A 260,755-nucleotide genomic window follows, 5' to 3' on the forward strand; every position below is an offset into this window, starting at 1 on the left:
CCAACATCATATATCAGTCCTATGTGCTAATGTTTTGATTCAGCTTTTTTAGAGTTTACTGAACCATGGCAGATAGTACAAAATACAAAAGCTTCAGCTGGCATTGGCGTTTAAAAAGAAGACACTAACCTAAAGGAAATCTGGGCTTTGCTGCATTGCAGACCCAACATAGTTAGTGTCATGTGGAGTTAATCAAGCTGTTTTTAAGCAGTCTTCCATATACATTTTGTTTTTGGTTTATTACTGTAGAACTTCACTATTCTTGCTCTTTTCCCTTCAGTGCCCTGTGGTCACCATTCTACTAGATTTGTGGGCATTTAGAACATTATAGGTGACACTGTGAAGTAACAGGCCAGGGAAACAATGTCTTATATTGCAGTATAAAAACACAATATACTAGCAGTACAGAATACTAACATTCTCTATTTCTACAGGAAGCACAAACTCTGTGAAACAATTTTGAGTTTCCTGGTCTTTTATGTCACCGTGATGAAATCCCCAAAGTGTGGAGATGGAGGAAGGTAAGAATCTGAACCTAAAATTGTAGCACACAAATTGCACTTCGGGCTTCCTGATGTGAGAATCAAGTGTTGTTTCTGCATTAGAATTGTATAATATTATTTTTATTTTATGATCTCCGCTATCATAGTTCTTTCTGGGAGTCCCGGTAGATTAACTTGGGGAAGATCTCTGATAAGTTTACATCACTTATCGTATAGACGAACCTTCCCAGGAACGCACACTCTGTATATAGGTGTATATATGTATATTTTGTCATACACACTGCAAGAATATCCTGCACGAGAGCAAACCAGAGAACAAGCCATGGCATGCCCGAGGAAGCGCCTGAAGAGACATTGGGAAGGCCTGACATCATCCCCCAGTGCTCTTTGTTTAACGATAAGGACTTTCAAGAAAATCACCATATCAATAGGACAAGGAGAGCACCGAGACATCTTGGAAACAACAGGATGACTGCTGACTGGCACCAGATAACAAATAAATGAACAAGTAAATAGTAAATGTAAACCTTCTGATAAGATTGTGAACCTGGAGTACCCAGCCAGTGGGGAAACAGGGGAGGGGGAGGCAAGGGGGAGAAAACAGGGTATAAAGGCTGTCATGTTGTGTCCATAGGCGCGCTCCTACTTGCGGGACGCCCGCCATTGCAATGGCGAATAAATTCTGCTTTTATCAGAGATACCGTCCTGACAAAATTACTTGGATTATTTCCAACACTGACTACAAGTACACATAAATTAAAAAAAAAAAAAAAAAAAAGGATTCAAAATGATTAAAAACCAGCTGGATATTCATTTTGGACTCAGAAATGTATCCATAAAGTTTATTGTAAATAAATAAATTTATTTATAAATAAATGGCATGTTTTCTGCATTTTTACACTGTATATGGGGAGTGTTAAGAAAGTTTTCCATCCAAACGTATGTAACTTTTACTGAAACAAATCTACTACCTTAAGTAAGATTTCTTCCCAGACCACTGGCTGACTGCAATTTTTACAGTCTCCAAGTGAGAGTTGATGGTAAATCTCTTCAGCCTTTTCCAAACAGGTCACAGAGCCTTCCTAATCAGTACCAGTGCCTTATTGTCTTCTTCTGTGGTTGCATATTGGTCTGGAATGAATTTTAAGTCATAACATAGTGTTGTTAAGTGAGCTGCAATAACCAGTGTTACTGCTAGGAATGACCTGCAATCTCAAGGAAAGCTAAACAAACTCATGCTAGGCATTACACTCTGCCAGGCTCACACTGTGACAGACATCCCATTAATCATCTCTCACAGCATGTCAAGGGTTTGTTCAGAATGGGAAAGGTAATGTTCATTTGTGTGCTACTTATTTCTTGCTCTGTCTTGAAGCTTTAACATGCCTTCAAGAAATGGAAATAGGCTGCTTACAGAGCTTGTTTGAGGTCATTCTAAACAGCAGCAGCAGATCCCCATCTACCTGTCTTAGTGGAGCCACGTATTCCACTAAGCAACATGTTTCAGTATCACCTTTAGACTGTTATAGTATGAGAGTTTGACCTGTCCTACAGAAGTCAGTTAATACTACAGAAAATTTTGTGCCAGTGCTACTAAGGGCAGCCAGAACTACACTTTCAAATAGAACAGTAATTTGTACCTAACAGCCCCAAAAGAGAGCTAGGGAGGGATGAGATTTTTCTGTGCTGCTGGACAAAATATACCCTATATCATTGAGTATATCTAATGAGAAGAGCCAAACTACTTTCAGCTACATGATAGAATAGACTACTAAGTTCCAAAGGTTCCTGACCACTTTCTGTGATGCAAACACTGCCTTTGTAAACTGACAGAGGAATCAGATGGTAGAACTGATTAGGGGGTAGTTTAGTCCTGCATATTTAATAAAGAATTGTATAGACTGTTACAGGGTATGTAAAGGAAAGGTCATATTGAGCAGTTCTGTAGGAAGGTATTTGGTATCAACTCTGATAAAAACTGCATTTCACAAACTGTGATAGCACTTCTAAGGAAGTCAAATGAAATGAAAAATGAAAAGAAATGAAAAATATAAACTTTCTTACTATTGAGTAATTTGACTAAAAAGCTAATGCTCAGCCTATGCTATCATGTCTTTTACCATTGGAAATTGTCTTGCAGGTTAATTTTGAATGGAACTTCTGCTAAAGGTGAGTCAGGTATATATGTAGTGGGAGATGTCTGGGCTCTGTGTGCACCACACAATAGTTATGCACCTGAGTGACGTGATGTGGCAGAGGGTGACTAAATCCAACTAAGACTGGCAGGGAACCAGAGGGTCTTGCAGTTAAGGAACCAGGAAAAAAGGACAGAACTTGCTCCCACCAGAATGCCTCACAATACTGATTAAGTCATTTGGTATGTCTGACCGTAGTTCCTCATCTCTAAATGGGAACAATAAGGACACCACGCCTCATTAACTCAAACTACTGGCTTTTTGTTGCAAAGAAAATAATGGAATTAACTATGGCAGTAGGTCACAGGCACTTCACACTCAGAAGTACAAGACTTCAAGTACTTACTGGAACATAAGCAACAACAGTTTACAAGGAGAAATCCATTCTTTCCAAAAAGCCAGACAAAACATGGTGTGTGATCTGCATCTCCAACTATGTTTGTAACATAAATTACACGAGGTTATTCTTTCTGTATTTCCTTTTCCTTTCCGAGGCTCACATTAGTTAATGAAATCTGTTTATATCTGTAGCATATTCATTCAGAATAAGTTGGGGAATTGTTACTTCATGCTGGTCAAACAATTCACTGTTTTGTCTACAAAAAAAGAAGTGCTACATAGCTGAGCTGTTGTCATGACCCTTTACCCAGACTTTTAAAATAATTACAAGAATGTAATGTGAAAGTATATGAAAAAGCGTAGTGTAAGATAAATAAAATTCCATATTACATCTAGAAAATTACATTTTGATAAATAGCTCTTTCTTGGAGATGATGGAAAATCACGTTAGCATTTACTGATTGCTGTTCCATATCCCTATGAAACACAAATAACTGTGCACAATTGTATATGTATGCTCTGTACAATATGCAGTGAAAAATGAAAGTTCTGAACTAAGTGTATTCCAGTTTTTGTGGATCATTTTTCCCTGAGTCATACTTGCTATCATTTTTCCACAGAACCATCATGTTTAACATCACAATAATTTTCAATGAACAAGTCCTGGTAAAACACAGAGGTCTGCAGAATTTGACCCTATAAGCAGCAGATTTACATTAGAGTGATCAAAGCAAATTTCCCTTATTACACATATGTCACAGGTAACACCAAACTCTCCTCTCTTCATATGAAGTCCCTTGAATCAACACTTTCAAGAGCAACAGTTTTGACTCACAGTCTTTTTTATGCTGAATCTCTTCAGAATGAGCTGACGTTTCTGAATGAGCTGGACATTTCTTAAACTGTCCTCAACCTAGCTAATGACTGTAAATTTCTACTGCTCAGCCTGCACCTCACTGTATGCCACCAGGCTGACCTGACCTTTCTGCAGCCCCAGCCTTTGTGCCATGTTCACATGCATTCCAGCAGCCCTCCTTGCACCCAGGGCAAGGTTTGAGCCTGGGGGCAAGGGAGGAGGAGGAAAGGTGATGAGACAAAAAGCATATGAAGGAGTTCAGACAGCAGATACAACCCAGAAATTAGGCAATTTTGCTACACAGTTCTCATCACAAATAAATGATATAGATTGATCCTGTTTCCAGCTAAGTTTGTGTTGCAATTACTTTAAAGCAAGGAGAATCAGGCTCTCTTAGCCTAAACACAATGCACACTGCAAGCAAGTCTCTTTTCAGTCAAATCTCTTTCCAAAGTCAGTACACATGGACCTGTAACTGATTTTGCAAATTACAGCCCTAAATGCATAGCTCTCTACCAAGGGGAGTAGAAATGTCTTGGAAAGACAAAAAAGTTGTGAGGTTTTAAGCAATCTCCATGCACAAATTTTTGGTGACAAATTCTGCACACACTTCTTTTGCTGTCTGTCCTACTACCAAACCTACTCTTTTTTTTTTTTTATGTGGAAAATACAGCTCCCACTGCCTATGCTGTTGGACACCAGGCCTATAAGCCACTGCCTGACTGTGCTCCAGACCCACTGCGGGAAACAGAGGAGTGATCACACACACAGTCAGAGGTTCAGGCCGTGATCAACAGTTCCCACACACCTGCCAACATAACAAGCCTTTCTCAAAGTGCCAGACAAAGGCTAGGCTTCTTTTAGCTCCCAGCTCAAGACTATAAATCATAGGAGCAGCGTGAAGTCTGACTCTGCACAGCTTTAAAGACTGCTCGATCCTTTCTGTCCTGGAAAGAAAGGAGATGCCATATCAGGTACAGGAAAAACTGTATGAGCCATAACAGATGCCACGCAAGGTCAAAGGAGAAGGTTGGGATCATCTTTTTGGACTGATACTGAAAGCAGGACTGCACAGTTGATGGTGAAAAATGCAAAAAATACTAAATGAAATCTCGCTTTGGTGGGATGGGGAAGTTTGCTTCTAGTGCTCTCAGTTGGTTCTGTTCCTACTGGCAGAAATTTCTGTGATTATTTCTTTGATTATCACCAATATTATCCTGTTATCTCTTCTCCCATTGTTTACTTGTCTTTTAATCTCATGGCTGAATGATATTTAGTATTAAGAGTTATTATAATTGGCTCTTCATAGCTTTACACAGTGCCTTAGCTGTTCTTCATCAAAATAGTCTCCTTATTGATGTCCCTCCCAGGATGAAAAAAACAAATTTGATGCTGACAAATTGCAGTGGAATTGCCAGGCCACAGCCTGAACAAGTACGTGAGCAAGTGAGTGCCTGGAGCAGGTTGAGCCTACGCCCATCCACCCCGTCCTCTCTCTCTGTCTCAGCAGTGCTTCCTGGAGCGCGTATGCAGTCTGAGTCTGAGCCCCCATCCCCGCCTTTCTTCCTTCTCCTGGTGCTCCAGAGTTTGAACTGGAGAGGGCTGTGTTCCTCAGCTCACCCTTTTCTCCAGGCTGTTGCTGGGAGAGGTGAGTTGGTTCCTCTATCTTTGATATCTTGCTCTATGGTGCTCTCTTATCACCTTTGTTTGCTTTACACAAATCTAGGTGAGGAACTGGTTGTAGATTTTCTTCCCTCAGCAAGCAGAAAGGCTACTATGTGTTATAATCTTTTCTGCAGGTGTTTTTACAGCAGTGGTGCACCCTGGAACCAAGCTATTGGAATTACTGAGAACATGTGAGTTCATGTCACAAAAGCAGCCTGTTTAGCAATTCCATAAAAAAAAACAAACAAGGACAGCAGGTAGTGTTAAAAGTGAACATGAAAATGATAATACGTCTACTACCACACTGGCTTGAAATAGATGGACTTGCTAGAAATATGCTACATGTGCAGCTATTTAATGCTCAGGCAGTGCAACTCAGCAGTGTCCCTGGACTGAAGGACCCCAGATGCTACTGAAAGATGGCACTGTTAGCAGGCTACACTGTGGGTTCTTTTTATTCCTTGTGAGATATATTGGTTTAGTTTGGGGAGAGAGTGGTGGTGAGGAGAGAGGTGTAAAAATCTGTTAACTTAAAGTAAAAAATTAGTCAAAGCTTCAAAGATATACCCACTCTGGAGGATGGATCAGTCAGAGTAATGTACCCAGAGAAAGAAACTTTCTTAATTCATGGAACTCTTGAAGGATATTCTAAGGACACACTCTGCTTCAGTTGCTGGCTTCTTTAATACTATGCAAATACCAGCAATTCACCTATATTGGGAGCACATGCATGCGGACTGTGCTTTGCATTAGCACAGCCCATGAAGTAAGGAAGTCAGATATTTCACTAGAAAGGAAACCTAGCCTGTCTCACTCCAGTTTATAGGAGGGAGAGAAGGCTCTTTTAATATATGTATACCTGACAGCAACATTAAGACACAATGCTAGCCTGACCAGTTTATTACAAATCCTAGTCATTGAGGGAGATGGGGAAGGGAAGATGGGCAATAGAAAAGATATGTAATAAAAGCAAGGAGTCTTTGTAGGAAGCCAGAGGGAGATAGTCACCACCACGGATTCCAGCATTGCTCGTAGGTCAGATATTGATCTTCAGTAGTGATAGGTTGTTGGGGGTTGTGTTTGGCTGACAATGACGACAGCGACTCTTTGCAACTTATTTATAAGTCAAAGTGGTCAAGTCAGCTCTCTTTGGAGTGACAACTTCTGGCTTTGGGATCGCAGCAGAAACTCCCTTGTTCCCATTTTCTGAGCCTTGCCAGCAGATAAGAGGAAGCAGGGAGATGCCCACCTGCATCCTGTTTTTCACAGGACACAATGGTATCAATACAGAAAAGGCATTAAAAATTACATTACTTATGGTGATTTTCTTCTCTTACATACTGAATGCTTCCCTAGGACATACAACTCATCCTGAATTGAAATGCAGATTCTGTTCAGACCAGTAGATGGCACAATCCATTTATTTCATTATATTCATCACAATATTGTAATGTCACAGAATCACCTATTACCTTCAACGTAGGATTCATTGTTTTTAGAATAAATGGGGATGTATAGCAACACTAAGACAATCAATGACATGGCACTTACATGAATTATCAGCCAGGTCAAGAGAACATTTAGAAGTAATACAAGAATTCAATTCTACCACGTCACGCAATAAAAATAGTCAACAGACGCACACTACATTTTAAGCTCATTGTATATTTGTAACAACTAGCAATACTGTTAAATATAAAGTACTTACTGAACACTGCAAAAAATGAACCTAGCATGAAAAGGTCCTATTGAGATAGCATTTCAAAAGATATATCTAGTGGTGAAACTTTTAACTTCACTGGCTAATTCCATAATTACAGTGTGACTAACAGAACTTCCTATAATGACAAGTGCTGGGAGCAACTTACACAATGCCAATCACACAACAGCATCTTTGAAATGCACATCATTTCAGAACTAAGTGAAAAACACTTTTTAATCCAATGTAGGAGAGAGCCAGTTTTAAATGCCAAAAATACCTACGTATTTTGAATGAAACCAATTCATACACAGGCATACTTGCAAGCATACTTCTACACAAATCATTCATGACAGAGGTAATCGTGGGTTATCGGGCTCTGCGGAGTGTCTCTCTAAACAAGAAAAAAAACCCTAACAAACAGTATAAAACAGATAATTTCTAGTTCAAAAGAAAAAAAAACAAACAAAGCCCTGAAATAAACCAGTTGGTTGCTTTGCTTTTACAACTAAATCTCGGAAAATCTTAGTTCTCAGAAAGAAAAGAACAATGGAAGTGATTCATGCTGAAATTCAAGATTGAAGAAAGAAATCTCACTGATGTTGTGAAGAACACAAAGCTTGTTATCCTACAATATTGAGAGAATTATTGAAATAGTAGAGAAAGAAGAACCAGGCTGTAGTGGAAATGCTAAGTCACAGCTTGAAATAATGATTGAGCACCTGGTGGGAAAGCAAGGCCAACCCAGGGGAGCTCAGATGTATGCACCATACCTGAGTGATGAGAAAGGGTGGAGCCAGGATGCACCTCTTCCCAGACCTCATTTAAGGGTTGGCAGTGAAGATGAGGATATCTTTCTGGAGGTATATGCACATCTGAGGCCTTCTGCAGGCCTCCTTCCCTTATTTCTGTGTCCACTGCAACTTCTCACTTGCCTGGGCTCTTGCTGCTCTGCTGTCATTGATGCACTTACTACTATATTACATAGACTGTATCAGAGTCCATTTCCTAAGCTGCAAAGATAAGTTATACAATTATAGGTTGTAATGGCACTTAATTTCATATTCTCAAAGAAATACTACAATATTGTGTCACTTTACAGGGTACACCACTTAGCTTTATAGCAGTTACTTAGAGTAGAGTCACATATTAAATGCTGCTGAGCTGTAGGGTAAATTATTCTCATCTCTGTTGGGCAAATTACAGCTTAATAATATGAGAACATATGTAAATAATGTGAATTTCCTGGTTTAGTTATTAAAATAACAAGTAATTTATCAAATAACTATGGAAAACAAAAAAGTAGTCAAATAATGAAATGATGGGCTGGAATATACAAGTAAGAATGTTTTTATACACTGAGCCAAGAATTTCTAACTAAAATGCTAATAAGTATCAGTGTCTTAATTTTTCCTGAAATCTAATACAACTGCAAGCTAACAAGACCCCAGGTAGTGCTCATCCCACTCACCTCTGATTAGATCTTGTGCAGTGAGTCAGTTCAATAGGTAGAACTGAAGGAAAGCTTTCTACTGAATCAAACCAATTTTCACTATATGCTTGCTAAATCCAATGTGACAGGAAGAGAGGGAACATACAGCCAGCCGTGAAAGAAGTGAGGGTGAAGAACTGCCTACCAAAGCCTAGCTAGTAGATTATATTAATCGACAAGACTGTGTGCTTAAAGTAATTAATGTGGTACACCTTTAGTCTGGGACAAGTGACAAGAATGATAGAAACACCTGAAACTTTGTAGACAACATTTCCTCCCTGCTGAAGAACACCTTTTTTTAAATAAACAGAAGTCAGAGCAGTGTTTCCAAAGCAATGTTACAATGACATCACTTAGCAGGGAAAAATACTCTAGTTTTATTACAGGTATCAACATTGGAGCTGTTTGCCTTAATTCCTGAACAGGTCCAACACTTGCATTACATTTCCGGGATGTAATGGAGATCAGTAACCAAGTTACCAATCACAAGAGAAATTATTTGTTACTTGCAACAATTGAGCTATAATTCTAAATTCAGAGAACTTGGCTTACCTGGTATTACGTATTTGACCCTAACAGCATGACTAGTTCTGTTGAATTAGCCTGAACATGTGACGTGGTGTTTATGCCAGCTGCAGAAAGATACTATGCCTGGCCTGACATAACAAAATGTAAATACATTTGATTTAGCAGAGTGAACTTGAGTAAAGTACTGCTTAGCATCTTGTGACTACTATGCTTTGGCTCAATCCTAAGTGAACTAAAACCAGATTTATTGTTATGAAACCATGGTTCTTTCAAAACTCCATCTCTAATTAGGCTGCAGTGTGCACACATTACTCAGTTGTGTCACCTGAAAGTTGTATACAGGTATGACAATAATAGTCCTAAGTAGGTATGTACCAGAGGCTTACCTACAAGAATAATTTGAGAGCCTATTACCTTTGCTCTAGCTCTGCTGAATTCTGAAAATACACTACATCTTCCTTCTTCCCTGTTTATCCATTTGTGTGTATCCATTTGCTGCCATCGAAACAAAATCAGTGGTGGTGAGCCCAAGTCCATGGAGTCAGATGGGATCTACCCAAGTGCACCGAAGGAGCTAATTAGAAGTGCTTGCCAAACATTCCATCATTTATCAGCAGACACATACTGAGTTTCACGGTACAGGACTTTCACTGAAAAGTCATGACAGTCAGGTGAAGTCCCTGGTGACTGGAGGGAAAAAAAAAAAAAAAAAAAGGCAACATCACACTCATTTTTAAGAGGGGTAAAAAGGAAGACCCTGGGAACTACCAACTGCTCAGTCTTATCTGTATGCCAAGAAAGACCATGAAGCTGATCTTCCTGGAAGCTATGCTAAGGCATATAGAAGACAGGGAGGTGATAGAGCAGAACCAACATGGCTTCACCAACTATGATGGTGTAACTGCATCAATGAACAAGAGAAGAGCTGCTGAAGTCATCTGTCTGGGCTTCAGGTAAGGCCTTTGGCACAGTAACCCACAACATTCTTCTCTTCAAATTAGAAATACATGGATTTGAGGGATGGATTGTTCAACAGATGAAGAACTGGCAACAGGACTGAGTCCAGAGAGTGGCGGGCAATGGCTCCATGTTTGGATGGAGATTAGCGACTAGTGGTGTCCCTGAAGGTCAGAGCTGGGATCAGTTGTCTTTAATGTTTTTGGCAATGACATCAACAGCTGGGTCAAGAGCACCTTTAGCAAGTTTGTGGATGACACCAAGCTGTGAGTTGCAGTTGACTCACAGGAGAGACAGGATGCCATCCAGAGGGACACTGACAGGCTTGAGCAGTGGGCTCAGGCAAACCTAATGAGGTTCAACAAATCCAAGAGCAAGGTCTTGTATACAACAAGATCTCCTCCTCCCCCTACCCCCACCGCTACTACCAATGCAAGCTGGAGGAGACAAGGATAGATCATGGCCCTGCTGTAAAGGACTTTGGAGGTGCTGGTTGATGGCATGAGCCAGCAATGTGCCCTCACAGCCCAAAAAGCCAACTATATCCTCGACTGCATCAAAAGTAGTGTGGCCAGCAGGTCAAGGGAGGAGATCCTTCCCCCTTACTCTGCACTGGTGAGGCCTCACCTGGAGTTGGCCCTCACCTGGGGGTTGGACTCGATGATCTCTGGAGGTCCCTTCCAACCCCTACAATTCTGTGATTCTGTGATTCTGGAGTATTGCATCCAGATGTGGAATGCTCAGTACAGAAGAGATGTGGACCTGTTGGAGAGCTTCCAAAGGAAGGCCACAAAAAATGATCTAAGAGATGGAACACCTCTCCTGTGTGGATGTGCTGAAAGAGCTAGGGCTGTTCAGCATGGAGAAGGGAAGGCTCCAAGGTTTCAATAGCAAAAGGGTGGTACAAGAAGGAAGGGGACAGACTCTTTAGCAGGGTCTGTGGTGATAGGACAAGGGGAAAAGCTTTCAAAATTTAAGAGGGTAGATTTAAGTTGGATATAAGGAAGAAGTATTTTACAGTAAGCTTGGTCAGGCATTGGCACAGGTTGCACAGAGATGTAGTGGAAGACCCCTCCCTGGAGAGGTCAGACTGGACTGGGCTCTGAGCAACCTGATCCAGCTGTAGATGTCCCTGTTTACTGCAGGGGAGTTAGACTAGATGACCTTTAGAGGTTCCTTCCAACTCTAAGGATTCTATGACTCTACTATTGTAGACAAAGTCCAGGCCTATAAAATAGTGCATTTAATGTTTGCACAAAGGTACTAACTTTGAATTTAAGACAGGAAAACTTTGAATTCTGCGTCAGTAGGAGTCTGCAGGTAGACTTCTAAATAATTCTCCGTCACCCATCAGAATTTTTTTTTTTGTCTTTTTTATTTTTAATGGCACAAGTATGGAAGCGGAAAACAAATATTTGTTTAAAACTCAAATCCTGTGGCATCTAGTATATCTAGAAAAGAAGAAAAATGCTGAATCAGAAACAAACAAAAATGACTACCTCAGCAGGAGATAGCTAGAGTGAAATTCTCTTTGAAAATGATTATTGCTGAGATGGAAATTACAAAGTATTGTCTGACAAAAAGAATAATGACAATTAGAGTCATACATTCTATGTATAAGATACTTCAACAGAATGAATAAATAACCTTATTATTAGCTATTTCCTTATAAACCTCACTGAATAGGCCCCTCCAAACTACAAGAATGCTCTACATTAACATTATGTTAATCTACATTAACATAAATATCACTCTCCATGTAAAATTATCTATATTAACAAAAGAAATACGAACTTGTCATAGTTTTATGGTTTTTGTTATTGGTATTCCACATCGTAGCATGATGTTGTACACTGGGAGTTAGAGTTAATACTCCAATTCTGTGGACTGTGGATAGTTCCGGGTACCTGGTTGTTTCTTTTTTCTGTTCAGAGAGAAAGACAAAACTATTCTCATATCACGAGACATCCCCCTTTCCCCTCCTGCTTGGCCTGGCCAGATGTCTTGACTCAGCATTAGAGTAAGGTCTTTGGTTTTTGGACACTCTCATTTTATTTATTAGCTTCAATTCTAATTATATTGTACTATAGTGTATTATCTTGTATTCCAATATCTTACTTACTAAATCAGTTTTGTTTTTCCTCAGATCATTCTGCTGGTTTTGTTTTTAGGCCCATCTCCCTATCTTTTCCCCAGCCATAGCTCTGTGGGTCCCCTTGCCCTGCTAGTCATGGAGCCAGGCAGAACCAGGCTGTAAACTGCTGACAGAACTGAATCACTACTTAAAGCAATAGTTATTCCATTTGACTACAGGTATGGGTCTTTGAAAATACTTTAGAGGTTCCTTGTCCCAGGATTGTGACAGAAATAGGAGGCAAATTGGCTTTGCAAATTGATCAGCAGCAAGTTCCCAGGACTTATCAAGGTCCCTAATTTTACCTTGAAGGGACAAAACACACAACATTAACTGCTGTTGAAGTTAGCTTCCCTGGTTCAGTGACTACTCTTCGAAGAGTGATTTAACTAGGGGCTTTTTCTCTTGACAAAGAAGGGAAACAAATGCCATAATCAAGTACTTTAATAACTCTTGCCAACAGAGACAAACAAAATTTAGTAACTCAGTTAACAAATACTGGCTACAATCTCCAGCTGTGTCCCCATCTGCACCTCAAACCTGCCTCTCTTCCTGTCCCTGCTTCCCCCCCTCCCCCCCCCCCAAAAAAAAACAGAATAAATCCATAAAACCTGATTCTTTAGAACCTTACAGTCTCCTCTAATATATGCTAATTTGGCTGCCTTAGAAAGCATTTTACATCATGCTGTGACAGTGGTTTGTAGTGACTGTTTGACTTCAGCTTCAGGTGAAAAGTATTTCTTCTGCAAACAAGAGCAAAGTCCGCATACTCCTCAAAGTCCTCAGACTCTCACTCTGTATAAATTTTGTGAGACTTGTTTCAAACATTATTTTTTCACGTACTTGGTAAGCTTTTTAGGAATAGCACTTGACTTGGGCTGTGTGGGGATGCATTGTGCCTTGAGGTTCCAGGTTCTGGTAGTGCCTTCAATTATAATAAGAATTATGAATACAAATACTGCTGCTAAAAGATAGTACTGGCATTCCCCTTTCCCACCTATTCTAGGTACATAGCCATTCCTATCAGAAAGTATTATTACAGCCACAGCAATCACTATCCAGGTTAAAACAAATCATTTTGTCACATTAGGTTTCAGTGACAGCTTAATGCGTACATGAAACTGCAGCGATGCCAAGGCTAATGGAGGGACCCTCCAGCAATGGGCAGCTCTCGCAAGAGAGGCTGACATGGCACTGGTGTTGCCAGGGCAAAGGCAGGAGAATTATATGGCTGAAGCCCAGAACCACCAGTCATCAAGAGCAGCTGCTTCAAAGCTGGCCCAGCCAGAACCAGAGCAACTGATCTCAAGGTAGGAGGAGGCCTGCAGGTTTCCTTTGCCAGGGAAACACCGAGACAGTAGAAGGACCCTCCAGCAGTGTGCAGCTCTCATAACAGAAGTGGGTGTTGGCAAGGCAACAGAGGCCATACCCATGTTCTTTTCCTTGGGAAAAGCAGTGACAAGTTGCTGCCCACAAAGTACAGGGTTGGCAAACAGAGCATGGCTGTCACCCGTGTGTGTGTCCTGTAACAGGTGGAGCAGTACCTTGCATGGCGGGGCACCACAGTTTTACCAGCTTCAGAAGTGAGGGGGCACTCATTCCAAGTGACCTTCAAAGCAGAATGGTGCATTTACAATGCCAAGCTAAGGCTGCAGCTCTGGCAGGGGAGTGTGCACCACCTACCCCAGTCATCATCAGTGCCTCCACTCGGACTTAGCTTCTAAAGGAAGAAGCATCTGTGCAGGCCATGGTATGTGGGAAGTGCCTGCACCTTTCAGCTGCAGCAGAAGTGAGTGGCAAACTTGCCTGTGTAAGATGTGCCCAGGTGGAAGACCTTCTGCAACAGCTGACTGACATCAAGGAGACAGGCTGTGTGCTATCTGGGAGGTAGGGATACAGACGGTCAGCCAGATTTATGTGCAATCTGCATTAAATACACAGTATGGGCCCAAATAGCCCTAAACTTCCCCACTAGTGTATCCAGTTGGAGCGGAGACAAACAGGGATGAGAAATGGCAAGCTGCCATGAGAAAAAATTTCCTCTTGTTAGAGGAAAAAGCCCGCCTCTAAGCCTCTGCAGGATTTAGGCACTCTAAAAGGTGCCTCTGCAGTTCTCCAGCCTGAGAAGGAAAAAGAAACAGGTAGCAGGTAAGTCATCTGAACTATGCAAGGCAGCCAGACCTGCACCCTGTTGCATAACAACTACTGCAACTAAGAAAAAGCAATGGGTGAAAGTAATGGATGATTTTCTTCTGAGGGGTACAGAAGCAGCAGTTTGTCACTCTGACCTGCAATCTAGAGAGGTCTGCTGCCAGAGTTTGTATGTCACACAGATTGCTATCCCCTGCTACTGTTTCATGGAGGCACCAGCAACACAGCTACCAGCAACCTGAAGATATCAAGGACTAGAAGCAGCTGGGAGCAACACTGAAGAATTTGGGAGCACAGGTAGTCTTCTCATCAATCTGCCAGGTTAGGGAAATGGGAAAGGACAGACAATTAACAAAATCAATAAACGGATAAGGGAGTGGTGTTGAGAACATGGCTTTGGCTACTCATGTCAAGGAACTCACTTGAAGGAAATCTGGTTTTCTGGAGTAGGATAGGGTTCATCTGTCAGACAAGGGAAGACCATTTTTGGCAGCAAACATTCCAATTTAATCAGAAGGGTTTTAAACTAGAATTGCTGGGAGTAGAGATTCTAAGTCATTGCACTTTGAGGCTGACAATGGTAATGGATGCCCTGGGCCTAGAGTAGAATCACAAAGTTAGAAGCGACCTATAAGATCATCGAGTCTAACTGTCTCCTCATCACCATTGCCACCACAAGCACTAAACCACATCACACAGCATGTTGTCCAGACGCCTCTTGAACACTGGCAGGGACGGCGACTCCACCACCTCTCTGGGCAGGCCATTCCAGTGCCTGACCACTCTCTGAGAGAAATAGTTCTTCCTTATGTCCAACCTAAACCTCCTCTGATACAACTTGCGGCCATTACCCCATGTCCTGCTTGTTGCCTGGGAGAAGAGGCCAAATCCCTCTTCACCACAACCTCCCTTCAGGAAGTGGTAGAGTGCAAAGAGTAGGATCAAAGGCCAGTAAAACAGGACCTAACTTACAGGGTAAAGAAACTGTAATTGGAATATCAGCCTCAATGGGAGCCCAACTCAAGTGTCTACACCAATGCATGGAACACAGGGAACAAGCAGGCACGTAGGTGCCTAAAGGGCTATGATGACATCAGCATCACTGAGACGTGATGGGATGACTCTCATGACTGGAATGTAGGAATAGATGGGTATAAACTCCTCAGGAAAAACTGGGAGGGGAAGAGGTGTTGTGCTCTACATCACTGACCACCTGGAGTCCATGGAGCTCCACTTGGGCACAGATAAGGAGCTGACAGAAAGCTTATGGGATATGGGAACACTTAAGAACCATTGAGAAAAGAAAAGAAAGCGTTTTTTACAAAGGTGTTATATGGTACACATTTTGCAACTTTTAAACTGAAAAGCTGTCAGTAATTACATGCATACCTTGTATATTAGTGTGCTGATTAACTTAGTCTCAAATATATATCCCAGGGGAATCCAGTTCAGAAATCGTAGCAAAGTTTCCAAAGTCGCATGAACTAAAGGAGCATTTTGGGAGTTTTCCTGTGGGAACACATCAGTGAATATTACTAAGGCATAACTGGGAGGAGGTAGCGTGGAAGAGGTTAAAAAAAACTAATACTTACCATCACGAACTGACACAGTTGAAATATCTGAGAGAACTCATTGCACATACTATAAAAAAAAAAAAAATAAATAAATGAAGCACTCCCAAGTTCCCAAAACAATCCAAACTGTATTAATCAAAGCGCCTGTGACCACAACACAACTTCTGAATACCTACAAATCCTTGCTTCTTTACAAAAGACAATGCCAACAGCATATTTTTTTTGAAGAAGTCCAGTGGGATCAAGTGCATCCTCAACAACAAGTCTGCATGCAACACCAACACCAAGCTGAGTGGTACAGCTGACAAGCTGGAAGGAAGGGATGATATCCAGAGGGACATGCACAGGCTTGAGAGGTGGGCTCGTGCCAACCTCATGAAGTTCAGCAAGGCCAAGTGCAAGGTCCTGCACCTGGGTCAGGGCAATCCCAAGCACAGATACAGGTTGGGCAGAGAATGGCTTGGGAGCAGCCCTGAGGAGAAGGATTTGGGAGTGTCAGTTGATGAGAGATTCAGCATGAGCCAGCAACGTGTACCTGCAGCCCAGAAGGCCAACTGCATCCTGGGCTGCGTCAAGAGAAATGAGACCAGCAGGTCAAGGGAGGTGGTTCTGCCTCTCTACTCTGCTCTCGTGAGACCCCATCTGAAGTACTGTGCCCTGCTACGGAGCCCCCAACACAAGAAGGACATGGAGTTGTTGGAGTGGGTCCAGAGAAGGGCCACAAAGATAATCAGAGGGCTGGAGCACCTCCCAGCTGGGGCGCTTCAGCCTGGAGAAAAGAAGGCTCTAGGGGACCTTAGAGCGTACCTCAAGGGGGCCTACAATGAAAACTGGGGCAAGATTTTTTGTAAGGGCAAGTAGCAACAGCATAAGAAGCTAATGGCTTTCAACTGGAAAAGGATAAATTTAGACTGGATACTAGAAAGAAATTCTTGACTGAGAGGGTGGTGAGACACTAAAACAGGATGCCCAGTCTGGTCACGGATGCCCCTTCCAAGGCTGGAGGCGTCCAAGGCCAGGCTGGATGGGGCTGCAAGCAACCTGGTCTAGAGGGAGCTGTCCAGGCCAACAGCAGGAGGGTTGCAACTAGATGACCTTAAGGGTCATTTCCAACACAAACTATTCTATGTTTCCATGACCATCATGGGATGAGGCAGTCGCAATAATGCAGAAATATACGTTGCATGGGAACTGCTGAGTCACAGCCTGAACCACTGATTGATCACCTGGGGAAAGGACAGGGTCAGCCCTGGGAGCACAGGTGAAGGCAATTCAGCTGTGCAACCGGAAGGGGTGGAGCCCCCTACTTGTTTAGTTGTAAACAGGTCTAATGTCATCCTATTCTGAAATACCACTTTGGATAAAAAGGTTACCTCCTCTTGGATTGCTGGTAATGCATCTGTTGTGGCACTTTCTACTATTTCTAGAGTTGCAGAGATATTCACAATATTCACAGCCTTTTCCAGCTGAGTTACTCCTAAGACTGGGATAAGGGCTCTCACAAAGATATGGTATCCTGTATTGTACCTTACCAGTGGTTTATTTACCTTTTAACCCTCCTGGGATTTTGATAGTAGCTCCACACAGTTCTCACTATGCCTGGTGGGAGTTCTTTTGGATGGACGCTCGTAGGAGGTGCTAAATATCCTCCTATGCAATACCCTTTCCAATTTATTGACACTGATTTTCAAGCTCTCCCATCTCCACACAGCCACCAGAAACCTTTACTCAAATGACACTTGCTCACTATATTATTTCCATTATGATATTTGTTCCCACTAATGAGAGTTTTATTACTTTCTTTAATAGCGGCCACTATTAAGCATGGCAATGTAACGTTGATCCAAATAGAAGGGAGAAGAGTGACAATCATACATTTAACAATAACAAATAAATAAAACAGAGGTACAACATTACTACCCACAACAACACAAAAGATAGTACTATTGCAACCAAAATACAAAATGTAACAGCACACAATATTACTTTGCCACAAACACCACCCTGTGTATACTGAGATAAAGCAAATTAGTAACCGACTCATCTTTTCTGTATGAGTTTAACTTCTGACAGTGCACTTGACAGACCGAGTCGTTTCTCAGCATCTTGGAATAACCTCTTGTAAAAATACTTTAGTTACCCCACATGCCTTATTAGTTCTACAAGGGAATGCTTCTGGCCACTGTAAAAAGATATCTGTTAGTACCAATATACAGCAACACCCCTTTTCTTGGGAGCTCCAAGAAATCAATTTGCATTGTTGCCCTGGAAGGCCCCCTTTCCCAATAGGCCCACTTGTACCCTATTCCTGGTACTAGGATTGTACTTTGTAGTGTCTGTTTACTGATAGATTTTCTTATCTTTCCCTAGAACTAATTTTCGTAAAATACTGAAGGGCATAACAATGTGTCCACCTGGGCATGCACCCATCTGTCAGCTTGCTTTCTTCCCTTCTATATCATACATTCCTAACCTCATTAGAATATTTTTACAGGTTTGACTCAGATTCAGAGATCTTAAGCTTACTATCTGGAATTAAAGCCTTCTTCAACTACCTGCTTTGCCACCTGATCCATCTTCTTATTTCCAGTTTCCTGTACAGTGTCACCTTCCTGATGTCCTTCACAATATATAATAGCCACACACTTTGGTAGATTTACATCATGCTGTTTTCCTTGTGTGAGCAATCCTTGCTCTTTTCAGATTGCACTAAGAGCGTGTAGCATCCCAAATACATAATTACTGTCTGTCTATATAATTAAGGCTCTTGTCAAGGCAGTTATTTCAGCCTTCTGAGGGAAGTCCCCACAGATAATGGCTGTGCTTCGATTACCTTGTCAGTAGCAGTTACTGCATGTCCTGCCTTACCGTTTCCTTATTTCACAAAACTGCTACTGTCGGTAAACCAGGTGGCTTCTGCATCTTCTAAGGGCTCATCCTTCATATCTGACCAGCCGGAATATGCAGCTTCAGTTGTTTCAAAGCAGTCATGAAATACTGGTTTTCTAGGAGTTCCACTAAGAAAAGATACTGGATTGACAGCATTAGTTACAATTATTTCTACATCATCCTGCTCTACCAGGATGGCCTGGTATTTCAGGAACCGTTAAGGTGAAAGCCAATGCCCCTCTTTTACCTCCAATACAGTAGACATGGAATAAGATATTAAAACTGTTATTCTTTGGCCTAGCATAACTTTACTGGCTTCTTGAATATTGAGCAGTAGTGCAGCTACTGCCCTCATGCACCCTGGCCATCCCTTTCTCACTTTATCAAGCTGTTTGGAGAAGTATGCCACTGCCCCTTTGATAGGGTCCAAGGCTCTGGGCAAGGACTCCCAGGGCTATTCCTTGTTTTCCATGCAAGGGCAGAAGGGTTTAGTCATGTCTGTTAGCCCCAAAGCAGAGGGCCTTCGTGAGTTGTTGTTTCAACTGAGGGAATGGCCTCCTTGCTTCCCCATTTCATGGAATATTTTGGTTTTACCAACAGTCCATAGCTGTGTATCCACAGTCAGCACTACCTGTCATTCCTGGGAATGTACGGAGTTCCTTGGCAGTCTGTGGCTCAGGGGGTTGGCAGATGGCTTCTTTCCTGACAGTCGTTAAGGTTTGAAGTCCAGCTGTAATCTCTTATCCCACATACGTCACTTGCTGCTGAGTTATTTGTGCTTTCTGTTCAGAAACTTGATAATCATTTAAACCAAGAAATTCAGTAAACTCACAGTCCATTGTACACAGTCCTCTTTTGTTTCCGTGGCATCCACATCCTTGCAGTAAAGTTCCATCCTGGGATGGAGGAACCCAAGTCTCAGGTTCACGAGTTGACCAGCTCTCAAAAATCACTGAGCTGTTCTCACAACCCTGGGTAACACTGTCCAGGTTTTTTTTTTTATCCCCATATCAGGGTTTTCCTATTCAAAGGTAAACAACTTTAGGCTTCCTTTGGCCAAACCAGTCAGAAAAGGCATCCTTCAAATCCAGAAGGTAAACTCCACCTACTCATTCCTTAACCTGGTTAATAGTGTATGAATTTTCCACCGAGTGCATGCATGCAATTACTTGCCCTCAAATCTTGTACCAAACTATAGCACTTGCTTTCCAATTTTTCATCAGCAAGTTTGGAGTATTGCATTGGGATTCATATTCAATTAGTAATCCAAATTCCAAAAATTATCTACTATTTCTTTTATCCTTCTACAATCACATATCCTCAAAGGGCACTGCTTTACCCTGACTAGGCTAACTCTTGCTTTTAACTTAACTTCTGTTTAGGGCTGCATTTTTGGCTCTGCCAGGTATCCGATACCCACACTCCTAAGCGCACCTTATTTAAGATTTCTGTAACCTCTGGGGTACAACCTTGTTTCTACCAGTTTGTGTTAAAACCAGACTTACAATTCTCAATTTGACCCTTACTCCAGTTTCATTCAATTTTTTGCCAGAGTAACCTGGCATGTACAAGAATTTACGTATTCCTAGATGTTTTCTCAGCCTGTATTTAATTGATCCCCAAAAGTAAGCATCTCCTACTACTGTTGCAAAATCATCTATGGGTGGTAAGAGGCACCCATGTCCACCAGAAAATAAACCTCTTTATCCTGCTCCCCTAGCTGCAAGTTGATCAGTGGATCTGCTATGGTAAACTTCCCAGGTTCCCATCCTTCAGCTTTGCAACCAGAAACAGTTCCCCCTCACTCATCTTGGTAGGATTTCTCCACCAGTGTCCCATTACACTGCAGTTTGTTCCAGTAGGGCGGAGCCCCCTCTTCTCTTGGCTCTTCCAGCCCTCCCACCTTCCTCTGAGGGGATCTCTGTGTCCTACGGCCCTGCTCTAGTGCTGTAAAAGTAACAGCTGCTGTTATTCCCAGTTTCCTTACTATCTCTGTTTCTCGATCAGTTTTTTTCTCTCTTTTCTTTCATATCGCTCACCTCTCTGCAGTACTGACATCCCTGTTACACCCTGCTCATCTTTGCCTTCCTCAGTCTGTGTCCTTCCCAAACTTTTCAGTTTCCAAACTCTCATCATTAAACTACTAACATCATATTTCAATTTTACCTCCTCCTCTCCAGAAGCTTTCAGTGCTAACACTAGGATTTTGGGTTTCTTAGATCTTTGCAGATGAAGGCCATTCTCACTTCCAGTGCCCTATCCTCTCCACCTCCCCTCTTTGCAAGCAATGGGAGCAGCAGTCTCCACCCCGGCTCAGTCTCTCACTCCTAGAGTTCTGCTAGTGAGGGAAGGGGGTGGGGGGATTGCTCTCATGCCAGCACAGATAAGCTCACTTTCTCTTTAACCCTTTTTCCTTTGTACACTATTCCACTATTTGTACCCTCAGTTACACTTCCACATACCCTCAATTCTACTTCTGTATACCATTAACAATTATACTTTCTTATACCATCAAAACAGTTTGTCCCACTCCCTTCAAAACCCACAAATCAAACCACACAGTTCTTCAGTTTGCACAAACACCCTTAATACCATATAACTCCCCCCTAATAAATCTATATCGCTTGGTTATAAACACCTCGCCATAGAACCAGCACTGATTTACCCACCTCCCTCACACACCTCCTTGCAAGCAGAACACAGTGTTGCATAAACAAGTTGACGTTCATTTCCCAAATGGAGTGGGAATCTCTCTATGGGTTCGTCGTCCCCATTCATAAATTCATACAAAAACATACAGACAGACAACGATCACCCTTATACTCTGCACTCGCCCTGCAGCTGTGCCACAATGTCTCGTGTATTCAAGACATTCACTTGCAATCACACACAATGCCGACTTTACACTTTACCAAATCAGAGCTCTGAACTACTTTCATGTGTTTTGATAGCAATTACTCAAACACACGGTACAGATGGTGATCACGATAATACAACCTATAACTTTCACATTATCAGTTGACAAGATAGCCACTGTTACTGATCACCTAAGGGAGAGCTATTGCTCTTTCCTTGCATACGACTTACAGGTCCCCTTAGTAGGAACTTCCCCAAGGAGTCTTCCTACCCCAGCTGGCAACCTAACCCATGAGCTCACATACCTTGGGGGGGTGCACGCACGATGCACGCTCGTTCATACCCTGCGTAGGAAGTCTCCTCATGACTTACAAGTTCCCCTCTTCCATACACATACCTCGCCCGCCGACAAATGGTCCTTGTCTGTTCCTGCAGTGATTGGATGAGGAAGGAGAGTCCTTCTGTGAAATCTCAGGGCACACCAAAGATGTCTCCCCTCTCAGCCGGTCCCACAGCCAAACAGAGGTTGTCTCATCCGAGTCGCCAAACTGATGTGCAGAAATCAAACTCTATAGCCAGATTAAGGAATTAGAGCAGGTATGTTTATTTCAACAGTGCACATATGCTGGGTGCAAGGGGGATAGATCTGCCTAACTTGCACGCTGTGAGGAAAAAGTGAGCTACAGATATAGGCCAAACTAATACATAATCAATTGTTTCCAGGAAATTGGATACATATTCATTACATTTCTGGGAATCCATTAGCATGCAGGCCCTCCCCCTCGCACATGTGCAGTGAGTTGTGGGGGCCTCCTCCTGGTGGTCATGGGATGAAGAAGCAGTCTTTCTAGGTAAGGCTCGTAGTCTTCCTTGTTGTAAACTTCTGACCCTGAGGGAGGGGCAGCCCCCATCCAGTTCTAGCCTGCCCTGAGGACATCTTATCACCTCCCAGCCGGAGGTCCTCAGGCTGTTCTCAAACTCTTATCTTTATGTTCTCTAACCCCCACATTGTCTCAGTCCCAGTGTCTGCAATTCCCATTCTTCTAGCAACCTCTACATATTCACTTCTGTAAACTACCTTTAACTATCCCCAGTTCCTGTGAAGCCTTTTTCTCATCTTTTGCGGTGGGGCCCTTCTCTCATTCTTCAGTTTGACCTAATTTAGACAGTGAAATGCCAAAAGTAACTGAAATAGGTACATGGCATCTATTTGAAAAGAAGACCAAAACAATTAAAAACAATAGCAGATGCTCAATGAGAAGAGGGATGTGTTAGGCAGGATTAGTTCTGCCATTTCTGACAAAGCAAGCATGTAAGGACAGCACAAGTTCTCTACATTCAGTAATCACCCAATCACATTTTCTGCTTCTATTACCTCAGAAAATTATAGAACTAAGTTGATAGCTGCATGAGAAAGTGGAAACTACAACATCCTTCCCTGCTTTCTGCTGGAAGTCTTCACAAGGGACACTGCATAGTAATGCAAGAACTCTGCACTAATCATGAAAGAGAAAGGACCTCCACTGAAGAGTGAGGCAGAGGCTGAAGCTGTTTACTGTGACACTGGTATTATGTTAATGGATTGTTTGTTGTGCACTGCCCAGACATTCTTGAAAATCTGTAACTGACAATTTCCTCTGAACGCTTCATCCTCAGTCAGCACCTGCTTTCACTTTGACTTACTGCCTTTTTCTCCCTTCTGTTTATACTAATCATATTTCACCAAGAAAAGGAATTATGACACTAACTTGATGTTTTTCTCCTACTCACATAACTTTCATTCCTTTTAGAAATCACCTTTCTTAGGCACAGATCACCTAATGTGAGTGCATTACATAAGAAAAGATGCGATTCTGATGACCTCAGAAGACTAAAACGCTGCTGAACTGCTAACTTACTGAACTGATGAGAATGTTTATGTGAAGAAAGCTCAAAAACCCAAATAAACTGTCAACAGTTAAAAAAAAAGACTTGCATAAAGAGATAAAAGCAAGGAGTGCTACACAGCACTCCAGCTTCAAGGTATAAGCTAATGACCACTACTTGTCAATCAAAGCATCATCGTTGTTTTGTGACTACAGATCATCCCTTTACTCATGAACAACACATATAGGGATTAAGAAAACATTCAAAATACACAAGCTGCCACAGACTATGGGACCTTTGTGAAAAACAAATAGACTAAACAACCAATTTACTTCTGCCTGTACACTTCCCATTCCCTCCCATCCCACTGCATGGGCTGCTGGCTTTCGTGGAAGGTTAAGATTTCCTCATAAAAGGTAGGAAAGCAGCTCTGTGAAGGCCCTAAAGATCACAAAATCACAGAAATGCAGGGGTTGGAAAGGACCTCTGGGAAGAGATCATTGTGTCCAACCTCCCTGCTAAAAATACACTTCAGTTTTCCTTTGGCAAAGGAAAACAAACTACTCTTCTTGATTTGCAACCCCATTCTTACTGTGTTGTGCATTTCTTCCTCTACTCAGCGATTTGCAGTGATAACTGGCATACATTCACAAACCCATGAATAATCAACTCAGCACTCAATTGTAAGGTTGTAAAATAACAATTTGATTCTTCATGAAAGATCAATGCCATAATTCTGGAGGAGCATTTACATCATATAACATATGCTAGCAGGGTTTAAGACAGCTAATCATCACAGCATAAATTACTTTCAAAGGCCATGAAACATTCCAGACACGATGCATTAAAATAAAAATTAGTGATGTCAACTTGCGTTTCCCCCTTATTCTCCTCTCTGCAGCCCAACCATTTTACCATCAGACTTACTTGAGTGGGTGGGAACCATAACAGTGGTTGCTTTCCAGTCAAGGCTAGATGCTGGAGAAAATGGCATCTTGCTCAACATCTAAGGGCTAACTGATCAAGTACTAATCTAACTGCAGCCTAAATCCAGTGCTATTCACTGTCTGGTCAAGCCAGATTCTGGAGGAATTAACATCTAGCTCAGAACTGAAGTTATGTAATATGCCTACGAGTCAATCATCTTACCACCTAAGTGGTATGGGGACTCCATTCTGAACCCCATCACTCAACCACAAGGCCTCCCCAGTAACTTCACTGACTCCGTTTTTGTGTAGTACATAAAATCTTTCATATATTTTATAATCAAGTCTATTGTCACATAATCAACTGTATCTTAGTTTCAAAAATTTGCTAAATCGCTCATATTAATAAATATATTGCTGCTTTTCTTATGAGTGAATTACATTACTCCTTCCAAAAAGTGAAGGCAATCAGCTGACTGCACAAGGAGTTAAACTACTGTCAGACTAGAATTAAGCAGCATTTTTTTCCATACAAAAATATTAAAGAAAGTTATAAACACTAACATAGAACAAAGTTTTCTCAAATCACATGACTGTTTTGTTATGCTTATTTTTATAACCGAAGTAGGCCTTCTCTTCCAGCAGGAACCTCCCAACAAAAATTACACCTCTCACCTCTTGTTCTCCTACTTTACATCTAAATAAAGAACTTGTCTCTTTTTTGTAAAAGTCATCGTGGGTACTGGGGAGCTGCTAGTAGGTGGCACCTCCATTCTCTTTTCCAAACAGAAAAAGCCCTGCTCCTCTTAGCCTCCCTTCACCCTGGACTTGCATGGAATTTTCAACATCTTTCTTGTACTAAAGAACCAAAAAAACAGACACTGTGTTCTAGCTGCAGCCTAATGAGTAGCAAACAGAAGGGAATAATCAATTCATGTACTGGTTGCACTGTTCTTGATGAAGCCCAGCACATAGCTAGCTTTTGTCACTACCAGAGCACACTGCTGACCTGAAACCAAAGTAAATTTTCCTACTGCCTTCAGTAAGGCCTAAATTCTAGATTGAACATGTAATAAAGGAGATATCAGTGGCAACAAAAACAGAAGGCGTAACCTTGCATTAACTGTTTGTTAGAAAGAAGTTGAGATCCAGGTATACTTGCCCTGCTAAAATGGCTGCTTTTTAAGATTGCACTCCATTTATGAACCAGCCTTCAGCAAGCTTTGTGCAGAACAGAAGAGAGATAAGAAGTATTCTGTCTACAGCATGTTAAGCCACAGCTTGCATAAAGATATAAGGACCAGTTCTACCAAAACATCTGAAGTGTTATTTGAGATAAGCAAAGTTAGTGATAACTTCCTACAAGAGGAGAGGCAGAAACTAGCCCCGTAATCAAGCACATCAAACTGGGGCCCACTGTGTTTTTTACTGTTATGATTTTTTATAAGCATATATATATTTTTAAAGCGTACTTTTACTGTTTTGATTTTTTTCGGGGGCTCTATAGATAGTTGGTGGAAGTGTGAAAAGCTCCATCTAACCTTCCATCAAAAATAACTAATTTAAATTGAAATAGTGAAAATTCAATTTAACAAAAAATTTAAGGTTTTGAACTCTTCTCCTGCACAAAAATCCAAACAAAAAGAAAACACAGAAAAGTGAACTCAAGCCAAAGGAGTTAACAACATATCTAACTTTTTGGTGTCCTACATCAGTTTGTTTTGAACACCAGGACTAGCTAGAATTCTGAGTTACAGAATTACAACTCTGTTTTTAACCCATTAGGGACTTCCTAGATCTATTCATCCTGTTTACATGAAATTTTTCAAATTCAATACCATCAATAACAATGCCATTTCCTGTCATAAGCCACACTGGAAGAACTACAGATTTGTTAATTACTACACAAGCCAACCCACCAGAGGAAAGTAAACAAGGCAAGATAAACAATGTACTTTGCTATCATCATGACAAATGTTACTGGATGCAGTAATTTTTATGCATGGTTAAAAAACTGAGTGCTGATAGTGTACTTTTTGAAATCCTTAAATACTTCAAACCACTCAGCTCCAAAAAAAAAAGAAAAAAAAAGATTTCAGACTGGGGTAGGGGAGGGAGGACTGGCAAGGAAGCTTTCTGCTGGGACTACTTCCTGGACAACATGCTCGATCACATAAAGAATGAGCATGTGAATGAGCATGTGATCCAAGACAGCCAGCACGGCTTCACCAAAGGAAGGTCATGCCTAACTAATCTTGTGGCCTTCTATGATGGAGTGACGGCATTGGTGGACGAAGGGAAGGCGACCGATGTCATTTTCCTGGACCTGAGCAGGCCTTTGACATGGTCCCCCACCACATCCTCATCTCCAAATTGGAGGGAAGTGGATTTGATGGGTGGACGACCCGATGGATAAGCAATTGGTTGAAAGGCCGCAGACAGAGGGTGATGGTCAATGGCTCTATGTCCAGGCGGAGGCCGGTAACAAGTGGTGTCCCCCAAGGGTCTGTCTTGGGACCGGTGCTCTTTAACATCTTTATCAATGACATCGATGAGGGAATTGAGTGCACCCTCAGCAAGTTTGCTGACGACACCAAGCTGAGTGGTGCGGTTGATACAGTGGAAGGAAGGGATGCCATTCAGAGGGACCTCGACAGGCTGGAAAGCTGGGCTCGGGTGAACCTAATGAGGTTCAACACGGCAAAGTGCAAGGTTTTGCATTTGGGCCGGAAGAACCCCAGGCACCTGTACAGGCTGGGAGGAGTGGTCCTTGAGAGCAGCTCGGCAGAGAAGGACCTGGGGGTCCTGATGGACGAGAGACTTAACGTGAACCAGCAGTGCGCTCTGGCAGCTCGAAAGGCAAATGGGATCCTGGGCTCCATCAGGAGAGGGGTGGTCAGCAGGGACAGGGAGGTGATTGTCCCTCTCTACTCGGCTCTTGTGAGGCCCCATCTGGAGTACTGTGTCCAGGTGTGGAGCCCTCAGTACAAGAAAGACATGGAGATTTTGGAAAGGGTCCAAAGGAGGCGACTAAGATGATCAGGGGGCTGGAGCACCTCCCCTATGAGGACAGGCTGAGGGAGTTGGGCTTGTTCAGCCTGGAGAAGAGAAGGCTGCGGGGCGACCTCATTGCAGCCTATCAATACCTGAAGGGAACCTACACCCAGGAGGGGAGTAAACTCTTCAAAAGGGCTGACAGTAACAGGACTAGGGGAAATGGATCCAAGTTGAAGGAGGGAAGATTTAGGTTGGGAAGATTTATGTTAGGGGGAAGTTCTTTACAAGGAGAGTGGTTAGGCCCTGAAACGGGCTGCCCAGGAAGGTTGTGGATGCCCCGTCCTTGGACATGTTCAAGGCCAGGTTGGACGGGGTCCTGGGCAACCTGATCTAAATGCGTATGTTTGGTGGCCCTGCTAGGCAGGGGGGTTGGAACTACATGATCCTTAAGGTCCCTTCCAACCCGGGTGATTCTGTGATTCTGTGATACTTCAAGACACTTTTACAACTTGTAAGGCAACGGAAAATCACAAGTTATGAGTAGAGTATAAGTAGATGCAACTGATTTTCTCCACTGAGAATTACTACATAAACAATCTTGAAGTGTCAAATTTCAGAGAAGGAATGAATTAAAGTCACAGGAAAAAACAGTTCTTGAACACAGATCAATAGCCTCATGGATGAACGCATACTACTTGTAATGGTGGAAAGCTTCAGGAAAAAAACCTGAGTTTTCTTTTTGTGACTTATTAACATCAGCACAGTTCACATCTGTTGAGTTCTTTTTTCTAAAGTGCTCCTTCATACTAATGGTAAGATGAGTATGGCATAGGTAGACTAAACTTGGATGTATTGATTTAGTTTTGAGAACTAAGCCTTCTCTGCAGCAATGACACTGATGAGGAAATGCTTGTTCAGATTGGAAACACAACATGTCACTGCTGAATATCAAATATTAATCACAGTGAATGTCCTCCTCTTCTGTACTGTGGTATCAAAAGCAGCCTTAGTTCAAGAAACAAGTGCACCATGAGACAACCTACTGAGAATATCTGATTCTTAAATTCAATTCTGATCTATTGCATACACCTTGCAATTTCATAATCTCACATATTACTTTAAATAGTAACTTAGTTCCTTTAATGTAACAGAATAAGCTCCCAGCACGAATACGTATAAGCCTATTAAAGGACCCTCTATTGAAAGAATTAGCTTCCACTTAAAACCACTAACTTCTTAAACACTTTTACAGAAGCTAGTTGATTTTTAAAGATGCATGAAGCTTTATTTAAAGGTAGGATTTAAGACACTGGCAGCAAGAACTCATAACATTATATGCATATCCGTGACCTACAGTGCAGAAAAGAATAAATTGTTGTTATAAAGTCAAAAACGTTCTCTGATAAAACTTCAACAATTGCCTACAAAAAAAAAAAAGCACATTTTATTTAGCTAGAATTATCCATTAGCTTCAACACATATTGAAATGCTTTTGCCAACAGGAACAGTTAAAGGATAATTAAGCAGCAAAAAAAAGATTTGGGGAACTTGAACAACTAATCATTCTAATGCTACTGAATGCTTCATTTTATGTTGGTGTGAATTACTCTGAAGCCATTCCACACCACCAATGGGGTCTCACAGGTAGTCACCTCATCTATTATTATTATCCCCAGCATGTCTACGGCCATGCATTGCTTTCCATACTCAACTCAGTTCTACAGTTTTTTTTTTATTTAAGCTTAGAGAACTTCTCCTAGTAGGTTAAGCCCACAAACTTCTCGAAGCCTCCAGACAAGAACAGTAACTGAGAGGCTTATACAATCAATGTGTCAGGGACTCACAGGGTAAAAGACTTGCATAGTTTCCATACTGATTACGGTTTCATGTAAATAAAGGCATACGTATCTCACTATGTCTCTCAATTTCCATTTCAGCTTTGTAACTTGTAACATAGGAATTGCAGGGTTTCTTTTCATTAATCTAGTCTATTATGTTCTAAGTACCACTTCATTTTAAAGGTTGTAGTACTTCAGTGTAAGAACACAGTTCAGCAATTTAAACCCATCCCACGATTTATCACCCATATCTCATTTATGCTCTGGATAACCATTCAGGACCGCTAAGGACAATATAAACCTTCCCAAAAACCACAACTCCCCAGTCTCCGTTTCAGGTCGGCATCACAGGGGTGGGAACGAAGCGGATGCCGCGCTGGGCACACCGCTGAGCCCAGCTCAAGGCGCAAGACATGGGCCTGCTGGAAACAAAGCAGTGCTCAGTCCTCCACCACGCAGCCCGGACTCCACAGCCTTCCCTTCCCGCCGGCCGGAGAGACGGCCTCACCCGCGAGCTTGAGTCACTTCGCCACCCACCTCCCCAAGGCGAGGGCGGCCGTGAGGTAAAGCATCACAGCACAGCACAGCACAGCACAGCCCGGCGTCGCCACCGGCGCCCCGTTCTATCAGCACCGTTCTCGCTAACAGCCATCAGCAGCACAACGCACCCAAAGCACCGCGCGCGACGACAGACGAGCCTAAAAGCCGCGCGCACCGCACCGACGTGTTAGCCAATAGAAACGGGACAGAACCTACGCCCGCCATTTGAGAACTCGAAGGCGGGCCAGCGTCTGAGTGATAGCTCGACTCGGCCACTCAGCGGGCAGCAGCCTTCCCCTTCGCGCTCCTCGCTCGCTGCCGCGGAGGGGGCGGATCCCCTCTCTCCAATCCTCCCTCCTCCGCCGATTGCTCCCCGCTACCCTCCGCGGCGCTCGACGAAGTGACGTGCCGTACGCCCAATGATCGCGCAGGGCGCTCGCGAGGCGCCATCGCTCGGGACCAATGAGAGCGCTCGCTGGGCGGGGGCCTGAGGTTTCCAAACGCTCCGCGGCGCCATGGGCTGAAAACTAAACCGAGATGGAATCTCCCAGTCTGAACCGGTTTGAGCCGGTTCCGAGCTTGTGGCATTAGGAGGGGGAGAGGCGCCGTGCTCAGTCGCCGCCGCTCTCGCTGCCGCTGTCGCGGTTCTTGCTGACGGGGGAGCTCGCGGGGGAAGCCGCCGGCGCAGCTGAGGGGCCGAAGTTTAGCGCTGAGCGGGGGGGGGGGGATGGGCACGGGGCCGAACTGAGGGCCCGCCAGGCCGAAGGAAGGGCGGCAGGCACGGGAGGAGCGGCCGCGAGGGCCCGGGCCCAGAGCCAGCGAAGCGGAGCGCAGCCGAGTCGTCACGCAGCCGCGGCCGTAAAGAAGGTAGAGGTTCCCCGAGGGGTGCCAGGAGGCTGCGGCGCCGCGTCGAGCCCGCGTCTCTCTCCTCCCCCGAGGCGGCGGGGCGCCCCGCGAGCGCGCGCCGGGCCCGAGGAGCGCATTGCGGCCGGCAGGGTGCCGCCGTGTCGGGGCCGAGACGAGCCCTGTCGCGGCCGGGCTGGGACGAGTGGGGACAGAACGGCGCCGGCGAGGGGCGGCTGGCGGGGGCCGGGTGCGCGGAGCCTGCTCTTACCTCGGTTTTAATTTATTTTTTTTAGGGGAGGGCGGCTTTTCATTTTTTTCTGCGTTGTTGTATTTTTGCCCTGAGGTTAGGAACTTGATTCGCCCACCCCTTAGTTTCTGAAGCAAAAGGCCGCAGAAGCACTAAGGTGAGCGGGCGGCGCGGGAAAGGCGGCGGGGCCGGGGCCGGGGGGCCTCCCGAGGGGCCCGGCAGGCGGGGAGCGGGCGCGGGGAGCGGCGGGGCCCATAGTCTGCGAATTATTAGGAGTGGAAGTTTCCAGAAATATTTTGGTGTGTCTGTGCAGCAGTATTGAAACGTCCGCCCGCGTCACGTGGGGGCCCCGTATAGAACGCGGGCAGGGAGGGAGGGGCCGCGGCGCTCCGCAAGGCCGGGCCTCTGCCCTGCCTGGGCGCCGCGTCCCGGGAAGGTGTTGGGCTGCCGGCGGGCGCCGTGCTGCACGGCTGCTCCGTGTTCTCACGCGTGTATGAGGCCGTGAGCTCCTGCCGCGCTGTGCGGTGGAGTGGTTTGCGCTCTCTGGAACGGGCGGCGGGGTGGAGTGCCCGCCTCGAGTTTCCTATGACCGCCCCTGTGAGCCTCGCGTAGTCACGTAGAAGCCGTGCTTTAGAGCTCGCTGTAAATCCTCGGCATCTCTTCTTGATGTAAAATGATTGTGTTTTGTTTTTCCCGAGAAATATTTAAATGAATTGAGTACAGCTGTGTAGAGCTGAAGACCCCCGTGTTGTTGAGAATGGGGATAGCTGTTTAAAGTTTTTGACAAATGCAGTTCATTTGACCTTCGGTAGATGTCATGTTCTTGCTATGTTGTAGCTTAGATTTTTTTCTCTAGTTTCTGTTACCTCATTTATTGTTAATGTTAAAGAACTGATTAGTGTTGATGTGAGAATAGAGATTTAAAGCTGATCATGTTCAGGTATGGTAGTATTAGTGTGCAGGAGAGCAGTGAATGGAAGCTGTAATGTGCGTGGTGTGTGCCCAGTGTTGGTAGCGGGAATTGGAGTCAATCGCCTTTGATAGTGACCACAAAGCCGCCATTTCTGAGTCAGTTTGCTAGTAGGCAGGTCAGTGTGAAAATAACGCTGGGAGTGGCAAAGGACCCTGTTCAAAATACTTCTTTTTTGTCTTCATGTGCTTAATAGTGTCTGCTTGTCACATGGCTGTTCCTTTCGGTTCTGAGTGTTACCAGCCTAACTGCTGTCTGAGTGAAACTTCTTAAGAGCAATGTGCTGTTAAAAAGCAGTATTCTTCATTGTGCTGCAGGTGCACAGGTGATTGTTCCACCTGTACCCATAACTGGTTCAGAAGATCTTCAGCTTATACACATGACTTGCGTTACATATGTAATGATTTTTCCCAGAGAGCTCATCCGTATGCAGTACTTTTTCCAAAATCATCAACATATGATTCCACCTCCTTGCTCATACACCAGTCCTTTGTGATGATAGAGGTCCTGGGGGGTCTTTCTGGAACCCTGGTAGTAATCTTAATATGTCCTTTAGTTGAACTCTGTAGTCTTTTTTTAACCTTATTTGGGAAGGAAAGTTCCTTTGTGGGATACTTTGCTGGTAGCTGTACCAAGGACTAGTTGTAACTGGTTCTTAGTATTGGCCTTGTGGAGTGGTCCTGCTATGCAGGCAGAAACCTTCTGCAAATCTATCTCCTGTTACCTGAAAACTGTCACAGTGCTTCACAGCATTTGGAATTGTGTAAAAACTGCTGAAAAAGGCCCTGACCTACAATGTGTGACTCTGTCCAAGGAACCACCAATGTAAAATGGTCTTGTAGTTCAAAAGCTGCTTCACCTGCTCATGCCACAGCCATGAGGGCAGTTGTGGAGGATGAGGAAGCATGTGTGTCTAGCAGCAGTATTAATGTCCTGAGCTGCATTGCCTGTTAATGGGCTAGATTTCTTCCCAGTGCTGCTTGTTGCCACTCTGCCAAGTGAAATTTTTAAGTACCCTTATGAGTTAGAAAAAGGAAATCAGCTTTTGCTGCTGCTCTGCTTGCTTCCATACTTAACAGTTCTGGAAACTTTTGGAGCTGGGTGAAGATGTAGTGTTCAATTAATTTTGGTTCCTGCTTGATTTTTATTTCCTTACGTTCTTGGGGGTTTTTTGGTGTAAAAAGGTCGATAGGATGATGATGCTAGCCCTTAAAAATTACTATGGTAGTGCAGTAGTACTATTTACATGATTTCTTTTAATGCAAAATACAGCAAAAACTTTTTTTTTTTTTTACTTAGTTGCATGTCTGTATCAGAACAAAACTGTTTGATAATACCTGAAAATGTATATAGTAAACAGAAGATTTTTCCAATGTGCGTGTTACTGTGAGACTTTCACTTAGGAGTTACCTGAGTTGAGTCACAGGTTTTTCTTGCTCTTTATTTTTAAGCATGAGATTTAAGTAAGGGATAACATTCATTCTTATTCACGCGTAAAGCTGTTTAGTAAGAGCAGAACTGACTTCCACTTTACTCTAAAGCATGGGTTGTTCTGAGTCTTGATTTCTGTTGAGTTTTGTGCACATGGGGGTTGTTTCTAGAAGAGTTTCAGATGGTATCTATTTGTATGTGCTGCAGGATCAAATGTAACTTCTTGAGTAACCTTGCAGTTCTCCAGACTTGAGGATATTTCTCAAGTTCAGTAGGAAATTTATAGTTCTATGGAAGACTGAAAATGAGGGTGAATGGGAGAGAGCTGATATAGGGAAGAGGGTAGAAAAAATTGCTATATTTGTTGGTGACTGTGGGAGGAGACCAGTGCAGTTGGTCAGCTGCTGCATGGTGATGTGAAAAGGCCAGAGTGGTGTATAACTTCTGATGCACAGCTTTGTGGCTTTGGCTTGCTTGCTTACTGTTTGTGAACACCTTCATTTTCTACCAGTCACCAGCTAGTAAGCTGGTGTGCATGCACGATTATGTATAGCTCTGTCTTTTCATAATGCAGGGCTGCTAGGCCTGGGATGAGAAGTTGGTACTTGCGTTGGGGGTGTTAAGGGCCTGAAAACTGCAGCAGGATTTTCAGTAGAATTCCACTAGGTGCTCTAAAGTGGTATGCTTAATTTGCTGTCACTTTATGTTAAATGGCTTCAAGCAGACAGCTTTCTTAATTTCAGTCATAATTTCTTGCTTCTATTTAGATAGTTTGTGAGCTGTTTTCCCAAGTATATGAAAAATGATCTCTTTAACTTTTACCAAGTATGTAGGTGATGCTCCACTTCTGTAACTGTTCGTTGAAAAGCTTTCAGAACTGGATTTGCAAATGTGCACATTTTTCTTGAGAGCTTAAAATTCTCCTGAGATCACTAGGGTGCGTTTTGATTGTAATGATGCGAGAAGTATGTACTATCAAACTTACTCATTTACACATATTCAGAGGCTGAATACTTGTAGTAGGGGCTGCTGCTTACTTAATAAAAAGTTGCTTAGCTTGCTTGGTTATATAGCTCACTGGTTAGTTAAACTGCCATTATGCGTTGTACCTGCTGAGCACCCTGAGAATTAGGTTAAGGTAGTATTATATGAATTTTAAGTACAGGTTTGTCCTGGTGCTTGCTTAGCAATGGTAGGAATGTTGTGCCATTCAGTACTGCTAGGTTTGTCTCACTTAAATGATGCTTTGGTGGCAGCATTTTATGTGATTACATCTGACAATAATTTTATTGATTAAAAAAAAAATATATATTTTTTTTTCCAGTAATCTATGCCAGCAATTATGACAATGTTAGCGGACCATGCAGCTCGTCAGCTGCTGGATTTTAATCAGAAACTGGATATCAATCTTCTGGACAATGTGGTGAACTGCTTGTACCATGGAGAAGGTGCACAGGTAATGTGAACTTGGAACCTATGTTTATGGATATGTTCAATACTAGCAGCAAATCAGTTGAGCAAAATTAATTTACTGGAATAAAAATATTACTCTTTATGGATTTTCTGTGCTGGTGGCAAGAATATCATATGCCTGTGTTTAAAGTAGTCCTGGTGCAATTAATGTTGAAGTATTAGTTCATCGTGTTTCTGTTCCTAGCATGCCTTTTGCTGTTATAAGAGATGAGCAAGTGCAGCTTAGCATGAGCGTCTTTGCTCGCAGCTCACCCTCTGTACCTTAATGTTTCAGGAAAGTCTGAATTGCCTGTTATTATTCTGGATGGGACTATAAAGTCAGAGCCTCAGTATTGGCCTCACTGAAGGACTGTACTGAAGAGAAATATTTTTAGTGTTTGGATATTTATACTTACTAAAAAGCATATTAGAGGTATTAAGAGAAGATTTTGCCCTTATCTATTTTTTTTCCCGTTACTGTGTTTTTTGGTGTTTTTTTTTTTCCCCTCCATAGATTATTCTCACACTATTCTCTGGCCTTAGTAGGAAGTGTGAAGTCTGAGAAGGAGAGTGTATGCAAACATACTGTGTTGAAACTGAATCTCATATTTTGTTGCTTTTATTGATTTCTTGAACTGTGGGGGAAAAAAGACTCAATGTTGAAAGCAAGTATTGTTACAAGGGTGTTAGCATAGTTTCTTTTATGGCAAGTTTTAATTGTCCATGCTTAAGAAACTGAGAGTTTCAGTGTCAAGCAACTATTACTAATGTATTATTGTGCTACAATAAAAATAAATTGAGATGAGTAGCTGATGTTTTTCCTTCTCTCCTTCCAACTATTAGAATAAACAAAAATATACTTGCTTGTATTTAGTTTGTGTATTTCTAATTAAAAGCTTGTGTATGGCTTATTAGTGTAAATTCCAGTGGGCTCTAAAATCCCGTGATTATTTTTTTTTGAGACACTTGCAATTTCAGATTCCTAAATCCCAAGTAAAAATAAAAAAGCTGTAGCTTTTTAAATTACCATGTCGCAGAAAGCTACTTCTAGCTTTTGCCTTCAGTAGTAGAGACTTTTGAGTACTTGTTCTGTAAGTGGCATGTTTGTTTGCTATACAGGTGGTGCTTGTAGTATTTTAAGACTAAAGGATTAACTCTAAATATGGTGGTCTAATTTCCATTGTTCTTACATTGGGAGAAGTTGTGTCACTTAAATGAGCCCCTTGCTTCATCTTCGTAGGGGTCCCACTCATACTACCAGAGACTATCCACTTGCAGTTAGCAGTCCCATCATGGAGGGAGATGATGCCCTTTCTGGATTCCAGCACACAGTTCTTTCCACTCATTTCAACTGTAGCATTCCTGCGTCAGAGTTTGGGTCAAATTCTTCTAAGTTTTGTACCGGACCTTCTTATTGGTTCTAATACTGGTGATGTATCATAGGATCAAACATCACACGTAGGTTCAGACCAACAGTAACGTTTAGAACTGGGGCCTTCTTCCTCATTGGAACCTTCCTCTATATGCTGGCAGGGATGCACTTGTTGTTAACTTGCTAGTATCTCCTTCTGCTGAAGGATGAAACTTTCTTATCCTCTGAGTGGAATTGGATGTCTTTCTTTGTCTAACTTGCTGAAAGCCTTAGGTTGCAAGCTATGAATTTCAGAAAACTTAGGTATGGATACTAAGCAAGTTCTGTGTAAGTATTACATTACTGTATAAGCATTCAATTAGACTTCACTCTTAATACTGAACACTTAGTCTTATCTAGTCATAGGCCAGTTCACTGCCCTACTTCACAAAGAAGCTGTTAATTGGCAAAAGTGAATTATGATATAAACTTACAAATAGGTGTACTAATATGTTATACTTTCATGTTTAATTGGTTTGCTATTTCAGTACTTTACCAGAGACCCAGGCATTTTTCAGTGAATATCTGTGAGTTTTTACTTTTTTTCCAAGACAAGTTTGAAAGTTCCTGCAGGGAAAAGCACTTTATTGTAGAGTCTGACAGCTCTGAACATGACATGAAAGGAGACAAGAATAATAAAATTTGAGGGATACTAAGCGTTAAGGTATTATAAACGGTATTTCTGGAATGTGAAAAAGCTTATGATGTGGTCTGGATAGCCCATGCTGAACTTGCTTTCAAGTGTATTGGTCTTCTTCCCCTTAATTATCATCTTTGAATATCTCCTGTCTTCTGCTTAATTCTTATTATTGCTTGCAAAATTATCTGCAGATGTGTCATAGGCAAATAAAAGCTCTATTCTGTCCTTGACTTGGAGATTTTTTTTCCTCAGCTTTTTGTGTGTATTTTCTGAGAAGAAAAGGCCCCAACGCATGAGTAAGAAGTTTTGAGACAGCTCAAAACTGTCATGCTCATCACAGAAAGTTAAATTCCGTTGGTTTGTTAGACTGTCATGTGCCAGGTTATTTGCTTGCTGGTTTTTCCTTTTGTGGCAACAAAACGGTGAGGTTTCAATCTGGTTAAGCATTATTGCTTGTACAGGAGCTGCTGTCCAATCATGTTAGATAATAGTGGGTAAGGGAGTGTACTTCATAGGACCTGGGAGAAGGATACTGATCATGTTTCTTGTTGGTATTGACGCTTGATTCTGTGGTATGTCGCCAATATTAGAAGCGCTAAGAAGGTTCAGTATAAAAGTGCACTCAAGTTGAGCCTGGAAGTAAGTGATTCTTTCTTTCTTAGTACAACTGAACTACATCAAAACTGCTGAACGTTTTACCTCTGTGGAACTGTATGAATATAGTTGTACTGCCTTTTTAAGTAAAGAATGTATGTGTGGTATTACTGCATATGGCACTTACGAGGACATGCAATTCCAAGTCAGTACTGGACTGGGAAATGCTCTACTGTAGTGAGTTGTCTTAAGTAGAGATGCTGGTATGGCATAGGTACTTCATACATCCTTGCTGTATAGTGTTTCAGCTCAGAATTTTTATTTCATCTCGTTGATTCTGAGTCTTGATGGGGTTTCTGTGTTGGGAAAGGAATGAAGGGATTTCCTTTTTTTTTTTTTTTTTTTTCCCCCACCAGCTCAAGTATATTCTTGTAGCTAACTGAAAATCTGTGTATCTGTAGTAAAGTTGTAAATGGGGAAGTTAAAGCAGTAACTGTTTTAATTCCATTGAATTGGATCTGCACTGCTCTGAAAGAATGAGTTAAGTTCTGTTAATTTTCACATTATGTGTTTCTTGTAACTTGGAACTTGTATTGCTGGGAGGCAGTGTCTGATGCTTGTAGGTGGTGCAGTTTGCAGCAGGGTTTGTCAGTACACTGCATCTTTGAAAATGGCTAACATTAGGCTTCCTAAAAAGATGTTCATGAAAGTGCATGTCTGAGAAAGATATCTTAAATGAGTTCAGCTGTTTATATGCATAACTGACTCAGATGAGAAGGTTTTGCAAGTTACTGGAGCTGGGGAAACTAGTTTAATAATTGGCTATGTCAGTCTCAAGGAAAAAACAAAGGATTAGTGTGACCAGCTGGCCTGTTGTCCCCCAATAAATAGTTTCTGCTTTTGTAAGATAGTGGATATATCAGGAGATTCCTCTCAAGTAGAGGAAATGGTGACTTCTGGTTCTGGTCTTTGGTTTTTCAAAATAAAATGGAACAGAAAGCTGGGGTGCCCTTGAATAAAATTTTATCAAGAAGATTTCTTGAATGGAAGCCAGGTTCCATCCCTAGTACACTTCGTGTGTGTGCATTTCTCACGTTTGGTGTTGGTCTAGATTAACCATTCAGTATGGAAGAGTGGGAGTAAGTCAGTGACCATCTTGCTTTAGTGCATTAATAAATCGTAATTGGCAGAAGGAAATCTGTGAACTTACTGCTTCTCATTTTGTTCTGACTAAGTCTTGAATACATGATTTAAAGGTGACATGATGCTAATATATTTGATTATACTATATGTTTCCTAAAATAATCCTATGCTAATACTTTTTTTTTTTTTTTCCAAACTTGCTTTTAGCAAAGAATGGCTCAAGAAGTCTTGACTCACTTAAAAGAACATCCTGATGCATGGACAAGAGTTGATACTATTTTGGAGTTCTCTCAGAATATGAATACCAAAGTAAGCAAATAAACTTTTACTTATTTGGTTTTCATCTTTCTTCCACTCATGAACTTTGAGGAAGGTATCTCATTTTTAGCCATAGACTCTTTATTCAAACCACGTCTTCATTGTCTTCTTCCCAAAGGTGGCTTTAAACAGAAACTGTAAGTGGATAAAATATTTAAATCTCCTTTTATGTTCACGAGAGTATTTCTCCTTTTTTAAAAAAAAGGAGGGGAAAGAAAATAAGGAAGAGTTGAATTGGAAATAGGTTGTTTTTTTTTCTTTTTTTCTTCAAGGCACATATATAAGTATAATGCCAGTTCAAAGACTGGTGTATACATGTAATGCAAAGTCTTAGAGCCACATTCTGTTCTTGGTTAAGTGCTTGGCTGTCTTTGATGTGAATGAGAGCCATGTCCGTGTAAGTGAGGAGATAATTTGTCCCTAAGTATATTGAAGACAAAATAGAAACTGTATTAGACCATTATTTTGAGCAGTTGATGAAAGTTAAGTACCTCAAACTCTTTGTAGTATGAGATTAGTCCTTACTAATACAGAAAACAAACTTGCTTTGTACTACTACTGTAAATCCATCCGTTGTGATAGTGTCAAAAAGGGATAGCATTCAGTTGTTGACTATGCCTTTACAGGTTTTACCTTAAAATAAGACTTCTGCAGTTTGAACTGAAAAATTGATTGAAATGTTTGCACAGTATTAAGGTTGATGATTATTATTTTAAGTAATTGATAGGCATGGTTTTCTGCTTGATACACAGTATTTGAACAGAAAATGACAGTGATTGGATGGTCTCTGAATTCAGGAGGTACTCATGAAAAAGTTCAATTCTTTTCATTGCTTAAAAGTTTAGGAAAAAAGAATTTAAAGAACTTCCTCAAAGTGCTGACCTTTAAGTAACGGTGTTTGCCTGTTTGCTTGCCTGGTAAACTTTGCTTATTATACTGACAGACATTACTAATTTTTAAGTTGATTTACCAACAGTATTTTTAAAAACTCAAATTTGTCTTGTGAAAAATGAGATGATTTGAGGAACAGAAAGAAAGCAACAGGTAAAGAATTCTTCCATTTACATAAATTGCAAATTATTTGGTGCTAAATTTATGCACTATGACATTTGGCTTTTATGCAATCATATTTTTTCTTTAATTAAAGCTGTTAACACTACCTGATATTAATCATAATGTTCCATTATGTTGATTGCTTGTAATAGGAAGAAAAGGGGTGTCTTCCTGTGCAACTGACACAGCTAGGCTTTGACGGCAGGCCTCCACAAGGTCTACCCTTTTGATTCCCTTTAACTGAATTCTGTTCATCAATTGTTTTTGTTTCTTGGGAGGTGGGTGGGAGGGGATTTGGTGCATAGAGTAAGTAATAAGGGTATCATAGAAATTTCTACCATAGGGATCATTTTATAGGGTTTCTTTCAGTCTTTGCTGTTACCTGTCCCTCATCTTCATAACTTGGCAGTGAATTGCTACTGAACAATTAGAGTAAACTAAGAAAATGCATATTGGAAAGGGTTCTGTTTTATGCTGAGTTTAAATGTGTTTACGTGTATTGTTTGACTTAATAAAAATACTTCTGTTACTTCAGATGGCAGAATTTAAAATTGACATCAGTGACTTTTTTTTTTTTTGGACATTTTGGTACTTCCTTGGTATGAAGATAACACAAATTTTTGCAATCACTATATCAAAAGTAACTTCAATTTAAAACAGCAACAACAACAAAAAACAACACACCATGCTTCTAACACAATGTGGCAAGAAGGATGCATGCGTAGAGGTCATTTATGGTGATTTTATTACTGATCCCATTTCAGTTCCCTCACAAATATTAGAAATGAATAATACTAATATCAAAAGTGAGAGGAGATGAACAAGAGGCTGGCAGAAGGCAGAACTCAAATCACATGTGCAGAAATCTGTAGAAATGTAGACAAGGAACCTTTATGGCTTTTAAGTATGTGATTTTAAATTGGGTACTTAAGTACATAATGGGGAAAAGGTGTGGCAGCTTTCATTTAAAAAAAAAAAAGACATTTCTAGTACTTGAATGAAATTCTAAGGGAAGAAAAAAGACTGAAGATGAGTTCTGCCCTTGATTTCTAGAAAATTTCTTAACTCTTGTAAAATGATACTTAACTTGCCATTCTGATTTTAAAGCCAATGAAGTTGACTTGCGGAAAATGTTTGGAAGCAAACATACTGTTTTTGCTTAACTGTTACATGGAAAGCCTCTTAATAGGTGTGCCTGTACAAGCTAGAAATAAAACAAGTAGCTTCTGCTTCAGGAAGATTAACCCTGTCTTATAAGTAGTCATACTCGCAAGGTTGTTAGAAGCATTTTTGAATGTTTTGTATTTTTTTGTGTAGATCAGGTACAAAATGGCATATACCTAGGTCAGTGACTGAAGTCACTGCCTGTGAAACATTTTTCTTAAACAGTTTCATACATTTTTCTGTATGAACATTCCCTTGATTTAATTTAGCTTTTATGTTTAATTACTTGTAAACTTAAAGATTAATATGCAGTTTATAAACTTCTGTTGCTATTACTGGAAAAAAAAACCCAAAAACTTGACAATTTTCCATAATTTCAATTTTTTCTCTGTACCCCAACATCTTGAAAGACGACACTGGTTTGCAAATCCAGGGTCTGCACGTGATTCTACTGAGAGTTTTTGGGTCGCAGAGGGAAGCATGTGGGGAACGTAGGTTATGTTAAGATGAAAACAGCAAAGATTTTAATAAAACAATGTAGTTTGGGACAACCTACATTGTGGTTTGTTCTCTATTGTTTCTTTTGTTTTTTTTTTTCTTATATTAAACTGAAGTTTATGTGATCCCTTTGGTTGAAATGTTAATGATCCTACTTTATATAACAACTAACCATTTTAAAGAAGAACTCTTATTCTCAGCCAAACTTTTAGTTTTATAAACATGAGTTTACCTTTCAGGTATTGATGTGATTTATTGTATTCCTTCTGATCTTATGCTGATAAAACTATTGCAAAATTCCTCATCTCCTTTTCTCTGCTGTCTATTCATGCTAATGGGGTTTTATGTTCCGTGATCACATCAAAACTTTTCTCCCTGTTACTGTGAGTTGACAGTAGGGACAAATGGGCAGAGGGAGTGGCCTTACCAGTTCCTTTGCACGTATAACATTTTCGGCAAAGAACCTAGGAAGGAATTCCTGGAAGGTAATAAATAAAATAAAAAGTAAAATAAAATAAAAACTTATGCATGTTTTGACTGAGCACAAAAGTTCATCTTTAAATAGTAGAAATAGCTGCCATATTGGGGTGGGTATTGAAATTGAATAAACCTGTGGGTTGTCTTGCTGTTCCTAAAGTAACACACCAGTGAAATTTGGGAAGTACTTTCCTTAGAAAGTGCCAGCATCAGAACATGTGATAAGACATGATTTTTTTTATTTATTTATTTTTTTTTCAGCTCTTAGAGGAATGATAGGACACTTGAAACCGTCCAAGCTACTAAATATTTTAGGAGCCTGGTTGTGATAGTACTTGAACATATGGACAGTCAATTATGATGCAAATTCTTATCTGGCTGCTACTTCCTCCTTTCCAGATGGCCAAAATTGTCTACCAGAGAGATTTTTTCTTTTTTTTTTTTTTTTTTTTTTTCTCCTGGTGTGAGCATGATCAAACAGCAGGATTTAGTATAGCAAAAATAAAATGGAAAAAAATGCATGAAATTTGAATAAACGGGTGAATAGACATATTTAATAAGTTTTTTAGTTTAATATTCTTGAAGCCTTAGATGTTACATGTGAATGTCTGATTGAATGAAAATCCTGACAGGGAGTTAGTCCTACAGTAACACGCTCACATTTTGTTCTTCTCCAATTTCAGTATTATGGACTGCAAATATTGGAAAATGTGATAAAAACAAGATGGAAGATTCTTCCAAGGAACCAGTGTGAAGGTAGGAAGATTTTTGTGCTTACCTCTTACACTTGTATTTTGTCTTTTCCTCTTACGTTTTTTGTTGAGATTTAGAACATGTAACATGTAAGTAATTCTCAAGTTCTCATTAGGCTTTTTGTCACGAAGTAAGGCTGTCTGTGCATTTCTGTATCACACCATGTCTTGCGCTTCTGCAGTAGTGGTTTCACTAGGATGGTGGGCAACTAGGATTCTGTAAGCGTTATAAGAAGGTAAAAACATCAGCTGATGCTTTTCGAAACACCACTGCTGCAGTGATGCATTGATCTGTAGGTGAGACTTAATCTGAAGAGGGCTGGCTTCTGCCTTTGAAGTAGAAGTTCGGATTCTCTGTACTGGGCAGTCTTCAGCCTGTCTGGACTATGTGCACAGCTCCACCAATGTACTCTTAATTTTTTTTATAGACTATGGTAGCATACGCTGATTAAACTTATTTAAACTTCTAACCAGTCATAATTATTTTAGAATAGTAAGAGTTAGGGCAGTGTTTCTCAGGCAGATTAATTAGTTTTTTGGGTGGTCTTCTGTGGAGCTGGACTCAAATTCTTGTGGGTCCCTTCCAATTCAGGATATTCTGTGATTAAACAATCTTTCCTCCTTTATGTGTTGCAGTATGTGTTAAATAGCAAGAGGTTTGTTAGAGTAATCCCCTGGTGTAGGATTAATGCATGTTCAAAGCTTTCTGTCAAGTCATGAAACAGATTTCGGAACGCTAAGTTGAACTACTTTCAAAACTTGTCACCATTTTATACTTGGTCTTTATGAAATACTGTTCTCAGAACTCATTAATTGAATTTCCATGTTCTGCCATGAGCTGTTTTTAACATTGTGAATATATGATCAGAAGTTTCACTGCCAGTTTATTGATGGGAATGTAATAGTAAATGTCAGTAAAACACATTTTTGGAGAGGGAAATTTCAATGTTTGTGATTATTTTCCTCACCTCCACTTTAAAACAGATGTAGCCTAGCTTTTGGAAAAGGTTTCACTTACGTGCTGTTAGAAGCAGCCTTACAGACTTCTAAGAAAAAAAGTGAAGGCTCAAACAGAATCGTGCCTTTTTGAGAAGCTGAGGGAGAACCTTGAAGTTATCTTTTGTTTGCACTTAAAAATTTCACGTGTTTCCATTTTCCTGAGTGTGAACACTTATGTTCAGCATTTGGAACTTGTCTCAAAGTTTTTGGCTGTTGGAGCAAAGCAGGGAGGAGTCAGCAGGTTGAATTAGTTAACGGTCACCTTACTGATGCCTGTTGGAGGAAGCTATAGTCAGATAGGAGAAGTTGAACTGGGAGACTTATTTGATAGTTTGGGACAGAATAAGGGCCAAAAATAGACTACAAAAGTGATTTCAAGTTTTAAAAATTCTTAATGCATAGAACGGATAAGTGGTTGTGCTGAGGTGATGCTTGGCTGTGCATTGGATCATGTTATCACGTCTGGATTTCAGATGTCGAATTATGCATATGTGACTTGGACATCACTTCCAGAATTTGAGATGGTATTTTGTATTTTATTTCACTTTTAGTAAGCATGGTAATATTGTTTGACTAGTTGTGATCATCTGAGCAGATGCAGTAAGTGGCTGAATACATGACAAGATAAAATTACTGTCTGAAGTTGTGTAATCACCTGATGATAACTTACACTATTCTATTTTTATTTTCCCTGCCTTTTGTGCTTCTGAAGATTGCAGAAGAAAAAAGTATCCTTCATCCCAACAGATATCTATCTTTTAGTAAAATCTTCTGGAATATTTTTACAAGCCAAAGAGGAATTGTAAAATTCACTTGTTTTAGGAGAAATGAGTCAGGTGGCGTTTAATTCTTTTTTTCCAGTACATCAGTAGAAGAGCAGCTAAATGCTTGGTGTACCATGATATTTGATCCATGTTGGCCTAGATGTTCTCGTCTCGTTTGATCTAGTCTTTGGTCATGGTTGCTGGGATTTTGTTTTTATTATGCCAGCTGGTACAAGATAACTGCTCTTAACTTAATTGGACAGTTTAATTACCTGAGAGATGAGAAGACTGGTTGAATAAAGGTTTCTGGCTCCTTTGGTTGGTAGTGTTTTCTGGTTTGAAGTGTGACTAGTGAAATAGGGGTTGCAGGAAACGAAAATTCAATGTCACAAAGTAATACTTTGTAACAAAGTCCTTCACAAATCAGTTAATTCTGCTTGTATCTTAGTTTGTAAAACTTAGTATGTGTGATTCAATTTGTATAGTAAATACAGCTGAAAAATTTTCTTTTTATTATGAAGGAACTACATGTGTTTATTACAAAGTAGTATTCTTCTCTTGTAGCAGTAGCAGTGTTTATCAGTTGATGTGTTGATCTGAATTGAGCATCAGTGATGTAAAAAGACAACCTGTCCGAAAATCCTGGAGAAGTAAACAAATATCAGTAATTACAGAACCTGAACGCTATAATCTTTCCTTTGAGATCTTACCTTAGCTGTACCTGGAGTTACACATTGGAATCTCTTTTTGGGCCTTGAAGTTAGCCAGGGTTTTGTTCACTTCTGGTTTAGCATCGGGAGGTTTTAACTCCGGCCTAGGATCTCAAATATAAGCAGTGAAATGAGCTTTATTCAGAAGATGTTATTTAGATGTGAATCCCCATTATTAAATTTACTTTTATTTTTAAATGGCTTTTAATTTTAAGCTCTTCTTGTCCTGTTGCCAGACCTGTACTCCTCTAATGCAGAGTTTGTGTTTTAATAGTACTTACGAAGGATGTCATTTGATATATGTGCTGTGGTCTCAATAGGATTTTCTCTTATTGTGTGAAAACCTGCCCAGAAATAAAAAGCTTCTTGGTCTTGCAATTCAGTGATACACTTCATTAATCGTGGGGTGTGAAATAAAATTCTGTTCCTGTGAACAGAGAAAGCTTGTCTGGAATACTTTGAGTCAGAATGGATAAGCACTTCCTCATTATGAAACTTGAGTTGACTGTACAACTTTGTTCATTTTCAAATGGAAGAGGTACCTGAAGTGTACATACTGATGACATGCCAGACCTCTGTTATGATAGGAATTGCTCTGAGATTGTGGCCCAGATGAGACATAATTGCTTCTGCAAGCATATCCTATGCTGAAACTAGGATATTTGATATTTGTCAGTTTAGACAGACTACAGAATTTAGTAATGTGGTGATTGTGATGTTCCTCTCTCTCCTTGCTCTGGCATTTAGCTTGGTTCACCTGTGAAAATGCTTTCCCTTCAGAAAGTGGTTTGTTACCTGTAGGTCTCCCTCTATAGGGGAGCTGCTTTCATGTGAGGACTGTGATATGCAGTACTTGTCCAGGAACTTTGGAAAGGCCTTGAAGGAGAGCTCTAGTTGCTGTGTTCTGTCAGTGTCCTTGTTCTCTCCTTTTGCATTTTGCTTACCAGAAAATTCAAACAGCAGCACTATTCCAGGCCTTCTGACAGTGGCCTGGTGTCCAGTCTTAGCAATAAGTAGAACCTTTCTTACTGGCGGAGCTTGGCTAACATACTGGTTAACTGCTGTGGGACACAAGGAGGAGGAGCGCTGCCTCTGAGGCAGTACTGGAGTGAGGTTGGCAGAAGGTAGGTTCCAAACTATTCTGAAATGAACTGGACTTCTTGTTAACCAGTTTTTTCCTAGTTGAGTCTATGAACAACTCCATCAACAGGAGCTAGGACTATGGGTTCTGTCTCAACAATGGTGTTTTCATCTCATCTGTGGAATGACTATTAAAAAAACAGGGCTGTTAAATATAAAGCAGAAACTATATTCCTTCTTAACTTAAAAGAAAAAAATAAGTAATTACATGAAAAATGTAGCTTAAGCCAAAAAGGGGAAAAAGAAAACATTTGATTTCAGTAGCTGCTACGTTTGAGGGATTAAAAATGTGACCATTACCTGAATGAATGGAAGAGCTCAAAAGCCTGCAGCATGACATTCAGGAACTGTCAAGTCTTTTAGATTTTCTGTTCTGCTGTGGTTGCCTTTTTTTTTTTTTTTTTTTTTTTTCCCAGTGGATAAGCTTTAGAACTGAGCAACTATTTCCATCTGCAGATGTTTTCAAGGCTGGATTGATGGTAGCATGGCATTGAGATTGTAAATGAACAGGTGAATTCTATTAGGGCAGCAAGATTTAAAATAAAAAATAGGCAGCTTTGATGTCAGAACAGTGTTTTTATGAACAACATTCACTTTCAAATTCTTTCTGGAATGAAAAGAGTTGCAACAAGTTGAATTATCTCTCAGTAGCTTAGCAGATGAATAGTTTAGCTTCTGGTCCTGAACACTTCTTATGTACTGTTTGGATGCTTTAACACTTCATCAAAGTGTGATTTTTTTTTGTGTGTGTGTTTTTTCTTGAGGGGGTGATGGCCATGACGCCAGGCTTAGACCAGTGCTTGTCAGTGATATATTTTGTTATTGAGTATTCTTCTGAATTAGTGTGCATTGATCCTTGCTGACAATGATGAAGAGCTTAATTTGTCATCAGAAGCACTCACAGAGCAGCTGCTGTCTGGTATGCTACTGATAGTGTAATTTCCAGATGTGTTGTTCCCAGATTTCTTGAAAATGCAATTAAAAACTGAATGAAATGTTCGTTTTGTTCATGCCCAGAATGCAGAAAACAGCTAATTTTGCTTAAGTACTAGGAACGTTTTATAATGTAGGAGTAGTGGCTAGGGGAAAAAAATGAAATTTCTTAAAATAAGGCTTAAACTCATTTTAGTTTGCTGATAACTTAAAAAAAAAAAAAAAAAAAAATCTGTGTTATTTCTGTATTGTTGACTATCATTGAAGAAATATACATCAACTAGATTTTGGCTTCATTAAGTCAAATAGCAAGATACATATATACTCTAAAACATAAGTTTCCAATCCTTCTGCTTGCCTGCACTGCATTCAGTAAAGAAGAATTGTCTTGAGCCACATAGAAAGTATAGAGTTAATGTATACAATTAGCAAAACTACTTCTGTTTCCTTAATTTGTGAGATTTCTGAATGTAGAAAATTTGTCAGCACCACACAAGCAGGAGGGATATTTCTTCTGCAGTGAATATGGTAACTTAACTATTAATCTTGAACTTCTGTTATTTTGCTAAATAATTTAATAAGAAAACTGTTGTCAGCAACTGCGAGACTGCGAGACCCCCCCGCGGGGTGTGACGCGTTAGGCCCTCTCCCTGCTCTATGATAGATGGGTGGTTCGTGCCCTTAGGGGTGTAAACGAAGCACTTAGGCTATATAAGCTAGTGTATACGTGTAATAAACGCCATTTGCTGCTCATCACATTGGTGTCACCTCAGTAATTGGCCCAGCTACGGTCTCCCGGGGAAGCGGAACGGGCGCTTACTGCAACAGAAAACTTATCTGCATACATTATAACAAAACACATGCCTTTGCAGATACGCACACACACATGTAAATAGGCTGGAGGATTATCAGCAGTAATAGTGTTTTACTTGCCAGTTGACAGGAGCACATATGACAGGTGACATGGGTTTTAAGTCAACTCAGTTAGCATTGCCTTGCAGCCTTATGCCTTGTTTTAATGATATGGCAAGAATCCTGAGTCAGAAACATTATTTGTGATATCTGGCTGAGTTAAAGTATTTCTCCAATTCTTCTGCAGGTATAAAAAAGTATGTTGTTGGCCTAATTATCAAGACGTCATCTGATCCAACATGTGTAGAAGTAAGTGAATTATCTCAGGGGAAAAAAAGGGAGGTAAATACTATGCATAACTTGACTTGTCTTTTCCATTTTCCAGAAAGAGAAAGTGTATATTGGGAAACTGAACATGATTCTTGTTCAGGTAAGTTGGAGTTCAGGAAGCATTAAATCTTGTCATGAAGCATTTGGTTTTGCATAAGTACCTAACATACGGGTGTTTCACTTTTCAGATTCTGAAACAGGAATGGCCAAAGCACTGGCCAACTTTTATAAGTGATATTGTAGGAGCAAGCAGGACTAGTGAAAGCCTTTGTCAGAACAACATGGTGATCCTCAAGCTATTGAGTGAAGAAGTGTTTGATTTCTCCAGTGGCCAGATAACTCAAGTGAAAGCAAAGCATTTGAAAGACAGGCAAGTATACTATTTAATATAACTAATAAATAGTGCATACTGGGCTTACTGGCAAATAGTTTGTCATGCTAGGAGGTTTTCAGTAAAAGGATATATCTAATTTTATAGCTGAGATTTAAGTGGTTTACTGTGGTTTTTTTTTTTTTTTTTTTTTTAATGTGATTCTTCTTTTCTCCTCCTTTAAAGCAGTACAGTTAGGTGGGACAAAACTTAGTTTATACATATGTTACAATTGGAAAGGCTACCGAGGTGGAGGGGTAATACAAAATGTAACTACAAAGGGACCAGCAGAGATAGGATGGTATTTTACAGGAAAGTAAACGTGCTCACCCATCTCTGAAGATCAAGACTCACAGAAAAGGGTCTCCAACCAGAGATTATTCTACAGTGGCAGTCAGCCCTTAAGTGGGGACTAAGAGAGGTGGAGCCAGGCTCCACCCCTTCCGGTTGCACAGCTGAATTGCCTTCACCTGTGCTCCCAGGGCTGACCCTGTCCTTTCCCCAGGTGATCAATCAGTGGTTCAGGCTGTGACTCAGCAGTTCCCATGCAACGTATATTTCTGCATTATTGCGACTGCCTCATCCCATGATGGTCATGGAAACATAGAATAGTTTGTGTTGGAAATGACCCTTAAGGTCATCTAGTTGCAACCCTCCTGCTGTTGGCCTGGACAGCTCCCTCTAGACCAGGTTGCTTGCAGCCCCATCCAGCCTGGCCTTGGACGCCTCCAGCCTTGGAAGGGGCATCCGTGACCAGACTGGGCATCCTGTTTTAGTGTCTCACCACCCTCTCAGTCAAGAATTTCTTTCTAGTATCCAGTCTAAATTTATCCTTTTCCAGTTGAAAGCCATTAGCTTCTTATGCTGTTGCTACTTGCCCTTACAAAAAATCTTGCCCCAGTTTTCATTGTAGGCCCCCTTGAGGTACGCTCTAAGGTCCCCTAGAGCCTTCTTTTCTCCAGGCTGAAGCGCCCCAGCTGGGAGGTGCTCCAGCCCTCTGATTATCTTTGTGGCCCTTCTCTGGACCCACTCCAACAACTCCATGTCCTTCTTGTGTTGGGGGCTCCGTAGCAGGGCACAGTACTTCAGATGGGGTCTCACGAGAGCAGAGTAGAGAGGCAGAACCACCTCCCTTGACCTGCTGGTCTCATTTCTCTTGACGCAGCCCAGGATGCAGTTGGCCTTCTGGGCTGCAGGTACACGTTGCTGGCTCATGCTGAATCTCTCATCAACTGACACTCCCAAATCCTTCTCCTCAGGGCTGCTCCCAAGCCATTCTCTGCCCAACCTGTATCTGTGCTTGGGATTGCCCTGACCCAGGTGCAGGACCTTGCACTTGGCCTTGCTGAACTTCATGAGGTTGGCACGAGCCCACCTCTCAAGCCTGTGCATGTCCCTCTGGATATCATCCCTTCCTTCCAGCTTGTCAGCTGTACCACTCAGCTTGGTGTTGCATGCAGACTTGTTGTTGAGGATGCACTTGATCCCACTGGACTTCTTCAAAAAAAATATGCTGTTGGCATTGTCTTTTGTAAAGAAGCAAGGATTTGTAGGTATTCAGAAGTTGTGTTGTGGTCACAGGCGCTTTGATTAATACAGTTTGGATTGTTTTGGGAACTTGGGAGTGCTTCATTTATTTATTTATTTTTTTTTTTATAGTATGTGCAATGAGTTCTCTCAGATATTTCAACTGTGTCAGTTCGTGATGGTAAGTATTAGTTTTTTTTAACCTCTTCCACGCTACCTCCTCCCAGTTATGCCTTAGTAATATTCACTGATGTGTTCCCACAGGAAAACTCCCAAAATGCTCCTTTAGTTCATGCGACTTTGGAAACTTTGCTACGATTTCTGAACTGGATTCCCCTGGGATATATATTTGAGACTAAGTTAATCAGCACACTAATATACAAGGTATGCATGTAATTACTGACAGCTTTTCAGTTTAAAAGTTGCAAAATGTGTACCATATAACACCTTTGTAAAAAACGCTTTCTTTTCTTTTCTCAATAGTTCTTAAATGTTCCCATGTTTCGGAATGTCTCTTTAAAGTGCCTCACAGAGATTGCAGGTGTCAGTGTAAGCCAGTATGAAGAACAATTTGTAACGCTTTTTACCTTGACCATGATGCAGTTAAAACAGGTAATGTTTTAGTAAATGTTTGTTTTTTTTTTTTTACTTTTAACAACCTAATTCAGTTTACAAGTTGATACTCTCTAGAGCTGTTCGGAAATGTTAGATTTCATTGTGCCATTTGATTGTGTATTTATAGCTTTATCAAAAGACAAACGTTGTGACTATGGAGGACAGCTGTATTTCTGCAGGATTGATGTATTTTGGTTAATTCAGCGTATGTTTTGTGCTCTCAGGTTGTCTGAGAAAGGCAGGTAGGTGAGGTGCTGTGTTGTCCTCAGCACACAATCATAGTGAAATGCCAGAAGTTTGTAATGAATTTTGCATACTTTTTATTTTGAGGGAAGAAAGGATAAATGTAGATGGTGCTTCACATTTGTCCATTTCAATGAGGATTCACTCATGCCAAAGCTGTGGGTTTTATTTTTTTATAGCCCTTCTGGACAATTAGATTCTGTTTTTGTATCAGTTTTTGTTCCCCGCTGTGTATAACACAGCTTTCATCAGTCTTTGAGGTCTTTTCAGAAAGGTGTGCTTCTAAAAGAAGTATCTCTGCCCTCATTCCTCTCCCTCACTGTCAGCTTCAAGAGAAGCTGTAGAACTTTTTAGTTAGAATTTGTTTTAAAAGTTGACTTTTTCTTGCAGCTAAATCATTCTATTTAAGACATTTGAATGTTTCCTATTTTCTTTCTCATTTCTTTGTTTCCATTTGTTTTTTTTCTTTGTGGATGACTGGTTGGCCATGAGCCAGCAATGTGCCCTGGTGTCCAAGAAGGCCAGTGGGTTCCTATGGTGTGTTTAAAAGACCATGGCCAGCAGGACAAGGGAGGTGATCTTCCCCCCCCTACTTTGCACTGCTCAGGCCTCACCTGATGCAGTGTATCCAGTTCTGGGCTCCCTGGTACAAAGAAGACAGGGATGTCCTGGAAGGAATCCAGCGGAGGGCCACAAAGATGATAAAGGGCCTGAAGCATCTCTGCTATGAGGAAAGGTTGAGTGACCTGTTCAGCCTGAGAAAAGTAGACTGAGTGGGGGTCTTACTGATGTTAATAAGTATCTTAAGTGTGAGAGACAAGGGGGTATGTCCAACCTCTTTTCAGTGGTCTGTGGGGACAGGGGGAAATGGCTGTAAACTGCAGCATAGGAAGTTCTGCATCAATATGTAAAAGAACCTCTTCTGGTGAGAGTGATGGAGCACTGCAGCAGGCTGCCCGGGGAGGTTGTGGAGTTGTCTTCTTTGGAGAGATTCAAGACCTATCTGGTGGCTTACCTGTGAACCCTGCTTTAGGGAGCTGCTTTGTAGGGGTTTGGACTTGATGATCTCTGGAGGTCCCTTCCAATCCCTACAATGCTGTGATTCTACAGATGATGCTCTTGATTGTGAATGCAAATACTTTCAGCCAGAGCTTTTACTTAAAGTAACAGTTGAGTGCTGAATTGGGTGTAACAGTATTGGCATTAAAGAAGCTGGACAACACTGAAAATTCTTCTGTTTTATAACAATAGAATTTGAAAGTTGGTGTACTACTTCAGATGGTACCACTGAGATCTTTGGTAGATTACTGAAAAAATTTGTATTTTTGTAGGTCGTTTTTACTAACTTTTAAACATTGTGAGGGAGATCTTTCATACTGTTTTAATACTATGACTGCCATGTTACAAGGTACAGGTAATAAAGACACTTTTGGAACAGTTTCGCTTGATACCAGTCAAAAATGTCTTGAGATAGGGTACGTGCTTCTCTTGTCTTTCCTGTTTAAAAGTGCTAGGGAAAGCTTTTGTTGATCAGAACTTCAGTGTCTGTGTACTCTTTTGTACTGTCCAGCTTGGAGACAATAACAACAATAAAAAAGCAATGTGATTGATAATATGCTAGTATGCAGTAGTTCTACTTGCATGGTAGGACATTGGTTATGTTTGCCTTCCTTTTGTTAGATGCTTCCTTTAAATACTAATATCCGACTTGCCTACTCAAATGGAAAAGATGATGAACAGAACTTCATTCAGAATCTCAGTTTGTTTCTCTGCACGTTTCTGAAGGAACATGGTCAACTTATAGAAAAAAGATTAAATCTGAGAGAAACATTAATGGAGGTAAGTTGCATCGTTTATCCAGTTCAAAAGTAGAGGTTTCTTGTTCTCGAATAACATACTAATATGACCTCTAGACTGTTGTGCTTATATTGGTTAGAAGATTTTTTTTCCCCGTAATCAGTAAATGTAATCAGTAAATGATGTGAACACAAGAAACCTTTCAGACTTTCCAAGTGTGCTTCAGTAGCAATTTATTTTCAGTGGTGTTATCCTTAAAACAAAACAAAACAAAAAACAAAATGTGCAGAATGTGCTTTTCTCTCTTTCTTCTTACTTGTCTCTTCTCTGAAGTGTAAATACTGCTCTAAAATGCATTCAAAGAAACATCATAACCTTTTTCCATGGGTATCAAAACTCATTATTTTTGTTTAACTCATTCATGCGGGTGGTTGCTGCTGTGAGTTCTGTCAGTTTGTGTGTGAAATGGTGTACTTTGTTTTTATTCAACATCCAGGCTTGGCGTCTAGGATACTAGGATAGCAAATGCCATTCTCCAGCTTTTCTGTCCTGGTGTAACTTCTTGCCTAAGATGTCATTTCCCAAATGTCTAGAATATTGTCCTTGTGGTCTGTGCTTAGTTTCTGTGTCACAAGCATAGCCTTTAATGCTGGAGCTCTACAAAGTGCTAGTTAACAAACATGCTTTATATAGTATTCAGGGGTCTTGCTGGGAGACGTGTATTGACTTGCTGAGAGTGAGCTGTTCTTTGGTGACATTTCTATTAGCTCTCTCCCACCCCTGAGCTCCTATGGGATTAAACTGTTTCTATAGGCCCTTGTAGCAGCCTTTGCGATGTCCCAGAGTTGAGCCCTCTGCAGGTATGGAGTCTGTAGGTGGAGGGAACTATCCTGAGACAGACTCAAAAAAACTCAAAACCACAGTATAAACCTGGAGACCAGTTTTATTTTGTGGGTCCATCTTGTCAGTGCAATGCTTGTAAGATATCTGAACTCTAGTCTTTTCCATCTGATATTCGCAGTACTTTTCTTCTCCGGGCAGCTCTCTGCCAGGAAAAAAACAAACAAACATATATGTATAAGTTATTTGCAAATAGCAAACTGTAGCTCACTTAGAAAATAGATTAAATGATTGTTTCTTGTTCTATTTAAAGACAACCAAGCAGAAAGCAAACAAAAACCTTTCAGCAATCCACAAGTAATTAGTGAACCTCAAAATTAGTGAACTTTTGCAAAATAACTGTCAATCAAGGAAGAGATCAAGTTTCAAACCATGTTGAGACATTATTAAGAATATGAAGTTGAATGTCATGTAAGTTGGAGTGCAGTAATTAAATCTTGCCTCCTGTCTTGTCCAGCACAACTATATTAAATTGTTGAATAGTTAAAATTGACATTTAAGTGGACTTCTGCAAAACTCAATTCTGAATGACTTTGGGTCTTCTACAGGATATTGAAATGTTCCACAAAATTTTTAGAGTGGCTTAAAATCGCTGTAAGTTTCACTGTTGTAACTTACAGTATAACAGAACGTAGTGGGGAGAAGAAAGCGTTAAGGTAGCTATGTAATTTTAATCTGGATGTTCCCACACTGGACTTAGCTGATCTTCTGAAATTGCTTCATGGATTCATTGGAGTCATCTGGAGTAGTGAAAGAAGCTAGTTAAGTTATTTAAAAGTGAAATTGCCGATCAAAATGGATGTGCATAGGAATAATGTGAGTTGTTTTTGAATCCCTCTTTCAGTGTTGTAGAGAAAGATGTCAAAGCAGACTTCTCTGCCTAAAATACTTTGGATGGCTTAGTGTCTGAGCTGCAAAAATGAAGTTTGTTTTCATTGCTCCCTTCTGTTTAATTTGCTGATAGGCTGTTGTTCGACACTTTTCACTAGGGATTTTAAAATAAGATAGCTAAATAATTTTTGACTATGTAGAAATGGCCTCTGTATTTGGTATCAGTCTCAGAGCTGCACTCAGTCTTCATAGTGGCTGTTCAGTTAATAAAGGAAGATGTCTTAGTAGATGTCTTGCACTGAATGCAGGTAAGTGGTGTGGTTTTGAAGTTTTTCTTCCACATTCCCAGAGAATTTGCAGAAGAGAGTAGCAGTCAGTATTGAAAATAGCAGTCCTTAAAGCGAGCAGCTAAGGGTTTTTTTTTTGAGGGTCTAAAAAAAGAGGTCTTGCAGAAGCTTAGAGGATGTGATTTTGATAATAAAGTGAGGGGCTAATTTGGCTATTGCTTTTTTTTTTTGTTTGTTTTTAAGATATCTTTAGGCTATTCTGTATTTAAGAACTGATCCACGCCTTCAAAATAACATGAACTGACATGGTGCTGTGCTCTTTTCAGTTGCTCCACTGGTCATAACTTTGACTAGTAAATGCCACTGCAGTATTACTTGTTAGTAAATTTTACACTAATTCAGTATTTTTATCAGTATCAGGATAACAAAATTTGAAGGAATACAGTTTCAATTTACTTCTGTGTTCAAAAATAATTAGTAAATAGATGCTTAAAAAACACTTTTCCAGGCTCTTCATTATATGTTGTTGGTATCAGAAGTAGAAGAAACTGAAATTTTCAAGATTTGTCTTGAATATTGGAATCATTTAGCTGCTGAGCTCTACAGGGAAAGTCCATTCTCAACATCTGCTTCTCCATTGCTTTCTGGAAGTCAACACTTTGATGTTCCTCCAAGGAGACAGCTTTATTTGCCTGTATTATCCAAGGTAATCAATGCTTAAGTGAAAATAATATGTAAGTTTAGATGCTTTTCCTAAATGCAGAGACTTCACTGTATGTAAGGGATGACTTCAGAAAACTTTCCTTGCTTTGAGTAATAGCTGATTCATCTGTAGTTATTTAATGTGCTGAAATTGCTAAACTTACAAGATGGCACCAGTAGATGATAGAACTATTAATAGTGTGCTCCTTTGATACTGTGTATAATAAAGTAAGAGAGAATATATGTCTGTACAGTTTATTTAAATACACCAACCCTGTTTTCTTCCATGTTATCACCTCAGCAGCTTCGTTTTAACAATATAGCAATATTGTCCTAAGCAATAAGCAATACAATAAGCAATACAATTGCTATGTATTATATAATGCAATAAGCAATAAGTAAAATAAGCAATACAATTGCTATGTAGGATTTGCAAAATCATGCTAACAATTTCTGTAATTAGTGGTTTCCAGCATGGATCTTGGTGTGGGGTTCATGCAAACATAGCTAACTTCTGCCTAGAGAAGGAGGACAACTTGATGTTTTTGTTCAGTTTCTTAGTGTGGCGGAGCTGTGTTTTTTACTTAAGAATGAGATCTCAAAACCAAGACAATTTATTATAGTTTTAAAAGCAATGTATTGTTAATGGATTGCTTGTACGAGGGCTGTGGTGAAAATAAAAGCTGCATGTGCTGGAGGAAAAAAGAAGTGTTTAAAAAATGTATTTGAAAGGTCTTTAATACATACATCTTTTGAAACTCTAGAACGTATAGTACTTGTTTAAGGAACTCTTATTCTTGTAGAGATGGAAATCAGCTCTACTCTTAATGGCTTTTTAGTTAGCGTGTCTCTTCAGAATGTTCCTTCTCATTTGCTTGTATGTGAGCTGACGTGAGGAAATGCTGGATATGCTCTTTATTTTTGTGTTACAGTGCAGTTCAACTAAAACTTTCCTTTGTAATGTACAGGTTCGATTGCTAATGGTTAGCCGTATGGCTAAACCTGAAGAAGTGCTAGTGGTGGAAAATGATCAAGGGGAAGTAGTACGTGAATTCATGAAGGATACAGATTCCATAAACTTATATAAAAATATGAGAGAAACATTGGGTAAGTGCAGTGGCTACTGTCCTGTAGTTGTCCTGTAGATCTGTGCAACTTCACCAATAGCATGTATGTAGCACAGTTATATGAGGGCAGGGGAGAAGGTAAGTTTGAATCATAGTTGTCACATATTTAAGGTCAGGTCATTAGACTTCAATAATAACATTTTTCTGTTAAATGGAAACACCGGAGGGGTGCACTGAGTGTTCATTAGCAACTTTATGAATGTCAAACAAAATGTTTTGTTTTTTTTATTCTCACTGCTGTTCTTGTGAAGTAAGTATACTTAACAGTAGATTTGTTGTTCTAGTATGTTTTTTTAATATCAAAACTTCTATTTATTGTATTGAAATTACTACAGTATATTCTCATCTTCAGTAATGTTTCCAGATACAGGTGTACAGTTTTCGTTTGAATTCTGGTGTTTGTTATTGCTTAGTGTGTTACTGTAATAGAAGATTCACCTCTTAAAAAAGCAAGAGTGCAGAGAAAGTGGCGCTGTAAAAATCCATTGCTAAATCTGACCTTTATGTTTTTTTGTTTTTTTTTTTTTTTTCAACTTGGCAGGATTTTGAATTTTACTTATGTTAGAGAGCCTAATCATTTTAGGGGCTGATAGAATGGTCTGAGTTGAAAAAGCTGAATCTTTTCACCTAGACTCCTAGACTAGTTCAGGAGTACCATCTCCATTTTAATGGTAGGTTATTAAAACCAACAGATATAATGACACTGAAATAACAAACAGAGGAAAATTATGGACTGACTTGATAAATGCTGTATAAACGTCCCTCAGAGCTAGCCTATCTCATATTTCCTATGGCTTAGGAGTATGTATGCATTTTATTAATAATTTAACTTAGTAGCTTTACTGATCGGACTGACAGACAAAATATTTCTCTCCCATGTCTTTAAATACAACTCTAGCAGTTCTGGGTTTAAATCTTTAGCTTGTTCTGTCACAAATTCACGAAAGAACTATTGCACTTAGCATTTTGATTTTGTCTTTTTCTTAGAAGAAATTAACTTCAAAGAGATGTGATCCAGTTTGTTGCTTAAAGATGTGCCTGTTACTGTTAATTGTCTTTCAGTGTATCTTACACATCTGGATTATGCAGACACAGAACGAATAATGACTGAAAAACTTCATAATCAAGTGAATGGGACAGAATGGTCATGGAAAAATTTGAATACTCTCTGTTGGGCTATTGGCTCAATCAGTGGAGCAATGCATGAAGAAGATGAAAAAAGATTCCTTGTTACAGTAATTAAGGTATCATGGTATAAGACTGACAGCTTTGTCACACTTCATAGTTTACGCTCAAGAAATTGAGTTTAAAAAGACACTTCTCTACATTCTTCAGTAAGCTACCTTGTACAGCAAACAAGTTGATGGGAATAATTTGGGAAATGTCATATCCTGAATGTTAGGCTGATGAATTCCTCAGTCATGAAAAATACATGAATCCAAATAGCCTCTTCATTGTAAAAATTCTGGAGAGAACATTTGGCTTATGACAAAATATTTTGCTTTAGGAATGCAGAAGATATGGAAAGGAAGCACTAATGAAGTAAGAGCACTAATGAAGCAAAGTAATGTGCATTGTTTTCAACCAACTAGCATCCTTCTCTTCTGCCACTTCATTTTAAGTAAATGTGTGTGTGGAAAGAGTACAGGAAGAAAATATTATGTACCGGAGTAATTATGCATCAATATTACATCACAAAAATCTGGCAGAAAGGATTTAGTTTCCCCTACTTGCTGTGTAATACCTGTATGTTTATCAGTATCATCTGGTTGGTCAGTACTCAGCACTAAGGGTTGCTGTAGTCTGCCCTGTATAAATTATTAATTATATCTAAAACGTATGACTGAAAATGTGGTGTTCTAGAGTTGGCTGAAACTTAAGAAATTATCCTGATCCTTAACTAAGGTTGTTGGTTTGTAGGTTTTTTTTTGTTTGTTTATTTTTTGTTTTAATTATTTTGGTTTTGAGTTTAATAATAGCAACTACTTTACTGTATCATTATTATTGCTTATTTTAGCCTTTATACTGCTCTTCTAGTCTACAAACTTGGGGAGGAAACTAATAATTTGTTATATTGTAGGATCTCCTAGGGCTCTGTGAACAAAAGAGAGGAAAAGACAACAAAGCCATTATTGCATCAAATATAATGTACATAGTAGGCCAATACCCACGTTTTTTGAGAGCTCACTGGAAGTTTTTGAAGACAGTAGTCAACAAGCTATTTGAGTTTATGCATGGTAATTATCTCTTTCACTTACTGTTCTAACTTTAATCTTAAAGAAAAAAAATTGATGCTCTGTACATGTGCATGTCTGGGGAAAAATACAAAATAGTAACTGATCTGATTTAATTTAGAAACCCATGATGGTGTTCAGGATATGGCTTGTGATACCTTCATAAAAATAGCACAAAAGTGCCGCCGACATTTTGTTCAGGTTCAAGTGGGAGAAGTAATGCCTTTCATTGATGAAATCTTGAACAATATAAATACAATCATCTGTGACCTCCAGCCACAACAGGTACGTTTAATTGATAGTGTGAGTAAATTGGTGACCGATGTTTGTTATGTCGCAACTTTTTCCTGGTAGTAGTCTTTAAGGCTTGAATTGTGTCTCTTAGTCGTAGTGTGTGTAAGTGTAAGTGGGAGTGTCACATTACAAATAGTATGGTCAAAGTTATTAAGGTCCTAATTGGAATTCTTGGAAGGAGAATTAAAGTGTGCTAAGTTGAAATTCTTTACTAGAATGCTTTTATGAATAAATGACATAGTAAATCTGATTTTGAGGTTTTGATTAGCAAAGAAGGATATTCTACTGTGGTAGCATACTTACAGGTCTTGCATGTGCGGGGCAAGAGAATACTTGCAGGGAGGATGTGCTCTGACAGTGTAGTGCGTGCACGGCATAGGCTGATGCATTGCAGTGACATGGAAACCTTGGGCAGAGGAGGTATTAAGTTCCAACTTCTGATTTTCTTGCACTTGATTTAGCCCAAAGTTCTGTAAAAGATATAAATGGAGCTGTATTGTAAGAGAAAGCATATGCCTGAAATTGCTTGCTTCAGGATGTGGTGGTAAAACAAAGGAAGTCTCTGAGATGTACATAGTAGTATTGGAAGGGAATGGAGGGTTGCTTTAAATGTGGTGTAAGGGAAGAGTGAAGAAAAATCTTGTGAACTGAAATGGAAAGTATGTATTTAGTCACTGGAAACCCATTTTCAGCTTTTACTATCTGCTAGTTTTGAACATTGTAAACTTCTGGTTGCTCTTCCTTAACCTTTCTGTTTGACTTCTTGTTTTTTCAATCAGGTGCATACTTTCTATGAAGCAGTAGGATACATGATTGGGGCACAAACAGACCAGACTGTGCAGGAGCATCTGATAGAAAAATACATGTTGCTCCCCAATCAAGTATGGGATAGCATAATTCAACAGGCAACAAAAGTAAGACCATAAATTAGAAGTGTTTTTAAAATAAAGCTGTTGAATGTTTGTTCTTGTTCTTGTTTGCTTGTTTTTACCCCTGAAATTAGGTGAACTATCTGGGGTGAACCTAGCTAAAGCAATGATTGATGTGACAGTAAAAGCATTGTTTGGAGAGAGAAGACTGAAATGACTTGAGTGGTTTAAATCCAGTTTAAAGAATTTTACAGAACATTCCTTAACAGTGTATAAGATAAATTCTTGAAAGTGACCATTTTTGTGCTAGAAGATAAATGGCATTTTTATTAACTGAAAGGAAGTAACTCATTTTTTTTTCAACAGAATGTTGATATTCTGAAGGATCCTGAAACAGTTAAGCAGCTTGGTAGCATTCTGAAAACCAATGTAAGAGCGTGTAAAGCAGTTGGCCACCCCTTTGTGATTCAGCTTGGAAGAATTTATTTAGATATGCTGAATGTATACAAGTGCCTAAGTGAAAATATTTCTGCAGCTATTCAGGCTAATGGTAAGATATTCTATGTTTTTCATAATGGGATTGGCAGTGCACGTCATCAGGTTTCACATTTGTTACAACTGGGCTTATCTTATTGTGTGTACATTGGTGGTGTTTTTTGTTGTTTCTCTGTGCATGTGTTCGGGCAAGAGAATGACTGAAAATGTGCTTGCTTAGATTATTATGTTAACCAGTTAAATGTTTTATTCAAAGAAACTCTTGATTCTGGAAGGAGGGAAGCTATAAGCATGAGTTTAGGAATGATGCAAGAGACTGTTGACCAGTAGTGGTCTTGCAGAGATGAAGTTGTGGCCTGCATTCTTTTGACTTGCTCTCTTTTTGAATAAGAAAAGACCCTAGTATTTTGGCAGAGTTTTGGTTTGATGATATCGTATTACTGAAAAAGCCTTATTGCAGAAGTGTAACTTCAGTGAAGGTGCCTCAAATATGTCATAAACTAGACTGATAATCACTGAGAAGGAATTAAGAGTTACCTAAGTTATCTAACCAATTTTTACTGGATAAATTAGAATCTGATATCTAAGTAGAAAGTGCTGCTGTAGTAGTTCTTGACAAGATTAAATGAATTGATTATTGGATCTGTCTTAAGACAGATTTTCTATGAAAATAATCATATATGTGAATGTTAAGACTTAACCACTGAACAACTGGTTGACCTTGAAGTAGCTTCTGAGAGTTCAGAATATAACTAGCTGTAAAATCGATACATTTCTTAATTCTGCAGCTCTAATTGCCAAAACACATTCTTATTTAAAACAAAACAAACAAAAAAAAACCAACACAACAACAGCCAAAATAGGAAGCAGTTGCTAGGACTTCTAGTCCTGATATTTCACTAGACCAAGAGCTATTTATATTGCACTTGCCTCAGAGTATGTTCTTACAACTGGTTATCTCTGATGCCTGCAGAAGCAATTCTACCCTTGTTTCCCTGGCTGCAGTCTTCCAGGGCTTTCCTTGGATATACTGTTACGATTGTGTGGCTGTGCACTCAATTAGAGCAGATTTTACTGATGAGGTTTACATTGATATGGGTGTAAGAAAATGAAGTAAAAATTAGGTTCCTTGTAATAAAGAAAAGTTTGAATGATTAGGTTTGTCTGTGACAAAATCAGGAGCTTGCTTTAAAACACTGTGTAAGTTGATGTCCTCTCATCACTTAGTGAGAGCTAGAGGTAAGCTTCATCCAAATAGTTAAATGAACATGCATGATTCCCTTACTTGAAAAGTAAGTTGCAGCTTTGTTTTTGAGGTGTGCAGGCAGTGTACTGTCACTGGTAGTATTGTAATACCAAATTGCAACTTGGACCTATGGAGCTGAAATAATGGGGAGCTAGTTTTTATCTGCATAATATGAATGAAAAGTCTTCTTTCTTTGTCAATTGGATATAAAAATGAAACATTCTGAACTTTGTGGAACCGATTTAAGTGAGTCTTCTTGTTGGCATATCTTACCTAGATTAAGTGAAGCTTTACAACTTTTCAGGTGAAATGGTAACAAAGCAGCCCTTGATTAGAAGTATGAGGACTGTAAAAAGGGAAACTTTAAAACTGATTTCTGGCTGGGTGAGCAGGTCCAATGATCCTCAGATGGTAAGTAAATTTATTTTGCAGAAACAGTTCATACAACAAAATCAGGAACAGCTCTGCTCTTGTTCTGAAGAGCAGTCAATACTGTTCTGTTCACAGGAACTGTTTTCAGAACTGCAATATCTGAAGGAAGGATAAGGTGTGATCGTACGGAGGGTAGGCCTGAGCTATATTTTGATTGCTTCAGTTAGTTTCAGCTGAGAGGAATCCAAAGGGGAAGTAAGAAGTTGTATGAGAGTCCTCAGGCAACCACTGCTGGATGGGTACAGTGGGTGGGAAGTATATGGATGTGTAATATATCATCATAGAATATCATCATAGAATCACCAAGGTTGGAAAGGAGCTACACGATCATCCAGTCCAACCATCCACCTATCACCAGTAGTTCTCACTAAACCACGTCACTCAACACAACATCTAAAAGTTCCTTGAATGCTTCCAGAGTTGGTGGTTGCACCACCTCCCTAGGCACCCCATTCCAGTTCCTTGTCACTTCTTTGGAGAAGTAGTATTTCCTAACATCCAGCCTGCATCTCCCCAGGCACAAGTTGAGGCCATTCCCTGTAGTCATGTCGCTAATTATGCAGGAGACCAAATCCTGCTCATTACAACAGAGTAGTTATAGAGAGCAATAAGGTCTCCTTTGAGTGTCCTGTGGTCTTAACAATCGCAGCTCCCTCAGCCACTCCTCATAAGGCTTGTGCTCCAGACCCCTCACCAGCTCCACTGCCCTTTTCTGGACATTCTCCAGGGCCTCGATATCTTTCTTGCAGTGAGGGGCCCAAAACTTGAACACGCTAGTCGAGGTGCAGCCTCACCAGAGCAGAATGTAGAGGAATGATCTCTTCCTTGGTCCTGCTGGCAACATTATTAGTGAAACTAGCCAGGATGCCATTGGTCTTCTTGGCCACACTGCTGGCTCATGTTCAGCCCAGATACAGCCAGTACCCCCAGGTCTGTTTCTGCTACGTATTTTTAGCTTCTTTCAGAACTACCTTGTAATTGCTTGAGACTTTGTTCAGTAACTGCGCTGCTATAACAGAGTCTTGCTGTTTTATTTAGGTTGCTGAAAACTTTGTTCCTCCTTTGTTGGATGCAGTTCTCATTGACTACCAGAGAAATGTTCCAGCTGCTAGAGAACCTGAAGTACTTAGTACTATGGCTATCATTGTAAACAAGCTGGGTGGACACATTACTGCTGAAATACCTCAGATATTTGATGCTGTTTTTGAGTGCACATTAAATATGATCAATAAGGTATTATATGTAAATTTTGGATAAAGCGGGGAAAAAAAGGGAGTTTGTATTAACAGTACTGGTCTTTGGGTATTGCAAGAAAGGGGGCAGTATGTAGTTAACATAGTGTCATTACATGGCTTCTGTTTTATGGAAATTTAATTGAGGTTCATGGATTCTGGCTGTTCAGGTGAATGTCTTAATCTCATTGATTTGATTTCTTAATACAGTTCTGAAATTAAATGATTAGTTGATTTTCTGTTCCAAGACCTTGGAATGTCACCGGTTCTGGAAGCTGAAGAATACTTTAAGTAGACTTCAGTGTAGGGTGAATGACTAGAATTCATATATAGTTATCAATACTCGTATTCATAAATTGTGTTCTGTGAATATTTCTTTACTTTGCTGAATTCCATAGTTGATAGAGTTTCTGTGCTAGAAGTTACAGTAAGTAGTTGCATAATACTGGCTAGGTTAGGGTCATTTTGCAGTAGTGCATCCCTGTAGTAGCTAGGTGCTTAATGCTGAGGCCATGTATCTTGTGTCTGTAGAGCAAGTAGTAACTGAAGTTGCTGTACTGACAAAATCTGGTTCAGCCTGTTGATACTGTGTAACTGTAGAAAATGGTCTTACTAAGCTTTGGTAGTAAAAGTATGGGGAAAAAAATTTACTGGGAAACTGGGAACTGTAAATTCTGTTTCGTATTCACATTTCTTCAAACTTGAGATGTGAATGCCATTCCATATTGGATATTGACTCACTCTTCTTAGCAAAAGATATTATGGTGGATCTCTAAGCTATTCAGTGAGCTTTGCTGACTGTGCTATTTTTTTTCTCTCCTGTTTTTCCCTGCCCCTGACTCTCAGGACTTTGAAGAATATCCTGAACATAGAACAAACTTTTTCTTGCTACTCCAGGCTGTAAATTCTCATTGCTTCCCAGCATTCCTGGCCATTCCACCTGCACAGTTCAAACTTGTTTTGGATTCTATTATTTGGGCTTTCAAACATACAATGAGAAACGTTGCAGATACAGGTAAAACTGAAGTTTTAAGTCTGTAGATTGTTGCTTTCTTGTATTTTTAGTCAAACATAGCATTCCAGTCGCACTATTAAATACTGTATTTGCTGTAGAAGAACAGTATTTCCCTGTCTCAATTTCACATTGACAACCAGATACTCATTAATGTATTGAAATAGTTGGATGCTGTTGTACTCACAGAAGAGAGCACTGTTAATTTCTGCATGCTTTCTCTTCAAAATGTGAGGATTTTCCTGAAATGCTGAACTGATGCAACAGCTTATTGCTGGTATTCTGCTTTGGCTTTCATTGTGCTGTCTGGAGTGTTTAACTTCTTGCCTCACTAAGACAGTCTCTGAGTTACTACTGAAAAAGACAGCAGGAAAATGAATGGTGAGTGAATTCAATCTGAGAGTCAGCTATTACATCAGTAGAGGGTAAAACCTTAGACTAAAGGCAAACTGCTTCTTTTGAACAACAGCAGGTTAAACTTCATCTCTGGTTTCACCGAGAGGCTGTTTTTAGTACACTTGATTAATTAAATGTCCTCTGGGATGGAGTTGCCAAGGAAGGCTAGGAAAAGCTACGTGAATGTCATAAATTCTAAAAGCATCTCAATCACAGGATGAAAATTACTGTTTTGAACCTACTTCATTAGCCAGTTGTTGATGTTTGGAAGGGATAAAAGGTAACTTTGTGTTGCATTTCAGATAGTAAGGTAACTGTGCTTGTGTAGTTTTTCTGTAGTTTGTACCGGAGAAATTGTGTGGTTGGCTGGTTGGCTCTTAAGGTTCCAAGTCTATTAGTGAAAACCGAGTTGATGCTCACTATAAATGTGGCTGCCGCCCTCTACTGGCTGCTTGAGGAAACGCCTGTGAAAATGATCAGTGTAATACTTCTCAATGCTTCTCAGAATTTCTTGGGATGTTTGTCTCACTTTAAAAAGGTGGAAGGATGCACGGAGCTTTTGTATAGTTTCATTGTTCATCTTGTCTTTTATGCAAATTTTGCAGGACTTCAAATACTTTACACTCTGCTACAAAATGTTGCACAAGAAGAGGCTGCTGCTCAGAGTTTCTATCAGACATATTTCTGTGACATCCTTCAGCACATCTTCTCTGTTGTAACAGATACTTCACACACTGCTGGTAAGATTGTGAGCCAGATGAAAACAAGCCTTTCAAGCATCATACTAATGTTGCATTTCCTATTCTGAGTAATAACAACATATGTATAATTTTGATCTGTTCAGGTTTGACCATGCATGCATCAATCCTTGCATACATGTTCAACTTGGTAGAAGAAGGAAAAATAAGTACTCCGTTAAACCCTGGAAATCCAGTGAACAACCAAATGTTTATTCAGGAGTATGTTGCTAATCTCCTCAAATCTGCATTTCCTCATCTACAAGAGTAAGTGTGCTGTAGTTGTTTTATACTTCTTAGTGGATACTTACGTCTTGAAATACTAACAGATGTATTTACTATTAGTGCCCAGGTTAAGCTGTTTGTAACAGGACTCTTCAGTTTAAACCAGGATATTCCTGCCTTTAAGGAGCACCTAAGGGATTTCCTGGTCCAAATAAAGGTATGTTTGGCATGGTTTCTTACAAGAAGTGTAAAAATATTTAGCAGGATGATGTTTTTAAAAGTCATTAGACAGTGTTTATAATAGGGTGTATATTTTACTACTACTTAAAATTGTCTTGGTTCGAGAGTCTAGATACTGGATCATGTAATCCACTTGAGCGTAATTTAATTGTAGAGATTGGGTTTGAATGCATGCTGTTGCTTATCCTTTGTACATACATATAGGTCTAAAGAGGCCATAAAATAAATTTTTTTTCATTTCTGCTTGGGACTGAGGCATGCTTTGAAAGTAGACAGACTAGTGCTCTGCTTTTATTTTTCCAAAGATGCTGAAATTTGAGATGATTCTGAAAGTATATGTTAAAGTTGTTTTCAGGCTACATTAGGTAGATATTTCAAAAATTGTAAAGATACTGCTTTAATGATAAAAAGCTGCACTGTCCTACAGTATAATGCATGCTGAAAATTTTTGTCTCTGATACTAATCCTAATCTTACTTATGGAAGGCAAAACAAGAAATAGCGTGACGAGGATGTGAAGGGAAGATGTTTCCAGCATTGTTCTTGATTGTCAGAAGCTTATTACCCTTCCTGACGCAGTTAAAGCGAAGTGTTGTTTTTGTGTGAATTACACAGGAATTCGCAGGTGAAGACACATCGGATTTATTCTTGGAGGAAAGAGAAACAGCCCTTCGACAAGCTCAAGAGGAGAAACATAAACTTCAGATGTCTGTACCTGGCATTCTTAATCCACATGAAATTCCTGAGGAGATGTGTGATTAAAAACAAGTTTTGCGGTTTTCTTTCTGTGCAGCCACTTTGTTGTGACAGAAGAAAACAGCACTTGGATATTTGTTGACCAAAATGATGCCAATTTGTAAATTAAAACGTCACCTAGTGGCCCTCTTTTCTTATGTGTTTTTTGTATAAGAATTTTTCTGTGAAATATCCTTCCATTGTTTAAGCTTTTGTTTGGTCATCTTTATTTAGATTTGCATGAATTGAAAATTAATGCATTTTCAAAGTAATTATTTCATGCCCATTTTTGTGGCTAAGGGGAAAATAGGCAAAACATAAATTGTAAAGGACTATATTGCAAAACTATACAACTTCCTGTAAGAGTATCAATTTTTAATTTGGGATCTTTTTCTTTCTAGCCTGTCTTGCAGTCTAGTAGAAAAAGTAATGAGTAAAACAGTTTTAATTAATTGTTAAGCAGAGGATTATAGTGCTGCAATTTTTTTGATCAGTTAGCAGCTTTTGGATTTGAGTGGGTAAAGGCTAGGCTTACATGTATTTGCAAGTTGTATGGCAAGTTTGCAGCAAGATCATGTGCATATCATCCCATTGTAAAGCAACTTCTAAAGCGTATGGGAACACAGTACAGTTAGTTATTTTTACACAGTTCTTTTGTTTTTGTGTGTGTGCTGTCGCTTTGTCGACAACAGCTTTTTGTTTTCCTCAATGAGGAGTGTTGCTCATTTGTGAGCCTTCATTAACTCGAAGTGAAATGGTTAAAATATTTATCCTGTTAGAATAGGCTGCATCTTTTTAACAACTCATAAAATAAAAAAAAAAACCCTCTGGCTTTTGAGATGACTTATACTAATTTACATTGTTTACCATGCTGTAGTGCTTAAAGAACACTACTTAAGAGCAAAATAAACTTGGTTTACATTTATTTTTCTTTCCTTGGCTTATTCTTTCATTGGATGAAAATGCTGTGATCATATTAAAGGTTTGTTCCTATACCCTGAAGGCATAGGAGATGGTCCTTGAGGTCTGGGTTACCATTGCTTCTGATTTCCCCTGATCTCAAGGACTTCGGCTATGCTTGAAAGCTAACAAGAAATAAGTTGGGTTCTATCTATTCGAAAGTATGGTAGCTGTTTTGACTTAACACCATGACTAAAAATACTCCGTACTACATTGCTGTAGAATGCCAGTAATAAGGTATTCTTGCTCTCTATATGTACTCTTTGTATTTTATTCCAAAGAGTTATTGAACTGTATCTTGACTAAAAATTGATACTAGTACATATTAATAACACGTATAGACCAGATGTGCAGTTATTTTTCTACCTAAAGTTTTGTAGTTAAATAATTTTCACAGATGTATGAAGTACAGATGAGAAAACTTTAGTGTGAACACAAAGATGGTGTACAGTCTTGGCTTCCCCATGTTTGCAGTGTCTCTCTTCTGTTTTCTAACAGTTGACATTAAAATCTCCCACACGCTTTTCTTTTCTTTCCATTTTATTTGGTCTCTAGTCTTAGGATTGTTAATGTGATGCAAAGCATAGCAATTAATTCAGAACTGTAAAACAAAGTTAGACAGTTGTGGAGGTGCTTTATGTAAGCTTGGATACTGTAGGTAATTTTGTGCTGTACATTAATTTTGAAGTAGAAGTGCATGAGATAGCAGTGCTCAATGTATAATTTTACCGTAACCAGAATGTTTCCAGTCTTAAGGACTGGTCCATTCTGTGTCTGAAAATCTCTCTTGCTTGACTTAGCTGGCCTTAAAAAACCAAAGCCACTACTTCTGGAACATCTTTTATCATCACAAATACTGCAGTCTGAAAGCGCTAAGCTGTGGAGATGACGTTCCTCAAACCCTTTATGTCTGGGACTTACAACGTAGCCTACCAACATTGTTAATTAGTTTGTTAGATGAAAGATTTCATTTGTTTCTCAAACTCACGCTTTAAGCTTTTTCATGTCTTTCTGTCCAGTTGAGTTATAGATTTTTGTTCTTGTAAAGCAATATGTAACATAAGAAGCAGTTTAAAGTGTTTGAAGTACTGTTGAAGGATACTAAAATGGCTTGTGACCAGGCTTAGTCACAGCATTATAGAGCTGCAGATTATCAAAAGCTGTGGAGACCAGGAAGAAAACTATTAAAATAGAAATACCCCCAATAGTGCGGCATAAGAATGACCATATTCCACGAATCACAGAACTAGACTAGTTCAGACATGCAGTGAAAATTGTTTCAATGAAAAACGCATGTGTGCTTTTATGCACACCTTTCATTTTCAAGGTTGAAGTAAATGTGCAAGGCTTGTGGTCTGATGCGTACTTAAGAATTACATCTGACTTTCAAAGAACACCTGAAGTGTGTTTAAAAATGCAATTTGGATAAGAGTTTTTCATTATTTTGAAACCTTTTAGATTATCTAGTAACAAAATGGTGATGTTAGTTTTCACTTCCCTTTTAAATCTGACAAAAAGCTGTATTATCTTCAAAATTGGTGCCTTTTGCTGATCTCTGCAGATGCTATGAAAATGCAGCTTATGCAGAGTTCTTGATAAAATTTGGGGGGAAGGGTGTGTCTATTCCTAGTGCAGTTATCCTCTGTTGAAAAATTATTACAATGTACACCTGAGAAGGTTGTAGATACTGTGTTGAATGCACACTCTGGAAATGAAAATAAATGGATAAAAAGCATGAACCCATCATAAAAACAACTACAACTTGTAATTATATGTAAACCAATGTTTACTTTGTGCATATTTCTATACAGATTTTAAAAGAAAAAATTCTATGTACTCTAGGTACATTCGTTAACAAAAATATTACAGGGTGTTTTCTGTGTTTACATGATTTGATTGCCTGTTAGCTGATGAAGACACCCCCAAGTGCTTGTTTCAGGCTACCATGTGTTTGCTACTGTAACTGGAGCAATTATTTTCCAAAGCATTTTAGGTTAGTTTTCTTTTTCTAACTTGAATAATTTGCTGTGTGTTAATCTGATTGGTTAAGTGAACTATTTTCCAATAAAGTTAATATTTATGCAAAAAGCTTTAGAATAATGTTCATCTCTCAAGGGAGCTTGAAGTTATTTCCAGTAGACTTCAGCACTGGAAAGGAATAAAACTTTGGCTGTGGATTTCTTTGGATGAAGGGGAGCGGCATTAGGAAAAGATACTGCAACTATCACAGCACTAAAATGTAGAGAGGTTGACTGAAGCAAGGAAGTTGCTTTAGTATTGAACTGTGCCTCTGAGATTGTGCCTCCAGATAAATTATTACTCACCCAAAACTTGTGGGGCACTATTTTCTTGCTCATATTGGTGCCTAGATAATTTTTGTTCTTCATGTTAGGTGTGTCTCCAAATGTAATAGGGCAAAACCCCAGTGTTGAGAGATTGTTTTTAAAAACCATTTTGGTTACAAAATTGAGTATAAGAACATACCTCTCCTTCCTGCCCTTCATGAATACACCTCTGTACGTGATTTAATGGGACTGTATTTCTATTCATCCTTTCACATCCAGGATGTCATTGCTGAAGTTGACTGATCAGCAGTGTTCTCTCGGGAAAAAAGCTTAGCCAATCACTTCCCAAATTTTACATAAAATGCACCTTAATTACTAAATGCACTGAAATCAAGAATCATTTCTTGAGTACGGGGAGAAAAGATCCACTTAGTGCTAAAAAAGTGAAAATACAGTGAGTGCTTGTGTTTCTAGTAGTACAAATACTATGTAAGGAAATACCAGATAACTTTTCTAGCCTCTACAACTACGCTTTATTACGCATTTTCTGTGATAATTTGCACATTCACAGGTAAATTCAAAAACAAACATGACATGTCCCTAGGGAAAATAACTGATACTGCTTCAACTTAAATTTTGACACCAAGGGCTGAATGGGAGAAGACCTTTTCTACTACTATTCCTGTTAGAACAATGGTGAACAGTTGGGAACTCAGCTTGGTGTTGGGACTCCGGCTTCCCTACTTGGAGTATTTATACATTTGAACTACCTGATGGAGCATGTTAGCATACTGAAAGAGACTGGCTGCATTTATCAACTACAACAGCTTTGCAGAACTATGGTTTTGGTTTTTATCTTTTTGTTTGTTTTTAAAGCTGAGTGTAGTTACTCAGTCTGCCAGCAGTCTCCTCAAGACACTTCTCTTGTCTAAATTAGAACTATGAAATGAAACATTCTACTGCAGGTATGTACTTGCCCTGTGTGCTTTTCATTTTCATACACGTGTCTACCTGTGTTCGTTCATGCTGTTCCGTGGGAACAAGAAAACAGTTTAAAAAACAAAGATAGGACTAAGAAGGGATGTTTTCAAAGATCAGAATATAGATGAGTTACATCAGAATGGATCAGAATATGCCATAAGTTAAAAAGATCTAAGCAAAGCACTCATAATTACACTTCTAGTGGGCTAAAAAGCACTTTTCCAGATACCCAACCAAAGTTTGTAAAAGGGCTTATATTTCTATCGTGAACTGTCTCAGTTTTTCTTCTTGGCAAATCTGCAGCCTTTGGGGGTTCCTTCATGTAAAGATTATTGGGAACAACTGGAGATGAGGGAGAGGAGTTAAAATTGTTTTATCTCAGTTTGACTACATCTGTGTGTGATGGAAAGAACTGTCTGCAGCCTGCTTACCACAGCTGTTATTTTGACATGACTGTTGATAACAAGATAGTAACGATCAATTTTCTTGTTTGGAATCTAGCATTAGATCTAGCGTGAGGTGTTTGGGTTTTTCTGTTTTTTTTTGTTGTTGTTTGTTTTGCATCAGTCTTATTCTATTAACTTCTCTCCCCAGAGAGAGCCTGTGAGCATTTTGCTTTTTGGATTAACTGTGTCCAACTGTGCAATCATTACAGCAAACTTCTACAAAAACAGTCGTAAATACATGCTCTACCCATGAAGAGTCCAAAAGTTGTGCTTGCTTTTGAGTCAAAGGGATATCAATTATGTGAAAAGTGCTTTATAGTCTGAAATAATCAAAATGAAAATTGAAAAATACTGTAAGAGAGATGATCCCAGAATTAGGCTGGGTACAATCCTCAGGCTATTTAAATAAAGGTTTAGAAAAATGACCTGACCCCTAATGCACACCAGGGTTTTTTTTCTTCTGGTGAATGGTTCATTTACTTTAAAACCTAAAAAATAAATTAAAAAATAAAAAAAATTGCTAGGACTGGGTTACTCGTTTGGTCTTGGGACGCTGACACTGTAAGTGTACGTATGGATCTCAGACTATTCACCTTGTACAAAATTTGGATACAGCGTTTTACTTTTGCTCAAGTCTCGCGTTTCTCTTCAATTACTACTTCACAACTGTACTGTCAGCTTACCAAAGGAAGCATCTCCTGATTAAAAGCAGTATCACAGTCAGGGGAAGGAAAAGGGCCTCCTGGGGATCAAACCACATTGCAGTGATGCCACATGAGGAGAGTAGACATGAGAAGACAAGCAGTGGATAGAAGAAAGACTAGCTGATGATCACTATCATGAAAACTGTAGGCCACTTATAGGTCCTGCTGCCTTCTGTTTGGAAGCTTGCATTCCATTTTAAAACTGTAATGTCATTTTTCTTTAACAAAAATAAGATTGCGTGTCATAAAATGCACTTCAAAATATTCTAGTCTGCACAGTTAGGAACAAGGTCACTCATATTCCTCTCGTATATATTGACCTTAGCACGTGATGTTGTGATTCAAAAGACCCCCTCTTGTAAGAGCCGATTTGTCAGAAAAGTAAACTTCTGATGCCCTGGCAGTTAATTTTGGATTTATACGATCAAAGGGACTGCCGGGTCTAAGTAAGGAAGAGGGCAAAGAGAAACAAACACAAGTTCAACTCTGATTATGCGCAGAATGGAAGTGTATTTTCTGTTAACAACGCTCTCTTTTTGCAAACGCAGCTGACACACTCAGGTTGTGCGGCCACCGATCGCTCCTCACTAGAAGGAATACCTGTGCAAAATGATGGTAAAGGTCGAGGAAGGAAGCAAACCAATTTATTGCAGCAACGGTGCTCGCGTTAGTTAAGTACGACAACCACGCCGAAGACGCCTACCACGCTTTTCGGCTTTGAATTTCAAGAACTTCAATACCGATAGCGCTAGGAAAAACAAGCAAACGAAGACCGATCCCGGACTTACGCAGGAGGAAAGCGCCAATCAAACGCGAGACGCGAGCCCCGGAAGCGGGCAGGCTTCGCGCGTGGCCTGACGGGCGCTCGCTGCGGCCGGCCGTCCCCGCAGCGCCGCTGCACGAGTAGCCGCCGGCTGCCGACAGGCGGGGACGCGTCCTGGGAACGGCGAGGAGGGAACCGGCGGCACGCCGAACTCGCTCCTAACGAGCGAAACGGAGGAGCGCCGGGGAGCGCAAAGCGGCGCGCCCCGCGCCGCGCTCGCTTAAAGCGGGAGCGGCCTTCCCGCCCCGCGCGGCACCGGGGAGGTCCTTCCCGGCGGGGGGCGGGACTGGGGCCGCGACTGCCGCTTCGCGCCTCACCCGTCAGCGCGCCGCCTTAGCCGCCATCTTGCCCTCCAGGCCCCGCTGCCGGCCCGCCCCCTTCTCCCTCCCTGCTCGCCGGCCTGCCGCCCGGCCCGGGCTGGGAAAGGCGGGGCGAAAGGGAGGAGGGACTCGGCCGCCTTCGTCTCTCGTCTCGTCGGAAACCGCCGAGCGGAGCCCGAGCGCTCCGTCTCCCTCGCTGCCGTTCCCTCCTCCTCCTTCCCCCTCGCCAAAATGGCGGCGCGCGGAGCCGCCGGCAGCCAGTGAGTGACTCGGCTTCCCCTCCCGCCGCCGCCGCGGGCTTATTGGCATCGCTCGGCCGCCCCATCCCCCCCGCCCCGGACCGGCCCCCGCCCTCCCGCCCCTCCTTCTCTCCCCTCCCCCCATCCCCCCCATCCGCTGACCCCCGCCCCGGCCCCCATCAATCACCGATCGGCGGCCCCGCGCGGATCAATCAATGGTTGGGAGGAGGCGGTGGCGGCGGCTGCTGCTGTTAATGAACAATGTGTGAGAGCTGCGCCGAGCTGCTGGAGGTGTTAAACGAGAGTAAGTGCGGCCGCCCTCTCCGCTGCCCTTCTCCGGCAGTCCTCGCCCCGCGCCGCGCTCCCGCTCCCCGCGGACCGGGCCGTAACCCCGCGCCGCCTTCCGCCTCCGCCCGGCTCGGGCCTCCCGGGCGCCGGGGCGGCCATAACGGCGGAGCCCGCCCCGCTCCGCGGCTCCTTTCCCTCCTCTCCGCCCGCGGCCTGGGGAGGCTCGGCCCCTCGGGGCCTTCCGAGGAGCCGCCGGGCGCGCGGGGCCGGGCGGGACGTGACGAACTGCCGCTGCCGGCCGCGCATCCTGCCCGGCGCGGCGGGGCCTAGCTGCTCCGCGCCGTGCCTCGAGCTGCCGAGCCGCTGGAGGCCGAGCCTGGGGGAGCTGGAATCTTTCGCCTAAACGTTTTCCTCCTCGTATGCCACAATCAGTTTAGGAGCGGTTCGGCCTCCGATAAACCGAAACGCTGAACGCTTCCTAGAACGGTCCTTGGGTAGAGCTTTCTTTTATTCTTCCTCTTTTTCCCTTTTTATTCTAACTCTGACGAGGCCTCGTTACCTGTGGTATTTGTTCTTCGCTGATAAAACAGTTACTGCTACGGTGGGTGAATGTTGGCCGCTTTCTTAAAATACGCTATTCCGTGGTGGTCAGCAAAAAATTAATTAAAAAAGCAAAAACGGGTGTGTAAAGCTATCTTTCAGGAAAGCCGGATGGTATGAACAGATTAGGTTAAAAGGTTAACGTCAGAGAGTTTTTAAAGTTATTTGCCAAGTGTATAATTCTCATATCTCGTTTTGAGCAATTGTTGGGATGTTTGCTTAATTTAGCCTGTGTACCTTAGCTTTCTTAACTGCAGAGGTTGGAAACAGGTTGGTACAGAAGGCTGAGTGCTTATTTAAGTACCTGGTACTAAACAGAACTGTGTTACCAGCGGTGCACTGATGACAGTTGTATTGGAAGTGGTAACTGTTTAGTTTCGATGGACTGATACATAATCATTGTTTAAGCTTGATTGATATGATCAAATAGGAAAGAGAAAAAAGGCAACGTTAAACTGGATGTTTGATATTTCAAGAAATCGCTGAATTTCCAGTGTGAGCTTATTGTTAGAACCATTTCAAGGCATTTGGGATATAAGCATGTAGGTGCTTCCTTGTAAGTAAAGTGGGATATTAGATTGCTTTAATAGTGGGGCTTCGATAAGTAGAGTATGGATAACTTAACAGCTCCCTGTAAGTTATGATCCAAACCTGCAATTTTTGAAAAGGAATTTTGGCTTTTCTAGTTAAATTTGGGGAGATAGTTGTATGTCACTGTTGTATAGCAAACTTGCAGAAATTCTGGTTAAATAAATCTTGACATACCTATTTTTATGTTTGGAGGCTAATATATATGATGGTGCCTTGTGCACGCCAAATAAGTTCTTACTGTGTGGGGAGTTATAAGGGATACACTTTGATGCTTTTTCATTTCTTTTATAACTTTAAGCTGCATTCATATGCATTTGGTATGTAATATTTAATCATAATGTGCAAGAATAACGTCAAGCCTTGGTTTATAAAATGCTGCAGCAGAAATGAAAAGTGGTAGTAAAGAATGAGGTCATGCCCAAAATGTGTGAGCCAGAGACTGCAAGCAGTTTCTTTTTCTTCCTGCTGAGCATTTGGGATTGCCTTTTCACTGAAACAGTGTTTTGAAGGAGGTCCAGGAAACATCTTGTTTGTTTTAGAAATTTATTGGTAAACTAAACATTTTTACTGAGAACACGTACTGCCCTTATCTTTGTTTATCCCAGCGTTTACCAAATAATTATTTGGTGTCTGTTACATGACCAGTCACTTAAAAGTTGAATTGACTATCATCTCAATGTATTCTGTATAAAAAACACATGGGAACCTCCAGTTTTCTAAAGAAAAGTTACCAACTTAAAGAAGGATGGAACTTTGTGGTTCTGCAAACAACTGGGCATATTTTTAATATAAGGGTATTAGTCTCTCTAAACTGTGAAAATATTAATTTTAAACCCCCAAACAGTGTGCAGAGCTGGAGTTTTGTCTAGCAGTGGCTTTGGTGTAGGCCTAGGCTTATATCTGGTGGAAACTCATTACGAGATTCTAGGGCCTTAGGCCTGTTGCTGAGGCTGCTTCTCTGGCATTTTTAAGTGTGAGATGAATTCCACAATTCTTGTGGAATTGGAAGACTAATTAAAAAAAAAAAAAAAACTTTTTTTTTGATTGAGTGTATGGGTGCATATATACTTCAGGTAGTTTCATTGCTAACTATATGCACAGTGAGCAGCAGTTCTTTATTGTCAGCATCTGATTGAAGTGTGAAACACTGTAAGCTCGCTGATCTTGAGGGAATTTCATAAGTAGTAGTAAAAGTTTCAGTTGTTATCTGATCTAGAAACTCAATAAAAGACAAAATCCTCCATGAACGTGCCCGGGCTTTGAAGTAGTTCCTGTGTAGCAGAACAGTCTGCTGCTCATTTTGAGTAAACAGTTTAATTTCTTGCTGAGTGTTCTAGGTATATTAGCATCACTTATCTTTTCCCAGGCAAAGTTTTAATGAAGTCTCTTTAAATGTTAGTCCAAGTTCGGAATTAATCTCAGCATGAACATTTTATGTAGCCTTACATTTAAACTGAAAAATCTGACCTTTACTCTATAATGTTGGTGTACTTACAAAAGATGTAAAAGCAGATTCTTGTGTAATTGTAGGGACTTATTTAAATATACATGCTTTCTGCAGGAAAAACTTAGAGGACATTATATGATTTCATGTTAATACATTCTATATCCTAATGTGATCCCAAATATCAACAGTCCTTGGTTTCTTTGGATGCCAGTTCTTGTCAATCTATGAGGGGTTATATATAGTTTCATTTGTTCATTGGTAATACTTACATTGCTGTGCTGTCCAGAGGCCTAATCAGGGTAGTACAGTTTTGCTAGTTATTGAGCAGATATTCAGATAGTCTAACCCATAATTTAAATAATAAAAAAAAAATTAAAGTATTGTAATCAAGTATTGTCCTGTTTCCAGTCTCTTACACCTCAGTTTTGCAGGTGACTGTGTCAAATGAGATTGCAGTAATGGTTTCCAGTTGTCTGCAGAACCACACGATCACTGGCTGCTGATGCTGTGTCCTGTCTTAAGAATGCAGAGTGCATGATGCTCCAGGAGTGACAAAGATTGCTGTTGTGTGCCTGGGCTTCTTGTAGCCCAAAGTGGAAATCAGTTCTCCTACTGGTCCTGAGTCAGCTGCACTTGCAATCCTGGCTGTGATCTGTCCCAGAGAGCCTGGCCAGCTTGGATGCATAAAAGGCTTCCTTTGCAGTTGGTGTTCGTGTATGTTGATACAAAACTCTGCAGATGATGTTCGTGTATGCTGATACAAAACAAGTGTTTTGGTCTACACTTGTTTTGTTTTTTTTTCTTTGCCGTAGCTTTTATAAAAGTTAAGGGAAAAAAAAATGAAGCCAACGACCAAATTTAGAAAAGTAGGTTTCAGTATACAGCAGCAGTTATGATTTCAGGTAGTGGTGGTAGGTCTGTGTTGTTTGCATTTCTGGAAACTGGGTTTGTTTTCTTCCCAACATTCCGCTTTGCTTTTTTCAGTGTTTGGCTCTTTAGCACAATTTTTTTTGTCTAGCAGCTCTGAGGACTTAAAAAATCAGTTCACAGTAATTAGTTGAGATGTCTAGTTATCATTCTTTTACACAAGCTTTCAGGCTGTATTTCTTTTTTTTTTTTTTTTTAATACTTTGAAAATCACAACAACAAGGCTTATTCAGGCACAAGAGATGGATGTAGACTAATAGTTTTCTGTCTGTTATCACTGTCTGCTGGCTTGCAGAACTTACTCTAGTATGATCAGGTCCATAAAACATTTGAGATACGGAGTGTTTTGTTTCTATTTTTGTAGATTTAGGAGAGCCCTTAATTTGGGTGCTGAAGATGCTTGGCTTGTCCTATAATTCTGGCGTGTAGAAAGTACAAAGGTTGAGCAAAGCTATCTACCTTAAGGTAGAAAAGAAATAAAGGTATTCATAGCAGTGCGTTGTTCAGTTTGATCTTTGCTGTCTGGGGAGGATGAATATTTAGTATGGTAAATATTCAGATATTATTTGGGATATTGAGTATGTTTTATGATAAGAATACTATAAATGTTGCTTAATTAGCTTCACTCTGTCTGTAGGAGCTGCTGTTATGGTGGTTGCCTTTGAACAGTAGTATTGATTGTTTGACTACCTGTAGGTTTTTGTGTAGATCTAGAATTTCATTTCATTTGACTGTTCCTCTTGTGTGAGACTTTATAGTTGTCTCTGCTGTATGGTGCTTTTTTGTTTTTTGTTTTTTAAATTTCCACTTCCATGATATTCATGGTATTTTCCTGTTTGCATCTTTTGCATTGAGAATCGTAAAATCACAAGGTTGGAAAGAACCTACAAGATCTAGTTCAACCATTCTCCCACTACCATTGCTACCACAGACTACTAAGTCGTATCTTGTAGATGCCTCTTGAACACTGCCAGGGATGGCGGCTCCACTACCTCCTGTGCAGCCATTCCATGCCTGACCACTCTCTGAGAGAAAAAGTTCTTCCTTATGTCCAACCTAAACCTCCTCTGATACAACTTGTGGCAATTTCCTCGAGTCCTGTTTGTTGCCTGGGAGAAGAGGCCAAATCCCTCCTCATCACAGCCTCCTTCAGGAAGCTGTAGAGTGCAGTGAGGTCTCCCCTGAGCCTCCTCTTCTCCAGACCAAACAATCCCAGCTCCCTCAGCCGCTCCTCTTAAGACTTGTGCTCCAGACCCCTCACCAGTTTCCTTGCCCTTCTCTGCACACGCTCCAGGGCCTCAATGTCTTTCCTGTAGTGAGGGGCCCAAGACTGAACACAGCATTTGAGGTGCAGCCTCACCAGTGCTGAGTACAGGGGATGATCACCTCCCTGCTCCTGCTGGCCACGCTATTTCTAATGCAGGCCAGGATGCCGTTGGCCGTCTTGGCCACCTGGACACACTGTGGGCTCATGTTCAGCTGAGCACCAGCCAACACCCCCAGGTCCCTTCTCTCCTCACAATCATCCAGCCACTCATCCCCAAGCCCATAGCACTGCATGGGGTTGTTGTGGCCAAAGTTCAGGATTTGACACTCGGCCTTGTTGAACCTCATCCCATTCACCTCAGCCCAGTGATCCAGTTTATCCAGATCCGTCTGAAGGGCCTCCCTATCCTCAGGCAGATGGACAGCACTTCCCAACTTGGTGTCATCTGCAAACTTACTCAGGGTGCACTCAATGCCCTCGTTTAGATCAAACACAAACACAAGATGGGCCCCAGTACTGACCCCAGGAGGCATCACTTGAAACGTGTCTCCAGCTGGACTTAGCTCCATTAACCACTACCCCTTGGGCATGGCCCTCCAGCCAGTTCCTTTCCCAAAGAAGGGTGCACCTGTCCAGGCCACGGGCAGCCAGTTTCCCCAGGAGACTATTGAGAGAGACTGTGTCAAAGGCTTTGCTGAAGTCTAGACAGACTACATTGGCAGCCTTGTCTGTCAGTCTGGTCACCCAGTTGTAGAAGGAGATGAGGTTGGTCAAGAACGATCTGCCTTTCGTGAGCCTGTGCTGGTTGGGCCTGATCCCCAGGATGCCACGCATGTGCCGTGTGATCTCACCCAAAATGATTTGCTCTGTAACTTTCCCTTTTTCTCTGGTATGGAGGTCAGGCTGGCATGCCTGTAGGGCCCCGGGTAACGAGATATAGATAGTGACTCTGTGGAGGAGTGTAACTTTATTATACTAACCTAGATCTTTGCTTTGTCCCATTCAATAAAATAAGCTTTTTTTTTTTTTTTCTTTTAGTAAAATTCTAATTCAGTGACTTTCATGTTTGCTTTTGTTTTAGACACATTTAAGGGGATGAACAGCCAGATTTAAAGGAAAATTGAAATAACTCTTGCTTTGTAGTGGTATTTCCCAAATTGTAGTTATTGTGGGCTGTGTTAAAGTGTTACTCCAGATGAATCAGAATAACCAGAAAAAAAGAAAATGGGAGGAGGAACTTACATCCTTTAAAACTGTGAACTTTCTAAAGAAAATGGGAAGGTGATGTTAAGATAGAGTACTTTTAACTTGTTTGTAATTGCGAAACGCTTGAAAGTGTGATTTTCATAGCTGAAAGGCTTCTTTTTTTAGAAAGGTATTTCAGCTTTTTTGACTTTGGTTTGTGTTATCTGATGTGATTAAAAATGATTTTGTCCAGATACTTTTCCTGTTACGGCTCCAGAAGATTGGTTCTCTCTCACTGCTTGAGCAACTTGATCACTGATGCTGAAGATTAGTTACATAAATCCCATTCTGCTGAGTTTTGTTGTGAGTTACAGACCATTGGAATGTGTTTGTTGAGATTTTTCTCTTTGTAATAGTGAAATCTCATGTTGGTAGCACATTTGTTTACAGTATGCTTAAAGCTTAGGTCAGCTGTAGAAACTAACTTCCTCACTTTTTCTACCACATGAGATATTAAGGAAATTTTGATTACAGTTAAGATTCTCAATTATTTTGCTGTGAATACTCTCTTCTTTCCTATTGAGGGGCACACATAAATTTTATAGTTATTCCTGCTTATTTATGTAAGTGACTTTAATGAAATTCAAGAAAGAAAAACATGCTTTGCTGCATTTCATCTTTCTTTAGTATTAGAATGTTGTAGACTTTGAAGTCTTTTTAATCCCTGTGTAGGAAAACTTCCTTTTCATGTTTTTTTTTCTAAGTATCTTTTGTTGCTGTACAACTTTTCCTCTGCAAGGATAGCTTTCAAGATGCAGAAATCGCAAATTATTCCTGAGACATGCCCAAGTTGTTGTGTTTTAGCAGTTACGGTGTGGTCAGTGCCGCTGCCTCAGAGGCATGATGTGGCCACTCTTGCTGGCAGGAGCCCCAGCACTCTGGTGGTGAGGAAAACGTGGGGCTGGCGCAGTGCTGTGGGTGAAGGACAGGACCTTGGAGAGCAGAGGCTGGCCCTGCTTCCCTGCCTGGAGCTGAGTTAGTTGCCCTGGCTTCTGGGAGACCAGGGGTTTCCTTGTTCGCAGAGGAACTTGTGCAGCCTTGGGGAATTAGGAGACTCACCCTTTCTTTAACTTTGTAGAATTACTTTTTGCTTATTTTTCTCCTGTGTTGAACTGCAAGATACTTTTCTTCATTTGTTAATACAACTTTTTAACTTCGGGATTTTGATTTCTTGTCACTTTGATTTTTCATGTCAACTGCAGTTTACTTCTGTCTGCCAGCATTCAAGTATCATTGAGTGAGAAAAGCCAGCCTTTCTTCCTAGAATCATGTTCTGTAGACAAGTGATGAACAGTCTACGATTTGGCATTTTAGAAATTGGAAGGAAAGAGCTGTGTTTACTCAGTTCCTGTTCTTGTATTTTCTGCTTTGGCTATTTAGCTTCATGTAAATACTTGATAACATTCATACTCTATCCTGTACCTCTTCTTTCTTACAACTCTTCTATTAGCTGTTCTTTCAAAGTTAAATTTTTGTGCTCATAATTTCTTCTGTTTCTCAGTTTGCGTTCTACTTGTTTGTATGCACTTTCTGGTCTTTTCTGTCCTTCACTTTACTTTATTATTCAGTATTGCTGTATCCATAGTTATGTGCCTTCATATTACTACATACACATGTATCCTTTATATAGCTGTTATGGAACCCTGTTATTCTTTTTCTTTCCCGTGTTTTCTTGGATACTGATTCAGAAAAGATTAGAGATCAGTCCAGAACTTGCCTGTGTTTGATGGTACAGATGTGTGTTTCTGCTTTCAGCAAGTCCCATTAAGTCTGCCACTGTACAGAGGGGAGCTTGTTAGTGAGGGAGACAGAGATTCTCTACCTGAGTGATGTACTTGTGTTTAAAAACAAAGCAACAAAAGACCATTAAGGCAGAAAAGTTCATTTTCTTTGTTACTTAATTTTAGTTTTACCAGCACAAGTAGAAAGTAAATAAGGATTTTTGCAGGCTAAGACATGCAGTTACAGTCAGGAAGATGCTGGGACAACCTGAACAAAAACATTGCAGTCTTCAGAAGCAAGCGGTTCCACTGGTTATTGAATGTTGCCTGTACTAGTGACACCAGTGGCTGTTCTTTTTGTTTTGTTTCTTGCATGGAAATTGATGTGCAATCTGAATGCTCAACATGAACATACAACTGTCAGGATCTCTGGTTTTCTTAATGCTTTATTGAAATATCCACCTTATTTGTCGTTTTAGATGGATATACTTCTGGAATTTTCCAGATCTGAAATGTTTGATGAAAGGTCGACTTCTTGAGGAAGAAAGTAAAGGCATTACTGTTATTTTTGGATAATATAAGAGTAAAGATGTAGGCTGTTTATCTGTTTGGAGTTGTGTGCATGCCTATAGAAGTCCTCTGGGAGATTTGGTGCTGGAGCAACTGTTTGAAGATGAAGCTTGTCAGAAGTCCTTGTGGAAGAAGTGCCTTTGAGTGTTCACCTTATTTTAGCTAATTTGTGGAAGGTGTGTGAATGACTGAAAGGACAAGACCATTGAGGTGCGATTTCTAGATCTGCATCCACACTTGCAGATGCTTTTTGGCAGGTTTGTGAAGAACAACTGAAGCACTAGAGGTTTCTGCAAGCCTTGGAAAAGTGTTTTTGTCGAACAGTGGGAGCATATCACTTCCACTTTCTCATTTTTTAAAGCCAGCTCTCAAAACATGAAGTATTTCTTTATGCTTAGTTCCACCTCTTAAGCTGCAAGAGGATTTTCTTTGATAAGGCAGTCAGTTAACCATGTGAGAGTACCCCTGCACAGAAATAGTGGGCTCAAAAAGTCGCATAGTGATCTGTGTTCTTTATGCTGTGTTTTGTGGCATTGACTGTCTTGGTATCTCTGGTATTTTGATATCTGTGCTTCCCAAACCATTTGGGGAACTTGATAATCTTTCATGAGAGCTTAATTTCAATTTCAGGAAACAGCCCGTTGCCTGTGTGTTAATCTATGACACGTAACTATAAAGTTGTTTTGAGTTTTTACCACCACTATAATAATAATGAATTTTTTTTTTAAAGTTGTGAGTCTGGGGAACTGGGCTGAAAAACTAAACTTTTCCAGAGATCTCTCTGTTGACAGGCCCTGCTTTTTGCAAATCCAGTAATTAGTTTTTTAATTCTAAATTTTCTGGTTATCAACAAAACTGACAGTTCTTTCCTGTCCACCCTCTTTTCTGCTCAGAAAAGCTGTGAACATTGCTAGAAGTGAACAGTGGCACATTTGCAGAGAAGAACAAGTCCAGAAAAGCAATATAAGGACCAGAATATCAAAATCTCCATTGTGAAATCATTTGTCTGCAAAAGGGTTACCTAATATATTTAGCCAATCTTTTTAGTCACCTGATGTTTCAGTCAGGAGGTGTATGATGGAATTGTACAATAGGCTAGCTGTCATCGTGTCATCAGCTGACACAAATCTGAGCAAAGATTTTGGATTTTTTGTTTGTTTGTTTTTCTTGAAACTGTTGTAGAATAGTACTGGGGAATGTAAGCTCAGAAACTCAATACAGTAAGTTTGTTTTCTTGGTTTTAGGATGGCCTGCATTTTTTTGCTGCATTGACCAATCTGTCGTGGGTTGGAATACAGTATTTCTTAGCGTATAAAACAGTGTTGTTGTTTTCCTTTGAGCTGCCTTTTTTACTTGAATAACAACTAATGAAATTAAATTTACACCACACATTGTAAGTCTCGTTGTTCTGTTGGTGTGGTATTTAAATCAGGTGTGGTCTGATCTAGTTGGATCAATTTTTGAGATCAGTTTTTACCGCCAACTGAAAGCTCTCTTAAGAACAGTGTGGGTTTGATGCTTTTCGAAGTGAGCTGGCTTTGAAGTTGTGCTTAGCCATAGGTACGGATTTTGATGTGCGTGCAGTTCTGGTACTTGACTTGCAAAATATTTATGGATAGCACGTGTGTATCTGTAAGTGTGATGTTGACTATTCTTGTAATGAGACAGTGCTGGAGACGCTTGTGTCAACAGCAGACATTGCCTTAATAGCCTTTTATTTCTATTAGTCTGTTTCAAGGGGGAAAAAAAAAGTGTTTTTATGCACTAGTGAATAAATTACCGAATACACCATGTGTTTCAGTGAATTATTAAATATTGATTATTTAGTGAAACAAATGCAAAACTTAAGTCCATATGTTCGAAAGTTGAGAGATCAACTTTCTTTTATGCCCCTTCTCTGAATTTTATTCTCCCATTTGGAAGGTTGCTCGTGCCTGTTTTGAAGAAACAAGTAATGCCTTGAGGTTCAACTATTCAGCAAGCTCTTCTTGTACTTTCGGGAGAACTGCCTGATGCTCCATTTGTTGACCTGCTGCCAGTTTATCTTTCTTTTCTCCTTGTTTAAGCAGGCTCAAATATACTTTGTAAGAAATTAATAGCTGTTTTTCTCAGATTTTGTCCCTAAAAAATTAAGAACAGTCATTAGATGATTTTGTTATAAATTTGCTGGTAATCTGTTGCTTTCTAGTGCCTTAGATGAATGCAGTCACAGGCTCTGGCCTTACTCTGTTCTTGTGGGAAAGAAGTTATTGTTGTTTTCTGTTACTGATTCAGCGAACTAGTACAGCTCAACTACTTTGCAGGATCACCTCTTCAAAACAGAATGTTTCCCTGAGTTTTAACTTTAATTTTTGCATTCCTTGATACTTTCAATTAAGACTAATAGAAAGCCTCTTTGGCTTTTCAAACCTTGTTCATTAGACTCTACTTATAAAACAGTTCGATAAAATTAGAATTCTATGTCTTCACCTTAAATCAGTATTTTAAGAAGTTTCAGAGCCGGAATACATGGAGAAGTCATTCAAAACCAGTGTCATTCAGGTTGTGATTTATTATTTTCTAAGTTTATGCTATTAAAAAGTAAGAGTGAAAATAAGTACTTTATTTTAAACTGAAGGTAAGCAATCTTTAACGGAGCAGTCATTTCAGCACTGACAGTGTCAACCCTAGGCTTGAAGTTTGTTGGGTAACTAGGGATATGGTAAGAAAGACTGATTTTTGTATAATAATTGTCCAATCCCAAATTAATTCCTTAGGCATCCTGACAGTAGCCGTTGTGAAATGCTTAGGATGAGCATCTAGTGTACACTGAAGTGATGTAAAGCAGAGCTGATTGTGTGGGAACATTACTTAAACTGAGTTGGATTTTTTTTTTTCTATTAAGAGAAGAGATACAACAAATTTAATGTGAAGATGCATGCTTCCCAGATTCATAACATCTTATCTTGGAACCAAACTCAATTTATGAAACTGAGTTAAAGCAGGAATCTGAAATAGAACTTTATAAATCAATTCAACAATAATAGATTTTTACCTTAGCAGTGTGACTTCTCTAGAGAAGCAGATACGCAGTATCTCAGCAAATGGAAATTCCTGGGTAGCAGAAGCATTAAAAAGTGCAGTGCAAAAATACCCCGTATCTGTAGCCACCTTGCGTCTGAGACAGCTCATGTTAAACCTGAGCTGACAAACCCTTCTGCACCTGGGCCTACCCTCCTGCACCATCGGGATTCTATCTTAGGCTTCCATGGAAATGGCACAGCTCAGGCATCACACTGAATTCGAGCAGACCTTTAGTGGTGCTGCGGTTCTCCCACCATTGACATAATTAAACATGAATTGTGAATTTCCTGCTTCTACCTAATCCAGGCCATATGTCTGTTGTACGGTGATATTGCGTGGATTCAGAATCTGAACTGTGGCCTGCTCTATGAACTGTTTGGGTTCACTGCAGCACGATGTCTTAAAACTTGCTCTGTCTGAAAGTTGCAATGCTGCTCATGACCTGATCTGATTTAAGCAGTGTTTTGTATTTCAGGTGGATATCTAAGACCTTATCTAGGTGATAATTCATTTGAGCAATTCTGGGTAGAACCAGCTTCAGTGTTCTGTGTAAATTATCCATTGTTAATCAACATATAGCTGCATTTAAAGCAATGTTGTGGAAGGGTCCTTGTTGGGAGCAGTTGCTGTGGCACGCTCTCTTCGGGATGGTAAGGGTCATGCGATCATACTCTTAACAATCATGGTTGTTAATTAACATCTATGGCTATTTCAAAGGCACTTTTTAATCCAGAGTAACTGATGCTAGCACAGTGAAAGCTTCAGGTTGGCAATGCTTTTGAAAGATGAGACTTAAATTTTGTACATCTTCTCAGTGTCAGCTTCTGCTGTTTTGCTCCAGACTGCTGTAGCATCTTATGGTAGAAGAGGATAATAGGTGTTTCATAGAGAAGATGAAGGTCTTAGAATTGAAAGAAAAGTGCATGCTCAGTAAAGAGAGTGAGATTCAAAAAGAAAACATTTTGTGGTGTTTTCTGGGAAATGGAGGTGTGCAAAGATAAAAATCACCTAAGATCAGCTGTCTTGCCCAGTTCTGGTGGAGCTGTATGTTACAAGCACTGTCTGAATATGCTGTGGCTAGTGTGTGTCCCTGTTTGTTGAAACCCTGAATGAAAATAAAAGTCCTCAGGCCCTTTTGATGTGCTGGCTATGAGGAGCTGTGCAGGTGCGAAGTGACCAGCACATGGCTGCTGGGTTCACTGGGGGACTGGTTCTACCTTACGCTTTTGTTTAGCTTCTCTGTTTCCATTAAAAAAAAACCAAAACAACAAAAAAAACCCCAACACAGTATTGTTTAGAATTGCAAAAATTTGTCAGATTTATTGAAATTGCTTCTATATCCAGAAGTTTGTTTCTGACAGAGATCACTAACTTGGTTGTGACTGGTTTTACTAAGGGAATGAGACTTAAAAGATTTGATAATTCCCATCTTTAAGCTGTTGTGCTGTATCTGTAACATTTGCTTTGTAACCACTGTATACTTTGTGATTACAAGTTTTTAGGAAATAAATAGATTTACCAAGTTGGAGCATTTGTAAATGTGAGAAATCTAACTCCAGATTTAGTCTTAAAAGGATGTAATGGAAGCGTTTGTAGACATCATTCTGCTTTGATGAGAGTGGGCATGGACAACTGAGTACCATCATAAAGGCACTTGGAAGCACCTTAACTGTATGATCATATAGTTCTATCACTGCAGTATTTTGAGTGATGGACCTGATTGTTTTCATACATTAAACTGGCTCTTGAACAATATTTGTAGTAGGGAAGAAGTGAAGAGCCTTTGCAGAATGACAGCGTGTTCTGCGTAGTGCCCCAGCACTTTCCGGTGGTGTATGCCTAGTCAGTATGCTGCAGCATTTTTGTTCAGTGGAGACTGGGGAAGAGAAAGAATTTTTTCCTCATTGAAAATTAATAGGGAAGCTTTAACAGTTTAAACTGTTGTCATTGAACTTTAAGTTGATGCTGTCCTCGTTGATATTGTAAGGAAGAACTCCAGTGAATAAACCTGAGGCAACCATGAATCTATTTTGATTATTATTACTTACTTTTTTTTTTAAAAAGGAGGCATTCCAAAAGATGAAGGAAAAAGCGAATGTGAAGGTTAAGCTGTATGGTTGTCGTATTATTTAGTATTTGATGTAAAGAAAAACCTGTACAAATAACAGAAAACATCTCAGTGCGTATGTTTCACTTTGGGCAACAGTAATTACACACAAGGTTATGTATATATTTCTCTTAAGATTAGTGTTGCTGTGCCTAGTATTTTGTTTTGCACAGTTCTTTTTTCATTTCTTCTGAGATTAAGCTGCATTTTGAAAGTGATCTATTCTTTCCCATGAGAACTTGAGGTTTGGGAGAGAAAAGGGAAAGGAAGCAGAATCTGCATGCTACCAGAACTTGTGAACTTGTCCCAGTTTTGAATATACAGAAATTAGTTTTATTTATTGTTTTCTGTTTACTGCCTGGTGTTTTATGTTGTTTGAAAGTCGAGGAAATATACTCTCTAACAAGATCATTTTTACTTGCCGTTTGAATTTTATATTTAGTGAGATAAGTGATGTTTGTGTATGACATATTCCTCACAAGTCTTAGTATGAATAGTTGTCCTTGAGGTCTAATTGAAGTCTATTCATCCAGCTCTGAAGTTCTTGCTAAAAATGCACTTGTGATGTGAGTTTCGTTTGTTCAGAGTTAAAATTATGTGGTGCCTTGTGCAGTTGATCAGTGTTTTTCTCATCTTTTGTTACTGTTAGGCTTTAGTAACTTCATTAATAGACTTTTTCTTAATTTAGGTGATTGTGTTGTTTTTAGTACTGTAAAATACCCTGAACAAATCAGCCTTTTGTTGAAGGTGAGATTATCCCTCAAATTTTTAAGTAAAAAAGGAAATAACAGCAAGGAATGTTTTTTTTGTTTTTTTTTTTTTTGTTGTTGTTGTTGTTTTTTTTTTCTGTTTTCTTGTTCTGTTTTCACTTGTCACTTGCTTTGGCCTCTTGTGAGCTACTTCATTACATTTGAAAATGAAACACCTGAAAACTTACAGCTTAGAAAATGATTTAAGAAAGCAACGCAAAACTAATAATGAAACAAGCACCCAAGTAATTAATAGTTATTTTGAGTAAGTAGCTCAGCCCTTTCTTCAGTGGTGTTGCTGCAGCAAAAAGTTCTCTAAACTATCTTATTACAAGGAGTCAGTGAAATGAGATGTTGCTAGTATGTAAAAAGAGTTCATTTCCTTAATTGTATCTGTAGAACATCTGGCTGGAATTTCCCTCAGGCCAGTCTTTTTTTTTTTTTATCTTCCCACTGGTCTTGGATGGATCTTCTTTTGACATCTGGAGTTCTTTTCTTTCTGTGTTCCTTTTCTAGTAGTATCCTCAGTTTCTCTGCCTGTAGCTCTGTTACACGGTGCATCTCTGCTTATTTCTTCTAGTCCGCAAAAGTTGGCTGCTAAAGGCACATGATGGGTGCATGCTTCTTCTTGCTCTAACAACAAGCAAGTATGCGTTAGCGCATTCTGCTGGAATTGCTTCTTTAGATATGAAAGACAAGGAAAACTCTTAACCACCAAATAAATTTGCAAGGGGGGTTGTCTTAAGAAAAGCTTTTCAAAAAGTTCTACGTGGCTGTCAGTGCTGGATTTGAACCTCTGAAAGTGCGAGACACTGGGAGACAGCAGCTTAAGGAGGACCCGAGGCATACAAGATGCTTGAATATGGCAGTGAATAAAAAGACCTATTTCATTTAAATGTCTGTTTTAACTACTGATCCATTCAAGGTGGAAGAAAAACAGTTTGAAAGATGAGAGAGAGATCTGAAAGTGAAGTTGTATGCAGTAAGGGAGTCCTTACAGAACTGTCGAAAATCAAGAAATGCACGGGAATGATGAGTGAAATTGCTGCTGTTGCTTTTCTGTATGTGGTCATGTTGTTTTTTTTTTTTTTCCAACTAGGAATTTTTGGAAAGGCTTCATAAGCAATTATTGCTGTACTTAAAGCTCTGTGTGGCCTTAAAGAGGGGGGCTGTAAATTAGGAGTATCCACAGAGTTGATACTCACAATAAGAACTGTAAATGCTTAAGACTAAAGTCCTGACTGTGAGAATTTAAATCAGCTGTGTTGAAAAATGTAATTTCTACTAAGGGATAGGTGGGTTTCAGTTAAGATTCATCAGGAGAAGCCCTGCAGGATGTGCAGCTGCCCCTTTTGGCAGTCAGTGGCACAGATGTATGGATGTGCCTGCCACCTCGTAAATGGCCTGCTCTGAAAGTAATGCCTCCTGTTTTACAGCATTGGCCCACAATGTCAGGGGTGGATGTTGGTGGTATGGCTGTTGAGGTTGAACCTTCCCACCAATATTCTGTTAAATTTTGTCGTCATGTGGCAGATATTAGCAGAGGGACAGTCTGTCAAAACAGTATCTGACGTGGCAGTGTGTATGATGCAAAGGTGTGTCTTTAAATTCCTCCATGTGGGAAAAATCACGCAGTGACACTCATCAACACTTGCTGAATGTTGATGGAGGCATGATGAGGTGATGGGTGTTTCAGCAGTGGTGACAGTGGGTCACCTCCACTATTGCAGATTCTTTTGAGCACAGCATGTGGGCATTTGTTCATTGCTGGCAGAGGATGCATAGACAACAGTGGTGATTATGGTGTAGTGTTTTGCAGCTGAGAATTTATCAAATAGTGTTATTGTAGTCTTTGTATCTGTTGTAGTTTCCATGGAAACAAATAGGGGGCCTTACTTTTTTACCGAATAGATCATCTTAAATCCACTGGGAAACTGAAGCCTCTGTATGGTTGCTTCTGTTTCAAGCTTGAGTGCTTTCAAGAACAAGAGTAATGTTATTTCTAGGTGTTTTTTTCTAAAAGAAAAAAAATGTTGCCACCATATTATTTCACAATGATTAGTAAATTAGACAAATTGGGTTTGGTCTACATGTGGGGTGTAGAGTATGTGAACAGGGAAATAGCAAGTTTAACTGATGGATGGGATCCCTGGGAAATCGTCCATAAGGGTAAAGGAACAGAACTGGCAGCTCTTTAAGGACACCTTTCTGTGCAAGGGCTCTCCATACCCCAGCAGAAGAAATCAGGCAGAGGAGATGGGCAGTTGGTGTGACTGAGCAAGGACCTGCAGCTTAAACTGAGGGAGAAGAGAAAAATGTACAGGAAATGGAAGCAGGTTTGTATAGCCTGGGAAGAATACAGGGATGCTGTCTGCATATGTAGAGATACAGTCAGGAAAGCCAAGACACAGATGGAGCTGAACTTGGCAAGGGATGTGAAAAATAACAAGTAGGGGTTCTACAGGTACAAGGCAGGAGGAGACAGGCCAAGGAGAGTGTTCGTCCTCTGATAAATGAGAATGCAGAACTGGCTTCCACAGACATGGAAAAAGCTGAGGTACTCAGTGAGCGCTTTGCCGCAGTGTTCACTGGTCAGGTTCCCCATGTCTGTCTGGACCATGAGCCTCTAGGTGAGGGTGAGAGGAGCAGATTCCATCCCACTGTAACAGCAGAACAAGTCGAAGACCCCATCATTAAACTGAAGGTATATAAATCCATGGGGCCAGATATCCATGCTAGGGTTCTGAAAGAGATGGCTGATGTGGTCACCGAGCCGCTCTCCATCAATTTGAAAAATCATGCCCAGCCACTGGAAAAAGGGAATATTACTCCCATTTTTAAGAAAGGAAGACCCGGGTAACTACAGGCCGGTGAGCCCCACCTCTGTGCCTGGGAAGATCATGGAGCAGAACCTCCTGGTTACCATGTTTAGGCACATACAAGATGAAGGGTGATCCAAGACAGTGTGGCTGCACCAAGCCACCACTGTGCCTGACCAATCTGGTGGCCTTCTGCGATGGAGTGATGGCTTCAGTGGATGGGTGAAGAGCGATGGATGTCATCTTCCTGGACTTTTGCAAAGCCTCTGACATGGCCCCTCACCACATCCTTCTCTCTAAATTGGAGAGGTGTGGATTTAAAGGGTGAACTGCTTGATGGGTTAGGAATTGGCTGGCTGGTCGCAGCCGAAGGACTGCGATCAGTGATTCTATGTCTGGGCAGAGGCCGGTCACAAATGGGAACTCCCCCAGGAGTTGATCTTGGAACCAGTGCTCTTCAACATCTTCATCAGTGACACAGATGATGAAGTCAAGTGCATCCTCAGCAAGTTGAATGGTGCAGTTGATACGTTAGAGGGAGCGAAGCCATCCAGACAAACCTGGACAGGCTGGAGAAGTGGACCCATGAAATCCTAATGAGGTCCAATAAGGCCAAGTGCAGGGTGCTGCACCTGGGGCCGGGGCAATCCCAGGTGTTTATACAGAGTGGGGGAAGAAGTCCTTGAGAGCAGCCCTGCGCAGAAGGACCTGGGGGTCCTGGTGGACGAGAAGCTGGCCATGAGGCAGCAGTGTGCGCCTGCAGCCCAGAAGGCCAGCTGTGTTCTGGGCTGCATGAAAAAGGGGCGGCCAGCAGGAGAGGGAGGTGATCGGCCCCCTCTGCTCGGCTCCTGTGAGGCCCCATCTGCAGCGCTGCGCCCAGGCCTGGGGCCCCCAGCACAGCAAGGACGTGGAGCTCTTGGAATGGGTCCCTAAGATGATCAGAGGGCTGGAGCACCTCTCCTATGGAGAAAGGTTGGGGGGACTGGGCTCGTTTAGCTTGGAGAAGAGACGGCTCCGGGGAGACCTCATTGTGGCCTTCCAGTACTTGAAGGGAGTGTGTAAAGAGGAGGGGGAACGGCTGTTTCCATGGGTTGATAGTGACAGGACAAGGAGGAATGTCTTCAACTGAGGTTCAGGTTGGATATGAGGAGGAAGTTTTTCACCCAGACGGTGGTGAGGCACTGGAACAGGTTGCCCAAGGAGGCTGTGGATGCCCCATCCCTGCAGGCATTCAAGGCCAGGCTGGATGTGGCTCTGGGCAGCCTGGTCTGCTGGTTGGTGACCCTGCACATAGCAGGGGGGTTGAAACCAGATGATCTTTTGAGCTCTTTTTCAACCCAGGCCATTCTATGTTTCTCCAACTGGTGCATATAGTGCATATACCTGTTTTCTTGTTTTTGACCCAGTAACACAAGCTTCAGTATTCAATCACTTCTAGACTGTGTACTCTAGACTGTACACTAGACTGTGTTGTAGCTTTGGCTCTAAAGAGCGATCCATTTACTTAAATTTCAGTACCTTATTCTTAAAAGAATGGAAATCTTGAGTGTGTTTCAAAGTCAAATGGCTGCTCTGGAAGTTAGGTGTTACTGACCTACTTTGTAGGATTCGTTTTTAAGTGGGGAGAGGTGGCAAGGAGGCAAACATTGTTAATGTAAGAATAGGTGTGTAAGATAATAGGCAGAGAAAAATGGAAGTTTAGGCTAAGCAGGCCATGACAGTTGTGCACTGATATTTGGAGAATATTTGGAGAAGGGTATACAAACAGTAAACAGAATCCATTGTTGATATGGATGCGTCTTCAACTACTGCTGATGTTTGGCTTATTCAAGTGCCTCAGCATTTTATTAGATGAGAATGGGGCACGTGATAATACCTCATTCGTAGTTGTTGCTTTTGAATTTGACTCATAACCGTTCTGATATCTGGCTCTAGTAAATGCAAAGATTTTTCATTTTGCCACTTGGGGATTCATTATCATTAAGTAATATAGACATGTTTGTATTTGCTAGTAATCATCTACTAGTCTGAAATAACTTTCTTGTAGTTTGCACGTCTATTCTTAGCTTGATAGTCTCTTTTTTCCAAGCTTTGTCTGACTAGGAGAAGGGAGTTAAGGTCTCAAACTCATCTCAAAATGCATGTTTTTAAAATCTGGAGGGGAAAAAAGAAAGCAGAAAACTGGCTAATGAGTGAAATTATTGAAGATGTGTATTTGAAAATACAGATCTGTCAGTAGTTCCCAGTGGAGTGTATGAAGTGTACTTCATGTTGAGCTGTCTTTTTAATTTTAGCTATTTTTGATTCCTTTAAAATATTTTTACAAGCATCCTGTTCTGAAACACTTGCCTGCCCCTTGCAGCTAAGGAGTGGGATTTTTAATCAGAAGTGTATGTTTATGGAGCAGGAAGTCTTTGTTTCTACAGTACAAGTCTGTGGAGTTAGGAATGCTAATAACTAGGGACATCTTTTGTGATTTTTAAGATTCATTTTCTGTGCTTGAGAGATTGCCATTAATCAGTTTGCATGTAGCGTATTGGAGTAGAAGAAAAGGCTGTTCTGAGTGACTAACTTGAACAGCAGTTTCCACTATTACTATGCAATTTCTGGTTTAAAGTTAGTTGCATTTTTAAACCTTATGTCTGTTTGCTGAAAGGAAAAAGTGGATGGATTTGGTTTGACTATTTTCTAATATGAAAAGTTAATTTATTTGGATGTTATGCATTTTCATCTTGAAAGACCTTTGATATAAAGTTACTGTAACTTGATTGGTGTTTATTATTACAGAGTATTTTTTATAATTTTTCAAGCTGTGCTTTGGATTCTACTCAAACCGTAAAGATAATTTGTAATAAAAGTATAGCAATTACATGAGGTTTTTTGGCACTAATATGTTCTTTTTTTCCTTCAGTATCTGATGTTGAAGGTGCTGAAGGATTGCAGCTCAGAAAGGAACATGTGCTCAAGATATTTGCTTATATCAATTCCTGGACACAAAGGTATTTTTTTTCTTTTTAATGAGATTGTGTTGATGATAATGCATCTCATAAAGTACATACTATACAGTAAATTAAAGTGCTCATTTAATTGTGAATCATGAGAGTGTGTTTAAATAGGTGAAGACACTCTGCTTGCATGATACTAAATAGTTTTTTCTTTCTGCTTTGCATCAGAAATTTTAGGTGCATCCATCACTATTCCTGTGCTGGCAGTAGGGAATACTGAATATTCTGTACTGAATATCTATGTTTAACTCACTGAAACAAAAAACACACAACCGTGTACAGAGGTATTTTCAGGTGCTGTAGCTCAAGGCCATCTTTGTATTTCCTCAGAGAGGCACCACTCTCTACCCATCATAATTCTGAGTAATCTCTTCTTGATGTTTTCTTCCCCTGTCTTCTACCTGCTTATTTTTCAGAAACAGAACATGTAATTTTTGTATTATTTTAGTAGCTGAGAGCTCTGGTTATGAACTGAAGTCTGTTGCGCTGTATACAGTAGGAGAGAGGTCTCTACTGGAAGATGATCACATTTTATAAGAGCTGCATCATTTCTTAGAGTTTGAATGAGAGAGAAATGAATCCATCTCAAAGACTGTGTTACAAGCAAATAACCTTGAATTTTTATCTTCATTGAAGCTCCTTTGCTTATTGATTACAGTTTTTTCTACTTTCTCCAGGATTACAATCCTCTTATTGAACACCTTTTCTTTCCTATGGAAGAAACAAATGTTCCCAGACTAAGTTCTGAGTTTATGTATCTCGGGTGTTCATGCACTTTGAATGTCTTCTGTATATCTAGCTATCTTAGCCCACACCTACAATTGTAATACAGATTGATAAGTGGATTGTCTTTCCTGTTGTATTGTTAGAACAATGATGTGTAGTTTTCCCATTGTTCTTTTCAGCTTACAGTATGTCAGTAGATATTCAGAGTAATCTCTCTGTCTACCAAGTAAAGGAAGAAATGAAGATAGCAGATACTGCTTTTTCCCATATGGTTAAAGGGTACTAACGTGAATGGGGTTTTTATCTACCCAAATGCAGATAAAGGAAGTGAACTTAAATACTCAAAAATCGTTTTGTGACTCTACTAATTAAAAAACAATTCTTGCTCAGCTAACATGCATGTCTCGTGGTTTAATGCAGCAGTATTGATAAGGAAAACTAGGTGAGGAATGGATTTGGGAAACATTCTCAAAAACATTGCTTCTTTAGTAGTTCAGTGAGCTTACCTGTAAGATACCTTTTTTATATACATATATATATATAATTTGAGAATAGTGGTGTGTTTACAGGATTTAAGGAGAGCTTTGTGATTCCAACTTGCTTCTGGGTAGCACTAGCTTCATTTGGACTTTATTGCCTGTATGGGAACTGTTGAGTCACAGCCTGAACCACTGATTAATAATATGGGGAAAGGACTGGGTCAGCCCTGGGAGCACAGGTGAAGGCAATTCAGCTGTGTGACGAGAAGGCCCCATTTAAGGGCTGATTGCCAGTGGGGAAGGATCTCTGGTGATCCCTTCCTTGCAGAGTTTTTCCCCACAAGCTTAGATCCTTGGGAATGGGTGAGCGTTCCTTTCCTCTTTGTCCCTTTTGATGTTCACAGAATCACGGAATGGCCAGTGTTGGAAGGGACCTCATGGATCATGAATCTCCACCCCCCCCTGCCACATGCAGGGCCACCAGCCTCCCTATTTAATACCAGCCCAGGCTGCCCAGGGCTCCATCCAACCTGGCCTTGAACACCTCCAGGGATGGACGGGGCATCCACAGCCTCTCTGGGCAGCTGTTCTAGCACCTCACCACTCTCCTAGTAAAGAACTTCCCCCTGACAACCAACCTAAATCTTCCCTCTCTCAACTTGAAACCCCCCCCTTGTCCTGCTGTTATCTACCCTTTCCAAGAGTTGAGTTCCATTCCTGTATTGCTTTTCCACCACAGTAATCTTTCTGACTGTAATATTGCCTTTATGGGTCAGTCAAATATTTTGTTGTTAAAATAGTCTTAATGTATAGACTCCTTTTTGTCAGTCACCTGAATGTTCCAATTTGTCCTTTTTTTTTTTTCTTTTCTTACTTTTAACTCAATTTTGATAGAGTTCAGTCCGAATGAGATTTTTTTCAGCTATTCCAGGAGATTTTATTTTATTTTTTCTCTCTTATTACAGGCAGTGTCTGTGCTGTTTCAAGGAATATAAACATTTGGAGATCTTTAACCAAGTAGTATGTGCGCTTATTAACTTGGTGATTGCTGAAGTTCAAGCTCTGCGGGACCAGCTCTGTAAACATTGCACTATTAATATAGATTCAACATGGCAAGATCATAGTAATTGTGCTGATGAACCCCTGAATGTAGAAAGAGACTCTCATGACGAAGAAGATAGAGAACGGCAAAGATCTATAGAGAAAAAAATAGATTCTGCAAGAACTTGTATCCTGACTGAGGAGTCATCTACGAAGAGCATTGATGGTTTTAGCTGGAGCACTGATGAGAAGGAGAAGTTGTTGCTGTGTGTGGCAAAAATCTTTCAGATTCAGTTTCCTTTGTACACTGCTTATAAGCATAATACTCATCCTACAATAGAGGTATGTTTTATCTTGATATGTGTATTTAATTATCTTGTGATAGAGTGTGTGTTCTTACCAGTCTGTGTGCCGATAGCTACTTTTGCACAGGATGAGCAAATTCAGGTCTCCTGTTTACTTCAGTAGGACTTACAAGAAAAAATTTTTAAATGACATACCCTTGCACTTTCTTTAAAATGTGCCTGATTGTTATAGGTAGCATATTGGTAAGTGTTGTATGGAATTGTACACTGAGTTATTGTGCTGTTTAAATAACAGAAAGGCAAAAAGGGAACTGTAGTGAAGCCTTTCTTCCAGCAGGTATCTTATTAATAGTTTTCATTATAATCTATGCTTCTAAAAGCAGACTGTCGTAAACTAAACTCTGTGCAAGCCCAGACTTTCTTGTTAGAATAGCTGTTTAGTTGACTGGAATAACAAAGTTTTGTACAAGTAGTTTGTTCTGTAGGTGTGATTTTTCTCTAAGGTATTTGAGGAGTCTCTACTGCTAACTTTTTCTGTATTTTATTCTGAATGCAAAACAACAACAGCAAACATAAAACACTTTCAGACTCTTGGAAATGTTCCGGAATAGGTATTTACCTGTTAGCATCTCCTTGGAACATGGAAAGGTTATGTATATTTAGCTATATAAACAAAGCTTCTATCCAATAAACTTCTGAAAGAGTCAAAGTGTGGAATTAAAGTACAGTTAAGCTAGTCTTAATTTTTTTTTTATTCATACTTTTAGCTCTAGAGCTCTGAGTAGTTAAGCTTGCATTTTAAACTTGAGTTCAAATTGAGAAGAAATCATGCATCATTTTTGTTTGTGTAAGCTAGTGTGATCACAAAATAAAACCAATTCTTGAACAGATCCTTCCACATCTGACGATAAATCTAGCTAATATGCGATGTAGTTAGATGGGCAACACAGCCGTTCTTTTCAGTGAGCTCTTATGAAAGCATGGGTGTAAGTTAACATAGGTTATTTCACAGATACGCGTGAATAGAAAAAGGAGGCATAGTCTAGGATTTTCAGGTTTCCCATCATTTGTCTTGGTTTGCCTTTTAAACCTTAACCATACAAAAGTATATCTGTAGCTCAGCCTTAGCAAGTAGAAACTGAAGACAACTGATCTATTTTCTCAGTTGAAAATTAAAATTTAAAAGTCAATGACTTCTTACAAAAACTTTTGTGGGAATATACAACGAAGAATTTTAAAACAAGTTCTCTGTGTATGAATGCGCTTGTTTCTTTTAAATGACTCTTTTATGTATATTTTTTCTTCCTTAATTTCACTTCCAAATGACAAAAAGAAAATAGTGAAATGCTTGGAGGGATTTTTTCTTCACTTTAAACGGTTGGCCATAGATACATGGTAGATTGTGGGATTGTGAGCAGCTGTCACACTAGGCAGTATATATGTTGTGTGGATCACTTGAGTTATTGAATGTATTTATTGATTAGCTTTGCTAAAAACATATGGTTTGAAAGGAAGCAGAGACTAAGAAACATACTAATGGGGATGCAGGCGAGTGAGGAAAAAGTGCTTCTTCCTTTTCTGCTCAACTTTTGTGTACCCACAAATGCATTATAAAGGTTTGTTAGCCTGCCATACTTAGATACATTCTTCCTCTTTATTGGAGTGTTTTCTTCTAAAGAACCTTCTAAAGGTTCCAGCATTAATTGTTTTTCTCACAAACTGAGATATTTCTGTATTTAAGAAACTCATAGTAGTGATAGCTGTTTTAATACCAAAACTTTCTGGTACTTCTTGACGTTTAGAATTTAATGTCAGATTTCAGTATAGAACACTTCTTAATTGAATTGAGAAGCAAATTATTAATCCTGGATAATGGAAGTTTTTTTTTTTTTTTTTTTTTTTTTTTTTTGTATACTTTGTTTTAAAGCAGGCTTCAAGAACTCATAACAAAAAGAAGTATGTGTTTTGATGCGCTGTTTGTTCTTGTAAGCTAAACAGATTCCTGGACAGACTAGTTCTGCCAGGTGTTGGTGGGAAGAGCCAGCGTAGCTCTCTTGTCTAAGTTCTTTGTTGTCCTTTGTTCTGGCAAGAGGGAAAATTTCTGATGGAAAATAGACTCCAGTCTCCACTTTAGAAATTTCTTGTTCCAGATTTTTGAGTTTAACTTGCACAGTTTGAGTCATCGAGTCCAGTAAGGTTTCACTTTGCCTGGAAATAACTAACAGGGCTGTCATTTAAAAATTTCCTATATAATGCTTTTACATGGTATCATGTTCTGGACAAAATATTTTTGGACAAAAATATTTACTATTAGTCTTCGCTCTGCGTACACATCCAGAATCTTTCTGTTTAATGACAGAAGAGTTCCTGAAGTCTAATCTTCTTAGCAAGTAAGAGGATTAGATTAGATTCCAAAGCAGTTTTTAAACTTGACCATCTAGCAGAAGAGAAAAACTTTGATATGAAAGTAGCAGGTTTTCCTTATTTTAGATAGTCTGAGTTGGATAAAAAAAGAACAATAAAATTTAGAACAATAAAATTTAGGGTATCAGCCCATAGTTAATCCTATAGACTCTGTCCTTAAATAATATCGATAAAAAATTAATTTTTGTCTTTTACACATTTCTCAGTTCAAAAGTATCATAAAACGAAGATAAGTTGGTAGCCAGAAGGGCAGAAGGCAGCAGAAACTCCATGAGCAGTTCATTTCTGACAGCAAAGTTAACGTGGCCTTGCAAGGGGAAGAAGCTTAGAAATGTGCTGGACATAGGATAGTGGCACTACGTTACGTGGTATAAATCTGGCTTACGCTACATGAGAATTGATGAATACATACTCTTAACCCATATAAAAAGAATGTAGGTCAGTACAGACAGAATGTGTGCCTCAACTTTTCTTACACTTGGTAGAAAGGCGCTTTTCATTGCATTTCTGATAAGTTTGATTTTCCAGAAGAGTGCAACTGATTGTGATTTGTTAGAGGACAGTTAATCTCAGGTCATCAACACTGAAGAACAGAACTTCTGTGAAGATAAAATCTGGAAGCAGACTGTTTACGTCTGTTGAAATCTACCAGTGTTTTTGGTGTGCAGGAAGATCTTTGTGTGTATTTTTCATCATTGAATTCACTCTACTTTTATAAATTACACTTTCTTGGGGTTTGGGCAGTTCAGTATCCTTATAGATACCACGCATACAGGGTAGTTCAAAACAGTGTGCTCTGTTCTTTAGTTTATATTTGATGCAGCAGATTTATATATGAGGAATTCAGAGGGGGAAAAAAGTTTTAAAAAGGGAAACACTTAAAATCCTGTAGCATGAAATGCACTCCTGAACTTTCAGTGTCTAAAAATTCCTCCAGACATGAATGAATAATAAATCTTAAGGGAGTGTGCTAAGCAGTTCCTGACAGAAGATGAAAAAGGGAAAAAAGAACAGTTATTTGGGTGTCCTTAGTTCCCTAATGCTTTGGGATATGGCTATTTCTGCTTTTTGTTTTCAGGTAAATCTTTTCTGGAAAGCTAACCCTAATCAAGTATTCTCCACCCAAGGTGGACAGACTTCAGTTAATGTATTTCTTCTGAAGTTGTGTTTTTTAATGTTATGTTAGTTTCCCATAAGGATGTTTCTACTGTTTCCTTATGAAGTTGATCTTAGGGATTTCTCTGTTCTGTTTCGTGCCTGCAAATACAGAAATCAGGTTTCCAGACTCAGTCTCCTAGTGATGATGCTTTCAGTAATCTTAGCAGGACTCACGCAACAGACATAAATTTCTGACTTCTAGTTTCTAAGTAATGTAGGTCACTTGACAGTTCTTTGTTTTGTTCCAGAAAACTAATGAAATTCCTCATATTATTTCTGAGTTTTTCACAATAGGAGTACTGAATGCTTCTTCTTGTATACCACTTACTGCCTTCAGAGCTGTTTTAAAAATAGCTATAAGTGTATCATAATCAGAAGGAAAATCAGTGCTTAAATATGTCCAATATGCTTCTAATTCAAAATGTTTGTATCACACTTCATCCATCTGAAATCACTTGCCTCCAGCATCCTATGGTATAGTTAAAGAAGCTTACTTCTGCAGAGGTATTTGAAATATACTCAGGAAACTTAATTTCAAAACAGCTTTATCTTAAACTTGCATTTTGGTTGCAAATATTACAACTGGATGTTTGGTACAGAAGGATAGGAAGGGGAAGAATGTGTACTGCAATTCCATGGCAATATTGTGGTATTACAGTCATGTTTTACTATAGTTTGACTGCCTTTAGCCGTATGCAAGATCTAGGCAATATACGTAGCAATCCTAATAAGGGAAATTCTAGCTGTCCAGCAAGTATGTGTTATTAACAAGTAAAGAAAAGATATCTTTCTAAATTCTCTTTAGTTTAGAATTTCTGGGAAATATTTTTGTCTTCACAACAGATAGCTTACAGATTGATAGGGCTATAGGTGTATTCTCTTTAACCTGTGAAGAGTATTTAGGTCCTTATTTTATAAGGGATATTTTGTTAAACATAAAATAATATAGTAGTTGAAGTTAAGGATTTATAACATTCTGATGGGTGCAAATAATTTGATAGTTTATCACTTAGATTATTAAATATAGGACTATAGACTATTCTATATTTCATGTAACTTAATGTGTTTGGTTATATGTCTCATTTTTATGTAAAAATGTGTTTAGAAGCACTGAGATTAATTCTGTCCTGTAATTCTCATACAAGTCTGCAACCAGTGTGCTAGACTCTCCTCTGTAGCATTTCTGTTGAAAAATTGGTGATCTCGAGGCAGGTGAAAAGGGAGGGGAGGATTGAAGAATTATCTTTTGATCTCAGCCACTGAGAGCCACAGCTGGTATGTTACCCTTAATGTATGTTTGTGTACTTAGGTTTTAACAAAAATAAATTCATGAGTGTTTTCCAGTGTGAAAGAGGAAAGACTAGGCTGGCTTCCTCTAAATTAGGTGTTTTGTTTTTCTGATTGACTGTAACATCTGTTAATGGTCACTTGTGTTTTATTCTAAAAGTATGTTGTTGTTGCTTATGTTAGTGAGATGTATTTTTTCTCTTTTTAAACAGGATATTTCTGCTCAAGAAAGCAATATACTAGGAGCGTTCTGTGACATGAATGTAAGTTGTCCATTTTTTTTAATAGGTGCACATTTCTCAGAACCTTGCAGTAGCTGTGTTCTCTCCTCTGTGTAGATTGCTGTTACGATAATGTATTTTATTTCAAATTACCTGTGTGACTGAATCACTCTAGTATTGATTGCTCAAATTCTTCTGCTTTTTTAAATAAATATTTCAATTTCTCTAGGATGTAGAAGTACCACTGCACTTGCTTCGTTATGTTTGTCTGTTTTGTGGAAAAAATGGCCTTTCCCTCATGAAGGATTGCTTTGAATATGGAACTCCTGAGACACTGCCATTTCTTATAGCACATGCATTTATCACAGTGGTGTCTAACGTAAGTACAAGTGTCTTGATGTTGATTTTAGGTGGAGTACAAAGTAAACAGTTCTGAAGTCTGGAAAAATTCCATAGGAGCAGGAAAGGAAGAAAAACACTAAAATTTTCCTTGTGGGGAATACATTCCTGGTTCACTGAGGCAGCTTTTCACTGTTGGAGTCCTTTATATATCCCCTTGAGGCACATAACTAACGTGGCAGATTTAGATCATTTCATCAGCCCTAGACATCAGTCTTGTAAGAGCCTCAGAAGTTATCTGTAGGAACATTTTTGGATGTTGTTTCTGTCCCTGAAGTTGTGTTGTGAAAATATTTTAAGCTGCTTTTAGGATATATTAACTTTTTATATATTCCCTGTTTGGGATTCCAAACTCATTCCTATTCCTATCCAAACAAATTCCTATTGTTTGGCACAAAGGGGAAGCCTGTGGGTTTCTTTTCCTTTCGGTTTTCTGTGGTTTTATCATTTATGCACATTTGAAGTGTAGAGGGAGCCATGTTTTATTATTACTTAGTAAACTTAGTAAGCACCCTTCATTGTTTGTTCATTTTGGAATAATAGCAGTGTTTTCCTCCAAAGTTATGAATTAACTTTGGTGGAAATCTGAAGGAGATTGGTAAGAGAAATGAAAACTTCTTTCTGAAAAAGGATTAGTGAAGTTAGTGTAACATGAATTTTAAGTTGTGACCTGTCTTGTGGATGTTGCATAAGGGTATAAGGGAAACCAGTAGTTTGCTGTGCCTTCTGAGAAGTGAGTGTACCATAATTTTTATGTTAATTGCAACAATGTTAAATGTTTAAAATCAGATCCTTGTTTCCACACACCTTTTCCTTGCTGTTACTGAACATCCAGGATGATGTTCTAAATGAGTACTGAAATATGTTTGCATTGAGAGAACAGATTACTGAAATAAAGCCAGTGTTTGTGATCTGTATTTCCTACTCCTTATCCTTCCAGTGTAATGATTCTTGACATGTAGGTCAGAAAACAGATTGGTAAAGCATGATGCAATCAGTTCATGTAATGTTATGCAGGAGGACTGCTAGAGGACCTCCATGTGTTACACTGCTGCGTTCTCTTCTGCCCCTTTCTGTAGGATCTGATAAGCTCTTCACCTCTAGCAGCTGTCAGGGCAACCTGCTGATGTGTCTTGCTCCAGTATAGCAGCTGAGTTGCTCCTAACCCCATTATATTAAAATAAGCAGAGAGAGAAAACGGCAAGTTGAATTGTTGTACCTGATTTTCATGTTTATAGTGAAATAGGTTCTGGTACAAACTTGAGAGCAGACCAAGTGTTACGTGGTACCAATATATAAAGCGGGAACCGTAGTGTATGGTTATTGTTAAATACATTTTCACAGTAATATAAGCTCTCAAGAATTGCATTTCAGTAGCCATCATTTAGAAGATTCCTAGAAATAGTAATGCTGGAATTAAAATCTGTGAGAAGAATGAGTTGTTTAGCTACTATCTTGAATGTTTCAAAAAATATTTTTAAGTAAGATTTTAGTGTAGATGGACCAATTGTTTTTCATTAAAAAGATAGATCTAGTAATCTTCAGGAATTAAATTTGGAAATAATAAACTGAAAACAAATGACTCTACTAATAACCTGTAGCATTAAGCTCCTAGTAGATAAAGCTGCATCGTGCTGTGGGAAGGATTTGCACTGTTTCTTCTAAAAGGAAGGTGCGAATCTCATCAGGTGTGCTGTAAAGATGCATTAAAGAGAAAGCCACCAGGACAAGTTAGTAAGTCGTTCAGGACAACTGAGCAACTGCTTGGTGATGGTTACTTGTGTTTCCTATACACAGAGGACAGAAAAAAATACTGAAAAGATGTTTTCTTGAAATGTTTTGTACGGTAAATTTTCTTTCACTAAAAGTCTTAATCAGGCTACCTTACTTCTGTAATGAAGCCAGCAAATACAATATAATGCAGTATTACAGAATCACAGAATGGCCAGGGTTGGAAGGGACCTCAACCCCCCTGCCACAGGCAGGGCCACCAACCTCTGAATTTAATACCAGACCAGGCTGCCCAGGGCCCCATCCAACCTGGCCTTGAACACCTCTAGGGATTAGGCATCCATAAGGGATCTGACTAGTTGGCAGTCTTATTTTTCTCCAACTTGCAGCTCTGCAAAATGTTTTCATAGCAACATACATTGCTTGAACAACAGCACTGTTCTGTCTTAAAATATTTTGTGGCATTTTTAGTCAAATATTTTGTTCCACCTTCCTTCCCTTATTTCATATTTTGTGGTATTTGCACATTTGCACCCAATGTAATGTTGGTCTCCTGAAAGAACTAAGAGATGTAGAGAAATCCATGACCTGGAGATTCTGTGGTGAGTTTAAACGCCACCGAAAATCATTCTGATTGAGCGAGACACTATCTTTTAGAAATGAATTGCCTATGATAAAGAACATGTAACATGAAAGAGTGTATTTGTTTTTGTATTATTATTATCTATTATAATATGAAACTTTGTTTGGTTTCACAATGAAAACTGCTTTCATTTATAACAGGAAATTGATAATTAATTCTATGAATGAAGTTTGTAATGTAATGCAAACATCCAGATGACTGAAATGGCTGTAGAAGTTTGAATTAATACAGAGTGGAAATTGTTACAAACAATGAAACAATGATAAAAATCCTTTGCTACTTTTATTCCATAAGGAAATGTATTTCCTTGTGACCCTTCATGCTTGAGTGTGGAAAACAGTACAGATCATGTTATAAATCTGATAGCTTGAATGCAACAATATGTTTGTCAGTCTTGCAATTTTCTGACAAAATATTTAATTTTTGTTTCTAGTCCAAGCATCTTCTAGTCAAACTTTATGTATTTAGTGTACTAGTCTTTTTTTTTTTTTTTTTTTTTTTTTTTTTCTTATTGAGACAGCAAGTAGATTCAGAGTTTTATTCCAAATGTGATCTTTTTTGCAGTGTAAAGATCTGGCATGTTTGACTTGTGTAATAGTTTGGTATTGCTGTTGTATTAGTTACATTATAAAAAGTAAGTCTGAAAATATTATTTTTTGGAGCTGACTCGCATGTGATTTGGCTGATTCCACAAACATTTAAAATAACTGATCATACAGTTTTTCTTTTGCCTAGTCTTTTTTTCTCCTAGCCAGAAGAGGAATGTAGCATTTTCTGCATATATAATTTACCAGAATACTTGTGAAAATTTAGTTCTTAGCCAGAATTTATTGTGTCACTTGCAAAAATTAAACTTTCTTCTGAGAACAAGCATGGAGATGTAAACTGGCATGTCACTTTGAGTGACTGTCACTGTTATCTATTGGGAAGAGCTGTGTGCTGTGCACGCGTTATTTAAATTATATCAGTAGTAGTAACAGCTGCTAACACTGCATCTGTGCTAGATCCCTTACCTGGCACCTAGTTGTCTTTCTGTAACAGGTTTAACAGGCTCAGCATTCCTTTTTGAAATGCAGATGGAACTTGTAAGTTTGCCAGTGTAAGTAGTTTGGTTGGTCCTCTTTTCCTCACAGCAGTGCTAAAAAGCTGTTTCAGGTTTCTTTTCTGCATATATTTTCTTACTGCGTACAGCAGTGTGGTGAACACAGGGATGCAAAGACAGTATTTGAAAAGGTCTGCTTTTTCTTGCTGGTTATAAAACATGGTTTTATTTCATAGGGTATATAAACTCTAAGAAGCAAAAAGTCAACACAAGTAAAGTCATTTTTCATGATTTTGAAGTCTTTTGTAAGGAACAGAATTTCTAATGTGGACTTTTAAAAAAAACAAACAAACCCACAAAACAAGACCAACACATGGCTGAGCAGTAGTTATTCCTACAGGAGAAGCTGCAGAAAATTCACAAATCATACTGCCCTGAGATCTTACACAGAGATCTTTTATTTCCTATTAGACTAGATGAGAAAAATGTTTTTAAAAGTCACAGGAATGTTCTTCACCTAGCCTTGAAAATCAGAAAATTAGCAAGTTGAAATAATTGATATGGAAAAAACAACAAAGCCATTTTCAGAGTGGGGGTTGCATGCGCAAATGTACCAGCAATATTTCATTCTTTAACACTCTTATTAAATGTCATTAATGAAATTTTTATCTATGTATATTTTTACGTTATAGATCAGAATATGGCTACACATCCCTGCTGTCATGCAGCACATTATACCCTTTAGGACTTACGTTATCAGGTAAATGTTCAATTTAAGAATTTGTTCTTGAGGGCATTTTGAATACCTACTTACATGTACTTTCTAATCATTCAAGTTGTTGGTTTTTCTGCATTACTTTATTAAGGTGAGTGATGGTAACATTTAGAGGTAGTTAAGGCAGCTTGTTCCACCTACCTGATTTCAACGTGGATCAGATCAATCTTGAGAATAATATTTTTCATATGACGTTCAGCCCTATGCTGGCACATCAGGATCAATCATCAAACAATTTTCTTAGAACTTTGAAGAAAATTTGCAATGAGGCGATGGAAGTGGAAGAGTAATATGTAGTCACTGAAATTTCAGTACTGCTATATACTGGTCACTGCTAGTTCTTCAGTGTTCTGATCTTGCAGATTGTATTGTCTTAACTATAACAATATAAAAACAATTTAAAAAGATGGGCAACAGAAAATTACACTTAATGAGGCTGAGAAATAGGTTTCATATATTAAAATGTTCTGGCTTTAATTGTAATTAATTTTAGCAGCGTGAAAATTATTTGTTTGGATACAGACCTACCCCATTGTAACATGCTTTCTATCAAAATGATACCAGCGGACAGAAGAGTACTAGCCTGTCAGTCTTGGTACAAGTCACAAACGCAGTCCTGGTATGTGCAGTGGAAGTGGAAGCTCTGATCGGAATTCTTGATCCGCAGTGTTTCCTGTGCAATACAACAAGAAAGAACAGAGCTGAAAAAATTTAAATTACTCTTCTGCTCAAAAGTATTTTTCTTAAGAATTTGAGTTTTATTAGAGTGCCCACCAAGACCACCAACATGGGCCTAAAAACAAAAACAACAGCAACAAGCTAAGGGAGAAAACTAATTTACCAAATATGATAGTGAAATAGGAGATAATACAATATAATATAATTGGAATTGAAGCTAATAAATCAAATAAATGATTGGGAAAGAGAGAGTGACTATCTGAAACCTAAGGGCCCTCCTCTAATGCAAGGTGGTGATGGAGCACACACCGAAGAGTCAAGTGGTAAAAGAAGAGGCAGTCTTGTGACTTGTGAGCAATTTTATCTTTCCCTCTAAACAGAAAACAGAAACGGAGCAGTGAAAGTCTTCTGGGATATGTAGTTCTTTTCTCCTGAGAACCAGGTAGCTGGAAATATCAGCAATCCATGGAACTGAAGGATTAAGTCTTTAACTCCCAGTGCACCACATAATGTTAAGGTGTGGAATACTGATAATAAAAATCATAAACCCATGACATGGTAACAAGTACTACTGAGATGATAGTAAGGGTGATAAAGAAGGTAGGAGATTTTTTTTTTTAAACATTAAAAGGCACATTCTAGGGATGGCGGTTGGTTGTTTTTGTTTTTTTTTTCCACGAAAATGGCTGTTACGAGTGACATGAAGGCAATAAGTAGGGAATGATTTCCAGTTTTTCAAAACAACAGAAAATCCGATAGTCATTAGGTTGCAGGCTTAAATGAAAGGGGACTGGCTTTCCTGCAGTCACAGTTGTGAAACTAACTGCCACATGTTAATGAGAAAGTTAAGAGTACAAAAAGGAGAGAAATGATTTCACAGTAGCACATAGGTTCATCTTTTATTTATGTATGGGATAAATCTTTCATCTGCTTTTAGAAAGTCTATTTTGGGCTGACTAGACCTTGCTCCAATGATACTCTTGTTATGCAAGGCAGTGCAGCAAATTTACAGTTAGTCAGTGTAAGGAATAAAGAAAAGTTTGTGTTAATTGCCAGTGCTAATTAAATATTTCATTATTTGTTAAAATGGCAAAAAACATTAAATGGCTTAGGCCACTCTGTCTTTCCACTTTCAGAAAGAGATTTAACCTATTCTCCAAGTTTCTGAGCAAGTGGTTGGCAATCCTGCCCATAGACAGGAGTTGTAACTAGGTAATCTTTAAGGTCCCTTCCTGACCAAGCAATTCTGTGATTCTAAATTTGAGTAGCTTTAGTCTGGGTGGTGGAAATGTGATCATGTTTGATCTATGATCAGCGCTGTAGGGCTGATAAGTTTTCTAATGTAGATGCAATTTTACTCATAAAGGCGTATGTGGTGCCTTCAGAAGCCACGTGGATGTAGTCCTGGCAGCATGCTCTGGGTGGCCCTTCTTGAACAGGTGTTGGACCAGATGGTCCAACCTCTAACAGTCTGTGATTCTGTGATTTTTTTATGTTTATACTGTGCTTAGGTATTACAATAACCCTGCTACATTGAAAACTCTCAATTTGAGTACTGACTGAAAGTGTTCTTTGCAGCTTAGTATTTCTGTAGCTCTGAAAATGAATTATGGAATCATAGGACGGCCTGGGTTGAAAAAGAGCTCAAAAGATCATCTGGTTTCAACCCCCCTGCTATGTGCAGGGTCACCAATCAGCAGACCAGGCTGCCCAGAGCCACATCCAGCCTGGCCTTGAATGCCTGCAGGGATGGGGCATCCACAGCCTCCTTGGGCAACCTGTTCCAGTGCCTCACCACCGTCTGGGTGAAAAACTTCCTCCTCATATCCAACCTGAACCTCAGTTGAAGACATTCCTCCTTGTCCTGTCACTATCAACCCATGGAAACAGCCGTTCCCCCTCCTCTTTACACACTCCCTTCAAGTACTGGAAGGCCACAATGAGGTCTCCCCGGAGCCGTCTCTTCTCCAAGCTAAACGAGCCCAGTCCCCCCAACCTTTCTCCATAGGAGAGGTGCTCCAGCCCTCTGATCATCTTAGGGACCCATTCCAAGAGCTCCACGTCCTTGCTGTGCTGGGGGCCCCAGGCCTGGGCGCAGCGCTGCAGATGGGGCCTCACAGGAGCCGAGCAGAGGGGGCCGATCACCTCCCTCTCCTGCTGGCCGCCCCTTTTTCATGCAGCCCAGAACACAGCTGGCCTTCTGGGCTGCAGGCGCACACTGCTGCCTCATGGCCAGCTTCTCGTCCACCAGGACCCCCAGGTCCTTCTGCGCAGGGCTGCTCTCAAGGACTTCTTCCCCCACTCTGTATAAACACCTGGGATTGCCCCGGCCCCAGGTGCAGCACCCTGCACTTGGCCTTATTGGACCTCATTAGGATTTCATGGGTCCACTTCTCCAGCCTGTCCAGGTTTGTCTGGATGGCTTCGCTCCCTCTAACGTATCAACTGCACCATTCAACTTGCTGAGGATGCACTTGACTTCATCATCTGTGTCACTGATGAAGATGTTGAAGAGCACTGGTTCCAAGATCAACTCCTGGGGGAGTTCCCATTTGTGACCGGCCTCTGCCCAGACATAGAATCACTGATCGCAGTCCTTCGGCTGCGACCAGCCAGCCAATTCCTAACCCATCAAGCAGTTCACCCTTTAAATCCACACCTCTCCAATTTAGAGAGAAGGATGTGGTGAGGGGCCATGTCAGAGGCTTTGCAAAAGTCCAGGAAGATGACATCCATCGCTCTTCACCCATCCACTGAAGCCATCACTCCATCGCAGAAGGCCACCAGATTGGTCAGGCACAGTGGTGGCTTGGTGCAGCCACACTGTCTTGGATCACCCTTCATCTTGTATGTGCCTAAACATGGTAACCAGGAGGTTCTGCTCCATGATCTTCCCAGGCACAGAGGTGGGGCTCACAGGCCTGTAGTTACCCGGGTCTTCCTTTCTTAAAAATGGGAGTAATATTCCCTTTTTCCAGTGGCTGGGCATGATTTTTCAAATTGATGGAGAGCGGCTCGGTGACCACATCAGCCATCTCTTTCAGAACCCTAGCATGGATATCTGGCCCCATGAAACATATGCGGTAGTTCCAGTTATGAAAGCGGGAATTTTAAAAATGTTATCTCAGTACTATGAATTAAAAAACGTGGTGCAGTTGATGCAAGCTAGGGCTAGATACAGTAAATGAGCTAAGAGAGTCCTGAGGATATTGTTGTTCTGTGAGCTTTGTGTATAAGTATATACCGATACTGTTGCATTATGATAAAAAAGATCTGTTGTATTAACTAGATCAGCATAATTGCTTCAAACTTTTGAGTGTAAGCAGAATTTTCAGTGAAAGCCCTGCTAGTGACATCTAGTGAGGCCACAAGTGCACCCTTCTTTCTGTATAAAAAGACTGTGTTCTTTCCTGCCTATTTCGACAGTCACACATTATCTGTCTGTTGTAGTTTAACCTGGCAGCACCACACAGTCATTCACTCTCTGTTCTTTCCAGTGTGATGGGAGAGAACTGGGGGGGGCGGGGGGGGGGAAGAAAAAGGATGATTTGTGGGTTGAGAGAAAAGCTATTTAATATGGTAGGAAAGGAAGAGAGAAATAACAGGTATGATAATTATGTGTATTTACAAAACATGTGAAGCACAACACAATTACTCACCACTTGCTGACCAGTGCCCAGCCAGTCCCTGAGCAGCAGCTGCCGCCCCAGCCAGATCATGTCAATGTTATCTTTTTTTCACATGATATCACATGATATGACATGAAATATTCTTTTGGCCTGTTTAGGCCAGCTGTCCAGATCTCCCAGCTCCTTGGACATCCTCAGCCCCCTCTGGCAGGACAGTACAAGGAAATGAAATGTCCTTTGCTCTCTGTACAGCACTGCTCAGCAACATCTAAAGCATCAGTGTACTGTCAATACTGTTTTTCTCCCAGAGTTGAGACGTAGTATCAAACCAGACAGGATGAGGGGAAAAAAAACAACTGTCCTAGCTGAAACCAGGAAACTTACGCAATTTTTTTCATTCTACATATAATTTCTTTTAAGATCTTTGGTCTTTCGGATTTCTTGTCTAAAATATGACAGTGCATATTATGATTGAAGAACTTTGGGAACAAGGGCTGATTATAGTTTGCATATAAAAATGTGGAGGTAAAAATTGGTCAAAAGTTGCTGAGAGTTGAAATGATTACATTTTGTACCATGGACCAGTTAATTTATTTTGTCAGAGTGCAGCTTCTGTCACCTGTCTGTAGATTTGATGTAGTTTACTGGCTCTGGTTTGCTGCTGAACTCTTTCAAGTGAGTTGTGCCTTTTCATTGTCAGTTTTGTTTAGAAATCATAGCACAGAAGCATACCATTATCTGACTTCCACTGCTCCGTGTAAGAAGTAAATTTCATAATTAATAAGGACCCTCAGTGGTCCTTATCTTGTCTTTCTTTAACTTAGCCGTGATTTCTGTTATGGATGTAGTCTCTGATCATTTGCACTAGAGCATCTTTTCTGTGTTTAACAATGTTAAGTATCACTGGAGTGTGTTTATTTTAAGGCCTCTACACAAGAGCTACGAGAAAGGACCTCAGTCTAAGAAAGAAGGCCTGTAGGTTTTTTGTTGTTGTTTTTTAAATTTACTGATGTTTATACAGCAGTGCGAAAGAATAGTGTGCAAGTGTAATTAAGTGCAGTTTAATATCTCTTTTGCATTTTATAATATTCTCTTATATTTGTCACGTCTTCCCAGCATGGGTCCAGATTCAAGACTGTCAAACGTATTTATACTATATTTTTGTGTATTTAAATCTAGTTTGGATGGAGTTGAAATACTGAAGGCTTCTAATCTGCCTCTCCAAAGAACTGCATGAGATTTGTGCCATTCTACATAAATCTGTTTCTTCTGAAAATAAATTTGAAGAGGTTTAAAATAAGAAATGTATTTATTTTTTATAATATTTTATCTAATTCCATAGTGGTTTTTTCGTTGTTGTCAACTTTTGATAGACTATTGATAATGGTATTTTAAGGCTTAGTACTCTTAGGGCTGTTGGAAATACATACTTGCTATAATCCAGATGTATTTCAGGAGTGTTCTAGTTTGAATCACACTCTTTTTTCTATTCTTCCTTTTGTAATTTATTCTAGGTATTTATGTAAACTATCAGACCAGGAGTTACGACAGAGTGCAGCCCGGAACATGGCAGATTTAATGTGGAGCACAGTTAAAGAGCCACTGGATACTGCTTTGTGCTTTGATAAAGAAAGTCTTGATCTTGCGTTTAAATACTTTATGTCTCCAACTCTAACAATGAGATTGGCTGGGCTGAGTCAAATAACAGTAAGAAATCTTTTAAAAATATAATAATTTTTAGAAGAAAATGTCTTTTTGTGCCTTACATATTTCTGACTTGTTTTTCAGTTGGTTTTTTTTTTTTTTTTTAATGTGTAAAAACAGCAGAATCCTAATCTATGCAATATTAGGAAATTATAGTCGTGGTTGTGAATGGTTCACTGAGAGATATGAGTGTAACGTATTCCCTGAACAATTTACCATCCTAAACACGACTGTGTTTTAAATATGTTTTGTGTCAGCTGTGTGAAATTAAATCCCTTGACATGGTTATATTTGTTGCTTACCACAAAGCAATGTTTTGATTTTCACCTTCACACTGTTTTGATTACTGTAATTGGCTGCTTCTCTGTATCATATGTACCGTTTTCCTGTTTGTTTTGTATAGTCTCTTTCTCATGAGAGTGCATTTCTGCATCAATTAACAGAAACTGAATTGAGAAGATCAATATATACAGCAAAAAATATAAGTACATTTAAAACAAAAATCCTCAGTTTTGTCTTTCCCATGGAAATGTTGTGCACATCACTAGTCAGTGTACGTTGTGCATCCTTTGTCAGTCATTGTTTCCAACATATGCATTCAAGTCATACTGGGACAGAAGTGAATGTTACTAATCTGAGTCTTTTCAGTTTTTGGGTTTGTTTGACAATCTTAAATATAAGATTTATAGGACTTATTGTCATGTTCGCCTTAATACAAAAAACAATGAATAGAGACAAAATATTATAGAATGGTTGAATGATTTGCAGTCTTCTCTGGACACATTTAACTTCTCCTCTAGTAGATTACAAAGTATCACTCAATTATTCTGTTCGTCACTGAGTGTCAGTAAATACAAGACAGGTTTACGTAGATTTCATTTTACTTTTCGCTGTAGTTATACGTAGAATTATTTACAGTTGCATTTTTGACCAATTTAAATATTTAAAATAACAATGTTAATTTAAAATTTAAAAAAACCTGTGTTTTCCATTAAAATATATGTATTTTTGTTTAAAAACACCAATAATTAATTTGTGTTGACACATGACCTCCTACATTTAGAAAAATATGTAAATTATATCCATGCAGTATTAAATGCTATTGTAAGAGATTCTGTACTTTTTGTACCGAAATCCATTGTCATTTAGTTTTGCACTTATATAATGGAAAACATCAGACAGTTAACTCAATAGAGATGCTAAAGCAAACTACAGAGAAATTTAACCTTTAGAAGAAATAATGATAGTGTGTATTTGTTACTGTTTATATGCATAGATAATTTTTGACTTTGCATAAATGCTATTCATAGTATGCATGATGCTTGAATTCTGATTTTCTGTCCTCATTAGTATAAAGTGAATTTTCAGATTTGTTTTGTATAGTGCAAAAACTTGGGAGGATTGTGAAGTCCTAGGCTGGAAATACAGCGTCTGTTTTTGTTTGGATTTTTCATTGCCATTTACATTAATGTTTGTAGAGTTACAGATCTCTTAACATACCTCGTAGATATATTTAAAAATATGGTCATTGCTTGGATGTAGAAGGAATTTCCCTCTGCCACACTTTTTGAAATTTTATTTTATTCTGTATTGAATTGGAAAATGTAATTTCTAGTATCTCTGGTTTAAGTGTAAATTTCCAGTGTTTGAGTTACATTGTGTTTTTATTACCGTAGCACTTCAGTTTTGAGCGGTTGATTTTGTCAGCTATTTTGTGCATACCCATATGCAAAACGAATGCATGAGTTTAATCTTTATGCATTTTGTTCTTTTAGGGGAATGTTAAATTGTGTCTCTTTAAATAGTTACGCTTTGACATATTGCATTCAATGGTTGTTGAGTGACAAAGTGAGATTTTTAGCAACAGATATTATCAAAAGCAACATTTTGCAGTATTTTTCGACTATAGCAAATAGGTTTCAGCATGTGAAAAAAAAACAACCCTGTTATGTTGTTTTTTAATAAATTATTGAGTCTTTTTTATATAAATAGTCTATAAAACTACTTGGAACTCAGAGACAAGTCATTATTCTTTTTCATTCAAATCATGGGGAATTTTCTTTTTTGGTTCTATTTTTAAAGATCTCATGGAAGAATCTTTGGAGGCATCTAACACTTTTTCTTGACTTTTGAGCTTTGGTTCATTTAGTTTATTTGCTTTGCCAGGAGCAGTTTTAATTGCCAGATCTGTGAAATTTGAGCCAAAATTTACAGGAAGTTTGACTGCAAACAAGGGTCTGTTTGCAAAAATATCATGAAACCACTTAGTGTTTTCACACAATCTTGTCTTTTACTGATATGCTCTCTTGACTACTTTTATGAAGTTTTCTTTTCTACTCATGACTTTGGTGGCTAGAATTTGTCAAAGTAATTTCATTGAATTATTCTACCCAACCAGTGCAATTTCAGCCTTCCATTTTGTATTCAAGACTTTAGAATAAAGAAAACTGCAAAATATTTTCCATTCTTCAACTTTTATTTGTCTAAAACTGAGGATTTGGTCTTGGTCTATTTGATCTGACATGACCAGTCCTAAAATTAAACCTTTCAGTTCCATGGAAACTCTTGAGACTCGCAGAATACGTGCTGTATGGCGTACGGGGATTGTATCTGCTTACCACCAAATACAGACTTACCTCTCTTGAGGAGTAGTGTATACATAATGTGTCATATCATCTGACTTAAGTTCTTATTTACAAAACAAGGTTGGAGATAGACACTTGCAGGTTAATTTTAGCAAAGACGAAGCTTGAGTGGTTGAATATCAAACTGGAAATAGCTACAGAAAACCAAGATACACCAGAAGTTTTTACTTTGTCCCACTTTAGTTTCATTTCCCCGTCATTCAGTTCCTAAGTTCCCTTTTCTGTGTCTGCTATTATATCACAGATAGGATTCTTTTCTTTTTTTATTTCCAAATCCTTCTAGTTAGTTAGAAATTAACTTAAATATGTAGGAATAAATATTCATAACTTATCTGGGCATTCTTTTTTTTTTTTCCAGGTTTTTAGTGAAGATAGCAATGTAGCATTATAGGATTTTCCCAGGAAAAAATAAAAATCAGTACAGAAATTAGACAGTGCACATTTATTTCTTCCTGCATTGGTTCCTGTGTAGAAAGTTTAATTTCCCTTGATGACTGGACCATGACACATGAGTAGCTAGGGAGATTGCTTTCCATTCTTAGCTTTCTTTGTTTTCCTTCTGTTGTACTCAGTAACCAGAACATCTTTATTAGATGGATTGAGTGTCTGGGCAGAGGTGTCTTCAGTTTCTTGAAGTCTTTCATATATATCATAAAAAATTGAAAAATGTTATTGTCTTTGACATTTAACGATAACATATCATGAAGTGAAAACTTTTTTACCAGGTGAGTGAGAACAAGGTGGTGCATCACTTTCCCATATGTACTTTGTATTGCACTGTTATGTCAAAAATCTAAGTCTTTAGTTGTTGAAATCATATGAACCTGCAGATATAATAAATGTCATCTTTTGACAAAATTCCTTTGGAGAAGGATTGAATCAACATGTGACCATAGATTTAAAATTGGTAATAGTCATACTTTGATACTCTCACTTTCTGATCAATTTGAAAACGTATTCAGAAACTCCAGTTACCTTTCACTTTATTTGACCCAGTTCTAATCAGTCAACTTGTTTGTTAAGTTCTGTTCCGTGTTTCACTGGAAAAAAAAAACACAACATATCCTGTGTTTCGTTGAAAATTACTATTAATAACTTATTTGTTAATCGTTGCATAATCTAGCTTGCATGTCTCACTAATTTTTACTCATACTCAATTTTGTTTCTTAAAAAACACCTTTTTTCCCTCTTAAAATTTTTGGGATTAGGTATAAATATTTGTGTACAGTTTGAAGGAGATTAACTGTCAACAGAATTATGGAGGGCATGAACTTGAGTTCTTGCAAGGAAGAAAAGAATAACCCTTTTGATGAAGTGAAGCGACAAGTTTGATCGGAATTTCAAAAATTCCACTGCAATGCCTTTTTTTTTAAATGACAAATCAACAAATAAGATTTATTACATAACTTTAAATGTTGAAAATATGTTCATGTAAATAATTGGTCACAGAGCCACCTGTGTTTCTGGAAGGTTGAAGCTGAGGGAAAGAGAAAGCTCATGGGAATTTTATTCTTTTCATTTGAAATGAGTATTTTTTATTAAAAGTCCTTAACTTACAAACACAGAGGAAAACCAGTATGATTTCATCCAATAATGTCAAGTTGTACAATAGATAATTAAAGCTATCTCATTATTTTCCTTGAGAGCACTTCTCCCGAGGAATTTCTTATGGAAAGCCTTTCTAAATACTAGAGAAATTCCAAATGTTTAAAGATGCATAAAAAAATTGTTTAGTCTGTATAATTGACAGCCTTGGGATTTGCAGTTTGTAGTTTCTGCAAAATGTACTTGTCAAATCTGTGTGTAGTTTTTATTTTAAAATTCCAATTCTGCTAGTGTACTGTCATCCTCCTCTATCATAACATTCAGGTATTGAAATGATTCACTTTTCTCATGCAGCACTTAACTAAGTTTTAGATCATGGTAGTGGGCTTATGCTTCTGAAGACAGCTTTATCTTCTTATAGATGGCAATAATGCAAGCTATTCTGCACCAAGTTATTCCAATCTCCTTAAATTAACAATAGGAGAAGGTTGAAATAACTCGATAGTGAAATGAGGCAGTTCTGTCAATAAGTTTATTTGTAGTTTCAGAGCATGGAGTTAATACACTTTTGTAACAAATAAAATTGCTTTCCTGTAAATAGAGTAAGGCATTACAATTTGAGAACAAACTAACTAAACCCACTATCAAATATAGCTTTTCAGAATTCTTGGCTTTTGAGGGTATTAACAATAAATTTTAGCAACCTGAACAAAATTAAGATTAGTATACAATCAGAAAAGGTTTTGGTTCATGGACATATTTACTGAGATGTTTTATAAATGTGAGAAAGAACATGAGAGACGTGATCCTTTAACAGGTTGATTTCTTTAAGACATCTTGTTAAAAATTAAAAAAAGCCTCCACTATTTTTATGAATATTGAAATTTTAACTCACTTTGTAGACTTTTTTTTTTGCCGCATTACCAATAATGAGGTCTTTACTGTTGTAGTAAGTTCCGTAATGATACAGAAACTCATCCTGAAGCCTCTGTTAAGAGTGTGTGTTTCATTACTCATGAAGAGCTGTGTGCAACGATACTACCAGATGCCTTCATTTGATTTCTGTTGAGCACAGTTTTCTAACACTGTTTAACTGGTTTAGTAAAAGAATTGCTGATTTAAAAGAATGAATAAATAAGTAAGACAAATCCTGCTTGCCTGCTAGAGCACGTGTTTAAATTTTTGAGTTTACTTAAAATCACTGCAAGGACTATAAAGATGTTGTCTTTTCTGTTACTAATATTATTTATAAATATAGCAGAACTACTTTACAACATATTTAGATAACATTTTATTTTCTTCTTCCTTTTTCTAACTATAGAATCAACTTCATACCTTCAATGATGTCTGTAATAATGAGTCATTAGTTTCAGACACAGAAACGTAAGTAGGAATATTACATACTTTAAGTGCTCTGTATGATTGCAGTTCTGTATTGTTGTATATTTAAAACATTGGGAATCTGATCATCTGAGCTGTTTGTGAGAAATATTTTTATCGGGGTGTAATAAATGTTTTTAAATGGTTATTTCTGAAGTATTACTAAATGTTTGTGGATTTTTTTACTGTTTTTTTGAAGGAGATAAGGTAACCTTTAGGAAAATGTAGATTATGAAATAATAAATTCCTGTAACAGCTATGAAGTATAAATATGAACTAGCTAACTCACATCCAAGTAATATTTTTGCTGTCATTTCATTGCTTCTAATACTGTAGTTAACTAAAACTTGTTTTTCTGTCACTGGCACCCATTCTTGTTACTAGTTTTCCAAATTTTGTGAGAAAGTGCTTTTAGAACAGGTTTTTGTTGCTTGTTTTTTCTTTTTTTTTGTTCCAAAATCCCTTTCAGGTGAGTGTAACAATTTTAAACACGACTCTTATAAATCTTTGTGAAGTTTAATGCGTGGGATTGTATTCCATTAAGGAAATGTATTATGTTTGGACAGCTTTAAACTTAACATTAGAACTGTTTATGATTTAGACAAAATTTTGTATTTAGGTGGCTGAAATAAGCATTCTTTTGAATTCCTAGACAAATTCTCCAAAAAGTAGGATTTTACTTAAAATACGTACTTTCCTCATATCTTAGGGATTGTATCCACATGTTTATCTTGTTTCACTAGATGCACACAACCTCCAGTATCTTTTCCATGTTAGCAGTGTGTATGACAGCAGCAGTTGGCTTCCTTTTTTTATGTAGTTAGTTGGTTTTCTTTAACACTTGCTTATTTAGCTCTAGCAGCAGTCCTATTGCAGTTTTTGATTGCAATGTTGTAAAGTTCATGTGAATAGCAACTTAAATGCTTTGTGGAATTCGTGTTAATAAGTTGATACTCTAAAAAGAATGAGAATCTATGATATTTTTGCTTCCAGAAAAATGTGGAAATACCTTGAGAATACAAACCGAAGACTGCTTGCAGTCTTTTTGTTCAAGTCATTCATCATTAAATGAATAGGTGGACATGAGTCTGTTTATTGGAACATGACATCCATTTATTTAAAAGTGAATTTTGATACATAGTATCAGGGAAAAAAAAAAATAGAATTACCTTCGAGTGTGATGTAAATATCTCACTATAATCTGGTGAAACCTGAACGCAATTTCACTAAGCAAATGTACATTTCTCAATATTTGCAGTATTCTAATAAATTATTTGTGCCCTAGCAGGTGTGGTTTTTTTCCAAAGCCTTTCGTTCGATATCAGTAGAAGCAAATACTGCAGGAATAAAACTAGCTTTTAGGTTATGCAGTAGAAAGATTTTAAGTGAGGTGGCTTGGTTGTCTGGGGTGTTTTCAGTCTTGTACTGCCAGTTCATGGTGTATTGTTACTCTGGGACGGGCAAACATGTTTTATCCATTCTTTCTCCTCCTTGCTTCATGCTATGAATCTGAAACTGAGGTGTTTCTTGGTTTATTTTGTGAAATACATTGTGAGTGAATTGTTTAACAAGTAGTAACAAATGGAGGAGCACTAAAAAGAGGGTGTTAAATTTCCCTGAAGAAGAGCAGATGTACTGTGGAAAACGGTCAGTTATCTTAAAGCTAAAGGAAATTGTCAAGTTCTCCTCTGGGATATTACTTTCTTGGCAAGGGCATCTGTAAGCATGTCATTTGAAAGGAATGCATTGTTAACAGAATAGCTTTTTTTCCCATGTTTGTAGTATGTGATTTTTTTTCTAATCTGAATTCCAGTCATTCTGATATTTTACCTGACAAATTGGGTACAAATCAATACCAAGTGTTGCTACTTGTATTCACATTTTGGAATCACGTATCCTATTATTTTGCAGGCCAAATAATCACAAAAGTTTGACACAGAAGGATGGGGAAAAATGTCTTTCTTCTGCAGTTCTTTCAGTACAAAGCTTCTCTCTCACTAGACTTAATTCATGAGAAATTTTTGGATCAAAAAGCACTTGTGGAATTGACAGCAAAAGGAAAGCACTTCAATCCTATTTTTTTTCCTTGGTCAGAGGAGAAGTCTTATTTATTTGTACCTTTGTAGCCTCTGCAGATTTATCAAAGAAAGATGTTTTCCATTATTTGTGGTCTTCCCACTTATGTGTTTTGACTTTTTCAGATGCATTTGGAACTGTCAACCTTTGCAGTTTCTGCTTCTATATCTTTATAAGGTGGGTTTGCGGGAGGTATCTTTTTTTTTTTTTTTTTTTTTTTTTTTCCTTTTAAGAGCTACAAGGTAGTTCTAGCTCTTCCTCCTGTATGGAAGTATCAGATTTTTTTTGCAAATATTTTGCAACAGTACCTTCCCGCCTTTATCTGCATGGATTGCAGATTTTTCTGTAAGACAAGCTGAAGTATTTTTTTGCCTAGGGAGAATGTTGGATTTCACAGCTTTCACTGGGAAGCAGCAGAAAACGAAGGGAAATCTGTTCTCTAGCTATAGATATTTGCATGTCTTTTTACATTCAGTATACTTGACTTGTCTTCTGCAGGGTTGAGGGTTCATGCTGATTGATACTGTCCAGCTGCGTGCTGTGTCTTGCTGACTCAACTTTATCCATCAGAATGATACCTGTAATTTTGGTGTTCCTGGTTTTTAAGATAGAATCTAATTTTTTGGTATCAAAATAATAAAATAATACCAATATCTAAGGCACTATCTAAGATATTGAGGAATATGGGTTTTGAGGAATGTGAAATTTACCAGAGGTAAAGCAATGAGATTGAATAAAAGAGTCTTCTTGGTTTTGAATAGTAATATGTAAAACCATTTGACTGATGTCACTTTCTGAAAACTGGTCATTTTCTTAATGGAGAGAATGATTTTTTTCCTATATGGACTGTAAGAGGAGAAAGTATTCTTCTTTTCCTTAATGAGGAACTGTTGGTTTGTGAAAACAGCAATATCAGCACTTGGCAGGCCAGGAATTTGAGTTTTGGAGTTCAGGCGGAAGCTGAGATGACTTTCCTCCTCATTTTAGAACCTGACTGACCTCACTAAAAATTCACATCACCTGTCAACATAGGGATCTAAATTGTTTCTTCTTTCTCTTCTCTCTTAAGCAGATATTAAGCTGCAAGTTTTGTGTTGGTTTTTTCCTTCACTACTGTTTTGTTAGTTTGTTGAATACATTCTTGTATTTTGCCTTGGCTCACCAAATGAGTTTATAGCAACTTGATTTTAAAAGCCACTTCCCCCTCTCTCTATTTCCACATTCATATGGATCTTCCCAGGTTTTCTCCAAAAACAGAATACTGTAGTTACTCACTCAGCTCTCTAGTATTTCTTTCTAGTGGCACACATTGTAGTTCAACTGTGTTATACTTCTGGTGCTTGTCAAATAGGGAGATGTATGCTGATTAAAATAAAAAAAAAAAACAACAAAAGAACTTGAATGTTTGTTGGGAAAGTGGCTACTATGTGCTGTTCACATTTCTGACCCTAAATAGTTAAGATCAACTCTTCCTGTTTGTGATTATTTTCATAGGCTATATTTCAGTGATCTAGTCAAAAAATGTTAGTGTTCGTTCTTTGCAAGCTGCTTGTTTTTGCTATGGTTTTTTTTTTTTTTTTTTTTTTTTTTTTTTTTTTTTTTTTTTTTTGGTTGAGTTTTTGAATTACGTTTTTTTCAGAAACATTGCTGGATTTTATCTGGTACTGAGCTGATGTGTTTCTGTAGCTGCATGGTGGATTGTAATGGAATAGACTGGTTGGGTAAATAAGATTTTGTTTTGGGGGGTTACTTTGGTGTGGGATGGGTTCCTGAATCTGGATGTTCCTGTGGTTATCAAGTATCCCACCTCAGCCTTAGCTTAAAATCTTTCTAGGATTTTAACACAGTCTTCCTTTAGGAAGGCATTCTTTAAGAGCTACCAGGAAACGTATACACAGTAGTTACCTTCTGGATTTATTCACAGCAATGAATGAAATACTCACCTTTTGTAAATGCAGTTCAGAAACATCAGGTTTTATCAGAAACAGACACTTCTGCTCTTTTTTCCAGTCTTGTGGAATATAGACAAATCAGTGTTAAAAGTGGTTGAGTTTAATTTCTTGGAACTGGAACATCTGTTTTCAAAAGACATTAATTGATTGTGAATTCTATTAAAAGTTTAGGGAGAAATTAATGAAGCCCAGAGGTTGTCTAGCCCAATATTTTGTGTAGACTTCCAGCCAGAGAGAGATTTAGAGACAATTAAACTAGCATGTCTGCTCCCCTCACTTCATTTTCTCCTTTTGCCTTTACTAAATCTACCACAGAGAGCTGATACATGTTATTTCAAAGGTGAATGTTCTCAAATCTTAAGTGTCGAGGGCTTAAATATGTTGTTTGTAGAACAGTTCTTTGTACAGCTGCTTTCATATTAGAGGGAAGAGCATACCTCTATGGATTATCTGACATATAGTGGTATCACATACTAGTAATCATATAATAATTTGCAAATCATTCTGTGAAAGAGTACTTCTTTCTTTTGAAGAATACAGACTATATATACAGGAATGTTAATATAGCTGTAAATCAAAATGAAATCTGTGAAAATACTGAAGATCATACTTAATAGGTTTGTTGTAAAAAGTTGTTCAAGATTGCTCTGCTTTTTTGTTTGTGTGAGGTTCTGAAATTGCTTGTGAGTTAAGGTGATTCAGTCTGTTTTCAAGTGTGAAGAAACATTCAAGGAAAACCACTAGGCAAAAAAATCTTATCTTTGAGAATACATGTATTAAAAAAGGGCATTCCTTCAGAGGAGTAATCCATTATTTCTCAGAAGAAAACTTGCAGACTAGTGATGAATAGTTGTTATACTTCTTTAATAAGACGGCGTAGGAGCCAACTCAGGAAAGAGTTCTCTCTCTTTTCTTTGAGGTAGCCAGAATACAACGTATAACTCTGAGTACAGCATCTAATGGCTGTTGTGTCATACTGAGCACTGTGTCTTGTGTCCTTCCGGATTAGCAGTAACAGTGAATCTGGCAGTGTTTACCTGGGGTTTGTTGTCACCGATACAGATCCAACAATCCAGATCCCAGAAGAAACTAAGTGGTGCTGGAAGAAAATTACTTCAATTGACTTATAACTCTGGTGTTAACTCTGAAGTGTTTTTCAGACATGTTATGTTTCTTCAAATTTCATAGTCAGAAATGTCTCCATTCAGATCTCCTGCACCCAGTGGGTGTATGTTCAGTTGTGTCACCAGGTTTGTCTACCTTTTATATGAGAAGAATGAAAACTAATGCTTTTTGGCTGTGTCATGTAGCAGGATTCTTTCAACCACAGTAGGACAAAAGCAGTACAAAGCAGTAAGAGTTAAGTAGGAAGCAAACTGACTGTAAAGGAGGGAGTGACATTCAGTGTTCAAGAATGTGGGGCTGGGAAACTGTAATGTAAGACAGATGGTGATTTTTGATTTTGAATTCCATCTCTGCTCCTTATGAGTGTGTATACACTGTAGGTTTATTACTTCCCAGAATACTTACATTGTAGTCCTTATGTTGGTTGGCTCTTCATCAGTAACAAATTCATTTATTTTGCTACCATGCAGTTTGCATATGAAACAAGAGTAAAGACCATTTTTCTCACATAAGAAATTAAACTGATTGCTCACATTTCACAAGTAAATCTGTGAGAACTCTGTTTTCTATTATTCTGGTCTTGAGGCTAATGCCAAGACTAGTGATCTAATGGCATGAAAAGTCACAGGGCTACAAGCTCTTGAGCTGTATGGACAGTGCCACTTTACTCACTTCTGCTTGTCAACATGGAGGCAGATGGATAAGAGTGTTGTTCAGAGCCATTTTGGTCTTCAAGGGATACTGGTATATATCATCAATCGAATAACAGCTTCAGCTGTAAAATCTGTAAGATCCCACATGAGAACGTTTCTTCATATTTTGTTACAAACCGATTTCTGAATGCATATGTAAAATGCATACTCTGAAGTTTGGCTTGGGATTGGTGTCTGAAGTTTTATGAGTAGTGGTTAATTTTATTTTTTTATTTATTTAATGAGGCTGTTGGAAGTTAAATAAAAACAAAATAGACCCAATATACCTTTTTTAAGCTCTTTTCTGAGCAAATACTCTACCTCTACATTGGTTTATTAGCAAGTCACAAATGATAGCATTGTTAAATTGTCAGATCTTGCAAACCAGTTAGTTCATAACTGTCTGGGGGACCTTACTTTTTTCAAATCATATTTCAAAGAACTTTAGAATGGAATGAGGCAGTGTAGGAATTCATCTGTAGCAATCAGACAGTTCAGAACAACCGTGGAATTGGCAGTATGCTGCAAAAAGTGAATTTGATTTTCAATTGCCTGCAAGGAAATCCTTTTTTACCTAAAAAAACAATTTTATTGTAGTTCTAAGACTGACAATCTTTGTAATCCACAATAATAGTGGCTGTATTTGCAGCACAGGTAATAGTGGTAAAAGATAATTATTCCTGTACTCCTCTGAGAAACCCATTCTCTCCCCTTCTCTCTTGTTTGTGTGACAAAGCGCTTTTATTTCAGCATCATTTAAACTAGGGACTGTACTTTAAGTACTGAAATGTGTTCTAATTGCCAAAATCTGGAATAACAAATGCTTCAATGTACAATGCATAAAAAGGAGCTTATACACTAGTTTCCAGGCTGGGCAGTAAGTTTTGGAATTTTTTTTTATAACTTTTATTTTGGAAAATTCAGATTCCTTGTCTTGTTCTGTTTGAATATTTCATTATGGATTGTCAATGATTGTCCATTGCTGTGGATGGAGCAAGATGAAGATTTTAAAATATCTGTGTGCTGTCTATCTGTAAGTTTGACAATGTAAATACATAGGTTTTTTAAACTGTATGAATTGCTGTTTACTCTGGAAAATCTAAAAAATGTTTAAGGGCTTTTCTTATAAAAATCATTTACATCACTCCTAGCTTTAGTTACATTTGCAAACTCAGTAGTTGTTTTGGAATTTTATTATAAACTCAGATGAAATAGCAGCTTTTTTAAATCAAAAACTTCCTGTAAAGTCTCTGAAAGTAGTCTTCCAGTGGTCTTTGAACTCTAAGCAGTAAAAAAATTGGTATAATTGTTGTTTACATGTTTGCTGTCAATCTGGAGGGATAAATGGGAAATGTTGATGTTTGGCATTGGTCTTCCTACTGAAGTAAAACTACAGAGAACAGTGAATGAATGTGCTGTGTTCAGAAACATTTTTTTATGCTTACCGTAATTATAGATGTTAATTTAAATGAAATTGAGTTCTAGGGAAGAGTACTGGATGTTTATTATAGAAAGTTAGTTTTTACATATATTTCCTCCCCTCCTTTTTTTTTTTTTTTCTTTTTTCTTTCTTTTTTTTTTTTTTTTTTTCCTCCCCTCCTATCTCTAGGTCAATTGCAAAAGAGCTTGCAGACTGGCTTATCAACAACAATGTAGTTGAACACATTTTTGGACCAAACATACACATTGAGGTTTGTATAAAATTATGTCTGTCATTTTTGGTGTGGATATCAAGGCCTAACTTGTTCTAGTATATATTTCCTCAATATGTTTTCACTTTGCAGATCATCAAACAGTGCCAAGTGATTCTGAATTTCCTTGCAGCCGAAGGGAGACTTAGTACTCAACATATAGACTGTATTTGGGCTGCAGCACAGGTATATGTTTTTATTTATTTAATTATGATTTTATTTAATAATTGCAGAAGCAATACAAAAGTTGGAAAATGGCAAGGTAATTTTATTTTATATGCATAAAGTTGAGTTCCTTGGATTTTTCTTTGTTTATTGGAATGTTTGGCTTACCACATTTTGATTTAGAAAACTTCCAGAATTAATTTTTTTCATTAGTTGCTCAGATTTTACTAAGCTGTTTCTGTGTTTATTGAAGTCATAGTGTTTTCACCAAGAATAGGGACAAAGATTATAAGATTATATAATATAAGATTATATTATTACTGTTGTGGTAAGTTGCCTTGCTCCTTCTTCATATAACTTGCACTTCACTACTTGGTGAGATACAGATGATGAAAATTGCAACAGTGAAGTTCACAGGTGTACTTCAGTGCTGGTGCTGAAGTCCACAGAATGCAATAAGATTTTACTTTTTGCTTGGTAGACTGGAAACTCTAATAAGCTTTTTTTTCCTTCAGAAAAATACATTATTTTACTAATTTGCATTTATTATTATGCTGTTTCTTTTAAATTACGGATGGCTTCTTTTTCCTAGGACATTTGAATACAGTTATCAGACATTCTGATAACCTGCTGTACGAACTTTTTCCGTGGTTTCATTCTACCTTTATAATGTATTAAGGTTAAAAAAAAAAAAAAAAAAGAGGTCCACACAAAAGAAAGAAACTTTAAGTTTTCACTGTTGGTTTTCCAGAAAAAAAATACACACAAAATGAAGGACAGAACAGATACATGGAACTTTGGAACTTACTTTTACACGAGTTACAGTTTTTTTCTTTTTCCTCTGTTCAGCAGTATATTAGTGTCTATTTAGTTTCAAATACTGCTGTAATCATTCTGTAAACTTTGTAGTCCACTGTCATTATGAAATTCAGCCGAAATGTCATTGTGTTTGTTATAATATTCACTGTAACAGGCTTCAACATTTTTCTGTGTCAGGTTAATTATTTCAATTTTATGATGTTTGCTCACGATGTCAGAGGAGGATGTTGATGATATAGCAGTAGAGGCTTAACCTTCTTGACATTTTTCTGTTACCTTTTATTGTCATGTCGCAGATGGCAGCAGAGGGGTAATCTGACAATATCACATCTGATGTGGAAGTGTGTATGATGCAAGGTCGTGTCACTGAATTCCTCCAGGCATAAAAAATGGCCCCCATTGACATTCATTGACACTCACTGAAGGTTTAATAGAGACCAAACAGTGCATGTAGACACCATGAGGCATGGGGTGGTGAGTGTCTGCAGCAGTGACAACATGAAAGACAATCCATGTTCCAGATAGCTGTGCAGATTATTACAAGTGTGACATGCAGGCTTTTGTTCATTTGTGGTGAAAGTGCACAGCTAATGGTGATTGTGTTGAAGAATAGTGTTTTGCAGCTGGGAATTTGCTCTATCAAATAGTGCTGTTCTCTTTTTATCTGTTGTTGTTTCTGTGGAAATAAATAGGAGGCATTACTTTCAGAGCACTTGCAGGTACTTAATCAACTTTGCTATTCTCACACGTACGCTAGTTCATACTACTGTTGGCACTCTACGTTTTTCTCTTACGTTGTTTTTAAAATATAATTGTCCATATTATGATATTTATTTTAAAGATCAGATGCCCATTTTAATGTGTTGATATTTTCAAAATGTGTTTCATATCTGAATTAAGTTATGCCTGGATTGCTTTATGTAAAAGGTTTAAACTTCTAACGTCTGAAAGGGTGACAGCTATGGACTAAAAGAATCATGGAAGAAGCTCTTAGAGTTGGAAGGGACCTTTAAAGGTCATATAGTCCAAAACCTTGAACTGTTTGCTTTTTGTTCTTTTAACTAATGTTTTGGCATAAAAATTCTCTGAATTAAAGCAGGTTATCTAAGAACGTTCCTGATATTCATTATGTTTAAATGCAACCTTGTGTAGGTCCCACGTGATTTCATTCTAGTTTCAGTAAATACATGTACCCCATGAACTCCTTACATAGATATTGTATACTACAGGAAGGAAAAGTAAAATGAATAAATGAGGAGAAAAACACCCTTTTGTAGTGTTTGTGATAACCAACATTAGCAGTGTTTGTTTGATTTTTTTTCCAAGAATATCTTTGGACATTATTTTAGAGTTGCCAACATCCTTCTGAACATAATGAACCTCTTTGACTTTGAGCAGCGTTTAACCTAAGAAGTATTTATGTGTACTGTCACCGTATATCCTTAAATATGTAGTTAGCTGTTGTATTTTTTGGCATTACCACGAAGCCCTAAACACGACAGTTCTCTCTGACTTATATTACTTAACACTTGCTTGTCAGTTAATCCTTTTTACTGAATAGTAAATAATACTAATAGTAAACACTATTCTCCTCAAGATTTAACATATTAACTAATATTTCAGGTGTTTTCTTTAAATTAACCTGCAAACATAACTTGTTCTTTTTCCCAAAGCTCCTACTGGATCTAAAACTGAAGAAGATGTGTGGTGATATTACATCTGATATCACTTAACTTAGCCTGCCATGGAATGTAAAAATTCAGTCAAAATTGCAAGTCTGATGTTTAGAGCTGTTAGCCTAACGTTTATTAAGAATTTGTGCAAAGGTTTCAATTTTATCCATATTTTTTTTCAGTAAAACTTGTTATATTCTCTGTTTGTACATTGTAGCTAAAGCATTGCAGTCGTTACATACACGATTTGTTCCCTTCTTTGATCAAAAACTTGGACCCTGTCCCACTTAGGCATCTCCTTAACCTAGTCTCGACTCTTCATCCAAGCGCTCACACTGAACAGGTAAAGATGAACAAAATTACTGCAACAAGAAATTATGTTAGTATTTTAATTAGCAGTTATGTGTTTATCATTCAAAAAGAAAGCATGAAAGTAATATTCACTAATGCATAAAAGAAGAATGTACATGAGTAAAACTGTCATGTTTCTGTATGCTTTTCTTGCTTCACAACTGCAGTTTTTTTTAGAGGCTTTTAAAGTCTGCATAATCATAAATAGTTTTATGTATTATAAAAATATTAAATATATTAAGTAGATATAATAGTCTATACTATACATGAAGTTAAAACATGTTCCATACTATATTTCTTCTTTTTCTCCATTTGTTTATTTTGATGCATTTATTTTGTAGCATTGGCATATTGAAAGATTAACAATATATCTTTGCGTACAAAACCTGCTGCTTCTTCATGGCACTGTTACCTGATTTTCTTTGTAGACATTGTATTTGGCATCAATGCTTATAAAAGCACTGTGGAACAATGCACTAGCAGCTAAAGCTCAGCTGTCAAAACAAAGCTCTTTTGCATCTTTACTCAGTACTAATCTACCGATAGGAAACAAAAAAGGTATGTATTTATCCCATTCAATCTGGTAGTTAAAGTTTTAATTTATGTATCCTCCGTTTTTACTTGAAGTATTAAAATAAATAAATAAATGAAAGGTCCTGCTGGCATATTTTTCAAGCAGAAAATAAAATAAAATAAAGAATAATGATGAAGGCATTCATCATCAAGTTGTGGTTTAACCCAGCAGGCAGCTAAGTACCATGGAGCTGTTGCTCACTCCTCCAGCCTGGGACAGGGGAAAGAGAGAGGAAGAAGTAGAATTAGTAGAATTAATTAGTTGAGATAAAAGCTTTTCCTAATCCAAAAGGAAGAGAGAAATAATAGTTTCGTATATGTACGAAATATGTACGTATGTATGTGTGTATTTATTTATTTATATTTACGAAGCAAGCAATCCATAATTGCTCACCGCTGGCTGATGCCCAGCCAGTTTCTGAGCAGAGGCTGCCTTCCCCAGTCAGTTTCCCTCAGTTTGATTGTTTTTTCCAATCAATGTCAGTATTGTGTGCGATATCCCTTTGACCCTTTAGATCAGCTGACCCGGTTTGGTCAGCTTGGTCCTCCCCAGTATCCTTTCTGGCAAGATAATTCAAGAAGCTGAAATGTCCTTGGCTCTCTAAGTGCAGTACTGTTCAGCAACAACTAAAACATTTGTGTGTTATTAACAGTATTTATCTCCCAGACCAAAACACATCATCATACCAGATACTATGAACAAACTCCGCTCTATATATCACGTCACGTAGTATTTATTTTTCTTTCGTTTGTATTTTAATTCAAAGAATAGTTCAGCTTACCGGTTAACTACTTCTGTTCTGGTGAACAGCTGTAATTTTATAGCTACATCAAATATTGCAAAAGTTCATCTGTTTTTTACCTTGTTGCTGATATTACTTGCTATTTCTGTGTTTTTTTGAGTGTGTATTTTCCTGCAGTCATTACTAAAGGTGCTTCCAAAGCATTATACTGTAGTTCAACTAACTTTTCTTACTTCTGATTTTTATGAATGATGGACAGCTATAGACTGGCAAAAAGAATTTTAGTTATTGATTTTCCGTTCTGTTTTTCTCTTCAGAGGAGGATCTCAGAAGAGCAGCCCCTTCGCCTTGTAAGTATAGATTTAGCAGAACACCATGTTTTATATATTTCATGCTATGTTTCTTATAGAGCTATTTGGGTAGAAGAAAAGCTGGTACAAGTTTGAAAATGTATTCTATGAAAATTAAATGAAAATTATATTTAGCGTAGAATCTAACCAAGTGGTGTATCTGTTTTACATACTGGCACAAGAAATTATCTGAATACAAATTTTGTTATAAAATGCATAGTGTTCTGAAAAGAATTTTTAGTGCTGAGGCATTCAGGATGTTTGGGTCATCTTCCTTGTTCAAATGTTTGTGGCTAGAATGTTTTTCATTTCAACATATGAAGATTTATGAATATGTACATTCCAATTAATACATAGTGCAGATTAACTAGGAAACATGATTTTGAACTAGGGTCACCAGCAGCTAGCCCTCAAAGTAGCGACAACAGCGACACCCATCAGAGTGGAGGCAGTGATATTGAAATGGAGGAGCAGCTTATTAACAGAACAAAACATGTACAGCAGCGACTTTCAGATACAGAGGTAAGCATGTTAAAGTTTAGTCTGTGAATTTTGTTGTTGAATTGCCTGTTACAAGCTATGGAAATATCTTTTTTTTTTCTGTACTTTTTTTCAGAAATTAAACAGTTTTGAGTTCTTTGAGTGAAAAAATGTTCTGATGTGGCTTTGTGTGCATAAGTGGGGAACCTTTAGTTGTAATCCAAATCTTCTTGGTCAGATGCTGTAATGTGCTGACCAGGGAGGTGGTGGGGTCGCTGTCCCTGGAGGTGTTCCAGAAACATTTAGATGTCGTATTGAGGACATTGTTTAGTGGGAAATATGGGTGGTAGGTGGACAGTTGGACTGGATGATCTTGAAGGTCTTTTCCGAACTTGGTGATTCTGTGATCCTGTGCAATGGCCACAGCCTATTATGAATTCCATCATACAGAAATTAAGTTCTTAAATCTGGATTTTTCACAAAGCATTTTGTCATTGGCAATGGAACTGAAAAAAAAACAAAAAACAACAACAAAAAAAACCTGAAAAAAATGAAAGAAAACTTTAGGTCTGACGCATGTAAAGGAAGAATAATATTTGGATGATGATTGTCAATTTTGTATTTTCAATCGTGTTTTGTTTTCCCACCAATCTGGAAAAATAAAATAAAATCAGGAATCCATGCAAGGAAGCTCTGATGAGACAGCAAACAGCGGTGAGGATGGCAGTAGTGGCCCTGGTAGTAGCAGTGGCCACAGTGATGGATCCAGTAATGAGGCCAACTCCAGTCATGCAAGTCAGTCTGCTGAAAGCCCTGGCAGCGAAGTGCAGTCTGAAGACATTGCAGATATTGAAGCTCTCAAAGAGGAGGAGGATGAAGAAGAAGAGGATAGGAATCATAATCCCCAGAAAAACAGTAGGAGCACAGATATACGAAGCAGGAAACTGGAATCACAAACAGACATTTGTCTGGGAGATTCACAGGGGGCATCGGAGAGGAGCAGTACAAATAATGGGACAGGAAAGGACCATGCTTTTAATGCTGACTCTGTAACTCCTGTGGATAATCGAATTAGAATACTGGATGCCTGTTCCCATGCTGAGGATGCAGACCATGACATGACAGGGGAAATGAGCACTGCTCGCATTTCGCAAGGGTCTCAAGATTCTTGTATAACACATACAGGAGACTTCCTTGGAGAAACTATTGGAAATGAATTATTTAACTGTCGACAGTTCATTGGTCCCCAGCATCACCACCATCATCACCATCACCATCATCATCATGACGGGTAGGTAGCTTGACATTTCTCCTGACTTCTCCACTAAAAGAAATAAAGATGTTGGCAAAATATTCAAATCAGAAATTTGAATGGTTGTTTTGCTATACTCCAGGATAATTTTGTTTGCCAGGAGTGATACTTATCACAGATAGTTATATAGTAGTCTGTTTTGTGACTAGTTTTTTATCAAGTCTTTGTATTAAATAAGTAGAGTAATATTGAATATCATGTTAAAGTTGTTCTGTAGAATGCTGTTATTTAACTAAAATTAAAGAAGCCAACAGAGTCATGATGATGGAGAGACCTTTAATTTGTTTCTCAAATTTATATGAAAGTCTGTTATTCAGATGATTCAGCCTGATTTTGGCTGTAGAGAGACAACAGTTCACTTAAATTACTTCAGTTGTGTATTGCAGTACATGTATAAGCTATGTGTTGTATAAGTTGATCGCATAGTAATGCTTCAGTTTTCTTCCAGAAGATGCTTTAACTCTCATCTGGTTAGTCTGCTGTGAAGAACTTACTTGATATTGTCAGTTCTAATGTTCCTCTTTTACAGGCATATGGTTGATGATATGCTCAGTGCAGATGATGTCAGTTGCAGTAGTTCTCAAGTCAGTGCAAAATCAGAGAAAAATATGGCTGACTTTGATGGGGAAGAATCTGGCTGTGAAGAAGAGCTTGTACAGATTAATTCACATGCAGAGCTAACATCTCATCTTCAGCAGCATCTTCCCAACCTGGCCTCTATCTATCATGAACATCTTAGTCAAGGTAAGAGTTATAAAAAAACAAACAAAACTTCCAGCTCAGTTTTGTATAATTTCAAATTAGTCTCCAATAAATTTAATATTGAAATTGTTTTAATCATACATGTGTGTTATTGTGTATAAAAAAGTAGTTTTCCAAAGAAAACAGTTTCTTCTTAAATTCATTTTCGTATTGTGTTAGATACAACTGTGTTTAGCTTTTCTTTTTTTTCTTTTCTTCCTTTTTTAAATATCTACTGGAGCTTTTCATACAAGTTTAAACAAGGGCACTAAGAGGCATGACAAGTTTTATTACAGGAAAGTGCTACTGAAAAGACATTTTTTCCCCTGAAACCTGACTTTTCTTCTGGTGGGTGAATCTTTCCATGATTTTATACATTTATCATCTTAAGTGAATTAACCATGATGGACTCTGAAAGGATAACTTCTGCAGAATGAGTTAAAATACAACTTGCTATCTAGAGGAGCTTTCGTGAAAGGGCATTTTATGCTATTTTAGCTTTCACTGGCAAACCTTTTGCTGTTCTTCATGGTGTAGTTTCAGATGCCATTTAAGCAGCTTTGCAAGAATTGTGTTATCTTTACATATGCTTTTGTGGCAGCTTTTTTTATTGTTTTATCCACCTCTTAAATATAACAGAGAAGGATATGGTTAGTGAAGGGTTTGAAATCTTATGCTGTTTTTCACTGGTTCGGCAGAACCAAGTCTGCTTTCTTCCAGCAGTCAGGAAGAGCTGTACTGTTTGTGTATTTTCCTGAAACATGGTTGAGTGTTTCTTCTGTAGGCATAGTATTTCTTGTTATCTGAAACTGAACTAAAATTTTAGACCCTGAAAATTAAGAAAGATACCTGTTTTGGAGTGACATAGTGAGATATGCTGCCAAAACCTCCTAGTTAAAAGATGTTCTAAACTGGCAATTTTTTTCCATACATATTGTGCGTTTTACTGAAGATTCAAATTATTATTTGAGCATGAAGTCTTCAGTGCAGGTTATTTCTGACACACAGTTTTTCACGTATAATTAACGTTCTACACACAGTCTAAAATTCCAACTTGATTTGCTGTTGAACGGAAATAATATCAAGTAGCAGATAAGTGAATGATGCCAGCTGTGACCACATGAAAGAAAGAAACATCTATCACTGTTTATGAAAATATGACCAGTTTCTAAAATAATAAGCTGTAATACTCTGTTGTATAAAATTTGTTTGTTTTTCTGTTTTTAGTTAGGTATAGGATATATCAGTGTGAAAGCAATTTGTTGAAATGTGCTGCTTTTTTTTTTTTTTTTGCTTTCCAACAATAGTAGTTAAAAAGATGCCTTCTGTTAGTGCACAGGCTACAGAAAAGCTTAAGAAATGTTGATATGAACTAAATCTAATTAAATTAATTACATCTAATTAAATGAAAAAGGAAATGCACCTGTATCTGCTAAGTAGTGTTTTTGTTGTACATGCACTATTTTGTTGCATGTAAATATTATCTTAACTGCCCTGCTGACTTGTTGCGCTGTCATGATGTTTTGTCTTCTAAGAAATCATATGACAAAAAAGGCTGTGATTGTTATGTTGCTGTATGGACTTGAAAATAGCCAAATGTACAAATGAAGCATGTTGTTCATGCACCGAGGGAATAATGTTTAGATAGTTCCTTCTAGTTGTTCAGTAATGGTCTTTATATTTTGTTCAGGACCAGCAGTTCATAAACATCAATATAATAGCAGTGCAGTGACGGACATTAATTTGGATAATGTTTGTAAGAAAGGAAATACCCTTTTGTGGGATCTGGTCCAGGATGAAGATGCAGTAAGTTGAATACCAGAAAAGAGTACTTTTTTAAAGAAAATAGATATATGTTATTCAGTGACCTTTCTTTCTACTTGCTGTAGATTCATCTTTCGGAAGGGTTAATAAATGAAGCAGAGAAGCTGCTCTGTTCTTTAGTATGCTGGTTCACTGACAGACAGATTCGAATGAGATTTATTGAAGGCTGCTTAGAAAATTTAGCAAACAACAGGTAACTGAAATTATTTTTTTTACATTTTTATTTTTTTTTTCAACATGTGTGGGAAATCCAAGTTGAATATATCAGTTACTTAATTTTGCAGGAAGGCAAGTTGAAACAGAAGTGGAAATATAAATGTATTTTTTCTAAAGTGCTACAAATAAGTCTAATGTCCCATTTTTCTGTTCTGTCAGCATCCTCAATTTCTCAATTCTTGCATTTGTCTATTCTCCCTTCTAGCAGAGGTCACTGCCTTTCTACCAATTGGTAAAATCAAGTCCACATCTTAAGCAGTTGAGTACAAAGTCAGATGCCTTAGTGTAAGCATTTGGAACTGAATATTTAAATTTTGCATTTAAGTGACTGGTGAGCAGACAAGATTTTATACACCAAGTCTGTTATGGGATTTAATTTCTGTGAAGAAGCAGCTAGAGGATGAAGATGTACCTTGGCCTTAATTCTTTTAATACCAGCCAGAATTGTAAGATTGTACGGATAGACTGGCAAAAGGGTAATTCTGTTGATTCTGTTAGTCAGCTGCTGGATAAGCACCTGCAGCGTTTCTTGTTACCTTTTCTCTAAGAACTGTGTTTGTGAGATAATATACAAGTATATGGAGATACTAATAGTCTTGTGAAGATATGAATTACAGGCATGAAAGTTGACATCTACATACTGTTTATGCACTTCTTGAGTTTTTGCAGACAGCAGTCCTAAAGTACACACCATTGTTAATCTGCTTCGACCTTTTAAGGGAGATTGATTTCTACTCCTTCATCTGTTTGTAGAAAAGTATTCATTTTGCTGAAACTTTCAAAGATATATATTATGAAACTCAAAAATAAGAATTTACCTTCTGAAATTCAGATACTTTTGAATAAGTGTTTTATGTCAATACTTCTCTGACAGCTCTTTGTGTAAGGTATGATACATAAACAATTTGAAGTTCAGATACAGAAAACTGGGAAAACTTCATGCTGGTATTTTCAAATACTTTCAGTTAGGAAACAGGAGTTTCACAAAGTAATTCCAATGCTACTTTAATTCCATAACAGCCATATTAGAGTCATTCTTTCTCTCTCCTTTAGATCAGTAGTAGTTTCACTTCGTCTTCTTCCAAAGTTATTTGGTACGTTTCAGCAGTTTGGGAGCAGTTACGATACACACTGGATAACAATGTGAGTAGATTCCCTACAAACACACTAAAACAACAGAAGCAATAACATTTAGGTGACTGCTTTGAGGCTTGCTCTTCTAGTTGGTCCAAATTAGTAATGACCTAAGATGAAAATGTGTCAGATATCTGGCATAGCTGTATAACTTTGTCTAATCAGGTCTAGTTTTATTCCTCATAAGTTCCGCTGTTCCAACTAAGATGAAGACTAATTTATTTATTTATTTTGCTATTTTCCCCCAAGCTCAGTCAAAATCTTGTCTGGACATACAGTAACAGTGTATGTAAAATGTTGTAGTAACTTGATGAGCATGATGAGCCCTTGAATCCCTCAGGGGCAGAGAGGTCTTGACAGAATAAAGGACTGGGCAGTCATCTCCAGCACTGTGTGCAGGTTTGGGCACACAGAGCAGAGCAGGCTGAGGGGAGGTCTCAGGGCAGCTGCAGCTCCTACAGGGAGCAGAAGGGAAGGTGAAGGAAAGGCTCTGCTTCAGGGGGCAGGGGCATGGAACAGGCCCCAGGGCAATGGGCACAGCCCTGAGCTGCTGGAGCTCAGGAGCATCGGGAGAAGGTTCTCATGTGTAGGGTTCGGGTTTTAACTGGTGCTGTGTGGAGCCAGGAGTTGAACTCAGTGATTCATCCTTGTAGGTCCTTTCCAAATTAAGGATATTCTATGAATGCATGGTTCTGTTGTGATTGTATATCAAATGCTTCTGAATATTAAAGTGGTTTGTAAGAAGGTCTTTGAAGTGTGAAAATATGTCACGTAGCATTCCTTATTAGGACAAACAGCTAGTCCAACTATTGAGAATGACTGGGTAATACTACTCCTTCTATCATCATTATTTCTTGGTATTTTTGACATGGCATTGAAATATCTGTCCAGTTCTGGTTTTTGGCTTAGACTTTTGCTGAATACAGGCCTTCAGGAACAGTTTAGGAACAAGGGCTGAAAAGAGGACAAGGAAGAAGGACTGTTTTCTGTCAAGCCTGTGCCTGACCTCAATAACTTTGTTATGGAGCTTTATGGATGAGAAGGAAAAATAGAGTGCTTTAGTGAAAAAAACTTTTTAATTGACGGTAGATGGAGAATGCAAAATTAAATTTGTTCTTGTGTATGTGCATGTTTTTGAAAAGCTGTCTATTTTCTGTAGCTATTCTGGTAATTTTTAGCAGGCCGTAACACTTTCTGCCCTCTAAATTTACACAGGTGGGCAGAAAAGGAACTTAACATGATGAAACTTTTCTTTGATAATTTGGTACACTACATCCAGGCAGTCAGGGAGGGACGACATAAATATGCATTGTAAGTACACAAATGACTGTGTTTGGTATTTTATGATTTTAAACATTTTTTACTGCTTTTCTTCTGATGTTTTTGAGAACTTTTTTTTTTTTTTTTCTTAAGTAAATAAGAATAAGTATCTAATATCTAGGTATTAGATAGGAAGAAATTCGTTACAGTGAGGGTGTAGAGACACTGGCACAGGTTCTCCCGTCAGGTTTTGAATGCCCCCTCCCTGGAAGTATTCAGTGCCGGGCTGGATGGAGCTTTGAGACCTAGAGGGAGGTGTCCCTGCTTGTAGCAGGGGGCTGGAACTTGATGATGACTAGGTGCCTTCCAGCCAAAACCATTCTATGATTTTGTGATTCTATATTGCATCATTTGTATATGATGCAATGTTATTATGTACATAACCTGGCATGTAAAATTTGCAGGACATATAGAACTGACTAAAACTGTATGAAGCCCAAACTTCTATGATTCAGTAGTTACTTTAAAATGCTTAAACAGGGAAAGATCTATAAAAAATAATTAGGTTTAAAATATGTCTTTAAAAAAACAAAAAAGCCAGCAACTTCTGTCATTTTGTTAGACATGATTTTGATTTTGATTGTTTACTTACAAGTGAAATCAGGATTTTAGAAATGCAAAGGAATTTAAATGGGTGTCATATTATAAATCTATTCAAATATTTCTATTTTGTTATTGTTAACCTTTACAATAGTTCTTGTGTTTTAACACACTCATCCACACTTTCTAGTGTATATGCTTAAAATTAGGTGTATATACATGAGTGATAATAATTTCTAGCTTCCAGAGGACTAGACTGTTCCAGTTTTGACAACTTTTTAGTCCTTTATGTACCGTTATATTGGATATTTCACTAATGAGAAATTAATTCCAAAGCTGTTTGAAAGTGAGGTGAACTGCTTTAAATTCAGGCTAGATAGTACGTTGTTCTACTCCTCTAACTATTAGTTTATAGCTTGTAAATTGAAATAAAGTCAGTATTTTTATGTAGGTTATAAAAATATTTTTATAAAGCATATGTACTGGATGTAATCAGGGCTTCATTGTGTAAATATCAGCTTTTTAAAGCTGCAAAAAAAATTAAGGTAAGCTCCTTCAAGGTGGTAATGATAAAATGATGCATTTTAGTTGGACTGTATGAAAAACAATAGTAAATCAGACAAAAAAAAGAGAATAATATAAAGACATAATAAAAGTCTTAAAAGCTCTAGTGTTTCTTGTTTGGTAATGTCTTTAATGGAAGTCTAAGCTGGATGCTACTGGAAGTTCAGAATAGGTTTGTAAGGAAAAAACTATACTTTTCAGAGGAATACGCATTAGTGGGGAAAAGGTTACGACAAGCAATTATATGTTGGTAACTAAGTTAAATAACCTATCTTTCTTATACCAATATAAATTTTAGATACAGCCACAGTGCAGAAGTTCAAGTTCGTCTTCAGTTCTTGACTTGTGTGTTTTCAACTCTAGGATCACCAGATCATTTCAGTAAGTATTTTAGCTTACCTTGTCAGAGAAGCACCTTGCAATAAGGCTTGCACACTTCTTAATAGTCACTGATATTTTAAATAAAAATGACATTGTTAAAGGTACACTTCTAAGTAATGTACAATATTGCTTCAAAAGAAGATTTTGTTTCTTTTGCTGATAGACAGAACCAACATTAGGATTTAGATTGTCTTGCCGGTCCGCGAGAGCAAGGTGTTTCATTCTCTTACATCTTAGTTTTCTGAATAAAAGGATTATAATAGTTACTGAAATGAAGAGAACATATGCTGCATTTGTGAGTTTATATTCATGTCCATAGTGTTTTCAGAGGTTTTGTACTGAAGAACAAAAAGAGATTTTTTAATTAATATTTTAGTACTGTCCAAAACAGTTTATGCTCCTTGTAGGATCCTTTGCAAAAGTGGTAATCCATGTGATAGTGAACATACACTGAAATCTTTTCATTCAATAAGGATAAAACTAAGTTTTTGTTGTTGTTGTTGTGACTGATTTTATTTTTTTGACATTTATTTTTTCTTTGTGTGCCTGATGGAATTAGAATCTGAACATAATTTTTTGTTCTATTAAGCCTTGGAGTCTTACCCTTACTCCTAAACTTGTTCAGCCATTCTCTTCTTAAGCTCTTGTAAAGTAGTAGCATTTAGTATTGTCTCGGCATCAGCTCTGTATAGGTTGAGTTGATTGTATATTTAGGTGATTCATTTGAATAAATGAGGATCATTTAAGTAGTCTCATAATAGGTAGCAAAGTCAACATCCATTGCTTGGCTTGTCCCTCTGGTCATTAGAATACAGAGTGCAGGAAGGAGTGAGAGTATCTGTAGCCAAGAGAAAATAAAATAAAATACCAATTGTAGTAATACATTTGTTATTGTATGTTGAAAGTATTTTGAGCTCTTTTAGTATCACAAGCGTCTATATATGATGTAGGAAAATAAACCTACTTTTTTCCTGACTTTATATGAAATAGTTACAGAGGTACTCTTTCCAGCCACCGGCTCAATACCCAACTCAAAGCTTGTGTTCAGTAATCATTTATGAACTGAGAAACAACCTGCTAATTAGTAGAAGATACCAGGTCAGCTCATACTATTCAGTGGATTGGTAGAAACTGATGGAATTAATGACTAAAAGGTTTGTCTGATCACCAGTTCTGAAAAGGGAAAATGTATGGTTTCTCATTGGTATGTGGTGCATTTTTCTTCTGCAGTTTCTGGAAACAACTTGTCTTGACAAAACCTATTCTGATTTTTCTGGCTTTTTTGGGTTTTGTAGAATATTTGGGTATTTGATTTTTATACTGGAATAGTTCATAATGCTCCCTTGATTTTAGGGTTGAGCTTAGAACAAGTGGACATATTGTGGCACTGCTTAGTTGAAGATTCTGAATGTTACGATGATGCACTACACTGGTTCTTGAATCAAGTACGAAGTAAAGATCAGCATGCTATGGGTATGGAAACTTACAAACATCTTTTCTTGGAAAAGGTACGCAGAGAGTTAATTGCAACCTTGATAATTCTAATGTTTCTTTCCATATCAGCGCTGTTTAAAATATTGTTAATGGTTACTATGACGTACATATCTTCAGTACTATCAGAGGATCCTACTTGCTATGCAAATGATTTTTTTTTCCTAATTGAACAGAAGGTGGGGGGGATTGGCATGAATTGTTTTTGTGCTAATACTTACTGCTGTGCTTCTTCGTAAATAGATTGTGTGTTTTATCTGAAGCTAGGTAGCATTTCTTTTTTTCTTTTTTTTTTTTTATTTAAAGCCACCAAAAATTATAATTTCCCATGTGATGTACAGGCATCTGACCAAAAACAAGCAGTCAAGATTTTCTCCTCTTTGGGAGGGGCGCTTAAATCTCATCCACATATTCACTGAAAATACAAACATGCTGTAGTAGAGCTAATTGCAGTGGATCCCATTCATTTTAACAGATCTATAGTCTGTTGAAGATTTTAGTAAATAATGTATTCCAGCTCTTTTTCAGTATTACACAGTTTAAGTTCTACTTTTTGTAACTGTATGATTTTTTTCACTGAAGTTTCATGTGTGCTATCAAGTTGATCTGCTGTTGATACGTTAAGCAACTAATGTTGCAGTAGTGATTCTTGTTCCTTCAGTGCTGTTACAGTCCAATTCAGTGGTAGAGGAAACGGGATTCTTAACAGTGATTATAGTCAATTACTTATACTGTATATAAAATTCAGTGTCATCTTTAATGATAATACATTTTATTATTTTCCATACTAAAGTGTATTTATTTTATTTAGATGCCACAGCTAAAACCTGAAACTATTAGTATGACTGGACTGAATCTCTTCCAGCATTTGTGCAATTTGGCTCGATTGGCTACTAGTACATATGATGGTGGCTCAAACTCAGAGGTAAGCCTAGGTTCTGTTTTTCTTCTTTCTGAGGAAAGGGAAAACTTACTTTGCCTATCCGCAGCTGTACTTATCTTGAGAACATACTGGTTTGAAAACTGTTTATTGGTTTGAAGCATTATGTTACAGTCTGTTATCATCAAGGCAGTATGAATTTCTGCATTGAGAGAATCCTGGAACCATCTTTCTCAGAAGTTTCATATTTGAGTGTGTAAAATGTAGATGTGGAATTGAGAGGCCTGCAATCCTTACCTGTCCTCATGACTTTGGTCATCTTATTTATAGAGAAAAATGTAGGAAGCTATAAAGAAAGTGCAGTTTATCATTCTCTTTGCATACTTGAACTGTTAGCTGTTGTGTAAAGAATAGGTTTGAAAATTTCACTTGTAAGTAGTAATGTTTAACCTATGTGAAAACTTTTACATGAATTAAGCGTATTTCATTCTGTCTACTAATATTTGTTAAAATTTGGCTCAGTTTATTTTGTGATGTACTTTACAGGTTTTTCTTATGTGCTTTTTTTTCACTGTCTTAGAAGTAAGATGATATGTAGGGTATTTTTCTGTGCATTGATTTGATGCAGCGGAGATTAAAATATGTGTTCTTACAATGAATGCTAATAATGGTTGTGGTTTTAAGTCTTCATTTAAATTTACTTCTGCTTGTCAAAAATAAAAAACACTTTTTTGAATTTTAACCAATTATCCTTCAAATCCTTCAAATTTTTGTAAAATATTCCTGTCAGTGTTAGGATTTTACAACAGTTGGTATTTAAAGTGATGAGAGGCTGAGCAAAGGAGGTATTTTTAGTATTTGCATCAAGAACAAATAAAACTTCTCATATCAGAAGGGTTAAACTTCCAGTAAAATAATGAGGCAATGTTTTGTTTCTTTCTTTGTTTTCCTTTTGTCCTAACAGTTGTGTGGCATGGACCAGTTCTGGGGTATTGCTCTAAGAGCACAGTCTGGTGATGTCAGTCGAGCAGCTATCCAGTACATCAACTCCTATTATATCAACGGTATGAATTTTCATTTCAAAGTTTGTTTTCTGTTAATATGTTCTAAAGAATATTAATGTTACCCTCTTTATTTTTAATATTAAAATACATGGTCTTAAATATGTGCTTAAATAATTTACTTGGATGTTGATATTACAGGTAAAACTGGGCTTGAAAAAGAGCAGGAATTTATTAGTAAATGTATGGAAAGTCTGATGATAGCTTCTAGTAATCTTGAACAAGACTCTCATTCAAGTCTGACAATTATTGAAAGAGGACTCTTGATGCTAAAGACACATCTGGAAGCTTTTAGGAGAAGGTAAATAGCACCATGGTATATTCGGATGCAGAATTTATTTCTATTTCTCTTACAGTAATGATGAATGAGTTATGAGTGATGAATTCATTAATATAAGTAATAGCTTCTTTCTTTTTCTTTGTGTAAAGTAAAGACAATAGTGGATAATGTTTAAAGGTAGAAGATTTAAACAGTTTAAAAAGTTGACCCTTGTCTTTGTAAAGAAGTGTGGATGGATGTAGTTTACGTTTACCCATTCCTCGCCCAAAATTGAATAATACTGGGAATATATTGATCATTTCTTCTTATTTTGAACAAACAGAACAAAGGGTCAAGTGTTGCTTGTTTATTGAATGTCTAAGTTAAGCAGGTTTTGATAAAAACACCTTGTCAAGTTTTTACTTGCTTCTTAAGGTTTGCGTATCATCTGAGACAGTGGCAGATTGAAGGTACTGGCATCAGCAGTCATTTGAAAGCACTGAGTGACAAACAGTCCCTACCATTAAGAATTGTATGTCAGCCAGCTGGACTTCCTGACAAGGTAGTTAAAAAGCCCTTTCCCAAGTACACCCTACTTTGTTAAATTTTAGTAACTCCATTGTTCACTTCAAAAAGAAAAAAAAATGTATTTAATTTCAGATGACTATAGAAATGTATCCTAGTGATCAAGTGGCAGATCTACGAGCGGAAGTCACCCACTGGTACGAAAATTTGCAGAAAGAGCAGATAAATCAACAAGCACAGCTTCAGGAGTTTGGCCAAAGCAGTCGAAAAGGGGATTTTCCTGGTAAGCTTTAGTATTCATACCTGTGTTTTTTGCCATTTTGAAGGTTCATCCGTTCGTAGCTTAAAAGATTACTTTTTTTTTCTTTTCCTTCTTTCCCAGGCATCTCAAGTAAGGAAAGATTATGATACTGATACTGTCTGTAGTTACAGTTAGCATCGCTCTCACTTCATTAATAACATTCAGTAATGGCACATATAAGTACTATCTGTTACTTGAAATTGCAAATAAATTGCTGAACTGGCAAAATCCAATATGTCTAATAAATCGAATAGAGTTCCCCTGAGTTTTTTCATTTTCATTGTAGTTATAATTAATCATGTCATTATGTCACTTACAGATTTCTTATATAGTACTTTACTTTGTGATATATATACCTTTATGACTCTGCATTTGGTTCATAATTTGAATTAATTCAGACTCATAATCGTATTATACCCTTCCGGTGATGGAGAAGGACATTTTCTGAATCCTCTTGTTTCTGTATATTACAGCATTCTTAGCTGCTGTTGCTGCTCGGAATATTCTTGTTCTTTGAATTACGTAGGTTGCTCTGAAAGTAATGCTTCCTGTTTAATTCCATGGAAACTACAACAGATGCTAAAAGTTCAATAACACTACTTGATAGAACAAATTCTCAGCTACAAAACACTATTTTTCTGTATAGTTGTCACCATTAACTATGAATTTTTGCCGCTGGTCAACAAGAATTTGCATGCCATACTTACAAAAACATGCACCATGTCGCCACTGCTGAAATGTACCACCCTGTGCCTCATGGTGCTCACATACATTGTTTGCTCTCCATTAAACCTTCAGCAAGCGATTAAGAATGTCAGTGGGTGCCATTTCTTCTGCTTGGAGGAATTCGGTGACACATCTTTGCTTCATACACACTTCTACGTCAGATGCCGTTTTGTCAGACTACGCTTCTGCTGCCATCTGTCACATGGCAATAAAATGAAATATTATAGAGAAGGTTCAGCCTCTACCACCATACCATCAACATCCACCTCTGATTTCATGCAGCAACATCACGAAATAGGAGGCTTTACTTTCAGAGTGGCCCTTCTTTTTCTCCTGAATGTTTTCATGTTTTGTGTATTCGTTGTGAGGAAGTTAAAATGTGGGGCATATTATCTGAACAAGTTCTGTCCACAGTCATCCTTTTCTTACACTGATGACCACTGGTAAATGTATGAACGTTAGTCTGACTGTGTAGTTTTATGTCTTTTAAAAAAAGTATACATATTTATAAATACATATTTTAATGAGATGCACTGTCAGTGTATCAGACTTCAAACATTAGATATTTTAATTTAATTTCTTCGTGAAGTCTGTCTTTTCAGTCACTTTTTAGAAGCTCTTCTAGCAAAGAGACTGTATTGTTTTCTACCAAGTATTGCCAGGTAGCAGATCGTTTTTTATTTTTGTTCTATCTAGGAGTTCAGAAACTGAAGATTCAGAATAGCAGTCCTACACCAGATGCAGTTTAGTCATTTTAATATATGTATTTTTTAATTTAATAATGTGCTGATATCCATAATTATGTACAGTTAACATTTTATGGAATTTGTTTCATTTGCTACTAATTAACATACCATAACTGGGAAATTGGAGAACCATAGAGCCAGTGTCCTTTGCTAGCTTTAAAATCCGTAGTAATGTCTCTAAGTAGTCTTGTGATTCATTATCTGGATTTGCTGATAAATTGATAGAATCCTGGAATTAGCTACATCTCTTATTAACCAAATTCCTGAAGAAGTACAGTGTAGGGCTGCTCTTCTCTTCTCTGGGGGACCAGAGCCTAACACTGGAAAACCAGATTTTAATCCATGAAAAATATATTTGTGTAGTGGAGTTGGTGGTTAGAACTACATAAGTAATCAGAGATGATAAATTCATTTTAAAATGCAAAATTAATTTATATATATGATAACAAGGTTTCTTGATTTATTGTTTATAGAATCATAGATTGCTTGCACCCAAATTGAAATCTTAATCTTTTAATTGTTCACATTTCTTCAGTGCTTACAATTCTCTGGAGGATGCTCTTGTTTTTTTGTACTTAAGAAGTACAGAATATCTTCATTTACAACTTAAGTAAGATTAGTTATTGCTTATTTGTTTTTGCTGACTTGATCACAGACACGTAATACGAAGAGATGAGCACAATTATTTCCCAGAATTCTTTTCAGGGAAATGGTGTAACTTACTGCAAATTATGGGAGTCATGTTTTTCATCTGTAGTGTGGACACTTTACTGCAAGATTGGGTTGAGCTCTTACTGAAAATGCTATTTCCAAACACAGGTAGAAAAATGTACTTTAAGAATCTGTTTTTGTAAGGAAATTGCCATGACTTTTTATTAATTGCTGCTGAAGGGTATACTATTAAAAATGAGTCTTAGCACTATCATTAGAAAACAAAACTGACTCCAAAAATTTGCTGTGTTTTTTGTTTTTGTTTTTGTTTGCTTTTTGTTTTTTTGTTTGTTTGCTTTTTGTTGTTTTTTTTTTTTAAATATCCTAGGTGGCCTCATGGGACCTGTGAGAATGATCTCGTCTGGGCACGAGCTGACAACTGATTATGATGAAAAAACTCTTCATGAATTGGGTTTTAAGGATATGCAGGTATTACGCATGTATAGAAATCAATCACTTAAAGAGGTTGCTTGATACGTTGTTCCCTCTTTGTTACACAGCTGATATATATTGTGGTGATGATGGAAGGTATTTTTTTCTTCGGGAGCACGTATGGTAATTGCTAAGTCACAGTCTGAACCAACGATTGAGCCCCTGGTGAAGGGACACAGCCAGCTCTGGGTGCACAAGTGAAAGCAATTCATCTGTGTGACTAAAACCAGGTTCCTAAGCCTCATTTAAAGGCTGGCTGCCACAAGGGAAGCATCTCTACTTGGAGATTGCTTCTTTTGGAGTATTTGGTGAGCCCTGATCTTTGGATGGGTAATGTTTCTTTAACTGGATTGCAATTGTCATCCTTTTTCGGTAATTTAGACTCAAATGCAATGGACAGCAACTCAGCAGCCACCTCAGCCAGCTCCTTCAGAACCCTGGGATGCACCCATCCGGCCCATAGACTTGTACACATTCAGTCTCATGAGGCAGTTTCAGACTTGCTCTGCCCTTACTGTGTGTGTGTGGGGGGGGGATTTACTGCCCTGATCCCCACCTAGAGGTTTAGAGATGTAGCGTTCAGGACGTGAGAAATATTAGAATCCTGGCTGCTAGTGAAGACGGAGGCAAAGAACTCATTCAGTACCTCAGCCTTCTCATCTGTTGAAGCCAGCTCTCCTTTTATGTTTTATGTTATGTTATGAGGAGATATACTCGCTTTGGCCTGTGTTTTCTGGCCTATATACCTGTGGAATGCCTTCATATTGTTTTTAATGTCCCTTGCCAAGTTCAGCTCCTTTTATGACAAGATTCCCAAGGGAAGCCAGTTGATGTAATTTCTGAATTTCAGCAATGCTTTCGATGTTGTTTCTCATGGCATCCTTCTACCACAAGACAAAAATAGAACGTGGCTGATGAGTCTGGCCCAAAAGGTTATATAAATTGGGTTAAATCAGACTGGCAGCCAGGCGCTCAGGTTTCTGTGAGGCTCCATTTTAGGCCAATTCCCTTTAACTCCTCATCAGTGTCGTGGATGGAGGACTTGTGGATGACACTAAATTGAAAGGAGCTGTTGAATCTCTCAAGGGCAGAGAGGCCTTACGGAGAGTACAAGGACAGTGAAGGACAGGAGCAGATCTCTGCTCTCTGGGGGCAGCAACAGGGCCTAAAAGAATGGCATGGAGCTGCACTGGGGAGAATCAGGTTGGGTGTTAGGGAAAGGTTCTTCACCAGAGAGCGGTGGGCATGGTCACAAGCTGATGGAGTTCAAGGAGTGTTTGTACAGTGCTCTGATATGCAGAATCAAACTATAACCCACATTAGATTATAAAGCAGGTATATTTATTATGTCACCAGGTGTGAGGGGAATATCTCCTATCTTGCACACTGAGAAAAGCAATGGTTACATATTTAAAGACAGAACGTATACATATTCATTACATTCCAAGAAAATGGGCCAGAATTCCAAGAAATCTTTAACATATTGTCTCACCCTCTTGTGCATGTGTCCTAAAAATGTAGTGGGGGTCTCTGGTGGTCATTGAATGAAGGCTAGTAGTTTACCTCGCTCTGAACTTCCAGCCTTTTAAGTGGGGGGTAGCCCAAACCAGCTCGTACTGTGTTGTGTTGAGCTGAGGCATCTGTTTCATTGTCCTATCTTCAACAAAATGGCATCTGTTCTTCTTAGCGTTGTTTGGCAGAGAGTTTCCACAGACTCTTTGCCTTCTATTCTGGAGCTTATGTGTACTCAGGCATCTCATCCGTCAGTTTGTATCTGTCAAGTTTTGGGAAAAGTCTGTTTCTCACAATATGGGAAAGTTGTTCTCTTGATTCAGCTTTCAGACATAGGGTTTGGGTGGTCCTTTGTATTACCAGGATCTGAACCTGATGATCCTTGTGTGTCCTTTCCAACTCAGAATAGTCTATAATTTTGTAATATAGTTTGAGTGTCTGTGCATGATCAATATATGGAGGTGGTAGCTGGTCAACAGGAACATTTCATCTGGAGGAGGCTTTCTTGAGTGTGATTATGCGTTTAGAACTAATCTCAGTTTTTCTAGAAACAGTTCTGTTTGTGCAGCTAAACTCTGGCTAACGTTTGTCTGCTCATTTGAGACAATTTATTTTCTTTTTCTTCTGGTTTAGTTTTTATTAGCGTACTTGTCAAGTAGGATTGGTACTGATCTTGTCATCCTGACTACAAAAGTAAGGGATAAGAACCACCTGTTCTTGCAACAGGAAGCAGAGTACGCTACTGTACCGTTAGTGCCTTAAGTGAAAGCAGAACCAAGCTTTACTTATCACAGAATCACAGAATGGACTGGGTTGAAAGGGACCTCAAGGATCGTGATTCTCCAGTCCCTCTGCCATAGGCAGGACCACCAACCTCCACATTTAATGCTAGACCAGGCTGCCCAGGGCCCCATCCAACCTGGCCTTCAGTATGTCCAGGGATGGGGCATCTGTAGCCTCTCCGGGCAGTTGTTCCAGCACCTCACCACTCTCATAGTAAAGAACTTCCCCCTGACATCCAACCTAAATCTTCCCTCCTTAAACTTAAAACCATTTCCCCTTGTCCTGCTGTTACCTCCCCTTTCAAAGAGTTGACTCCCCTCCTGTTTGTAGGCTCCCTTTAGGTACTGAAAGGCTGCAATGAGGTCACCCTGCAGCCTTCTTTTCTACAGGCTGAACAAACCCAGCTCTCTCAGCCTGTCTTTGTAGGGGAGGTGCTTCAGCATTCTGATCGTATTTGTGGCTCTCCTCTGGACCCTCTCCAACAGCTCTTTGTCTTTCTTGTATTGGGGGCCTCAGATATGGATGCAGTACTCCAGATGGGGCCTCGCAAGAGCAGACTAGAGGGGGACAATCACCTCCCTGTCCCTGCTGGCCACCCATTTTCTGAAGGAACCCAGGATCCCATTTGCTTTCTGAGCTGCAAGAGCACACTGCTGGTTCATGTTCAGTTTTTCATCCATCAGAACCGCAGGTCCTTCTCTGCAAGGCTGCTCTCAGGGGTTTCTCCTTCAGGTCTGTATATATGCCTGGGATTTCTCTGGCCCAGGTGCCAAACCTTGCACTTTGCCTTGTTGAACTTCATTAGGTTCATCCACACCCACCTTTCAAACCTGCTGAGGTCCCTCTGAATGGCATCCCTTCCTTCCACTGCATCAACCGCACCACTCAGCTTGGTGTCATCAGTAAGCTTGCTGAGGGTGCACTCGATTCCATCATCTGTGTCATTGATAAAGATGTTAAAGAGTACTTAAGGCAGGTGCTGATCCATAGATCTTTGATGCTAAGGATATTGATGTATCTTAATGTTAAGTTCCTAATTCTGATGCTGTGTATGCATTTTAAAGTTGTTTCTCGCTGTTTCTAGATGGTATTTGTATCCCTGGGAGCACCAAGGAGAGAACGTAAAGGTGATGGCGTTCAGCTTCCAGCATCTTGCCTACCTCCTCCTCAAAAGGACAACATTCCAATGCTTTTACTCTTGCAAGAGCCTCATCTTACCACACTTTTTGATCTGTTGGAGATGCTAGCCTCCTTTAAGCCTCCTTCTGGAGAAACATCTATGGAAGACAGTGAGGTAATTTAGAGCAATTTTTTTATAATATTTGCATTTAAGTCTTATTTAGTGGATCCAGTTTTCCTATCAAGCATATTTCTTGTCTCCTGTATGCTTGTCATACATAGTTATTGTATTTTGATGTTTTTGCAATTTCACATGTTAAGCTCGCTATTATTGGTTTTCATATTTTTCCTAATATTTTTTAAAGTGTCCTGTGTACTGGAGACACTCTGAAAATAATAACAATAGGCAAAATTAAGCACAATTAAAAATAATAAGAAAAATAAGAACAAATACTGATTAATTAGTTTTTGTGTCTAAACATGGAAATTGGCTTGAAGGAAGGTTAGTACAGTCCTATTACAAAACCTAAAGTTTTGTGTTTTACATGCCATCACCAACTTGTGTGAAATGAAATAAGCATTAGTATATTCAAACTGGTAGTCTGTTTTTCAATTTTATTTGTACTCAAATCAATACGGCATGGTGTCAAGATAATGCAACTTAAATTTTCACTCGTGTTAGTGAGATTTCAGCTTCTCTGATCGATTAGTGAGTTTACATTACATAGAAAAGAGATAACTTTTTAATTAAGAAAAAAATACTTTTTGGACTTTGAAATTTTAGTTGAGGCCATTTTCACAAGTAATTTCACAGTAAGAGTTGTTGTTCTATGTTTTTTTCAGAGTGCAAAATGTGAAGAGCTCCATCTCCATGCAGAAAACTTATCCAGACGTGTTTGGGAACTGTTAATGCTTCTACCAACATGCCCTAATATGTTGCAGGCATTCCAGAATATTTCAGATGAACAGGTAAACAACAAGTGCTGCTTCTGTATGTTTGTCTTTATTGTACAGGGATATTTTAGTGTTTAGTGTTTTAGTTGAATTTTCTCCAAAATATGTATGCAAGATACATTCAGACACAAGTACACCCTAATTGTTATTCTGAAATTAAATTAGACACGTTGTTTTAGTAAACAAAGTTTGTTTTTATGATTTCTTAAAAGAAGTGAATAGTGAGTACGAGTTGTCACAGTCTTTTTGTTTGAACTGAAATAGTAGTTTTTCATCTGCTGCCTAGTGTGTTTAAAATGTTTCAAATCTACTGTTAATTTTAACATCATGATTGTTGTGATAGTAATCCTTTTTCTGTGGCCTGTTGTACAAGTTTAAAACATGGCTACTTACAGAGTATCTTTCTAGTCCACTAGATGAACAGTTTTCCTGTATTAAAGATCTTAAAGTCATATATTGTTTTTCTTAGGTATTACAGTTCTTTATAGGCGCTCTCATGGAAAACTTGGCGGAAATTGTAACTCAGCCAAGAAGCATTTGGTTCTTGTACTTCAAAATTGTGCACACTTTTAATAATCTTGCATGTTTATTCAAATTTCACTTCTATATTTTTGTTATTCAAATTCTTAATCATGCATAGAAATATGCTTTAAATTGTATAATTTCAAATAGTAGATTAAAATAAAAATTGAAGACATATCTTTCACTTGAAAAATCCTTTCATTGCATTTCGTACATCCGTATTAAGTGTAACTGTGTTATTTCTTGTCTTTATTTTCTAAGGGTCATGATGGCTTTAGCTGGAAGGATCTTTTGCGAATAAAAAGTGCCCATAAACTTTTGTATGCCTTGGAAATTATTGAAGCTCTGGGAAAGCCCAACAGAAGAATAAGACGTGAATCTACGGTAATATATTTTCTTGCACAAAATAAATTTTTCCCTCTGAATCCAAGTGTATATTCATGAGTCATTTTATAATATTTTGGATCTTTAACTATTTTTGTAGTGACTTGTTACTTGTTTGTCTTTAGGGAAGTTATAGTGATCTTTATCCAGACTCAGATGATTCAAGTGAAGATCAAATAGAAAATAGTAAAAACACATGGAGCTGCAAGGTTTGATTTTTCTACAGTATTCTGTGATAAATAATGTTGTTTTTTGAAAAGATGTAAAACGAAAAGTCACTTGAAACATTATTTTGGAGTTCCTTAGTTGAAATTTATGTATAACATTTTAAAGTTTTTCTGTATGATCAGGCCTGTAAATTTTGTCATAATTGAGTGTAAGGGTTTCTTTTGTTTCTCTGAGTATTTGATCAGATTTTTTCCTTTATTTATAAAGCCTAGATTGGTATCTGAGTGGAGTTGGTGGTATTTCTGTATTTGATTTTTCTCACATTGGTACCATATTATTCTTACAGTTTGTTGCTGCTGGAGGACTCCAACAATTACTAGAAATTTTTAATTCTGGAATCTTAGAACCTAAAGAACGGGAGTCGTGGACTGTGGTAGGTGATTATTCACCCTTGTTCTCCAGAATAGGATATCAGAATAGGATATCATTTATAAGGCTTCCATTAATATCAGCCTGTGTTACATTTACTTTTCTGTACTAAGCTAAAACTTATATGAAATTTCCTATAAAATAGGAAATGAGCACAGACACTAGTGCAATAGACATATGTATGTAAGATTCACAGTTTGGTAACAGCAGTTAAGAAATTATAAAAAGACTTTGATGTATTGTTCTAGAGTTGTTTCAGTGTTAGAAACAAAAACAAACAGTCATTATCTCTTCTTTAAAAGATTGTATGATGGCTTTTGTTGGTCTGTGCACATCTCTGTGAAAATAACAGATTCTTCAGCAAAGTGCCAAATACAGATTCTTGAACTTACACAGGTGTTGTTCACTGCTGTGTGTACATGCTAGACAGCTGAGGTGTACTCGATGTATTACTGTGAAACTGCTCTTTTTTTGTTAATTTTCCTTTCACAATGCACTTTTCCCTGGTGGAGCTGACAGTGTGCTGTTTGGCCACAGCTGCACAGCACAAAGCCATGTACTGATCCCAAGTTACTAGATAGATTGCTGGTTTTCATCTCTATCAAGTGATGTTACAATACAAAATGGCGTATTGAAATACTATGAACTGTGTATTTGTGATGAAATGTATTCTATTGGAAAGCATTTCAGTATGCCACACCCCGTGCTTTAATTGAACGCAGTGTATTATTTCCTCCGTGTTATTTCATGGATAAAGTAATCGAATGTCTTCAGTGCACTTGTTAATAAGACTGGATCGTGAAAAAGTTCTCATTGTAAAGAGTTTTAATTTCTTTTTAATATCCTTCTTTATTGTCTATTCTTTTGAGGTTTTGCCAGTTAAAGTTCTAGCTCTTTGACCCTTATAGCTTGCTTAAGTTTTTCATTTCTAATTCTGTGGTAGGAATAAAATTGTTGGTAAAATACTGAAAAAAGAAAAATTCACTTTCTTATTAACAGTGGCAACTGGACTGCCTTGCTTGCTTGCTGAAGCTGATATGCCAGTTTGCAGTTGATCCTTCAGATCTGGATTTAGCTTACCATGATGTCTTTGCCTGGTCTGGTGTAGCAGAGAGTCACAGAAAAAGAACATGGCCTGGCAAATCAAGGAAGGCTGCAAGTGACCATGTGAAGGGTCTTCACATACCTCGCTTAACAGAGGTAAAGGATAAATATTGCAGCTGTTTTGTGACCTTCGGATGACTTCCTTGTTGTGAGAAGTCTTGGGGTTTGTTTTTTTTTTTGTAATAAAATAATGTAGTGAAAAAGTTACTAAAGCTTAGCTATATCCTACATACTGTTCCCCTCTAAATTGTAGTCATTTAATTTTATTTGTTTTAAACCTGCCAGTTCTAAAAGCTGGAATCAAAAGGCTTTTTGATGATTGGTGAATATGAGAAATGAGAATTTCAGAATTTCAGTGCTATACCCCTATTTCTTGGATTTTATTTTCAAAATTAATTGCTCCTGTTTTCCTGGTAGCCTTTCAAACATGCCATCCTTATCCTCAGCAAATGCATTTCAGCTTCCTTTAGTGCAAGCTAAGTGTAGAGTAACTTCTACTAAGGATATCTGAGCAAGTGTATGTTACCTAAACCTGTAAATCTTCCTCTTAGATTTTTGCCAGCTAATTTCGAAATTTAGACCAAGCCTGATACTTAATCAACAGTATTTTGGTGTCAGATGGCTAGAGATGCAGCTGCTGTTAATGGGTTGCTCTTAGTCAACTGTGGTTGCAAGATGAGTAGATGGAACTTTGACCTGTAGCCTAACTTCCCATTTGTCGTTGTTAAACATGAAAAGACCTTAATTATTCTATAGAGCTGAAATAATTTTAATAAAATAGATACCTAAGTTGCCAAAGCTGCTATTGTACATGGAAATTATTGAATGTATTAACTTTTTTAGAATTGGACATGTGTATTAATGCTGTTACCAGTATCTAAAATTAGGTTTAAATTTGTAATTGTCATTGATGAATATTTTTGATTGCAGAAGTTGTGCTATCTAAATACATTAAAAGACTTCTTTTCAGAGTTTGATTTTAAAATTCTCTGCAGCCTATTCGAAGCACTTTAAAGATTAATAATTTAAAAGGACATGTGGTCAGTGTGTTGCTACAAGAGAAATTTACATATCCAACTTTACTCTTGATGCTGTTTCCTTAAGCCTAGGATCTTTAAAGTGAAGTTACTGTGATTTAAAGAACTACACTGTTTTTATACCAAAAGGATTGAACAAGCAATTTTTCTACTCAGTTACGTTGCCCCTTTGAGTTACAGAATGAAAGTTTAGCATCTAGATGTACACAGTGAAATGCAAGGTTTTAGATCTGCTTTAATAAAGAATAGAATATGACTACTAACTGTGGAAGTGTTGCAGTTTCTCTTGCTGTTCCTCCTTCTCTGCAGGTGTTTACGTTGTTGTTTTTTAAATTCACACTGTATAATTTAAAAACAGATCAAAAAGCTTGTTGTTATATTAACTGTTTTTTTTTCTTTTGACTTCAATTTTTAAAGGTGTTTCTTGTACTTGTCCAGGGAACCAGTCTGATTCAACGACTTATGTCAGTTGCTTATACGTATGACAACTTGGCACCCAGGTACAATATCTATTTATTTTTGTTATAAAGTGAAAGTGTGCACATTTTCCTTGATTGTGTTAAATGAAACAATTAGCATTTCTAGTGGTAGTTCCAGTTAAAGCATGTATCAGAAATTTAAATTTGCAGTTATTAATTTGCTTTTCTTAGTCACTTCTTTGTATAGTTAATGTCAAGTACTCTCAAGTGGAGAGAACTCTCAATGGCCATCAGCAATGGAACAATCACTGAACCAAGCAAATTTTCAAAAATAATGGAGGAAAAAGTAACTAAGCAACTACAGAATTCCTTGTTTAACCAGTTGTTCTCCAGGGTATATGACATGATGCTACAAAATATGTACAGGACACTGTCATAAATTCTAAAGCCAAAAATGTGTCTTTGCTCTCTCTGTAGCAGTTAGCATTCTCAATTCCAAGAGATTATAAAGGAGTGAATTCACTTTTAAGCTGCTCCTTCATTTGCTGGCTTTGATTTATTTTTCCCGTTCTGATGACATTAGCTTATTACTATTCAAATTCCTGTTGTTATTTTAATGAGTGTATATGCGTGGAATGTAAAATTTTACCCTCAGAATAGGCAAAGCAAGTCTCTGTAAGACCGTGCAGTGACAGAGTTGGACTGATGCTGAGGATATCACATTTGTGACAAATTCAGTATACAATTACTTACATGAGTCCAAATAACATGACGTGTGTTTTACCATGTTTTTAAAGGATTAATAAGGATATTTGGAGCATTTCAGCCTAAGTTTAACCTAGATGAGCTAAAATAGTAGTTTTAAGTACATACATTATGTTTTCTAATTTGTAACCGTTTGCTGCAATTTTTAAAAATATAAGTAAATATAAGCATTTAAATTTGTCTGAAGTTCAAAAAGATTTGTTCAATATGTGGATCCCCATGATAAACACTAGCTTTCTTGTGTGTGGGTCTGTTCTGTTTTATATCCTTTCTTTCTTGGATAAAGGGGTTGTAGTTTGTTGTTTCTTTTTCTTGTAGTCAGTAAAGCTTTAAGGGAGTGATTTGTATTTGTAGATCCTGATAGCTTTATTATTACTGCTAATATTGAATACTGCAAGAAATTAATCTTCTTAGGATTAAAGTATTGGTTTTCTTCATGGGTACTTACAAATAACAACAGTGTTTTTCCTACGTGCTTACATTTCTAAGTACGTTATGATCTTTGATGAAGTTCAAATGGCTTTCTTCTTCCTGTCCAGGGTGTTGAAAGCTCAGTCAGATCACAGATCAAGACATGAAGGTCAGTGTTGCAAATTAGATATATGCCATGAACCAATAATGAAAATATAATCAAGTTCAACAGATTGTTTTCTTTGTTCCACCATTAGTGTGCTGTAAAATTGTGTTCCTTGAAAGCATGAGGGTAGTTACAATCTGAGTGAGAAAACAGAGGTCCAAGAAAGCCAGCATGTCTTTCCTTCTCTAGAAGTTGTTTACACGGTTGAAATTTTGTATAATAGCTATAACTTCATCTCAAGAAAAGTGGGTTTTGATGGGAAAATCCTCTGTATTCTTCCACAGAGCAGAGTATATGTAGTGCCATAATATAGTCACCAAAGATCATCATCTGGTTTACAGAAAACATTTGAGCCCAGAATTCCTTAAAGCTGCCCTATCTAGCCTTCTTGTGGAGGATTCCCAGAAACGGTCTAAATGGCCTGTGCTAGATTAAGTCTGTTTCAGAGTAATCACACCAAATACCAAGTCACTGCATAAATACAGGTAGATCCTCCTAGGCTTATACATTGCCTTTGATGTTTTCATTTTGTTCTGTCCTATAGATAGATCTTTATCTCGTAACCTGAATTCTCAGTAAATGCTATGTGATGTACTAAGATCTTTTAGTTCAGGGCAGTGTTCATGTTAAGACTGGATGCAGACCCTCAGTGAAGAACCAGCTCATCACTACTTAAGAAGTAGAGATGCAGGGAGGGGTTGTGCCCCAGACTGGTAATACCTAATCAAATTTGACTGTGATAAGTATGAGCAGTCTTCAGTAGGCATACTGGTAAAATTCTGATCTGAGATAGTATCTTACATGCCAATAAGGATTTAGCCTCATATGTTAATATGATTGAGGTAAATGTCATATGTGCTGGTTCTATGTAATTCTTCAATATAAAAAGCTTATTCTGTATGATTTATTTTCATCTGATTTTCTTCTAGTCACACATTATTCAATGTGGCTCTTGGTGAGTTGGGCTCACTGCTGTTCCTCAGTGAAATCAAGTCTGGCAGACAGTGATTATTTGCAAGACTGGCTAAAGAAACTTACCCTTCTTATTCCAGAGGTAAGTTAAAGAAGAGATTGTTATATTACTAATTAGTGCATGATATGGATCAAGCTTCCATTAAATTCAAAATGTTGTTTCCCACTGAAAGTTGGGAGAGCAGAAACTGACTCAGTTACTTTTAGTCCTGTTGAAGAGGTAATAATTTGTAATTAAAATATACTGTAAACTCCTATCTTTGTTCTTGGCTTCTGTTTGAAGTTAATTCATTTGTTGCAACTCATCAAAGATTTCTGGGTAATGCCCTCTAACATGGATTAATCTAAATGAAATTTTGCCTTTTTTTTTTTCAGCTATCACAAAATAAAGTGAATGAGAGTTGATATAAAAATGTTTGTCATCAACAAATCTTTGTTTAACCTTAAGTAATTTTCTCTGATGTAAGACGTCTGTATACACTCATGATTGCTTAAAGTTTCACTGTAGACATGATGGGGTGATTTATTGTCTTCTACTTTATTACTCAACCTCTGAAAAAATCTTCTATACTCTCATTCAAAAACCTTGGTAAAAAGTGAGTGCAAGCTTCCAAAACTGGATTAAAGATGGTCTACGGATTTTTTTTTATTTTTCATAAAAATGAAAGAAATAAAAAAAACTTTTTAGTGACACTTCACAACTTAACAGTGTAATTTGGTATCAGTAAGTATAGGTTACAGTAGCACACCAGTGTTCATACTTTATGGAGGTGTGACATTACCTATTTCAGGAGCTGGTTATAATCTTCACTATAAAAAAAAAAAATCAACAAGAAAAAACAACATTGTCAGGAGACAGAGGGCACAGATAGATTGGCTTTTTAATTGCAAGGATGTCTTTTGTTCAGTTGTTTTTAGAAAGAATACTGTCTTCATAACCCGATAGGTATTATAAGAGAAACTTAATTATAAATTTTTGGAAATCTAAAAAAGAGACAATGTTCTAAATGTATGTAATGAGTTCATTTATTTACTTTTGACAAAGACTGCTGTTCGTCATGAGTCATGCAATGGTTTGTACAAGTTATCTCTTTCTGGTCTCGATGGAGGAGACTCAATTAATCGGTCCTTTCTGCTGCTGGCTGCATCAACGTTATTAAAATTTCTTCCTGATGCTCAATCTCTGAAACCTATCCAGGTAAGAATTTTAAGAAATTATGAGATTTTTATCAAAGATGTATCTAAACTTGCATTTGTTTATATAGAAAGAGAAAAATGGTAGAACACACCATTGTTATCTCTGACATACTGTTTTAGATACACTAAGATATTAAGACCTTTGCTTTATACACTTTCAGAAACTTAACAGGTTGTGTAGTTAAAACTGTGACACTGCAATAATGTAGACCTTGCTTGTGCTTGGAGAAATGTAGAACAGCACTTGGAAGATGCTTTTCTTCTAGAAATCTGTCATCCATATGAGATACCATATATCTCAATAATAATAGTTGTGTTTTCAATATGTGTTCCATTTTCCTTTAAAACATAGATAAATCCAGAAATAAAACAGTGCATAGTTATATATTTACATAGGTGCACTTTGTTGTTGCAGTTAAATCTTCTTCCATTAATTGCTGCTATTTTTTACTATTGTATTGTTCTCACAGCTGCACTACATAGAAGAGATATTCTGGGTGGTTTCTTCATTTTGGGAAGAACTCTGACTGCTAATGTATGCAGATTCATAGTTGAAATAATCTTCATGATTCTTCCTTAAGTCAGTCAGGCATTGCATGGAAACTGTTAGGTCAGGACCTAAACCAGTGATTGAGCACCTGGTGAAGGGGTGTAGTCAGCCCTGGGAGCATAGGTGCAAGCAGTTCACCCGTGGGACTGGATGGGTGGAGCCAGGCTCCACTCCTCCCTAACCTCATCTGAGGGCTGGCAGCTGCAAGGGAAGCATCTCTACTTGGAGATTGCCTCCTTTGGAGTATTTGGTGAGCCCTGATCCTTTGAAAGGAGTAAGCAATTCCTTCTTTATTTACCGGATGGTGACCTCTGCCTTTCTTGGATGATCCAAAGCTGGTTTAAAGCAGTTACATCTGCTGCCGCCTATCCTTACAGGCACGTGTATCAGGGAGGGCTCTGCTCACTTCATCTGATGTAAATCCAAAGGACAGCATGTCATGGAGTAGCTTGGATTGTAAGGGACCTTAAAAATCATCTAGGTCTTCCACTGTGGACTGGTTGCCACCCACTAGATCAGGCTGCCCAGGACCCACAGGAGCCTTCTTTTCTCCAAGCTAAACAGGCCCAGTTCCCTCAACCTTTCTTCATAGGCAAGGTGTTCCAGTTCTCGGATCATCTTTGTGGCCTTCGTCTGGACCTGCTCCAACACTTCCACATCTTTCTTGTGCTGGGAGCTCCAGCCTGGACGCAGTGCTCTGAGTAGAAGGGGACAGTCACTTCCTTTGCCTTGCTAGCCAGCTGTGTTTTGATGCTGCACAAAAGGGGAGGCCGTAAGCGCACACTGCTGGCTCACGTCCGAGTTGTCGTCCACCAGGACTTCTTAAGTCCTTTTCTCCAGGACTGCTCTTTAGGATTTCCTCACTCAGTCTGGACACGTATCTGGGATTGTCCTAGCTCGGGTGCAGCACCTTTCACTTGGCCTTGTTGAGTCTCATTAGGTTCTCGTGGGTCCACTCCTCAAGCTTGTTCAAGTCCCCTTGGATAGCGTTTCTACCTTCTGTTGCATCAACTCAGCTTAGTGCCATCAACAAACTTGCCAAGGGTGCAGTTCTTCCGGCTGTCTGAAGTCACTGACATAGAGTGAAAGGGTGCTGGTCCTGTGACTGACCCGTGGCAGAGGCGGCTTGTGAGCTGCCTCCTCCTGGTTATAGATGCGTTGTCCACAGTCCTCTGGCTGCCCCCATCCAGCCAACTCTTTGTGCACCGAATAGTCCTGCCAAGTCCTCCAATTTAGGGATAAGGATGTGATGCATGTCAGCGGCCTTGCACAAGTCCAGGATGATGACGTCGGTTGCTCTTCCTCATTCTGCTTTGTCTACTGATGCCATTACTCCATCATAGAAGGCCACCAGATCAGGTCACGCATAAACTTGCCCTTGATTAAGCCATTCTGGCTGTCTTGCATCAACTTCTTGTCTCACATGTATCTTAATAAGGCTTCCAGGAGGATGTGTTCCACAATCTTGCCATATGCACACATAAGGCTCACCGTCTTACAGTTCTCCAGATCTTCCTTTCTCTCTCTATTAAAACTTGAAAAGAAGTTTTTATTCCTGTCAGCAGAGACTTCTTCTGAAAGCCGTGAATTTTTTTTGAGTATGTTGGAGAGTGACTTGGTTACTGCATCAGTCAGTTCTTTCAGGAGTCTGTGATGCATGTCATTGGGCCTCGGGCTCGGTCACATTCAGTCTTGATTGTGCTTTCTTCTTTAAGTGGGAGATCTTTTGGTTTCCCAGCCCCCACATAGAGGTTTAAGGACTTGAGAGGCAGGGGAAGCCTGAATGCCAGTGAAGACTGAGGCAAAGATCTTGTTCAGTATCCACAATGAGAGGTCCATTGTGGCCTCTTTTCTATTTCATTAGAGGGGTAGTCTCTCCTTGGCCTTGTATGGTAGTGAAATATGAGGACAAAGTTAATACTAGCAGTTGGTAATAGATTCTTGAAAAGCTATTTTATTTTTTTTTTCACAGATTGAAGACTATGAAGAAGAACCAGTGCTACGACCAGGTTGTAAGGAATATTTTTGGCTGCTGTGCAAACTGATCGATAATATACATGTCAAAGATGCAAGTCAGGTAGGTTTTGCTTTGCAGTCATAAAAATGTTTGCTTTTTTTAATTTGGGTATTTAGATTACTTTTACATGAGTGTTAGATGTTTTTACTGAAGATATGGTGAATTTTGAGGAACAGCTCTTGGGTCATTCCCTTCTCTACTTTCTGATGTATATTTAGCAGCTCTTGACCAAAGGAAGCTGCAAAGTACATGCGTTGCAGAGTTGAGAAGAGGGGATTGGGTATAATACATAAGGAATGTGAACTGTGTGAATCAGAGACATAGTGAATATGGTAATTACTTAGGAGAGATTGGTTGTTGATAATTTCAGTACAGTCTAGAGAGGCAGAAATACAAGAGAAAAAATTTTAGTTAACAGCCATTTAGCTGTTAAGGTCAGGAAAGCTGTTCATATCTTTTGAAACTTCAACAAGGGTTGAAGTTATCTTTTTAGGCACCTTCTGCAATTGTTTTTGCTAGCTGCTGGTACTGCATAAATCTCTAATTTATTCTCAGTGCTCTGACTGCATTCTGGGAAGGAAGGCAAGATAATGCCTTAATCATTTTCTGTAGGGTTGAAAAAAATCTTACCTTCCTCTAATACTTCATCCAACTGGAGGCAAAAATTTTGTGTCCTCTGGCTTTCATCCACTCAATTGCCTTCCATTCCAGTAATTTAATCTCTTAGCTAAGCTGTGGTTCTGCATACCTCTCCGTATTTTTGCTTAACCACAAAATGGTAATTGGTCTTTTGAAACTTCAAATGACAAAATGTATATCCCTGTGAGAAATAACAAACATTTTTCTTCAAAGTAGTACTACTCAGTGGTTGTTTTTTTTTTTTTTTCCATTGTGATAGAGAGTATATTTTCAAGATCTCGACAGAATAATTTCAACTGCACATCACTGATGTAAAAAAACAATTGTATCATGTTTCTAAAAGTGTATTAAAATGTTGTTACAAAAAACATTTAAAAGATGAGTTTTCACTGTTTCTGATATTCTATGTGCATTAACACATTTTTATCCAAAAGCATAATCATAGTTTCAGACTGAGCTTGCAAGTTATAACTCTTAAAGTACATAATTCTCTTCCCTTTAAATTCCATTTTGTTTATTTTTTAATCAGACCACGCTGCTTGATCTAGATGCCCTAGCAAGACATCTTGCTGACTGCATTCGGAGGTATGGTTTGGCTGCAGTAGTTTCTTTTATAAATTGTATTATACGTATTGTTAGTGAAAGAAACAGAGTTTTAACATTTCTTTTATATTTGTATATGTATAGCAGAGAAATTCTTGACCATCAAGATGGCAGTATAGAAGATGATGGACTTACAGGACTGCTTCGTCTTGCTACAAGTGTTATTAAGCACAAGCCACCCTTTAAGTTTTCTCGTGAAGGGCAGGTAAGAAAAAAACTGACAAACTGTGAAGACTTCAAGATAGCATTATCTTACTGCACTTTCTTAATGTCACCTTTTTTTCTCTCTATCTTGGTTGCAGGGCTTTTTATTTGAAGGTGTCATATTTCTAGCTTTGGGGATAATTGATCAGAACATACATATCTCTCGTTCTTTTATTTATATGTAGAACATTTACTCTCTTCCCTTTCTAAATATATTTCATTTCAGGATAGAGTTTTTATCTTAGTGATTTTCGATATTAACTATCTTAAAAATCTTTAACAGCTGCTTTTTAACTGTATCCTGAGGTAGTTCTGATCTAAAAATAGTTTTGAAGCTCTATATTTAGTGGCAAACGTCTGTTACAGGAATGCTACATTCTACCTGTCACTGTAAGGTAGGAGAGTGGTCAGGCAGTGGAAGCTGTTAAACTTCCTGCTTTGTATTGTGGGGCCACACTATTGTTGAAGAGAAATTGTTGTCTGAATATTGAAGTGACTTTGCCAAGTCCCTTGGATAAACAGATACTTGCACGTAAGGCCAGCTGTAAAAGCTGACTTCAACTGACATGTTTTTCTGTAGACTATACTGTGTTTGTGATAAGACCTTTAGTGAGCTGTCACCAGCAGAACAGTCCCCTGTTACACTACATTACATGGCGTGCCTTGTCTATTTACTTATCATAAAATGATTCCAAAAGTGCTATTACTGTCTGGAAGTTGTTAAAGCTTTAAAAGACTACTATGTGTTGCTCTTAGAATTAGTGTGTTCCAAAAATGGAGAGGTTACAAATTAAATTAGAGCATTAAATTTAGTTCATAGAACTTGAAATTTGAAGGGGAGGATTATGTAGAAACTAAATAGAAGAGGTGGGCAAAGATGAGATTTATGTAGATTGGATGTGTGAAGAGTATGAGAAGAATATAGAATGGAAGCCTAGTTGAGAGAAGTATGCTGTACAGAGTCTTAAAAAACATTGCTTGTGTGTAATATATCATAGGAAGGCCAAAAATTTGCTTTTAAGAATGGATGAGTGTCAACAGCATATCTGAAACAATTATCTAAAACAATTTGGCGTTGCCAGTAGACTAAGACTAAGTTGTGATCAAATTTATTTATTTATTTAGTTAAAATTCCAGGTAAGTAAGAACGCAAAAATAAGCTTGCAGTACATATTTTGTAGAATTCAGTGCTTGTTTTATGGTTAATTAGTGGTTCATAAAGCTCAAACTAGCAGAGCAAGTAAGTTTACATGCTGTCTACAACAAACTAATCTTAAAAGGTACTGAAAATGCGTGTATGCAGTTTGTCAAACTGACTTATCAGTCATGAAATAAACGTATTCTATCAATCTTTTCCAGTGGAAATGTTTCTCTTTAGGCTATATTGTAAGTATGTTATGTAATATAAAGAAATTTATGTGATGCAAAGAAAATTGTTCTAATTTGCAGTTCAGAACTTGTCAGAATTTCTGTATGTGATAGAGTCCAGAAAGTCTACAGAAATTTCTAGAATGTTGGTAATGGCTATCTTCTTTTAAGATTGTTTCCACACTACTAAGTCTGCTGACTGAATTGTTTTACAGGAGTTTCTGAGAGACATCTTCAATCTTTTGTTCTTGCTGCCAAGTTTAAAAGATAGACAACAGCCAAAATGCAAGTCACATTCTTCGAGGGCTGCTGCGTATGACTTGTTGGTAGAAATGGTAAAGGGGTCCGTTGAAAACTACAGGCTACTCCACAACTGGGTTATGGCACAACATATGCAGTGTAAGAACCTTCATTCATACATAGTTTTTGAATATTTTGTGGGAAGGCTGCTCTTTTGCATTTTCTGTTTGGTTTGGTTTTCAATTTCTGAATTTATCAAGTACTTTGAAGAAAATGGGACTGTACTTGTTATATGAACTCCTATTCTGGAGACTCTGCATGTTCTTGATGGTGAGCCAACACTGTGAAAAGTACTGTGATCATGGAGTTTGTTTTCTCCTGAAGTACATAAGTGTCTTTGTGTAATGACTAAGAATAATAGCTTGTTGAGAATGCTTAGGTGGAAACAAGGAAACTTAAAGGCAACACTGCATGGTTGTTTGTTTTTTGTGTTTTTTTTTAGGTTAATCTAGATATTTGTACTTTCCAAAAGTAGTAATAAAGTAAGACATTGCTGCCACTAACACTTCTTTTAAAATTTCCCTTTGTAGTGCTACTAGTTATCCATCATTACTTGCAGTAGTGTCATTTAACAGATGTAGGCATCTTTTGTTTGCTTAACAAAAGAGTGGATTTAATCACATGTATAATTTTTTTATCATCCGTTCCTAAATTCTGATTAATTAAAGGATGCAGTCCTCTTAAATGGTACAAATAGATACGTAGCATTGCTGGAGTGGGTTTCACATGCTTCACTGTCTTCTGCTGGACATTCATTTGTCTTGCCTTTTTATCGTGAAGAAATAAAATCTATACCTGAACCAAAATACATAAACACACTGACCAAGATACAGCAAATGGATTGACTATTAACAGCACTGTCATATTTTTGGAGTCCCTCATATCTTTATAGTTGAATTTCATCTGCACTCAGATGTCTGCGTACAGTGTTAATACAGTTTTGTTACTCCTCTTAGCTTTCCTGCTTCCTGTGTTTTAAAAACTCAGTTTCTGTGCATAATAAGCAAATAACAAAAATCTAAAGTTAGATAATATTTTGGTTTTTACTTGCAAATTTTTATTATGCATTTCTAGCTTGATAGAGTTCCTTTCATACGCCCAGCTTAAATTTCAGTAAACTGAGGATTTTTTATGTATTATTATCTATGGAATTGATTCAGTGCCTTACAGTTCAGAAAGCTAAAGGGAAATCTGATGTTGAGAATGTGCTGTGTCCTGTACTCATATGCCTGAAGCCTTCTCAGAAACCTCCAATATGTCTATATTTAGGGGAAAAACTATGAAGAGTATGATTTGTCAAATTACCCATTATTTCTGGTTGCTGGAAGTATATCTGCTGCTGCTGAACTTGTCAATTTCTTGCAGTCATTCATTTTTTTGGAGATATATTTTTTACAACCCAGATTCCAGTAATTTCTAGCAACTAAAGTTTTCTGTAACGATTATTGCAGTTGTTATTTTCACCTAGTTATTTTCACTTAACTACTTAGTAAGATCTTCCTTAATGCTTCTCCTAATTTCCATCCTGTTGTTGGTTATAACATTTTCATTTTGCTGTTCAGTGGAGAAATTTTCAGTCCTACAGCTTGTCATCATGTAATCTGATCAGTTGTTGTCCCTTCTATTCTGCAGCTTTTTTCGTCATACTCTAACCAACTGAAGCTAGGATTCTCTTAGAGATTGCTTAAAATTTAATGCTGCAATATAGTGCAGTTTTGAAAATGCACCTTGTTAAACGTTATCTAGTTTATGTTCCCTGGGACAAAATAATTTCTTGTGAGAAACTTCTTCTGAAATTCCTGAAAGCCCTTTGTCACATACATATGCAATAGTCCAGGTGTTCTCATCAAGTATAAGGAAGTCATCTGGTTTCTCTTATAAATGTGATTTGATGAATCAGACGTGAGAGGTGGGCTCGTGCCAACCTCATGAAGTTCAGCAAGGCCAAGTGCAAGGTCCTGCACCTGGGTCAGGGCAATCCCAAGCACAGATACAGGTTGGGCAGAGAATGGCTTGGGAGCAGCCCTGAGGAGAAGGATTTGGGAGTGTCAGTTGATGAGAGATTCAGCATGAGCCAGCAACGTGTACCTGCAGCCCAGAAGGCCAACTGCATCCTGGGCTGCGTCAAGAGAAATGAGACCAGCAGGTCAAGGGAGGTGGTTCTGCCTCTCTACTCTGCTCTCGTGAGACCCCATCTGAAGTACTGTGCCCTGCTACGGAGCCCCCAACACAAGAAGGACATGGAGTTGTTGGAGTGGGTCCAGAGAAGGGCCACAAAGATAATCAGAGGGCTGGAGCACCTCCCAGCTGGGGCGCTTCAGCCTGGAGAAGAGGAGGCTCTGATGAGACCTTATAGCAGCCTTCCAGTACCTGAAGAGGCCCTACCGGAAAGCTGGGGAGGGACTTTTTATTAGGGCAGGTAGCAACAGGACAAGGGGAAGTGGTTTTAAACTTGAAAAGGGTAGATTTAAACTAGATATTAGGAAGAAATTCTTTACTGTCTTGTGAGGGTGGTGAAACACTGGCACAGGTTGCCCACTGAGGTTTTGAATACTCCCTCCCTGGAAGCATTCAAGGCCAGGCTGGATGGGGTTGCGAGCAACCTGTTGTAGAGGGAGGTGTCCCTGCACGTAGCAGGGGGGGCTGGGACTGGATGATCTTGAAGTTCTTTTCCAACCTTGGTGATTCTGTGATTCTGTGATATGCTCTTTTTCATACAACGCATACACTGCCTAAACCAGCAACACTGACAACATGATGGGAATTGGTAATGTACAATGCAGACACCCAAAGTCATTCATCAGTCATTCCCATAGACACAAATTTATTTCTACTACCCATTCACATGTACTGTCTAGTCACACTGAAAGAAAACAAAACATTGTTTCCACACCCAAACATAGGGAGCAAAATATATATCTGCATTTTACTAACCCCACATGAAGCAAGATCTTTATTTTCAGAAGAGAAGCAGGTTTCAGAACAGCATTCTCATGGAACCATAGAATGGCTTAGGCTGGAAGGGACCTTTAAGATCATCTACCTATTACCAATAGTACTCACTAAACTATGTCCCTCAACTCAAAATCCTGCTGTTCCTTAAAACATAGCATGTGCTATGGTTGGCTGAGGAGCTGGTTTGCTTCCATTTTAAAGTTTTTGCATGATTCTCTTAACAGCAGCACTTATTATCAATGCAGTGCATTTAATGAAAAGCTAAGGAAAGAGCCTGGGCATCATTTTTCATATCTCCTGTTTGTTGTCAGTGGTCAGGAGAAAGAATTCTAGATTATTGCGTGGGTAACAGCCTTGCCTTGAAGTTGTTACACAGCAAGAGGTATAAATAATGATAACTTTAAAAAAAATATCCAGAATCAAGTATGAAAACTGCTTTCTTATAAAAATGTATAGTAACTACTATTTCGAATGTATGGATGCTCTTGATGATGAAAGCATCATGATTTTTAATGACTTATTTTAAAGTCAGAGACTAGAAGACCATTACTTCATGTAATACTACCCTAGAACAACTGTAAGAGCTCACACTTGCTGCATTCTCTTTTTGGAGAAAACATCAGACTCATGTAAAAGTACCAAATCACTTGCAAGTAAAATATAGTCTGTGTGCTGCTACACTTCTTGTTACCCAGTGATTAGCAATTAAACATGTAGAGCTGCATTTCAGAGTCTTACATCTAACTTCTTGGTGGTCTCTCGCCTTTCTAGATGCTTCATGCTGGCTCATGTACTGAAATAGTAAAATTACATTCCCGATGTATATCCGTAATGCATTTTCTTAAGATGCAGTCTGACTCATATTTGATAATGCAGAATGTAGAAACTGGATGTATTTTATTAACGTAAGCATAAAGTTTTTAATTACTATCTTTGGAAGTTAACTTTGAATATTTTTTTTGTGCATCTGTAATTCGTACTTTTCAGCTTCCCATGCACCTTACAAGTGGGATTATTGGCCTCATGATGATGTTCGAGCTGAATGTCGATTTGTGGGTCTGACTAATCTGGGAGCAACCTGTTACTTGGCATCAACTATTCAGCAACTATATATGATACCAGAAGCCAGACAAGCAATCTTTACTGCAAAGGTATGGTTGGGATCTTACATTCCATATTTGGATTGTGTTAGAAGTTGAAATGTAATATCAATGCAAAGGCTGATAAAGTATAGATTTATGACTTATTGCTTGCAAACAAATATCTCTTCAACACTTTTGTTTATCTTTTGGTTGGATTCTTTTGCTGATGTCTAAGGTGAAGAGATTCTAAAAAATATGTATTTGTAATTCACTGTATTCTTAAGGTGGCATTATAAGAAAGCATACACTCAAACTCATGTTTCTGTTGCTGTCAACAACTGTGTTTGTTTTTATGTGAGTTGTGTGTTGCTTCTTATCTTAATTTCTCAAAATAAATGTCATTTTTTAATAGTTTTAAAACCCCTTAGCATGCTTGCTGTGCTATCAAAAGTATTGCAAGTTTCATAAATTATTACGTGCTCTGGAAATGTGGTATTAGTTGTAGTTACTTTTTTTTGACAGAAAGTTTCATTTGGTCCCTAACAAAAAACAGGGTATGTATAATTTGTGAAAGACCCAAATTGGTGGTGAACTCATCATTTTTCATTATCATTAACTTAGTGTTCGTTGTAACTTAATTTCATCTATTACTAGCCATTTATATATAAAAATATGAAGTAAACTAAAAAAGGAAGCTAGTGGTCTGCAAGTGAAAGGTACTCCATAGAGAATTGATTAGAACTCCCATCCGCATCAATGAATTGGGAAGAAAAAAAATCAAAAATCACCGTAGTCTTTTCTAATAAATTCAAAAAGCTGGCAATTGAAGTAAATTTTTAGAAAATTGAGTTACCTTTTGACACACTGCTAATGTTGTCATGCCAAAAAATATGCAGGAACTGCTATATATAGGTGTAAAATAATGTACAGTGTTCATACGCACTATTATTTCTTTGATCACAGTAGAGGTGGGCTAGTTTGTTTTGTTGTTTGTTTGCTTTTTATTAATTTAAAATATTATTTATTCATCATCTTAAGGGCTACTTTGGGAAGTTATAAGCAAAAAGATAAAGGCTTGTTTTGTCACTTTCTTTCAGTATTCAGAAGATATGAAACACAAGACCACTCTACTAGAACTCCAGAAAATGTTTACATACTTAATGGTAGGTGTGAAAGAGGATATTTTATGAAGTATCCTACTTTCTTTTTAAAAAAAAAAAAGTAGTTACCACTGTGTATGAATTCTTGGTAGTATTAAATCCTAAGGTGATTGTCTTAACTGAAATAGTTTTTACCCACTTGAAAGCTGTAATTCAGCAAATCAGTTTAGCAGACAATGGCATAATAGTTTTCTGTGAAGAGGCAGTGCAAATACTAATCACAGTTAGTGTCCAATTGTAAACCCCATCTATTATGAGCAAGCACAAGCTCTAGAATGCTAGACTGTCTTCTGTATTGTTTAAAAAATGGTTGAAAAGCGAACAGATGGGAATGTCACACTCAGGTCCATGGACTGGTTGCCACCCACTAGATCAGGCTGCCCAGGACCCACAGGAGCCTTCTTTTCTCCAAGCTAAACAGGCCCAGTTCCCTCAACCTTTCTTCATAGGCAAGGTGTTCCAGTTCTCGGATCATCTTTGTGGCCTTCGTCTGGACCTGCTCCAACACTTCCACATCTTTCTTGTGCTGGGAGCTCCAGCCTGGACGCAGTGCTCTGAGTAGAAGGGGACAGTCACTTCCTTTGCCTTGCTAGCCAGCTGTGTTTTGATGCTGCACAAAAGGGGAGGCCGTAAGCGCACACTGCTGGCTCACGTCCGAGTTGTCGTCCACCAGGACTTCTTAAGTCCTTTTCTCCAGGACTGCTCTTTAGGATTTCCTCACTCAGTCTGGACACGTATCTGGGATTGTCCTAGCTCGGGTGCAGCACCTTTCACTTGGCCTTGTTGAGTCTCATTAGGTTCTCGTGGGTCCACTCCTCAAGCTTGTTCAAGTCCCCTTGGATAGCGTTTCTACCTTCTGTTGCATCAACTCAGCTTAGTGCCATCAACAAACTTGCCAAGGGTGCAGTTCTTCCGGCTGTCTGAAGTCACTGACATAGAGTGAAAGGGTGCTGGTCCTGTGACTGACCCGTGGCAGAGGCGGCTTGTGAGCTGCCTCCTCCTGGTTATAGATGCGTTGTCCACAGTCCTCTGGCTGCCCCCATCCAGCCAACTCTTTGTGCACCGAATAGTCCTGCCAAGTCCTCCAATTTAGGGATAAGGATGTGATGCATGTCAGCGGCCTTGCACAAGTCCAGGATGATGACGTCGGTTGCTCTTCCTCATTCTGCTTTGTCTACTGATGCCATTGCTCCATCGTACATGGCTAGATTGCTGAGGATTTATTATTTATATCTTTACAAAGGACTTAGTTTGAACCTGGTAATATTAACAGGAAACACCTTATGGCCACATGTGATTTAACAAAAATAATAGGTCTGTCAGGTTTGCAAGGATAATAATCTGCTGTAATTTGGTTCTGTATCTGCAGCATGCAAGACATTGGAACGGGTAATGCATTATAGAACAACTTTTTGGAATTCAAATTTTTTTCTCTAACTGATCTCTTGCACTGGATAACTAGATGTAGTTTGTATTATGGAAACAGCTGAATGAGAATTAAACATCTGTCAAGATCTAAGTCCAGTGTTCTGAAATCCATAGGTACTGTCTGATGCTTATAGTACCATTTATTGTATCTGAGCAGATAGAGAAAGACCTGAACATGCCGTGTCTTCAGTCTGGATTTTTTAATGATGACTTCCTTTATTAAGTATTTTAGATTATATTTTACTGATACTATTTTTATTAATAATAAATATCATAATGATGTTAGTTTAAAATTGTTTTACCATTTGTCAGATGCATTTAAACGTTTAGATAACTTTGTTGTCTATGAGATGTACACTGACATTTGTATGCATGTGTTTGGTATATCTGTGTAATGTGAAAGTACAAGGATTTGTGGTTGATTTGTTTTAATTTTTTTTTTTACCTAAAGGAAAGTGAATGTAAAGCATATAATCCACGGCCTTTTTGTAAAACTTATACCATGGATAAGCAGCCACTGAACACTGGAGAGCAAAAAGATATGACTGAATTCTTCACTGACCTGATCACAAAAATAGAAGAGATGTCTCCAGAACTGGTGAGTTATTGAGAGGTAGCAAAAGAGCACTTAAAAAGTTACGGATTTGTTCAAATATCCTTGACAGATTTTATTAATTCATTCACAGAAAAACACAGTGAAAAGTTTGTTTGGAGGTGTTATCACAAACAATGTTGTTTCCTTGGTAAGTAATCTTTCCCTTTCCATATGTTTTCAAGATACTTTTAGCCTCTCAATACAGTTATTTCATGTGTTGCTCTTGCATTGCTGTGATTTAGGACTGTGAACATGTAAGCCAGACTGCTGAAGAGTTCTATACAGTAAGATGCCAGGTAGCAGATATGAAGAATATTTACGTAAGTAATGTCAGGTTCAGATGGATTAAAATAGATGGCAAGTGTAAAAGCTTAATAGAAAACTTCATATTGGACATGTGGATGATTTCTTTTTCTGTGCTGTAGTTCAGGTGTTTCTAGGTTGATATGAGGAGGTGATTCAGTCAAATTGTTTCATGTGTTCAGTGCAGTGTGCTCATGGAATGGAATAAAGACTGTGTTACTGGCAATGCTTTCTTCTGTGTTTGAAAAATGTATGAGAATTGTAAATGTCAAAAGATTGTATTAGTATGTTCTGCTGTTTATTAAGCTAATTGAGAATTTATACCAATATAATCTTAGGTTACTAGGGTTTTTAAATAACTGTTTTAATCCTTACACTTGGAATTTGGAGTTAGAGCGCCTGAATTCTTTGGGAAAGCTCACAATATTGAGTACCATTTATTTGAATTTTCTCCTGAAATTTGTATTTGGGTTTTGAGGAACTGATCTTCCTATAATAATGTCATACTCTTCAGAAAAGTTCAGTCGCATGCTTTTTCTTCTTCCTTTTTTGTTGCATATGATGAGTTTATTTCATGACTTGTGGATATGTTGATTAAACTTGCTTTAAGACTAGGAGAGAGGTTTAGAAAAGCAGGCCACGTAAGCACAAGAGATAATATCTGAAATAAACATAAACTCCTTCTGAATTTGTTGTTATATGTAGGAATCTCTTGATGAAGTAACTATTAAAGATACCTTGGAAGGTGATAACATGTATACCTGTTCTCATTGTGGGAAAAAAGTGCGGGCTGAAAAAAGGTAAGATTAAGAAAAATAGTCCTAATGTTTCTTTTTAGTAAATTGCAGAGATTACCATTCCTGTTAGATTAATTCTTCAGATGAAACAGGACAGTGGTTTCACTCATTTTACTAATGTGAAGGCCTGTAAGGATGTGCTCCTTGAGCAAAATGAGAACGAACCTAAGAAATCAAATTTTCAAAACAGAAGCATCTTATAAGATGATCTGCTAGACAGCAAAATGTTCAAGACCTTTGTGGAATAGAATGAGATTACTGGAAGTGTGTGCTCAGGAAATATTAAATGACTGCTTTGTGAATTGCAAAAGCTCTAGGCCAGAACTCCCAGCATTGTGTCTAATTGGCTGAGGGGGAAGAAAAGGAGCTCAGACAAAGTGTTTGCAGGTTATACTCTAAAATACATCAGAAAAGTATAAAGCGTATCCAAAGAATTGTTTTTTAAAAGCAGCAATTCGAGACTGTTAGAATGTTACAAAATCCAAGGGTATGGGCTTATCAAAAGAAAAACTCTCTAGGGGAGATTTAGACATGAGATAAGAAACAAGTTTTGTACAATAAGGGCTCTGGAACAGGTTGACCAGAGAGGTGGTGGATGCCCGTTCTTGGAGATACTCAGGATCAGACTGAACGGAGCTCTGAGCAACATGATGGAACTGCATGTGTCTCTGTTCATTGCAAGGGAGTTGGACTAGATGATCTTTAGAGGGTCTCTTCCAACTCAAACTGTTCTATGATTCTAAATATGTCACATCAGTAACTTTTAAATCTTTTCCAGTTTTTAGAAGATGAATTATTTCAGCATTTCTTGTTGAAAAGCGTTTGTGTTATTCATTATGCAGGATAACTGCAAGTTTCATAGTAGCCCTGTATTTCTTAGTTTAAAACAGGTATTCTAAAATGTATAAAAAATTTTTACAGTCTACTAATGAACAGGGAGATCAAAATGTTGCCTTGTCCTTTTACTGCAACTAACAAAATTTAATTCTTCGAGATGAAAAAACTCATAGTTGATTTTGTAGCTGTTATAAGTGAAAGTGACCTGCTTAGAAATCAGTAATGAAAAGTTTATGAGGTATAATAGAAGGTATGTTCTTTGTTGAAACTTGTCAGTGGCAGGATAGTAATTCCATCTGGTAGGGAGATTTGCACTGCTAAATTCCTTCATGGCTCCTTTTACTATATTGTTTTAGAAAACACACAGTGAGCAAATTCAATCCCTTTTCCAAGGCACAGTGCTAAATGAAATTGTTCAGTAAGCTCAATTTGACTTTTCTGCTGCCAGTTACTGCCCTACTGTAAGGCGTTAAAATTGCTGAACTTTACGTGATTTTCTTAACAGATTTCCAATTTCATGTTTGAAATAAATGTGTTGAAAATCTTTGTGGAAATACAGTTCAACCAACTAAATCACAACTGCTTTAAATCATTTAGGGCATGTTTTAAGAAACTACCTCGTATCTTAAGCTTCAACACTATGAGATATACATTTAATATGGTAACTATGATGAAGGAGAAAGTGAACACTCATTTTTCATTCCCTCTGCGTTTGGATATGACACCTTATACTGAAGATTTCCTCATGGGAAAAAATGACAGGAAGGAAGGTATGCCTCCTACAATTGTTTGTGGACAATTGAGATGTTTTAAAAGAAAATCAGAAGTTTTTTTATTGACCTATATTCTGAAAGGCACACATTTTCTTTAGTACAAAAAGACTGGTTAATTATTTTTGCTTTCGTGTGCAGTTCAGTTTGAACTATTAAGTTCAGTTTTAAAATATGGGGTGGTTACAAATATATGTGCTCAGTTTATTACTGGCCTATTTTGATTTTTCAGAGTAATGGTTGAACTTCAGGAAAGGGCTGACTGATACCATTGTAATCATGGTGTGCGAACTTGTTAGTTCCAATCTCTTTAGTATAGTGATGCTTTGCAAAAAAAAACTTGTTTTAAAGGAGCTGAGATCTATACTCTTTGTTCTGGATATGGATTTTCTGGCTGTCATTGTACCCTGCAGAAAGGTTAGGACGAGTTTTAAGTTAACTGCGGGACATGTTTATGTAAGATACTAACATGGAAACTCATATGCTTAGGAAATAATACTCGGTGTTGTATTACTTAAGGTTTTAAGGAAGACGGTGAATATTTGAAAGAAACAGAGAGTTATGAGTATGATCTCATCGGTGTAACAGTTCATACAGGAACAGCAGATGGTGGACATTATTACAGTTTCATCAGAGATATAGTAAATCCCCATGCTTATAAAAACAACAAATGGTGAGTTATTCAAAGCAAAATTTCATTGTTTTGTATGTTGAAATGATTAAAAATTATTGACTTTGTCAACGGTGTTCTATGTGCTGTGGGTCTTTTCAAGAGCACAAGTTTTTAGAATTTGCTAGGTATTTGTATATTGATTTACATATACATGTTTGTGTGCTGTAGTGGAAGCAACTGTGGTGATCCTTGGCCACAGGCAGCAAGAGAATACCAGGCTAGGGCTTGCAGTATAGCCAGTGCTTGGTTTTTCACATGAGTATCAATGACTATTTTATCTATTTCAGTGTGTGTGAACAGTAAGATTTAATAGATGACCCTTCATCATAAAAGGGGTTATCTCTGAATCTATAGCAGTATTAATGATTGCAGTCTTTGTTCCTTTTAATTTCGTCCATTTTCTGTAGTTTAAAACAACAATTTTAATTTTTCTTCCCTTTAAACTCGCTGCGTCTTGTATGGAAGATGCTTATGTTCATATCTCAGACTCTCAGCTGCGGCCCTGCAACAAAAGATGAGACTTCTTCTTTTCCTGTTCTCTTTAATAACTGGCTGGAACATTTTTTGAAAAATTTCCAGACGGTGGCTAATGTCTGCTCAAAAGGCTGTCCATAATCCTGTACAGTCTTTCTTTGCCACCTTCTAGTTAGAGTTATACTGATAAATTCTATGATTCTCTTCTTTTTATTTCCATTTTGCTCAAACTGAAAAAGTAAGGGCAAATTTTGACTGCGTGAGAACTTTATTTCTACCAGTCATATTCGGAAAAAGTGGAAAATAATGTGTTTCTGGAGTTAAATAAATACATCTGTTGAAATACTGACTTCCTGCCCTTACTGAAAAAAGGTCACTTTGGGAATCACTTATTAGTTTGCTGTGATTTGAGCAAAGTAGTAGAAATTAAGAAAAATGCTTAATTTGAAGCATCACTTTCTTTGTTGTACTCTCATTTGCCCTGAGAAACAAACAACAGTTGTTTCAAAAGCTTGCTGTTCTTATAGGTATCTTTTCAACGATGCTGAAGTAAAACCATTTGATTCAACACAGCTTGCCTCAGAATGTTTTGGTGGAGAAATGACTGTAAGTTATAACTTCTGTCTTTGTCATGTTCAACCATTAGAATGTCTGTTCTGAGGACTTTCATGAAGTAATCTGTAGTGTTCATCTCTGGTCTGCCATCTGTTCTGAATGTATGAGAAAATAGAGGTTTAAGCTGAGTTGTGTTAAAACTTTTGACATCTTTGTTGTGCAAGCGATACTAAGTTATGCTTGTTTGTATCAGTTGTTCTTTCACTGCTGATCTCTTCAAAGGATGTTCTTCTTTCAGAAATGAAAAACTTTGCAGAATACTTGCAGGCTAGTCATGCAAGTTCTCTCCTTTTTCTTCCCTTTCTGTATGACTGAAGTTAAACCAATAAAGGAGAAGGGTCTTAATTCCTCCCATAAATATCTTATTGAATTTGTGAATGTATTACTCATTAATCAAAATGAATTAGTGAAATCTCTCTCCAAAGAAGAGAATTTAGCTATTTCTTCTACTGTATCCACTTTTATCATATTATTTATTTGCTTGTTAAAAAAGGTGAGTATGCAGCTAATTCAGGAATTCTTCTCCAGTGTGGTTTTGTCACTCAGGCTATTAACTGAAGGAATAGTTACTGGAAAAGCAAGGCTTTTTGTCTTTGTGTGTGCCTTGTTTCAGTAATTTCCAAATTCTTATCTGTAAACCTCTCGCAATCAGATCCTTCTTAATTAATGATAGAGCTGAAAAATCTTTTGGAATTCCGTATAGCCATACTGTTGTTCGACTGGAAAGTTTGAACTCTATTAAGTGTTTTAATATTAAGTGATTTTCAAACTGGTGGATCTGCAAGTTTAAGTGATTTTATTTGTTCCTTGTATTGCAAGAAGATAAAATGTCTTAAGTTGGTATTTGCTTTCGGTAGTTCAAGGTTTCTTAATACAGTAACAGCTTTGTATTTTGCATCAGTTCACCACCTTTTGACATCAGCCTAAGTATTTTTACATAGTAATGCAGAGAACTGTAAAACACTGATTCTCAGAGTCAGCTTGAATTGATAACTTTTTAAATTAAATTTCAATATATAATTATATAAAAGCATTAATAATGCAATGTCTTATTAAAACAGTTCAGAATCCTCTTTCCATATAAAAACAGTATGCTGAAATAAATAAATTTAAGAAAAAAATTGTTTTGATTTGGCAAAGGGATTAAATACCTTTTAGGAACCAGGAAGGAAGAGGTGTCAGTGAGATGGATAAGACAGTTGCATTGAAAAAGCCAAAATATTGCATAGCAATTTTGAAAGTCATAGTAAATAGTAGATCACAATGGAAGAAAAAAGAGAAATGACTACTTGGTGCAAGAAATAAACTGTCAGCATCACCTCTACAGCTGTCTTGAAGTAGTTCATGTGCATATTTACATGGACTGTCATTGACCAGATCATTAAAGAAGCTTGTATTTAATAATGTTACTTTCTTCTTTGCAGACAAAAACATATGATTCTGTTACTGATAAATTTATGGACTTCTCCTTTGAAAAGGTATTTCTCTTCCTTACGCGTTATATGATCACATTTATACTTCCATAATTTCTCTGAAAACAGAAATTATACAGATGTTTTTTTTCTTAAAGACACACAGTGCTTACATGCTGTTTTACAAACGGATGGAGCTGGAAGAGGAAAATGGCAAAGACTACAAATTTGATGTTTCTTCGGAATTGCTGGAGGTACAAGTTGATTTTTTTTGACACCAATTTTAAAATGCTACAAGAAATCCTAAACAAATCAGGAATCTGAGTAAAAACATGAAAACAAATATAATTGGAATCAGAAAAATGATGATCTTTTATTTAGATGTAGTCCTCAGGAGAATGCTGTTGAATTGGAAGTAAATGAAAGTTCACGCTGTATATAAATTTCAGGTGCTTTCTCATTCTGCCATGTAAATTTCAATTCAAGCATCTATATTGTTCTGCGTCATATTTCTAAAAAAAAAAAAAAAAAAAGTGAAACGCTTTTTGTTACTGTTTGGTTTTTGTGAGCTTATATCAGTGTTCCCTCAGTACTTACAGCAGTACAGAAAGTATTCTCATTAACCACCATCCTTTTTATCTTACAGTTTCTCAGCAAATAACTGCTTTCAGGAAGGACATAACAGTAATTAGTTCCAAGAGTAGTTCCAGCTGTTTCCTCACACTTTTTCATAGTGGGTTGTAAAATATTGGTAGACTGTGTTTAAGGTAAAGGAGCATCAGCTAGAAAAGGTTCCTTTCTTACACATAGTCATGGAGAAGGTAGCCCAGGTATGAATAAAATGAGTAGGAGAAACGTCTTCCTGAGGTACATCTACCTCCTTAGTGTTGAGTACTGCTCAAACTTAGGATACCTGGTTATAAATATGAGGACACTATTTATTCATGTATAGCCTGGGGAACTGGAAAAGACAGCGCAGAGGGGCAAGGTACTATACTGGGTACCTCACTGTGCTAGGTTTATCATCAGTGTGGAATTGAAAGGGATTCTTCTACTTTTTTATCACTTGAAAGGCAAATCAGATTCCCTGCATGCTCTTGTCAGAAGTATTGATATATCATTTGTTCTGTTTAATTCTTAACTTCAAAAGATTCTTCATTGTTAGCCAAAAAATCATGACGTGTTTCTCAGTCTTCAAAGCAGTAACAGATTTTAACAGGTTTAAACTTTAAAACCATTTGAACGTGAAAAATGCTACAGACAGATTTGGTCAAAAACATCATTTCTGAGTGAGAAACAAGCATACTGTAAAAATCTCTGCTGTTAATGATGAGTCAGATTTTTACTCAGAGTTCTGATTAAGCTACTGGAATGTCAAGTTTATTTCAGTTAGTGAAACTACATATCTAAGGGAATTTTATTGTTAAGTTGTTATATGAACATAGATATTGAGATGTGGTTCTTCATGAAGATGCTGGATCACTTCTGAAAAATGCATCCTAAAAATGTAATTTAGTTGGGAAAATGAGATCACAGCAAGGGAAAGATCCTGAGCTCTGTTCTGCAGTCAGTGAGCAGGCAGAACTACTGTTTGGTGTAGTGTAAACAGAACAACTTTGAACAAGTCCTTTGAAATAGAATAAATTATTCTAAAAATAATTTTTCATTTAAAAAAATACTGATTTCTTATCCACAGGAAACATTTAAATATTCTTAGAATCAGTCTTAATGTAGTGAAATAAACTGCTTTCTTGTATCTGATGTTAGCATTTTTTCTTCAGTGGATATGGCATGATAACATGCAGTTTCTTCAAGACAAGAACATTTTTGAACATACATATTTTGGGTAAGTTTTCTTTAAAAATGTAATATTAATGCTTCTTTTCTTCTTGCAGATTTTCATTATTTTTTAAAATTAACAAATAAAATTACTGACTCTAGGTTTATGTGGCATTTGTGTAGTAGCATCCCAAGCACGCTACCAGATCCAAAAGCAGTTTCCCTGATGACAGCAAAGGTAAATACTTCAAAAGTTTATTTTGCTTATTTAAAATGAATACCGTTTATATTTTAATTTGGGTATTCTTTGATTAATGGTTCTTTTTTCCTCCCACAGTTAAGCACTTCTTTTGTACTAGAGACATTTATTCATTCAAAGGAAAAGGTATTCTGTTTACTTGTAAATTCTTTTGAAGTAGATGCATGAACATACTGAAAAGTGTACTTTTTCACTGTAAAAGTGTGATACTGAGATGTACTGAGTACAGTGGACAAAAAATGTTTAAAGACTGTCATTCAACACATTTTATTATAAACAAAATGTGTAACATAATTAACACTGCACGGTGGAAGAATGTGTGATCTGGATTTAGGTTACTTTGCCTCAGCAAAGCATTGGGAACAACAGACCTTGTGTTCTTTTGATTTGTAAATTCATAGATGATTCATGATTTAGCAAGTACTTGTTAAAGTCTGATGTAGAGGACATTGTTTGCCATTGAACAGCAGTTGTAAACGCTAGTTACAACTAGTGTAGTTAGCAGCAAGGAAGCTTTATTCTGAACTACTTTTATTCTCAGTAGGCTTTTAATTTTCTCGTCTGTGTTTTATGACATTACTAATTCTAGAGTGCCTCACATTGTAAGAATGAGATTCCAATATGATGACAAAATGGAAATATGTGGATAGTTAAGCATTGTGTGACTTACATTGGTTTCAATATGTATAGTGGTTTGTAGCTGCATGCATGTATGCTATATGCTTAAAATTCAGTGTTCTAACTGAGTGTTTAGAGATTTTTAAGTTAAAGATTTTTTCTGTATTTCTTTTTACAGCCTACAATGCTTCAGTGGATTGAGCTTTTAACAAAGCAGTTTAATAACAGTCAGGCAGCTTGTGAAGTAAGTGACTTAGAACTCAGCGAAGTACAAAACAACTTTCTGTATATTGTTTAACTTTTCTGGAGATTCATATCTCTGGAATGTTTTGGACAATGAAGTATCACAGTTGGCGTATTTGTGCACTATGAACTGAAATCCACCTCTTTGGTAATGCAGATTCTGGGGAATTATTTTTGTTTTTGGAAACCTGCAACGAGACAACAGGTCAAAATCCTTTTGTCACTGGGAAGAAAGACCATGTGGTATTGCAGCTTTTGTGTTTGATTATTGTATGATGTATATTGTATAATGAAGAGGCATTAAAATGAATTTGGAAAGACAGAGTAAATCTTAGTGAGTAGAGCGGAAGGAAGTAGAACTGAATCCAGGGGGATGTGATGAAAGGCTGCGGCATCATAGAGGCTTAAAAGGGAGTTAAAAACAGGTATTTGTCAGATGTAGATGGAAATTTATGCAATGCCCTTCTTAAAAAACTGAGGCTCTTCAACTCAATGTGTTAATATATATGTGTTATATATATATAATCTTTAGGAAAAAAAATGCAGAAGCTGACTGAAGAGAGTTTGCGCATAAGTGCGGAGGAAAAATGAGAAACCACAGACAAAGAATTCACTAATTCACTGTGGTGGTGAAAACTGTTTTTGAGATACTGGAGGAAAGTTTGTGATAGATTTATTGTGATAGTTTGAATATAGAAAGATACTAGTTGCATGCTGTATCCTAGTTGCATACTTTATTCAGTATAGACAAAGTAAAATCATAGTATGATGTAGGCTTGTGATGATTAAAATGGGTGAGTAAATTTAATATAGTAAAGAATATTTGAGTGAATTTGAAATAAAATATCAGCAACTTGAATTCTTTGTTTCAAGGTTATTTTCCTGTAAATAAGTTTGTGGAAATCAAAGTACTATTTGCCAAGTCTAACTTTCAATGTATCGTACTCTACTGTTATCTCTAGAAATAGTAAGACTTTTCTACATTTTAAAATGCAAAAGGGGTCTAAACCAGGAACTGTGTTCTTGTTTAAGCCTGTCCCTACTCAGCAAGATTCTTCAACTGAGTTTTTAGGAGAAGCATTTCCTTCCAGATAATTGCATAATGGTGTGACGAACACAGGGATAAGAAGATACTGGATTTAATTTTGTTTGTTTCTGTTGATCCTTACTCCTTGTTTTTCATGCACAGAAGATGTTTACATTTCCCTTGTATTAATAATTCCTTATTCCTTAATAGTCATAACACCAGTTTCTCTTCAAACTTAGTATTTTGCAAAAAGAAGATCAGACTAGGACCAGTTTGAAACAAAACTAACAAAATATGTGTTTTCTGCAGTGGTTTTTGGATCGTATGGCAGATGATGATTGGTGGCCAATGCAGATTCTAATAAAGTGTCCCAATCAGATTGTGAGACAGGTGAGACAGAAAAAATGCTCCTTTATTAATCAGGTGATTACTTGATCAGTAAGCAGAAATGGACAAATTTTATGACAAGTACAGTGATTTGGAAAGGCTACATTAATATCTATAATTGTTGTCTTTTTCGTTCCTGTTTATGGTTTACAGGATATACTTAGCTATGGCAGTATTACTGTTTGAAGCAAAATATATTTTAATATCGTGCCATGTTTGTAGTTAGTGTCACAAAATGTCACAGCAGATACTTACTAAGATTTCTACAGCTCCCACATGATCGCTACAAAACTGAACGTTTAAAATATTTTACATTAAAATGTTTTCTTTCTGAATTGATTCAAAACCAAAGTTTAAAGATATACATTCAGAAAACTACGTACATTATGTCACAGGTTTTTGTTGTTTACCTTTCTGGAACGTTTAAAATTGAAGAATGCAAAAACACAAAACGTGTGTTAGCAGCATTTGGATATTCACAGTTAATAGTTTAACTTACACGTGTATTTACATTGCCAGTTGTTCAGGTAAGAGCTTCTGCAATTACTTTCTCACCTGAACTGTTTTAACTTCGAATTACTAATGTTTCCATATAGAACCATACAGAGTTTCTTTATGCGACCCATCATTAAAGCATTGTATTTCATGGATAATCACTATGCAGAATCTTAGGTGAAGCTCTAATCCTTTGTGAATTTTTATAAATGAAATGACTGGAAGGAATTTCCTTAAAACGTACGCAAAATTTCTCACTATAGATAGAGGCTGTATGAAAAAAAAATGCTAAAAATGTCCATAAATGTTTCAGAAAATAGAGATTGAAGAGAAAATGTTTATGAGCAGAGGTCCTAAGTCCTGTTCAAGTAGCACGCTAATATTAAAAACTGGTTTTAGGGCTTCTTAATGAGATCTGTTTATAAGAAATCAGGTTTGACTATTCTCTTAAATGAATGGAATGTGGGTGCATCAATCTCAGCTATAACCTTTGAGCTGAAAGAAGTATTAGACTGAATATTCGTTGTTGTAGATATGTATTGACATGTACAGAAAAGAATGAACATGCAGAGTTCATATATTTTATCATTTGCAGATGTTCCAGCGTTTGTGCATTCATGTGATACAGAGACTGAGACCAGTGCATGCACATCTTTATCTTCAGCCAGGGGTGGAAGACTGGTAAAATACTAACACCTGAAAACTTCTATTTATTACTTACATTACAGCAGTCATTTTTTGTTTAATGAATTATTCTAAATGGTCTTGTAAGCATAAAATTGTTTGATTTCAGTTGTTTATTATTCTACCCTAAATGCTCTGATTCACTTAAAATTCTATTGTGTTTGTGGAAGCCAATACTGTACATAGAATTTTTTTAAGTATTTGTTCTGCTAGAATAGATTTTTTCAGTGTGATCTTTCTTTCATTGACAATAATAACCTGCGACTATACATCTTACTACTTACACATGAGAATATGATAATACATTATATTATCCAGAACAGGAAATTAAAAGTCCAATTCTGTGTTGTATAGATAAATCAGCTGTCATCACAAAGTAGGAAAAAAAGAACAAAACAGGTTCTATTTTGTTCTGCTAATTACTGGCAAAATCATTGCTCTGTCTGCAATTATGAAGCATTTATTCTTTTTGATGCATAGTGAGAAGACGGTGCTTTTTCTTTGATGTTTTGGTTTAAGCCTGTGATCCTGTTAACTTTTTCCCAAGTAATGACTATATTGCTGCTATAAAATTCCGGATGAGGAAAGAGAGTTTTTATGTCAAAATACAGAACTCAGTTTTTTTCTGGAGATCTGAATATCATACTAGGAGAAAGTGAAATAGTGTAGGGTTTTCTGAAAACGACTAGACTGAGGTGAATGTGTGCTCCATGCATTGCGTGAAACGTCTGACTTGGTTTCTGTTTTCAGTTCGGATGACATGGATGGTCCCGTGGAAGACATCGGCAGTCGCTCCTGTGTGACACGTTTTGTGAAGACTCTCTTGTCTATTATGGAGCATGGCGTTAAGCCACACAGTAAACATCTCACAGAATACTTTGCCTTTCTTTATGAATTCGCCAAAATGGGTGAAGAGGAAGTGAGTATAGCTTTGTAGCTTTAGGAATTGTGTATGTATATCTGTGTGTGTATCTTCAAGTAATTCAACATCTGTGTATTTCAGAGCCAGTTCTTGCTTTCACTGCAAGCCATATCAACAATGGTTCATTTCTACATGGGAACTAAAGGACCTGAAAATGTAAGTTGGAATGTCTTTGATAACAAGAACTAGTCTTTCCTGTTTCGTATGTGAGATCATTGGTGCTATGTCTCTTGAACTATCTTTCAGATGTTAAAATTTTGCTTCCATATTACTGTCTCTTTTTGATGTTCAGTTTTATGTTTTAAATATATACTGAATTAACTATACTATAAACCATAGTTGTCTATGGTTCTATATTTAATATAGAAATAAAAATTAAGAAGAATCTATTAAAATTGCACTCATGAGTCTATTAATAACAGATGGTTGCATATTTTTGGTACAACTCTGACTTACAAACTTGCATTTTTTCTTAAATACAGCACCATACCACTCTCTGATAGTGATTCAGCCTTGCTTTTGCATTTGTAAATACTATTTAGCTTGTGAGTATTTAAACGTGAAACATTAGATATTTACCTGATTTGACTCATGCAGATTTATTAAGGTGTTTTAGAAGGGGAGACCTCATGGTGGCCTTCCAGTACTTAAATGGAGCTTCTGAACAGAAGGGAAATCGATTTTCTACATGAGTAGAGAGTGATGGACAGGACAAGAGAGGAAGAGAATAGAGATTTGGATTAGATGCCAAGGGAAAAATTTTCCACTCAGAAGGTGGTGAGATGCTGGCCCATAGAAGCTGTGGATCTCTGTCTTTGGAGGTGTTTAAGGCCAGGTTGGATGGGGCCTGACACATCTTGATCTACTGCCTGATATTTAGTGGTTGGCAACCCTGCCTGCAGCAGTGGGGTTGGAACTAAATGATCTTTGAGATCCCTTCCAACCTAAGCCATTTTATGAATGAAAGATGACAGTGTATGTAAAAACATACAGGCTTTCTGTAGCTAAAGCACTAAATGTCCACGTTGAAATTTCTTTTTTTTGCTTCAGCCACAGGTTGAAGTACTTTCTGAGGAAGAAGGGGAGGAGGAGGAGGAGGAGGAAGATATACTTTCTTTAGCAGAAGAAAAATATAGGCCTGCTGCTCTTGAGAAGATGATTGCTCTGATTGCTCTCCTAGTTGAACAGTCTCGCTCTGAAAGGCAAGAGATTCTGAAAACCCAAAACCAAATTTTAATATGCTAGTTGGAAATGGGGTTAGAGGTTTTTGTTTCATTTTTGTTTAAGCTGATCTCTTAAAGGCATAAATGAGCTTGCTATTGGTCCATTATATTTTTAACCATTTTAAAATAAGTGACCAAATAAAGATAGAGATTAAAGTCTCGAATCCATTCAATTGCTCTGATTTGCATTTTTTTCTTTCAGTCTATCTAATAAAAAATATTTATTTTTGTTTTATGTCAGTACCCTTATTTTCAAGTATGCTATGATAGCGAAGATTATAAACTAGCACTCACAGTCATAAATGTCTCTTTAACCTAACTTAAAAATCACAGAAGTAAAATGATAAAAGTTTTCTTGTATTTTAGGCATTTGACTTTATCACAGAATGACATGGCAGCATTAACAGGAGGAAAGGTAACTGATTTAAATACAAATGTATAAACCTTTAAAAAAATCCAACAGGTATCAGCATGTATAATTGTAAACAATGTACTAATATCTAATTATTTGTTTTAGGGATTTCCTTTTTTGTTTCAACATATCCGTGATGGTATCAACATCAGGCAAACTTGCAATCTGATCTTCAGTTTGTGTCGGTACAATAATAGACTTGCAGAACATGTAAGTATCAGCAACTGCAGCTGTTTGTTGAAAATGTTGTCTAATAAGTGTAATGGAATGATTTGTTATTTTAGCTGAATAAGCAAAAGTCTAAGTGAGTTTTGTTTGTTTCTTTCAAGATTGTGTCCATGCTTTTCACATCAATAGCAAAGTTGACTCCTGAGGTATGTAAGCCTGCATATTAAATAATTTGTTTGAACTCTTTTCTGTTTTAAATTACTTAAATAATACTTCGCTCATTAAAAATATTGCATGGAAGATGGTTCATGAAAGTTTTTGTGACATAAAATAAAGCCTAACTTCACTGTGTATTAAGTTTTCTGAAGCAGAAATCTGGTATGCGATTTCAGATGAAAACCAAATAACTTGTTTCTATACTCACCACCTATGTCATTTTTATAAGATTGATAAAAAAATAAAACATGAACGCTAGAGTAAGTGGAGATAAGGAGTTATCTTTTTGTTGTTCAAGTTTTGGCAGACTATTTTGCAGTTCTGTGCATGCAAACACTTTTCTCAGATGGAATAAATTCCTGCCCTGGTAACAAAAATACTGAGAGTTCTAAATGGATTCCACATGATAAAATATAGAGTGGAGCTCATGCAAGGACATTCTTGTATATTGCTGTCAGAAAACTAAAAACAATCAGGAAAAATTGAAGGTATGTCAAAGAGAGGAGACATGATCATAGTTGGAAAGAAACACGTATGAAACCATTCTCATGACAGCTTTGCTTTGCGTGATAGAATGGGCACTATCAGATGACAGTCTACTTCCCTCCCATCGTGCTATTACTGCATTTTACTGCTTTTCCTTTTTTTGCTTTGCACAAATGCACATGCACAAAAGATGCTTTTGCTGAGGTGCGAAATACTAAATAATAGTAAACACGTTACTGAAGTGCTGTTAAAAGCTAGATGAGGCTTGGCAAACTTAAAATAATGATGCATGTCATGAGAGTAGACGTTGGTGGTTTCAGAGGGAAACCATGGGCCAGAAATAACGATCAGTGTAAAACCTTAAAAATATAGTGATGTTTTGGATAAACTCTTTGGGCTACGTGTTACCTGTTATGCAAATACACTTAAAAACGACATTTCTGAGATAGTGTTATCTATACTAATGGGAAACTTTCGAATTTTTAAATGCTGTCCAGCTTGATTTTATTCCCTTTGTTCAGAGTAATGTCTGATTTTAAATATTAATGTTATTTCCTTGTAACCATATATTTCTAGTAGATTGATCCTGTCTAGTTCGATAGTGCTATCTTCATTGTAACCACTGGTAGCAGAATTAAGATATAAATTCAGATAATCGGTTGATTTAGAGATTAAATCATAAGGGATTAAAAGTAATTAAAATGTTAAGTTCTGAAGTTAGCAGAAATTAAGCAATTATTTGGAATGGTTTAAAGTCTCTAAAAATATTAATGGATTGAATGAAGTAGATAAAAATGGCAATTTTTATTTTTATGCATTACAGGCAGCCAATCCTTTTTTCAAATTGTTGACTATGCTAATGGAATTTGCTGGTGGACCCCCAGGAATGCCACCTTTTGCTTCTTACATTCTGCAGAGGATTTGGGAGGTACAACCTGTTTTTAAAAAAATAAAATCAGGAGCTGAATTGTCTTGCTTACTTTTTTTTTTATGTACATGAAAGGGTGTTACATTTCACTGTCATCCTCCTTTGCATCAATTCATGAACTTTTCAAGAGCCTTTTTCTTTCAGAGAAACAGCGACGGTTTATAAATGTTAAGTTCTGTTCTAACCTTAACTGTTGTTTCAATAGCATCCTGGTTAGCTGGTATTTCAGGTTAACTTTTAGTTTAATGAGAAATGAATGCATAATAGGGGTCTGGATAGCTTCTGAGCAAATTCCACTAATTTTTCTGAATTATTGTTTTAGAAAGACTGTAAGCTGGTTTGAGGACTATTCTTAGTTGTTTTCTTTTTTGCCTGATATGTGCTGGTTAAGTGAATATCGGGTTGGCATTTTTTGTTCTCTATAAAATAGTGATGAATTGTCTAACCTATAAAATAAGTGCTAATTGGAATCTAATGAATAATTACTGTGGTGTTGGAGCATTCTCACTCACATTTCTAAAGAGAAAGACATTTTTTAACTAAGTGGCACCAGTTAATTGAGAAATAAAGAAATAGATTAGGAATTAAAGCCTAGGTTCAGTTAAACTGCTGTTTGAGTTTACTTATTACAGTCTGAAGACTACAAGGGAAAGCTACTGAACATTCTTTCTCTTTTAAAACTTAAGGAAAAAAAAAAGAGGAGATTGCTCCTGATAAGTTTATTTTTTAATGTTGATTAAAATTTTATAAGCAGAGCGTCGATCTTGTTAGCTGCTTATATTCTTCAGGTGGATTGTAGTAGTTGGGAGCACCTTTGGCATTGCAGTTACTGCTTGTGTTTTCCTAGGAGATCCTTTTTTTCTTATCCAGGTAGCTATACCTTAAAGTTAACAGAAAACAGTTTTAAAAACACCTTTAAAATAAAAGAACTTGGTTTATTAGCTTGATAACGCATTGGTAAATTTCCAACCTTGTAGAACTAGAAAGGCACAGGAAATTATGTTGTATTTGTAAGGCTCTTGTCATTGAACAACAGCACTCCATGGGCTTTTCATTACCTGTCAAAAACAGCAAGTGAATGTATTCCTTCAAGTTGTGTAGTTGGATGATGAGTAACAGCATAAAGCCAGATCGACTAATTTGCATACCATTTATATTCTTCCCATATAACTGCAGTAAAAACTGATTCGGTATTAAAGCTTTGTGTTATCTTAGTGTTATTTTAAATGTTTTTTATCTGTTTGTAAAAACAAGATTTTTCAGTTTTAAAAGTGCTTAACATTTCAAAATTGAAAGTTCTTAAAATGTACAGAATGTAGAGGAACTACCTGGACTTGATTTTCAAAAGCTCTGAACACGATTCAGAAGTGCAGAGCACACTGAAATTTAACAAGGGTTTTCTCTGTCTGCCGTAGTCCTTGCATGTGGTATGCACTTCAGTAGCTCCACTTAGTTTTAAAAAGTACCTTGAGAGTCATTATAGCTATTTTTAGTTTTTTCTTAATTAATAAATATTACTAGGGTTAACATGTTCCTCTTGATTTTTCCGTTGTTCTTTCAGGTCATTGAATACAACCCATCTCAGTGCCTGGATTGGCTGGCTGTGCAAACGCCTCGAAATAAACTAGCGCACAGCTGGGTGCTACAAAACATGGAAAACTGGGTTGAACGTTTTCTTCTGGCACATAACTATCCTAGAGTGAGAACTTGTAAGTTAATTTAAATTAAAGAAAATAATTGTGCTGTTGTTGCAAGTTATTATGCATATGGTATTCCTGAGACAAATATATGATCTTGTGCATGTATTTTCTTCATCTTTCCAATTGTTTTACAGTTGCTCTATTTTTTAAAGTATTGCTATAAATGTGCCTCGTCAAGAGGCAGCTGTTATAGGTGAAAGCCGTATTTTTATTTCATTAATGAAAGAGTACATTAGTAGGTTCTTTACCTTATGTAATTAATCCACGTGTCTAGGAAAACCCGGTGAAGAAAAACAACTAAGCAAAGTTGTTCTCTGTAGTTTGCATCACACAGTTGCATTGTAGGTCCTTGCTCTTCTTTCAGCTATCACAAAGTAATCTTTAGTTGAATTGAGTCGTTTGAACTTTTGGATCGAAAATAAGTTTTTGCTTCTGCCCAGCTCTAACATGTACTGCCTCTGTAAGTTGTTCTGCTGTTGTCACACTGACAACATTTGTCACATTCAAATGTTGAGCCTTTCCCATGTCTAACTTTTGTTGTATAGAAGATTTGATAGTAATAAGCCACACTAAACTTCAATACTGTTTCTGTGGTGGAAGGAGATGTGGAATCTTGGAGGTACAGCTTTGCAGCAGCTTCAGTCAAGCAGTAGAAAATAGTCATAGAAAGCATTTCTGTGATGGAACGCATATTATTACAATAGTGAGAATCAAGCAGCAGACAGAAATAGAGGCTGAGTAGGACTGAAAGCTAACTCAACACCTCTTTTAACTTGCTATGTGCTAGTCTTTTCTACTGTTTTGTTCATCTCTAGAGGAAATATTGTCACACCAGATTCTCTAAAATACTCTAAAATCTGTGAATGGGGCATACAACATAATTTAACTTCTGTTTATTGGCTGTTGAACATTTACATCATTTTTGAAAGTGTAACACATCTGTTTTTATTTGAAGCTGCAGCCTATCTCTTGGTGTCGCTTATTCCAAGCAATTCCTTCCGTCAGATGTTCCGATCAACCCGCTCTTTGCACATCCCTACACGTGATCTGCCTCTTAGTCCAGATACTACAGTAGTTCTTCATCAAGTCTACAACGTGCTTCTTGGCCTTCTTTCGAGAGCTAAGTTATATGTTGATGCTGCTGTTCATGGCACAACAAAACTTGTGCCCTACTTCAGTTTTATGACATACTGCTTGATCTCAAAAACTGAGAAACTCATGTTTTCTACTTACTTCATGGACTTATGGAACCTTTTCCAGCCTAAACTTTCTGAGCCAGCTATAGCCACCAACCACAATAAACAGGCTTTGTTGTCTTTTTGGTATAACGTCTGTGTTGACTGTCCAGAGAACGTGCGCCTTATTGTACAGAACCCTGTGGTGACAAAGAACATTGCCTTCAATTACATCCTTGCTGACCACGATGATCAGGATGTAGTGCTCTTCAACCGTGGGATGCTGCCTGCCTACTATGGCATCCTGCGTCTCTGCTGTGAGCAGTCCCCTGCGTTCACGAGGCAGTTGGCTTCTCACCAGAACATCCAGTGGGCCTTCAAGAATCTCACGCCACATGCCAGTCAGTACCCAGGAGTAAGTAGATCAGTGCCAAAAAGTGGAATTTTGCTGTCGATGTTTCCTCCTTTACAGAATGGCTCCTTTATTGAAGGAGTTAAAAAGATGTATGAATATATTCAGTGGAAAAATTATTCTATTTTTATTTACTGGTGTGTGTTCAGATCTGATTACTGTCAGGGAGGGATTGTTTTGCATTTTTTCCTTGCTGTATAGCAGTTGAAGAGCAGATGTTTTTTTCTGGAAGCAGACACTGATGTTTTCAGAAAGTTCTGTGTAGTTGTAGGAAACAGGGAAAGACCTTTTAAGTGGTCTTACATTGTAACACGCTGTGTTGGAGGAATTCCCAGTGAGCTTTTTGATGGCTTTCAGTTTCTGGTACATGGCCAAGATTGGATGGCCTGGTGGTGCCTTTTGTAAAGTGTTGGTACTCTGTGAATTCTGCTGCCTCTGCAACGTTATATCACAGTAAAAACAGATACTGGTGTCATTGTGGGAAGCCAAGCTTAGAAATTTTTAAAGAGGGGAAGCATGCAGTTTTCTATGACTGCTTATTTAGTATTGCTTTAGGATCATTTAGTGGTATGCAAGGTTAGAAAAAAATAATCTGGAGATTTTCTTCCCTGCATAGGGGAGGAGGATATGTGGAATCTTCTACACTGAATTTCAGTCTAGTTCAGCTCTCTGACTACAGGTGTACTGTAGCAGTCATGTAAATGGTCTTACTGTTTGCATCTCTGTCAGAAGGGACTTTAGTTACTTCGGCATGTTTAGTGTTTTCCATGCACATAAAAGTTCAGTGAATTTAGCAGTTTCCTGAACCCTGTTATTTGGAATATAGACATCATCAGAGTTTATGTGTAATTGTGCTGCAAAAGAATGACCTTAAACTGCACAATAGAAGACAGGAAGATTGAGCACTTGGATCAAGGTTTCTCAAATACTTTTGTCTATGCAGATGTAGCAATGAGCTGTTAAAAAGCATCAAAGCATGCATTCAAGGTTCAGAAAGATTTATCTCAAATGTCTATGTCATAATGTACATAGTAAATAGTAAAGACTAAAACCAAACCGCATTGAACATAGATATGAGATCTACAGCTTCTATGTCAGAATTTTAGTTTTTAGGTACTATTTAGCTTTAATTTTTTAAGTTTAAAATGTCTGCTGCTTTTCTGACAGGTTAAAATTTTATCACATCTGCAGTTGTTTTAAATACATTATTTAAATGCTATTTTAGATTTTATTTATTAATAGGAGGAATACAAAGGAATTTAAAAATGAGATGTAAACCATAATATACTGTGAGAGATGTCACTAACTTAATATTTTTGTGTTTCAGGCAGTAGAAGAACTGTTTAACCTCATGCAACTTTTTGTAGCTCAGAGACCAGACATGAGAGAGGAAGAGATAGAAGACATAAAGCAGTTTAAGAAAACCACCATAAGCTGTTATCTGCGCTGCTTGGATGGACGATCTTGTTGGACTACTTTAATAAGGTACATTAGCATTGAAGTTGTGGCATAGCTTGAACAAGAATGGTATTTTGTAGAATGTGAAGTACAATAAAACTTAGTGTAGGTTATTCTATACTTTTTTTAATTTTAAGGTTGCTTTTATGCAGAAGTAAACAACCAGATCCAATTACATTTTTTTCCAAAATCCAAAGTTGTGGATGTAATGTATTTTAGAAGATTTCAGCATCTAAAAATTCAGAAACTAAACAAACATTGTACAATAAGCAGATATAAACAAGATATATATTGCTATGGTTCAAAAAGAATCACCATGACAAAACTACTAGAGCCCTTAGGGGGAAGAATCATTTAAATGCTGTAAGTCAGCATATAAGCTGAAATTCCATTCTCAGCCTACCATTATTTGTCTAGATTGACAAAACAGTAATTTCATTTGCCATCGGTAACATTTGTTATCTTGAGGCAGAAAAATTATTTAGAAATTGTATTTGTGGGATGGAATTTTATTGTTCAAATCTCCAATGGTTGTTTTTTTTTTTTTTTCTAGTATATCTTACTATCTAGTATATCTAGCACGTCTGAAACAGCTGCTTGGGGTTGTTTTCCTTCAATGTAACTGCACATTGTCTGGATATGTAGGTCAGGTACTGGGGTTTTAAATACAACAGCTGATATATTTAAACAGCTGTGTAAAAAGGAAGATGGCCTCTGTTACTTGAAAGGTTTACGTAGGTCATCTGTCACGAGATGCCATCAGATTTTCCCAAATGCAGTGCTGAGATGGATGACTCATTCTCTGTGCATAATCCTGTCAGAGATGAGCATGATAATTCTAAGCATATATAAGAATACGTATAAGAATTTGCAAGAATATTGCAAGAATATCTCAATGTTTGCTTTTTTCTCCTAGTGCCTTCAGAATATTATTGGAGTCTGATGAAGACAGGCTTCTTGTTGTGTTTAACAGAGGATTGATTCTGATGACTGAGGTATTTTTGTTATTAATTTTGATAAACAGCTTACTTTTTTTTACCAATCCAGTACATCATTCCCATCTCCGCATTCACTTTTAATTGTTTTAGTGTGGTATCCTTTAAAATATAGATGAACTATGTGGATGAATTACTGATGTGTAAAACCTTAATTTTTAGGCTCATAGGAAAGACAAAAGATTTACCAGACATGCCTGAGCTATCATGTACAAATTTAAATGAGTAAATTTGAGGCAATAAAGATCTTCATATTAGATAAAAATAAGAGCTTACTAGATTAGTGATTTGGTAGGGTAATTATGAAAAATGTAGCTTAAATAGGAAAGATGAGCAAGAAATAGTAAGGCTGATATCTCAGATGTGTAGAGCACTTGCTCTGAAGTTCACAGTGGAGAGTAAATCAGGAGCTATTGTAGTTTAGTCTACTATAGATCACAAACCAGTAAAGGAAGTGAATTAGGTCTTTTGTAAATTTGGAGTAAAAAGAGATGTTAGAATACAGAAATAAGAGCTTATACCATCGCGTTTGCGATTAATAATTTTGAACAAGCCTTGAGGCACTTTTGAGGCAATTCTCTTCAGGTTCCCTATGCACATTCTGCTTCTGTTTGCAGGAAGGAGTGGTTAAAGAATGCATAATCTAGATTTCTTTAAGATGAAACTAATCTTAAAACATCCGTTTCTGGAGCACACAGTGTATTACGGTGTAAATGGATATTTGGTCCATGATCAGATCAGAGTTGGTTCAAAATACAGGATTGATAATATAATGACATCCTGAAATGAGTGCAGTTGGATGTCAAGCCTCCCACCATCAAGAGTTTCATTCTACAAAGCTATTTGTACTGTCCTGCACTAATGCAGGAGAAGCCTGAAAGAGATTTCTGGACTGTTAGTGGCTACTTTTTGAAGTGAGTGAGATATGATAAAAATGAGAAGAAAAAAAAAGTTGATTACTCAGGTGGTTTTGGTGTGTTTTTCCCTCAAGGGAGTGAAAGATCTTGGATTCTATTCGGTGCTTCCATTATTGAATTTGATCATAGACTAGAAATTGTTTATGAGATACACTGGCAACACAAAATGGGCAGGGATGTTAGGTAGTTTGGAGTACAGGAATAAAATTCTGGATAATCTAGATGTGTTGGAGATGCACAGTAAAAATAAGATGAAATTTATTCTTGGCAGACTGTTATCATTAGGGATAAAACAGCTCCCCAGTGAGAACAAGCTGAGAGAGCTGGGGCTGTTTAGCCTGGAAAAGAGAAGGCTCTGGGGAGACCTTATAACAGCCTTTCAGTATCTAAAAGAGGGCTGTAAGAAAGAAGGGAACAGACTGTATAGGCAGGGTCTTTTATGCTAGGACAAGGGGAAATGGTTTCAAAGTGAAAGAGGGGCAATTTAGATTGGATGAAAGAAAGAAGTTTTCTACAGTAAGGGTGGTGAGATACTGGAACTGGTTGCCCAGAGAGGTTGTGGAAGCTGTGTCCCTCCAGACATTCAAGGTCAGGCTGGATGGGGCTCTGAGCACCTGATTGACCTGTAGATGTCCCTTTTCATTCCAGGAGAGTTGGACTGGGTGACCTTTTAGGGTCCTGGAACGATTCTGTGATAATAAACTGATATAAATGCATGGTAGAAAACAACTGGGTAGGAGGTAGTTTAAGCTGTACAGTAAATGAGGTATTGGAATAGGTTGCTACAGAAGGGGGTCAGCAGCACAAGTTGAAGTCTCCAGATGTTCTTCAAGCAAACATTTGTAAGTGAAGGATATGAAGACATTCAGCCTGCCTTAAGGCATGTAGGTGGATTAGGTGGTGCTTTGAGATTGGTTCTTCTTAACCTTTTGATGTCACTACTTTGTGTTTTCTCAATCACATAATAGAAAAAGCTGGAATTACCAAATCAGAAGTGGCACAAATGAAGACACTGCAGTACTGTTTGAAAATTCATTTTTCCCAAGCTTCTTACAAATATAAGTGTTTTAACTAGCTATAATTAGTTTCCCTGGAATATGTTCCTTTCTGTCTTGTAAACACTTGCATTCCATAAACTTGGGATAAAAATATAGGAACTGAGTTATAACTTGATTTGTTTGTTTTTGAAACTGGTAAGTAAACTAAGGTACTCATGTACAAAAAGAACTTACCTTGATTAACTTTGATTCCTACAAACAATTGATATTAATTTATAAAGAATGTGTAATACAAAGTACAGTTTGTCCCTTCTAAGATATCGCTAGAAATGGGATAAAACTTTCAATTGAGTTGCTTTATGACTTGAAAGTCCCAGGCCTTATCTCTTCCCTTGTTCACTGAAAATGTTTTGCATCATGAAAGTTACTGCAAACATTTATCATGTGCAGAACAGTTTTCCATTCTAGCAAGGTGTATAGTCAATAGGTGTACAGAAGTTAGGCTAAGTAGGATTATAAAGATAATAAATGGAAAATGCTCACCATAAACTCCATGAGGAGCAATCTCCAGAAAGAGATCCTTCCTCAGTGGCAGTCAGCCCTTAAATGGGAGCTGGGAGAGGTGCAGCCAGGCTCCACCCCTTCCAGTGGCACCAGTGAATTGCCTTCGCCTGTGCTCCTGTGGCTGGCTCAGTGCTCACCTCAGGTGATCAATCAGAGGTTCAGGCCGTGATCAGCAGTTCCCATACATAGGGTTTGCCATGTATCTTATCATTATGATACAAAAATGCCAAGGTTTTTGCACTATGGGGAATGAGATTGTTTCTTTCTTCAAAATACCTCAACAAATTAAATAACATTTGTTACATCTTGTGCTATAATTATTGTGCTGCTGGAAATTAGTTTTCCTTATCAACGTTTCTATAAAAGTTATTTTAGAAGATATTTTTGTTAGAAAAAAGCTAAGTAATTCATCTAACGTATGTACAGTCGTATGAGCAGTAAGTCCTTAAGCAGCACTTGGAAAAATGTATCTGTATCAGTCTTGTAGATTGTTTTCTGTTTTTTACCAAAAATTAGTATACCCATGCCTTTCTTTATACATTTCTAATATCACTTGGAATGTTGGCAAAAAGATAAAGCTTATAGATATGTAAAAATACTGTACCTCAAGTTATGTTTTGTTTATTGTGTTTTAGATAGATTTTGTTTTTGAAAACTTTGTCATTATTTTGTGTCAAAGTGATCGTAGTCTGCGTAACTCTCACTAATATAAAGCTTTTAGGTTGAAGTCAGATTTGGAATGTTTATAAATGGGTATCTGTAGGAGTTGCTTTGTGTGTCACAAAACTGCTTTCTTCTTGAGCAGAGATGAAGGGTATGGAGGTTGTTGTTGGTAAATTTTACAAGGTCTCTGGCATACATATGTGAAACACTGTATATGACTCTGTTTTTTGGGTTAGGTGAGAAAAACACAGTTCAGCCTTATGACCAAGAGCAAGTTTCAGTTTAACCTCCGTGGATTACTTACAGTTCATTCTTACAAATACTGTATGCCCTAAGAATCATATTTAGTTGTCATAAAAGATACCCAGTCATTTCTCCCCATCCCTCCCTCCTTCTTTCTCTGTCGCATTCTAATTGTGTAAAAAACATTGCTCGTGTTTTAAACGTTATGTTTCTAGTAACTTTTGATTACATCTGACATTGATACTTACTTTGATTTCTTGTACATGAAATAAATGAAATAAAAGTGGTATTTGCAGGATAGAAATAGAAATGATAATGATGTGTTGTTCGGCAACATGAAGTTGTGCATTTTTTCTTTTAGTCATTTAACACATTACACATGATGTACCATGAGGCTACGGCTTGCCACGTGACTGGAGACCTGGTAGAACTTCTGTCTATATTCCTTTCAGTTCTTAAATCGACACGTCCGTATCTTCAAAGAAAAGGTTTGGTTACAACTCCTCAAAGGTTTATGTTTTTTGCCTACTAATTAGTTTTTGTGACCCAAAACCTCGTATTCTATCTTGCTCAATATTTGTATTTAAATTTAAACTTTCCACACATGTGATTACTAGATTGTTTCTTATTAAATTACTGTGTACATAATCTGAAACTAGATTTAGTTTGAGATTTATTAGATTTCTAGAATGAGAAAAAGTAACGTTAGAAGAAAAAAGGCAAATTCTTCAGCAGTAAAATTCCATACTTGATTTATAGATCTCTCATGAAATTAAATTAGCAGATTTCTGTGTTTTTTTGCATTCACAGATGTGAAGCAAGCTCTCATTCAGTGGCAGGAGCGAATTGAATTTGCCCATAAACTTTTAACTTTGCTAAATTCCTACAGTCCTCCGGAACTTAGAAATGCTTGTATTGGTAAGTCATAATATTATGCATGCAGTTAAGAAGAACCTGCTTTATGTAGTTACCTGATTTGAAATTTAAATTCTATTTTTGCAAGAGCACATGCTTACTAGATAATCTATGGATTTGAATTCTTGATATTATTGTTGACAATGTATCATTGTTGCCATCATTACAATAATAAATAATTCTGTTTTCATTAGGCTGCAGTTAATATTCATTGCTAGGTGTGCAGACTGTGCACAGAAAGTCATCGTCCATCTTGAGAGGCAAATTTGCAAACCTGACTTAGTAAAAGTCAGATGCAGGATTAAGGAATAACTCAATAACTGAAGTATTAAGTCAGTTCAGAATCAGATCCCAGATCTTTCATTAAAATTCTGATACTAACTTAAAATCTCAAAGGGGAACGTGCTGACCAAGTTCATCTGCATTACAACTTTAGCATCTACCTTTATGATCCATTTTCTGCAAAGTATAATATAAATAAAGTTTAAGAACTTGTAGCAGTGAATGGATTAGCCTTCTAAAATTGTATGCATAGATGTTGTATGTAATGTGTCTGGTTTGTGCTACAAGGCCTATTCCAGAAGCTTTTTTGGAAACAGATTTTCAAAATAAATTTTAATGGATGCAGTCTGCATTTTTTGGCATGCTAACGATGGCCCAAAACCTTGTCCACATTAAACTTTATTTGTGTGATCTGCATGCATTTTCCCATTATTTTGAGTGCCTTTCTAATTGTCCTTCTGACTGCTGCTGGTTACATTTTCCAGGTATCAAACCTGATATGTAAAAGAAGAAGGAAAGAGGGTAATTTTATTGAGCTTCTACTTTCTGCAAGCTGGCACCCCTCTCATTGGTTGTACATTCACTGTTGAGCAGGTTTTTCTACAGTTGGCAGAGGTGAAGGGAGTCCTGACTAATTATTCAGGTCTATTCACTTCGCGTGTTGTTCACAGTAAAGCTACCTCCACAGTGCACACTAGCAAAAGAGAGATGAAAGAGTGAAAATGCATGAGCCATAAGTTGAACTGTTTTCTGCTAAGAAATAACAATATATAATAGAAAAAACCTTTTTGTTTGTAGATGTCCTCAAGGAGCTTGTACTTTTAAGTCCTCATGATTTCCTACATACTCTGGTTCCATTTCTACAGCACAATCATTGTACATACCACCACAGTAATATCCCAAGTACGTATTTCAGTGATTGTATTTTGAAGTTCTGTTAATCTGTTATTACTCTGTCATGTTTCTCATTGATGTTAGATTCTGACCTTTTCATATCTATTTTATCCTACCTTGTACTACAGTGTCTCTTGGACCTTACTTTCCATGTCGTGAAAACTTGAAATTAATAGGGGGAAAAAGCAATATTCGTCCTCCACGTCCCGAGCTCAATATGTGCCTCCTGCCTACTATGGTAGAAGCCAGCAAGGTACGTAAGCATGGTCTTTATTCTATTTTCAGTGATTTTTCCTTTCTATAAAAAGTATGGTAAGAATCCATTAGCGTATTATTTTCATTTTCTTTGTAAACGAAGCATAATTCTTCTTCAAGATGTGTTGTCCTCATATACTCCATTCTAGATGTGCACTCCAGAAACACCATTTTCCTGCCTTTGGTGATACACAGCTTCATTAATCCAGATACGATAAGAGTTGAAACCTTGTATTCAAGGTAAAAACTACCAAATGAAAAGCTACCAAAAAAAAAAAAAGCCCATATTTGATAGTTTTCCAGTCTGTTTGTAGCATTTATAAAGAAAATTCAGGAACAGCCCAGGCATTGGTCCAGATGGGTTTGAAACCATGTTAAGGTTTATTAACAGTTAAGTTAGATCCTCCACATTTCATTAAGCGTCCATTCCAAGAGAACTGAAGCACAATCTACTTATTGTTTGGGTAAAATACCAGTACTTGACATACATAGGGCAGTTTTATAGTGCTCTGGATCTTTTCCTTTCTACTTTTCCTTCTGTGGGCTTCCCTTATGGGATGCCAGCTCTGGTGGGGTGGCATCACAGTCACTTGCCATGTCCCGATATTACAGTTGAACAATGGTGGGATTCAGCTTACCAAACTTTGACTATCTAAAGATTGTTGTTCTGCCCTTCCTGTGGCTAATGGAGAATTGCACCATCAGGAGGTTGATCCTTCATGTATTAGGCACCTGAGCCTGGGCAGCAGAGCATATTCAAATGAGTAGATTTTAGATAGCTAAAGTCAGGTAAGATGAATCCCACCCTTAAATGAATATGTATGGACAACCATTTGAAGAAGGAAAGCTGGTTACTCGCTGTAAGGTAACCGTAGTTCTTCAAGATGCTTTGTCCACACAGATTGTGATCTTCCTCCTGTGCTAATGCAGAGCCCTAGGGGAATTCTTACCGGTGAAGGATTGAGTGGTGGTTGAAGCCGCCATACCCCTTATGCCCTCAGGTACAGTGGTCGCAAGGACACACTGAGTGCAGGCACTGCCCCAGTGGACACTGCTATTCAGAAAGAATCCAGTCTCCTGCACATGGGGTGTGTGTGCACGTAGATGGGAATCTGTGTGGGCAACACATTTCGAAGAAGCACGGTTACTGTAGGGTAAGTAACCCTTCTTTTTTAAAGCTTTCAAAATGATGCTTTGTGTATTTGTGCACCATCAAATTTACTGTATGTTTTTTTAAAAAAAGGCATAGAACAGGAAATTACTCATGTTTTTCCATCTCATATCCAGCAGCAGTGGATACAACAGAAAATAATGTAAATATTTGAACTGAAAAGTCATATGACACAGTATTTCACAAGTCATACTTAATCCATATACCGTAAGAACTGGAAGGTTTGTGAGCCTCTAGAACCCCATCGCAATTATGTTTTACCTGTTGGTTTTTTGTTGCATGCTATTTTTAATTTGTTCGTTTTGTAAAAGATGGCATTTTCTTTGCTTGAATGTTTGAGATTTCCTTTCGGCTATCTGGCCTACAGAAGCCCATTTTGAGTACATATATCCAAAATATATTAAATACTGGCATACAAAGCCCTTGGCACGTTTACCATTCGGTTTGGGATATTCCTGAAAATACTGCTTTGAGAGCTTGTGAAGCTTTGTCTTGAGAAAATTCTGACTTCTGCACATAGTAACTGACAAATTATGATTTGCAAAATAGTAGTGTATATATTTAGGTATCTGGATATGGTATGAAATTACTGTATTCTCATTCTCTTCAAGGTAAGGTATTCATGCAGCTTCACATCTTCTCAGTCAGTTTATTCAGAATCCTACATTTTTACTGCCAGGGAACATTATGTGCCATCCCTGTGCCATTCTCGACGTTGTGCTTAACAAGGACACAGTGGTGAGACACATCTGGACTGAGTGAGACTTGGAAATCCCCTTGCTGTATTCCTGTAGTATTTGATGACATGTTTTAGGGCAAGAAGTGCAGGGAAATCAGGCTAGGTGCTTGGAAAATCTGGTAGTGGTTGAGCTGCTTACGTAGTTTAAATGAAGTTCTCTTAAATCTCCAGGGAAAAGATGATGTTTATGATCGTATGCTGCTAGACTACTTCTTTTCTTATCATCAGTTCATCCATCTACTGTGCCGAGTTGCAATCAGCTGTGAAAAGTTTACTGAAACATTAGTTAAAATGAGTAAGTATGAAAGTTAAACAGCTTAAGGATGTTGGTTTTTTTAATTGTGATAATTGTGAGCACTTCTCCAGCAAGTTTTGTGTTCAGTATTCTTAAGAAGTAGCTGCGCTTGTGGAACTTGCTGTATTAATTACTGTGGAAATCAGTTTCCCATAATCTACCAAACAGTATAATGCAGTACATTCTTACCCACATGACTTTTATGCTTCAGGCTTCTGCAGAATGGACATGTGACAGTCAGTGAGAATTCATTCTATTTGTAAATAGGTTTCACACAGAGCTTTGTGTCAGCTCCAAAATCCTCATCACCTCTGCCAGACAGTGTAATTTCTGGCACTTATTTTGTCTTCTCAGGAGCATGTGAGACCATTTATCCTGTCACTGACAGCGTTGGTTCTGTAGTAGAACGTGGGTTTGTTTATCTTACTCCTTTTGGGAGCCCATCACAACAGTGAACCCAAATTAACAACCATCCAGTCATGTCATTTGTACCTGAAAACATAGATGTTGTTTAAGCTCCACAACTAAGTGTTACCACTGTGTGGGATTTTTTTCCTATCACAGTATAAACCTAGTCTTTAACATGTGTTAGCAAAGGTGTTGCTGGCTTTATCTGTCTGAATTGCTCCAAGCATTCTGCCTGTGTCACTGCAGAAGAGCATCCTGCCATGAACTGCCCATTAGGTGCATGTGTTACTTTGAAGGCACATCATGGTGCGTGTTTTGTTATCTTTTTCCCACCAATGACCCCAAGATGCTTTCCAGCGTTGTAGTGAAGATGCAGAAACATTGCAGTCACACAAATATGGTTATTGCGTAGATAAACATTTCAGGAGCTGTCTCTTCAATTCAGTTATTAAAATTAGGCATCTTGCCAGATTTCCTTCTGTAGTCGCTCAAGAGAAGTAGATTACATCCAAGAAAAAGTATTCTATTGATTCTTAGACACCTTGAGCAGCATGAACCACCTTCCAAAGATGCCAGCTTGTTTTTTCTGTTGAAGCCAAATAGCTAGCTAAGATTAAATGCCAAACTTGTAGATAAAAGGATACAAAATTAAGTTACCTTCAAACAAGAATGGTAATAGAATGTTCTTTTGATCCCCAAATCACCCAACTGCACATTTTTTATCATACTGCTGTGATTGTAACTCTTGCATTATTGTTTACTATAGGTTGTGTTAGTTAAAACAGTTCACTGGAAATATGTCTCTTTGCTGTTGGTGCTTGGGAAATAATGAGAATGACACTTAAAAATTTATGTGCTATTTTTGAGAAAATTTAAACTTTTTGAATGTTGTAGCTGACCAGCTGAAAACATAAAAAGACTTGAAAGTAATGAATATAATGAGTAACTTAAAAATAATGAAAAAATCTGGTTACAAATGTAAAACTAAAGCCAGCTCTGTTCTTTATTTTTACATTTCCCAGAAGTACTAAAGGGATACATACATTTATTAAAGATAATGTAAAAACTTCACAGACCAGAGGTCTTTCTAATTATAGATTAAACAAAAAACTTAGGACGTACTCATAGCAAATGTTATGGCACTTTGTTCCTGTTCGTATAAGTGAGCATCTCCAAGGAAGGTGAACTTGCCATTATTCGCAAAGTAACTTTTATTTTCTCAAAATTTCAGGTGTTCTTGTTGCATATGAAGGTTTACCACTTCATCTTGCATTGTTCCCCAAGCTTTGGACTGAGCTTTGTCAGACTCAGGTAAGAGTCAGTGTACTGGCGAACTAACAGGATGAAAATAAAAGCAAAACACAACAGCTGTAAAACAAATTTTAACCTGTACATCTTAACCAGTGGGTCTTGCTCAGTCATTCAAAATATTAAATATTAATTCTGTTTTGAATAAAAAATACCCCTACTTGTGTTATCTGACATCTGATGAAACTAAGTGAATGAAGTTTAAAAATGTAGCAAACTGAAGTATGCCCTAGGTACTGCAGAAACTTATGCAGTGTATATGATAGTACAGTTATGCAGTAACATTACATGATGGTAGTAGTCTCCACAGTAGCCTGCTTTCCAGCTTTTTATGTCTTATAATCACAAGTATGACTGAATGAAAATGGAGAGATCTCTAACTCTGAGGTCTTCCTTCTGGAATAGAACATAATGTGATTCTGTGATAACATGCCCACTTTTGCACCTTTGCAAGAGGATGCTGTAGTTGACTCAGGTTAGGAGACACTGGCCCTTCAATTACATCCCGGTCGTGATAAACCTGCATTCCTTCAGAATAAATTTCATAAAAGGAAAACGTGAAATAATTGACAGCACTTAATTTGTACAGTTTACTCATAGCTGATCAAAATGCTTTTATCAGTGAGATTCCTCCTGTATGAATTAAAAACATAACCAAGCCCACAGATATTTCTCCGCCTAAACTACTGAAAATTGTGCTGCTGCAGTGATTTACTTTCAGTGATGGCTCTGAAGTGTGCTTTCTTTCTTTACCAGTCTGCAATGTCAAAGAACAGTGTAAAGCTCCTCTGTGAAGATCCAGTTTTTGCAGAATATATAAAATGTATTTTAATGGATGAAAGGACCTTTCTTAACAACAACATTGTGTACACCTTTTTGACGCATTTTCTTCTGAAGGTGAGTGATCTTTTATTGAAAGTTCCAAGAATTGTAGTCTGGTGTATGTTCTTTCAGCTTAAGATACTGTTTTCACAGTTCCATTTTTTGTGGTTTAAAAGAATCTGTTATTTTACAGGTCCAAGGGCAGGTGTTTTCTGAAGCAAACTGTGCCAATTTAATCAATACTCTAATTACAAATCTAATAAATCAGTATCAAAGCCTAGAATCTGATTTCAGCAGCCAGAGAGTTGAAATCTCCAAAGCAAGCTCTGCTTTAAATGGGGTGAGTCTTTTCTAAGCCATTCAATAATCAGCATCATTAAGAGGCAGCTTACTTTTATGGAAGTTCTTCAGCACCGTTAGTCAGCTTCTAAAGAGATAGGTATGGTTAGCTGAGTTGTCTGGCTGGACGAGTTAATTAACGCATGCAAGATAAGCGTGCATGCATTGTTTCAGTGTGCACAGAGTGCATGCTTGAGTCTCCAAGCAGATGGTGGGAATCATAAGACTTGAAAGGTGGGCTAATAGCAGGAAAAAGAGCAACACGAAGTGCAGGAGTCACTGCTATGTTTTAACCCAGCAGTGCTTACCGTGGGCAGTGCAGGACAGATATGGGTTCAGGTCAGCGTGTTAGCAGTGGCTAAGAAATTTTAGTGGCGTGAGTATATTTACAATTCTTTCGGATGTTCAGAACATCTTGAAGCCTCTACTTACTGTGCAGTCTCTGTGTAGCTTTAATCAGAAGAGTTTGAAATAAGGCTGATTAAGGTTGTTTATTTTTTTAGGACCTCCGAGCACTTGCCTTGCTGCTTTCAGTGCATACTCCTAAACAGCTCAATTCAGCCCTGATTCCGACTTTACAAGAACTTTTAAACAAGTGTAGAGCATGTCAACAACAGAGGAATTCACTACAAGAACAAGAAGCCAAAGAAAGAAAAATTAAAGGTTTGCCTTCTGTAATGGTTTCAGTCAAACAATGCTCTGATTTTACAAAGTTTTACAAAATTAACATAACACATGGCTTTCTTACCACAGAAATCAAGCCATTTCTTGGTTCCTGTCCTTAACACTACACAAGATATTCTGTATTATTATGGGGCTAAGACAGTTACATGAATTGTTGTTAAGGAAATAGGTATTTGTTGAAATATACTGTGTTTAATACAGAAAAGTAAAGAAAAAAAAAAAAAAAAAGTGAAAGGAATGTCCTGCTGCTTGGGTGTATGGTGTGAAAGCAATGTTTCCTTTATAGAGTTTTCTTTTTTTCCTTACAGATGATGAAGAAGCTACTCCTGTAAAAAGAAGACGGGTCAGCAGTGATGAGGAGCACACCGTAGACAGTTGTATCAGTGATGTAAAAACTGAACCCCAGGAAGCATTGACCCCAACAAGCACTTCAGATAATGAGACACGGGACTCTTCGATCATTGATCCAGGCACTGAACAAGATCTTCCTTCCCCTGAAAATAATTCTGTCAAAGAGTACAGAATGGAAGTTCCATCTTCATTTTCAGAAGACATAATGCTGACAATGAGGTCACAACATACAGAAGAGCAGTCAGGAAATGGTAAATTTCAAGAATGCAAAGAATTTAAAGACCTGCAGACTTCCAAGGATTCCGCTGTAGCAGAGGAGGACTCAGAGTTTCCTTCCACATCGATTTCAGCAGTTTTATCTGACCTCGCAGATTTGAGAGGCTGTGATAGTCAAGCCTTATCTTCCCAGGACCCTGAAACTAGTTTATCAATCACTTGTGGCCATTCCAGAGGACTTTTTAGTCTTATGCAGCAGCATGACATTTTAGACATCCTGTGTAGGACCATTGAGTCTACAATTCATGTGGTTACAAGGATATCTGGAAAAGGAAATCAAGCTGCTTCTTGACATTAGATGAAGCATGTCTGCTTCTAAGTCTTTTTTTTTCCTTCCCTCCCCCAAAAATGCTGTTGCCTAAGTTTTGCTTATTTCTGTTCTGTGCTTCAGTTTGTCCAGTGCTCTCTGCTTGAATGGCAAGATAGACTTATATGCTTAATTCTTGGTCAGGCAGATCTCCAGTTTTATTTTTTGTTTGTTTTTGGATTTCTTTTTTGCATCTACCATACACTTTCTTAAAGGGCAATCAGATAATGGATATGTTTTATGTAATTAAAAATTCACTGTAGTGGCTTTCATTTAATATGGCTGTCTGGGAGAACAGGGCCTCCTTGCCCTGTATGATGTAATTTAAACTTATGGCATTTTTACTGTGTATAATATGGTGTCCTCTGTGCCAGTTTTGTACCTTATAATAGAGGCAGATTGCCTCAGATCGCTGTGGTTCTTATTATCAAAATTAAGTTTACTTGTATACTAAACAACCACAAGAAATTTGATTCTGTAAAGAATCCTCTTTAGCTGTGGCCTGGCAGTATATATATGGTGCTTTATTTAACAGAATACCTGTGGAGGAAATAAAGCACACTTGATGTAAAAATAATTGTTTTATTTTTATTGACATGATCAATTGCTATTCTGTGCACTTCATTAAACTGATTGTGATGACTTTTCATTTGTTTATATATGTTATTGCTTCACTCTTTGGATTTCTCATCAAAGATAACATAAAAACTAAAACAAGTGCAGAGTATGCTAAGCAATTTCTATAAATTTTAGGGTTCTTTTGTTTACTATGCATGAATCACAGTTGAGAAAGATTTGTTGTTTACTTTTTTTCAGCAGCTAAGAACATGATGTGGTGGAAGAAACTAGTCAAACTTTTTTCATTTTGTCCATTTCCAACTTAACCTGTCTGAGGCTACTCCTTCCTTTTTCTCCTATTCCACTTGCTGTCTTCCTTTGACCTTCTATGCATGCTGCCTTGAGGCATGCTCTCTCGCTTTCTCAGAACCTTCTCTGCTTGCTCAAATGCAGGACTGACTTCACCATCTATTTTGTTCCATTTCCTCATGTTATTTCTAAGTAATATGCATTTCCTAGTTACCTTCTGGATTGTCAGTGATTCTGATTTTGACATCTAATTAAAATCTGTTTTCACATTGATCTTCCAGTAGCTTAGTTCATTTGGGTTTTTGTCTTCATAACACATCTGTATTTTTTCTTCTGTGCTCCTTAATTCTGTCTACCATTTAATGTAGTTCAGCATCATTTTCACGTCTGCAATTTTATTGTGTGGTGCTTTTGTTTGTCTCTTCATCTCTTCGTCACTTTTAAAAAAAATGTTCTTTGGTCAAGCATTTCTGTCTCAAGGTTTATGCTCCATAACCCCTTTCATTAGCACTTTTATTCCTGCATTAGAAACCCTGCTGAGGGCTTAAGTTTGCCATGTCATTTTTCAATTGTGTAATTACATTTTTTGTTCTCTTTGGAAAAAAACTTTTATTACCCCTTCTGATCAGCTTCTGTGTAGATTGTATAAATTTAGGGAAATCAACAGCTTCTACTTAAAACTTGTACATTAATGAATATCAGAACTGATCTGTCGAGTTTTCTACCACACATAGGAATTTGTGGATGGGTTAAGACGTTTGGGAAGACACCTCTCAGTTTAAAATCTGCAGTAGATAAAGAAGGCATTAGCCCCTCAGTAAGTAGTCTTAGTACTTAAGAGTAAGTACTCTTACTAAAAATACACATCTGATTTTTGTTAGACTTAAGCTTCTGGCTAGCAGGTCAGTGGCCTTTGGCTTCTTGTACAGGACTAAATCATACTGTAATTAGTTGTCACTGAAGAGTTACAGTTCTGTCCTGTGACAATGGTTATGAGGTTCAGCAAAGCCAAGTGCAAGGTCTTGCACCTGGGTCACAACAATCCCTCACTACCCATACAAGCTGGGGGACAGAAAGATAACAGCATGGCCCTGCCAAAAAGAACTCGGAGAATGCTTTGCCCAGACCTGATAGCAGCATTTCAATATCTGAATGGGGCTGAAAGAAAGTAGGGACAGACTCTTAGGCAGGGTCTGTTGTGACAGGACAAGGGGAAATGGTTTCAACCTAAAAGAGGGAAGATGTAAAAAAAAACTTCTCCTGTCCAACCTACAGTAAGGGCAGTGAGGCACAGATTGCCTAGATGTGGTGGATGCTCTCTGTGGAGATATTCAAGGTCAGGCTGGAATGGGGCTCTGAGCACCTGCTGGGAGCTGTAGATGTCCCAGTTCATTGCAGGGCAAACGGGCTGAATGACCTTCCAATTCAAATGATTCTGTGATTCCATGAAAACCTTTTATTTATTTATTTTTTTTAATGTAAGGACAGTCAACCAGGTGGAGGAGAAAGGAGAGGCAATCATTGCCCATTTCTAAGAAAGCTTAAACGTATCATCAAACTGACAGCTGCAGTTGTCAGCTGAGAGAACAAGGATTCTGAAAAGTGTTGAGTTCACTGCACGTTTTACTAGAGGAAATGAGGGCTGGCTGGAGCTGTTCCTCCTTCTACACTGTTGGAACAGCAAACCTTTTCTGGGGTGTTTGTCCCACACCTGGAAATGAGTGGTGCAACGCTGGAGCACACGTCAGTCTTTTTCTTTAAGCACTGCTATTTGTTCAGATGATGCCTTGTTCCACTAGCAGTAGTAGCCAAGAAAATTCAGGCCAGCAAAACATGCAAGTAGTGGTGGGCACTTGTGATTGTAAAACTGAAATTCTTTCTTTAGTCAGCAGGGAAAAGTCACGCTTTCCAGAAAAGCACTGGGTCTGTAAGATACGCTGTTTGGAAAGACGTGTAATTATTATTTTTTCCTTCTAATAACTAAGACTTTGGTATCTAAGAGTAGTTGGCACATCCAAACTATCACAAAATCTCTTTGCTGGTCTACACCCAAAACTGGTTAGCCTAATCTCCATTTAGTACTTTCAAATTTAAACCTAGATTTTCTGTATTTACCAGGTTTTCTATACTTACTGCCTCTTCATCAACCAATACTTGGTCTGGCAACCATTTCTGTATTCAAAATGTAAGTTCTTTTGCTTGAATATCTAGGAATAAAAGAGTACCTAGACTTTAAGCATTTAGAAAAAGATAAATCCAGTCTGCTAAAACAGCATTTCTTGAGAGGTTGTTCTCTCTCTATGGACAGAAGGAGACAGGAGTGTGATAGCTCGGTTAACAGAATTTGTACTTTTATCCTGTTGATGTTAGGTGTCTGTGCTTGTTAAAAACAGACCTCACAGAAGTGCAAAGGGGATAACCAACTGCAAACTTGTAAGGGAAAGCTGCTCCTGGAGGAGAAAGGCAACACCCCTTCTGCTTAATCTTCTGTGTTATTTAAGTTTGTTGATGAAATTGCTGTATGTTGTCATACTATAAGATAAAGTATATAGGACTTATCTGACAAACTAACCAGTTTGTACAGAAATTAGTGGAGAAAACAAATTTCATGCAAAAGTATTTTATTAATCAGCAGTGTTCTCCCCAGGCAACTCAGCTATTCTTGCTAAATTTGTTTCAAACTGCATACTTGACTCATTTGAGAGTTAAGTTATCCTTGCAAACCTCAATGTGGTTATAAGTATGATATTGAAACAATTGTTTATCTTATCAAATTTTATCTAACACTTTTTTGCTTTATTTTGAGCTACAGAATTGTGAAGGGCCAAAAATCAAGAGAAAGATTTACAGAACTGCAAGAAAGCATTATTTTGGAAGAAATGAACAGTAATAAATTTCACAATAAGGTTAAGTAAGGCAGTAGGGTGCATGCAGAAGACTTAACAAGTGGTAAGCATTGTACCAACCAGAATAACATAACATTTTTAATTATCTTTCCCTAAAACTTTCTACAGCATTAGAAACAATGGGCCTGCAGTTAAGCAAGTTTCAAAAACATACACAAGGAGGCTGTAACGTTCCCCACATTTCTTTATCATCCCTTTTATAATCTTTCAGTTGAACTCTCATGAACATCCCCTTTTCTAACATGACAGTTTTGCCACTTGATACACTGAATATTAAAGAATGGCAAATGCTTTCTACTGATTAATGTAGCATTCCTACCTCTGGTGGCACTACTATACTGTGTCTAAATCATAGTTTCTCTCTCAAGTGAGGCTGTACTAAGTGAACAAATGATTTTCCCAAGTAAAGCTGTTTCCATACATAGTCTAACTTACAGGCCACCTCACTCATTAAAAAAAACATAAATAAAGCTTAAAATATATAGTATCATAGAAGTGGGTCTTTATTCTTGCCACAAATAATTTATTTTTTTTAATGTTAACAATGTATAAAAAAGTAATGCCCTAACTAAACTACAATGCTGTTATCAGTCCATGTTGTCTCTGGATTGCTGTAGTAAATTATGTATCTCTTCAAAATACTGCTTCTTCCACCATTGTCTTGTACTATCTTCATTAGAGACAGGAACTCCTTTGCACTCTACCTGCAGTTCTGTTTCAGCAGCCATATCCTTGAAATTCAGGGCAACTGTTGCATAATGCTCTGAAGGAAGAAAAGGTGACATTTCAATAAAGTGTTTTTCAAAAGGTTAAATATGCAGCAGCTAACTTGGTATCTACTCTTGCTTGCGGGTGCGGCCCGTTTTCATGGATGTCAACTTCAAAGAACATCCTGCTATTATCCAAAATAGCTTCCAGTCAGCAATACCAGTAACAGTCACACTGTTTTTCTTCCTCCAGGCAAAGTGCAGCCTCTATTAGAGGCCGTCAGAAAGACTCACCATCAGGCCAGTTTCTACACCTCCACTTCAAGACAAGTCTTTGACCTGGGATCTGTACAAAGATAAGAAGATTCCTCCCATTAACACACTCCTTTGCTTTCTGGATAATTCACATTCCAACTACTGAATGCTAATTCTCCCCCAAGAGTAAGGAGAGGAGGATTATCTTAACATACAAGTAGACAGAGCAACACAAACAATAAGATTGCTTTTAGGCTGAATGTTTTTAAATAAACTTTTCATTAAACGTTTAGCTTGCTACATTCCACTGTTTTGTTATTTCCATGGAAAAAAAGGTTATGCTGATCAGTTATTGATAAGAAATACTGATCTTATTGCAGACCTTATAATGGGAGCAAGTAATGTTTTCACACCGGTACTGTATGGTAGCTTAATCCACCCAGACTGCAGGGAGTAACATACCAAGTCTAACCTCAGCAACTGTGTAAATGGCTTCCAGAAGTTTCAAGAAAAAAAGCTGAGCTCTGAACATCATTTTTTTCTTGAGTACCTCTTGTACCCAGCACTCAGCTGGGAGCAGTGACACATTTGTCTGGAATAGGAGTTTAAACTGCTTTACAGCTCCTCAATAAAAATGATGGTGCTCAAAGTTTTCTCTGCCAGTGAAGGTCATTAGTAATTGATGCCTGCTCTTGTGATCGGTAATCATAGAATTATTAAGGTTGGAGAAGGTCACTAACATAATCCATTCCCAATCACAAAAGAACATCACATAACAGCATTTTTGCTTTGTTGTAGAGGAATTGAATATGCATTAGAGAAGCACAAATTTCTGCTACTTTTAAGTCTGACACCAACACCCCATTTTTCAAGTGAAAAATAGAAGCTTTCTTACCAGTTCTGTGTATTCACCACTGATGCAACCATCAAACATTAGGAGTTTCCCTCCCTTCTCAGCTTCAATCACAGCAGGACACTTAGAAAACTTCTGTACCAGCTAACAAGAAGAGAACACAGCACAAGTCAATTACCTACTATAGGGATAAATAACAGACCATACTATGAGACAAGGGAGCTTTGCTACAAACCTACAGAAAGATAAAATTTCTCTTGTTTGGTTTTTCTTCCTATTAAAAGGTAATGACAAAAAGATCTACGTTACTATTTAATTAATTTTTATATTTAATACATTCGCATCAAACTGTTAAAGCAGAATGGTTCTGCTGCCCCCCAGCACACTTTCTGTTCCCTATCTCAAATACTTGACAACCAGGTCCTGTACCTTTGTTCACTGATAGGATGCCATCACACTAGCATGCAGTATCAGTAATTATCAACTCTTTTTGCAGTTTCTCCACTGAAATTCCTCAGAGGCTTAAAAGGTGAGGCTTCCCAGCAAAACTTTAAGAAGGAATTATGACCACCAGAACTACAAATACTGTTGGAGGTTACAAGGAAAGGGCAGTTCATTACCTTCTGGGTAGTCACATCTTCTCACTCCATTTAACGTACTTAAAGAAAATTGTCTGTACCTGGTAGTATGAACATTACACATCTGACTACTTGTACAGCTGCTCAGATAAAACATTTTGTTCTCTCTTCCTGAAAACCTCCAGGGTCCATGACACCACCACTTCCCTGGGCAGTCTGTACCAGTAAGTTACCATTCTTTTAGAGAAGAAATTTTCCCTAGCATCCAACCTGAACGTCCTCTAGAGCAACTTCTCTCACCTCTTATCATATTGCTATTAGTTGAGAAAAGAGGCCAAGCCCCAACTCACTACAGACTCCTTTCAGGTCGTTGTAGAGACTGACAGGGTCTTACCCAACCCTCCTCCAGGCTGAGCAACCCTTCCCCTCAGCCACTCCTCCCCAGAATTCTTCACCAGACGCGCTCATGGCTCCGCTCTCCTTCTCCGGACACATTCTAGAGCCTCCATGAAATTTCTTGAAGTCAGCGGGCCCAAACTGAACACGGTGTTTGAGGTACAGCTTCACCAGTGCCAGAACAGAGGGACAGTCATCTCCTGCTCCTGCTGTCAGCACTACCACTGATACAACAAGCCAGAATGCCACTGGCCTTCTTGGCCACCTGGGCAGTGCTGGCTCATGCTCAGCTGACCAACAGCCCCAGAGAGCCTTTTCCTCCATAATTTGCCAGCCACTCTGTCCCCAGAATTATTACACTACAAGTATTTACATTACCCACTTACATTACCTCTAAAGTATTGCCTACTTACTTCCTTAGTTGTGAAGATGCTGTAAAGCTCATCTGCTGGAGAACTGAATATTTCTCTCATAAGTATCCTCACTGTTGGAATTTTTACACCCACTAAATCCAGCAAATGTGGTGAAGCAGACTCCTGTAAAGCAAGCACATTCACGTGAACGACAGCAAATTCAAACACTCATGAGCTGTCAAATAGCAGGGGTTGCTGTTATCTATGCAACCATTAGGTATACTGAGTTGTGAATATACAATGGATATACAACAATTATATAATCTACTTCCGTAGTCACTACATTAAGTAAATGAAATATCTCCAAGTCATTCATACCAAAGGCATTTGTAACTTCAGACCGTGGGAAGCAGCCACCTTCACCTTACAGAAACCACGCGCTGCAGAACAAAACACCACGAGGTACGTGCTGGTGCCCTCTTCCACACCTGGCAGCTCCATGCCCAGGTTCTGTGATGGACCATTTCTGTACGCTAAGTCTTGATCACAGAAGTGGGCAGGCCAGTGCCACCCCAAAGACTGCCACTTTGGCAGGTGTCCACAGGAATATAGATCTGTTAGCGCAGCAAAATTTGCAGGAACTACATTTATGGGAAAAGCAAATTCGTACAACACTTACAGACAGCATACCTGCGCAGTGTTCCCATTCAGTTTTCTCTCAGCAGCCAGTTCCTGACCAGCAGCTTTTGTAGGCAGAATCATTCCCAAGGTGAACTCTGTGGTAAACAAAAGCAGTGTAAAAAAAAAAAAAAAAAAAAAAAAAAAAAAAAAAAAAAAAAAAAAAAAAAAAAAAAAGAAAATCGAGCTGCACAACAATAACCAGCCTGACTTTTCAATATGTGATAAAGATTTGCTGCCAAAACTTTGTAGGAATCACACAGAATAGGACATATAACTCCAGTCCAGTTTCCTTACCTTACTAGTATGTTTTTATCACACACGTAGCCAAACTGGAATTTCAACTGAAAATACAGGGTTTTCATAGTCACCTGACCCAAAATTACCCAGCTTTGCCTATTCAGGTGTATACCATCCCCATGCACTTCTCAACAGCTTACTGCAGAAATAAAAAGCTGACAACAGAGCTTTGCTCTGTACTGCAGGTAATGCACTGATCTCTATGAGTTTGTATAACAAAATACAGGCTGGATCGCTACCAGAGCTTCTGGACACTGCCATGTTTGACAGCAGTTAAAGACTACTAGGACTAGAATCTTTATACCAGCTGGTAACAATCAAAACAAATAAACCCAAGGATTCTCAATACATTGCCGATCTATTCAAAAAAGAAGATATAAAAAAAACATTACCTGACATACTGCTTCAAATTACCTGTTTTAAGAGCTTTAAGGTAATCTCTCAAGGCCTCTCTGACTTTTGTGGTTCCTTCAGTTCTCATAAGCTCCTTCAGAATATCACCTTCTCCTTTCTTTTTGCTAACATTAATCTACAAGTAGAAAATTGACAAGACCGAAGAGGCACCTAAACATTAGCCTTTTAGGTTCTGGCAACAAATGTTGGCTTTGTTTATTCAGAGGACAGCTGCAGTTTCAAGTTCATTATATTCTCAGTTTATCCTATCTTTGCTAAAAATAACTGTTTTGGGGTTTTCACTTAAATATCTCTCCCTCCTCCCAGAGTAGCTTTCTGAAAGTATAACCAGAGGCACATGCTGCACAGCAGCAGGAATCTGCAGAAGCCACAGTGTCAATTACTGCACAACCAGTGAGGATGTTCCTTGAGTTCTTAGGTTGCTTTTTTTTTTGTTAAGACTACAACAACTGGAGCTCGTCTCAGATGCATGTCAAAAACTGGCAAACTAGCAAAGAAAACAAAGCACATTCCTAGCAGACAAAATCTGAGAACAAAAATAACATATTATCCCAAGTACAAAAAATAAAAACACAAAGAGCAAAGTAAACCATCAAAGTGTAATTACTGCACTTAATCACAGCATAAATCAAAACGCGATGCCTATGCGTTAACGTTTTCTTTAAGAATGCTGAGCCTGCATAGCCATATCAGGATTTCACACCTACCTCCGTATCATCTACCTCATTTTCTTCTGACAGGTTAGGAATTTCAATAGATCCCTTATGTTTCTCACCAGACTCTTTCACAGTACCTGTATTAACACAACAAATTCTTAAATGCATTATTAAAAACTATTTCCCCCTTCAGAAGAGTTTTATACTTGGAACAGGTTCCTTGAAACAAGATACCTAGAATCTAATTCAAAAGAACTAAGGAGCAACAAAAGGTCTCAAACGCGTCACAATCCTTTTGCACTAAACTATTCTCAGAACCTTATTTTCCTGTACAGATGCATGAGGTACATGCACACAGATAAGCCATCACACAACGCTCATTTTACACTACTGTTCTGCCACCACTCCCATCTTCCATCATCTGCTGTTCTAATGCTCTTCGTTCTGCAAAGATGCATCGGCTATCACAGAATGTGAAGCTAAAAAGGGAACAGCAGGAAAATGACCCTCTTCCTCCCTTCAATGTCTCTGCCCTTTATTTGGAAGCTCCCCAGAATGCTAGCTAGTTCTTCTGGAAGGCCTGGAAAGCTCCTACCAAATAGGCACATATGTGTACATCATGGAAAGTTACACCAGTGAAACAAAGAACACTTGCAGATATTTGAGCACATTCTCACTCTCAGTTGATTTACTGGGAGCTACTAACTCCATTACAGAAAACCATGTCAGAACAGAACGAGCTCTGCATCTCTCTGAGCCCAGGCACATCACTTACCTGCACGGCTCCATGACCGTGTTCTGTGGCACGAGTCCTGCGCCATGCTGCTTGACCTCAGACCTTACTGTGAAAGGACTTAACATTTTGTTTTCATTCCAATGAAGACTCTTTCCCTGTGCCTTGCAAAATCATTTAATATTTGCATTTATTCACCATTCAGGTCATGTTAAAATCTCAGTGCAAAGCGGGTGAAAACATGCAGTTATGCTCCAAATCCTGTTATTTTCTTATTGTTCAGTCTACGTGAAGAACCCTGCATTTAGCACGACTGAACAAGGAGAATTATCAGAAAGGCCAACATCCTATTTATTTGGACTCTCTCAGCTATGTGGGAGCTAGCTAAATCCAGCTGAACACAACGCTCCCTCCACTGCACCCTGCAACAAGTGCCAGCCTTCAAGAGCCACCGTGCACAGCTGCAACCTGATGTGCTACGGGCCAGCATTGGAGAAGCACAAAACAAGGATACCCAAACATTTCAGAGTAAGAAAAAGAGCTAACAGTGGTCGGTAGTGCACAGCAGGGCACAGTGCAAAGGCTTGATCTCCATCAGGATTTAATTCAGTGAAGCACAGCACAGTATACAAACCCTCCTCTGCCAAGACAACCAAGTCTACACAGCACAACATAAGCAGGGAGTCCTCTCCTGGACTTCTCAATGTCTTCCAGGAGAATGCAGTTCAACTTCAAGTAATTAAGTATCAAGTAATCAAGTATCAAGTAATACACTCATTAGCTTAACAGTGTCACTGCTATGCTCCTGAACGCAATGCAGACGTGCAGTCATCTCAGAGTTCCCTTCACTGCTTTCTTCCACTTCCAGGATTAGCACAAGCAGAATGTGGTAAAGCAAATTTTGTTTCCAGCTACTGTCTTATTGTCAGACAAGGGCAAGCAGGTAGGAAGAATGTTTTTATGTGCGAAACATAAACCTGACTTCTAAACACTCAGATGATTTTATCACCAACTTCAAGAAATCTTAAAATACGGATTCTCAACTAACACAGAGCAGAACAACAAATCTAGATTTAGGAAAACAAACACCTTCAAAAAGCCGCCTGTCCAACAGCTGGTTCCTGTGCTGCAGGGAAGCCCCAGCAGCTAAAGAGCTGGGCTAATCAGCCATGACACAGCTCTGCATTTTTATTATCGCTGTGACGTTAGCAGAACGATTACCCTTATCAAAACAAAACAGCAACACTCTGATAGCAGAGTCAGGAGTCAATGATTTGTTTCCCATCAATCCACTATTTTAAAAAACTGACTGCGAAGGCATGTTTCTCATTAAGACTACTTTAAAAATAGTGCTCAAATGCCTATGTTTTAAAAGCTTCCACCACCACGTAGAATAATCCATTGAAATCCTCATTGAAACGAAGGAAGGAAACAGCAGCCTTCCTGCCCAGCCCGGCGCCACCAGGCAGGGCAATTTCCAGGGCTATTTTCCCTGCTCCTGCTGCTCAGTGATCTGAATCGCTGACAGAAACACTCTTCCCAAACTGACCTTCACAAACTGACTGCAAGTTTCGGGATTTATGTTATTTTGCTCTGAGATACACACGTTTAAATTAAAGCTGGAATCCCCAGTTACCTAGAAGACTTGAAAAAGGAACCGATGACAAAAACTACCGTTTAGCAATTGAATCTCTTCTCTCAGCGCTAACCAGGAGCTCCACCTAAAGGGGCAGCACGACGGCTATTAAAATAGAAAGAAAATCGGCCGCAGCTCTGAGAACTTCGTTCCTGTAGAGCTGAGGCCGCAAAGACCGCGCAGCGAGACAGACAGGGCACGGCGAGACAGACGGACAGGACACAGCGAGACCCCGCAGCCCGAGCCGGCCGTACCTTTCCAGGAGAGCCGCAAGTTCCACTCGTAGAAGAAGATGAGCCGCCCCTTCCGGCTGCTGCAGGACGCCTCGCCCTCCACCTGCTTCAGCTCGCAGATCTCGCAGCGCCCGGCCTCGCCCTCCACCACCAGTCCCACCAGCACCTCCCGCAGCTTGCTCCGGGACCAGCTGGTCGCATCCCGCTCCGTCCTGTGCGGGCCAGCGGGACTGCTGAGCGCGGCCGCCTCCCAGCCCAGCCCAGCCCCAGCCCCAGCCCCAGCCCCCGCGCTGCCGCCGCCCCCCGCTCTCCTCACCAGTGCCAGTTGTTGACGTTGGTGCCGTCCGCGCGCTCCTCTACGATCCAGCGCGGGTCCCCCTGCCCCCACTTGGCCATGGCGGCCCCGGCGGAAGGTGCGAGAAAGCCGCGCCGCGCCGCGCCGCCCCGCCCCGCCCGCCGTTCTCCCGCGCCCTTCCGCGGGAGGGCCGAGGCAGCCGCCCGCCCCGCAGCGCCCCGCCCGCAGCCCGGCTGGAGGCCCGCCCTTCCCGGCGCCGCGAGGAGGGTCGCGGTGTCCCCAGGTACAGTGAGGAAGGGGCGGCGCGGGCGGAGTCGGCGTTCGTGCCGTTGTATACGGGACATTCAGCGCACCGCTCCTGGGACAGCACAGCCGTCCTCGCACAGTTCGCCCGCGCCGCTCCCCCCCCGCCCGCCTCCCAGCAGATAGCGTACTCCAGGCACTAGCCCTCTGTAATCACAGTGCACGTTTAATTCCGTTTTGTCACAGTGTCATCGTGGTTTTCAATAGTTCTCTTCATCAAGCATAGTTATTGTGGAAAAACATCCTCCTCCTCCTCCTCGTCCTCATCTTTTTCAAGCTTGGCATCCAAAATAATTGCCACTTCTGAAAATGTTACTCCTTTTAGTTCCTTCTGAGGGGCATGCTTTATTGGACTGGATGCTAATGAGAGAGCTGACCCAAGATCTGAGTGGTCCTGTAAGAAAGGAATTAGCATCCATGACAAATGCTAAGCATTAAGCTGTATAACCTTGTATATTCTGCCTTTGAAGCTTGCAGAGAAATTATTGTCTCCAAGGCTGCAATTTTCAGGAGCAACAATACATGAGAAGCCTTTGCTGTATACAAAGATGGAAGAGAATCACTCTTCTTTTCTGGATGACAAGGTCACTCCCAGGAATTGACAAACAGCCCAAAGATGTTCATTACTTCACGTAGTTTCTTTTTTCCCCACTGCTGGATTCAGCCACAGGTTCACAGGTTTTTGGATAACTATTTCAGGAAGAGGAGTAATACCAAATATCTTTCATTCTATACCTTTGATTGTAAAGCCAGTTACCTGCTTTGCTGTGATGTTAGTGGTGGTCTCAGCACCTACTTTTCTAGGTTCAGTGGCCCCTTCAAGCACTGCATTTTCTTCACCATCACTGTCAAAATCTAACTGTAGCATCTCAAGAAAACTCTGTTTTCCTTTGGCTTCAGGTATGTCTTCAACACCACCTTCCCTGGTGCCTTCCATGTTGTTAACTGCTTCCATTCCTCTAAAAGGGAGCAAAAAGAACTCATAACGCCTTGATCTTTCAAAGAGCTACGTGACAAAATCTTATCTTGGCTGAAGCAGGGAACAATAGGTGTGCTGATTTAAAAATTATTGGCATTTTAACAACATGGAGGCAAGAACAACCTTGCCTCCTGAAAGAGGAGCATAAGGCTAAGTGATTTGCTAAAAAGCAATGATTTTTGATTCAAGATTAAAGGGCTTTAGTCTCCTCAAAGGATAGATTTCATAACCTGTTAATGGAATACACTATCAAAGGACACAAGGAAAATGATGAGTTACTGGAATTATCAAAATGGACATTTTTTGATTAGCTAATATTTATAAATTTGTGACATCAGCATTCTACTTACACATCATTCATGCCCTCCAGTTTCACTATGTTTTTCAAACTTCCATTTTTGTCAGTCATAGATGGATTATCAACACCCTCCATCTCCATTTGCTTCTTTCCATGCCTTCTGAAAATGATAACTACATTAAAATATAATTCTTTTTGAAGATTGGCTTTACAATTGTTTTAAAAACAGAATGTGAAATATTGGTGTCATAATTTTAATACAATGCCTAATTTCCATATCGTTCTGGGGATTAGTGTTGAGAACGGCCTACTGTTCTGTACAGCTGTTTGAGTCTAAATTAACTGCAGCAATGTAAACATTCACTGTCTTCTTGAAGATGTATTCCTTCTCCTCACCTATATGGCCCTGCAGCAAACTTTCCCTGGATTTCAGAATACAAGGTAATGCAGATTGAGGAAACTCAACTCAACATGTGCACTACAGGTACTTTTCACCCCCTTCACAGCTATCCACATCTCTCCATTTTTAAAAGTATTTGTTTCAGATGTTTCTCCATAACAAACACAAAAGAAATCAAATTTAAGTTACACTTAAAGTGTCTAGTGCCTGCAGTAAAAAGCCTAACTGCTTTGATCTACAGAAAAACTTAGGTAACACTTGATCCAAATACAAGTAATTTATCAGATTGGCATTTTTAAAGCCAGCCTTTGAGGTAAACTTACCAGTTGTCTGTCTAAATTATATTGTTGAAGTAAAAACATTTGTACCTTTTCCTTTTAATAGAAAAAACAATGTAGATCAGGAAGGCTATGAGGGTGCAGGCTAGCAGAACACTGAGAACAATGGTTGCAATGAGTTCAGGAGTTACTGAGAATGCAGGACCCTCTTCCACAGCAGTAGTGACAGGTGCTGAAAATATTTTCTCCAGCTCTATCTCAATGTTCTCCTGCTGCTCTCTGAGTTTTCTGAAGACAAAAAAAAAAAATAATCAAAGTGTTTATGATTTATCAGGCCTTTGTTTTGGCTTGCAGACTGGTGAAGAAAATAACAATGCCACACGCTGCTCTACCTTTTCCAAAGGTTCAGACTTGTCATGTCTTTCTTTTGGGAAAAAATGCCTTTTTCTAGAAACCATCCCTGGTGCTGATGAACTGAAATGCTGCAGAGTTTGGAAATTTGAACTTGGAAGGGCAGAGTCCTCTATATAAACAGTTCGTAGATACCAACAGTGCTTTCCTTACAGAAAAGAGATCATCCATGCAGAGTGCTTCCTATGACCACGGGCCCCATTGTTCCTATTTGCCACAAACCAGTTCTCATGAAAGGTACTGAGTCAAGAAATTACTTGCTTTTAAATAGCATCCCACCTTAATAATATGTTTACATGAGTATATATTTATACCTCTGCCATGTATAATAAAATATACCTGAAATTCAAGTTTTTAATCAAAATTCTGTAATTCATAGCAACATCTATTTTAGTGATATTCTTTCTTCTCCCATTTTCTTCTAAGATGACTTTTAAACATATTTTGAACAATTAAAAAGACTTATTCATGTTTTCTACAAACTCTGGAAACTAATTTTGGATAAATAATGAAAGCTTTCTGCATTCTAAAATTTCAGTTTGAGCTTGCATGTAAGTGTCAGATAAACTGTTATTTGATCTAAAACTGTCCCATCATGACAGAAATAATTTTAGGGAAAGAAAAAGCCTAGCTGCCTAGCTCTGACACGCGGAAGATTTACTGTACAGACCTTTTTACATCTTCTGCAGGTATTTCACCATTTGCATTATCAATTGCAATAATTTTTATGAAGGTTTCGTTAATGGTGTTTCTTGCTGTCCTTTCGACATCATTGGAATAAACTTCAACAATGTATACATTCCATTCAAGTTTCTCCTCCAGGACCCTGCCATCATGTTAAGAAAACATTTTTTATTAACTGGGAGATGAGAAATTCTTTTACGCTCCAAACTGGATGACAGAAAACTGGTATTCAGTGCAATATGTAGCAGCTAGTTAGCATTTTAACCTAAGTGCATCAAAATGCAGGATTATCATCAGCAAAGGAATTAAGCTATTTGCCCAATATCAGTGAGGAGCAGGGAAATAATATCCAGTCCTTTTCTCTGACATGATGCATTTCGTTACTAAGAGCTATATAACCTTTGTACATAGCCCAAAAAATCTTAGATAGGTGCCATAAAACCATAATCGATCAATTAGAGTTAGCAAACCCTTATACCTAGACTTCATAACCAATATACATTTATATTTTACAATATACATCATATATTTATCTAGTCCTGCTTTATCAAATCAACATATGGTTTATTTCATTCTTTTTGTTGTTGTTGTTGTTTTTCTTATAAATTCAGGCAGCACTTCTTACAGAGTACCATGAACAGTAATGGAAGAAGGGAAATTTCATCTCCTAAACTTTATTTTCTCCCAACTCATTATTAAAGAGAAGATCACACTGGATCCAGACACCGGATCAGAACATTGGCCTGGTTAATCCACCATCTTAATATGCATCAGTACCAGCTGCTTCCAGGAATGAAGCAAGAGCAGTTCCAGGATCTCTTATTTAATTCTTAGCAACAATAAATCAGTGGCATGATAGCGTTAAGGTAAAGCTTATTTTCTCCACTCTTCAAAGCCCCTAAAATTCTGTAAAATCAAAGCATTCTGTGTCTTCATTAATAATGGAAAAAGGCCAAAGTAAGTTTTTAACTGTACTGTGGCCATCCACATACTACTAATCTCCTAGTGGTGTAGATGCTGAACCTTGAAAAGTACTGCTGTTGTCCCAGAAGGGGGACTTCTCATTTGTAGCAAAGGGTTTGTGGACTTGTGACTCTTGTCAAAGAATGAAAGATCTCTTTATCTTCTATCCTATTTGTCTCCACATGCGCACATTGGGCCAACCAACCAGGAAAAATATTTCCCTAGGTAGCTGAAAATTACAGAAACATTATGGTAGAAAGGGATCTCTTGAAATCATCTAATTCAACGACACTGACATTTGTCAACTCAGGCCCAATTCTTACAGGTAAAAATGGTGTATCCTGCTGATAGATTCCTGAGAACTCCCCCAAATTATTCTGCATTACACCAGGTTTCACAGTTTGAAAATATACCTTTTTACTTCATCAATGTTTCTTTCAACAGCGTTGATCTTCTGATTAAGAACAAACACCACAATGTTGCTACTGGAGGTGACATAAATAGTTGCCTAAGAAATAAAAGAATTGCATGTAAGGCTTTCTGAAGCATTTGTATCTCTCTCCAAGACTGACTTAAAAACAAACAAACAAACAAACACACACTGATGGCGATGCTAAGAATGAGAAATCAATTTCTGATGTCATTAATTTCAAGAGAAATAAGTCTTTAACACAGCATTCTAAGCAATTCAAAAGTTGAAGAATATATTAAATTGTAACTGAACCAGTACAGAGATCTACTAAGCTTGTCAGCAAGGTGTTGGGGATAACAGCTTGCCAGATTTTCATATCTTACATTCTATTTCCATATATGTGATTAAAAAAAAAAAACATTTCCAAAACTAAAGTATGGATAAACTGTGGAATTTCTCATTCATCCAGATTTCTCTGCACTATCTCCAGTTATACCTGTCAGTGATCTGCATTTATTATAAAAGAACTATTTAAAGGACAATTATCTAACTAGTTTCATATTTCAAGTCTTTGCTGGAGTGACTGTGTTTTGGACATGTATAAAAGATGCAATGTAGCTGCTATGTAGCCACATGGAGGTTCTTGCATTAATAAAGGGGATAGTCTAGGAAAAACTGCTCCAAGGAGGAAGGAGGGGAAGTGGTACCAATTTGCAATGCCTGGTAGCAGCTCCAAAGTAGAGGTAAATCTTGATTTAGCCATAGCCTGAGTTAAGAGATTAATTTGGTCCATAAGCAGAACAATGTCCTCTAAAAGTCAACTTTCATGTCAAGATATTTCAATAAATTAAAAGAAAGAACAACCTCATAATTCTCACCTGAACATACATAATGAGTATTGGTATATACCCAATAGTCTTACTGTCTAGTATTAACTGTTTTTTGGGGCGGGTGTTTTTTGTTGTTGCTTTTTTTTGTTTGTTTGTTTGTTTATCATTACCAAACCTAGCCTTTATTTTATGGAGTTTTGACATAGAAAGTGGTTAGGACTGTAGATAGCATTCTCCCTTACATTGACTGTTGTGCGGGCTGTGAGTCCACCTTGGTCTGCAGCTTGGAGTTCCAGAAAAACTGATCCAGCTCTTCTTGCTAAAAAAACTGTATAAATCTGCCCTGTGTTTTCATTGACATCAAATTCTTCTTGATAATTCAATAAGCTGTACGTCAAAAGTCCATTGCCTCCTGCATCTGGATCTGTGGCCTGGTTTTATAAAATTAAAAAAAAAGCAAAGACAGTTTTGAAGCAGTTTGTGACTTTTGGGCTGTGCTTACCCTTCGATCATAAAACTGCAGTTTCTCTTTGGAAGACTGGATAGTTCAAGGATAGTCACATTTTTTCCCTTTGCACTAGCAAAGTGGGGCACAAGTTATCAGAATCAAACCCAGTGTATAAGAAGAGGAAATACATTTCCCAGAAAGCCTAAGAAGGTGCTACAACTGCAAGAATAAAGAAAGCAGACTACAGGAACTGAGAAGCATGAAACTTAGACAGAAAGAGAAAATAATTTCTCCTTTTTGTAGCTCATTTCCCATTTGAGTTTGATAGATAACAAAGCAGTTAACAGCATCAGTGAGAGAATGGTAGCGTGTGCAGTGTGTAATCCTTTAAGCCCTATAGCTCTAGGCAGCAGCATGAGTCAGAACAGACTGCATCTCTCTTCTGAAAAAAACACTGGCAGGACAGGTATGGAGTAGTCCCCTAAACACGCCATCCTTCACGCGCATTATGGTCAAACTGGATGATGAGCAGAATTCGACTTTCAAAAGCAGATTTAACAGCTCCTTTAAATCTATTTGAACAAGTTGAAAAAAAAAAATCAAATATTTGAAAAGTTTTGTGTCCTCCTGAAGAGCACAGAAAGATACTCTACCTGAATTGTAATAACCGGGTACTTGTATGGCACAGAGCTTGGTATCAGAGCAGAGTACATGCTATTCAAAAATTCTGGCTTTTCATTTACATCCTGCACTGTGATTGTCAGCATCACCACATTTTGAGCAAACAGTCCTGTTAAGCAAACACAGGTTATCTCTGGTATCACAGAATCACAGAAACACGAAGGTTGGAAAAGACCTACAAGATCATCCAGTCCAACCATTCACCTATCACCAGTAGTTCTCACTAAAAGACTGCACTGGGTAAGAGACCTAATGCAAAAAGGCTGACCAAAAAGCTCTTTGTAGGGCTTTTTTGAAGCCAGCAAAAGCACAGAAGCCGGCAGCTTCTGGTACTGCTCAGGCTTGTGTCTGCAACAACAGCAACATCAACAAAGCACAACTTTTAAAGAGGCTGGGCAAGGCTGTAGCTTTGCAGTGGTATCGATGCTGCACATGGGGAAGAGGGAAAAGTAAGGGAATGTAGAAGGGAAATGTGAAGAGGAGCTATTTTGCTTCTCCTGGGGCTGTGGTAAGAACAGGCAGTGAGAAGCCTGTTTCTCGATCAGCCTTCTCCACTTGGCTGTACCTAATTAACAATCCAATGCTCAGGTATTAAGTTCTTTTCTGAGGCTGCTGCTGCTACTGTGCAGAAGGCCTGCACAGCCTTGACATTCCACTTTTTGTCTTCCTTGCCAGACTTTTCAGATTAAGGAGAATCTCAATTCCCATCATTGGTTGCAAATATAGAAGACAAAAAAAAAGTCCTGTGTTCATTGCTCTTATTCAAGTTGAAAAGTCCTTTGAAGGAAAGTTACCTGAAGACTGGACTTGTGCAGCAGATGAGACATCTTCATTTGCTTCTACTAAAATCACATACTGAGAAACTTCCTCATAGTTCAAATTAATTGCTGTTTTCAGCTGACCACTCCTTGGATCCAATCTAAAATGACCTGAAAGTAAAAGCACGCACTTTTGTTATATCATCTATAGCTCTCCTGCATCTATGGGCCCTCTGTTCTTAAAAATGTGAAAATTATCTCTACTCTGTCTGAACAGCAGAGGCACTATAGCTGAGGTCTTATCCCAGACACACACCTTTAGAAACTTGTAAAGGAGCAACTACCTAATTTTGGAAAACAAAATTGCAGTCTCTTGGTGCATGTGATTTCCAAGTTCCTATTCTTTGTGTGCACAAATGGAGTTACCTCACGGCTGCTAAATCTGAAAGGTAATTGGTAACAAAGGTGCAAGTGCAAGGAAATGATACACTGAAAGTGACTGGCAGGGAGGGAGCTACGTGCTAATGAGGACTTCAGTGTGGTTTCCTTAGCCTGCAGGTTTTCGTATCTTAATACCACAGGGACCCATCTTTTGGTAGGTAATACACACCTTTTTAGCCAAAGGTTACCAAACTGTTAGCTTAAGAGATCTGAAAGAAGTTCAGTGCATATTTATTTATATATTAAAATAAATGACAGTTTTTTATCTCTGATCTTCATCTTTTAAATACAGAAGCATCTGCCATACAAAAGACAGTTTAGACTGTTAATTTAGCTCTTTTAAGTCAGAAAAGAAATAGCACTCACCTTCTTCATTGCCAGATACAATTGTGTAAACAATTGATTTTCCTGAAGTTTCAGCCACAGCAAAAGTGTAAATTGAATGATCCACTCCTGTGTTTTCCACAACTGAAATGCTAGCATAAAAAATAATTAAATGATAAATTAATGTCAAACTTTCCAGCAGTTGCATGGACAGGCTTTGAAACTTAAATCCTTAATAGCAAGGTCTCCATGGGTAATCCTACCTCGGGCCCTTCTGGCTGTTTGCTAGAGCTCAGTGACCTTCAGAGAGCAGCGTAAGCCCTACTTTTGTAGCCAGAAATTTGTTTACCCTTGAGTAAAGCCTAAGGAAAATGATTTTACTAGCATGCAAGAGGAAAAGGACTTTGGCTTGTATAAGCTGCATGGTAAAGAAATGAAAGGTGATGCCTTGCATCATGCTCCCAGAACTACCAACATACATAGGAAGACTTCCTGGACTTTTAATCTTATTAAAAAAAAAAAAAAAGAAGAAGAAGGAGAAGAAGGAGAAATAAAGGCCTGTCTAGTATGTGAGAGGGAAACGCTAGGACAGTTGTCTTCAACTTTCAACTTTTTTTTACTGTGTGTTCAATTACCTGCTGAATATGTACCAGTTATAAAACTCACCTGATTTTGTTCTCAATAAACTGAGGAACAAATGGACGGTTATCAGTCACATTAAGAGTAATCACAGCAGTACCATTTAAGGATGGAGAACCTTTGTCCTTTGCCATCACTGTTAAACGAATCTCTTCAACTCTAGACAGGTTTCCAGTTGTTATTATTTTCCCCTCACTCTCATCTTCTATCAAGAAGAATACACTGAAGTTTAGATCTGGGATAATGTAGTATTCAATAAGGCCATTTTGCCCCTGCCATGAAAGGAACACAATTTTGTCACTAATGCTTGCAGAACCATGTTATTTCAAAGCTCCTAGTCCCTTAGCACAGACTCACTGAAATCTCAATATTTCCTTGCCTAAGTTGATAGAATGTCAGAGGCATTTTAACCATATAGGAACAATCAGGACTCACAGATAATTCACACTTAAGTTGTAACACAAGAGCAGCTGCAGCCGATGGACAGTCATCAGCATCACGTCAATGCCTCCCCTCTATTAACTTTGATGCTTCAAGAGCTACATATAAATAAAAATGCTATATATAAATAAAGTTTTGTAATCAAAATTCATAACTTAGAACATCTGAGTTAGATTTTAAGGAGAGGAGGATATTAATGAATGAAGATTTTTTTTCTTCTAGATTCCCCGTGTGACTTGGGACAATGCACTTCAGATTCCCTGTCTGTCAAAGTGTGTTCATTTTCCTTTGGTGCCATAAAGCTTTGTTCACACTGTCAGATGTATTGAGAGCTGTATTTATATATTACTAAAAAAAAAAATAGTAATAATGAATTTGCAGGAGAAGAATTTCTGTATCAATACTAAAGAAAACTACATGCACTGCGAGTACATTTCAAAGGGTAGAACACACACTTAAACAAGAGATGTTACAAGGTCTTAACGTCTGTAGTCAATTTATTCAGAAACTTGCAGTTAGTGATGTTAGGATGGGTGTTAATGGAAACACGGATCGGAAGAAAATTCAGAAGTAGTTTGCCAGTTATACAACAAAAGTGTGGGAAAAGGTCTCTAAAAGAACAAAAATATTAAATTGGTAGTGAGGGGACACCCAAGAGTCCCCTAAAGGAGCAATATCAACAAGAATGATCTAAAGTCCCACAGATCCTCGTGGCACCTTTAGGAGAATTGCATCCTCCTTGCTGCTGTGCGTGTAAGTCCTATTCCTGCCTGCCTACATCCACATGAGAGCTGGACTTAATGTAGCTCTGTGCACTTCGTTTTCCTCAGTCAAACCTTAAGCTTTACTCTGTATTTCTTCCATAGCTCCCCAGAACCAGGATCAAACCATGCATCTACTGTCACTATATAAGCTGTAGAAGTACTAGAGCCAAAGACTTCATTGCTGGGCCATGCCCCAGAATTCTGAAAGGATGCAGAGCTGATCACCAGACACATCTGAAGACGAGAATTTAATTAGATCTCAGTGCAGGTTCTCAGTATGGTAACTTTCATAAGCATTTTCATTTTTTATATAAAATAATTGCAAATAGCAAAAAGGGCCTTTTGATTATTGCAGCAAATATATCACAACTACAGATATTTTTAACCAAAGCAGTGCATGAAATATTAGGAATGTAGCTGGTATTTGTGTTCTTCTGTCACCTCTAGATGTTATGTTTGTCTTTTAAGTGACATAATTAATATTGATGTTGTCATGGTGATCTAACTGACTGATCTACCTCCTGTTACCTGGATACAATCCTGGTGGATGCAGTAGATGCAGTACTGGCAAAGTCAGTCAGTCAAACAAAATTACTTTAAACAATGGAGACAAAGAGAATGAGCTAGGGTACCACTCATCAGAGGCATTTGATGAGCATACATTTACATCTTCAAGTCAGATACATGTTGTTTAGTTTTCAGAGAATCCTCCATTACAGAAGTTCAGATCATTTCACACTCATTAAATTGCTTGTGTACTTTTGAAAAACTAATACAACTCCACATAATAAGGGGGAAAGCTGGAGCAAATACAGCTGCAGAAATATGCCCAAAAATAGGGAGCACATCGTTGTCAGAGCAGAAGTAGCAAAATCCTAACTTCCAATTCCCAACACTGCTAATAAATTATGATTCTCTGTCTGCCACAGTTGATATTTCATGCCTAAAGAACAAAGAAAAATATATTTGGGCTGCAACTTAAAGCAGTGTCAAAATGAAACATGAGTAGTTACCTGATCTTTGTCAGTAGCATGCACAGTTATGACATGAGCACCTACTGGATTAATCATGTTTATAGAAGCGGAATAGGAAGTCTGAGCAAATACTGGAGCATTATCATTCACATCAACCACTAGGACAGTGACATTAGTAGTTGCCTAAAAAACAAAATAGTTCAGAGAATCTTAGAATATTTGGAATGTCTTATTTAGCAATATTTTGTTATTATTCGCTTATGTAACAAAAATTATAAATAAGATTTTAAGAATGCTGTAGTAGAACAGGCAATGTTTAATTTTGTCAGCTTGAAATCAGAGAACATAACAAGATTTTAATACAAAAGATGTAGGAATTCATACTTGCATTGGGGGTCTACTTTTTGGAAGCTTTCAGAATGAGTAAGAATAGGATATGCATAGGAGGTTCTGTGTCCTACTGTTGCAGCTGATAATGGAAATACAGATTTTGTAGTTCTGTTGATTGTGTAATAACTTTTCAAATAAGAGAAAGAGAGCAGAATTGGAACAATCTACTGAAAATTGCTTTTCCTGCCGTGAAAAATTAACACAGTACTTGTAGTTCTAACTAAAAGCAACAGGCAAGAATTCCTCTTCCCAGCACAGGTTACTCAGCAAACAATTTAGGTCAAATTCTAGCCTGCATGATTGTAAATTATTTCAATGAATTATGGTAGACAGTGTTCTTCAGAATGAATATCGGTGGCAAAAACCTGACCCTAAACACAATTAGGTGACTGCAATATTTTGCATAATAAATGTCTCTGATAAGTGTTCCTCCCACTACTTCAAATCCACTCTGACTGGAAGTGTCACAGTTTGTTACAGCAATACACTTTTACCTGATAGAAAGGGGCAGATTTATTGTTGACTGCATTCACTGTAAGGGTATACTTATTCACATTTTCATAGTCTGGAGAGTTCTTTATCTTAATGTTCCCAAGTATTGCATCTATTTCAAATATTTCTCCTCCATCACCTGAGACAATCAAAGCAGTATTATTAATGAATACATCTTAGAAATGTAGCATTTAAAATGGTAGTTAATTATACATTTATTTGTGTCTTGAGCTCATGAAAACCATTCTGTAGATGATGTACAAGAAAAACAGAAAAGATTGACTGGAATTTGAAATGTGAGCCAACAGAATGGGCTAATGAGTTCTGCAGATACATCCATCTCAATCATAAAGTAATAGTTTTTGAGGCATGCAAATGATGATGGGCAGCACAGTGGAGTCATGGAGTACTTCTCTAGAAAGACACTCCTCCAAGCCTGCACATCCCTTTGAGACTAGTGGAGGTCAGAGGTGTTCCCAGGCTCTTTTGCAGTCCTCTGACCTGCGTGTTCAGTCTCATTTGCCTCTTGCAACAGCCATCAATACTGTAACAAGACAGTGCACCTACCTGCTAAGTTCTGTAAGAAGAGATGTCACTGAATTTATTCAGGCTCTAAGGAAGGCAGACTAAGTAGCACATAGATGTAAAGAGAAATCAAACTGTCACTGCCAAAAGATGTGGCAGTGATTTTTACTGGCTTCTCTTGTCCAAAACTACCTCAGAGTTCGTATGCATACTGGAAATAAAAGATCCTAAAAACTATATCCACATTGCTCTTGATGGTACAAACAACAACAGAAACTTATATGTGCCCGCAGGCACTATGTCACCGTTTTGCCACGTTAAATGTAGTGGCAAAAGAGGTGCTCTTCTCAGCCTTGATCCCAGCAGCTACCACAGTTAAAAATGTGATAGTACAAACCAGAGCTCTCTGCTGCTGCAGTTCACAATCTGGCACACTAATTTAAAATGAAATTAGAGGCAGTATATGTTAACAGCTTGTGCAGAAATCTGATGTATCGGAGGAGATGCTGCCTGTTGTGCTACTTCTATTGCAGAGGTAAAGGAGTCCAGCACAAGGGTGAAGAAGACAGCTCTCCATCAGTCCATGGTAGTGTATCCATTCCCGACACACTTGTGATACTTCTAGCAGCTGCAAAATGACCACAGTCAACAAGCTAAAGAGAGGCTTAATTTAATAGCAGTTAGAACAATTGTAGTTTCTGCAATGAAAGTTGCTATTCAATAATCTTGAAAGCTAGGGCATAAATTATTAAAATAGTGAAAGCGACCCTTCTTGGCTTATGTGGAGAAGAGTTAGGGGCTAACACATATAAGGCTATTTACACTTTTAGCAACGTACACAACAACGTGACAGTTATTCCAGTGCAGCAAGAGACCCCCTAGTTACCTGTAAGGCTGTAAAGCACAAAAGCATTGTCTCCTGTGTCTCTGTCTGTTGCTGTGACTTTTCCAACTACGAATTCCACATCCACATTTTCGTTTACACTGAATGGAGTCACTGGATTAAACACAGGTGGCCAATCGTTAACATCAGTGATCTTTATGACAACTGTGCAGTAACCCCTTTTCTTCTCAGGGATTCCATCATCTTCAGCATATATTACAACCTATAAGTAACATGATTATTGGAAATGAAACCATATAAATGGATACTTGTATTACAATTAAAAAGTCTCGATGAGTTTTAAACCTCAGAGTATTCTTAGAAATGTAAACTTGAATTCTGAAATCACTTCAGAATGGTTACCGAAAACTTCAGGAATAGCTGACTGACATAAGAACAACCGAAAAATTCACCCGTTTTTTTGCTTAAAACAAAATAAAATGATAAAAATTATCTAGCAGTAGCAGCAACAGTAGGGAAGAAGATTAACCATTGCCTTGTCTCCAGCACCTTTTCAGTATCAAATAAAAAAAAAAAGTCATCAAATATCCAGGGAAAAAATAAAAATGTTCTGAATCAAGCTTTAAGAAAACAAAAGCAAACCTGGTACTCTGTAGGTTTCTCTTCATAATCAAAGGAGACAGTGGAATAAAGAATTCCAGCTGCTTCATCTATCCGGAATTTTGTTCCATCTCCACTGAGAATGCCATATGTTAGGACACCATTTCTTCCTGTATCGTTATCCCGAGCTATCAGGTGGACGATCTGGGTAGCAGGCAAATTCTGTCAATGGAAAACAAATTGAGGCTCTCATAGACTTTGGTTAGCTGCAATTTCTTGAAATATGTGAAAGGGGGAAACAGACACTGCATATATTGAAGAATAGAACAATTTCATCGGCCCATGTCTTTTTTTCAGAAAAAAAATCACCATCTTTTAAACCCATCAAATGTTGATCTCAAGCTTCTGACTTGCTGTTAAGGAATTATTAATAATTAATAATTTCTACTCCTTTGAAACTACAGAGATGTTCTGAACTTTGAAGTCATTTTTCTGCTTGAACATTAATTGAATAATAATTTTATTTTTTTTTTAATAAATGATCTAATTCATCCCTTTAAAAAATGCTATTTGCATTAAGATTGGCACTAAATATCAGCATTTTAGTTTTAGGGCCATTTGAAACCTGATCTAAAGTAATTTGATCCAATTCTGCATCCAACCATTTTTCTCTGTAAATGTTTCATATGGAAATCCATTTTTAAGGTTTGGCAATTTGATTCCAACTCTTCTACATTGAAGTAACTGAGAATATTAAAAGTAGGCATAATAATTAAATGTAGATTTAGTTAAATGTTAGAAATTGACTAGATTTCAAATGATTTGTGGTTGTTAAAGACAACATTCTGAATCAGCTGGTAATCTCAAAGGCAATGTATGTGCTACCTGAAACATAAAACTCAACAGTGTGCTGGATTTTTTGTTTATTTGTTGTTGCTGTTTTAAGTCAGAAGCAGATTAAGGTGCAGAAAGTGTTGAAGAGTGAGATGTAACTTAGATCTTTATGCATAGCTAAATGCTGTGACTTCCATTGCAGACCACTGCAACATAGCAGACTGACTTGCTTTCTGCCACCACTTAGTGGTGGGTCATAGCAGATCTGCTTCCATGAGAGATGTGTGCAAACATAGAGAAGACTTGTTTCTGTCACTTCCATGCAAGAAGCTCCACAGAATCACACAAAATCACAGCATTGTGGGGATTGGAAGGGACCTCCAGAGATCATCAAGTCCAAACCCCTACAAAGCAGCTCCCTAAAGCAGGGTTCACAGGTAAGCCACCAGATAGGTCTTGAATCTCTCCAAAGAAGACAACTCCACAACCTCCCCGGGCAGCCTGCTGCAGTGCTCCATCACTCTCACCAGGAAGAGGTTCTTTTGCATATTGATGCAGAACTTCCTATGCTGCAGTTTACAGCCATTTCCCCCTGTCCCCACAGACCACTGAAAAGAGGTTGGACATACCCCCTTGTCTCTCACACTTAAGATACTTATTAACATTAGTAAGACCCCTACTCAGTCTGCTTTTCTCAAGGCTCCATTACAAAAAGCTAAGTGAGAATCAAATTGTAAATGCACATGAATAGAAATCCAAGATAGGAATGGCTGGCATTTTTTTTCTGCCATGGAGTCCTTTATTAGTAAAACATTCACTTTTTCTTCAGTTTGTCCTCACTTCTAGACCATTCTCTATGTATTAGGACTTTCAGGTTGAAATTAACCTGAAAACATTGTATAGTAGAACACAAAGCCTGTTCAGTTCCATGATGTTTATTAATATAGTCAACATAAGAGTTTATTATTTGTTTTCACTACTACTTTGAGGATTCATTTTTATGATTCAGTCTGGATAATGTTTTCTTACCTCTTCCAGCTGTTGTTCCAGTAGAGAGGATGTGAAAACTGGAGGGAAATCATTTTCATCAATGACTTCCACATACACAGAAACTTCATTATATATGCTAGCAGTAGATGAATCTGTTGCTCTCACATTGAAAAAGAATGGAAAATCTTCCACTGTCAATTCCTTTCCTGTTCTTATGATACCAGTGGATGGATTGATAATGAAATACCCTATTAAAAACAAGCAAACAAAAAGAAGTTGTTCTGATTTTTTTAGTTAAAACTGAAGATAGAAAGCCTTCAATGTAAGCTATATGTAATTCATATATCTTATCATAGGCTACGGTATTTTTCCAAGAAAAACAACAACAACAAAAAAATTAAGCATGGATTTATAAGAATATCAGCTAAATCCAGGCCTACAGTTAACAAAAACTACTAACAAAGAAAGTCAGTATGCAAACCAATGGGGAGAAGTTCACTGCACCACTTTCTGTTCAGGTGATCTTCACCTTTCTCTGAAAGAGTCAGAGATTTTTTGTTCTTGCTTCAGCAAGCAGTTATTTTATTCACTATGAATTCTGTTGTGAGTGAAGATGAGGGATTCTGCATTTATTAGAGTCCCTTGACAGCTTCAAGGGAACGACAGCCTCAAAAACTTTACAGTAAGATAAATGCAAAGTGGCTACATTTGATTTAGCAAAATTAGCTCTGTAAGTTTAAGATTAGTTAAAAAGCAAAACAAAACATAACACTAAGTACCAATCCACTTTATGACATGGAAGCCTGTTTTACACATTCATGCTTAAGAAAATGCTGCTGTGAGGTTTTTTGGTTGGTTAGTTGGTTGGTAGGTTTGTGCTCCAGCCAGAAGGCTTTATGCTGATTTAAGTATTCTCTCTCCAGTCACTGTACCTGTATGCCTGATCAGGTACCATCTGATCCTCACGTAGCAGAAAAAAAAAGCCCCGTATGGCCAGTTCAGTCAGGTCTTTACCATGTGACTGTAACTAATCTGGCAAAAATTCACTTGCCATACTGGACACTTGATCCATACTGAATTTATAGATCTGGTTCATATACACTAAATGTTCGTGGCTGTAGAACTGAGATAAATGCAAAAAAACAACCACTACAAAAAAAATCTAAAATGTGAAGTTTTTTGCAACAGTATTTCTGTTTAAGGCAGAATCACAGAATGGCTTGGGTTGGAAGGGACCTCAAGGATCACCAAGCTCCAACCTCCCCACCACAGGCAGGGCCATCGACCTCCACATTTGCCCAGAGCCTCATCCAATCTGGCCTTGAACACCTCCAGGATGGGGCATCTATAGCCTCCCTTGGCAAGTCTGTTCCAGAACCTCACCACTCTCTCTGTAAAGAACTTCCCCCCAGTAGCCAACCTCAGTCTTCCCTCCTTCAACTTAAAACCATTTCCCCTTGTCCTGCTGTTATCTACCCTTTCAAACAGTTGATTCCCCTCCTGATTATAGGCCCTTTAGGTAGTGAAAGGCTGCAATGAGGCAGCCTTCTTTTCTCCAGGCTGAACAAGCCCAGCTCCCTCAGCCTGTCTTTGTAGGGGAGGTGCTCCAGCACTCTAAACACTTTGTGGTCCTCCTCCGGACCCTCTCCAACAGCTCCCTGCCTTTCTTGTATTGGGAGCCCCAGACCTGGACAAAGTGCTGCAGATGGGGCCTCATGAGGGCAGAGTAGAGAGTGACAATTGCCTCCCTGTCCCTGTTGGCCATCCCTCTTCTGATGGAGCCCAGGATACCATTTGCTTTCTGAGCTGCCAGAGCACACTGCTGGTTCATGTTCAGTTTTTCATTCACTAGGACCCCCAGGTCCTTCTTCTGCAGGGCTGCTCTCAAGGATTTCTCCTTCTGGTCTGTATGTATACTTGGACTCCTCCAGCCCGAGTGAACCTCATCAGGTTCACCCAGCTCCACCTTTCAAGCCTGTCAAGGTCCCTCTGAATGGCTTCCCTTCCTTCTACCGTGTCAATTGCACCACTCAGCTTGGTGTCATCAGCAAACTTGCTGAGGGTGCGCTCAATTCCATCATCAGTGTCATTGATAAAGATTTTAAAGACCACCGGTCCCAAGACAGAGCCTTGGGGGACACTGTTCATTACCACCTGGACGTAGAACTATTAATTACCACCCTTTGTCTGCAGCCTTTCAACCAGTTTCTTATCCATCAGGTGGTCCACCCATCAAATCCACATCCCTCCAATTTGGAGATAAGGTTGTTGTAGGGGACCGCATCAAAAGTCTTGCTCAAGTCCAGGTAAATGACATCAGCCACCTTTCCCTTGTCCACCAATGCCATCACTCCATCACAGAAGTCCACCAGACTGGATAGGCTTGACCTTCCCCTGCTGAAGCCGTGCTGGCTGTCACGGATCACACGCCCATTCCTCATGTGATCAAGCATGTCATCCAGGAGGATCTGTTCCATGATCTTCCCAGGCACAGAAGTGAGACTCACCGGCCTGTAGTTACCTCAGTCCTCCTTGCTCCCTTTCTTATAAATGGGAGTGAGTGACCCTTCCTCCAGTCATCCAGGACCTCACCTGACAGCCACGACGTTTCAGATATGATGGAGAGTGGCTCAGCAACCACCTCAGCCAGCTCCTTCAGAGCCCTGGGATGCATGCCATCCAGCCCCATAGTCTTGTACACTTTCAGTCTCATGAGGCAGTCTCGGACTTGCTCTGCCCTTACAGTGGGGGGGAGGGTGGGATTTACTGCCCTGATCCCCACCTAGAGGTTTAGGGATGCAGGGTTCAGGAACACATCTTTTTCCTTGTTATTTCCTGTGAAAAGCTTACCCTTTTCATCTCCAGCCACGATGCTGTATATCACAGGGACCTTATACAATGCAGTGATCTGTACAACAAATGTATCTGGCAGTGTTTTCTCACTCAGAGGTGCAGGCTGATAGACTGCTTCAGAGAACACTGGGAATGAAATGTTGGTGGGAGCTATAATTACTGACACCTGCAGGGAAGATGACATGAGCACAGACATTACACAACAGAAGTCTGGAACTTTTTCAGTAAGAAAAATCCTAGGATTACTGCATGCTGAGTTTGACACATTAGTACCCGTACATAAGTGAAAATTGTTAAAAAAAAGAATAGCCAGTGATCTCACCAGTTTAGTTTCAGCTGATTTTTTTCCTAAATACAGAGTGGGATAGTTGCTCACAATTTCAAGTGACTTTTTTTGGCTTAACAGCTTTCAGAAAGAGAATTTGTAACAAATTATTCCACTGTAATATGCACAATCAGAACAGGAATGGTTATAATTGGTTTTATGAAAAATTGTGCAAGGCTGTAAATAATGCCTCTAGTTCACAAAAATATGGACAGTTTAATTCTAAATGCCAGTGCTGTACAGTGCTCTGAACAACACTGACTTCTAACTGTTTCAGGTTCTGTTGAATATCATTTTCCATCTTTATCCTCATACATTTCTACTTTTTCTTGAATTTTGCTGATCTGGGATATGTAGTTGCAAAAGCAGAAAAAGTAAAATAAAAAAAAAAAATCACTGTGTAAAAAAAATATTTCCTTTGTCATATTTCAATTTCTCACCCTTCATTTTAAAATGCACTTATTTCTCATACCATGAGAAAATAGACAGGGACGCCTTATTTGCTGTCTCCTGTTTATTATATCACACACTTCCACTGTGTACCTTCTAACTGTCTCACTCTTGACCTTGCACAGAGGTTTCCATTCCTCTAAACTTCTTTCCCCACCGTCCAAAGCTTCTGTCATTTTTGCATCTTTTCTGAAGTGGAATGATCAAAGCAATAGAAAACAGATAATGTACCAAGCAACTGCTATAGCAGCATAACTTTTTAAAAGCTATCACAGCATATCCTGTTCCCAAAGCAGACATGCAGTGATGACATTCCAACTCTTCCTTGCACACTTTTGTCTCACTAATTCCTGTTACCTGTAGTTAAACTCAGTTTGGAATAAAGCAGTTTGGTGAATAAACTTTGTAAGTAGACACTAAAGTAAGAATTTTAGTACCTTTACAGAAGTTGAAAGTGGTGGCAGACCTGAATCCGTAGCGGTGACTGCCAAGGAGTAATACAGGGGGAGAGCCTGTTTGTTTAAGTCTCTTGTTAATGTGAGTACTCCTGAGGTACTGGAAAGATTAAAGAGGCGTTCTGAGTTTCCATCTGAAGAGGGAAAAACAAATGTTGGAAATGTTCAACAGAACCAGCAGAGACCAGTGACTGAACTATATGTCCAAGATTAGGAAGACTTGAGTTGAAAACTGCTCTGTATGTTATGTGAAACACATACAGATGCAGTATGAACTCTCCCCTGATGCTGCATTTGTGTCGCAGAGTCCTTTCAGTTGGAAGGGCCCTTGTGAAGCCTCTAGTCCAATCTCTCACTCAAAGCAAGATCTTGGATGAAATCATAGTATACTGCATAGGACTTTGACCAGCCTAGTGATGGAAACCTCCAAGGGTGGCTTCTCGGGACAGTTTGTTCCAGTGCTCAGTTATATTCATAGAGAACTTTTTCCTCTCTTACATTCACAGACGAGTTTTTTTCCCTTATGTTACGATGGCAGTCAGAAACTTTTGCTTCAACTTGTGGCAATGATATCCAACTCTTCTGTCGTGAACTCTCCACCTCAGTGAGGAGTTCAGCTCCATTTTCTCAGTAATCTCTTCTCAGGTATAGGAAGAGAGATAGAACCTTGTCTCCAGTCACAAAGGCCTGGAATACCTTGTCAGTGTCATGGTGCTGTGAGCTGAGCATGTTAGGCATTGAGTCTTCCAGGTTAAAGATTACAATGCATACTTGTTGCATGACAACTATAGACACCATATAGGTATGGTATCTGCTGGAGCTCGGATATACTACCACGTGTCAATACCACACAAATGTGCCTGCTGTATCCAGCTTTTCATTAGGATTTGTATTCAAGGCAGTGTTGTAAGCAAAGCCTAAAATTCCCAATTACCTCTCCAGGACAAGAATATCCTTCTTTGTTTCTGTAGTAAACACTCACTAGAAGCCATTATTTTGATCAGTTTTTAGATAATACAACAATATAATCTCTCCAAAAAAAGTCAGCTTTATGCATAAATAGTTTAAAAAATTTGTCTCTCACATACATTTCTATCAATTTTGAATGTAATTGTTCAAGATGCAGTTTTTTGTACTTTTCAGGGTCTTAATTTCACAAAAACATTAATAGTTTGGTAGTACACATTAGAATACACAGTATTCTCGTAATAAACACCCATGAGGCTTTTCCTAACATACCTGTAATATTGTAGAAAATTCCTTCATCATAACCTTTACTTTCATCTCTTGCATCAATATCTACCACCAATGTGCCAGCTGTAGAATTGTCTGGAAGGATCTGGAAATATGAGGGCTTATCAAACATGGGTCCTTCTTCATTAACATCTTCCACGATAACTAAGAAAAGAAGGTCCACATCTGAGTGTTTGAATTTCACTTAAGAAGTTACAGGCTATTGCTTCAGCTCATGGAAGTCTCTACAGTTCCTTTGTACTGAGTTTAAATTCTTTCAATATAAAGAAAACAGCAACTTTGTTTTCTGAACTTCAAAACAGCTGCCCTTTGTGGATTAAATTCTTTACTGTTCAGAAAATATTTTCCTCAAAATGACTTCACTTTTGGCTCACACGTTGTCACTACTATCTGTCATGAATAATACCACCTCGTTGTTTCCTTGTGCTCCATCCTGTGTCTCTCTCATCTTAAACTGAAATAAGGAATGTCAGTGTGTAAAAAAAACCTTCCTATCTGACAAAGCAGTTAAACATTTTTTGAGAAAAATTTCATCTGGCCATAATTAAAAGATCACAATTATTTCTAATAATTTACTTTAGCTGAATGTGTTTGAGGACTACCTTTGTGCATTATAATTACACATGCTGAAAGAGAAATGAAGGAAAAATTTTTGTAATAAATTAGAGCTACCTGTAATGTTTGCTATGTCTTGGAGATGGGGCTCGCCAGGATTGAAAGCTTTTAGTGTAAATGTATAATAGGCACAACTTTCATAGTCCAGAGGTTGCACTGTTGAAATAGTTCCAGAAAATTCTCCAACATGAAATGAAGTCTCTTCAATAATAGTGTAATGAATAATGGCATTGTACCCCGTGTCTTTGTCTGTGGCTGTTACGCTTAAAATCTAAATTAAAAAAAAAACAAAGCAAACATTTACATCATTTACATCTAAATGAGGAGAACGGCAAAGCATATGCACAAGTATTAAACTGTATCGTGTTCACTGTCTGATTTACTCAAAACTATTAATTGCATTGCTAGAATACTGATACGGCATATAGCAGGACAAGTAACAGATGTCATAATCTAGGGTGTTACCCCTTCCCTTGATTCCAGCCAATCATTACTTCACATCCACAAGGCAGATGTGGAGCCAGAAATCAATATATTAAAGGAAGACAGAACACCTTAAGAACAAGGGGATACTAGGTACATGACCTAGCAGGCTTACAACAGGATGCCTGTAGGCCCTTTGAAAACCAGACCTATACAGTGCAGAACCACTGCTGGGGTAGAAGGGGTGGGGAGAGGGGCACAAAGAGAACTTGAGGGAGATCAAGTGGAATAGGCAGTCCACTGTCATATAAAATGAATGCACACTGATTTTACAGACTCCATAGACTGAACAGGCATTCACCAATGCACAATCATCATCGCACCAATTTCCAGTTTACATAAAGAACACCACTGCAGCAGAACACTCCTAATGCCACGCACCACGTGTGGAGGATCATTCTCCTTTACAGTCACGGAGTACAACTTCTGGGAGAACACAGGTGGGTTGTCGTTTACATCTTCTACAGCAATGCTTAGAGCTAAGCTTGTTGATAGTGGTGGTTTGCCAGAGTCAGTGGCCTGTGAAGAAACAAGTCATTAAATACAGCACTACATAGATATAAACTTATTTCAAAATAAAAACTCAGAAAGGAATCTTCGTCTCTGAAGATTTCCTGCTGGGTCAGTAATCACTCAGTTATATTGGTCTAACTCTGTGCTTGCTGATCTGAATACCTTCTAAGAGCTTCTCACTTTGCTCAGTACTTTAACCAGCTGTAAAGGATTCTTTAAAACACACTCTGACAATGGCAGGTGCTGGAAAAACTACTTGTATGTGCAAACCTTAATTTGATTAATAGCAGAGATGTTTACAAAGTAAGTGTAAAAATGTAAAATTTAGCCCAAGTGCATTTTTTAATATAAATCTCAGATATTGCATGCCTAAATACATTGCATGCCTACATTTTGAAAAGTGGAAAAAATTGAGAGGAACGGACAAAACTGGACTGGCAAAACAGTACAAGAAATACAGTTGTGGCAGCTGTCCAGTCTAAAACAAGCTCAGGAATGCCTTACAGATTTGACAGTAAGCTACTATGCATCTAATGTAATCTTTAGGATCTGAAGTTCATGGGCCATTTATTCAATAATAAAAATTTAACAGCAGGAAGCAAAGTTCTCAGTGAAAAATATAACAACCAAAAAACGATGAATGAATTCTAATGGAATTCATGAATACTAAGGGGTTTTTTTTTTTTTTTTTTTCGTATTTATTTATTCAGTATTTTTCAGTTTTAGCTTGAGAATTTTGCAAACTTGCAACAAATTTTTCAACTTACTATTATTATCAGCTCATAATTGTCCATTGTTTCTCTGTCTAAGGATGTTCCTGTTGTTAACTCGCCTGTGGAAGTGTTAATATGGAACGTTCCAGCAAAATCATCTTGCAAATAATAGCTTATAAATGCATTATCTCCTATATCCAGATCAGTAGCAGAGAATGTTCCCAAATCTAGAGGAGCCGCATTCTCCGGAAGAGACAGTTTTGTTTGAATCGATTTTGAGAAAACTGGAGGATTGTCATTGATGTCACTTACTCTCACGGTTACCTGCATTTAAAAACAAACTTGATTGTAGAAACAGTATCCAAAGGAGAACATTTTCATTTCAGTCTACAAAAGTTTACAGAAAAAAATAAACAAAACAAAACAAAAAAACCCAATACCATAGAGGGTTCCTAACTTCAGCATTTGGACATTTCCACAACCTCAGCATCTCAGCAATTCTATTTTTTTAATTCTCAATTGTTACAAGATAAACTTCTTTAACCAGAAGAGATGATAAGAATTAATAATCTGGGGCTTTTTAGCAAAACTATGCACAGAATCAGTTTCAGTGTTCGTCAGTTTCTTCGGTTATGAGCTCTTCATAGAGGAGCACTCTGGAAGTGATGCAGTTTGAGAAGCTGTCAAGATTGTAGTACTTCCTCAGGAGAAACGTAAATTAAATTCAACAAGTCTCTTGAAATACTCATTCTTACATAATCAGTGACACTTATCTAGACTTTTTTTTTCATTTAATGTTCTAGTGGTTTTAAAAACTGATGATTAAAAATGCAACACACTGTACCAAAGCAATAGCTGTATTGGGTGGCACCACAGAATCAACAGCTTCTACCACAATGCTGTATAGGTCATCATTTTCTCGATCTAGCGTGGCAAGAGTCACAATGTCTCCTTGGTCACTAATAGCAAACTTGTCAGCATGCGATCTCAGAAAGTATGCTACTTGTATGGCTATGCTTCCAGTCAGCGCCTTCACAGAGCCAACAACAGTCCAAACAGGTTCCTCTTCTGGAATGCTGAACTCATAGCTGGAGCTTTCAAAAGCCAGTCCGAAGCCAGTGTCATTTACCAGCAGGTAGACAGTAACGGAGACTAATGAGGGAAAATTATTCAAGTGTTAGAAGCACTAAAATAACAAAGCTGCTGGTGAAATAATCATGTCCTGAGCCCTATTTCCCTAATTTTTTTGGGTAGTTATAGAAATTGACAGAAACTGGCATGTAGGAAACGGTAGCAAAAAGAAAATAAAAGTCAGTAGCAAAAAGGAATAATATACGATACACAAGATAGAATGACTTCTATACCTGACCTTTCATGCTTGAGTGGAGTTCCAGAGCAACAACACTTCACTGATTACAGCAGTGCTGCCTCAATAAGTAGAAAAGCAAGGAGTTCACAGGATTTGATTTTTTTTTTCCTCTAAATTGCATTGTAACAAAAGAAAAGTGACATCCATAAAACCTAATGAGTTCAAATTCTATTTAGATTTCTCATCTTATTTTAAGAAAATCAGTTGTTCTTTTTGGTCACAAAAAAATCAAAAACATTTCCTAAAAATACATGAAAAATATTATTAAATATTTTTTGAAAGTGCTAAAATATATTTGCCAGTTTAAACATTTCTACCTCTAAGAAAATAGAGGAAATATTTGACACAGTCTTTTTTTTTTTTTTTTTTTTTTTTAATGTTAGAAGCACTATTGTGCTATCCTGGTCAGGATTATTAAACTAAGCTCTCTGTTCATCATCTGGAAGGAAATTAAAGAGTAAAAAGCAAATTTTCCATCATTCCTGAAATATAATATGGATTCTAACCCTAACTAGCTTTGATTTCATTGTTTGTAAAGATCACATTTATGTGGGAAGAAAAAAAAGCAGAAGGAGAAAACATAATTTACCATTTGATGCAAGCTGAGGAACTCCATGGTCAGCAGCAATAACCGTCAGTGTAACAACCGTGTCAGCTGTGATGTGGGCCAAGCTGCTGATGAGGATGATCTCTCCAGTATGGTTATTTATATGGAAAATATCAGAATGGTTCTCTAGGCTGATTTAAAAAAAAATTAGTATAATATTCACGTTAGTGACACAGGAAGTATCCCCTGATTCCCATTACTTTTGTAACAAACAACAAACAAATAGTATTTATTTGTAAATATAAATAGAACCAATAAATAGCATTTATTTATAAATATTAAAAGAATGTCTAAGAAACATACTCTAGCAACATTAACCTAGGTCTATCTGCCTTTTTATTCCCTAGTACATCTTCCACATTGAAGAAAGTGAGAATTCATGCCTTCACATCCCATTAGATCTCAAGCCTTTAATCTTCCCACAAATAAGAAGCAGACACTGTTCACTCAGCTGCATATTCTGCAATGTAAGAAGAAGAGGTGACTTTCACTTGAAGGCTGCAGATCCTAGTTTCTGCACACTCTCGTGGGTAACTGGATTGCTCACAAGAGCAAGTATACGTTTAAGGTAGAATGCCATCTCACAGATAAAACTCCTCCCTTTCAAGACCCTATTTTTAAACACCCATAGTTTTCTGACTCATTCATCTTAAGGACTTCCTAATCTATATTTTCCTGTCAATGTATCCAGGTATTTTTGATAGTACAGGGATCATCCAGGAATCTTCCTCAATTATGTAATTTTTATGCACAGCCCATTATGAATGTTCATATTTCCTGATCTCCTCCTCTCAGGAAACAGAATGTGTATAAAAATATAGTCATTCTTGGAGATTCATTTGCTTTCCACTCAAATTCCAACATGTTTATATAAAATTTTAGAAGTGGAAATAAACCTTGACTTTCAGTTCTTGATGTTATCCTCTAAATGTTTTGCGTTTTTTTTATGGTGTACTCAAGATTTGAGAAGTTAATAAAACACAAATTAATGGATCTCCTCTTTGCTAAGTTTAAAAACCATTATCGATTACAGCACTTGTAAAAGGTCTTATCTTTCAGGTCACCAGTAAAAGTACTTTGTGAGAAATAAAAACACCTTTTTGTTTCTTTAATAAAAGATACTTATTAACCTCATAGAAATTTACCTGTATGAAATAACAGAATTGTTCCCGATGTCAAGGTCAGTAGCAGACACTGACAGTACAAACATTCCTTCTTTTGCTGTTGCTACACGTACACTGGCCGAGTAGTGCATTTTTGTAAACAGAGGAACATTATCATTCACATCTAATACTTGAATGCTGATGTATGTGAAATTCTGGTGTGATGAAAGGAGAAAACCGTGACTCAGAAAATGCACAAATTCTGAATTTTTGTTAATAAAAGGGTGTTGCAACAAAGCATAACGAGATCCTCTACTTTACCTGCCTTTGAGGCATTCCATTATCAGATGCCACCAACAGCAGTTCATATTTCTCTTTGGTTTCACGATCTACATAGCCATTAACCAAGATGGTTCCATCCTAAAGAAAGTAATATAGTTCAACACGCTGAGCATTTTGATAACTCTTGTAAACCACATTCTCAAAGGAGATGAAGAACTTAAATCCTCTGTTCTCCTTTGGACAAAAGCAATGTATGACCAGTAAGTCTTAGCTTCTGGACCTGGGCTTATAATTCCAAACTTGTCTGTGACTTGGTTTTGGTTTCGCGTATACTAGAACAGTTTCTGCCTATTCTTTTTACCTGATGAGGATAACTATGTCAAATAACTAGCTGAAAAGCAGTTTCCTTCTCAGAATATCCAAACCCTTACCTGCTGGATGACATATGGGTTATCTCCATCCTCAGATGATAAGCGGTAAGAAATTCGTGCATTCTCTCCCTCATCCAAATCAGTAGCAGTTACATGTCCAACTACAGGGGGAGAACCTAACCTGTAATCTCCCTCTAGAAGTGCAAAACTGTAAGACTGCATCTGAAATTCAGGGTTATTATCATTGACATCTAAAACTGTGATGTGAAACAAGGAACTTGAATTAAGACCATCCTTTTCAGCATCAACTGCCCATACCTGCCAAGGGAAACAAAAATAGAATTGTCTGCACTGACATTTTAATGAGTTAATGAAGATATATATTAAAAAAAAAAAGTGGGGGGGAAGGGAGGGGGGAACGGGAGGGGTGAGAAGGGGTAGAAAGGAACACAGTAGAAACAAGCCAAAACTCAAAATCTGTCCTCAAATTTACTTGTAATGTGAATCCAGGTGTAGTCTCCCTGTCCAATTCTGTGTCATTCCTTAATGAAAGTACTCCAGGAATATCCACAGTAAAAAAAGTACTGTTATGAATGAAGCGTCCCTGAGAAAAGCCAGCCTAAAAAGAAAAATTAGTTTCTGTAAGATTACAATAATTAATATTCATTTTTAATATATATTATTGATATTAATACCTGACTTGTCTATAGGACTTCTCATTAAAAAAAAGCTCAAGAGTTTTGCAAGGATAATGAATGAAACCTTCTAACCTGAGCTACAGGAATAACGGAACTTCTCAGGCAAAGAGAAATGGAGGAAAGTAAGAAGCTTTTGTAGGATTCTCTATTTAAGACCCACCCATTCCTTTCCTAAAACTTTCTAGGACCGATCCCCACAGAGGGTCCTCAACAACACAGTTAGGGGAGTCTGAACTGGGAGATAAATTTACACTTCTTTAAAAATGGCATAAGCAAAAACATAAAAGCAAAACAAAAAATAAAAAAAATAAAAATAAAAATAAAAACAAAATAGCAAAACATAAGCAAATCAGAAATCTCTGCCTCCAAGCGAAGTTACCAGTGCCATGACTACATGTGAAATTTCTATATAAATAAAGGAGATAAAAAAAACAACTTTTTAAAAAGCAGGATGAAATAGTGTCGTTTTCTATTGAAGAAAAATAAACTGTATCAACTTTAGAACTGCCTTCCTCTTAGTAAGAGTTTCATCAGGGAGAAAGTTGACTTCGTTATAGAAAATTGCTAACATATTCTAAGACAGAAACAAGTTACCAAGCAATATTAAAACAGAGTTGATTATTATCCATAACGTTTAAGGTTTCTGTTGTTGCTTATTATACGGTATGACATACATGCATTCATCACTTATGCACATGCACAGAAAAACAACTTCTGTCCCAGTCTACATGCATTTATTCTTTCCTAGATTCTCTGAGATAGCCAGGAAACTATTTTGTAGGTCTTAACTCCATTGATAAGGGCCGTTTTATTGCTAGTTCCATAGAAAGCAGAATGATGTTTTCATATCACAGAATGTATTTATTGTCAACCATTTAAGAAAATCTTCTTTAGCCCATCTAATACTCTTAAAGAAGAAAAATGCTATCCTGATTCATCAAGATTAATTTGGTACCTACCTCATCATCATCAGTAACACTGAATGTACAGATAGGGCTACCCTTTTCTATGTTTTCGACCACAGCTATATCATAAGTTGCTTGATTAAATTTTGGTGGATTATCATTGACATCCAGTACACGGATAACAACATGTGTGCTAGTGTTAAGACTTGGCTGCCCTCCATCTGATGCCTCCACTTCTACTTCAAATTGCTTTGTGGTTTCATAATCCAGCTGCTGGCTCAGGAAGAACTGTCCAGAGGTCAAGTTGACAAGAAACACTGGTGAGGAAGTTAGAGGTTTTTGGCTGATAATCCTGTACTTCACGAGGGCATTGGTGCCTGCATCCAAATCTGTAGCAGATACTGTCAGTAGTTCACTTCCACGTGCTTTGTCTTCGGGGACACTCACTTCATATATACTTGATGAGAAGACTGGAGGGTTGTCGTTCACATCATCAATGACAACTGTTACACTGAGAACTGTAGAAAGTCTGGGTTGGCCTTGGTCACTAGCAATCACTTCTAAGTTGTAGATATCTTGCATTTCTCTGTCCAGTTCCTTCTTCAGCAAAATTAATCCTGAGCCATCAATATCCATTTTTTCCTCTGCACCTTTCAGAGTATAAACCACTAATCCATTAAAACCAGTATCCACATCAGTAGCTGGCACACTGGTAACAGAAGTTCCAGCTGGTGTGTTCTCCAGAATCTTAATGGTAGTGTTGGTTACACCAAACACAGGACTGTTATCATTGACATCGGTAACTTGGATAAACACAGTAGCATAGTCAGTAGTAATTCCATCTGACAAGGAAATATTTAGTGTGTAATTATTCTGGGATTCATAGTCCAGTTTGATTTTTGTCCAGATGGTTCCATTGACGTCAACATCAAATGTAGCTGATTCTGTCAGTACGCTGAGTGTAACTGGTATATGGGGGTTTAGAGACTCATATTTTACCTGTGTAAGATAAAATATTATCCATAAAAGAATTCAAAACAATAAACCACCACTTAAAAAAGAATTGTAGCTTTAACTATGTTCAAATTCATTTTATTAGTTTTACTTACTGAAAATAAGAATCAAGCCACACTATACACAGAAAAATACAGCTGGAGAGCATTGTCTCTTATTGGAACATCACTGGGGCAGAAATGTAAATAATAAAATGCATAATGAAAACAATAGAGTTCAGTTTAACTTTCAGCTCTGCCTTCCTTTTCAAAAAGAAAAGTGAAAAAAATGAACTAACTCAATGTTATAAAAATATAACACTGAAACACACCGTATTCTCTCTGATTCGGTATTAAACCTTCCACCTGTCTTCATAATTGCATCTAACTAGGAGTTATCAAAGTGCATAGCATTTTTGGATCAAAATGGGAGACAAGTTCTCTAGAGCCTTCTCAGAAAATGTCCTTCTGACAGCTTTCTAATAGCTACAAAATGGAGTCCTGGTACCTCATGTCTCTGGGTCTCATGTATCACAAACGGATGAGTGTATATTGCTTGTAGCTTACCTTTGGGCCACTGGAGTCTTTGTAGAATGTCTAAAGGCAATGAAGAGCTAGAATGAGATTTAAATGTGTCAAGTAGTTCTAGCTGTGAGTTTTGGTGGTTTATTTGTTGAACTGTTTTATTTTTGATAAGTTCCATGGTTAATTTTTTTTCTTTTGTTTTGCTTTACTTGCTGGTGAGGACAGGTGGTGATGGTGGTGGTGGGGGTTGTTTCCAATGCTGGACAGTAGCAGATAACTGTTTTAATTTTTGTTGGGTTATAGGCTTCAAATGATAGACAAGATCAGTGTGTAATAGAAATGAAGTTTAAGCAAATTCATAAATTCAATTTAAAATAAATTCCTTTTTCAAAAATAAATTCGATTCAAAGCATAATTCAAGGGGATATAAATATTTTGAGCAGGTAAGAAAGAGAATTTCCTTATAACTACCACATCCTACACAAGTGATAAAATAAAGTTGTTCTTACTCTTGCCACTTCAACAGGACTGACTAGCTCTTCCTTCACAGACACATTATATGTTTTCTGAATAAACTGAGGTCTGGAATCTCCAACCGCAAAGATGTGCACTGGCACCGATGAACTTCTTGGATTTGTGCCACCTGCAATTAAAAGAAAACTGTCTAGCAAAAAAAGAAAACACACACAAAACGTCTTCTGCCTACAAGTATACATACATACATACATACATATATATATATATATTTCCACTGGTACTGATTTGTTTTGCCTCCCCTCTCCTCCCCTCCCCCCATCCTTACTGTTAGTATTACGGCACTGCTGAGAGGTCCTAATGAAGATCAGATCATTTATCGAATGTTACACTTTCAGTACATGAAATTGAATGCACTCTTGAACACTTAATATTTAGCACAGACAGACATAGACCAGTGCACCTCTTGTGCAACTATTCTTCTGCCAGTATTCACTTTATCCACAGAATCATGATTTGAAGACACAAAGCACATACTGAGAAAATCAGAGAGAGAAACACTGGAAAGATGAAAATACTTCAGATGCTCATGCAGGAGAGGAATATCCTTCCTAGGCTACATTTACCTCTGTCATTATTCAGATTGACTATTCACCGAGTTCTTGTTACTCTCTTAAACCAAAGAAACTCTCAATAAATATGTTTAAGGAAACTACACTTGTTCTAGTCATCCTGAAAATGGTTTCGGCATCTCCGTTTTAGTTTCTCCATGCCCACATGGATGTGAGAACATAGACCAAGTTACTCATTACACTGATTTTTTATTTTACTACTTGTAAATAGACTGAATTATACATTTCTAGAATTTACAGGAATTAAAATTCCTCTAATTTATAACGTATATGCCTGAGTATCAGCCTACTGTCCTGTGCAAAAGCAGTCAATAATTAAGTTAAAGGTAGATATGAGACTTATGTCTATGGAAACCTGCAAAATAATATAAAGCAAACAGATTTAAGAGCATGATCAGAAAGTAGGGTTACAGAGGTAATATTTTGGATGAGTATGACAAATTTTTTCATCTTTAACAAATAAGAACAGGTGAAAATAGGCTCCTAGACTTTGTTTTTTAAAATATCATCCATCTTGAAAACATTCCGTAAGAGGAAGGGAAAGAAAAAACACCAACAAAATGAAAAAATAAAAAACAAAACAAACAAACAAAAAAAAACCCCAAAACTTTCATTTGAGATTGTTGTGTTGAGCTGTACTGAAGTCTTGCCTTACCATCAGTAGCTGTTACCCATAGGACAAAGTTCTTACTCTCGTTGACTCTTAATGGGATTACTGCTTTTAAACTGATTTGTCCCGTGGCTTTATCCAATTCAAAGTATCCATCTTCATTGCCACCAGCTAAGACAAAGGTTATTGCTCCATTCATGCCATCATCTGGATCATCAGCAGCAACCTGCAGAATAAGTAGTTTTACTCTAGATTTTTGTGGTATTATTAAGAAACACAGAATTTCTTATTCCTGTGTAGTCTGCAGAGAAAAATCATTAATGGAGCAGATACTTATGAATTAATATCATTCTCTTATCTCTCTTACAAATATCTGTACATACAAATTAAATACAATGCTTCAGCATAAACAACCTTTCAACAAATTTTACGATTACATCATTTTCTGGACTCCAGCAACATTCCGTTCTCAATAAATACCTCGCAAACAGCCAAGTCCAAGAAATCTATTTTCTCTCTCATGTTCGTAGAATTCAGGATGATAGATCAAGAAAAAAAAAAATCCTTTGTCATTCATGACCTGGGATACAACAGGAACCTCTATGATGCTGTTTTTACGGAATATCTAGAGATACAAGGTTTTAAAGAAAACAGTGGCCAGTTTTTGAAATCAGGGAAGTTCAGAAAAGATCTCCGTATTCAGAAAGACCGTTACACAAACCAAAGCAAGAACTCACTCACATGAAAGTGTCATTTGTACTTAATACTTCTAGTACCTGAAGAATGGGCATTCCTGCAGTCATATTGATGAAAATAACTTGTTCATATCGTGTGTCTGTAAAAGTTGGGCTGTTGTCATTTTCATCTAGCAACAATATGTTGATTGCAGATTGTGCCTCATCGTAAGGTGACAAATGATCTCTGGCAGTGACCTGAAAATGATGCAGTAAAGATACTGTTTTGTTTAGAATGCATGTTCTATAAATAGGAGGAAGAATGAGCAGCAATTGCAAGCAGAATAAACTCTATCACTGCAGTGTTATTTCCCTCCAGACAGTTCCAGAGTTGAAGTCTGGATTTGATTCTTCAAGTAAGCTGCTGATTCACTGATTCACTTCAGAGAGAGTCAACCTCTTTCCATGCTTAGATATGTGTTTGTCTCAGCTTGCTTTGCAAAGAAGTGGGCTTATTACCTGTAGATGAATAGATGGTATTTGCTCCCTATCCAACAGTGTGGAGTTCCTCACAGTTAGAATCCCATCTTGACTTATCTGGAAGGGACTATCAGCTGGAGTAAGACTGAACATTCCCTGGAAGCCTCCCTGCAAGCAGTAATGACATCAATTTACATTTGGTATTAAACAGGACACTCACCAAGCTATTCCATTAGGATATTTTATTCTTAATATTTTATTGCAGGTGGAGAGCATTTAACCTTCAGGTGTAATTATGTTTTAGTTCCACAAAAACTGGACTGGGAAACTTGAAAGAAATACATCACTGAGGCTGATGGCTACTTGCAGCTTTATGTCTACTTCTTACTTCTGTACTTTCATGTCAGTAACCTTCAGCAAACCAGGAGGAGTTTCAGAGGCAGAAAAAAGATTCACTCTTGGGCTGCAATACATTCCTCTTCAAAGAAGTGAAATTATGCTCGTTATCATTAAATATATGCAGGTACTCAGAAAAAATACATATCTATACCAACATTCACCACACCCATTTAGCGCAAATGCACTTTAAGGTTTATTTCAGAAGTACAGTATTTGTAACAACCAAAACTGCATTCATTTTACCTCATCTTTGTCAACAGCTTGTACTCGAAGAACTTCCTTTCCATTTGGGAAATTTTCTAGAATTGAGACATTGTAGCTTGACTGTGAAAAAACTGGAAGATTGTCGTTTACATCTTCAATAGTAACCAGTACTATAGCATCAGCTGTTTTCAGAATGTTGTCTTGCTGTGCTGCCTAAAAAACAGAGTTTGTAGCTGTAAATTCCATATACGACACACAATAACATCAAGCCATTCCACCTTAATCCCTTTATTCTGTGTTGTAGATTATGTAAACAATGGATGCCAACTGTGCCTTAACGTTGGCATGAGAAGCACTATTAACAGCAACATAGGCTCTTATGCTAGTTTATGAAATTGAGACTTGAACAGGATAACAATGACTACCTCAATGCCCACAATGAGATAAGGACATTCTTCTCTATCAATTGCAGTCTTTACTTCCAATATTCCACTATCAGCATTGATTGAAAAGGTGTTGCTATAGGCTGGAGGTTTCACTAAAAAACAACAAAATACTGCAGGTTAATGAAAACAAAGCATAACATTAAGGCCAATCTGTCCATTTTTATGATTTAGTAACAGCAAAATTAACAGACTGTAATGCTACAACGGGATGGCAATAGCAGGGTGGCAAAGTCTTAAGCCACAGTGAATGAATCCAAATCCAGCAGCCACAGATGCAGAAACGAAGCTGAAGAGCTGCTTGCCTCAGGTAGGAAGGGATCTCTAGCAAGAGATACCCTCACCTCCACTGCCAACCCTTAAATGAGGTCTGGGAAGGGGTGGATCCTGGCTCCTGAGTTCCAACCAGGTGTCACTGTTTCAGGTTGTGCATTTCCACTACACAGACATTCCAAATATATGGCTTTTTTTTTTTTTCTGTCCCTCAGACACCACATTCTAAAAACAATTTTTAGAAAATTCAGTCACATTTCAATGGTCTCAAATTTAGCATCTCAGGAGCTTTTAGCAGTTCTGTCAGAAAGAAAGTCTCCCTATGGAACTGATACTTCTAGCTGGCCCTGATTGAAAATCCTGAATAGAAGATTCCAAGTTGTCTTACATTTTAAATCAGAAATTTACTCTGAAGAGGTTATGAACATGTAGATGTTTCTAAAATAGTTTTAAATAGTTGCCATAATGACCGAAACTCAGCTTGCAGAGCAGCACTGCAGTGAAGATGTACACAGTTAAGACACTTTCTGCCTGTATACTGTACTTCATCATTCTCCTTACTAAGGCAGACATCGTATGTCACTGCTTGAACATCTAGAAGAAGATAAAAGCTCTTACCTAGCTTGATGCTGTAATATACTTTTTCATTTATACCGGTGTCTCCATCTTTAGCAAATATCTTCTCTGGAAGAATAGACAAAGGACCCAACTAGAAAAAAAAAAAAAAAAAGAAAATAAGAAAATACGCAAACTTAAATGTATTCATTAAGTAAGTCACCATTCTGATTGTAAAAAGTCAGCTTGGAAAGGAGTTTGAGTAACCTCGTCTTGTGAAAGTTGACCCTGCCCATAGTAGGAAGGTTAGACTTGAACTTTGAGGGCCCCTTCCAATCCAAGCCATCCTACAGATCTATAATCTAATCATTGGGATCCAGAAAAAAAATATTTGTCTGCTATACTGGCTTTACAGAGTGAAATGATGAGCAAAATACTTTATGTATATACCCTGTTTTTTTTAAGAAACACCAGACTCTGAAGCAGTAGTCATGATGGAATTAATATTAACAGTGCTGAACATCTCAGTTCTTTCCATTCCTTTCTGATTAAAAATATGTGAGTCTAGACTGTATCCCTAATAAAAACAACAACTTTTTTTAAAGATAAAACAATTTCAGAAGACCTAAAGGATTCCTTTCAGACAATTAAAGGTGAACTTCTAACAAAAGTGATACCAAAGGCATAACACCACAAGTATTGGTGATTTAACACGTTAACATGAAGATGATGATAAATAGGGTTAAGGAAGAGAACTTTCCAATCTAACTTCAGTGGGTTATTATTGTTGCTACACTGTTATTTTCTTTGGCAGTGGATGCAGAGGCCTGAATTACACAAATACATTCAAACCAGAAATTACATAGAGAAAAAACTTATAACATACACCATAGTTTACAATTTAGATTCTTGTTTTGCTTACTTAAAGAGGAATTACAGTATTTAAAGCTGACAGCATGCAGCTAACCCAAGGACTGATGGGTAGTCAACCACATTTCCGAGTTTACAATATGAGCCCTACTGCAACTCCTGTTAAGTCTGTTTTTGTTTTGGTGTTTGTTGTTCTTTTGTGTGTGTGCTTGTTTGTTTTTCCCTTCTGAGAAGAATCTGTTTCTGTGGCAGAAAGCTTCATAATTCGTATGGTTGTCCTGCCTACCTGGTACTTGGAGGTCTACAGTCAATAACCATAAAATCCACCAGTTGTCACAAATCAAGGCAGCCCTCCTTAACCCTCAATTGTAAGCAGCTGAATGAGAAACATTCCTTGAGAGAAAAGCTCTGTGGACAGGAATAGTTCATTTACATCTACAGCATTCAGTGAAAAGCTTTTACCTCGTTTTCACTGATTGTTCCATTGTACACTGATTGACTGAAATACGGGTTCAATGTGTCATAGTCTTGTACATCAATTATTAGTGATACAGTATTGCTGTTGTTTCCAAATCTTTCCTGTATTCCAAGAAGAAAATAAGAAACACTGTGATGAAAGGGCCATTTTTCAATAGAATATTAGAATACAGAAAACACAGAATACAGATAGAGTACAAGCAGAATACAGCAGAATATTATTATTTGTGTTTTGTAATGTCTACATTCTTGCTGTGAGAACTCTTACCTTATCCAATTCTTCCACTAAGAAATCCAATTCTATTAACAATACTATCAAAAGGTGCTCGTTCTTAGTTACTTATTTTGTACCAGACATGTATTTAGAGAGAAGCGTGCAGGATGTAGTAATGGTGCATTTGAAGTTGCCATACTATTTGCTCAATACTAGAAATATATGTTGCTAAATTATTCTTTTTAGACCTAAGAAGGCAAACGCATAACTTAATCTTAAAAAAAAAAAAAAAACAGAAAAAAGACTGGGTGGTAAGCTGCAGTAATAATAGGACATTAGATCTGCCAGATAATAAACATACGGTGTAAATACTTAAAAGCACACAGTAAGGAACTTGGGCTGATTTTTTATGAGGAGATTAATGCAGTAACTCAAGTATGAAGAATGAACTACTTTGCCTGCAGTATGACACAAAATGCAGACAGAACTTTTGTCCATAAACTCTATAACTTAGAGTTTTGAATCCCTAGATTATAGACTTACAGAAAACAAGATATAACAAAGGAGACATCACTGTAGAACTGCCTTGATTCCTACTCTTTTTAAAAATTTTATAGCATACCTTTGCTTGGACTGTTAAATTGAAATGTTTGACCTTGTTGTAATCCAAAGTTTTATTCACCATGATGTTTCCATCTCCTTCCCTTATATAAAAGTAATCAGAGTTTGGGCCCTGAAAAATGAATCAACCACATGTTTTACACAGTCAGTAATGAAATACATTTTCTTTTCTCTTGCCACTTTTATTATTGGACTATTCAAAAATGACAGAGAATCTCCCTAATGACCACTCTGGAAAATGCAAGTCCTTTTCTACTCATTTGACTGCCACTCCTCTCAGTGCCATTAGAGTTTTCATCTGATTTATGTCATCATATGGTCAGAAACTAAAGATTTCACAAATGGCATCATTTCCCCTTTGCCGACTGTAAAAGAAACAGAGCTCAAAGACGGAGATCTCCATGGCTGATACCTAAAGTTAGTTGAAATAACCTTACTTCCAGTGGCTTATGCATACTCCTCAACAGAAATAAAGATCAACAACAAATCTTTGTAGTACTATCTTTTAAAGGGGGGAAACTGCTTCAATCCTGTTTCTAATAAAGACAAAGGGTTCCTTAGCTGCGCATTAGTAATGCTGCAAAACATTTCACAAACTTAAAGAAATAGATTCACACCTCTTGCATACTTGACAGCTTTTGTAGTAACAATTTTTATGGTCATCATACTGTTCTAACGTTAAGTGATCTTTCTGATGGTTCTGATGGTCACTTTGCTGGTTTGTAATAACAACATTGCAGTACAGCAGTGTATGGGAACTGCTGAGTCACGGCCTGAACCTCTGATTGATCACCTGAGGCGAGCCATGAGTCAGCCAGAGGAGCACAGGTGAAAGCAATTCTAGACCTATTTAAGAGCTGGCTACCAGAGGGGAAGGATCTCTTCTGGAGATCACCTCTCTTGGTGTTTTGTGGTGAGCTCAGCTGAAGGGTAAGCTCTTCCGCCTATTCTCTTTTTGTGATCGTTGTCTACTTTGTCTAACTCTCTTGATTGTATTGTGATTATAACATCTCGATATCTATTGATTATACAATTATATTGTGATTATAACATCTTGATATCTATTGATTATACAAGCAGTATATGTTTGGATCCAGTCACAGGCTGTGCTATGTATGAAATATACACTAGTGTTCACTTTTGGGCAAACAAAGGATACTCACCCAAAGGCTGTAACTAATGTGGCTGAACAAAGGTGACAGGTCTTTATCTTGAGCTTCCACTTTTATAACTATGGAATTTATTGCAGATACCTAGAAATAAAGAATATCAAATGCTCAGCCACAATCCCATTTTGTTCTTGCTTCTGACGTCTTGCTTCTTTCTTCCTAAGCAGGAAAAGGTAACCAGTCCCTTTGAAGAAGCAAACTAATTCTAATTTCTGTTTCTGTTCAGATAGCAGAATGTTCCTTCTTCACCTTGTGCCTCCAGCTGGGATGCATGCAGCCCAATCTCGAAAGCGTAGAAGAGTCATGTAAGAGTGCATGTGATTATCTGGTATGACTGGGCCTCAGAAAGCAATTTCAAATACTACATGAAAAATTATTAACATTGACCATAACCCACCTCGGATACTGAAGTGTTGTAGAGAGCTTGCAGAAATTCTGGAGAATTGTCATTTACATCTTCTAACTGTAAATCCCGTGCATTCTCTATTTCATTCTTCACAATGAGAGCAAAAGACATTAGAAATGACATCAGTAAGGTAGCAGCACAATGCTAACATTTAATTTCATCATATAAAAAGACCTCTTCAAAGAGATACCCTTCAGATCTTAAAGATTTTTAATGTCAGACTACCAGTTTTAACAATGGAGTTTGTGAAAACATTTTAAAAACATTTTTTTTTTTTTAAATTTACCTTACATTCACTGAGAACAAAAACACTCATTCCAGTTGGCTTCTTTAAACAGATACATCCCTGCATCACATCTTTGGTATTTCAGAAAATAATCATTTGAATTAAACTTAGACAAAAAAATTGATAACACATCTACTTACCATTCCAGACCTTTGGCAAACAATAGAGTAAAAGAGATGGTCACTCTAAAAATGAATAGCAAGTAAATAATATTATCAATATAATCTTCATATGTTTGTCAAACAATCACCATCTCAATGTATACATAGCAAAACTATGCAAAACTTCTAGTACTCAAAACTTCAGTTGTGCCATGCTGAATTTGCAGTTAAACATTCATGGTAAAGGAAGCATAGTTCAGCTTTGTCATTTCAACACCTCATGCCAAAAAACACTGTTCACTGTATATAGCAAGTTTATTGTGGATTATTAACGATAATGTTTAACTGGCTGCGTCTCTTCTGCTGCTGCTACCTGTCAGATTTTACCAACCACATATTGGCTATTCTTTGCAATAGACAATTGACAGAATTAGACAAGCCTAAAAAGTATCATAACATATTCAGGAAAGTGTTTTAATTCATTTTAGAAAATATTCAAATAGGAAATGAAGCGCAAACGTTGAACTGCATTTTCATCAATCAAAAATCTTGACTGTAAGAATTGTTTTTAAAATCAGTGTGGTTCAGTTCTGCCAAGTACAATGCTACCCTGAAAAAGTACAAAAAATGGCTTCCAGTTACTGTGCAGTTATACCATTTTTCTGTTCAAAGGCAAAACAGTATTGCTTTAGAGATCCCTGGTAGTCCTACAGAGCAACCACGGCCTAGAAGTAAGGCTCCTGATTCTTTTCAGCCAACAGAGGCTAATTCATGTCTGCAGTTAAGCAGTAACATAACAATTCATAGGATTAAAGACTGCCTTCTAGCAAATTATAACCAGTCAATTTTACTTTGATGAAGCAATTCATGCCACTAGCAGATAAATTTTAGGAACCTATATTAATAGAGTATTTACAAGTTTTATTACTGAGTAATAATACATGATTAAGGAACCATCTTGACTGCCAAGGTCCCAGCTAAATTTTCAGTTACAGGAAATTGGAGATATTTGGCACAGATTTTACAGAGATGTGGATACTGAAGTCTACACTGATGCTTCTGATATGCCACTCTTTTGTGTACTAACCTGTATCATGAAAGAATAAATATTTAGTGTATATCAGTGTGCTTTTTTTCACCGCCCAAGAAAACCTTTATGTCTGGATTTTATATGCAGTGAAAGTAATACCTCAATAGAGTCAACATCCAGTGGCTTACGTGTCTTCACTGTTGCATTGTTAGTACTAGAATCATACTCCAGCTCCACGTAGTCTAAGTGTTCAGGGAACAAAAATTCTCTTAATTTCAAATTTACATTGGGTGGGATATTTATAATCTGTTCTATATCACCTGCAAAAGAAAGTGTAGTAAATTAGATTGTTTGACGGAAAAGACACTCACAGGTTCATCTCAAAGGTACTGGTAAGTTATCATTGGTTATGGTTTAGTTAAATTTTATACTAGTTTTGCACTTTGTTACTATTACGACAGATTAGATGCGCTGCTCTTTCAGTAGCAAGTGTGTTGCTTGCTTTGTTAAACATCAAATCCATGCTTGAAAACATGTTTGAAATGTGTTCTTGTAAACAATCCAGTGCAGTGTTACTGGAATAATTATTAAACATAGTTATCTTACACTTATCAAGATATCTGTATTCATGAAATAGTATACATCTTCTCATGGAAGACATCATCAGGGTTGCAAGAAAGTCTCTGCTCTCCCAAACCTTCCCCGAGATCTTGAACATTTTCTGTGATCCTCAGGAAGCATACTAACTTAGTCTCTTTCTTACTCCATTGTTTTTGTATTTCATCATTACCAACTTAGGTTAGCAAACCTTAGTGTTGCAGCCCCATCTCTAATCTCAACGTGCAGGCTCACTGCCTTGGTCCATAAGCTCCTAAATGAAGGGAACACCTTTTCCTCCAGCTGCAAGGAGTGTCCGGAATACTCCCAGGTACGAGTCCAGTGATAACAGACTATGATTGCATGCAGGGATAAGGTTCAGTCAGGTGGCAGTGAGAACAGAATAATTGTGCTGTATCTCAGGAGTAAAGTGCTAAGATGTATCATATCATCATGTACAGTCTTGTCGAAGCTGCTGAAGAAACTGCACTTTGAAATCAAAATCTACCATGTTGCTGATATACCATCTAACCTTCCTTCCAGAGATGGGCACGTTTGAACAAGCAACAACATGCTTCACAGTGTTCTGCCAAAGGAGAGACTGACGGAGTCTAACAGAAAACCAAGGAACTGCTTAGAAAACCTTGTTTTTTACTTTTCTTCCTTTGCTACAGATGTGTACATGCACTTATACATGTGACATGCACAAAGTGCCGGACATCTTGCTAGTTGCTTACAAATTAAATGAAGAGGATTCAAGGTAAAAAGCATTTATTTTTCTGTCCCAATACTAGTCATACACAGCTGCCATGCCCTCACAGAAATGTTTCAACAGTAACTGGAAAAAAAAGTACCACTCTTTGTGGTGTTTTCTGAATCTCTCTGAAAGCCAAAAGCAATTAAGCCTGCTTGTAGACATTCAGCATGTGCCTGGTGCATGCTCCCAAGAGATCCTATGGGTTATTTTCTGTTCTGAAGGGAATGCTGTAGCCACAACTTAGCTCTTGCCTTGCAAAATTACTCCATTCCTGTCAGGCCTATCCTGACTGCCTCTAACATACAGACAACAGCACTAACTTTGAATTAATTGAATTAGAGCAGCAACCTCTCTGGTTAGTGGGGAAAGGAAGAAAGGAAGGAGTTATTCTGTCCTACATTTGCAATGTAAATACACACTCCAACACACAAACAACCACCAATGTACTGTCTACTTCTGCACTGTGTGCTCTTGCTGCCACTGTCCACACTCAGGTGTGATTTTCTCTCCCAGGAGCAATAACACCTTGCCAGCCAGCGTAAGGAAGTACACATGTGGGTGGTAGATCAATGTCAGGCAGCACAAATTAACTAATCATGGGAATACTATGTGCTATACTAACCAGAATAGAAAATGCAAATACATGGAGTGGCCAGCATCAATCCTGTAATTCCCTGCAGTGTAAGCCTGCTTGTTCTGCACCTCATTTCTTCCTTCTACTGCCCATAACAACACAAGAAATTGGCTTTCAGAAAAGCTCCAGGCTAAAGCAGAGTACGCTCCAGACTCACAGCAGGGCTGTGGTGGCAGTAGTTCTCCCTGATGGAGAAGGGAAGGATGAGATCAGATCTGGTGGGCTAACTGAACAAGGTGAACTGTAACCATCTGTATCTTTTCTGCACTTGCTTCCTTTTCATAGTATCATAAAATCCTTAAGAGTCAGAATGGACTTCTGAAGGCCATCATGCCCAGCTCCCTTGCAATGCACAGGGACACCACAGCTCCATCAGGATGCTCAGGGCCTGATCCAGCCTTGCCTTGAAAGTCTCCAGGGACAGGCATCAACCACATCACTGGGCAACCTGTTCCAGTGCCTCACCACCCTCACTGTAGAAGATTTTTTCCTTATATCTGCCCTTTTTGAGCTTGAAACCATTTCCCCTTGCTCTATCACCACAGACCCTGCTAAAGGGTCTGTCCCCTTCTTTCCTGTTGCTCCCTGTTAGACACCAACAGGCCGCTCTCAGGTCTCCTCACAGCTTCTCTTCTCCATGCTGAACCCAGCTCTCTCAGCCTGTCCTCATAGGAGAGGTGTTCCATTCTGTGGAGCATCTTTGTAGCCATTCTCTGGACGCTCTCCAAGAGGCCCACATCTCTCCTGCACTGAGCACTCCACACCTGGACACAGTGCTCCAGGTGAAGTCTCACAGCACAGAGCAGAGAGGCGGGATCCCCTCCCTCAGCCTGCTGGCCGAGCTGCTTTTGATGCAGCCCAGGATACAGCTGGCTCTGGGCTGGGAGGGCACACTGCTGGCTCGTATCCAGCTTCCCATCCACCAGTACCCCCAGATCCTTTTCAGCAGGGCTGTGCTTCATCTTTTCACCCCCCAGTTTGCATTGGTAATGGGGGTTGCCTCAACCCAGTTGCAAGACCTTGCCCTTGGATTTGTTGAGGTTCACGTGGGCCCACTGCTCAGCCTGTCTAGGTCTCTCTGGATGACATCCCATCCCTCTGGCCATCAGCATACTTGCTGAGGGTGCACTCAGCCCCAGTTATGGCTGTGTCTATTCTGCTAATGAGGTCTTTGGATCAGTGAATATATTTTTCTCATATTTGTTTACCCTACTGAGCAAATTAGAGACCAAATTTTGCCTCAAATTTCACACACTAAAAAACACAAATTCACCAGAAGGAGCAGTTTGTCATTTAGTTTGCTGCTTTATCCAGTCATGAAAACTACTGTAAAAAAACAAACAAACAAACAAACACAAAAAAACTTATAATACAGATCCACTATAAATTACAGATAGATTATGCAAAGAGTTGAAGCAGTATGTGCACTAAAGAGTAAGTCAGGTAATTCTAGGATCAAATCATAATTTACCTGTATATTCATCTAAAAAGGTTGACAGCTGGAGTGTGGTAGGTGTTGTGTCACAGTCTATGCTTGTGATTTCTAAAAAGAAAATGAAAAATCATGTATGAAAATCAGAGGGGCAATTTCCAGAAAATGCACAAAGTAAAAAATCTTATGCTATATAAAACTCATGTACATCAATTCAAATTAATTAGATTTATTATGGTGGTACCTCAAAACAATTTTCAGGATTTAGAACAATATATCACCTGAAATAGATTAGATTGCTGGCTTAGTTCCAATCTGTCCTTTCTCCGCCTTTTATTTCAGTGAAGAACTTATTTAAGCAGCTATTGATAAAAGTTTGAGAAATGACTAGTTGCAGAATTGTACTTCCTCCCTACCCTGATCAGAATGAAACTTTGGCTTTCTCGCTTAATAGCCATGAATCACTGTACTTTCATTTCCTGCTGAACATTTGCAAAGACCG

The 260,755-nt window shown here is 38.1% G+C and overlaps 3 protein-coding genes across 4 annotated transcripts; 2 read left to right on the top strand and 1 right to left on the bottom strand.

Annotated features, from left to right (window-relative positions):
• Positions 1 to 34,829: 34,829 nt before the first annotated feature.
• On the top strand, positions 34,830 to 67,301 carry XPO1 (exportin 1; the record flags this gene model as incomplete). 2 transcript variants are annotated; one of them, XM_079550593.1, is made up of 24 exons in its annotated part: positions 34,830 to 34,955; positions 38,947 to 39,048; positions 42,933 to 43,005; positions 48,647 to 48,708; positions 48,785 to 48,829; positions 48,918 to 49,099; positions 50,759 to 50,807; positions 50,891 to 51,010; positions 51,110 to 51,238; positions 53,165 to 53,323; positions 55,808 to 56,005; positions 56,970 to 57,108; positions 58,191 to 58,372; positions 59,209 to 59,365; positions 59,484 to 59,647; positions 60,436 to 60,570; positions 60,892 to 61,075; positions 62,571 to 62,677; positions 63,737 to 63,931; positions 64,777 to 64,945; positions 65,944 to 66,078; positions 66,183 to 66,342; positions 66,421 to 66,517; positions 67,155 to 67,301. In XM_079550593.1, 24 exons carry the CDS (start codon positions 34,830 to 34,832, stop codon positions 67,299 to 67,301), a joined length of 3,216 nt encoding a protein of 1,071 aa, XP_079406719.1. The 2 variants fall into 2 exon arrangements, with proteins under 2 accessions (XP_079406719.1, XP_079406720.1); XM_079550594.1 differs by lacking the exon at positions 60,436 to 60,570.
• Positions 67,302 to 74,293: 6,992 nt separating this feature from the next.
• On the top strand, positions 74,294 to 204,824 carry USP34 (ubiquitin specific peptidase 34; the record flags this gene model as incomplete). The annotated part of the gene is made up of 80 exons (XM_079532559.1): positions 74,294 to 74,336; positions 94,338 to 94,425; positions 96,602 to 97,019; positions 102,064 to 102,114; positions 102,302 to 102,451; positions 106,580 to 106,647; positions 112,484 to 112,676; positions 118,185 to 118,246; positions 125,698 to 125,779; positions 125,873 to 125,965; positions 128,654 to 128,779; positions 129,216 to 129,345; positions 130,421 to 130,453; positions 130,845 to 130,975; positions 131,608 to 132,224; positions 132,775 to 132,989; positions 134,677 to 134,792; positions 134,876 to 135,003; positions 136,080 to 136,169; positions 137,376 to 137,471; positions 138,883 to 138,965; positions 140,319 to 140,473; positions 141,268 to 141,381; positions 142,301 to 142,400; positions 142,539 to 142,698; positions 143,092 to 143,218; positions 143,317 to 143,464; positions 145,994 to 146,094; positions 149,477 to 149,686; positions 150,355 to 150,480; positions 151,249 to 151,371; positions 151,497 to 151,580; positions 151,886 to 151,972; positions 152,968 to 153,168; positions 154,527 to 154,609; positions 155,833 to 155,873; positions 156,800 to 156,924; positions 157,888 to 158,040; positions 160,562 to 160,666; positions 161,775 to 161,830; positions 161,933 to 162,053; positions 163,636 to 163,819; positions 167,663 to 167,826; positions 168,855 to 168,920; positions 170,797 to 170,943; positions 171,032 to 171,088; positions 171,183 to 171,260; positions 171,949 to 172,043; positions 173,475 to 173,647; positions 174,167 to 174,320; positions 175,322 to 175,400; positions 176,834 to 176,887; positions 176,980 to 177,075; positions 178,603 to 178,667; positions 178,763 to 178,838; positions 178,938 to 178,985; positions 179,656 to 179,721; positions 181,057 to 181,137; positions 182,225 to 182,310; positions 183,064 to 183,232; positions 183,317 to 183,391; positions 184,286 to 184,437; positions 184,825 to 184,873; positions 184,976 to 185,080; positions 185,200 to 185,244; positions 186,564 to 186,668; positions 188,230 to 188,377; positions 189,324 to 189,958; positions 191,283 to 191,440; positions 192,330 to 192,408; positions 196,155 to 196,281; positions 196,604 to 196,711; positions 197,789 to 197,893; positions 198,013 to 198,137; positions 200,221 to 200,344; positions 201,984 to 202,063; positions 202,817 to 202,957; positions 203,076 to 203,222; positions 203,725 to 203,884; positions 204,214 to 204,824. The coding sequence occupies 80 exons, from the start codon at positions 74,294 to 74,296 to the stop codon at positions 204,822 to 204,824; spliced, it is 10,650 nt and encodes a 3,549-aa protein (XP_079388685.1).
• A 4,375-nt stretch (positions 204,825 to 209,199) lies between these two features.
• Positions 209,200 to 216,800, bottom strand: LOC306959067 (activator of 90 kDa heat shock protein ATPase homolog 2-like; the record flags this gene model as incomplete). The annotated part of the gene is made up of 9 exons (XM_079550755.1): positions 209,200 to 209,375; positions 209,614 to 209,665; positions 210,470 to 210,571; positions 211,815 to 211,937; positions 212,445 to 212,530; positions 213,147 to 213,261; positions 213,854 to 213,939; positions 216,426 to 216,616; positions 216,721 to 216,800. 9 exons carry the CDS (start codon positions 216,798 to 216,800, stop codon positions 209,200 to 209,202), a joined length of 1,011 nt encoding a protein of 336 aa, XP_079406881.1.
• Between the last annotated feature and the right edge of the window lie 43,955 nt (positions 216,801 to 260,755).

Source organism: Tetrao urogallus (genome assembly GCF_951394365.1).
Source record: "Tetrao urogallus genome assembly, chromosome: 2".
Classification (NCBI taxonomy): Eukaryota; Metazoa; Chordata; class Aves; order Galliformes; family Phasianidae; genus Tetrao; species Tetrao urogallus.